The sequence below is a fragment of the Perissodus microlepis genome, chromosome 6, assembly GCF_051167445.1.
Source record: "Perissodus microlepis isolate ML-2025 ecotype Zambia chromosome 6, ASM5116744v1, whole genome shotgun sequence".
NCBI lineage: Eukaryota > Metazoa > Chordata > Actinopteri > Cichliformes > Cichlidae > Perissodus > Perissodus microlepis.
Window position 1 is genome coordinate 37,672,226 of NC_140466.1, and position 246,784 is coordinate 37,919,009.

At 40.3% G+C, this 246,784-nt stretch overlaps 16 protein-coding genes, 1 long non-coding RNA gene and 1 pseudogene across 18 annotated transcripts; 13 read left to right on the forward strand and 5 right to left on the reverse strand.

Moving 5' to 3' along the window:
* The first annotated feature begins 2,499 nt into the window (after window positions 1-2,499).
* akt3b (v-akt murine thymoma viral oncogene homolog 3b) lies at window positions 2,500-29,645 on the forward strand. Its single transcript, XM_084932251.1, has 14 exons — window positions 2,500-2,842; window positions 11,169-11,635; window positions 17,083-17,208; window positions 17,290-17,401; window positions 19,188-19,332; window positions 19,979-20,110; window positions 20,384-20,449; window positions 20,701-20,769; window positions 21,575-21,697; window positions 21,819-21,947; window positions 22,503-22,717; window positions 23,821-23,908; window positions 24,761-24,863; window positions 25,114-29,645. The coding sequence occupies exons 2-14, from the start codon at window positions 11,590-11,592 to the stop codon at window positions 25,197-25,199; spliced, it is 1,440 nt and encodes a 479-aa protein (XP_084788377.1). The 5' UTR covers window positions 2,500-2,842; window positions 11,169-11,589; the 3' UTR covers window positions 25,200-29,645.
* Window positions 29,646-34,479: 4,834 nt separating this feature from the next.
* On the reverse strand, window positions 34,480-43,951 carry pus10 (pseudouridine synthase 10). The gene is made up of 17 exons (XM_084932245.1): window positions 43,843-43,951; window positions 41,094-41,221; window positions 40,549-40,836; window positions 40,381-40,467; window positions 39,119-39,153; window positions 38,851-39,030; window positions 38,529-38,574; window positions 37,852-37,916; window positions 37,677-37,762; window positions 37,456-37,581; window positions 37,129-37,185; window positions 36,965-37,041; window positions 35,885-35,940; window positions 35,652-35,769; window positions 35,415-35,557; window positions 35,093-35,192; window positions 34,480-34,945 (listed from the first exon to the last, which is right to left on the reverse strand). Exons 2-17 carry the CDS (start codon window positions 41,217-41,219, stop codon window positions 34,907-34,909), a joined length of 1,629 nt encoding a protein of 542 aa, XP_084788371.1. The 5' UTR covers window positions 41,220-41,221; window positions 43,843-43,951; the 3' UTR covers window positions 34,480-34,906.
* Window positions 43,952-44,129: 178 nt separating this feature from the next.
* cct4 (chaperonin containing TCP1, subunit 4 (delta)) lies at window positions 44,130-49,155 on the forward strand. Its single transcript, XM_084932246.1, has 13 exons — window positions 44,130-44,460; window positions 45,183-45,235; window positions 45,317-45,406; window positions 45,576-45,684; window positions 46,032-46,296; window positions 46,371-46,503; window positions 46,771-46,910; window positions 47,019-47,115; window positions 47,345-47,455; window positions 47,590-47,720; window positions 48,114-48,348; window positions 48,676-48,789; window positions 48,938-49,155. The coding sequence occupies exons 1-13, from the start codon at window positions 44,343-44,345 to the stop codon at window positions 48,950-48,952; spliced, it is 1,611 nt and encodes a 536-aa protein (XP_084788372.1). The 5' UTR covers window positions 44,130-44,342; the 3' UTR covers window positions 48,953-49,155.
* A 113-nt stretch (window positions 49,156-49,268) lies between these two features.
* On the forward strand, window positions 49,269-57,434 carry fam161a (FAM161 centrosomal protein A). Its single transcript, XM_084932244.1, has 7 exons — window positions 49,269-49,946; window positions 51,589-51,857; window positions 52,287-53,516; window positions 53,755-53,922; window positions 54,122-54,221; window positions 56,205-56,344; window positions 56,439-57,434. Exons 1-7 carry the CDS (start codon window positions 49,791-49,793, stop codon window positions 56,719-56,721), a joined length of 2,346 nt encoding a protein of 781 aa, XP_084788370.1. The 5' UTR covers window positions 49,269-49,790; the 3' UTR covers window positions 56,722-57,434.
* Window positions 57,435-57,732: 298 nt separating this feature from the next.
* On the forward strand, window positions 57,733-74,429 carry xpo1a (exportin 1 (CRM1 homolog, yeast) a). Its single transcript, XM_084932247.1, has 25 exons — window positions 57,733-58,349; window positions 58,969-59,101; window positions 59,277-59,378; window positions 61,490-61,562; window positions 61,680-61,741; window positions 62,674-62,718; window positions 62,813-62,994; window positions 63,588-63,636; window positions 63,730-63,849; window positions 64,510-64,638; window positions 65,933-66,091; window positions 67,418-67,600; window positions 67,855-67,993; window positions 68,363-68,544; window positions 68,677-68,833; window positions 68,988-69,151; window positions 69,339-69,473; window positions 69,585-69,768; window positions 70,086-70,192; window positions 70,759-70,953; window positions 71,059-71,227; window positions 71,688-71,822; window positions 71,996-72,155; window positions 73,118-73,214; window positions 73,572-74,429. The coding sequence occupies exons 2-25, from the start codon at window positions 58,976-58,978 to the stop codon at window positions 73,716-73,718; spliced, it is 3,201 nt and encodes a 1,066-aa protein (XP_084788373.1). The 5' UTR covers window positions 57,733-58,349; window positions 58,969-58,975; the 3' UTR covers window positions 73,719-74,429.
* Window positions 74,430-77,056: 2,627 nt separating this feature from the next.
* On the forward strand, window positions 77,057-135,183 carry usp34 (ubiquitin specific peptidase 34). Of its 2 annotated transcripts, none has more exons than XM_084932248.1 (78): window positions 77,057-77,423; window positions 87,930-88,020; window positions 91,732-92,293; window positions 92,739-92,789; window positions 95,933-96,082; window positions 96,491-96,558; window positions 98,177-98,369; window positions 98,811-98,872; window positions 99,036-99,117; window positions 99,217-99,309; window positions 99,826-99,951; window positions 100,067-100,196; window positions 100,883-101,013; window positions 101,567-102,285; window positions 102,687-102,901; window positions 103,001-103,119; window positions 103,249-103,376; window positions 103,685-103,774; window positions 103,959-104,054; window positions 106,024-106,106; window positions 106,684-106,838; window positions 107,848-107,961; window positions 108,059-108,158; window positions 108,303-108,465; window positions 108,591-108,717; window positions 108,826-108,976; window positions 109,083-109,183; window positions 109,362-109,577; window positions 110,723-110,848; window positions 110,956-111,078; window positions 111,551-111,634; window positions 111,722-111,808; window positions 111,935-112,135; window positions 112,237-112,319; window positions 112,420-112,460; window positions 112,551-112,675; window positions 113,303-113,455; window positions 113,719-113,823; window positions 113,949-114,043; window positions 114,223-114,527; window positions 115,366-115,529; window positions 115,614-115,679; window positions 115,897-116,043; window positions 116,414-116,470; window positions 116,697-116,774; window positions 117,290-117,384; window positions 117,471-117,643; window positions 117,730-117,880; window positions 117,990-118,068; window positions 118,152-118,205; window positions 118,297-118,392; window positions 118,484-118,548; window positions 118,639-118,714; window positions 119,157-119,204; window positions 119,340-119,405; window positions 119,527-119,607; window positions 120,215-120,300; window positions 122,341-122,509; window positions 122,742-122,816; window positions 123,015-123,166; window positions 123,274-123,427; window positions 123,535-123,579; window positions 123,801-123,905; window positions 125,418-125,565; window positions 126,255-126,559; window positions 126,683-127,012; window positions 127,190-127,347; window positions 127,513-127,591; window positions 127,909-128,035; window positions 129,523-129,630; window positions 130,269-130,373; window positions 130,976-131,100; window positions 131,224-131,347; window positions 131,474-131,553; window positions 131,684-131,824; window positions 131,970-132,110; window positions 132,201-132,357; window positions 132,562-135,183. In XM_084932248.1, the coding sequence occupies exons 1-78, from the start codon at window positions 77,381-77,383 to the stop codon at window positions 133,305-133,307; spliced, it is 11,043 nt and encodes a 3,680-aa protein (XP_084788374.1). In that variant the 5' UTR covers window positions 77,057-77,380; the 3' UTR covers window positions 133,308-135,183. The 2 variants fall into 2 exon arrangements, with proteins under 2 accessions (XP_084788374.1, XP_084788375.1); XM_084932249.1 differs by having other exon boundaries at window positions 113,988-114,043.
* A 3,836-nt stretch (window positions 135,184-139,019) lies between these two features.
* LOC146386180 (protein dachsous) lies at window positions 139,020-167,387 on the reverse strand. Its single transcript, XM_084932252.1, has 30 exons — window positions 167,312-167,387; window positions 163,493-163,564; window positions 162,516-162,679; window positions 161,979-162,026; window positions 161,785-161,874; window positions 161,528-161,614; window positions 161,096-161,203; window positions 160,883-160,996; window positions 160,250-160,343; window positions 160,041-160,159; window positions 159,636-159,809; window positions 159,383-159,511; window positions 159,023-159,178; window positions 158,606-158,786; window positions 157,992-158,125; window positions 156,890-157,837; window positions 156,582-156,707; window positions 155,715-155,966; window positions 154,298-154,396; window positions 153,925-154,097; window positions 151,787-151,938; window positions 149,707-150,014; window positions 146,489-146,599; window positions 145,570-145,761; window positions 141,003-141,100; window positions 140,760-140,921; window positions 140,281-140,469; window positions 139,397-139,474; window positions 139,277-139,313; window positions 139,020-139,150 (listed from the first exon to the last, which is right to left on the reverse strand). Exons 1-30 carry the CDS (start codon window positions 167,385-167,387, stop codon window positions 139,070-139,072), a joined length of 4,752 nt encoding a protein of 1,583 aa, XP_084788378.1. The 3' UTR covers window positions 139,020-139,069.
* A 9,702-nt stretch (window positions 167,388-177,089) lies between these two features.
* LOC146386181 (histone H2B 1/2) lies at window positions 177,090-178,427 on the forward strand. Its single transcript, XM_084932253.1, has one exon. The coding sequence runs from the start codon at window positions 177,136-177,138 to the stop codon at window positions 177,508-177,510; it is 375 nt and encodes a 124-aa protein (XP_084788379.1). The 5' UTR covers window positions 177,090-177,135; the 3' UTR covers window positions 177,511-178,427.
* Window positions 178,428-180,243: 1,816 nt separating this feature from the next.
* On the forward strand, window positions 180,244-180,924 carry LOC146386182 (histone H1.2-like; annotated as a pseudogene).
* A 2,945-nt stretch (window positions 180,925-183,869) lies between these two features.
* Window positions 183,870-184,367, reverse strand: LOC146386183 (histone H2A-like). Its single transcript, XM_084932262.1, has one exon. The coding sequence runs from the start codon at window positions 184,315-184,317 to the stop codon at window positions 183,931-183,933; it is 387 nt and encodes a 128-aa protein (XP_084788388.1). The 5' UTR covers window positions 184,318-184,367; the 3' UTR covers window positions 183,870-183,930.
* A 238-nt stretch (window positions 184,368-184,605) lies between these two features.
* LOC146386184 (histone H3) lies at window positions 184,606-185,842 on the forward strand. Its single transcript, XM_084932258.1, has one exon. It carries the CDS (start codon window positions 184,659-184,661, stop codon window positions 185,067-185,069), a length of 411 nt encoding a protein of 136 aa, XP_084788384.1. The 5' UTR covers window positions 184,606-184,658; the 3' UTR covers window positions 185,070-185,842.
* Window positions 185,843-191,926: 6,084 nt separating this feature from the next.
* LOC146386185 (uncharacterized) lies at window positions 191,927-193,055 on the forward strand. Its single transcript, XR_014800411.1, has 3 exons — window positions 191,927-192,012; window positions 192,240-192,532; window positions 192,836-193,055. It is a non-coding gene; the product is annotated as an uncharacterized LOC146386185 (long non-coding RNA).
* Window positions 193,056-230,799: 37,744 nt separating this feature from the next.
* On the forward strand, window positions 230,800-231,581 carry LOC146386186 (histone H2B 1/2). The gene has a single exon (XM_084932264.1). The coding sequence runs from the start codon at window positions 230,846-230,848 to the stop codon at window positions 231,218-231,220; it is 375 nt and encodes a 124-aa protein (XP_084788390.1). The 5' UTR covers window positions 230,800-230,845; the 3' UTR covers window positions 231,221-231,581.
* Window positions 231,582-234,051: 2,470 nt separating this feature from the next.
* LOC146386187 (histone H1-like) lies at window positions 234,052-234,873 on the forward strand. The gene has a single exon (XM_084932267.1). It carries the CDS (start codon window positions 234,119-234,121, stop codon window positions 234,758-234,760), a length of 642 nt encoding a protein of 213 aa, XP_084788393.1. The 5' UTR covers window positions 234,052-234,118; the 3' UTR covers window positions 234,761-234,873.
* A 2,892-nt stretch (window positions 234,874-237,765) lies between these two features.
* LOC146386188 (histone H2A) lies at window positions 237,766-238,279 on the reverse strand. The gene has a single exon (XM_084932260.1). It carries the CDS (start codon window positions 238,213-238,215, stop codon window positions 237,829-237,831), a length of 387 nt encoding a protein of 128 aa, XP_084788386.1. The 5' UTR covers window positions 238,216-238,279; the 3' UTR covers window positions 237,766-237,828.
* A 208-nt stretch (window positions 238,280-238,487) lies between these two features.
* LOC146386189 (histone H3) lies at window positions 238,488-239,032 on the forward strand. Its single transcript, XM_084932256.1, has one exon. The coding sequence runs from the start codon at window positions 238,557-238,559 to the stop codon at window positions 238,965-238,967; it is 411 nt and encodes a 136-aa protein (XP_084788382.1). The 5' UTR covers window positions 238,488-238,556; the 3' UTR covers window positions 238,968-239,032.
* A 1,351-nt stretch (window positions 239,033-240,383) lies between these two features.
* LOC146386190 (histone H4) lies at window positions 240,384-240,753 on the forward strand. The gene has a single exon (XM_084932265.1). It carries the CDS (start codon window positions 240,393-240,395, stop codon window positions 240,702-240,704), a length of 312 nt encoding a protein of 103 aa, XP_084788391.1. The 5' UTR covers window positions 240,384-240,392; the 3' UTR covers window positions 240,705-240,753.
* Window positions 240,754-244,515: 3,762 nt separating this feature from the next.
* On the reverse strand, window positions 244,516-244,864 carry LOC146386191 (histone H4-like; the record flags this gene model as incomplete). The annotated part of the gene is made up of 1 exon (XM_084932268.1): window positions 244,516-244,864. A coding segment is annotated over one exon (300 nt), but the record flags the coding sequence as incomplete, so codon positions are not given.
* Window positions 244,865-246,784: the final 1,920 nt, after the last annotated feature.

A 246,784-nucleotide genomic window follows, 5' to 3' on the forward strand; every position in this document is an offset into this window, starting at 1 on the left:
TCTTTCTACTCAAATCAGTCATGGCAGAGCATCTGTTGGTTCCATGAAAATATCTTCTTCTTATCTACAGTTTGACAACAGGCTATCACACTGTTTACCCTATAAAGCCTTTGAATGGATGTTGCTGTAAGCTGGCGCTACATTAAAAGAACTGAGCTGAACTGACCTCAGTTTAATTAATATTAACATCTCCAAAACAGGAATAATACCTGAAGCGTACAAACACAGAAGTTGACACTTGTTCAGACAAAGAGAGTTCAACATACGTAGGGTATCTTTGTGTTATCTGGTTTCACTTACTCTAACTTACCCAAGTAATTGGTTGACATCATCTAACCAGTCACAGAAGCGTGTTTCACAGATCATATGACTTGTTTTCCACAAAAAATGATCCCAATGAGTGGCGCCTGCTGCAGAAATATTATCAAATGGTGATATAAATCTCTACAGATCACAAAAATGTACCAGTAAAATACAATATTGTTGTTAAAATGATGCTGATAAATGTTGCAGAAAATGTTTGAGTTATTCTGGCGATTTAGTGCACACAATAAATATTTTAATTCCAATTAATAGTTTTATCACCAAGTGCGTTCTCACTGCTGATTATTATTTGTAAGGTGATGGCTGCAGTTCAGACTGAATCCATTTAAACATTAAAGCTTACTATCAGACAGCCTAATAAAGGAGATGCTTCAACTTGTCGCAGAGCAAAAGTAAATCATTTTTATTGGTCGAACAGGTATCCTTGCTGTGTATTCTGTGTTTGGAGGTCCTTCCAGGAATGTTGATGCTATTTTCTGAAGATTTATTTGGTCAGTAGGTGATAATTTCATACCTGCTGATCTCTAATCTGGATCTTTACCTGCTCTGTAGCAGGTTTCAAAAGTATTTAAAATATGCTCACAAATATGCTAATACAATAACAATAACAATCTTCATCATAATCACAATCATAATAATTGCATCAAGTGCTGAGATCTAACAATAAAATACTAAAAAAAAATCAACGTGTACAATGAATTTACATTTATTAATAAATCTCATTTTTGAACAATATCCTTAAACTACCTCATGGACGTTGTAGACCAGAGACTGAGACTGAATTGTTCTTTCAGACACCAATTGATTAATGCAAAGCACCAGCACCAGCAACAGGAGCATCACTCCCACAGCCAGACTGGGACCGGATCCTTAAACAAAGCAGCCATTGAGTGGAAGGCTGGGGAGGAAAAGAGGGGGGGTTGCTATACATTTTCTTAAAACACAACACAACAAAACAAACAAACAAACAACAAAACATTACCGAAAATACATATTTTGTGGTGGGCAAAACATACACTTAAATATACACACAAAGAAGACACGTATATCCGCTGTGAATCATAGGGAAATGAATTATAACTGAACTGAATCTGGACACATACAAACCCTTCACACACACACACACACACACACACACACAGCGAGAGAGAGAGGGAGAGAGAGAGGGGAGAGAGAGAACAAAAGCCAGGGATCAACAAAAGCCTAGGATGCCATGAGGAGACAGATGCTACATTCACGTGTTCTTCGTAAAGTCTCGTTTACCACATACACATGTAGCCAACAAACAAACGTGGAAAGTCGCTAGGAGACACGAGTGTCTCTTTCAAGTGCAAAAACAAAAATTGAAACACCTGGGTTTTCACAAGATAAAAATAAAGGGTAAAGATGACATAAAGCAGAAAAAGTTAGAGTACTGAGAAGAATACACTACAAGTAATAGCTCAGTGGAAGTCCACAAACGTTTTTGTAACCACAACGTAATCCCCATCATTCGAATAGGATTCACATCATTTTAGCGCCTTTAGAGTTTATCCACGGTTTCATGACAAGGGTCCAGCAAAGAGATTCAATTACACCAAGAATGGCCCCTTTTTAGCCAATAGATGCCACTTACAACTTTAAGAAAACGTTTCATTTTCCGTTTTCTTATGAGTTTAATTCTATAATTGGTTACTAAATGGATAGTGAGACTCCATTTGTTGATAAATACTTTAAAATGTAAGTTTAGGACTTGAGTAAAAGCTTGTTTCTACCTGCATTTTAATATATATAAACTAGACATGGCAGGTGGAATGTGGAAAAATATTGCATAAAAGCAGCATTTTGAGCTTTTAAATGAATCTGAACACATATACATATAAAGTACAGGAAGAAATTATTTGATGCCAAATAAATAATTACCTTTGAACCTCACATGTAATTTTTCTGCAGCTATTTGAATTAAGTAAATAAGCCAAGCTCCTGAAATATAATCTATGTTTTAAATTGCGTCTTGGTCCCCCACTTAAACAACATGTCATAAGCAGTATTGTCTGATTCAAGTTAAGTAATGTGGCTGTGACTAAATGACGAGGATAAAGTACCCCAAATTATTTGATTAGCTGCGACTTTTTTGTCACCGTTTTTTAGAAAGACCACATTTCCGACAGCCCTTGAAGCCAGCAGGAGTCCTCCCAGTCAGATCTGGCTGAACGTGACGAGCCGACTCGGAGCCGAGCGAGGTTTCCTGGCGGAGCTGCGGAGGGAGCAGGAGTTGAGCGGGTTTGTCTGTCTGTCTGTCTGTTCGTGTGTCTATCCGCCGCCGCAGTCGCTGTCTGCCTGGGATATAAAAACAAAACAATATACCCCTGAAAACTCATCTTTACGGCTTCAACGGTCTGGAGACGGCATCCACGGCTATGGACCCATCGATGTCCTCCTGTTATCCACACTGAGCGACGTTACTCCGTCGGATGCTCCAGTGCCCAGAGGAGAGGAGGAGGAGGAGGGGGTATCCCTATCATTTTTCGACTGCCAGGTGAAATAATTATATGATATAATGTGTGTGGGGTGGACGCTTGGATTGTTTGTGTGAAAGGGGTGATAAGGAGGGGGGAGTGGGAGTCGTTGTTTGGGGGGCACGGGCAGCGGGTTTGTCTCGAGCCTGGAGCGGAGGTTAGCACGCTAGCTAGCTGCAGTTAGCGGACTGCTGCTGCTTCGTCATTCGCCGGGCTGGGAAGGATGCGGCGCTGGGATGCTGCCGCTGCTGCAGCAGCAGGGAGGGGAGGGCCAGTAATGGTAACTGTACCGGCCGTCTGGCTTCGGCCCATCGTCCTTATGAACTACACCCCCAACCTCCCGTTTTCCCCCTCCCACCTCTCTTCGTTGCGCCCCCCGCCTTCATAAACCACAGACTCTCAGTTCAGGATGAACAAACAAAAATCGCAGATGATAGATACCGGAGTGGTTTCATCAGAGAAATAACACCACTTCCAACAGCTTGACTGCCGGACTGTCAGTTAGCCAGCTATGCTAGCCAGGCATTGAACTGGCTGACCGGCTAAGATTAGCACTAGCATCACCCCCCTCACCCTCCCCAGCTAGCATCCCTGGCTAACCCGCATCCTCCAGCCGAGCCATCACAGGCCAACCACACAACCACCTTCCCATCCTGCCGTCTCACACCAGCTATTTCATCGCCACTAACAGTTAGTAATCGGCATAAGAGCCGTTGCCAGACATTTATTCACGGTTCGCCCATTAAAATATAATGGAGCACGCCAAGCGGATGTTGTTATGTAACAGATAATGACACCACACGCCCTTGAAACAAAAGCTGTTGTTTCAGTATTTGTTTGTTTGTGTGTGTGATGCAGGGCACAATCATGAACAATAAATCACAGACAGGGGAGGGGGGAGTGTTTGTCGCACCGAGGGCCGCAGCTCTGAGCCGGCTTCTGAAATATACAACCCCTGCTCCTGTCAGCCATTGTTTTTGTTGTCATTGGAGATCTCAGCATTTGTTTTCCAGCGCTGGATCTTCCCAATGGTGCTTGTGTGAGCCATGCATTGAAGCAACATGACCAGTCGGTCATCAGAACACAACCAGTACCGTATGTTGTTTGAATGCTGAAATTTGAATGATTATTGTCAGTATAAGGCATGCGATTTTTACCCACAATGTGTTCGTTTTTTCATATGAAAGAGAAGCCACTGATGTGGGAATCAGGTTTTATTGTTAAATTACTTGTAAAATGATAGCAGAGGTGGACCTACTAGTCTCATCTCATGTTGGGTACTGGCATATAGGAAATTCAGTTACTTGTGAGACATTACAGTGACAAACCTTTATGAATCATCATCATCACTGCATCTGTAAAACTGATCAGGAAAACAATTATCTCTAAGGTCATTTGTCAGAGCATTCAGATAGCTCTGTTCAGAGGCAGTTCAGTGTGATCTTCATAAGGAACAGAATTGCATTACAGAACCATTTAAAGCTAATTGTAGTCCCTCTGTTTATAGTCACTGGGGTGATATAATTTAGCATATAGATATCATTATCTTTCTATGTTTAAAGTGGATAATTTGACAAATAAATTGATATAATAAGTTCTTACATTCTGCTAACCTGAATTGGATAAGTGGTTAAGAGCAATGGCTGGGTCTTATTAAGGCTTAAGCTGAGGGACAAGTTTTGGCTCCAAGGAGCTATATTACAGTTGCACACAGTTAGTTGCTCTAAACATGAGTTAATTTTTTAATTGTATGATTTTGCGTTCATTTACAAAACATCATCATGGAAAATGTCTTTATATGCACCTGTGAAAGTAATTTCAGGTAATATGCTGAAATAGTTATTGTAATGAAGCAGTATTAAACTATACACATGTGTTCAACATTTTAACATGCATACATCCATTATTTCACTTGATAGTGTTGGTTCTGTAAATGTAGTCTAAGTATCAGTGATGTAGAGATTGGGGCTCTGTAGGGGCCATCAGTTGCAGGACTCCTTGTTCTTTTTGCTTGATGCATCTGGCTGGATGTTTGAGCTTTGAGTTTGAGCTGCAGCATGAATTTGAGATGATCAGATGCCTCCTTGAGATCTTTACATGATGGAGAAGAATCTAAACACTTTAAAATCCCAAACTTTTGCATAATAAAGTTATACTATTAAATGTCAAATATTTATCCCATTCATGTTATCTCAGATCCTATGTTGCCTCTGAATGTGAGTCAAGGAGCTGATGCTGGTGGGTTTTTTTTTTTTTCTTTGTGTTCTTGGTAGGGCTGCACAAACTGTTCAAAAATTCACAAGCACGCAGAAAAAAGTCCCAATATCTGAAGCTGCTAAGGATTTTGAAGTTCCCTTTCTGATCCATGGGAAAAGGACAACTTGTTTTAACCTCTCTTTTTAAAAATATGTTTAAATTTAGAATTGGGGGAAAAAAAGATAACTTTGGAAAATACTGCCGTGCATTTAGATATATAAACATCAATCAACAGGGCCAATATTTGCCAATAGAGATATTCAACTAAAACTATATATTGTAACTAGGGCTGTTCGATATAACGATATATATCGGGCAGGGCTGCACAATTTTGCATAAAATGAGAATCACGATTTTTTGGCTTAGAATTGAGATCACGATTCTCTCACGATTTTCTTTTCCAGTATAAATATTTATTGCACTTATTAACTGCACATCAACTTCGTAACAGTTGAGACTGAACATAAAAACAATAAATAAACATAAAAACAACAAATGTCTCACATTTTGTCGTTGCCGCAAAATGTTGTACAGCTTGAAATTCCGTCTCCACCGTTGCTCGATGCTGCGTGTATAGAGCAGGTAGTGCAACAATAGAAAAATAGTTGCGGGACGGCACTGTGTAGCGTTTGTCTAGGGTGTTGATCATTTTCCTAAATCCCTCGTTTTGCACAGTGTTGATGGGAGCCATATCTTTGGTCAGGTGATAAGTGATAGCCTCCGTAATTTCTTTGTGCCTGCGGGAGTTCGACGGGTATGGGGAAGCGCTGTATAAGGTTCCCGTTATTGATGTTTGGGTGGTTGACCGGGACGAATTTTCTCCAGTCACTTTCTCGTCATCCCTGACGTGCTCTCCGTTGTTTTTTCCCTGCCAATTTTAGCAGCCAGCTTCTGTATCACGTGGTATAAGGCTCCGCCCTTGTCATTTGTTGAGCAGGAAGAGTGAGCGCTTGTTTTCATGCAGATTACGTCCCGGATCAAAATGCGGTACAATCGTCGTCCTTTTTTTTTTTTTTTTTTTAAATCGTTGTCATTTGGAAATGAGATCGCACATAAGTATGAATTGAGATCGCGATTTTCTAACGATTAATCGTGCAGCCCTAATATCGGGTGACGATATAAAAACGTCTATCGTTTCATATTGCGCTATCGTTTGTTTCGTAGTGTGGCAAAATATAATGTTTACGGAAATATTTTTTCATCGTTTTGATGGTCATTGTAGTGGTTATATTAATTTGTTAAAGTTCTCTCTTTCTTTTATATTTAATATGACCACATTACGGAAGGACAAGCGACTGTTTTTACGCGTTGTCGTTAGCAACCACTACGGTAAAACAATGGCGTGGCTCCGCCGTCTGCTTGTTTGTTTTGCATATTAACCTTTCATAATAAAGCTCAAGATCCTGTTGAGACTTTTTAAAATAAACTAAATCCCGTGAAAGAGTATGCAGTGTTTACGGATGAGAAGCAAAAAAGAGGCGTTAGGTGCTAAAAAATAAACCTTAGACTCAAACGTTAGAACAGGCTTTTCCCCGCAGCACGCCGTGTAATAAATACTCACAAAGAAAACGGCAGCTGTTACAACTTATGTCTAAAAATGTATAGCTTCATGCATCGGCTAAAAGTCATAACTCCAGGTACACGACGCCCAGCTGAAAACACTTCATGCAAGTCGAGCTGCCCGAGATTCACAGAATTTACAGAAAATTTTACATTTTTGTGATTTATATCGTTATCGGGATGATAGATGTCTTATATCGGGATATGAGATTTTGGTCATATCGCACAGCCCTAATTGTAACTAGGGCTGCCACGATTAGTCGACTAGTCACGATTACGTCGACGAATCGTCGACGAATAATTTAATAGTCTTAGCGACGTTTGAAGCTTTGTAAGATCCCAAAAGATGCAGGAAGAAGTAGTAGGATTTAAGAGTGTAATAACGGACTGAAACAGAAGATGGCAGCACTGCATGTACAAGAATGCCAGCTGCCGTTAAACCCCGAAGAAGAAGAAGAAGAAGCTGTGTCCCAGAATTCATAGCGCGGCCCTGCTCAGTTTTCAACAATGGCGGCAGCTAGTTAGTTTTAATATTACTCTTATTATTCTTTCTGGGTCACAAAATAAACGTTTAACATATTTTCAGGTGAGAATGTAGCTGTGTAAACCTCAAATATCTGCTCAGTTTATCAAGACACCACATATTTTCAAAAGCGCTCCGACGTTTTCGATAGCTCGATAGCTAGCCGGGGTTCAAGGCTCATTAGAGCCGGTGAGAACACCGGACTCCCGGCAAATCGTTTTCAAACCCACTGCCGTCTTTCGCGGCGGTGGGTATCATGTTTAACCTGAAAGGTATTATGTTAAACATGATATATAAGTCACTTAGATAACTTAAAAATGATATTGTTTGGCTTTTTTCTGTATTTTATTTGTTCCTGAGTAAATCGGTTTGGCTGAGATTAAAGTTATAGTTTTTACACAGCTGAATAAACGTCAAGCAGACAACTGATTATCAGAAGTGTGAGATGTTCGAGAATATACTCCGGTGTCCTGTTATATTTTAGATAGCAAGGAGCAGACGGCTGAGTTTATTAAACTTCACCAAAACAATCTGCAAATGTCATTAAAATTTAATAAACTATCATCTTGTCTTTATTGTTAGTTAGCACAAACCTTAAACACTTAAAGCTGTAAGCTAATGATAGTTATATAAGAGCAGATGCTGCTGGTGCAATAAGCTGTACGTTTTACGTCCAATGGATGCAAGATCTGATTAGTCGACTAATCGCAAAAATAATAGGTGACTAGTCGACTATCAGAATAATCATTTGTGGCAGCCCTAATTGTAACAAAAAGAACTGACAGTTACACATCCATGGATCTGTTGCTGCTCGGTGTTATTTCTAAAAGTCTCAGAAAATCTACCAGAACTACTGTTTAAAATGTCTAGTTAAAATCTTCCACAGGTGTTAAGTTGGTTTGAAATCGGGTGGATTAAGTAACTGTACTTATAGCTGTCCACATTTCATTTTGATTCAAAATCATATTTAGATGGCGGCCTGCATGTAACATTTTTAGGGAAGACTAGCAAGTTGTCCTTTATGGAAGCTGTGTCAGTAGGATTGAAGAGATCCTCAAACTATTCCTTCAATTGCCCAACTAAATTCTCAGTTGAAGCCAGCAGGACTATTTCCTCACTGTATAAAGTACCATGAGAGCATGGCTTTCCCCTCCTAAGTTGTATAATGGTTCAACAGAATTGTTTGGAGGCCAATCAAATGTTTTTCTCCATGGCCTCACCAAACTTTTCCCACAGCTGAGTTTTTGCTTTTGTCACTGCCAGAGTTTCAGTCCACTTTGCCTTTTGGTACTTGCCAGGTATCTCAGGAAATATACGATCTAACAAAGTCCTATGGGACGTCTTCTTTAATTCAACAGTTTCTTTCACATTTGGTGTCTGCTATCTACTTAGGAGGTTGCCACGATGACAGGCATCAGCTACCTCGCAGCCACAGCTCTGTACAGACACCTCAACAATGGAGGTGTGGAATGCAGTCCATTAAGAGTCAACCAAACTTGCTCATGGTTCTTCCCCAGCTGAAAGCTGTTGTTCCATGTCTCAACATCTAGTTTCAAAAGGCAGAAATCAGACTGTAAGGGCCTTCACCTATAACTGCACCCTGACTTGCATAGCACTGGACCTGCTCTTTGTCACTGTGCATAATTTTTTATGAACAGAATAATTTGGTGGAGCCAAGTGGCAGAAGGTCTTCACTTTGGTGGCCTCAAAATCTTATCACTGCTTTTTGGAGTAGTTTAAGTAACTTGGTGTCTTGTTCATAGGTAAGGGAAGTGTTTGATTGATGAATGGATTGGTACTGCTTCTGGAGTAATGGAGACACTCATTGTGGAAAACTGAGAGCTGAGCATTAAAGGAAAGCTGTCAATTTACCAGTTGGTCTGCATCCCCATCCTCAGCTGTGGTGGCAAGCTTTGGGTAGTGACCAAAAGAATGAGATTGAGGATATAGACAGCTGAAAGTTTCCTCCAAAGCGTGGCTGGGCTCTTCCTTAAGCCCTTTTCCGTTGCTACCTACTTGAATTGGCACAAAGCAACTCGAGGCGGCACAACTTGTTTTCCATTACAATCGAGTACCACTTAATGTGCATGGGGTTGTTATAGCAACATGGCTGAACATCCTGTGTCGTCATTTGTATGTGACATGAACAAATGTGGATGTCAAGGCGATGTTATACCTGCTGCTCGGTCTGTGGCTTTTTGTCAGGCTCAGCACCACGGTGTTGTTTCTGTGTGGGCATTTCCCTTGTTGCCAGGTACCAGGTTCTGTCATCTGATGGAAAACCCTAAAAACCGTGTCGAGCTGTACCGAGCTGACCCGAGTAGGTACTAATGGAAAAGGGCTATTAGAGATGGGGTGAGGAATTCAGTTAATTAAGGTCTCAGAATAGAGATGCTACTCCTCCACATCGAAAGGAACCAGTCATCTGACTAGGGTGCCTCCTTGGTGCCTCTTAGGTAATGTATTCCAGACATGCCCCACGAGAAGACCCCCTGGCTGATTTGGAAACCTCCGGAAGAACTGGAGTAGGCGGCTGGGGTAAGGCAGGTCTGGGCGTCTCTGCTTGGACTGGTGCCCCTGCAACCCAGCTGCAGACGAATTGCAGTGGATGGATGGACTATTTAATCCCCAGAGAGAAATAGTCTCTTTAGCCGCAGTTAACTGGATCTGATTTATTTTGACATGATATGCAAACTCCCAACTCCTTTTCTAGTTAAACTGGAAAAACTATTTCACTGTATTTAAATTTTTTATAGAAACAGTTTTATCCAATTGTTTAGCTGTTCTATGAAATAATGTAACTGAGACAGCTGTTGTTGTATTGTACATTTTCACACTCAAGACTAACAGTTTATTTTGGGAAATCAATGAATTAAAGTAAATAGTAGCCGCTGCCTTTTTGTTGTTGTTAACTTGACATAAGTTTGACATAGAAACAGAAACATATGTCCCATTGTTCTCAATTAACTTGTCATATTTACTGTAAGTCTTATTTACATAAACAAGCAACATTCTCACAACTGTGAAGTCCTACCTAAGAACAGAGAAGCCTGTTGGTATAGTCAAAGAAGGTTATGAGGGGTAGGATGGAAAAATGTGAGGATGGATGAAAAAGGTGAGAGAAGAGAAATAGAAATAGGAAAAAGAATCAAAGTAGGGGCTGGTGAAGAGGAATGGGGCGACAGGAGTTGAAAAAGTGAGGCAAAAGAATTAGAATGAATGAGGGAATGAATGATGGAGGAAAGCAGGAGTAAGAACTGGGGAGGGAGGGAAGGAAGGAAACGGGTGAGACTGGGAGGTCCTGGAATTCTGTGTGGAAGGAGGAAAAGTCAGCCAAGGGAGAGATGGATGGGGAAACTGAAGGAAGGACAGGAGAAAGAGAAAAAACTAGTATACCTAGTCAAGAAATGATGAAGAGGGGGACAGAATGGGGAGGGGACAAGAGAGGAAGAAAATTAGTTTGTGAGGAAGAGAAGGAACATGACAAGAAGGGACTAAAGGAAGTAAAAGAAAATGAGAATCATCAGGAAGTTGATAGCAGGTAAATGATAGATGTCTTGATGCATGCTCAATCATCCAGGCAAGCAAATCCTGAAAGGTTGATTCTGCTCATCTGGACGTAGAATTTTTCCCACTGAAAACGTTACGCCCAGATGAACAGAATCAACCTTAAATGGTAGTTGGCATAGAAAATGGGAGAGGAGAGAATGAGATACGTGAATTTCCTTCACTTAAAGGTGAGTGAAGAGAGACAAAGGAAAGAGAAGATGAAAAAATTACAGAGCTGGGAACCAGAGACATGAAAGAAATAGCAAATTGTCTGGCAAGGGATGTAACAAAGGAAACAAGGAAAAGGTTGGAAGGAGTTAAGGAGGCAGGAAGCGTGCTAAGGTTCTGAACAATGAGTGGTTGCCTGCTGTGTTTGCTGTGAGAAGGAAACTATCCACTGACCTGCTGTGGGTTTTTTTTCTCAGTTTTCTCCTTTCTCTGTCGTTGTTTCCTTCCAGGCTGACTCACTACTGGACCGCCTGAAAACTGAAGAACTCTGAGAGAACAAGAGAGTGAAGGGAACACTGTAAAAGAGGGAGTGAGAAGAAAGGAAGGAAGGAGGGAGGGAAAGAGGGAGCAAGAAAAGTAAAGACGGTGAGGAACACTAGACGGGAAGAGAGGCAACAGGAGAAAGTCAGGTTGGGTCAGAAGGGCAAGAGGAGGAAAGAGTAAGTGATAGTGGACAAGAAAAGTATAAATATTCATCTATTAGGCAGTGAGTGGAAGAATTTAAAGTCTGATGAGAATAAGTCAAGCGGTCAGACGGACAGCTGACTGAGCTTCAGACAAACCCACTGTCCTGCTAACCCTCCAACAACTGTCCCTTCACGGTCACCATACTGGGAGAGCTGGGAGAACTGGTCACGAGGAGAAGCCACCATGAGCGACCAGAACGTCGTCAAGGAAGGCTGGGTCCAGAAAAGAGGCAAGTTTTCCTTCTTTTTCTATTAGGAATTCTAAACTCTGGTCTTTAAAAACACATCTGGCAACCTTGTAGGTTTGAGCATTCCAAATAGAGCTGCAATGAATTGAATGGTGATTTGATAATGGATTCGATTTTCAAGCAAAAAACTTAGTATTTATTTGTTATGCTTATCCTACATTGCAGTAAATTGAAGAAATAATTGGCAGGTTAATCAATGCTAAATTGTAGACCTAGTGAAGAATTAGACCTGCAGTGTAACCAGAGCCTGATGTGTTATTCCTCTGTTGTGTCCCACAGAGTTACACTGCTGTCCAAAGTTGTCATTCCCATATACACTAAACTCTCGTCCCAAATACCTGTTAGAGCACCAAATGTGGATTAATCTTAAAAATAGAACTGCAAGGTTTATTGTTTTTTTGCAGACAAAGTCATGGTGTGAATGTGTTTGAGTTTTCAGCAAAAAAGTTGTTAGAAACCCACCTGCACAGGAGTTAAACACAATTAATATAATGCTATTCACTGCTGTACTGTTAATGCATGTGCACCTTTGTGCAAGGAGGAAAGATGAAGGAGATGGAGAGACACGTGGGATTGTTTTGAAGGGAAAGCAGTTGGTATGCTCTTAAATTCTAGCAGAAGAGCAGAAAATCATATTGATTACTGTTTATATACAGTGATCAATAGTTTAGCCTACCCTGATTTGTTAACATAAGTGGATGGACATCAGTTGTACAAGTGAAATACTATTAATTTAATTAGTTTCTTAACATTTGCCTGGTTCAGTAATCTCTTTTCTAGCTTTTTAATTGTTTGTTCATGCTTGTTTAAATACAATTAAAGGAAATAGCAGTCTAATATACATCGGAAAAAGTAATGTTTGAAGTTTATCTTAAAACAAAAAAATCAAAATCATGGTGGATGGACTGAGAGGGAGTCATCTTAGACTCAAGAGGCTCCAAGGCTTGTAATACATCTGTAAAACAGTCGTATCCAGTTATTGGCACAAACTTTGCCTTTTCTCTTTTAGTTACACCCGGGATGCTGATGCGTTGCTAATTTTATTAGAGACCAACTGTTTTTTTAAGTTAGTTGTTATTCTGTTATGACCAATATACGTTTGGAGTGATACTGAAAAAACTGTCAGTTTCAAAGAACATACATTTCACTACTAAATGTAATTAAATGCCTGTTTATTCGTGCTTTTGTTATATATTATTATATTGTTCTGTTATAATTAACTGTATTTCACTTCAACAAAGTGCAATCTTTGAGCAGTTCTGCAAAACTGGGAAAATGCAATCATTTATGTCATCATAGAAATAGATCATGAGGGCTGTGGGATATGACCAAAATCTCATATCCTGTTATGAGATGTTTCTCATCACGATAACGATATATATCACAAAATAGCGCTTTTTCTGTAAATTCTGTGAATCTCGGGCAGTTCGACTTGTGTGAAGTGTTTCCAGCTGGGCGCCGTGTACCTGGAGTCGAGTGTTTTGACCGATGCATGAAACTTTGAGTATTTATTGCATGGGGTGCTGTGGGGAAAAGCCTGTTCTAACGTTTGAGTCTAAGGTTTATTTTGAGCGCCTGACGGTTCTTTTTTGCTTCTCATCTCTCCATTCACATGATTCTTGTGTAGGTGGTAGAAGAGATTTGTCGTGTTTGAGTCCGTGGTGGGGACCGGTTTGAGGCATAATTTGCATAGTACAGTTTTCTGGTCCCTGTCGGACGTTTCATAACCAAACCATGTCCATGCTACAGAGGTAGCCCCTTGTTTAGGAATAAGGTCCTCGATTTGTTTTGACTGGTCTTTCTGTTTGGAGCTACCTGGTTCTGGCTCGTCTTCACTGGCCACGGTGGTATTCTCTGTGCCCTGATGAAAAAATATTGCCGTAAACTGTGTATTTTGCGACACCACGAAACAAACAATAGCGTATAATTTGAAACTATAGATGTTTTCATTTTGTCGTCCGATATAAATCTTCATATCGCACATATCACACCTGTAGTGAAAAGGACTAGGATGTCTATAAGAAATATTATTAATTTCCTAACCTGCTTACTTGAATTACTCCACTCAAATGGTATACTCTGCATTCATAAATTATTAGATTAGTTGAGTGTAACTAACTCTTAGTGGTGTTTGGATCTGCAGCCTTGTTGCAAGATAAGGTTCATGTTGTCTGTGCAGAATGTGGCTTTATGCCCTTTTAATCTGACTCAGCCTACCTGTGACTAGCACAGTGAACTGACTGTTGTAGAGTGTTAGAGCTGCACTGTTTCACGGGGCTCTCATCTGTCTTACTTTTCACATTATTTGTTAAGAACTTTCTTTCACAGAAGCGAGAGGGGAATGGAGGGTGCTGTTGTCTGTGGTGGGTAGCGCAAGGTAGAGGTAGAGTAAGATCTTAGAACCAACAGCAACTGTTGTTGCACTTGAAAAAAGTCCTAATTGTCTCGTTGACTAGTTGCTCACTTTGCTTCTGGCTGTTTTACTTATTAAACGTATAAACCAATGATTATTATTATTAATTTATTTTTAAGATCAGTTCACTGCTAAGAGGGCTTGAAAAGACACCGCTTGTGCTTTTCAACACACCGGCTTCAGTCATAATAGATTTGTTTTTATCCAGCTACGTGTGGACATGGCCTGAGCCACCATGCCAGTTTGAAGCACAGAACCTCCAAACAATGGTTGTTTACCTGCCAGACATTGAGCAGTGAAGGCAAGCTTTGCAGGGCTGCAGCCCAGTCTGAACTGCACTTTGCTGGTGTGTTTTATTTCCCACACTGGTTTTTGTGTTTGTGTAAGTGTGTGTGTGTTTGTGTTTGCTGAAGGTGGGTTTGTCTGGTATGAGCTCAGGGCTTTTGGCTGGCAGGCAGGCAGGGGGAAGTTTCTCAGTGGCACTATGAGCATACAGAGGATGACCTAACACTCTGGTTCCTTCCTATCTGGCCCCCACAAGTCCCTGAATTGTTTATTGCGCCTCTGTGTGTTCTTATAATTCAGCCTTAATGTCCGTCTCAGGGACGCTGTCCTCACAAGCTCTCTGTGTTGTTTCAACATCAAAACTCAAGAGTTCACATTAAGTTCAGGAAAGTTTGGACACAGTTTCCACACTACATATTAGTGGGCGTGGGGAACACACATTTTTACATATAGCTGGTTTAAAACAAAGCAGAGGAAGTACAGTTTTGCACTATAGCTAGTTTTCACAGAATGCAAGTAAAATGTTTCACATATCAGTTAAATTTTCTAATCTAATTTGACAGATGTTAAAAGGGATCTGTTATCCTCTCCTTCATTTTTTCATATCTGCTGCTATAAAGGTAGAAGTTTATATTAAACATTGCTGAAGATAAAAAAAAAAAAAAAAAAGACTTTAGTGTCTCTACAATGTATCCCTGTGAGCCAAAGACTTAGGCTTCAGGCTGTGTGCGTGTGTTTTTATTTCTTTGCTTGTTTGTTTGTTTGGTTTTTTTAGGGGGGGGGGGGGTCTACTTTTGGATTCAGTGATGTCACATTGCTCTGGCTGTTGGCACAGAGGTCCCACCAACCTGTTGTTTAAACTTTTAAACCTTTTTGTTAATCAGAAGGAAGGGGGCTTACAGATAAGGTGACCTTAAAACAAGAGAACCTTAAATAGCTTGTTTAAAGAGGATGGACTAAAGAAGTTGTAAATGAGTTGGAAGTTCCCTCTCCTGGGAGTAAGGAAGAGGGAGGCCAAGCAAGACCAGCTGAAGCTGCAAGTTGTTTAATGTGATCAGTTATAGATTTAAACTGTAACTTAATGGGAAATCATTCAGATTGAAAGGTCAAGTAGGGCAGGACCAGACATAGTACACATTTTGAAGAGATTTATATGAGTAATGGCTCAACTGATATAAAAAATGTAGTTCTACTGTTCCACTGTACAAATATCTGGACACACAGCATGTTTCTGTTAAGCAGAGATGTGGACTGTTGAGACAAAAAATACATTCAAAAAACTTTCTCCAGCTTTAAAGGTGCAGTATGTAAAATCTCACCAATGGCTGTCAGATTGATGACAACAATGTGTTTTCCCTCCCAATTCAAGTGCACAATCCTAGCTATGCTGGCCACTCTAGGACAAAGAGCTGTTCTTGCCACCGTTCATCTGTAATGAATGTAGGCTGTCAATCTACTGTTTACCTCAGCTGACAATATGCTGCATCACCATGTTTGTTTACTCTGAATGAGGCTGTAAAACTTTCAGATATCAATTCGTGATTCAGTGAAGCTCGCGTGTTAACATTAGCTGGCATAATGTTAGCCTATAACTAGCTGTTAATGTTTAGCAAGCTAAGTGTCAGCTGCTTAGAGCCAGGAGGGTTCCCCGTTTAATCTGCTGACAATAAGTAATTGCGACAATGTCTAGTTTGTTTTTTTCTAATAAATGACCCCCACTAAAATTGCTTACTTTACCCTTAAAGTAGAGCTGCTGTCAGCGGCAGTTGTCTTACTGACAGAGGTATTTGGTGTCTGTCTCATGCCGAAGCCTTTATCCTTCTCATAAGACTGTTTTTTTTTCTGAAGCCTTGTGAGTCATCACATGTCATAGTTTCTTCAGGGTTTGACTTGTTTGATAGACCATAAAGCGGTTCAGATGTTAATCATTGATATCACAGTTCTTTGTTAACTCTGGTGCTAGTATGACTCTCTAATTTATAAAGATATCCCCAGGATGTATCCATGGTAAATGGCCTGTATTTGTATAGCGCTTTACTAGTCCCAAGGACCCCAAAGCGCTTTACACATCCAGTCATCCGCACTGACAGAGGCGAGGCTGCCAGACACTGGCGCCACCGGACCCTCTGACCACCACCAGTAGGCAACGGGTGAAGTGTCTTGCCCAAGGACACAACGACCGAGACTGTTCAAGCCGGGGCTCGAACCGGCAACCTTCCGATTACAAGGCGAACTCCCAACGATCGCCCCATGTACCCAAGTAACATGGATACAGCACAGCATAATTACAGCATTTGTTGTAATTATGTCACAAATTGATGACTCAGAATAGCAGGGAAGCAACACATAAATTGTTATATGGAGTTTGGGAGTGAAGCTAAAATGAGAGTAAAACAAAAAATGACACAAAATAACAATTACTAGGTTTTAAAGTGATGACTCGTTTGTGACTTTGCAGACGTTTTTAATCCTAGTTGAAAGAGTAATCTCTGGATCTTTCTGAACTTGAACAGCATTCCCCAGCAATCATTAGTTTAGTGTGAGGACTACATGATTAAAACACCAGTAAATTAAAGTCCAAAGTGGTCTTAGTGGTAATGTGTGGATTAGGAGCTGGCACTGGTACTTAATTCTAATTTATAGAACAGACTTATGAAAGGTTTAAAAAGACGTGATAGTACCAGGGTATGAGCTGTTAGTGCCATTTTTATCTTTTATTCCCTACCTGCAGGAGAGTACATCAAGAATTGGCGACCACGCTACTTTCTGCTGAAGACAGACGGCTCTTTCATCGGCTACAAGGACAAACCACAAGACTCTGACCTGGCCTACCCACTCAACAACTTCTCTGTAGCAAGTAAGCCATGAGTGGATCATCGCACGTTTCAAACATCACTAACTTTGTACGACTCAACACATCTCTCTGTGTGACTGTCAGAATGCCAGCTGATGAAGACGGAGCGGCCAAAGCCAAACACCTTTATCATCCGCTGTCTGCAGTGGACGACAGTCATCGAAAGAACTTTTCATGTTGACACTCCTGATGAGAGGTGAGCTGTCATCTTACAAATTCCTATATTTCACTATTACAGCAGCCTTCGATAATGAAGAAGATCCTTCTAAAAAATAAAAGGTATACATCTTAAGGAAAAGGAGAAAAAATATTACAGAAGTTACGTAGATTCTGTTTAAATAACTTTGTCTGATTTATAGTTAAAAATAATGTCCTTTTGATACTTGTTATAGAGCCTCAATACATTCTTTCATATTTTTAACTTCTTAAGCCTCCAGTGGGGCCGGAGCTGAAGTTTAGCTGACCAAAGGCAAGATGTAGGGTGCGCTGCCCTGTCTGTATTCTTCGCAGGGAAATTTAGAATCACAAATCAATCTAAACCTGAGAGGCTTGAATCCAGAACCTTCTTACTATGAGGCACCACACCACTGTTCAACCCCCCCCCCCCCCTTTCTGAAACAAGTATCTCTCTCTTTAAGTCAACTTTTTTCTGATTGGCTTTGATATTAAACACAGATCTACGAAGGCAGATCGGTAAGGCTTCCGTGTTCACAGAAATACCTCTACGGATGAAGTAATCATTATTAGCAATATCCTATCTCACTGACATAAAATGCCAAGAATAGTAGGAAAAAAATGCAGCGTTTAGAACAGTGTGCATGTATGACAGAGAAAACAGAAATGCATTGCAGCTCTTTTAATGTAAATAATTTATTAGACACTCAACGGTGAAACACATTTTACACTGATTGTGGGCTTCCATTGACTGTGTGTATTTATTATGAAGAAAAAATAAATAATATTTAATAAAAAGATATGAGAGTCATTACCTAATATGAAAGGAGTGGGTCAGATTATGGAAATGGTTGAATTAAATTCTAATTACTTTACACAGCAGGATTCAATCAACACAATGAGAAGACAGTCAGGAAGTGAGTGGGACTGAGATGGAAAGTCAAGTTTTGCAAGTAAACACTAAAAAAATGTACGCACAAAGACGTGATACCTGATGTGAAATGATTTGTTACTAACAACATTAAACTAAAAACACATGAGTAGGGTTGGTTTTATCACAGATTTGGTTGGTTTTGAGGATGGTGGATCGCTGTGAGAGACCCTGAAGAACAGTTTGTTTTGACCAAGTATATCCAAAAGGTTCCTTAAAAAGTTTTAAAAGGCAAGAAAAAAATGTAACAAACATCTTAAGAAAATGTCTTAAACTGAACACTGAGGACTCTAAACGATGCAAGAAAAAGAAGTCGGAGTTTCGTAATTTTTTTCACATTGCATTTTAAAACAATTGCCCACATTTATAAAGATTGACAGAGTGCCACTTGGATTATTAACATACAGATCAGGATAGAATTCACAGTTCATCACCAGTGATTCTGTTCTTACTCACCATTGTATCTCATATTTAGGCCCCCAGCAAATTTTTATTTATAAGACTCTGCTGTAAAGATTGCATGCTTACCTTTGATCCTTGATTGAATTTAATCACAGTATTATTATGTAGTTGTTTTTCTCAGGGTTTTTTTTATGTTTTTCTGTAGACAGATTCTTGTTGAAAAAGAGGAGTCAGTCTCCTGTTTGAATTAACAATTTATACTACTACTACTACAAATCTTAAGAACTTGACAAAAAAATGTGCAGCCGGAAGCTGTCGAACTAAAGAAGAATACTTTGCACAGTGTGACGTTATGAAAACTTTAACCTTTCCTATACGGAAGGCATATAGTTTAATTTAACCATCTTTTTAAGAAATTTAGAAAATAGACTTTTGACGTTTAATCTATGATGTTGTTTCCACATATCTCCTACAGGGACGAGTGGGCTGAGGCCATCCAGATGGTAGCAGAGTCACTAGCCAAGCAGGAAGAGGAGGGCATCTTGTGCAGCCCCACCTCCCAGATTGAAAACGTCAACGAGGAGGAGATGGACACCTCCATTAGCCACTACAAACGAAAGGTAGAGACTGCTTTAATTCTCATTTCCAGCTTCATACTTTTATTGCTGGAACTCTCCTAGAGTAGTTTTTCATGAGTTACAGTTCAAAATAATCCTTGTTTATCATATGCTGGGCCTTGAAGCACGCCCACTCTCACCTGAAACAAGCTGTTTTAGCTTGCTTCTTAATCTCTTTAGGCCAGCGTCCCTGCTGATTGAGTGCCTCTAAATAACGTAAAATCTGAACAGCAAGATATCTGTGTCTGCTCTCGTTTCTTTAACTGAAACTGAGTGTTTAAAGCAGTGTGAAACCTGAGCTTTTGGTTCATCTGGATTACTGCTACACACACTGACCTAATTTGCGGAAACCTGAACATCCACTGTCGTACCGCTACAAATATGACAGAAAATAAGAAGAAGCATAAAAGTCCAACTGTAATAAAGCAGTTGAGGTTAAAACACTGTTTTGACTTGCAGTATCAAGGACTCACAATACAACGTGTTTGTGGTATATACAGTAAAAATCTGTATTGTTGATCTGACCATTCTTCTATGTCCCAGTTTGTGAACTGACTGGTTTACTTTAAGCATATTGCTTTGAAGATGAAGTGTACTGAAGACTGGAGAAATGCTTATGACAACTTTTTCCTGATATTTCTTTCCACAGACAATGAATGACTTTGACTATTTGAAGCTTCTGGGCAAAGGCACTTTTGGTAAAGTCATTCTGGTGAGGGAGAAGGCGAGCGGCACCTACTACGCCATGAAAATCCTCAAAAAAGAAGTCATCATTGCCAAGGTCCTCTTTTAAATGATCAGCCTTATTGCTGAATGATTCAGTAACGAGGTGTATTTTTTGAATCTACCGTTACATATTTGACTAATCTAATCTGAATCTAATTAGAGCATGTCTGCCTTCTAATATTTGGTGTTTTGCATTTGTTAGATGAAGCACATTCATATCAAACATTCTCTCAAATTTTAGATTTCGGCTCAGTATTGGCTTGATCTTTTTAGAGACGAGCTCCTTTTTACTCCTCACTAATCATTGCTCTTTAATCTTTTTGAACAGGATGAAGTTGCTCACACTCTCACAGAAAGTAGGGTTTTAAAAAATACTCGGCATCCATTCCTAACTGTAAGTATGCTTAGATTGCATGTATCATTGCACCACATACAGGCACTTGTCCTGCTAGGAGTTGTGTGAACCAAGTTGTAATTTGCATTTTGTCCAAACAAGCTATGACTACTAGCATCTGTGCAGAGACTCTTAAGAAGTGTTGTGAAGAATAACAGCTGGAAAGATGCACTCGATTCAAAGAGCTTTTGTGTTGCGTTTGAAACAAATGGCACGTCTGGGTTTAAAATATATTTTAATATTTTTCACAGTCTCTGAAGTATTCATTCCAGACAAAGGATCGGCTGTGCTTTGTAATGGAGTATGTCAACGGAGGAGAGGTAAGAAGTCACTCAGAGACTTTTTAAATAGCACTTTGATGAGAGATGTTTTCGTTTAACATACAAGGATTTTTAAAAGTTATTGAATAATGTTGATTAACATGACGGTATGAGATTCAAAGTGCTTTTAGAGCAAGCAGTCTCTCACTAGATAGTGTTACGTTTCACTGGGAAACATGTTGGACTGGGAAGTCTGAACTTTTGTGGTTCCATTGTGGTAATAGTTTCATCATTTTAAAGCACGAATCAGTTCAGGGTTTATTTAGTTTATTTTATGACCATAAAGTGACAATTACGATATATAAAATGATTTTAAGCAACTTTAAGTGTTTGTAGATTTTTTTAAAATTCTATCTATATTGAATCTATTAAATGTGTGTGTGAGTGACATGGAGACTTGGTCTCCTTTATAGATTTGCTTTAAAGAGTTATTTATTACTTTTTAAAACTGGCTTGTGTATATTTGTACATTTTATATATTTTTTCTCTGTTAATACTGTCCATATGCATATAGTGCTGCAGAACTGTGCCCCCCCCCACCCCCAGCATGTTTGCACTGAGTAGGAGATGCTCTGTATCTCATTGTACAACTGTATAGTGACAATAAAGGCATTCTATTCTATTCTATTCTATTCTATTAAACTGAACAATGATTCTGCTTTTGTTTGGACTAAAACTGTGTGTAATTCAAAGTTGTTGTGTTTGCTTGCTGAAGCTATTGAGTCATGATTTCACCAAGTGAATTATCACTTGATAAGAGAAACATATCTAAACTGCATGAATTCATATTGTTTCCTGTCCACAGCTATTTTTCCACTTGTCAAGAGAGAGAGTTTTTTCAGAGGACCGCACCCGTTTCTATGGCGCTGAGATCGTCTCTGCTTTAGATTATTTGCATTCTGCCAAGATCGTGTACCGTGATCTGAAGGTAAAGTACACCTGCTCTGTGTGAGATCTGAGAAGTGTCCGTTATTATTCTGAATTTCCTGCTTATAAAAGGATACAGTAAAGGTTAATGGGTTTTATTCTTCTCCTCAACTACTCATCAGCTGGAGAACCTCATGTTGGACAAAGATGGCCACATCAAGATCACTGACTTTGGTCTCTGCAAAGAAGGCATCACTGACACTGCCACTATGAAAACCTTCTGTGGAACACCGGAGTACTTGGCTCCTGAGGTCAGCGGTCACACCAGATACACATGAAGACTATTATCTGAATTTTGGGTTTCAGATGTTGACAAACATTCCTATGGCTATAAAAAACGAGAAAGAGAGCATAAGATTAAAAAAACAAAACCAAATTTATCCGGTTTGTCCTCTGTAACAAATTCAGGAAGGAAACTGTTTTTCGGATCCTCGGTTTGTCTGTGTGTCACCACCCAGCAACTACCAGGTCCAATGTGGAAGTGCCCTAGGAGGCAGTTCCTCTGATGAAGTGTTTTCTTTCCAGTGGGTAACTGATCTCACTTCTTTTAATGTGGTTCTCAGTGGAGAACTAGAAAGTTGTTTGCTTCATAAAGAGGATATGAAAGAGGTTATCACACAGTTAAAGGTTGAAAAAAGAATTTTTGTGAAGTTCTCAGTTGAGCTAATCATAATGATAGTGGCCTCTTGGCTTTTAATATAAACAGTCACTAGAGGAGAACCTTTTATGTAGGGCTTCTTCTGAATGAAATACAAATGGGGCTAGTGGGAACAATATAGTAAAAGGGTTTTTGTGTAAATCCTCAGGTGCTAGAGGACAATGACTATGGACGTGCAGTGGACTGGTGGGGTTTGGGCGTGGTGACATATGAGATGATGTGCGGACGCCTGCCCTTCTACAACCAGGACCACGAGAAGCTGTTTGAGCTCATCCTCATGGAAGAGATAAAATTCCCACGAACCCTGTCAGCTGACGCCAAGTCACTCCTGTCAGGGCTGCTCATTAAGGACCCCAACAAACGGTATGCATGCAAATTAAATTTTGATCAGCTAACCTGTGCAGTGAAGTTCTTTTTATTGCTAACTGCCCTGTTCTGTTTAGACAGAGTCCCCTCATTGACACAAAGACTCTCCACGAGTCCTGACTTCACTACTGACTTAGCTACGAATGGAAAACCTGCTGACTGCCTGAGGTTCACTCAGCGGTTTTCTGTCACTGATAGCACAGTTAAAATGTACAGGTGCAACAGGCCTTTCTGTCAGGTCTTTTCAAATGGATAAGAAAACTAAGAAAACCAAATTTTAACCAACGTTTTTTTTTTAAACTGTATGAGAGATGTGCTTAATGTGGCAGGCAGGCAAATGCAGCATGCAAGTTGCACTTCAACCAGGTGCATTTTGCTGTTAGCAGCATTTCAAAGCCTCAGCTTTACTTTTCTAAACATACCTCATGTGGCTAGATAAATTAATCTTTATCTTCTCTGACCATAAAACCTTTCTCCAGAAGGCATTTGGCTTGTACGGGTGAAAATCAGCAAATTATAGTTTTGCTTGAAGCTGTCGATTTTGGAGCAGGTGCTTCTTTGTTGGTCAGTACCTTCTCTGTCCCTGGCAATGTAAAACTTATTATTATTTTGTGTTCCAGCAGTTTCCAGTTAATGGCAGACTTGAGCCTCTGTGCTTCCTCAACATCCTAACTTTACCTAATTTCATCTTGAGGTGGAATTTGGGTCTCCTGCCAGACTTTGGCAAAGTGGTTACATATCCAGATAACATGTTCTTACATACAATTGCTTAAATTAATAATCTTGCACACACTTGATGAGAGCACAAACTCTCTTTATGTTAATGGGTGCCCAGCTAAAATGTTCTCAGGCAAAACCAGCTGGTGGCTGCGTTCAAGTTTCCACTCTTATCATCCCTGAAGCATTTTCTGTGTCTAACGAAGACGCCAGTGAAAAGAGGCTACTGCAGCTTCACTGAGCGAACTTGTTCACCCCATCAAGTTATTTTGGGATCAGTAGCAGGTGGATATTCTGGTTCCATTGATGGAGACTTTGTGAGAGCGCTATTTGATGTATGACTTTGACGCCATTTCCTTCTTATTCTGTGTGTTGGTTGACAGGTTGGGCGGTGGACCGGATGACGCTAAGGAGATCATGCGGCACAGTTTCTTTGGCACAATCGACTGGCAGGACGTCTACGACAAGAAGGTGAGAGCAGGATTTAGCTGCTAGACGTCATCGTCACTTCAATCGAAATCGATTCAAACAGTGTTTCTGAGGTATTCTGGTATCAGGGTTACCGTATTTTTCAAAAGAAGTCTGGCTGACATGTAAAATCCAAAATGGAATGAAAAGGACAAAACATTACCTCATCTTTATTTCATTTGAACACTATAACACAGTCAGACAAGGACCACCAGGTTGTTTTAACATACATATTTGTATGTTGTTTTTTTCTCAACTTGAGCTTTCATAATAACGTGTCCACCCAGGCCTCCCATGTGCGTATTGGAGACACAGACAACAATATGGTTTGAAGTTTTAAACTGATTTTTTCCCCCAGTTCTTCTGTGTTCACATTTGGACCAGGAAACTGTATTCCCCTGAAATTTGCCTTTTTTGTACGTCTAATGAAGAAACATAACACACTATGTAGTCTGGTGATAATTTCTTTGTGTTAGTGTATGTTAGACTATCTAAAAGTTTAGAACTCACCAAAATAATTTTAATAAAGTAAAAAGAAAAAAAAGGCTCTAAATGTTTGATTTGAGTTCTGTTTAAGGTGAACAAAAATATCTAACCCTAACTGTAAAAAATGCATGACCTAATTAGTAAAGGTGAATTTTAAGCCTAATCTTAAAAGTACAGAGGGTGTCTGTAGTCTAAGGGTAAAATGCTTTATTAAAATCTGTGTTATATTAGCACGACTGATAAAAGAAAAAGTAATTTGACAAAAAAAAGTGTTCCTTCAGTTGAAGACAACAGCATATGTGAAGCTGTTTGAAGACTGAACCCCTCAGTGATACAACACCACCACTCTCTGCTTTCTGTCCGTCCCAGTTGGTACCACCCTTCCAGCCTCAGGTCACCTCTGAGACAGACACGCGCTACTTCGATGAAGAGTTCACAGCACAGACCATCACCATCACTCCACCGGAAAAATGTAAGTGCACATTCACTGCAATTTATTGCATTGTATTAACTGACTGAGATGACACTGCCAGCAGCTATTGTGAGTTTAGCATGTTTGCATGGCACTGGCTCTAAACACAAACTGCAAATGAAAACAGTATTAGTATTGGACACACTGAATATTTGAGGAGAGTCAGGATAACTGCCGTTAAAGTTTGTAAGGACAACCTTACTGTCCATAATTGGAACATTCTTATCTTTTCCTGTTTGTGTTTTTACAGACGATGAGGACGGGATGGATGCAGCAGACAACGAGCGAAGGCCTCATTTCCCACAGTTCTCCTACTCGGCCAGTGGCCGAGAGTGAGCTCCAGCCCAGCCAGGCAGTATCGTCCCCATTTGTGGCCATTTTGAGGAAAACGCGTAGCCATTTTAGGAAAAAAAAAAACAAAAACAAAAAAAACACCAGTCTCCCCTCTTTTTCTTCTTCTCTGCCTCCTTGCAGAGGGGGAGAAGTCTTTTTAGGGACTTTAAAAGAGGTTTTTGCACAGTGGGATAGACTCCAGCCGGTCTCCCCACACTAAAAAATAAGTCTCCTACATTTTCAGCGCTATTTACTGCAGAAGGCAATGTTTTTGTTATTTTTTTTTTTTTTTCTTTCTGTCAGTATTAAGTTGTCGACCCAGGTTGCGTTAATATTTTTGTTTGTTTGTTGTTTCTGCCCATTTTTTGTTCTTCTTTTAACTTTTTTGCACTTGGTTTGGAAGAGCCGTTTTAGGGAACAAAAAACCAAAAATGTTGCCTTATGTGTGCAGATGTTTTGCATCATACCTACAGGGTGGTGTTTTTGTTGTTTTGGGGGATTGGGATTTTTCATCAGGGGAGAGGGTGGGTGGGTTCTGGGATGTGAAAGGTCATAAATAGTTGAGAAGAAGTGCATGGCTCATGGTTCACTCATTTAAAAAAAAACAAAAAAAAAAAACAAAAAAGAAAGAAAAGAAAAGAAAAAAAACCCTCTTCCTCGTACATTTGCCATGGCAGCGCACATTTCCCAAATCCATGGTGATGAAAATCACAGTGAGCCTACAGATTACAAAAAACAAACAAACAGAAAAGAGAAGTTGAAAGATGAGAATGGGTGAATCTATATCATTCCTTTCATTCGTCGCAGTAATTTCCCTCTTATTTTATTTTATTTTTGCGCTTTTTTGAAGTTACTTTGAAACAAGAAACACTAAACTGCCAGAAACTGCACAGTTCACTCAGGCACCACAGAGCACAACCGCATTCAAACTCAGCTTAACCGCTCCAGCTTTCCACAGCCGGCAGGGGAACGAGGCCTTTCTCTGCAGCATCGCCGCTTCTTCTCCTCCTCATCATCCACCTCTCCTCTTTTTTTTTTCTTCTTCTTCATTGTAGCTGTAGGACTAGAATGGAATGGATGTTTACACAGGGAAACATGGCTTCATGTATGTATGTACAGTTTGCGATTGAATGGGGGTCAAGAATATGCTGTCATAGCACACAGAAACACACACACACTTAATCTCAGATGTAGTAAACCGCAGTGTTATCTATAATGATCATAGTGAAGTCGGCAGTTTACTCCAAACTGAGATTTGATGGTCTTTTCTTCTGTTTTTGCAAAACATGGGGACACGAGAATGCTCCACAACTTGCAGAAGCCCCAAGCCTCAGGTCACGTCTACATGCCAAGCAATTTGCTTGCTGCACGTTGCTTTGTAGTTGGTTCCGATGCCTGTTCCTGCTTCTGGTTGCTTATTTAACCCTCTATTGCTACAGTCACACTAGTGAAAACAGTGGTTGAAGTCCAAAGCATGAACAGAATCACTGCAACTGTGTCACCTGCCAGCTTCAAAGCACTTTTGGTGCATCAAGACTTTGATAATAAGATTGGAGTCAAGCAGTCAGTCTGCTGTATCCGCTCAGTTTGCAATTTAATGGGGTCAGATTTGTACTTGGATACAATGTTTTTGCACAAATTAACTGTGTTAAAGAAACAGATTTGAATAAGAAGTTCAGTTGCCTTGGGATGGCAATTTTACTTTAAAAATGACATCAGCAGCTTTGCGCATGTACAAGAACACAACCAGTTGCCAACCAGCTGAGACAAGTGTCTTGTTGCACAGAGACAGAAGAGTGGCTCCCTTTGGCACAGACTGACTCAGAAAGCAACATGTTGTCAGTCTATTTCTAATTATCCAGCGGTTATGTGCAAGCCTTTGAAATCTGAGTGATTTCAGTCACTCTGAGTCAGACCACAGTTGTCTGACAGATTGCCTCCCACCAGGCGACCTTTGGAACTGCCTTGCGATCTAAAGAGGTCACTGCAGTTACTTGCAGTTAGTTACCAAATACAAAAGTATACACTGGACAACCACTTTTTATTTTTTGTTATTTTCCTTTTTGAATTTCAATTCAATTTTATTTATATAGCTCCAAATCACAACAACAGTTGTGATTCAATGCAGAGAGGTCTATTAACACATAGTGAGTGAGAAAGGTGTCTGGAAAGGAAAAACTCAATGCATCAAGTCACAAGAAAGTTTTTGGCGGTTCAGACTGAGCTTCATGTAGTTCCGTCCCCATCATGTGTTAGTTATTTTGGTCACTGAACTGATTCCTGCTGGCCTCTGCTTTTATGGAGGCCCCTCCAATAGCCTCCAAATAGTGAGTCCTTAACACAAGTAACCTAGCTGTTATATCCAGAAACCAAAATTGACAATCTTCTGGTATCGCCTGTTCCAATGTGTGTTCTGACATGTAGCTGAAAAAGTGTTTTGTTTATTGAAAACAGTAAGACGTGTGGATATTTTATTGTTTCTTAGCTCAGCTGCTGTTGAAAGTAATCAGAAAGCTGCCAAACTCATTCAGACAGTAAGTTCGACAAAAAACTTATATGGATAAGAAGATAGTCCTTCTCTGATGTGCTGTGCAGCTACAACTAAAGGCAGTAGTTGGGCAACTACAACTTAAAGTGATGAATTTATTACAGCATTGGATAGTCCGAGTATGGCCTGGTACCCTACAGGTGGATGTTGCGATGGTTACGAGTAGCAGCTGTACTGACTTGCCAGAGTCAGTGTGGGGACTTTTGTGGCTTAAACCCACCAGCAGACGGTGTGTTTGGAGTGTAGTGAAAGTGAGGGGGCATGTTGGTGTTACTGACACTGCAGCTGGAGTTTGCTCGTCTGGACTAGCTCGCAGGCTTGGCTCCCACACTGGCAGTATTAGCATATGTTTAGTGAGTTCTGCCCAGAAGTGGCCTGACTGATGCATCACACTTCCTACGAGAAGTGGAACTGACTGTGGAGAATTGGGGAAAGCGATTCAATCATCCTAAATACTGTCAGCTAAACTGTCCTTGTGAAGCAGCCTTTTCACCTGTGAGCACACATCAGATCTGATTTGCTGGAGAATTCTGCCGACTTGAAAGTATTTTGTACATTTACAGATGTTTGGAAAGATTAAGAAGAAGAACTGAGGATTGGTACGTCTTTGTGTGTTAAAGTAACGACGCAGGTAGAGAAGTACGACCGAGACATATCGAGTAGTGAGTAAAAAGTGAAGGGAAAGGGTTTTGCAGCTGTGCAGGAACCTAAAAAGAAGATTGCTGTAAAGATTTTTTTTTTTTTTTAAAGGAAAAAAAGAAACATTGTTTTCAGTTTAAGAGGAGAAATATTGACTCACAAACACAGATACAAAGACTGTTTTTACATGACAAATCTTAGTGAAGAAAATGTAATTTATCACACAGATGCTAAGCAGAAGTGAGGCTTCCAGCTCCAGACGCAGGGGTCCTGACCCAATTAATCTTGTCAGTATTATGAGAGAAATGTATTTACACACAGACAAATATTTAAATTGAAGTAAGAGTATCAATAATTTACTGATCATGTCAGATCACAAGAAAACTGAGCCGTGAGACACTCGTGTATGAAGACTGTGAGGACTGCGAGAAAAAAGTGGCCCCAAACTTCTTGATGTAAATATGCAATGCCTTTTTTTGTTCTTTTTGTCTTCACTTATGAGGCATAAACATTTGTTTTCTGTGTGACTGTATGTTAAGCTTGCTGATGAGAATAGTGACCGAAAAATCCAAACCACCCGCAAACGATTCAAAAACTGCTTTGAAGAAAAAAAAAACATTTTAAAAGGAAAAAAATAAACACGTGTCAATGAATGGACCCTTCCACTGTTTTTTGTTTGGGTTTTGTTTGGTTTTTGTTTGTTTTTTTTCAGTTTTGCGTTTGTTTGGTTTTTTGTGATTCATGAGGATGTTTCCATGGAGACGAACCCCAACCCGCCTTTCTTATGTCACCATGGTCCCTGAAAACGATCGACTCCAGAAATGTGAGGACATCTGTAACATGGAGTCTGCACTGTACTTCTGTTCCCTTCACCTTCTTAAAAAACTATAAGAGCCTTGGAGGACTGTCATTTATTTGTTTGTTTGTTTTTTTTCCTGTGTGTGTGCGTGTGTGCGGTGCTGGTTTCATCAGGTTTCTTCAGTCCCAATTCCTTCTCCTTCCCTCCTTTTTATACCATAGTGTTTGTTTTATTAATGTTTGTCATTCTAGACAGTGTTACCTTGTATGTTGTTAAAAAGGCACCTCTTGAAAGTCGCTGAAGAATGATGGATGCATAACTGATTTTTTTTTTTGTTCGTTTTTTCGATCATTTGCTTGTTTGTTTTCTTACCAAAACATTAGGGCAAGAACCCAGTAGTGGACTTGCATTGCCGTGGTAGTATTTATTTTGAATTAAATTAAAAGAAATACATTTCAGGGTTTCTGCTGTTGTGACTCTTCATTTCAGGTGATTTCAGACCTTTTTCTTTATTGTTTAGATGAGACCTTGCCTTTTATGAAGAAAGAGATCTGAGAAAACTAATAAGTTCAACTTTTTTTACAGATACACTTGGATTGGATTAATATAGCAAAAAAATATTTTGGTTCTTTAACATGGAAGACAAAATAGTTTTTAAAAAAGCCAAATATTACATTTCTAATATCAAACTATCTGCTGTACAAAAACTTAATAATAAATCTCATATCTCATGAATTGAAACTGCCCAGGAGCTTCTTGATGTAAAACAAAGTAACTTTTTTTTTTTTTTTTTGCAAAAACACCACTTGCAGTAAAGATTAGTAGATAATCTGTGGCTTCAGATTTTTTGTCTGTGAATTACTTAAAAGAGCTAAAATATGCTGCCCCAGAAATGATGGACTCACTAAAATGAACTACGGACTCTTGATGAGTGGAATTCTAGCTGAAAGTCTCGACTGACACATACTGGGTAATTTGCCGAGACCAAATCTACTTAACAGTCACCGGAAACCAAAATCATCAAGTCTTTAAAATCAAAGTCAGTTTTTCATGTGTACCTTAACCTCCCTGGCGGAGTTAAGAATAGAATAGAATAGAATGAAACTTTATTGTCATTGCACATGTCACAGGTACAGGCAACAAAATGCAGTTTGCATCCATCCAGAAGTGCTTTAGCCATGATATAGATATATTACAATATATATTAGCAATAATATAGATATGTGAGTATATTACAGAAATGGGTCTATTACGGTATGTTATAATATACACAGTATGAAGTATGTTATGAATATGCTATAACTAAGTATGTACAGGCTGTAGTGAGTACAAGCTATGTACAGGCTATGAACAGAATATGAAATAAAGAACTTTACAGAAATATGAGATATACAGCTATACAGAAATGGGAACTATGCAAGTTGTAAACACTTGTAGAATTAAAAATTATCGTATGATTATTTACACAGAACTATACAGTAGTGCAGTTAAGATAAGTGAGATATGTGGATAATTTCTACAGAGGCTATATAAAGTGCTAGTGGTTGTGAGTGGTGGTTCAGTCCATGTTATTATTGTGTGTTTGAGGGTACAGTTGTCCATTGTGTGTGTAGGTGGTTGTGATGTGTGTATGTCCAGTCCATGGCTGTGTCCCAATTCAGGGTCTGCACGCTTGAAGTACGCGCACTACGCGTACTACGTACGGTGCGTACTATAAGTACGAGAAGTGCGGAAGTGAGAGGCTTGTGAAATGGGACGGTATACGCTTCGTCGCGCTGTTCAGGTTGCCTAGCAACCATGATACTAACCGCGAGACACGTTTCATACAGCTTTGTTTGACAGAAATGAAGGAGAAAAATGTTTTGTTGGTCATTCATTTTTGTCATGACATCACTTTAATTAGTTGAGTATCTGAGGCTGAGACCACAGGACTGTAAAACATGATTGTTGGGCTTCAATTCTGTGCTGAACAGTCATTTAAGATTAGTTAGTAAATAACAATTAGTTAATGTTGTTCATGAGACTAAAGTCATCTCACTGTGGTAATGTAAATATAATATGGCCAATATTATAGTATTGTCAGATTATTATGATATATATATATATATATATATATATACACATATACATATATCACTGACTTTCAGCTTGTTGTGTTTGTTGATATATGACTGACTTTAATTATTAAACATTCGCACATAAATAAGTGACGTCATATTCAGTACTTTTGACAGTTCACTTTTCGGCCGCTCCATCTTATTAGGGAAATACCATATACATAAATGTAAATTTCAAAACTCAACCCCATCATTTAATTTGTTTTTGATTGAAATTGAATATTACTTAAACTCTCTTAAATTAACTTCCAATAAAAAAGGTTTATCATTGATTGAAATTCATTCAGAAATGTTTAACGAATGAGCTGTCACAACTTTCAAGTACAAAGTTGTTATGAAGTCTGTCACATTCCCCCCCTTTTTTTTCTTTTTTTTCCCTTTATTTATTCATCCTTCTTATTTCATTGTACTGTATATTGTTAATCTTATTTGCCTTGTATGCCTACTGTGCAAACTGAACTGGATGACTGACTGTTCGCTTTATAATTTTGTTAACCATTCCTCGCCGTCAGTCCCCTGACCGTGGTCGGGAGACGCGAGGGGAGATGCTTCCTCCAGGGCCGAAGTTTGTCCTCCTTCGGGGTTAACTCCCTTCACTTTTGTGGAGTAGTGAGGCAGACAGAAATCAGCCGAGGCACCGGAGAGTACTGAAGAGATGAGGCTTTAATAACAGTACTGCACACTTCGAAAAACACACTGCATAGGCTGTAGCCCGTTAGAACGCTGCTCCCGGTCGCCTTCTCTACCCATGACACACTCTCTCTCTTTTTCCTCTTTCGCTCCCCGCGTTTCCTTCACGCGCATGCTCACACACATCACATACACTCCTTACTGCACCCAGTCACACACAAGACGGCAATTCCCGCAACAATTTCAATAAAGTTTGGGGGAAAAAAAACCTCTTCGGTCGCTCCCTTCTGCCGTATTTTGCGGCAAAATTATCCACACCCACCGCCGCGCTATGAATTGTGGGATATATGGGACCACGAAGCGTGCATCGGACCACGCTTGATATTTGGGGAAATCGACGGCGCATTTGGAGTATGCATTTGAAGTACACTTCGAATTGGGACAGCCGTCGTCGCGTGGCGGTGACGTAACCGCACTTAAAATGCGTACTTCAAGCGTGCAGACCCTGAATTGGGACACAGTCCATGAGTTTAGTGTGGGTCAGATGTCAGGAGGCAGAGTTCAGGAGTCTGACAGCTGTGGGGAAGAAGCTGTTCCGGTACCTGGTGGTCTTAGTCCGGAGGCTCCTGTAGCGCCTCCCAGAGGGCAGGAGGGTGAAGAGTCCATGTGATGGGTGACTGGGGTCTTTGATGATTTTCCCAGCCCTTTTCAGACACCGCTTCCTGTAGATGTCCTTTATGGCAGGAAGTGGTGCTCCGGCGATGCACTGGGCAGTTTTCACGACCCTCTGCAATGCCTTCCGGTCCGAGGCAAAGCAGTTCCCGTACCAGACTGTTATACAGTTGGTCAGGATGCTCTCGATGGTGTAGCGATAGAAGTTCACCAGGATGTCTGAGGACAGGTGGTTCTTCCTCAGAGTCCTCAAGAAGAAGAGGCGCTGGTGAGCCTTCTTGACCAGCTTGGAGCAGTTGGTCGTCCAGATGAGATCCTCGGAGATGTGGACTCCCAGGAACTTGAAGCTGCTCACACGCTCCACAGCCGTCCCCTTAATGTAGATGGGTGGATGTGGGTCAGCATTCCTCCTGTAGTCCACAATGAGCTCCTTGGTCTTCTCGGTGTTAAGCAGCAGGTTGTTTGTGTCGCACCACTCAGCCAGACGATCCACCTCCTCCCTGTAGGCGGCCTCATCGTTGTCACTGATGAGGCCAATCACCGTGGTGTCATCTGCAAACTTAATGATGGTGTTGGAACCATCAGCAGGTCTGCAGTCGTGGGTGAAGAGGGAGTAGAGGAAAGGTCTCATCACACAGCCTTGTGGTACACCAGTGTTCATTGTGATTGTAGATGAGCAGCGGTTATCCAGCCGGACATGTTGGGGGCGGTTGGTCAGGAAGTCCAGTAACCATTTGCACATGAGGGAACTGATGCCCAGGTCTGTCAGTTTCCTGATGAGTTGTGAGGGGAGGATTGTATTGAATGCTGAACTGAAGTCTATAAACAGCATTCTGGCGTAGGTGTTGTTGTTGTCCAGGTGTGAGAGGACAGAGTGCAGTGCGATGGAGACTGCATCCTCTGTGCTCCTGTTCTGGCGGTATGCGAATTGGTGGGGGTCCAGGGTGGGGGGGAGACAGGATTTGAAGTGTGCTAGGACCAGCTGCTCTAAGCACTTAGTGATGATGGGGGTGAGTGCTACTGGGCGGTAGTCATTGAGGCAAGATGGGTTGGAGTTTTTGGGTATCGGGACGATGGAGGTGGATTTGAAGCAGGCCGGTACCACAGCGTGGGCCAAGGACAGGTTGAATATGTCTGAGCACTCCTGCAAGCTCCCCAGAACACGCTCTGAGAACACGCCCGGGGATGCCATCAGGGCCTGCAGCCTTGTGGACATTGATCCTGCTCAGCACCGCTCCTACATCGGTGGGGGAGAGAGTCAGAGGTTGGTGGTCTGGCGTCACGTCTGCTTTGGTTGTGGTTTCGGGGTTCCCTCGCTCAAAACGAGCATAAAAGTTGTTGAGCTCGTTGAGGAAGGAGACATCAGAGGATGCGGGGGAGGGTTTGGTGGTCCTGTAGTCTGACCTCTCCTTCAAGGTCAAAGTCTAATAATGCTACACAGAGCGATTTAAAATGATGTTTCTTACTGCCATAGCATGCACTGACAACATATAGGAGATGGAGATTCTAATTGTAACATTATTTGGACCTCTGACCTCTTCTTTAAGATCAAACTCTTTAAAAGTATGTTTTAAATTCTGCTGCCTTTGTTTGTTTTAGCAACATTTAGGAAGTGATGCAGACTGATCACCAGCATCACATCTGCATCCAAACGAACTCTCCATCAGCCACTCCAACTAAAAATATCTGTCATACTACCCTTATCTGATTTTTAATCCACTACTAATTTGGTAAGTCTGCTTAAAAAGAATAAAGAAAACAAAATCAATACAGAAAAAATATAATACAATTTAATAACATTTTTTAGGTTTTAAGAGTATAACTACATTTTACACATTAGCCTGTCTTATTTGACATTCTGCTTCAAAGAAACAAATGATAGTTTTTGATACACTTTAATTGAAAGCAAATAAGTACCAGTATGTACACAAAAATGGAAGGAGCATGTTTTTCATCTTTACATACAAACTATTTTGTCCACTTGGCCCTGAAAAAACTCAAAACAGAACAAGGGCACTATTATTTATTAAATTACTTCAGACTCAAGATTCACAGTCGATGATGTGAAGATGAAAAATAAATCCAGACAAAGCAGACTAGCCAACCGAGAGAACTGTGTGGCTATAATTTGTGTTTTCCTCTCCTCCAAACACCGTGATGGTTTCACCACAACTGTCAGAACCCGTTTGCTGACAGTTCAGCACTGTGGTCTAACAGGAATCCAGCAGCAGATGGAACCAGTGCAGTCCAAGCCGAAGCCTCTCAGAAACAGGACAAGAGCAGCGTCTGCGCGGCAGTGCAGGATTCACTCTGGCACAGGGGGAGGCCAGTCCACATCCACAGACTGAGAAGGGAAACATGTCATATTCAACAAGTAGGAATTTAGGGACATATAACATTTCCAGAAAAGACAGTGACAGTTATATTCTGTATGATATTCAATATGTTTGCTTTTTTTATTATTTGTTTTACAGATGTGACTTTCTCCCACCTCCACATCCAGTTCCAGGATGTCTGTGTCAGTCTTCAGCAGCTGGCACAGGTTGGGATTCGTTCGGCCGAAGTCTCCGTGGACAAACTCTTTGATGTAACTGTTGCGGAGCATTAAGGAGCTTTTTTGTCTCACTGCAGGTTTCAGATAAAATTCAGGGTAAAGTGTTTTATCAGACAGACGTGATTTGGAGTGACGGTTTCACATGTGACCCTGTTTGCTATTAGCTTATCGTTTCGGTGTTCTTTCAATTAACAACAGACTGACTGGTGCAATGTTATAATTCATCATCGCACAGATGTGCCATTTAAAGTGAGGATACGTCCCGGCCTGCGTCTTCAATCTTAGGTAGAAATGATGAGAGTCCAGGAAGCGAGTGCTCATGCTGTGGATGGCTCGCTGTCGGACAGCCAGCGCCCGTCGATGCAGAACCCTCAAAGGGGTCTTCTGGTCCAGAGTCAGATCCTGATGAGACACACAACAGTCACACTGCTGATTCTTGATGTTTGAGTGTTAAAACACTCCAATTTCAACAGGTTGTGAATTAGACCAACTAGACCTTGATGTCATCAATAAAAGAGATGTCTTCTCTCTGGATGGGTTTCTGGGTCCACACGAGAGCTGTATATGACTTGGTCTTCTCCTCCTCTCCCTCCTTCATGCGACTCATAGCCTCTCTGCAATTTAACAGACAGCAAACATGGACTACTTTCTTAGTCTTTCACATATGTTGGAGATTTCACTGTACAAATGCAGTTTTCCCAAGAATGAGTCATTTTCGGATTTTCTCACCTGGTAACAATCTGCAGGTCTCTCACTTTGATTTTGTCTGACGACTGGTTAATGGTCTAAGAACAAAACAAAAATAATATCAGCAGGTCTAAAGTCTTTGCATCAGTGAACGTACATTTCTGTCAGCTTAACTTTGAAACAAGCATTTTTTAGGCGGCTGAAAAAAAGGATCTGCCAATTGCCCAAAACTGCAAATTTACAAACTCCCATGTTAAAATGCTAAAATTTACACTGTGGTGCAAAAAACATATTTTCCCTTTACAACCTTGTGTATGGATGAAATGTATGGATTCCAAATGCCTTTAATATCTAATCCATCTGAATTTATTATTGATTTCTATAGTTGTGTGGTGGCTAAGATTGACAGGTGTGGTAAACCCAGGTAGCTATAACTGATCTGATAGGTCTTACCACCACTGATTGATTGATTGAACTGACCCCCTCTGCTAGGTTTTTGCTGTGTGGTACAGCCTGTCCAACAGGTTTGCACTTCTGTTTTGTTTTGGTACCTTAAGTTCCATATTTTTCCTATTGCATAGTGCTAATTAAAGGGTCGCATGAGCAAGCAATAATCAAGCTTGCTAGCAACAACGCTAATCCAAATAAGCTCACTTCTTGCTCCAAATCCTAACATGGCAACCTCCACAGAGTTAATGTCAACTCTTCAAAATGCCAAAACCAATACCTGATGTTAAGGTGTCCATGTCCATCTTTTATTACAGTTTATGCTCTAAAGAAAAAAGTACTATGCAATAAAGTCAGTTCTTATATACAACTTTAACATATTTCAAATCAAATGCAGGGACTAAATCAGTTTAACAAAATGCTAAACAACGAAAGAAAATAACTGTGTTTTAAGATGTTCTTGGCTGAAGTAAAATATTACAAATTAAAATAATTAAGTCATGAGGAGGGAGAACAGATTCCCAGGGATTGAATTCAAATATTTTCAGTCACTGCAACATTTCTCATAATGTAAAACAGGCTTAATAAGGAAAATCTTATATTGCTGCTGAGACCTTCTGTTCAGCAACTAAGTGATTGCAGAATAATGGATGGAGTGAAAGGACACATCTGTACCTCCTGGAGCTGCTTCATCTGCTCTTTGCTGAATCTGGATTTGTGAGGATTCAGCAGCTCCATCGCAAATGGACGTCCTGCCAAATCGAACCAATGAACCCAATAAAATAAACAGTTCTTCAATCTTCACAACTGACAAAATCTTAAAGTTTCAAAAATCCTACCATTCCCAAGAGTCCTGACATCCACATCCTCTCTGCCAGATGAAGAGAAATTAAAACCTGCAACCCCGAAAACAGAGAATGATTTTATTCTACGGCAAGTCACGTGTCATGTGCTGAAAAAAAACCCAGTAATAATATAAATAAACATGAATAAATGTACAGTAGTTATTACATAGTTTAAAATCTGCTCACTGAAAAAGTGTCGCAAAATCTCTGGTTTTAAAAGTCAAGTTGGCTCACGTTTAAAATGAACCTGCTCCCAAACTAAACCAAAACACCCCCCAAAAACTGTGCTTGTCTTCATTTAAGCTGTGATTGTGGTCTCACCATCTGCTCTAAAGGCAGAGAGGATAGGCGCCGCGATCAACTCCTCCACTGAAGACTCCATCCTCCTCTCTCCATCGATCACCCAGGGAGTTTGAGGCAGACTGCGACAGAACTTGTTGTATCTCCCTAAACATCACGAGGAGACATCATTATGCTATTTATTATGCTGTCAGTTTTAGACAACAACATTTCAAACAGATGTTCTTAATGTCCTACGTCACCTGCCACAAACACAGACACGTGCAGACACTGGACCTCCTGAGGGCTGCAACTGCTGGTAGGCTGCGTTGGAGGACAGGGGTAGTGCCTGGAGAAAGGAAATGAAGGAATAAAAGATGTCATTTCAAAATCATTCCATAGAACTTTTTACTCGTTAAAGATGAAGGGGATCCTTACTTCAAAAATTTGGCATCGGGTATTTTTTCCAGAGCTTTGACCACCGCCATCCGAGTAAACACAGACTGCAGAGAGAAGATACAGATTCACACGGGGGCAGGGATAGCTCGGTAGGTAGAGTGGTGGCCCCGTGATCGGAAGGTCAGGGGTTCGAATCCACTAAACCAGCGGTCCCAACCCCCGGGCCTTGGACCGGTACTGGTCCGTGAGTCGTTTGGTACCGGGCCGCAAGAGTTGAGGCTCAGGTGTGAAATGTATGGTTTTCAGCGTTATTTTGTTATCGTTAAGTCTGTTTTCCTGGGTCTTTTCAGGTGTGTTATGAATAAATCTTCTTTTTTCGGTACCGGTACTAGTTTTATTTTTTTGTATTTATCCGCGACACCTTGAAGGCCAGTCCGTGAAAATATTGTCAGGCATAAACCGGTCCATGGCGCAACAAAGGTTGGGGATCGCTGCACTAAACGGCTACCCTGAGGTACCCCTGAGCAAAGTACCGTCCCTACACACGGCGCCCACTGCTTCGTTGAGTGAATGGGTTAAATGCAGAGAGGAATTTCCCCACAGGGATCAATAAAGTATACATTATTATTATTATTATTATTACTGGACTTTCAATTAAATTATAAAGACAAACTAGTCGTCCTGATTATTTTGAAGGATAAACTCTGCTTCCTCACCTGTTTGTTCTTGGTGGGCTTGAAGCAGTCAGGACATGTTGCAGCTCTGTAAAAAGGACATTGTTTAACCCATAAATCTATTACATTTCAAAACTTAGAGCACATCTTGTTCCTGTTTTAATCTAAAATCAGTTTAGCTTTTGAAATTCAGGGAATTTGTGAATCCTAATGGATTTTTCTAAATTAAATGGATATGTCTTAATTATTACTGGTCATTTTTTATGTAGCAATTCAGAAATATTTCCTTTCCCCTCCAACTTCATGTTCTTCATCAAGAGCTGTTTCAGAAATTTTATGTGATCTTGAAGAGTTTAGGACTCACAGGAAGTGGCAGTCAGCGTCTGTCTCTGAATGAGTGAACTCCACGCTGACCTCAAACGGGCTGACCTTGGTAACCACAGCAATGCCCCCCAGCTCCTTGGTAACCATGCCCTGCATGATCCACTTGAAGGCCTCCTTGACCTGGATGACATCGTCCTTGTTGAGCACTAAGCCCTTTTCTCTGAAAATATTAAATTAAACATCTGATTCCTTGTGACTCTTGACTGTACATCAACTGATGTTCAAAACGTAGGCGACAAATACTTTACCTCACTTCCTTCTTCACGTAGAGCCAACAGGAGTGCTGCAGTATTTTAAAAGAAATTGTCATAAACAGTGCGCAGATTTGTTACATAAGCAATAAATACAAATGAACATCCAGTGAAAATATTACAGATATGTATGAATGCCTGGAAAATGAACTTATAACGTGAAAAACTGTGAAGTACCAAATGGACGATATTGCGAGTACCAAGACATCCATCTCAATTACCCAAAACTCAAAGGACACAGAAAAAAAATTCAGTTGAATTCAATGCATTTCATTTAATTATGAGTCATGAAACCACAAAGGTTAGAATGTTGACATCAAAAATGCCTTAAGTAATGGTTGTTTCAAATTAACTTGTGCTGGGAAGTCAACACTGTCACATTTCTTCACCTCGTCTCCTACGTCAATCACACATCAATGATCTCACCCATTCTGCCTATTTCCATCTATGCAAAATTAACCCTTTTCTATCAATCCTTGTTCATAGTCTTGTTACCTCCTGCACTGACTATTGTAATTATCTCTACAATGGTCTCCCTCCAAAATCCCTCCATAAGCTTCAACTGGTTTAAAACTGCTGCCTGCATTATTACCAGAACCCCTCCTACCAGCACATCACTCCTGTCCTTCAGGAACTTCACTGGCTCCCTGTGACATTCCAAATAGTATTCAACCTTCTTCTGTTCACCTTCAAGGCCCTTCATAACATTGCTTACCTTTCTGACCTATTAAGCACTACCTGCCCACTCACTTTGATCTTCCTCTGCACTTGCTGTGCCTTCTTTCCGCCTCAGCACCATGGGAAGCAGAGCCTTCATCTGCTCTGGTCCCAGCCTGTGGAACTCTCTACCCCGGATATAAGAAACATTGATTCTCTGTTCAAGTTTGCTTATTCACTGTGAACTTATTGTGTATTTTATATTGTTCTTTGTTCTGTCTTTGTTCTATTATGTGTTTTTACTCTACTGTTAAGTGTCCTTGGGTGTCTTGAACGGCGCATTTAAATAAAATGTGTTATCAATATTATTATTGACCATTATTACTACACCTAACCCTTAGCCTAACTCTAACCATAACCTAATTGTAACCCTGACACTAAAACCACATTTTAAGTCTAAAAAAATGCCTTCAAACTCGTGGGGACGAGCATTTTATCCTCATAATTGACTTTTGGTCCCCACAAGTATAGTACCATTCCAATTTTTGGTCCTCACAAAATATGTAAGCATGGTTCATACACACACACATGACCATACTGACCTCGCGGACACAGAGCTGAGCGGGCAGAGACACAGACAGCACCAGTGTGTCAAACTCGTAGTTTCCTGCCTTCACTGCCTCTGCTATCTGTGAACACACACCAGAAACAGCAGTTTAACACTGACGGCAGTGTAAATGGAAACAGTGAATACTGTCGAGCGCACACACCTTTATCGCCTGGGTTGTACCACATAGTTCCTGCAGGATTCCCAAACACACCACACATACACGCGAGTCCCCATCCTTTGATTTGACCACAGCGGCTGCCTCTTCTTCTGATTGAACATCAGTTATACTGGTCTCCAGTTTTGCTCTTTTATTGGGAGGGTCTTCAGATGTTTCTGATTCTGCAGCATCTTTGGACTTGTAATCATCTCTGGAGTCTAGAGCTACTGAATCTTGACATTTATCATTTTCTGTATCATTGATGAAAATTTGAAGTTCTTTAAGTGTTTCCTGTGTAAGGTCGAAGAAAATGCAATTAGAACTTTCATGTATTTTGACATATTTACTAATGCAACTGACGAAATCTGTAGAATACGACAACGAGAGCATACATTTCCCAAACAAGAAGATAAGTATTCACAATCTTTTCTTCCTTGTAACTGTCTGCATGAGCTACGATACAAACAAACCAACAAATAATTTCTAAACAAAATGACGATTAAAGAATATAGCAGGTATAAAAGCGCCGTCTGCAGCATGAGCTTCACCTCTGGTTGCTTCCGGTAGGCCGCCTGCACACTCACGCAGCAGAATCTGAGGACACAGCGAGCGCAGCAGCCAGCTGACAGCAACTTCTGGATGATTGGTTTATCCTTCTCCTTCAGGGGCAGCATGACTGCAGAGTCCAAAAGGAGAACCATGAACATTTCGGCATGATAAATGGCTATTCTGTCTTAAAATGTTGCAGACGTTAACTGCCTTTTGTAAAGACTGTGCGTTTACAATAACTGTGTGTTATTTATTACAAGTCCCAAAAAGTTGATTGTGTTCATCTGGACGTAGCGTTTTCAGTGGCAGAAATGTTTCATTACTCATCCAAGTGACTTCTTCAGTCTCAGCTGACTGCAGGTTTCCCCAACCTTATAAACAGTGCATTTGCACAATGATTGAAAACTGCATGAACAATGGGCTGGGAGCTCCTTGATCATTTTTTATGCAAACTGTCATAACCATTGATCAACAACCACTGATCAAAGACCATGAGTACCATCATAGAGAGTTGGAGAATGACTGCAATCACAGCATTGTAAGATGGTGACAGATGTACCCTTAGTCCCCCTCCTCTATTCAGAGATGGTCTTTCCCTTTTCACATAAATGGCCTCCTTGACTCCGCACTCAAACCAGCGTTCCTCCCTGTGTACGTCCTCATCATTGAAAGAGTGTCCACTGGCCTGTAGGTGTAAATAGACTGCAGAGTCCTGGCCTGACGAGGTGGCTTTTCTGTGTTGTGCCATCCTCTTAGCCAGAGGTTGTTTGGTTTCCCCGATGTATAAATCACAGGAATCCTCCTGGCACTTAACAGCGTACACTATGTTACTCTGTTTGTGTCGGGGGACACGATCCTTGGGGTGGACCAATTTTTGGCGCTGTGTGATTTGGGGGTTTAAAAGCCACAGAGATGCAGTGCTGAGAAGAAATGCATCTCAGCTGTTAGAATAGAATAATCCTTTAATTGTCCCACAAGGGGAAATTTGGGCCGTTCCGATACGCCCTGACACATAAGGGATCACTAAGGGTTTTTGCTTAGGCAACAGTTGTCCTTCTCTCCTGGATCAGCTGGAGCTTTCTTTAGGTGCCATCCCAGCTTTGACAAATGTCCAGCTGGGATAACCACATTTACTCAGGGCCTTCTTGATATGATGTGATGCTCTTCTGTTTCTCCCACTGAAAACGTTACATCCAGATGAACAGAATCAACTTTTGGGATTTACTCACCTGGATGATTGAGCATGTGTCAAGATATTTATTATAAGGTGTATTAAAAAAAAGAAAGAAAGTAAGACAGAAAAAACTGCATGAAAAACCACATGAAAATACTCTTATTTAATAAGCATGCATATATCTAACTGTGGTTAAAACACCATCTATCCAGGCTGGAGCCCATCTGAGCTACCATAGGGCGAGAGGCTGGTACACTCTGGACAGGTCACCAGCCTGATGCAGGTTTAACAGAGACACAGACAACCATTAACACCCCCACATTCACACCTACAGCTGGATGTCAGACTGTGGGAAAAAGCTGGAGTACCCGGAGAGAAACCACGCAAACAAGGGAGAACATCGAAACTCCTGGTTATGGTTAAAACACACAGTTTCCAGTTAGATAATAAACTGATTAATTTTACTTTTACTGTAAGTACTATGAGTTTTTTTCCCCACCATTTGGACATTTTCATATTTTGTTTTAGAGAAGTATTTTGTCTGGCATATTTTGACACACAAAAAGGCAACACAGCTTTTGCTCCAGGAAGTGGGAGAACGGCTGTCTGTCACTGCCTGGGTTCATTAACAGCGCTTCTCTTACAGAGCATAAACGTGCAGATCTGTGACTGTTGTTCAGTCTGTAGAGAGCCATTACACAGCTGTTCTCAGACCTAGTGCTCTAAATATTTGTGCAGTCATGTTCCTGTTTGTTATACGTATTTTTGTCAGAGATAGTGTAAAAAAAAAAAAAAAAAAAAAGTAAAAAAGAAAAAAGAAAAAAGACACATTAAACGCCCCCACCCCCAAATCTCAGAGAGAGCACGTGTGAGCGTCTGAACAGATACTCAAACCAGCAGTTTCCATCTCACCAGATCCCACAGCAAATATGTTTAAGGAAGCGTTAACCATCTTCCCAGAGTGCACTGATCCTAGCTTTGTAACGTGCTGCCCAAAAGTCTTGAGCCACTCCTAAATCTCTGTATAGTTTGTACCCAAGGCGCAAGAACGTCTTGTAATTTTTAAAATGATCTCGAGAAATAGTTATTCAGTTATTTTCTGAAGGGCTTTCAAGGTGTTTCTTTGGGCAGTGGCTGCTTTTACTCGCATTTTTAGTCCAGCCTTTGAACCTAACCACATTCACACAATGTTTATTTGCTAAGCTACTTAACACGGATCTATTAAATATTCCCAACTCAACGGGTGAACCAGTGCTATGTCTACACATAACAAACAACAAAACAAAAAATCGAAACCAACAATAAAAAGTTTTACATCTTAAAATAACCATAAACTATTAATTATAAGAATTTTGTGCCATCGGAAGACTGAGATTGTGTAAAAAAAATAAAAATAAAAAACAAAAAAAACGACTGTTGCAGCTAATCATCTTAAACACGCCTGTGCAATCCAACAACTGCAGCTCCAGCACGGCTCACTTCAATTTTCTGATACTCTAAGCTAGCTAACAAGTTTTAATAATCTACAGACAATCTACACAATCTCTTATGGGTGACAGCAGAATTAAATTTACCTGACAGAACAGTGTTTTTTATGAACAGTGATGATCAGTTATTCGTAAGGCACGTTCGTCAATAGAGGGTCCCTTTCCTGTAGTCTGAGCCCTTCCAGACAAAACTAATCAAAAGAGGAGAAGCTTCAGGATAAATTTTTGCCTCTCGCAACAAGACGAGGGCTAAACTTAAGTTCATAGGTGATAGCAAATGCTATTGATATGACATGGTTAAAATGTTGTTTTAATAAATTACAGAAAACCCTAATCAATAATTTCTGGGTTCTCTATACTCAATCTTTACTGTCTGCAAACGTCATCTCCAAGCGCCGGGTAATTTGACAGCCGGGTCCTTCCTTCTTCTGCAGCACCCGGCGATCTGGAAGCTTCTAACTAGGGAGCTGGTATCGGCTCCTTAATCTGAGTCCATCCGAAGCCGAACTGTGGTGTTTCAGCGCCGGAGTTCATTAGTCTGACTCTGAAGACTCCCCTTAACATTTCCCATCGATTATAAAGTCAAGATGCCTGAAGCGATGGCAGCAACGAAGGCTTCCAACGGAGGCAAAAACAAAGGAGGGGCGTATGTGGACCGCGACAAACCGGCGCAGATTCGCTATAGTAACATTTCTGCTGCCAAAGGTATTTTGATATAATCATAGTTATATACAAGCAGCTAATATGGGACTCAGGGTTTGTACAGCAACCTGCTCTGCTTGTTTGCTGGGCACCGTTATTCCTGGTCCTATAGACGGTACCTTCCGCCTAGTCCAAATCTCATTCATTATAGTTACACTCAGGTTGACGGCGTTTCTTTGCTATATAAATACAATACAGCGGCCATAACAGATAATGGTCAGTTAATAGTTTACAAGAATCCAACATCTTTATCTAATGTTGAATAAACCATTATGGTTGCTTGTATTACTTTTTCCAGATTAGTTAAAAGAAACAAAATAATACATGAATAATAATAATAATAATTTGAGGGTTTAATTAAAAAACAAAAAAAGAGCACTACTGAGCACTTGCTACAGGATGCTAATGATTCAGCACAATCTCTTCATTGTTGGGTTGTAATGCTGCTGAGCTGTCAGCTGAACTAGATTACACATTTTTGTAGTTTCCAGTAAGATCCCTTTGATTTTAATAGGTAATGTACAACATAGAGGTTCCTGCTATATCAATGATATTGCTACTGAAATGTTTTCATTAGTTCATAAACATGAATATGCTGTGCTTACTAAGAAGAAGCTTGGATATTAGTCCTCACTTCTGTTTTCTAAAATGCAAGACAAGATGAGTGGAATTTGCTTGACTTGGTTATTACCTGTGTTCTCATCCATCCCTTTGTTGTTTGTTAGCTGTTGCAGATGCCATCAGAACAAGCCTGGGCCCCAAAGGCATGGACAAGATGGTCAGTGAACAGATTTGATGGCTTTACCCAGGTCCCTCATCACACCTGTATCTAAGCGATGGCTGTTGTTTTTGGTTTCAGATCCAGGATGAGAAGGGTGATGTAACCATTACCAATGATGGGGCCACCATCCTGAAGCAGATGCAGGTGCTCCACCCTGCTGCTAAAATGGTACGTTACAGCAGCCTGCACAGAAGCTTTGCAACTAAAACTGACCTATGAGTGCTCCCTTTCTAAGTATAATTTTAAGCTTCGTTAAAATTTTCCTTCAACAGTTTACACCAAACACTGTTGTTAATTCGGCGATTAACTCATATGGCCTGAACCAAATGTGTTTCAGCTGGTGGAACTGTCCAAAGCCCAAGACATTGAGGCTGGTGATGGCACCACCTCTGTGGTGGTGATAGCTGGAGCGCTGCTGGATGCCTGCTCCAAGCTGCTGCAGAAAGGTGAGTGCTTTAGGGGATTGAAAAATCGAAAAAGTGATGCTACAGTAATTTTTTTCTCTTTTTTTAAGAGTAATAGTAGAATTATTTCCATCTTTTTTTGTATCTTGTAGTTTGTTTTTATGTGCATTTTAAATTCACGCACTGGACATGGAGTGTAGAAATGTTGACTCCCTTTACTTTGCAAGGCTTATTTTGCACAGTAGATGAACTTAAGATGGCACTAAAGCCCAATACAAGATAAATAAGGATCATTTTTGAGCTGTGTATCTGGAAAAGTTGAAGAATAACAATATGAACCTTTAATTGAGCACAATTGAGCCCGTTTAATTACTTGTCTCACCTGCCAGGTATCCACCCCACCATCATTTCGGAGTCGTTCCAAAAGGCAGTCGATAAGGGCGTGGAGGTGCTAACGGGCATGAGCCAGCCAGTGCAGCTGAGTGACCGTGAGACGCTGCTCAACAGTGCCACCACGTCACTGTGCTCCAAGGTGGTGTCACAGTATTCAAACCTGCTGGCACCCATGAGTGTGGATGCTGTTATGCGAGTCATTGACCCAGCCACAGCCACTAGTGTCGACCTACAGGACATCAAAATCATCAAGAAGCTTGGGTGAGTGTTTTTGTTTGTTTGTTTTTCTACTGATTTTTGCTAGGCTTAATCACATGTGTGTGTTGTGTGTTTAGAGGCACCATTGATGACTGTGAGCTGATAGACGGCCTTGTGCTGACCCAGAGAGTTGCCAACACTGGTGTGACCCGAGTGGAAAAGGCCAAAATTGGCCTTATTCAGTTCTGTCTGTCCCCTCCCAAGACTGATGTGAGTCGCTTGATGAATATCTGCTGACAAGGAAACCCTTTCCGCCTTATTTTTTATGCTCAGCTTCAGATTGTAACAGTGAACTGCTGCTACAGTTTTGACTGCTTCAACTGCTATCGTTGCTCCTTTTCCAGTCATATAGAAGAGAAGACATTGTTTTCAGTATATATAAAACACTGTCAGTGCTGTGCTTGTGAACCATTATGTATTCCTTCAGGAAAAGCCTTCTTTTTCTGACCTTCTGTTGGGTTTTTGTGGGGCATGTAGATGGACAACCAGATCGTGGTGTCAGACTACGCCCAAATGGACCGCGTGTTGCGGGAGGAGCGTGCTTACATCCTCAACTTGGTAAAACAGATCAAGAAGGCTGGCTGCAACGTGCTGCTCATCCAGAAATCCATCCTCAGGTATGCAGGGAGCGAAGGACACGAGAAAAACACACTCTGCTATGCATTTCAGTCTTCTTCTGATACACGAAACATCTGTCACACTAACAACTAATTGTCATGTAACAGAGATGCTCTTAGTGACCTCGCCCTGCACTTCCTCAACAAAATGAAGATCATGGTGGTGAAGGAGATTGAGAGAGAGGATATTGAGTTCATTTGCAAGGTTAGTATTGTCAAATGAACCACGGCTTCTCTGTTTTTCACACAGTATTTAATGGACATATATAGATCTACATCACATTTGGCAGCACTTTATACTTTTTAAAATTTTATAGTAAACTAATCATCAGTTAACAAGATTTGTACACTTTTAACTTGTGAGCAAGTATTTAGTTTTGACAACTGTGTTTAGCATTGCACACCATTTAACTGAAGCCCCACCCCTTCTTTAGACTATTGGCACCAAGCCCATCGCCCACATCGACCACTTCACTCCAGAGATGCTTGGCACTGCAGAGCTTGCAGAGGAAGTCAATCTGGATGGGTCCGGCAAACTAGTCAAGGTACAGTTGAGTCTTCGCTCAGAGAAACTCAGTTGATTTTTTTTTTTTGAGTTAAAGGACACAGAATGTCTCACTTGCAGCTGAGGAAAAAATGAGCTGAAACAACTCTGTGCCTCGCTTGCCACTTTTTGCAGATCACAGGCTGCACGAGCCCTGGGAAGACGGTGAGCATTGTGGTGCGCGGCTCCAACAAGCTTGTGATTGAGGAGGCAGAGCGCTCCATCCATGATGCTCTGTGTGTCATCCGCTGCCTGGTCAAGAAGAGGTCAGTCAGTTATTTCTGAAGAGTAAATTTCATTGTTAAAAAAATTCTTAACGAACCTGAAAACATACCCCTCCATGCTGGCTCACATGGCAAAGTTGGACTGTTCAAGAACACCTTTAGATACAGTTACAGGTACGATTGCCCTCTGACAAAGGCGCTTTTGCACTGACTCATCCTGCAGGAGCGTAACAAACAGAGGAACAGTATTTAGGAAAGCTCGCCATTATTTTCGTAATGGGTTGCTTCAGCAACTTTGATGGAGAGCATTCAAACAGATGTATTCTTTTTTTGAAAACGTATTTTTGTTGTTATTATTTTATTTTGATCCTAATTTCTCTCAGTAATAGGATCAGATCCAGTGGCTTTTGCATTTTTGCCTTCTCTGTCTCTCAGGGCTCTCATTGCTGGAGGTGGTGCTCCAGAGATTGAGCTGGCTGTGCGTCTGGCAGAGTACTCACGCACACTGGCTGGCATGGAGGCCTATTGTGTGCGGGCATACGCTGATGCCCTGGAGGTGATCCCATCGACGCTCGCCGAGAATGCTGGCCTGAACCCTATCTCCACTGTGACGGAGCTCCGTAACAGACACGCACAGGGAGACAAGATGGCTGGCATCAATGTTCGCAAGGTTGATCTTTTAATTTATTAATTAATTTATTTTTTAAAGTTAGCATAGCCTGACTTTGTGGAGAAGGTACTGCTAACAGAAGTAGATATTTAAGCTACTTATCCAATAAAAATGTTCTCTAGTTGCTCTCCAATAAAACTATTGTCTTGCTTGTTTGTTTTTTGTGGGGTTTTTTTTTTTTTTTTTTAGTGCATTAATTTTCTTTTTCCTATTGAATGTCAGTGTAAAATGAATTTTGAAATGTAAACAATTAGACACAAAAGACACTTAATTTTACTCTAAGAACATTTAATTTACACACCAAACAATTTGTTGTATGTGCAACAGGGAGGGATCTCCAACATCCTTGAGGAGCTGGTGGTGCAGCCTTTACTGGTCTCCATCAGTGCACTGACACTGGCCACTGAGACGGTCCGTAGCATCCTGAAGATTGATGATGTGGTAAGACTTAATCTTTTTTTTTTTTTTTTTAACATTTAAAGTGAAATTATTTTAAGATCATTTCTTGTACACTACCTTTGGCTTTTTGCAAAATCTGAGTATATTAGATTACAGTTCAAATCAGTGGAAATGTGTTTTCTTGTTGCAGGTGAACACCCGATAGGTCTGTCCATTGAGTTTTGTCACTAAGCCTGCTCACACTGCAAGGGATCAGAGGACTCTGTTAACACCATTCTGTTCAGATTTCCACTGTAGTTGTTACGTTGCATAATTTAATAAAAAAAAAAAAAAAACTTGTTTTTTTTTTTTTTGTTGACATTCATTCCCTGTCTGTGTGATTATCTTTTAAAGCAAGTTGAACCTTTACATCTTGGCCTTTTGTCTTGTTTCTGTTAATCTGTATAATCAGCATGCCAGATACCTGTACCTGTCATATGTCTAAGTAGCAAACTTGCACACTGAAGATTACAGTTAAGAATAACAATAAATGCTAAATTTCACCACTGAATCAAATAAAAGGCATTTTTATATATCCATCACGCAAAGCAGACAAGAACATATAAGTCTCAAAAATAATCATGTAGTGTACTAGCTAATTTGTACAAGTAATCTGCATCACAGATGCAAAGTACTTAAAATTTATTTTGGGGTACTGCAATTTTGTTGTTAATGGTACTTCTGGAGGATTCATTTTTCCACATCCATAACTTATGTCATAGTGTTAATCAATACATTAAGGCAATTGCAACATTATTTTTTTGTTCAACTATTCGTGTCACAAATTCTGGTGCTTTTAATTTGTATGGAGCCCAAGGCTTTTCATTTCCTGCCACTCTCCGTCACTTCCCTCCCAACCAAGCTTCTCTGTTGCTAAGCACTTCACTTGCTACCTGGATGTGGATAGAGAGCGAGCTTGTCATCTCGTCTGAGTACTCTTACTACAAGTGATTTTGTGACGCAACTTAAAAAATAAATTTAAAAAAAGCAACATTTACAAAAACATGGCAAATGCCCACCGGAAAAACGTTTTGGTTACTTCATGTTTGAAAACGCCGGTAGACCCGCACACCAAAGCGCCGTTAGCTTCGTATGAACGCGAGAGAGTCCTGCCGTGCGTGGTTACAGGTCACGTCGACAACCGGGACTACGAGAAAGAGGTAATTTTTACTGAGTTTTAATGGTTGTGTACAGATTCCGAATATCAATTACAACACCTGCCTTTTGTTTAAAAATCCCCTAATAACCAGCCTGCCAGCTCCCTTTTACTGACATGAACCGTAGCTTTCTGGTTAATTTACAGTTAGTTAATTTAGATGTTTCCTTTTCCTCAATGGTGGAGGAAAGTCCACACAGAAAGTGAATTACTTACATGCTGGAGAAAAAATCGCAGACTAAGTCACTGTAAATACTTTAATCCTGCAAAAAAAAAAGGAATTTATTGTTCCGACAATTGTTACAATTTATTTTTAATAATAATAATAATTTAGTAATAGTAATTTAACATAGATAGACCCCCGGTCATTCTATACAGACCTTTACATTTATTGTTACTGGGATCTTTAACATATTACAATTTGAGACATTGTATTTTAAATATTAAGTTTAAACTGTCTGTCTGAACAGAGTGGAATCAGCTGTTTGTATTTAAAGTTTTTTTTCTCCATTATTATCCAGACTTTACTTTGTGAAGTAAGCCACACACTGTTTCTGATCTGGTTCCAACAGGCTGTTGACCGTTTAAGGTCAGCCTGTGTGGTGGAAGGGATTTGATCTGTTTAATTAGTTTAGCATACTATTTGTGGACTTCCATCTCAGCTACATTATCAGATGTCACATTTAGTGTATAATCCTAAAATCACTCATCTTCTGCTGTTCTTCCATCAAGGATCTTGATAATTTAGTAAAAAGTTGTGAAGGCGGACACCTGATGTAAATTGTGTGTCTGCCTGTCGTGCCTCAACATATGGTCAGTGTCGCTGCTGTGACAGCATAATAGGCTTAGTCCTGGAGGAGTGCTCAATGAGTGGTGGTTAAGCCATTATGTTTGAAGATGTAGGAACATGAAATGGATCAACGTGACAGCTTCACAATTCGTATATTTATTCCATGCAACATTTAATATACTGAATCCAAACATATATTGTTCAAAAAGTTATCTAATGATGACCTATTCTGGTCATTTCCACCTCTGTATTTTGCCTCTTGGACTCTTCTAGAATAGCTTTACCTCAGATATTACCTATTCATCTTATACTGGGACTTGATACAGCCCCTCAGTCCATCCTCTGTCTGAAACAAGCTGTTTTAGCTCCTCTCCCTAATAAGCCAGCAAACTTTCTCATGATTTGCTGCCGTTTGCAAATTGAAGAGATAAACAGCAGCTGGAAGAAGCATCTGAACCCACAGTAAAAGTGTTGGTGAGATAAGGATATCCCCTATCACTGATACACAGAGCCAAAAACAAAACGAGAATGGAAACATCTCATGTGGCTCACAGAGGTTACTTGTACATTACCTGACCTCATTATTGTTATTATGACTCATTATTAACTTTGATCATATTTAATATAAGCATCCAACACTGGAACAGCATATCCATCCATCTTCCTCCACCTATGCAAGGTTGCAGGGAGGCTGGAGCCTATCCATGTTGCCATAGGGCAAGAGGCGTGGTACACCCTGGACAGGTCACCAGTCTGTCGCAGGGCAGTGTATAAGTGCAGTGTATTTCGGTCACTTATTATATTTAGATATAAAATGGCTGCTGATTGCAGTATGAGATTGTTGTGACTATTTCAGATGGAGTATGAGGACTCAGGCTCTGATTACTGTGATGAGGACTGCGCTGGGACAGGAGGCCCTTTCATGATAAACAACTATAGAGCAGCAGGAGATCGCCTCGACCTCAGTCAAATCTTCTTCTCCAATGAGGAGTACTACAGCAAGCTGGAGGAACTAAAGAAGGCCCACCTGCACACCATGGCAGAGCTGGAGAGCATGTATCGCCAAAAGCTGCAGCTCAAGTCCATGGAGCCATTAGATATGACAGTGATGGATGGAAGGCAGAGGTGGGTGGATTTTGTTCAATATTATGTAAGGAACTAAACACTTGTTCATCGTCTTTCTGTATGTAAAGAATTTTTGGAACAACACTAAACAGACAAAAAAAAACCACAAAACATATAGTGAAGCTATGCAAATGTGAACCTGTGACCATAGTCCTTTTCTGATTAGAGAAAAGCACACAACTTTTGTATCCAACAATAAACCAGTGATATTGACACTTTTGACAATTTTAATTATGAGGCTTTTATATAGTTGTAATTTATTTGTTTAGAGTCTAGGCTGCTGACTGGACAAAATAAGCTTTGTAAAATTGTGATTGACATTTTTCACAGCATTTTCTTAAACAAAACTAATAAATTGAATAATTGGTATTATTATTGATGACTTTTATTCAAGTTTGTTTTTTCTTCTTCTATTTTTTTTTTTTTTAGACTGCCGTGGGTTCATGCTACTGCTACAGCTTCACACTGTCATTTGAGGAAGTCTCACTCTGCTGTTGAACTCAGATGGGTCTCTGGGCATTCAGACTCCTCAGATGAAGATCAAACTGCCAGCAACAATGTTGAGAAAGGCATACTGTTTTCCCCCAAAGAGCACATCAAGAATATGTGGAAGGACTTTAAGCTGTCCCCTTATCATGCCCACCTGTCCTCTGCTTCGCTGCGCAGTCTAACAAGTGACCAAAATAAACCACAAAAGAGAACAGGGCACAAGAAACAGAGGAATAAAGATAGAGAGCGGGAGCACCGGAAAGATAGACTAACCGTCCCAAAACCTTTCCAGATGACACTACGTGAGGCTGAGCAGCGAAAGCGAGGCATAAAGACACGCTCAGAGATTGAACTGGAAAACATAGAGCTGCGACGGCAACTGGAAGAACTGACAGAGTGTCAGAGAAAGTTCCGTGCCAGCCCCGTACCTGCACACATTCACCTCCCACTTTATGATGAGCTACAAGAGCGCAACGAGGAACGACGGCGAGCCATGCGAGAGCGAGAAGAGCAGCATCTCCGGACGATACAGAAGCCATTCAGCTTCCTAGAGCGGGAGCGGCTGAAGAAGGAGCAAAGACAACTACGTCACCTGCAACCATCTGATCAGGAGAAAGTGAAACCCTTCAAGGCCAAGCCTGTGCCAAAGTCTGTCTACATAGCAGCATCAGGGGAGCAGATGAAAGAGGAGCAGCTGTATCGGTCTATCAAGATACAGATAAGGGCTGAGGAGATGCTTCACAATGCTTCCATGCCTCCGAGCATGCTCAAACGACGGCTCAGTGAACGGAAGAATCGCAAAGATATCAAAGCTGGAGTCGGGGGGGGTGACGGCTTTTCACACAGGCCGCAGATAAACAAAGAGGTACCAGATTTCAATGCCAGTTATAGGCGCTTCCAGAAGCATCTGGAGAAACGAAAAGAGATAAAGCCTGCGACTGCGTGTGAACCATTTGAGCTGAGGACATCACAGATTTCCTCACACCGGGAACGGATCCTGACTGATATCGAGAAGGAGCAGAGTAGCCCTCGAACACTGCGCTGGCCATACATCAGCCCTGGGCCAACCCGGACGCCAAACTCAAGCCTCTGTTCATCCCTCTCAGGTAGCCTGGAGGTCCTCCCTGCCAAAGTCACAGATGCCACAAAAAAGCGCCATGAGGCCGTGAGGTACCACCTTAGGGCACCAAAAGCTTCCATCATTTTAGTAGAGACAGTGAATTGTCCCATTTAGACAAAGACCTCACCAGCTGTCTTCCGTGATTAAAAAGAAGGCCTCCTCCCAGCTTCCCCTGCAACCCTTATAACCAAATACACTTATATAGCTTGTTTTTGCACCCATAAGCTTAATTACCTGCACTACCTGTAAACATTCCTACATCCATGACCAAATTTTCTACCTGAATAGGAAGGTGCTGCAGCAGAGGAAGAAGGCTGAGGAGGAGGAGGAGCGGTGGAGGGAAAGGCAGATGCAAAGGGAGAAGAGGCTGCAGGGGCTAGTTCTGAAACGTGCCCAGGCCAATGACCCCCACCTAGCTCTTTCACAGACCCATCCAAACAAGCTCAAAGAGTTCAGGTATGCTGAAAACAGCGCTACTTTCACTCTAAGCTTTGCTGAGCAGGTTTTTGCAAGAAACGCTTGGTTGCAAGTTCCTATGGTCATGCAGTACATTCAAGTTGAGTTTTATATTTGTCTTTAAGTAAGGAAATGCACTTTTTTCTTTTTCCATGTTCTTTAATGAGAAAGATGATCCACTGCACTCTTATGTTTATAGGAAACAGGATCTTCAGCGCAGGAAGGAATACAAGCAGGAGATCAAAGAAATGCAGGAGAGAGTGAAGGGAAGGCCACTGTTGTTGGAGCAAGTTGCACAGGTGATTGTGTAACCACGACATAGCCACATCATATCACATCATCACCTGCATGACAAACCTGCTGTCTTTCATCTTTTACTACACCATTTGGGTTTTATCATGACGATATATGTGTCTCTAAAGATTTAAAAATGTGAGGGAAATTAGAACGAAATAGCTTTAAATTTGATGAAACAACAATTACAAAGAAGCCAAGCAGTAAATATTCATGTGCAAAATGTTAGCAGAAATCTTTTCTTGCTGGAAAGCACACAAAGCATCCATTAAATGCATTTCAACTTTTTGGTGAAATATAACTATTGTTTTTCCAGCTAACTTCACAAAAGAATTTCCCTTTGAATAAATGAAGTCCTTATCTTATCTTATCTTATCTTATCTTATCTTATCTTATCTTATCTTATCACACTCTTGTACAATCCGTGTGTCCTCTCTCTCTCTCTCTCTCCCTCCCTCTATTCTCCTCACTCCTTCATTCTACTGATAATCACACACAAACATTGTATCCAACAACAAAATAATATCACACTATGACAATCACTATGATACTTTCTCTCTCTCTCTCCCCCTCTCTTTGCTGGTTTTGGTACTTTATGTCAAATCAGTGATTTATGTCCACGATTTATGAATTAGGAAGTAATAAAAGTTAATGGCAGTCATAATTTTTATGACTATAATAAAACTATGATATTTCAGAACTCGGTAATAATCAATAATCATATGAACAAAAAATGTATGATCATAAAAATATGGTGATGAAATAGGATGATGAATAGGCTGTTTAACCTCCTAGGACCTGGTGTCCACAAATATCCTCATATGTGGCTCTCATTTTTCTTAGAAACAAAAATCAGGTAAAAAAAATATCTGGTAATTCTTTGTTTTTACATTCATTCGGTCCCAATCAGCCCAAATATCAAAGAGAAATCAAAAATGCATGCCGTGGAAGAGTTCGAGTCTTAGGAGGTTAGGATAGAAATTCAAACTGTGGAATAATTTATATTTTTGTGCTGCTATCATTTTAAACCAAAAGGTTTACTTTTTTGACCAAAAATGCCACCTTGGACCCTTATTTGGGGGACCAAATAAATGCAAAGTCTTCTTTACTGGAGGTTAAAAATGGCTCTTTGGCATTTCATTAAAAAAAAATCTGAAAGAGCAATGTTGTAAGTGGGAATACGCCTGAATGTGGTGAGGGGACCAGCAACACTGAGTTGTGGAGCAGCTGGTAAGGACTTGTGTATTTCTGCAAAGTCTGCAAAGCTGTCTTGGTTGATTTCAAAAACTCTGCATATTTAACTTGTCAGAAGGCCATAAATTCAGCTCATTAGTCAGATCAAAACCGTCCCATGGTCTCTTAGTGGCTGAAGCGAGAGCCTGCCTCTCTGAAATGACTTTATTGATGGGTCTGGGAGGAGTTCAAGATCATGGCTAGAGGTTACAGTCAGGGGGCTATTTCCGGTAGGTGAAAGTCAGGCAGGCGAGAACTTCTGGTCACTCAAAGTCGCTGGGGTTGAATGAGGGTGAAACAGCTGTTTCACAGCAATCAGGTTAAACCCGGCCTGGTTTAACACATTTTAACACACACATACACAAGTACCCAAAAACAGGGTCCTGCCAAGGTGGCATTTCTTGTCAAAAAAGTAAACTTTTTGCTTAAAATGACAGCAGCACAAAAATATGAATTATTCCACAGTTTGAATTTCTATCTCAAACAACCTATTCATCATCCTATTCCATCACCATATTTTCATGATCATATATTTTTTGTTCATATGACTATTGCTTATTACTGAGTTATATCATAAATATAATTTATCATGATTTTATGATATTTATAAAAATTGTGATTGCCATTAACTTATATTACTTTCTTTATTACTTCTTAAGTAATTAAATGTAATATGTTCTTTAAGTAGAACATATTCCTTCTTTGCAGTACATCTTTAATTATTCTAATAGTTTGAATTTGTCCTGCTATAACAGAGGAATGCCAAACAGGCTGCAGATAAACACTACACCAACACCCTGCATGGATGTGACGTGACAGAGGAGTTTATCAGCAGTAAAGCAGGCAAATTAGGATCTTCACCCAAATTGTCTCCATCCAGCGAGAGCAAGCAGAGGTAAATCTGTGACGCTTACAAACTTACTAAACTCAGTATTCTATCTGTTAATAAGTGGTTGGTACACTACTCATTATGTTCTTTTAATAATTAGTGACCTTGAGGAAGCAGACCTGGGTTATGAACCAGTTCACTATAGGAAAGTCTTCCTGGATGATGATGTGGATGATCCAGCCGAGAAGGAGGGAGGAAGAGCAGACGAGGAAAGCGACGAGGTCTCGTCTAATTACCAAGACAGTCACCACACAGAGAAGGATTGTCTTGGGGATGATTGCCATTATTCTGATGAAAGTTACCAATACTCAGACGATCACGAGAATTACTCAGAAGACAGTGAACATGCTGCTGACACTAAGGAGCAGGAGGCAGAGGACTGATATTTTAAATGTCATCATGTGTTCTTTCTTTGAGAGAGAAACCTGACTAAATTGTGAAAGGTTAATGTTTCTTTGTTATAGGACTTTCAAGCTTGAGCTGTCTTGTTTCATCAAGGGATGAAACAAGACAGCTCTGTTTCATCCCTTGAAACTCACTATTTTTTCTAGTTTTCTATCATTTTTGTGTCATGGCTGTGACAGATGTGAATGATTGCATTATGTGATTTCATTACCATACATTTAAGATAACGACTTTATTTTACTTACTAGAAAGCATAACAGTAACAGAAATGTCATGCTTGAGGAAGTAACTTCAGACACAGCCACAAGCCATTGTCACAACACGTACTTTGACTTGCCCTGTTAGGAGAACCTTGTGTTTCACTGGTCTTTTCTAGCACTCCATGATCAGAATGTGTCCTGAATTAGTACTAATAGTTCATATTTGTTGTTGTGATGTACTGCTTTAGTTCTTAACATTTTCCCACTTTTTAAGCAGTGTCTAAATTCAACTAAATCAAACTATCACTGAAAATAAACTTAATAAAGAAACAGCAAAATGTAACTTGAATGTGTGGAGTATATTCTCAGATAGTTATATTATTTAATTGTTAAATGTGCATGTTTTCTTTTAGCACGTCAAAATGTGTTATATATAAATACTTAATCAATAGCTGTCCTTTTTTGTATTGGCTTAGAATAAAAGATTTCTAGTTATGTGAAATATTTCATTGACTGGCATTCCTGGACACATGGCCTCGGTTATATCATGACGACTCGTGTAGGAAAAAAAGCCACTTACTGGTGTAATGGTATAAAATGGTGTAATTTGGTTAAGCATTTAAGTAATTCAGTATTTGTTGCTTTGGGCCTTAGGCAGAGGTCAGAGTGGAAGATAAACAGGGGGAGGGAGATGAGCCAAATTGACAGCTTCAAACAGCCCATGATAAAGCGTGACGAAATCAATGGCTGAACCAATTAGATGCTCAGTAGGCGGGTGCTTAGTCCAAATTTTACGCGGCGCTCGGCGGGTCGAAACACCGAGAATGAATATCCCGGTCTCAACCGGTTTTAACCGGTCCGTGGTTGGAAGCGTGAGCTTAGAGGAAGAGCACACTTGCACGCACTTAAACATCTTTGCTTCCCAACAGTGTGTGCGAACAGAACCAGAAATAAAACGAGATTGTTTTACTTTGTGACCCGGAATACGACTCCAAGTCTGACTACGTGAAACTCTGGTGTTAGCTTAGCTTGATGTTACATTAGCCAGCGGACCTAAATCATTGACTTTTCCATTAGCACGCTAAGTTGCTATTAGCCTGGTCGGATGTAACTGGTAGCCTACCAATTATGTTTCAGAGTGGCTAAAGATAAGAAACGTCGGATATTCTTTAATATATCGCTAAAAAAATCGATGAATATCCAGCTTAACAGCATTTTTAAATTACGACTGTTGGTGTAATCGAGGAAAGCTACTATTAGCTTTTGGCTAACGACTTTTAAGGGCAGCGAGATAACGCTGCGAATTAGTTTGTAGCGTATTCAGCGGTTTCACATTTAGGTCTTCTGTTAGAGCGCACATTATTAAAACCATCACTAGTTTTCGACGAGCGGACACCAACTATCAGGTAAGTCGCGTCTGATCACCATTAACTTATTAAGGCTAACGTCAGGGTGTATCGGTTTTGAAACTAACCACCATTGGTAATAATAACCGGTTATAGAACTCAGACGTCATACAAGTTATTGTACTTGGTGAACTGGTACCTTTAATTGCGCCCAATAGTGGCAAACGGATCTGAGTGGACGTGTGTTGAATGCAGTATTTGCGGGTTGGCGGCGCTGTTTCGTGTTTCGCCAGTTTATATGGTTTGTTTCAGCGACTGTCATAACTTTACCACGAGGGGCTGGCAAAACCGGAATAACCTGTTTCTGACTTATTTATTTCTCCAGAATATCGGTTGTCGATTCCATTTTTTTTTACGTTCCACTTATCTAGTATGTGTTAGTATTTACTGTGTAAATTTTCAACACTAAAAGGCTTAGTTTTTAGCACTTGTACTGCAAATTTTAATCACAGATGCGGTTCTTATGAAGCGCCTTGAGGCGACTTTTGTTGTGATTTGGCGCTATATAAATAAAATTGAATTGAATTGAATTCTTTTGTGTTTGGTAGTTCTTTTGTTACTTTTCCCCCAAGGGATGCTGTTGGGGTTAAGGTTTCTGTTTCTTCGTTTCCCCTGTCAGAATCTCTATGCCAGCAGAAATGACAATGTTGGCAGATCACCCAGCCAGACAGCTGCTGGACTTCAGCCAGAAATTGGACATAAATCTGTTGGACAATGTTGTCAACTCCATGTATCATGACATTGGATCCCAGGTGTGTTTTATGTGTTTCACCTTCAGTCAAAGCAGTGCTACTTTCAAGTCCCTAATGGGTTTGGGAGCTTGTCTTGTAGCAAATACAGTTGTGTAATTACAATTTAAGTGTATGTTAAATCGAAGTATACTTTAAGTTGCTCTAAACCCACTGCTACTATGTTGCTCTTTTCTAGCAACGAGTAGCCCAGGAAGTGCTCACAAACTTGAAGGACCACCCTGATGCTTGGACGAGAGTCGACACCATCCTGGAGTTCTCTCAGAACATGAAAACTAAGGTGTGAGCATAACAAGCATGTATTAAGGAATGCTAGGGCCTTAGACGAGCTACATTATTACACTGTTGAGGACCAGTGTATTAATGTGAGCTGAAGCTTATTGCTTTATCCACATAAGACTTAGGCTTTCAGGGAGGTGAGGTGTGAGAAATCATTATGATTGACCTGGATATCTTGTACAGTCAATGGGTCATGCTTCACTGTCTTTAAATAAGTAGTTTTTGACAGCCTTACATGCTGTGCCTTTTTTACTAGATCACAGATTTAAAGACTCTTGTGATGCTATCTTCAGTTGTCAGTGCTGTAAGAATGTTTGTTTTGGGCTTCTTTTGGCATTGCTACTGTCTCCATTTGTGTATATAATGGCTCTGAGACTGTGCTTAGTATGCACACTTATTTGTCTTTGGTCTAAGGTACACACAGCTGCTGTTGCAAGAGAGTTAAATGCTTAACTCGTAGGGCTTGAGAGGTGCAAGTGTTGAAGGTTAATGTGTCCATTTATAACAGTTCAATTATTATAACAATGCCAATTCCACACTTGTATATATTTTGTGTAAGAACAGTGACTAAATATGTGGCTGAAGTCTACAATTAGTTTTTTACCTGTCAACACTGACCAAAGGTCATGTATGATTATTGTTTTAAAAGAAAAAAGAGAGAGACACACACGTTCCAACTATTTGAATATTGCACACTCAGAAAAAGGCAAAGTAGTACAGTGAGAGACATACATTCTGGTATATGTATTTAAACAGAAAGTTACATAAATGCACATTACAAAATAACCAAATAAAATTATTAGTTATAAGTTATATAGAATAAACATTCAATGTGCTGAACAGCAATGATCTTTTTGAACATATAACAGGACATAATCAAACCATCAAGGACCGGTGCTGCCTGAAGCTTTTCTCAATAGCCAAATCAGGATTCAGTCAGCAAATTTAAGGTTCCACTGTTTTGCAATCAGTTGACCAAAATCAGAAATTTCCCCGAAGAGTGTGGGTGTAAAGTCACTGCTGCAGAATTAGCTTGTGAATTCTCTGCAGTCATTACCACATGGTGCTTTTCAAAAAATTAAAGGTAAAACCAAGTTTGAGCTAACTTTGTGTATTTTAAAAACAAACTACTACATCTAAACTAACTGGGGATTAAAGCTTAAGTGGGAAGTCTGTCGTGAGCACAAATATCTCTTAAACTTTACAGTGTAACCTGAAATGCATCTCCCTAAAGATGTAACTACAAGTTGCATTAATGCAGCCCACAGCTATTGTGAAAGGCCTGTTCAGTACCTTTGATTCATCATGTGAATTCCTTTGAACTTCTTCACTGCAGTTTTTGAGTTTATCAATGAGAGAGCAGTCATCATCTCAATATAAGGATTAATAATCAAAGCATCAATAAGGACTTTAAAATGATGAGGGGGGAAATCCCAGCTTTTTGTTTTTATCTACTAGCACCATATATAAAACAGCAGGATATAACCATATGATAATTAACACATATTATACCATGCACAATTGGCCACTTACGTAGGTTATGTTGTAGGATGCACCGAAAAAGTCTAAATTAGGCCTTAGCCTGTTACTGATAACTATGTTAATACACCCACATAAATATTTTGAAAGATTCATTTAAGCTAAAGGTTTTTCTATTAAGCATATTATGACTTAATAGTGTTTATCTTTGGTAGCTGATATTTATCCACTTACGTTTACTAATTAGATTAGGTCACTTCTCACTTGCACCAGTAGCTGTGTATCTAAACTCTGCCGCAGCCAGAGCTGCACCTTCGCAGCCATTGCTGGGTTCTCCTTCCACAGTCAAATAATTTGCACAATTAAATGTCTAATTACTTTGTGAATTCCATTACATAATTGAATTTAGAATATTCGTTGACAGCCCCTTAATATCAATGTCTAAAGACCATGGGTCATCAATTTTGGGCTGCACAAAGCTGTCCACATGGGGTCACCGTGGAGACATGACAGTGCAAAGACTCTACTGAGGTTAGCTCTTGTTTTTGCTTGTAAATCGTGATGAAAGGATTGAGTCTTTTTCAGAGCTCTAACTCATCTTTTCTTTTTTTTCTTTTTTCCCCTCCCAAATAGTATTATGCTCTTCAGATTCTGGAGACAGTCATCAAAACACGCTGGAAGATTCTTCCAAGAAATCAGTGTGAAGGTAGAAATCACCCTAATGACATTAATCAGGATATCTGTGTGTTTTCTTCCTCAGATATGTTATTTGTCTGAAAGGTGTAATCAGTTTTCTCTGAACAACACATGTCTGTGTTTTCAGGAATCAAGAAGTATGTTGTTGGACTGATTATCAAGACTTCTTCTGATCCTGCAAACATGGAGGTAAGGTGTCCTGTGTGATATGGTGCACTTAAACATACTCGTGTCATTGTAATAGGGTTGTCCCGATATTAGAATTTCAAACTCTGTTCTGATGTTCAGGAGAATACTTGACACAATTTTTGATACCACAGGGAAGTTTGACCACATTGTGCAACAACAGAAGTAATGGCAAAGACATCATTTCTTGAAAAACTTGATGTGTTAATTTTACAAATGATTTAGATTTCATTATAGACTGAAGTTAAAATATATTTTAAAACATATCAATAGATAAAGGGTACAACTGCAGAATACCTAACATATCAAGATATATTTTTTAATCATTGAAGACAAAGAGGATTATAGAAAAACTACAAATAATAATGTATTTATGCTAATATAAAGATGATAAAAAACCAAGAGTGTTCACTGTGAAGCAGATTGAACCAATCACTCACTGATTGGTTGCACTTTAAAACTGAAGTTATGGCTGGCAGCAACAAAATAAGAAATGCATAATTAACACATGGATAAATTATTCCAAAAGCAGAAAAGTATATCATCTTGTACACATCTGCCTTCTCTTCACCGGATCTGCAACCTCTTGCTCATCCAGTGTTCACTCTGTCCTGCCTCACTCTGCAGCTCTTCACTTCACCTCCAAAATTTGCTCAGAGTAGTTTGTCACATTCTGCACTCTCCACTGTTCAGCTACTGTTCCCCTGCTGCTCTGCACAGCCAGCAACCCATCTAGTTTCCCATGTGTCCGTAATCCAGTCTGTTACTGCTCAATATTCTATCCCAGTCAGCCCTGCACCATTTATTAATCTTTTTTCTAACCATAGTCTGCTAGCTGTTACGTGACTGATTAAAAATGGCTAATGTGGCTATTGGGTAGTTGCTAATAGTTAACAGCTAACATAACATGTAACCATTTTTATGTTTATTTGCAGAAAGAGGGGGTATACATTTCAAAACTCAACATGATCCTTGTACAGGTAAATAGGCATTTAATGTTTGATATAGTGTACATTATTATTGTATAACATAAAGCAATGATGCTGATGATGAGCTCTATTTCTGGACTTTTAGATCCTGAAGCAGGAATGGCCCAAACACTGGCCCACTTTTATAAGTGATATTGTGGGTGCAAGTCGGACCAGTGAGAGCCTCTGTCAGAACAACATGATCATCCTCAAACTGCTCAGTGAAGAGGTGTTTGACTTCTCCAGTGGCCAGATGACCCAGGTGAAGGCCAAGCATCTCAAAGACAGGTAACTGATCTGATATACTGTATAACTTATGTAGAGCAAATAGTGGACGTCAGGTCTTACATTTGAGTACTGAATTCTGAAAGAAGGAGAAATATTGGTTCATTGTTGATTTTGAGTCTTTTATTTTCAGTCTAATCAGGCACAGTTAGAGATATCATATTTTTTTGATGTTGTGCATTCTCGCGTTTCCATTGCGTATTTCGATCAGTCATACTGCATTCCAAAACCTGCAGGTTATATTGTAATTTGTATGCATTTGTATACTGATGATTCCCCCAAAAAAGCTGTATAGATGTAAGATTGCACCTTTTGTTAACAAAATGTAGCAATTATCCCAGAAGAAGGCTGGGAAGATTGTGAACTCTGACATCCTGAGTGAGACTCCACTTTAATTGGTTTTAGCAGCAGTATGTAAAATTTACTACCATTTGTTAATCTGGTCAACGCAAAGCCAGATTGTTGGTCATTTGGCTCATTGGGTGCCACGGTAGACTCCACTAGACTTGGGGAAAAAGGGTGAGAGCTTTAAAAAAAAAAAAAAAAAAAAAATCCAGATGATGAGTACTTACACTCCGCTCTCTTTTCCCTGTCAGCATGTGCAATGAGTTCTCCCAAATATTCCAGCTGTGCCAGTTTGTAATGGTAAGACAAACAATTTTTTTCGCAGTTGTTTTCAAAACATTTTGTGCAAGTCTCAGTACCTCAAAAATTGATGTGTATAATTCTTCTCCATAGGAAAATTCCCAAAATGCCCCACTGGTCCACGCTACCCTGGAGACTTTACTCCGCTTTTTGAATTGGATTCCTTTAGGTTACATCTTTGAGACGAAACTCATCAGCACGTTGGTCTACAAGGTAAACCAGATGATACTCTTTCATTAAATAAAACTTGAAATAATTAACTCTAATACAGCGTAATACAGTATGTCTGTGAGTCTGGTTATACTGAAAAACACTGACATGGCATGGTAAGGCCAGTTAAATTAATGTTGTCACGCAAAGTGTCTAAGAACAAATGCTCAGATTTGCACATGGAATCAATTACAAGTAGAAACTTCGAAAAGGTTTTAACCTTAAATTTTAACAACTTAATCAGTTCAAAGGGATCCCACCGTCTGAACTATGGTGGTTCATCCTAAAGATGCATAACAATATTGTGGAAATATTGCCATTAATCCAGAACTCGTTGTGTCATTGGTTTGGTCAGGAATCAGTCATCTATTACATGCATATAAAGCAGTTGGTGCTAGATAATGATCATAAAATCATCAAATTGATCTGAACTGGTTACAGCTGCAGGGCTCACAAAAATTGCTAGCCCGACGTCCCGGGGCTAGCGATTTTTGCGAGCCTTGAGCTGACTAAATGTGAGTCTCTGTCACTATCATAGTTGTTGAGTCAAGGCTGTTAACCAGCTAACTTGTATGCATGTAAGAAATGCATTCCTTCATCACAAATTATAGGAGCAAGAAAAATAGACATGTCAGCACTGACCTGCTGTGTTTTCTTTTTCAGTTCTTGAACGTACCCATGTTTCGCAATGTGACTCTGAAATGTCTGACTGAGATTGCTGGTGTGAGCGTGAACCAGTATGAGGAGCAGTTTGTCAACCTCTTTACCCTCACCATGTCCCAGCTCAAACAGGTATGCACTCAGACCCAATTAGTATTGAGTGCCTCTTGCATTAATTGCACTCAGTGTTACAACATGCTTACAAATACCGTTTGAGTTATTACACACAAATCTCCAACCTTCCACCTCAACAAAAGGTCAACAGGCAGCACAGGCTGTCAGTCTCTCAGTAAAAGAAAGACCCAAAATAAATGTAGATTAAGTAAGAAATTTTCCTTAGTCCATTCAGAAATGGGCATAAATGTTTTTCAGTGTGTGTATCTGTAAATTCAACAGTTTTGCTGAGTTTCTCTGTTTACAGCAGCAGATAAGTTTCAAAAACTCCCCAAATACACAAAGCATGAGAGGAACCAGTGGATAGTTTAGTTCTTTCTGTTCACAAATTAAAATACAGAGTTTTTAGTCACCTTAAAACCAACTACTTTCACTGTGCTGTGTATTGTGAATGTGCTTGTACAGAGTGCCTTAGGCTAAAGTGAAGAGTTTAATCCTTTCTAAGACCATTGCATGAGCTCAGGCTTTTCTGAATGAATCATGTAATAATCACAGCTGTGTTTCACACACAAGAATATTATGTCGTCTGTAACATTGAGCAGACTGACATATGGTGCTATAGCAAGTCAGGTCATAGGCTTTATTTGTACTGTAGAACTGTTTCGTTGTAGCCCATTTTATGTACATCAGTGTCTATCAATAGGTAAACTGTACTTTATCAAACATTTAAACTCTTACTTGATAAGTCATTGTTTATTCTCTCCAGAGTCTCTGTACTAAGTACTTTACTATGTACTTTAGTACTTTAGGCTCCACTCTGACTATCTAAGAACAAAATGATGCTAGTGCATGAGATGGAGAAGTTTTCTGCGTAGCTGTGGCCTGACAAATTATGTGAACAGAAGATTATAAAATGTAATGAATATAAGATCAGGGTGTCTTTAGTTACCAGAAAATTTTACATTTCTAAAGTTATAAGTAAACCTGGTCCTTACTTTACATGATATTCATTAAAACTTTCCTTAAATGAAACTTTACTAAACGTTATCTCCCAATATTCCTTAACAGGCAGTGTTTCTGGTATAACTTTGTGGTTTATATTCTAGTTTTAGATTAAAGTTGAATCTTGAGTGGTCTCATAGTTGAGTATAAGATAAAACTTGATTACAGAAAATGCAATGTCCACAAACAAAACCCCAAATGGATTCAATGAAAGCAAGTTTGAAGATAAATTAATAATTATAAGGCTTTGCAGTAATCTCTCTCTTTTTTTTTTTCTTTTTTTTTTTTTTTTTTTTTGCTGTTTGGCCAGATGCTGCCTTTAAACACAAACATCAGAGTGGCGTACGCCAATGGGAAGGATGATGAACAAAACTTTATTCAGAACCTGAGCTTGTTCCTCTGCACTTTCCTCAAAGAACATGGCCAGCTCATTGAGAAAAGGCCCAACCTACGCGAGACACTCATGGAGGTAGGCAGACAACACAGCAACACAAACGAGAACATTTTCACTGTTTTTCTTTTTGTTTGTTTGTTTGTTTGTTTGTTTTACATCATGTGGACCCTGAACTCTCATGTTGTGGCTTACAGTCATTTTGTCTATATTAGCATCCCTTTCTGTATCAGGTGACAGATTTTCTTTTTCTCCTCATGCATTTTGTCCTTATTACACTTTTGCAATGGTATACATTTTGAAGCTATTACACTGGGATGGTCGACCTTTCTCTTTTCCACTTAAATAAGTATAGATAGTTAATTGTTCTGGGAACTGTGAAGAATGAGAGTAGCACAGGAAATATCAGTAATCTGTACTGCAATTTAACCATAAAAAGGCTCATTAATTTTGATTATGTAAACATAACTTGTCTGTTTGTTTTATGAAAATATAAAACACTAAGGACAAGTGGACCAGGAAATCAAGAAGTTGCTTAAAAAGTAAAAGGGAGATTATTTAAATTACAAACTGTACCATTATATTATCTTCATACTATATTTATAGGACAGCCAATGAAGACTACTTGGTTATGCTTGAAACCAACAAATTCAGGGCATACTATGTCCCACATTTGGTTAAAGAAAGTGAGGAATATCCTGAGATCTTTTGACTTTAAAAAGCTCACTATATAGAAGTGTATTGCATCTGATCATGTTATAAAAGTTTTCTGTCTTGCAAATGTCAGTACTAAAGCACTGAGTACATCCATACTGAACGAATAACTGACCTGAGAAGACCTCGTTTTCCTATATCTGTTCTGAAGCACAAAGATTTTAAGGATAGGAAACATCTTTATAAATGCACCTGAGATTATGTTGATTCCAAGAAATGGAATCCTTATCACTTACTTTTACACACAAGAAATCAAAATTTATAAAACCACTGTAAAGTGTTTTGTTTCAGTCAGACTTTTTCCAGTGAGTCCATGAAGATGCCAGAATCTTTTCTTTGACAGCTGATTTTTCATCTGTGAGAGCTGTGATTCTTGACTGGCTGGTTCTTTATTTTCGTCTGATGTTGGAGAACCCATTTACAGTGTTATGTAATTTTGGATGACCACCACATTCTCAAACATAATCCACAGAAACCGCATATTAGTTTATATTCTGCTTAATACTCTCAGTTTTACCTACAACAAGATCATTTAACTAGTCTGTGACTGACCAGAAGAGTCATGACATAATAACCCCCACGTTAAAAAAAGAATAGAAGTTTGAATAATGACATACATCCCTTTGTTTCATCAGCTGACTTGAAACATTTAAAGTTGTCCAGCCTCACCACACTTTGTCCTGTCTGCAGGCGCTGCACTACATGCTGCTGGTGTCAGAAGTGGAGGAGACGGAGATCTTTAAGATCTGTTTGGAATACTGGAACCACCTGGCAGCTGAACTCTACAGAGAGAGTCCCTTCTCCACTTCCAGCACTCCACTGCTCTCTGATGTCCCACCACGCAGACACCTTTACCTACCTGTGCTCTCCCAGGTTGGGCTGCTATTACGCATGCACACACAGAGATTGTATCCTCAAAATGTCAATGGATTAAGAGGTCACGCTCTTGTCCCAAATGCAACTTATGATTATATTGAACAGCATTATGATTATTTATTGGTTATATTTTTTTTTAAATGGCATAAAATGCTTGCAAACATCTAAAACAAAATTCTTGCATTTTTTTTACACTGTTCTTACAAAACTGATGTGTCTAACTGACTCTCTATATCCCTGTCTTCTTTCAGGTGCGTCTACTGATGGTGAGCCGTATGGCCAAACCAGAGGAAGTGCTCGTGGTGGAGAACGATCAGGGCGAAGTGGTCAGGGAGTTTATGAAGGACACAGATGCAATCAACCTTTACAAGAACATGAGAGAGACTCTTGGTAAGTTGTTAACGGTCCTTGTGACTAACTATAAAATATTTTATTTATAACATTACTTATTTATATTTATAAAATATTTTAATTGTGCATTTTTCAGGGGGTTTTCTCACTGTCAAGTTACGTCCTGTATGTACCAGGCTGTTATTCAACATTTAAGACCTTTCAATTGTAAATTTTATGTTTCAGTATTGTATGCTGCTCCTGCGGGTCTCAAAGAGGATTAGATTTTTTTCTTCAAATTTATGAAAACCAAAAATGGGTTTATTAAAAGATCTGGCATCTTGTTATTAAAATGGTATGGTCAGCAGCACTTACTGGCTACTGGTTATATTGGCACTTTGTATTAAGTAACTCTCTCTTTGTGCACAGTGTATCTGACTCATCTGGACTATGCTGATACTGAACGCATCATGACAGAGAAGCTTCACAACCAGGTGAATGGCACCGAGTGGTCGTGGAGAAACCTGAACATGCTGTGCTGGGCCATTGGTTCCATCAGCGGAGCGATGCATGAGGAGGATGAAAAGAGGTTCCTTGTGACTGTCATCAAGGTGAAACATACATTGTTGTAGCACATGTCATTAACACAGTATGGCATCAGTATGGCTGAAAAATATGTTTAGATTTTGTCAGTCTCTGTAACACCAAACAATTTAAATTGATTACGTGTGTTACATTCGCAGGACCTGCTTGGCTTGTGTGAGCAGAAAAGAGGCAAAGACAACAAGGCCATAATAGCATCAAACATCATGTATATCGTGGGTCAGTATCCTCGTTTCCTGCGAGCCCACTGGAAGTTCCTCAAGACGGTTGTCAACAAGCTGTTTGAGTTTATGCATGGTGAGATATTTTGTGCTGAATTTTTGTGTTTTTCTGATGCTTGGTGTTAGGAGAATGTTGAAATGATGCAAACCATTGTTACACTAAATCTCATTGGCTGCTTATCAAGGCTTATTGTGATTTTGTTTGGCTTATTCTCTTTTTCCTCGCACAGAGACACATGATGGCGTTCAGGACATGGCATGTGATACTTTCATCAAGATAGCCCAAAAGTGCCGCCGTCATTTTGTGCAGGTTCAGGTGGGAGAGGTGATGCCCTTTATAGATGAGATTCTGAACAACATCAACACCATCATTTGTGACCTGCAGCCTCAGCAGGTGAGCCCTGCCCAGTGTCTGGACTTATTCACGTGGTTTTGTCATAGTTCTGCTGTTAAATAGGTTTAAGTGCGTCTGTCAGACTTTCACGGGATGGAAATTGTGTTTTGCAGTAGAACTTTTCGTTTGCAAACCTACATGTTGACAAAGGTCTATGTTAGAATTAAGCCCAGTCCCATTCCTGCAGGTTCATACATTTTATGAGGCAGTGGGCTACATGATTGGAGCTCAGACAGACCAGGCTGTTCAAGAGCTTCTGATAGAGAAATACATGCTGCTGCCTAATCAGGTGTGGGACAGCATCATCCAGCAAGCCACTAAGGTGAGGAACCTTGTAATGTGCCAGTGCTGTTACATTGTCAATAAGGCAGCCTGCAGCCCACTTCTGTTTTGTTAGTGTGTGCTTAATCTTTAACATGGACTTGTGCTACAGAATGTGGATATCCTGAAGGATGCAGAGACGGTGCGCCAGCTGGGCAGCATCCTCAAGACAAACGTCAGAGCCTGCAAAGCTGTTGGCCATCCCTTTGTTGTCCAGCTAGGACGCATCTACCTGGACATGCTCAACGTCTACAAATGTCTAAGTGAAAACATCTCCTCTGCCGTCCAAAGCAATGGTAAGTTTATGGGCTCTCCCTCAATTTATCTTATTAACCAGACTAATGTTTGAGCCTTATCAATAAAGTACTGTTAGACTGCTTACCACATAAAACCTACAGTAGTAAAGAAATGGGAATTCAAGCACACAGCATCACTGTTGTGACAATATAACCAGTAAATCACAGTAATAATTGTCCTTTTTGACCAAAAAAATAATGTGCAAAAACTTACTGCAAAGTTTTTTGATGAAACCCTTGAATGATTTTTCATCCTCAGTATGTGCTCGTTGGAGACGTCAGCCACTTAAACTTGTTGGTTTTTCTCATTTGTACAGGTGAGATGGTGACTAAGCAGCCTCTGATTAGGAGTATGAGGACCGTAAAGAGAGAGACGCTAAAATTAATCTCTGGCTGGGTCAGTCGCTCCAATGACCCTCAGATGGTGAGCCTGGCCTTGTTTTGTTTCCTCTAGTCTGTTCTCTAATGAAACAGATTCAAATCTGTGTTTATGGAGACTTCTTTTTCAAGCAGTGATTCATATAAAACCCCTCCTGCATTTATTTAGCAATGAAGAAATAAATGGTGCAGGTAACAAACTGAAAATTGTAATAAGTGCTTTGCATGTAAGCATGGGTTTCTTTTCCCCTCAGAAACAATGAAAAGCTTAAATTAGATTTTTTTTTTTTTCCTGCTATAACCCTAAGTATGACCAAAGCATGTTCTTTCAAACCTTCACTGTCTCTGGAAAATTATTATTTTGAAGCTAGAGTGCAAATTAGTAATGTTAAAATGGTGTTAATGAAACGCTTAACTAAAATCTGTCATGGTTAAAGTCAAATGTCTGTAAATGTAGTAAATTATTGTAAAAGGAGTTGTCAGTTTTTATCTTCTAATTATATTTTTAAGGCTCCAGTAGTTAATGGTGTGTTATACTAAAGAGTTATTCAAGATCTTTTAATATGAAGGTGTGAAACACCCATCATAATTGCTGCTGTTCCTTTGGTTCAGGTGGCAGAGAACTTTGTGCCTCCCCTGCTGGAAGCTGTGCTCATAGACTACCAGAGGAATGTTCCAGCTGCCCGGGAGCCTGAGGTCCTCAGCACCATGGCAACCATTGTGAACAAGTTGGGAGTCCATATCACCGGAGAAATTCCCATGATCTTTGACGCTGTCTTCGAGTGCACTCTGAACATGATAAACAAGGTTTAACTGAGTTGATTTAACTGTATCTGATAGAATAGAATAAAAATTTAAAGTTGAACAGTTTATAACCCTTCTTAACTCCTTGTTTTCCATTTATGCCTTCAGGACTTTGAAGAATTTCCAGAACACAGAACCCATTTCTTCTACCTCCTTCAGGCTGCCACCTCCCAGTGCTTCCCAGCCTTCCTATCTATTGCCCCAGCTCAGTTCAAACTGATCCTGGACTCCATCATCTGGGCTTTTAAGCATACGATGAGAAATGTGGCTGACACAGGTCTGAACTGAAAACACTAACCCTGTTACATTGTTCAGACAACACAGAGGGAGATGCTTTTTTTTCTGCTTTTGATTCGATGTGATGTTGTTGAGATCGGGTATCCCTAATGTGATCAGCTCTGAGACTGATCATAGGAGCCATAAGCTGTTCACAAGCTGTTCCTGTTTTTTCCTGTTAAACTTTTTCAACAAATGAAGTGAGACTATGTATAAGATAAGTAAGGATGGGATAAAAATATTGAACAGCTGAAGATATGATGCACAGTTAGTGTTTTTATTCTAGTACAGTGCTGGAATAGAAATATGGAGCACAACAGTTCAAAATAAAAGTAATATACCACACAATACAATATCAAGTAATATGCAAAATTTGAAACTGACCTTACTCACATGTAGGTATCTAGTGCAGATTGTTCTCAAATCTCTGCTGATCTATAGGATGTCATCCTCTTTTGCAGGCTTGCAGATCCTATATACTCTCCTGCAGAACGTTTCTGCAGAGGAAGCAGCAGCGCAGAGCTTCTACCAGACGTACTTCTGTGACATTCTGCAGCACATCTTTTCTGTGGTCACGGATACATCTCACACTGCAGGTAAAGAGATTATGAAAGATGTATCATCACACAATTATAAAGGCTTCTCAGTTTGACCTTTATATAAATACAATAATGATGCAGCACTCCATTTTCAGCATAGTCAGGAGCCAGTTTTTTATAAGACCAGCGAGTAACTAAATAACCAGCGTGTTGTTCTGCCCTTTCTCTAGGATTAACGATGCATGCCACCATCTTGGCGTATATGTTTAACCTGGTGGAAGAGGGGAAAGTTAGTGTTGCTCTGAGTGCTGCAAGCCCAGCCAACAATCAGGGACATGTCCAGGAGTACATCGCCAACCTGCTCAAGACAGCCTTCCCCCACCTCCAAGAGTAAGTCAGCTGAACCTTGCTTTGAACTCTGCTGCCCGTATTATTACTAGGACTCCCTCTACTCACCATCACCCCTATCCTGAAGCAGCTTCACTGGCTCCCGGTTCAACTCCGTATTAATTTCAAAATACTCCTCCACACATTTAAGGCTATTCATTCTCTCTCCCCCCATCATATCTCTCTGACTTGGTACAGATCTCCATCCCATCCCGGTGCCTCAGATCCTCCTCTTCTCTTCTTCTTTCTGTTCCTTCATTTCATTTTATTACCATGGGGGGCAGGACTTTTAGTTGCTCTGCCCCTCGACTTTGGAATGCCTTACCCCCTGACCTCAGAAACATCAGTTCTTTCACCCTTTTTGTCCACCCTCAAAACCCACCTGTTCAAGTACTCTGTATAACTACTCCATGCTCTTAAACTTTGTTTTATTATTGTGTTCATTTCCTGTTTTTATGCTTGTCTTATTTGTTCTGTAAAGCAGCGGTCCCCAACCCCCGGGCCTCGGACCGGTACCGGTCCGTGAGTCGTTTGGTACCGGGCCGCGAGAGTTGAGGCTCAGGTGTGAAATGTATAGTTTTCAGGGTTTTTATCGGTTTTCAGCGTTATTTTGTTATCGTTTTTAACGTTTACTCGGTTTTCCTTGGTCTTTTCACGTGTGTTATGAATAAATTTTCTTTTTTTTCGGTACCAGTACTAGTTTTATTTTGTTGTATTTATCCGCGACACCTCAAAGGCCGGTCCATGAAAATATTGTCCGGCATAAACCGGTCCATGGCGCAAAAAAGGTTGGGGACCGCTGCTGTAAAGTGTCCTTGAGTGTTTTGAAAGGTGTTTTTTTTTTTTTCTTGAATATGAGGCCAAAAAATTAAACTGTTGCAGAATTACAACAGATGTTATTTTTGACCACAGTTTTACAAGTTGTACTTTCCAGACTTGAGGCTCATTGAATGTTTTATCTACAGTGCCCAGGTGAAGGTGTTTGTGACGGGTCTATTCAGCCTCAATCAGGATATCCCAGCCTTTAAGGAGCACCTAAGGGACTTCCTTGTGCAGATCAAGGTGAGAAAATGGCCAAAAAAAACTTGCCAGCTAGAAACTGACCAAGAAAGGTATAAGTGCAAAAATGAAGATGATTATATTCTTTGCCAACACAAAACAGTTTTATCTGAGCCAATGAGCAATGATTCTTAGCTTGGATCCAAAGTATGCCAACCTTTGTGCTCAAATTTACATGAGCATAAAGATATTATTCATCAATGAAAACACTGCAGACACCTGCTTCTTAGTAGAAGAATAGAATTTAAGAGTAGAAGAGTTGAATTTAAAAGCATTGGTGTTGAAACTGTATGGTTTAAGGAGCACAACACACCCAAATGAATCCAAATTTCCAAACCGTCTACTTGTGTGGTCTTGCAGGAGTTTGCTGGTGAGGACACGTCAGACCTCTTCCTGGAGGAGAGAGAGACAGCTCTGCGCCAAGCCCAGGAAGAAAAACACAAGCTCCAGATGTCTGTGCCCGGCATCCTCAACCCCCATGAGTTGCCAGAGGAGATGTGCGACTAAAGTGACCATAGCCCCTACGGACCAACTCTGAAGGGAGAAAGTTCAACAGGGAGCAAAGACATTTCCTGTTGTTTTCCTTCCAAGTGTGGTTGTGTGCAAGTGTGTGTTGAAGAGAATTGGAGGGGGGACCCCGGCACTCGGTTGTATGTCGACCAAATTCTGTCAATATGTAAATGAGAATCGCCCCTTATTACTACCCCCAATTCTGGCACAGATTCCTCCCCACCACCAGCTTCTTTTATATACATTGTTTATGTAACATGCCATCTTTTGTTACCTTCTTGCTATCAAAGCTTTGTTTGGCCATGCATTCATTTAAACCTGCATGAAGTTGTAAGAAGTAATGGTTATTTTTGAACCTACTACATGCTTATTTCAACTTCCTTCCCACTTGTTAATATGTAATATATATATAATGTTGAAACACTTGCAATGGTTATGTGACAGATTGCTCCAGTTTCACAAGTGCCATGTGCACTGTGCAGAACGAATGTGATGTTCAAGGGGTCCATTTGTACTCCTTTGCTTCCTGTGTTTGTTGTTTTGGTTTTTGAGTGTGGTTGTTTTTTGTTTCTTTTTTTCTTTTATTTTGCTTTCTGATAAATTCAGGGCTTCGGTTCCTCTGCTTTTGGATGACTGCGTGCATATCATCCTGTTTGTAAAGCTGTCTTAGTACTCTGAAAATATAAAGTTGGCTATTTTTACAAAACATTCTGTATGATTCTCTTCTTTCTGTAAGCCTAACCTTAAGGACCTAAAAGTTTAGATAAGCTTGAGGTGCTACTGATATGTCAGATGAGATGCAGTTTTTAAGTGAATAATCACTAGACTTAAAAAGCCACTGTGGTGCCCCAGTCAGTTATTTGCAGCACGCATATATGAAACATTGGAGATGTTGAACTAAATCAACTTGCACATTTATCCAAATATAGCACTTTGATACTACAGAAGGAGTAATAACAAGTTTTGTTATACATTTTAAAATGGATAATTTATACTTGAGTTCTGTGATATACACTGCGCAAAAAAGGACCACTTTTTAATTGAGTATAGCATCAAATTAACTAAATTCATTTTTTTTAATATTGATCTGGTCAGTTAGGTAGCAGAGGGGGTTGATGATCAGTTTCAGTTGCTTTCGTTGCAGGAGCAACACTGAGTCAACTCTGGCATCCTAGCATGACTGGGCCCCACACACGCCTGATCTAAATTCTATACAACACGTGGAATGTTATGTTTCCATCCACACATATGATGCCACCAGGCTGCACCTCAAGACTGTCCAGGAGCTCCTCGGGGAGCAGACAGGCGCATTCTCCAATGTTGTCATGGCAGGCATACAAACTGCAGAGCATTACTTTGAGTTGCTGCAATGAAATTTCTGCAAAATGGACCAGCTACCCACATACTTTTTCACTTTGATTTTGTAGGTGTCTTTGAAGCAGCACTTTGTAGGTTGATCATTTTCATCAAACGATGTAGCATTTTTTGTTCTTAGTGCATTACTCACTCCATATCAGTGTAGGTATAAAAGACTTTCCAATGAGATCAGATGTGTTTGCTAAGTGCTGCTCTAATATTCTTGTTAAATAGTTTGGTCAGCCTATGTACAAGTTTGTTCTTTTTTTAAAATATTTTTTTATTGGTAGAGACAGTGATGATAGACAGGAAATTGGGGAGAGAGAGGGGGGAGACATGTATTAAAGGGCCACGGGTCAGACTCAAACCCAGGCCTACTGCATTCCGGCCACATGGCCTTGCTCACCCAAGATCTTTTTTAAAAAACAAGTTCTCTGTTTCAGGTTGTTTTTTCTTCTACTTTTGGATTTGTATACAGGGGGAAATCCTTATATGTTCATCTAAAATGTACATCTCTGGCTGTAGCAGGTGTTTGGATTGTCAACCAATCAGAAGAAAGTTGGATTAAACAGAGGTGGAAGGAAGTTAAAACAGCTGCCCCAAGGCCCAGTACAATATAAATAAGGATTATTTTTTTTAGCTGTGAATCAGTGCAAATCTACTATAATAGGGTCACACATACAAATATATTGCTGGAGATGAACATAATAGGTTCTGCTATAAAAGTTGTGCTGCAAAAGCATCAAGGTTTGGGTTAGCAAGATTATCACCTTCCTTTTTCCAGCTGCTTCCTTTTGGGGTGGACACAACTGAGATCAACTAAAATCTCCTTCCATCTCAGCTTATCCCTATAATCCTCTTCTGTCACACCAACCCAGCAAAGACATGTGAGGTCCTCCCTCACCCTTTCCACCTATCTGACAGCTCTGTATTTACTATCTTTCCCCCCAAATATCCACTATCCCAGTTCTGCACATGCTGAAACCATTTCAGCCTTGCCTAGTCGGATGGTAAATGGCCTGTATTTGTATAGCGCTTTACTAGTCCCTAAGGTACTAAGGACCCCAAAGCACTTTACACATCCACTCATCCACCCATTCACACACACATTCACACACTGGGGATGACAAGCTACATTGTAGCCACAGCCACCTTGAGGCGCACTGACAGAGTGCGCCGAATGATGTACTAATTTTTAATCCTGTCTATTCTGTTCGCTCCCAATGAAAATCTGTACATTTTTAACTCGACCACCTCCAACTCGGCCTCCTGTCTTTTTGTTGGTACCACTGTCTCGAAACCATACAAGATGAAAATGGTTCTTTGTAAACCTATGTATACATATATATTCCATTACAAGTCATGAATGATTGATGATTAATGATTACATTAATCATTAATAATATTTCAGATCCATTTAATGTCATTACAAAGAAAACAACAATAAACGTGCTTTTCTGTCAAAAACAAGGACATTTTTAATTTACATAAGAGGGTTGCCCAGGTTTTTAAGGTGATTTCATAAACATACATTTAAATATCAGTGCAGAAAAACCTGTAATATCAGACAATACGTATACAGTAGTATGCACAAATGTAGTAGAATAAATGCACAGAGCACATGCAGACACTGCTCGAACAGTGTGATGTTCTGCTCTTTGAACTGAATACATTAATAATTCAATTCAACTAAAGTAACCAAACCTACTATGAACTAACGTAATGAATTAAAAGGTATTTGAATTTTTAAACAGAGGAACATTTTAATAAATATTTTCCCTAAATTATAACAATATAGAAAACACAAAGCGTGCTTGTCTAAAAAGAGGGGCCAACTATTCATATTTTGTGGAAACATGCTGTTTTCACTCCATTTGCCCTTGAGATTGTGATTAGAGGTTGTGAATATTACCTCATTTGAAAGTTATCGCGAGACAGCCGAAGAAAAACGAACTGGCGGTGGAGAGAGGACGTAAAGTCCCGAACGGTCTCCATGCTGTGTCGCCCCCCCCTCCTTTTCCAACATGGCTGCTCTGCCTGCGCTCTCAAGTATCGCACAGATTGGAGACTGACTCGATCTCTTCCTTACAGTGCCTCTTTATTTTTGGTGTACATCAAATTCGTTTGGATGCAAATCCCGTTCTACACTTAACTGCTCCTCCTGGTTTTATTTAGTGGAATAACCTTCACCAATTACTCCTTCCAGTGGGCCCTTTTATCCTCAAAACAACTAACTGCCAGCCAAAAACTGTTTCCAGTGCAATGGTTTGAGTTGGTGTACTTAGTTTGCCTCTTCATGAACAATGTGTGAAAACTGCGCCGAGCTGGTGGAGGTTTTAAATGAAAGTAAGTAAACAAATCGTGTCATTACGTAAAGCTGAACTAGCTGCTTGGTGTTAGCATCGCTGTCCACTGAAGCTTGATGGAAGCATGTTAGCTTGGTGGCTAACTAAATGTAACTTTGTGTGCTTTCTTGGTTAGCTGTCCTTTGCATCCAGCCATAAGACACTGGAAACAATGACATTTCAGCAGCTTATTTTGCAGTAGTATTTTCATGTGAGACAGCGTTGCTTTGGTATAAATACAAATGCCATTTTGTCTTTCACATTGGCAGTCAGTTTTGGGCCCGTCAAACACTGCTCACAAAACTCTAGCTTCAAATATCTAATTAATTCAGTCGGATTTCTGCATGACATTACAGCCTTGTGTTAAAATACTTAAAATCTGTTGGACAGGGAGTACATAAGATATTTTGAAAGATGTCGATATTGTTAAAAAGCGCGTTGCTCGGGTTTGGAAGTTAGCTAGTGCAGCTAGCGAGCAGGCTGACTTTGTTTGATGTGTTTGTCAGGTCAGTCTGCTAGCTGTCCTCTCCGCTGCCACCCATTGTTTTGCAGACGGCCACATTCACAGTTCTGAATGGGCCTGCTTCTCCACAACACGCCCATGGTTAATAGTGCTGACACGAAGAGGAACATGTGTATTTCTTATGTGTGTTTTGGCCAAGTCTATAAAATGTTACTCTAAGCTAGCCGCAACTAAGCTAGCCCCCCCCCAATTAACGGCTGCATCGAGGCGCATATTTTGGCATATAGCACGTCGTTAATCCTCGGTAGCTTGCTTGTTTGTTCTCTACTAATGTTTTTAGCACCCTAGCTTAACTTCTTTGTTTTGTTGGTCATTCTTGTCTTGCCACGGAACTCCATGTCACCCTCACGGCTAACGTCAGCTTAAGCAAAGCAAACATAAATACAAGGTTGCTTTTATTGCTAAAAACTTAGCCGTTAATCTAGGCTTGCTAACCGGGCCTTGCTGCACTTTACGGGTGTCCGAAACTCATCGGAAAACGATTTTTAACACAAAGTCGATCATTTTTCAAAGTCTTTACATAAATTGATAGACGGACTGTTAGCGGTTTTCCCTTGTTCCATAAACTTGTCTGTGAATTGAAAGCTCCTGCTGGAGGCTCTGGAGACAGCTCCTTTTACAGACTGACTGCGGCGTGGCGTGCTACATCATATTTAAAATGGAACAGAAGATAATGTAGATAACTTCCTTTTGACAAGTTGTCATCTCTCAAAGAAGAAGACTTTACGGCGTGTGTTTCCAAATATTTAGGGTTTAGCTGTGACAGTACTGGCTGTTCCAGCTGTGCAGTGTATTACTCAAAGTGAAAACACTACAGACATGAGTGACAATTGAATGCTGTCGTAACAGCCGAATAATAGCCAGGAAAAACTCCTTTTTAGGGAGACTTTTAGAAATATACTACAGTACAAATGCACAGGCAGACCTTTAACTGCATTCATAGAATAGAACAGAGTAAACTTTATTGTGGTTATGCAAGTAAATTCAATATAGACTGGCATCCCGCAAAAGAGAGCCTATCCTATTGGAAAAAACAATAATAAATGAATAATAATAGATTATTACTCCAGATTAAGATATGAATATATATATATATATGTGTGTGTGTGTGTGTGTGTGTGTATATAGGGTATATAAGGATAGTCCTTAAAGTTCTTGGCAGTGCAAGTTATTGTAGTGTATTGGGGGTTGGCGAAGGCCACAGCTGGTCAGGAAAAAGCTGTTCCTCAGTTTGTTTGTATGGGATATTATTGATCTGCATCGTTTACCTGGTGGCAAAAGCTCAAATAGAGGGTGTGTGAAGTGACTGACATGATGCTTCCAGCCTTCTTCCACAGATGGTTGATGTAAATGTCTTCTAGCTTTGGGAGTTCCAACCCCATCACATGCTTTGCAGTCTTCATTACACTGTGTAGAGGCTTCAGCTTGGCAGCTGTGCAGACTCTGTATCACAGTGTGATCCAGTTTGTAGGGATGCTGTCGGTCGTGGTTCTATTGAATGCTAGCCGAAGTTTTTCAGAGAGCTGTGCTTGTTTCAGATATTTTAGGAAAAATAGTCTTTGGACTTTTTTGACCAGGCTTTGGGTTTTGAATGTCCAAGTCAAGGGTTTGGGCAAGTTAAATTCAAGGAACTTCAGTCTCTACTACTTTGCCACATATGTGAAGGGGCAGGTGGGCTATACTTCCTGTTCCTATTCCCAGTCTTCGATCAGTTCATTGGTTTTATAAGTTTTAAGGACCAGGCTGCTCTTCTCACAGCAGTCTGCCAAACGTGCCATTTGAAACCTGTAAGGTGTTTCATTGTCAGTGATCAGACCAAATTGCAAATTTGCATTGATGAGTAGAGGTTGAACAGTTTTGAACTGGGAACATAACCTGAGTTTTGTGTGTTCAGGATGGTGGTTAAAGAGGTGTTTTCAAAGTTGCTGTGGGCATCTGGTAAAGAAGTCAAATACTTACATATTGAGGAACCAAAGCACATGTTGTTTATTTTGCTGTTAAATGAGGCACTAAAATCCACAAATGGTTTACTCATATAATTGTTAGGTTTCAGCAGTGTATATGTCTATTGGCCACACTAGGACCCCTAAAACAGAGATCTTGCTGTTTTAGTGTGAAAACTTCAGAATTGTGGTTTAGTCTAGAGAAGTATAAATAGACTTTTGAAAATGACAACAGTGATACCAAAATTTACTTTGTGTCTGTGTCTTAGCAGCCTCAAAAATCAGGGCAACAACTAGGTGCATTTTTATTTTTCTAACTTTTGGAAAATGTGAGAATTACATGTAAGCCTGCAGTCTGGGAGCAACATGCTCCATTGGGATCATATGATACCAAGACATCTTAAAGATATGATGGTTCATGATCATTTATGACTTTATATGTTTTTATGGATTTTAAATTCAATTGTGGATTAAATAGGGAGTTAGTGAAGAGAAGGTATTATGTGATCTGCTTCTAGACCCTGTCAGTATTCTCGGGGCTTTAGAACAGCCTGTTAATGTGAAGGATTAGTTTTTTAGGATGTTTGTAATTTTAGCAATATTGCACAAATGAAAGAACACAATGCAATACTAGATATTTCCTTAATGTGCGAGTTAAAGAACAGATACTAGTCAAAGGTTGCATTTTCATTCGATCCCAGAGGTGCTTGCTGGGGTCGAACTATACGCTCTTATACAGCAAAGTGAGAAAAACTGCTCTTTGTGGGCTTGCCTGCTACTACTGCACATTCACCCAATGTATGTGTGTGTGTGTGTGTTCTTCCTCTACCCCCCCCCCCCCCCCCCCCCCCCCCCCCATTTTTGCACATGTCGAGGAGCGTGTCAGGCTACATTTCACTGTGTGTTATACTTGTATAACTATGCATGTGACAAATAAAGACCCTTGAACCTTGATAAACCTTTGGGGACATTGTTATGTTGAAACAGGAAAGGGCTAAACCCAGACCATTCCCCAAAAGCTGGAAATGCACTATTGTCTTAAAAATGTTACCGTAAAAATACAGATATGACAAATGATTGGAGTCACTACAATTTCTGCATCTCCCTTCACTTCCAGTTTATTCAATCCAATTTTATTTAAAGGTAAATTTTTTAACACAATAGTTTTACAGAGTGCTATATAAGGCAGAAAACACCACACGGTTTAATTAATAAAACAATAAATAGAAGGTAAGAACATATCAGTATTATTCTGATTTAAGAGCCAGAAAAAACACTAAGGCCATCATGCTTTGATAACCTTTAGACAGTTCATCAGTGGTTTAGGGGAGTTGAATCTTTAAAAGGTATGTCTTTCTCTAAAACTTTAGACACTTCTGGTGCCAGTCTTGAATAGGCCTAAAACTAGAGTCAACAGAAGGATCCATATTTGTTTTGTATAATGAGAGGTTGCATCACAGCTTGTTTAAAGTAAGCAGGCACAATTCCAGAAGTGAGACTGGTGTTAATAATAGTTTTAATATTTGGTCCAGTAGTTTCCCAGAGCTTTTAAAAAGGAAAGGTGGAAGTACATCAGTGAGACTGGGACAAGAAGCTGGCTTAAGCTAAGTTATCATTTTCTTTACCAATGAGAGAAACAGGCTCAGACTGCTAAAAGCGGCAGAGCAGCTCACACTTTATGAAGAGTCAAAGCAGAGGAGGAACATATTGGCTCTAATTTGTGCTAGAGCTGGGTGATATAATATTTTTTTCATATCACGATATGTTTTTTCCATTTCAGGCGATAACGATATATATCACGATATAAGCCAAATAACTATATTTGTAAGATTTAAATGTGCCGTTGCTCACAAGAAAAATGTGAAATAATCAGCAGCTTGTTTTGATTTAAATATTTATTTCCCATAATAAGTTCAACAGGGTAGATGTACTTAAGGAACATGAGACTTTTTCAGATAAATAAAGGCAAATATTGCAAACTACACAAAAGGCAGCCGCTAAAGCGTTTAAGTTTCAAAATAGAACAAACAAAACAGACTACTAAATTGTCAATTCCACTTAGAAACAAAATATTAATTCTAAAAATAAATCTTAGTTTGTTTTACAGAAGAACAGACAAAATTGACTAACTTTTGTCAATATCAAATAAACTGAGAACTAAAAGGAAATTCTCAATCTCTCCTTGTTGTATAGCTTAGCTTTTCAAACAGTTTTAACAGTTACTTTAGTCTGACAAAAGCCGAATGACGAATTAGCGCTTCCAGTCAGAGATTGAGCATGCACCGGTTCATTGTATTTCCAGACTTGCTTTCGGCACAATTTACAGTGCGTGCTACTCTGTTTTTTGTCAGACTTGAAATAGCTGAAATACCTTCACACTACGGAACTTCTATGGCTCTTCCGTTCGACAATCTCTCCGGCATTGGAACCATCATCTGTTTTCTCTTCGGTAACCTTCGGTCATGCTCTCGGTTGATTTTTCTCTAGTCGGCACACTCAATTCCTCCATTACCCGGGTGGCACGGCGGCTGGCTGCTTCCCAAACAAATACACATGTGCGGCTTGGCACTTGTGCTGTACGTAACAAGTCACGTGACGTGACGCTGCAGCTGTGATTGGTTCAGCTCTGCGCTAGTTAATTTGGATTGGCTGTTTTTTTTTTTTTTTTTTTTTTTTTTTTTTTTTTTTTTTTTTTTTTAAGAGGACAAGAGAGATGAGGCCTATCGCAATAGTTTAACTTTTCTATTGAGAAAAAGTTATTTCACAATACATATCGTTATTGTTCTATCGCCCAGCTCTAATTTGTGCAATTTCGTAAACAAAGAAGTTAGATGTTCACACATCTCTTAAGGTTCAATACTAGTGAAAGGAGCGATATTAAGAATTGAAACCATAACCTTATCATAACAAGAAGTTTGATTATTCTCGGGAATATTAAAAAACAAACAAACATCAGCTTTCACAATTTTCTGATAATTACTTTAAAATCTCATCAAACTGCTATGTTCCATGGACATTTAGTACATGTAGGTTTTGCCTGCTGCAGTTGATCCCATTTCTATAATTCACTGTATTGTAGCTTTTAGCTTTGTAATTTAGTATAGAACCTTGTGCTGTTCAGCTAAGATCAGTAAGCTAATGTTATGTTAATGTTGGCAGTGGCTCATAGTTTTAAACTCCAGCTGTGTGTGAATACAATTGGCTGGTGATTTTGTGCAGACTAAAGCTGTGCATTACCAGTGTAGATAAAGTACCTGGCTTTCTGCACCTAAACCACAACGCTACTGTAATACATCACAGTTCTGGATTAAAACGGGCCTTTTCAAGGGTGGCTATGCATGTAAACGTATAGTTAAAGTATTGAGCCTGTTTTACTTGGCTAACAAAGGGTTTTGTGGATTTAACTTCTTTTAAGAAGTCTCACATTTTATTCTTGTATTGAAGTTAAATGAAGGTTAATATTTGCTGTGTGCTGATACGCCATATACTTCCACATGGTTTAAACAGATTACTGCTGATGCTGGCCTTTCACCACTTCACCATGGCAACTGCTGAACTTTTTTTTGGTTTATTATAGGGAATGGAGAGGGGGGAAGAAGATTTTACAACCCAACTGATACACAGTAGTGTGACACACTAGTGTGAACATTTATGTAGGGGTGAGATGGATGGTTTGTCAGCTGTGACAGCTCTGTCAGCTAGACGGGCAGATCCATGTGCTGTGACTGTGGGTGACCTTTGACCTCAGATTTGCATCAATGTGTATGTGTGAGAGAGAAACAGAAACTCTCTTTACTGCACTGATCTTTATTTAACTGATGTTTACACAACTAATCTGTGTGGTTTCTTAAAAAAACAATTTATTTTGGACACTTTGCCTTTTAGATGAAAGCTCTAAGTAGTAATAGTAGTAATGAACAAAATGGTTCAAGAAAGTAGGTAGGAAACTCAACAAAATTGTCTTAATCACGTTGAAGATGCAGAAGGAAGTGTGCTCGTAGTTTGTCCTACCGCCTTGTAGGGCCGTAGGACAAGGCGGCACTTACAGTGTGCGTGATTTTAAGAAGCCACCAGTATTGCTTTTGTTTATCTCTACCTCTCTGTAAAATGGAAAGCAAATGTTTACACCCAAATTCTGAACCACACAAATTCTTAACTCACAGTCATATACTCTAACCTAGGATTGGGCTATACTGCTAAAAAGAAGCCATAGTTACATGGTTTATTCCTGTGTATGGCAGTATTGATTAATTTCTAATAGACAAGCAAAGGGTCTGTGACCACAGAGAGCAGTTTTTCAAAAAAGAGCATCTGTCTTTTATTGTTGCTAGGTTACCAAAGCATCTTTATCATTGTTGGGATGCTGTATTGGTATGTCACTGATGGCCAGGGTTAGCTTCTCCATGGTTATTGTTAACAAACTTTATAAGTTTCACTTCTACATTTTGAGTGGTGAGTAGATTGACTAAAGAGGCATTCAGACCCAGGCCAGTGATAATCAACCTCAAAACCAGAGATTGATGTGACTACCAATGAAGGCTGTGCGCTGACAGGACTGTAAATACCAAGAGTCATAGGGTGGAGATATGGTGATGCTGCATAAGATTAATGTAACGTTATCCACTAGGTATAACAGTATTTGCTAGTTGTGTTGTGTAACACACAGAACAGAAGAACTGCACAAGAAGAGAGATAAAAAGAGATACAGTGAGGGACATCCTGCCAATATCAAGACTGAATATACCCAATTTATTTTAACTTTAACTTGAAACACTTATCTTTGAAAATATCAGCTACATATACCGAGGCACAAAGGTAAAGGTTTTATTGTTAACACAATATTTTATTCACTATATTATTAAATTTGGCATGATTGTTGGCACCACATAGATTGGGCTGAGTTTTCTGAGAGTGGCCTGAAAAAGAGAATATCCAGTGACTGTAATGACGTCGGTGATCATTTTTGTACGAAGTGAGCATTGTTTAAGGCTACGTTCACACTGCAGGCCAAAGCGCATCAAATCTGACTTTTTTGACCCATATCCGATCATGGTATGACAGTGTGAACGGCACAAATCCGATATTTTCAAATCCGACCTGGGTCACTTTCGTATGTGGTACTGAATCCGATACATACAGCGACTGCTGTTTGAATGGCCATGTCGCATTAAGTCCGTCTTTTACGTCACTGACACAAGACAGACGCCAATTATCAGCGCAGGAGAAGCGCCCGAGGAGACATCGTGAACGCTTCCTGGCTATCCAGTGTAGACGCACCGCTCCTCTCTAAAACAGCTATAAGGATAGTAGTAGTATAGTAGTTATTTGGCCATATGTAAATAACAAAATAACTTTATAACTTAAAGCAAAATTGGGAAACGTAAAGTCCGAAACAAGTCTTTATATTAAGGGCCATCAGTCAAACAATACTGTTCGGTCTGGGTCTAAACAGAGCGCGTTGTGTGTGACGTCTTCTTTTGCGCATGCGGGCCGCTTTGAGGGTTCACACTAGAGTGCGTTTGCTGTCACATTTTATTTGTAGTGTGAACAAGCAGACAAAAAAAAATCGGATTCGATCAAAAAAATCGGAATTGAGCATTAAGACCTGCAGTGTGAACGTAGCCTTAATGTCACAGCCTAGCTGAGTATTGTTGCCAATAGGGCTGGGCCATATCATACCGTTCACAGTAATACCGGTGTAATTTTGGGCAACGATAGGAAAATGAAATATCGCGATAGAATATAGGTAAAACGCGCATGCGCAGTGCCTATGTTTACATACGCACATGGCAGCGACGCAGAATGAGAAGAGCGAAAGTGGATCGTTAAATGAAACGGATGAACCAGAATTGGTTTGTAAAAATGCTGCAACTTCAGTGGTGTGGAACTGGTTTAGCTTTCGTCCGTCAGATACACAACAAAGCACTATTTTTGGTAGAGCATGCTAGCGGGCCGTCGTTATTACCGTGTTGTTTGGAAAATACGGCACACTTAAAATCAATCCTTTGATTTTTCTGAAAGTCGACAGTGCCCCTTATAGTCCTGTGTGCCTTATGTATGAATTCTGGTTGTGTTTACTGACCTCGAAACGATTTTATGTCGTACACGGCGTTCGAAAATCTGTCAAATGTTTCAGTACAACTTTGCTAAGCTACGAAGCTGCACCACTTGATGGATTGTCGGAGCATTACGGCTATCTTAGGCAGGAGCCTCGCGGAGTGATACGTACGGTGCTTCAACATAATATTACCGTATTGTGTGTGTATAACCTCTTTTTAAGTTTTGTGGATATTCTACATGGTTGTGCTGAGGATATGTCGGCCAATTTCCACTGGAAATGCCTTTTGGTTAAACTGTCAGCGAGGAATTTGCACTGTTACATTTTTATATAACTTTAATGCACATAAAAAAACAGCTGCTTGTTTAAATGAAAATACATTGATGGGGTTTTTTGCACTAATAAAGTTGTGGAGTTGTAAAGTATTTTGTCTAGTGTCAATTATATCGTCAGTTATATCGTTATCGCAAATTTTCAAATGTATGTCATGATAAATATTTTTGGTCATATCGCCCTGCTCTAGTTGCCAACCATGTTTATCCCTTTATCACAAGGAGTTCACTGTACTCAAATGGTCACCAGATCTCAAGTAGTGGAGTGGGAGATTCTCATCATGAATAATCTCCACGGTTCCAGCCTGGATACCTAACAGAGTCGTAGTCCAAGATGATAAGAGAAGAAATCATGCTTGGAGCTTTGAGCTAGTTGTGAAATGCATGTTCAACACTATGTACAGACTTCACCAGACTTCACCTTTTGAACAGTCTAAGTACTTCACATCCTGTGTTGACCCCCACCATCACTTGCATTTAACCTCTGTTTCCTTTCAAAAATACATTTTAGTTGAAATGCATGTGTTATAGTGTCACAGCTGGAACATTCGTGTTAAAATGCTTCCAGTGTGACTGAATGTTAGTCACTGCTGAGCTGAGGAGTGTGATCACACAGTGCAGGTGTCCTCCTGCTTTATATCTATATCCATGCTGTGCTGAAAGCAGCAAAATGACATCCCTCATCCCATCTCGAAATAGTGCGGGCTCGATCTTGTTCCTGAAGCCTCTGAGGAGTTTCTGTTCACATACAGAGCTGAGGACATTCACTTAAGGTTGATTGAAGAGTCCTGCTGAGATGGGTTATTAAACTCTTATTGTTGACACTTTTTGTCTGTTTTGGCTGCCAAAGGAGGTCAGCAATTCAGCAGAAGGCACTTGAATCCCCTGAGCTGGGTGGAACTGAATACAAGGACAGAAACTTTAGACACAGTCTGTCCAAGTATGGTGCCAGTGTTTGTTTAACATGTTTCAATCTGGACTCCAAATCTGATAGAATCCTTTTTAAGCTAATATCAATACTCAGTGGTAATTAAATGATAAAGGTGGTATTCTGATGTTCTCCTCCTCTTTTAATTTTTTGAATTGTTTTACATTTTAGAATAGAAAGAAAAGACATAAACAAGGCAGATGGAAACTTGGGGGTCTTGATCTACTGTTTAAATATTGCCCTTGAATTTATCCAGATTTACCATATTAGATATATACTGCCACACACACACACACACACACACACGCGACTTGCACAGGCGACTTAAGAAGACCAACAAAGTCAGTGTGGGGAAACTTCACTATGATCTTTTTGTGCTCTGTGGGTGTTTTATCAAGTCAGCAAAAATATTATGGTAGCATCCATCAACAGTGTGTTCATACATTGGCATACAACATTTGTGATGTTGGAGACTTGGTGCTAAGTTTTACATTTTGTCATATCATATTAATGACTCATAAGTAACTTCAATAACAAATGTTAGGCATATGCTGATATCTTGCATTTTTTTTTTTTTTTTTTTTTTTTTTTTTTTTTAAATCGCTGGATATTGCTCTTGGTATCGTCCTTAAGAATCCTACATTGGTTGGATTCTGATTGTAGTAAATCGAAGGGAATTGTCTAGCTGTTCTCTGATAAGTATTCTGTACTGTTTCTCCTCAGTATCAGATGCAGACAGCAGTGAAGGAAGCTTTCAGCTGAAGAAGGAACATGCTCTCCGAGTGCTGGGCTACATCAGCTCCTGGACTCAGAGGTCAGTGCTGCCTGCATATGTAGGCTTCAGAAAATCAATCATCATGCTTCTGCTTTTCTTCATTGTGTGTGGTGTGGGGTTTGTTTTCTTTTTCTTTTTTTTTTTTTTTGGTAAGATTGAAATATCTGAAATTGAATCCCTTCACTAGCTGCTGAATTGTTCTTGTTGGTTTGTTGGTGTAGTATTTTTTCTTACACTGTGGGTCAGACTTTTTGGCCCATTGGTACCGTATTTGTAGATTTATGCTTTATTACTGTAAACAATTAACAAACAAGGCTTTTAAATAAGTGTGTGTGTGTGTGCATCAGAGAGGAGAGGCTGCAGCTCCATGCCAGTGATAAAGTCATTTTTACTACTATTTAAATACTAACGTTTTTATTTGAGAAGCTGTTTGGATATATATTTTTAAGAATACCAGGTAATGGCAAGTTAAACAACTCGCTTAAAATACCCTGGAAAAAAAAAGCTTATTTTTATTCGAGTTTTTCTTTACATAGCCTCCAGTTATATGCCTGCTGCAGGGTTGAATACCCATGTATTCAGTCATGTTGAAGAACAGCTGCTTTTGAGCAAGGCGGTGAAGCGGTAGAGGAATGGAAGCCTTTGGTTTGGTGTCTCAGGTATCAAAATAACTTTGCTGTAATAAATCTGTAGCTCCATTCTCTGATAACCTTCACTTAGATAAATAAATATTCAAAACATGGTCTTCTGAAAACTTTTATTTCCAAAGAGAAGCATTCCTCTTTTGTGAGAGAAGAACACGGTCTAATCTGGGTGATGGTCGAGGTCAGCTGATGACAAAAGTGCCTTATATTGAAGGACTGTAGTTTATCATTTGCTTTTAGACTGAATGTTTTTATATTTGGTGATTGAAGTGAACATCCCAGAGTTGTTAAATCATTCATCCAACACTACCAAAAACTATTTTCTTTTCTGATTTGTGCCATTCTCTGAGTAATTCTTTAGTCTTTCTAGAGTTAAAATAGCAGACTTCCTGATAAATCAATACTTTTACTTCATACTTCAACAGTTTATTTCCACTCACAAGTACTTTATTTTTCTAGAATTTGTTAAGAAATTTAAAGCTGAACTTCCTTCTACCCTAATGTAATGTAACATGACAGTCAATACACTTGTTTGAGGAGAATCTAATCGAAGGATTTCAGCTACCTGCTTAGTTACAGATCTTCCCTGAGGGGGACAAACACCTGTCCACCACCTAAGCAGAATATTCCTGGGTGCCTGGTCCAGGAGCTTAGTGACTTGATGGTGGTGTGCACACAGAAGCAGTTGCAGGGTCACCATTAGAAAATACTTGCATGGAGAAATCTTCTGAACATAAGCGCACTCATAGTCACAGATGTGACACAAGTGTTCATACAGGTGTACAAACAGGTACTCACAGACACACACTGTCTTGGTTGGCTGCTGCCTCTAAACATCATGCATTATTAGTACTGTATGCTGCTCCTTCAAGATTTATTATTTATTGTTACTGATGCTTATATTGGTTGTTGCTGTGGTTTTCCCGACACTGTTGTCCTCCTTTTTTCTTTTTCTCTCAGCTGGTGATCAAACAGATTTTCATTGTCTTCTCTTTCTCTATCCCTCTTCTCCTCTATTTTTCTTCCCTTCTCCTTCTATTAAGTGTTTTCCCAACCTCTTTCTTTCTCTTTCCTGTCCCCCGGTCCTGTCTGTTCTGATTTGTAATAACTCGAAATGGGGGGAGGAAAAAAAAAAGTAACAATAGTAAAGGCTGTAATAAAGTATGAGAATCAAGTGGATCAGTATAGCAAAAGCTGTGATGGTCTACTTCAGAAAGGCATTAGTCTTCAGTAGGGCTGCCACGATTAGTCGACGAGTCACGATTACGTCGACTATCAAAATCGTCGACGACCAATTTAATAGTCAACGCGCCGTTTGAAGCTTTGTAAGATCCCAAAGGACGCAGGAAGAAGTAGTAGGATTTAAGAGTGTAATAACGGACTGAAACAGAAGATGGCAGCACTGCATGAAGAAGGATGACGGCTGCCGTTAAACCCCGAAGAAGAAGAAGAAGCTGTGTCCCAGAATTCATAGCGCGGCCCAGCTCAGTTTTCAACAATGGCGGCCGCTAGTTAGTTTTAATATTTCTGGGTCACAAAATAAACGTTTAACATATTTTCAGGCGAGAATGTAGCTGTGTAAACCTCAAATATCTGCTCACTTTGTCAAGACATCACATATTTTCAAAAGCGTTACCCACTAGCTCGATAGCTAGCCGGGGTTCAAGGCTCACTAGAGCCGCTGAGAACACCAAATTGTTTTCAAAGCCACCGCCGTCTTTTGCTACTCAGGTTAAACATGATATACAAGTCATTTAGATAACTTAAAAATTTTATTGCTGGATGTATGGATGGATGGATGGATGTATGGATGGATGTATGTATGGATGGATGGATGGATGGATGGGATTAAATTATAGTTTTTACACAGCCGAATAAACGTCAAGCAGACAACTGATTATCAGAAGTGTGAGATGCTCGAGAATATACTCCGGTGTCCTGTTATATTTTAGATAGCAAGGAGCAGACGGCTGAGTTTATTAAACTTCACCGAAAAAATCTGCAAATGTCATTAAAATTTAATAAACTATCATCTTGTCTTTATTTTTAGTTAGCACAAACCTTAAACACTTAAAGCTGTAAGCTAATGATAGTTATATAAGAGCAGATGCTGCTGGTGCAATAAGCTGTACGTTTTACGTCCAATGGACGCATGATCTGATTAGTCGACTAATCGCAAAAATAATCGGTGACTGGTCGACTATCAGAATAATCGTTTGTGGCAGCCCTAGTCTTCAGAGAATAATTCTCATTGCTACAGTGCTGGACAGGCCTTCCAAAAAAAAAAGTATTCATAACCCTGGAACTTCTCCACAGTTTGTCATGTTGAACCACAAACTTAAATTTATTTTACTGGGATTTTATAGACTTGGTTTCTTTCAACAGTGGCTTTTTTTCTTGCACCCAACATTTTTCTTTCTTTCCTTTATTTATTTATTTTTATTTTATTTTATTTTTTAATGATTTATGGTTATTTTTTTATGTCACTGGTCAGGCTCCATAACATAAGTTTTTTTTGGTTGGTATTTTTTTCTACATTCCCACTGCTTTTTTTTTTTCTTGCTCACTTTTGTAAAATTTTCTTTTTTATGAGTCCTCATAATAAAGAGTTTTATTTTTTGCTACCGATGGTGTCTACCAGAGCATTGTTTTGTGTTTCCAGTAGGATAACTGTTTTGTAATTGGGAGTCCTCTGCCCATCTTTGGTTTTAAATGAATTAAGGCATTTATTTGGAAGTGTTTGGTGCTATGACTTGTTATGAGCATACTTACACTGTGACAGCCAGTGACTGAAGAAAATAAATGATTACAAAATTGCCAAAATGACACAGAGATAAATAGAGATTAACATACATAAAATATTTTGTTAAATTGTTTTTCTTCTTTACTATCACCCTTCACCTCTCTTATACCATAGCAGAAAAACAGTGGTATTACAAAATAACATGAGGAATGTAACAAAAGGCCTCACACTTCTAAACTTGTTGTTCATTTTTAATATACTACAAGGTATTTCAATCCTCTGAGCACTCTTTAAGCTTCTGATTCCTTTGTGTTTATTACTTCTTTTTTTGTATGTGTGCTTTTTTTTTTTTTTTGTATCCAGGCAATGTCTCTGCTGCTTCAAGGAGTACAAGCATTTGGAAGTTTTTAACCAGCTAGTCTACGCCCTCATCAATCTGGTCATTGCTCAGATCAGCAGCCTGAGAGAGAGACTCTTCAGCGTTGAGGACCACACTCACAAAAGAGGCGTATCCGGGGCAGAGGGGGTGGGGTCTGAATGGAGTGGAGGTGAGACCGCACCTGTCACCCTCCCCCAGCCACACTCACCTGGTGAAGATGAGCCTGTGAATGTGGAAAGAGACTCTGCTGAAGAGGATGCTGATACGCCAGACCTAAACCAGAACAAGCCCCAGACCCAGGATCAGGGCCAGAACCAGTCTGTTGAATCTCAAGTAGATGTTCTTGGATCTGGGGATGCCAGCATTGAATCCAGGAGTGGTGACGATGTGGCATGTGGCATTGAAAGTAACCAGGACAGTCAAGATCCCTTCAGCTCCTGGAGCACGGAGGAGAGGGAGAAACTGTTGCTATGTGCAGCCAAGATCTTCCAGATCCAGTTCCCCCTCTACACAGCTTACAAACACAACACACATCCCACCATAGAGGTGAGGAGTCTTGGATAACACACCTGACACATCACCACACCCACAGTGGTCAAGGTTTCCTCTTTCTCTACTGTAGACTATGTTTAGTTATTGGCTGACACATTTAGCAAATACCTCCTGGCTTTATCACCACATTAAATGTGGCCGTTCAGTCATACCATATCTATTTATGCAGTTTACATGGTTTTGCTCTTAAGGCTGTGTTTTGCCTAGTTTTTTTCTTCTTCTTCTTAGATTATGTGAGATTATATGATGTGAACAGAGATGCATTTCTTTTCTCTGATGGCAGTGCCAAAACACATTCTTCTCCTTAAGCACCTTAAAAAATGCTTTGATTGTGACAAGTGTGGGCTGTGATTAAGAAACTTGTATTTACTGATCTTCTACATTTTTAGGTTAAAACTCATTTTGGTCTTACACTTTTTTTTTTTTTTTTAAATTTCAGGACATATCGGCTCATGAAAGCAACATCCTCGGCTCCTTCTGTGACATGAATGTAAGAAATACACTTTATCCTTATTGCACTGAACCAAACGTTTTCATAGTTGTTGTTGTTGTTTTGTTTTTTTTTTTAAATTAGTTACAAGTTGTTTCCTGTTAATTAACTGGATCCTCCCACAGGGGGGAAAATGATCAGACTTACAAGCTGTTCTGACAGCTGTTATCCTCAAAATGGTTAAATTGTACTTAGTTTTGTCATGCTGTCTTGTTCTTGTGGCAGTTTTGCCTCTGTCATTTGTTCCATCCTGAAACTCTTTGATTAAAGCTGCATACACACCTTCTACTTCCAAACCTGACAGCTGTGGTGCATCCAGGGCATTAGAGGGAGGGTGGCAGGGGTGATGGTAGATGTAGGCCTTGGGTTGGGAATAGCTGTAAGACAGGAACAATAGGGCTGGGTATCGTCACTGATTTCTAGAATCGATTCGATTCATGATTCGATTTGAATCGGGGAAATTTTGCCTCAGGCAGAAATATTATAATTCAGATCATGCATCAGTACATTTCCATATTTTTATATCTATAAAAAGAAAGCTGACACTTGCGAGACTTTATCAAAGGTGTGAGCATCACAGCAGATGCCTTTGTGTCAAAGTAGCTGAAGATAAAACACAGAAAACATGAAGGTGATTTTCCTGGCCTGGGATTTTATAAAAATGCAGTACATCAATAGCGAAAGAAAACCATTAATCAACATATGAACATTAGCTGATGCTGCTGAAGTGAAGCAGAGCAAAGTTGCAGAGATTTTATTAGAGACACAGCTAAGCGTTTTACAATTTTGCATAATTTTAAAAAGTTAAAATTTGTTCAGAAGCCTATTGAACAGCAGAAATGAGGCTTTGTTTTCGGAAGTAAGTAAAAGGAAAAAAACAGCGGCCGACAGCGCTGTAAACAACGGTAGACTTGTGCATAACAAGCAAGCGAATAATGCAGAAAACAGATTTTTAGACGGGAAACTGGTGTTGAAGTACAGAGAGAGAGAGCGAGAGAGCGAGAGAGAGAGAGAGAGACAGCTGTGCATGAAGTGTGATTTATTTATTTATATATATATATATATATATATTTTTTTTAAATTTATTTATTTTTTTATCGTGGTGGAAGCAAAACAGCAAAAGTAAGAGGGAATTCATGATGATGTTTATGTGAAGTGTAGTTTGGATCTTCTTTTGCTGCTGGTTCGGTCAATATTGTTTGGAGAGAGATCAAACTAACAGCTTTAGAATCGGCGCAAAAAGGACGTAAACACAAAGCGCGAACCCACCGAAGCATCAGAATCCGCGAGCTGTCGGCTTTCAGCCCCGACCGTGTCCGTGCCGTCGGGTGAGAAAGGCGACATCTCACTGATTCTGATCCGTCGGCGGGTCCGCGCTTTGTGTTTACGTCTTTGTGCAGAATCCGTGTTCCTGCTCTCATTTACTGTTTTAGCTGTTTGGTGGTTGTTGAAATTTTGTGAGGTTTAACCTGAGATTCTGGCATTTTGGGCAAAATAAATTTATATTAAAAAATCGATTCAGGATTTTAATGAATCGATATCACGTTATCCAAGCCAGAATCGATTTTAATCGATAAATCAATCATCAAAACCCACCCCTAGGGAACAACATGTATATGCCGTGACAGAGTCAGTTTTATTGTCACATCTTTTCTTGTCGATTGTGGTGGACTTGAATTTCGATTGATGTGGTTGAATTATAGCACTTCCAAGTGGGCATTATTATGATTTTTTTTATATTTTTTTTTAAAAGAAAAAGAGTAATAAAAGGTGTCCAGTCTAATGTGTGGGACCTGGAAGAAAATTGCTTAAGTGTTATTCTACTTCCTCCAAAAGCAGATTTCAGAGGGTCAGCTCACGTGACTATTCTAAATGTAATTTGGAAAATTGGCAGCAGCAGATCAGATTTCTCATCGCTGCATAGATAACAGTAGGAAGAAATGTATGTATACAAGTAACATCTCAAGATGATATTTATATCCTACTGTGAAGTAAATATCATGACCATCACATGTTTTAAACAGCTGTCTCATCTGTCCCTTAGAGTGCCCAGAATGGTTTGTATATAAGATGCTACTAACTGAGTGACCATATAAATACAATTACTCTGATATGTAGATGTTACATAGGTAAGGTTAGGGCTAGGCTTACTTTTGTCTCTGAGAGAATGCCATCTTTGATTGGTTTACAGTCTCCACACACTGAGTTTTAAAGTACAGTTACTGTTAACCATGTAACCCTGGTCCTTACCTTCTTTCCGTTTCCTACCAGATGACTCACAGTGGTCACGTCACTGTTTTGGTAGTCCTTGGGGGGTTACATTTTTGTTTAGCTAAGTGTTGTCCCAGTTTCCTCCCCTCTTTGTGTTTTTTTTTTTTTGTACATGTGCTTACATTATTAAGAGAATTTCTAAGCTTCATAAAATGCATGGTAACAGGATTTTATTGGTCATGGGTCCTGTTGAAGCTCGTTGTTTTCTGAAATGAGCATTGTAAGGGTTGTAAACATTGTAAATGAGCTCATGTGTTAGCTCTGTACTGTCAACATGAAACTAAAGCTGTTCTGGGAACTTGTGCTGTGAATTCCTGTAGATGATGTTACAGTGCCCCAGAGAGAAGTAATGTGTCCCTGGATGATCTTTGTTCACCTTGCCACTATGATAAAGTTTTTATTAAGCTTGGGGGAGGAGAGGGTTTAAGATGGCCTGAAGAAGACATTTTTATGAAAAAATCCTGAGCTGGAAATCTGGAAACTAATGGCTTTTCTGGTTTTTATTAGCAAAAGTAACTCATACCTATAAGAAATAAGTGTTTACATGCTTTATTTTAATTCACTACTTTCAGTCTCAAGTTCACAGTATACTGAGTTTGGCACAGCAGTATACTTTTACCACACAGTCGTCTTTAAGTCACAAAGAACCTTCAGTTTAGAAACAAAACCAGTGAATATTCTTTAGAATAGAAGATGCTTCTTTAAAGTCATTTTGCCCTGTCTTTATGCATTCAACAGCTTTGTCTTCTGTTGCAAAAGCACTTCATCACAGTTGACAGGACTAGCTCAGATTACACACACAAAAAGGAAAAAAAAGGTAAATGAGCTTCGGAGTGGATGAACGTTTGTAAACCTGCTCTACTCTTGTCCAGGATGTGGAGGTACCTTTGCATCTGCTGCGCTACGTCTGCCTGTTCTGTGGGAAACACGGCCTCTCCCTGATGAAGGAGTGCTTCGAGTTTGGCACTCCAGAGAGCCTCCCCTTCCCTATCGCCCACGCCTTCATCACCATAGTTTCTAATGTGAGTGCTATCAATCTAAACCGCTGCTGTTATTTCAAAAACCACAGTTTAGCAGAACCAGTTCTCATACGAATTAGTATGTTAAAAACAACTTGGATAATAGTAGTAACAGCAGTAAATTGTGATCGGTTTAAATTTGATAATTGCTAAATTTAAGATGAAATTGTTAATCTGTTTGAGTTTTTTTTTTTTTTTTTTTTTTGGAGGCAAGTACTGAAGATATTTTGGCTAGCTGCCTTTTTTTTTTCTTTATAATGTCCCTGTAATAAATATAACGCACAACTTTGAACATGAACTTCTGTTTAAGATGCAAGACAGATTCTCAGCTGAAATTTATTCTTAAAAAAAAAAAAAAAAAAAAAAAAAAGAGTTTAATTATTCGCATATTGTATTTGATCTTGCCCACAGATCCGAATATGGTTGCACATTCCTGCCGTCATGCAACACATCATACCGTTCCGGACCTATGTGATACGGTGAGTTTACACACAATTCTTGGCTTTAAACATGTAACAACATAGAGCATCTTCCTCAGCCAGAGACAGGTGATTCTCACCAGTTGCACTTGCTTTCAGGTGCAGGTTAAAAGACTTGTAAGTGCCTCAGGAGCTGCCATGTTGTTGAACACCACACTTTCTGAACCTGAAGACAGTCACTAACACTCTTACTGCAGTATTCTTGTGTACTGTCAGATTTTTAATCTTGTCTGCAAAGCTCTGAATATTAGATTCAGTGTCCAGCTTTGTTTCCCAGCTGAAGAAGTCAAGATTTGCTATTATTTATAAGCCAGACGTTGTTGATTCTGCATTAGAGCTCGCCATTTGTCTCAGTCAGCGCAGCCTCTTCTCTTCTTGTTAAAGTGCCATACATTTGTTGCTAGGAAGAGCCTTTGTTGCCATAGCAACAGTTGCCAGACTTCCAGTCAGTGTCTCTTCACGTGACCCAAGAGGAGGCAGAGTGTTGGCAGTGCATGTGATGTAGGCAGACTGATGCTCTGCTACCGTATTGCCTCTTTTGTCTGAGTAGCTTGGTAACTAAATAAACTACTGTATTTAAAAATAAATAAATAAAAAAAATACGACTTTACCTAGTTAACTCTTTGGTAACATTTTCTGTACCAAAGAGTGGAAAAATTGGAGCCAGCTTTAACAAGTCAATATTTTTCCAAATACTATAGTATACAAATAAAAATCTGCAAATGTAATAATGTTGCATTCAGTGTACTTCAATTAGGATTTTGCTAATTAAACACATGTTAAACTTCCATAGTGAACACAGTATTTGATATTTACTAGATTATCAGTGTGTTAGTATTGTTATTGTGAGTAGGTTGGCATGCTAATGTTTGTAAAGATGCTTGAATATTTTAAGCTCTGCCTTGCAGACTGTGCTGTATACCTCTATAAAAATGATTGATTAGCACAACCATAAGGAACACATCCAAACTGTAGGGAAGTGGTTTCGCATGATAACAATTAAAAGATAAAAAGGTACATTAACAAAAACCCAAACCCCCACCAAAAACCCAAATTAGGACCGTTTTCACATCATGGTAACTTTCCATTCTATTTAAAGATTTCTTTTTATTTAAATGAACACAAAGTACTTCAGTAGCAACTCTCTCCAAGCTACACCTCTAAAAACCACAAACGCAGCCATCCAGAGTGGAGAGTAAATGAGTCAGCAGCACAGTTGTTTATTGGAAAATTATAGTGTACACCTACAAAAGTCTGATTCAAAACAGCCAACCTTAAGTGAGAGTTCTTCTTCAAAATGAAACTTGGATGTTTTAGAGGAGGATTTATGAAACTTTTTTTTTCTAGCTTTTGGATGCTGACAAGTTTGTTTTTAATAGTACCCTAAAGGTACTTTGTTTTTGCTCTCAGAAGTAATGATTGGTGAATTTCAAAGATCTGACGAGAGGGGGCAGTTTGTACAATGTAGTTACTACTTGTAGGAGGGGGAGTGGTCACAAATACTGTGGGTTTTTTAAATAATACGTAAATAGTGCTGACAATACTACAACCCTTGGGGAGAGTATTAAACATAAAAGTTTTTGTCAGTAGCTTATCTGTCAGTCGGATGCGTCTGCAGGTATCTGTGTAAGCTGTCGGACCAGGAGCTGCGACAGAGCGCAGCACGCAATATGGCAGACCTGATGTGGAGCACGGTGAAGGAACCACTGGACAGTGCACTGTGCTTTGATAAGGAGAGCCTGGATCTTGCCTTCAAATATTTCATGTCACCCACTCTTACGATGAGATTGGCCGGACTTAGCCAAATCACAGTGAGTCGGACTCCAAACAGATTTAACTCATTCTCACACCCTCATGTAGGTCTGGCTGATTCTAGTTTTCTGTGGACCTTTTTTCAAAATGAGACTTTCCACAAAAATATTTAAGCAATTGGAGATGTCTGTAATATTTGGTGGGAAATAGAGGGATGAATTGTATTGTATCTGTAAATTTCCTCTTTTGGTGAAAGAACAGAAGTAAATGCTTAAAAATGTAAATGTTTAAAAAAAAACTGTTTAAGTGCTAAAATTGAGAATACTTTCACTAAGTATACTCCTAATTGAGGGAAATAACATCAAAAACAAACATCTATTATCTATGCTGTCCACTAGATGGTTAAATAACAGTTATGAGCCAGTGGTGCTGCAGTTATTAATTTGACAGGTTGTGCTTCATTCCTTCACTTATTGCGGGGCATGTTTGTGTTTCTTCAGAATCAGCTGCACACCTTCAACGATGTGTGTAACAACGAATCCCTGGTGTCTGACACAGAAACGTAAGTTAATGTAAAGAAAAAAGATGGCTGTCCAAAAATGCAAGCGAACAGGAAGGATGTGGTGCTATTTTAAACCAGTTTGGGCTAAAAAGAAATAAATAAACAAATAAATAAAATAAAATGGTTCACACAGCGTATTATGATTCTGCTTTTTTTCTTTCAGGTCCATAGCAAAGGAACTAGCCGACTGGCTGATCCACAACAATGTAGTGGAGCACATATTTGGCCCAAATTTGCACATTGAGGTGAGACTTTTGGATCCAGTAATGAAAAATGAAAAAACTATTCTGGAGAACATTTCCCCCAGTTTTGCACATTTACATTTGTGTATGTGTGTTTTGTAGATTATTAAACAGTGCCAAGTGATCCTGAATTTCTTGGCCGCAGAGGGCCGGCTCAGCACACAGCACATAGACTGTATCTGGGCTGCAGCTCAGGTAAAATGAGAGACACGGTACAGCTTTATTCCACTCCATCATGGGGCAGCCTGCAGAGTCAAACATCAGTCATACCGAGTGATCGGTGCTGGTATTTCTGTATTGGTGGATTTTTCTGTGTCAGAAGCACTGGGAACAAAACTTTTAAAAACTAGGGGTGTTTATGCATTTAACAGGGACACTGCACATTAACATACAGTGCTGTGAATGTCAGAATTGGCAAAGAAGCCATTTTTCATCTGCAGATGAAGTGGGAACTTGATCTGATTTTTATTTATTCTTTCATTAACTTTAAATGGTTCAAATTCTTCTGTGATTTAATGCAATATTATATTTAGCCTGTATTATATATAATAACTGTACTGTGATGAAATCATGGAAACACTTCAGGTGAATTAGTATGTTCCCTTCAGTATTTTGCGATGAGTTGATGAGATTGTTGGTGTTTTGTGTTTAACAACAATAACAGCTTCTTTGTTGTTGTTTTTTTCTTTTTCTTTTGCTTTTAAAAATCAGTTAAAACATTGCAGCCGCTACATCCACGACCTTTTCCCGTCTCTCATTAAAAACCTCGATCCTGTGCCTCTCCGTCATGTCCTCAACCTGGTATCAGGCCTGCATCCGAGCACTCACACCGAGCAGGTACAAAACATTCTGAAGTTGAAGCACTGGGCACAGTTTCACCAACATTGTCTTTAAGTGGTTGTGACGTCGCTATGATGAATTGCTTCTGTGTTTCCCCACTCTCCTCGGACAGACACTGTACTTGGCCTCTATGCTGATTAAGGCCCTCTGGAATAATGCATTGGCAGCAAAAGCCCAGCTCTCCAAACAAAGCTCCTTCGCCTCCCTCCTTAACACCAACATCCCCATGGGCAACAAGAAAGGTCAGCGTGCTTGCATTTCAGTACGAAGCCTGTTATTTAAAAAACCCAAAAAACCCCACCAAAAAACAGTATAATATTTTTGAGGCTTTTTCTTACCACTTCAGTATCTGAGCTTTAGTTTAAAGATAACATGTTTTATATTAGTTGGCTGTGGGACTGGCTGTTTACCAGAAATGTAGTTTTTAATTTCTGGTTTTATAACTGGACCTGCTTTCTTCATTAACGATAATTTTAGGATAAGATTTCTTCCAAAATACAAAATGTTCCACAACCCAAGAGATTTTCTGCCACTTGATTTAAAGAAAAGCAAGAAACAAGTTTTTAATTTCATTCAATAGTGGCTAAAATTATTATATACTCAGTTGCACCTGGCGGGATAATTGATAATGTGATTCTAGGACAGCTGACATCAATTTTGCCACGTGTCTGCAGATTTCCATTGGCAATATCTACAGTTAAGTTGCAGATATCTGCAGTGTGATTTCCAGATATTTGCATCTTCATCATTAGTTACCGTTCCTCTATATATGTACAGTTTGGTTATGACTTTAGGATGAGTTGTGTTTTTACACAATAAATTCCTGAATCTTCATTAGACCTGGTCAATTCCACTTTCAGACTGTTGATGCGTTATTGAGCCTCAGGATTATACACGGTCCTCAGTCTGTCGTCTAATGTGGTTTCAGGTTCACCGGCCGCAAGTCCAGACAGCAGTGACAATAGCGACACACAACACAGTGGAGGCAGCGACATGGAGATGGATGACCAGATGATGACTGGCAGCAAGAGGAATCAGCAAAGACTATCTGACACAGAGGTATAGAGCACATATGGTGACACAATAAACTAGGATCAGGTGGGAGAGCAGGTGTTCTACTAATGTGAAGGTCAGTGGATCGACCCCTGACTTCAGTCTGCATGATGCTGAACCTCAAGTTGCCCCCAGTGCATCTATTAGAGTATGTGTGTGAATGTTAGAAAGTGCTGTAGGAAGGTGGGTACGATTGGCTGAGTGTTGTATGCAAGTATGTAAGTACCAGTCCATACAAACAAGAGAATAAAGAGCAACTGATTTATTTTCCTCAGTGGCTGTAACAGTCATGATTGTTTTGAAGTCCTATCCTTGTGACCTTCTGCACTATGAAGATCACTTTGACTTTTCTGGCCATAATAATTTTTACTTTGGGTCAAAAATTTCAGTCCAGTTTTTGAAATGATTAAAATGACGTATTCTGAAGGGAGTTGAGGCCCTTAAATCTTATGCCATGACCTGTTTCTTTGTCTAATGTCTTTCTGTACTGTCTAATTAAAGCCAGGACGTTAACATAAAATGCACAACCAGGTGAAAAGAGCTGCTGTTGTTTCCTCAGGAGTCTATGCAGGGCAGCTCAGATGAAACTGCCAACAGCGTGGAGGAAGGCAGCAGCGGACCAGGCAGCAGCAGTGGCCGCAGCGAGGCTTCCAGCAACGAAGCCGCCTCTAGTCGAGCCAGCCAGTCAGCTGGGAGCCCAGGCAGCGAGCTGCACTCTGATGACATGGCAGATAGCGAGGCCTTAAAGGAGGAGGAAGAGGAGGAGGAAGAGGATGAAGAAGAAGACGAAGAGGAGGAGGATGATGACGATGAAGAAGATGAAGATGAGGGTAACCGCTCAGCTGCTGAAGGTGGGCACCAAAAGGAGCCCCGGGAGCAGACTGAGTCAAGGAAAAGGAAAGCTGGGGATGCTCTTGGTGAGGGGGCAGGGCCGAGTGGCCCAGGGGGAGGAGCCAAATCCAAGGTTCTCCCTTTCAACCCAGAAACTTCTAATATTATGGTAACAGCGTCTCTAGAGAGCCGCATGAGAATGCTTGACACTTGTTCAGCATCGTCATCTGCTCGGCCTGATGGGACAGAGACCCAGCAGCAGCCGCCAGATATCAGCCCTTCTCAGATTGTCCAGGGACCTCAGGAGCCTCCCTGTCTCCCGCGACCCGGGGACTTCCTAGGAGAGGCCATGAGCAGTGAACTCTTCAACTGCCGTCGTTTCATTGGCCCTCAGCACCACCACCACCATCACCACCATCATCATCACCACCACCACCATCATGAAGGGTAAAACTGCTACACTTCTGTTTATGAATGGCTAACACAGAGTGTCTGTCTACTGAGCACATATTTTCAAATTAGGCTAGAAATGGAGGGACATTCATGGTATTCTGCATATAGCAATTTTTGTGTGTTTATATACTGTATATTAATAGGTAAGTATAGGATTTTACCTTTTGAGTACAGCTTATGTCCAGCACATATTGTAGTATTAAAGCTGGTTTTAGATGTAAAACATTTTATTGACTGCAGTGTTTATTTTGCATATTTGTCAAAATATAAAATCACAAATTTCATCTGTGCTAGGAAACTCTCTGTACATGTTAGTGTTTTTGTTTTGTTTTTTTCTCTTTTAAATGTACCTGTCATTCTATCCTTGATCTATAAACCCTAATTTCCTCCCTCAGACCCATGGTGGAGGACATGCTGAGTGCTGATGACGTTAGCTGCAGCAGCTCTCAGGTCAGTGCGAAGTCAGAGAAGAACATGGCTGATTTTGACGGGGAGGAATCGGGCTGTGAGGAGGAGCTAGTCCAGATAAACTCCCATGCTGAGCTCAGCTCCCACCTGCAGCAGCACCTTCCCAACTTGGCCTCCATTTACCATGAGCATCTGGTGCAAGGTGAGCCACACTATGGAACTAGGACAGTTTAATTTATAACAATAATAATAATAATAATAGTAGTAAATCTGACCATGTGAATGCTCTTTATCCCCTCAGGTCCAGCTGTTCATAAACATCAATACTCTAGCAGCCACGCTGTGACTGACATCAACTTGGATAATGTTTGTAAGAAGGGCAACACTCTGCTCTGGGACCTGGTACAAGATGAAGATGCGGTACGACTTCCACTTCTCCAATATTTCCTTATAGACAATGCTTTATGTTCACAGAGTTGATAGATGGTGCTTTAGCTAGCTTCAGTAGGATTGTGTAAAATTCATTTTATAATTTGCTTGTGTGTTTAGATTCATCTCTCTGAAGGTCTTATCAATGAAGCTGAGAAACTGCTGTGCTCGCTGGTCTGCTGGTTCACTGACAGACAGATTCGAATGCGCTTTATCGAGGGTTGCCTTGACAACTTGGCCCATCACCGGTAAGAGTGACCTCTTTATTTATTTTTTAAATTGTTGCATAAATGTATAAATACAACAAGCTTATGATATTTAGGACTTGTCTCTGATTGAATGTATTGAAAATGAATAATTGGTAGGCACCTGTTCTTGCAGTGCACACATAAAAAGAGTTGCATGTTGTAGCTTCCTGTGCATAGATAAACTACTGATTTATCAACACCAGATAACCATTTCTTGAGCATTTAAAATGTTCATCTTATTTATTTTTGTAATTATTCTCGTTTGGGAATCTTGAAAAACTGGACTCTGTCTTCTTCTCTTCTCTCAGGTCAGTTGTGGTTTCCTTGCGTCTACTCCCTAAACTTTTTGGCACTTTCCAGCAATTTGGCTCCAGCTATGACACTCATTGGATCACCATGTAAGTTATACCACTTCTTCAGAGTGCAACAAAAGTCAAATACCATATGGAGTTTCAGATACAATTACATGACTCATCAAAGCTGAGTCAAAATATTTGAGTCTTTCTGAAAAAAATAGAAATATGAGTATTGAAGTGTTTTGTTTTGTGAGCCTCGCACTGATTTGGTTGTTGGTTCTGTCAGGTGGGCTGAAAAGGAGCTGCACATGATGAAACTGTTTTTCGACAACCTTCAACACTACATCCAAGAAGTCAGAGAACACCGGCACAAATTTGCACTGTGAGTCTATCTTACACCACTACTACATATCGACACTACTATACAGAATATTGAGTCTCCCTTTATTTCTTTATATTTTGCTTGCAAGAAGCCGGACTCGTAATTCTTTTTAAAGTGTTCCCTGAGCTTCTCTAGTCCTTCTGAAATTCTTTGGTTGCTTTTTCACTCAATCCCATCTTTGTTCCTGTCCAGAAACAAGTTAAGTCACTTATCACTGACATATAAATAATTCAAGCAAAACAGCGGCACCTGCTGTAATTCAAGGTGTGAAGTTGGCTTTACAGACAACTTCGTATCAAATTGTCTGTTAGAAAAGCACATTATTTGTTCTCATTTCTTCAGTTGAATCTACAAAAAAGGCCCAACATGATAGTTTGACAAGAATAAAATATCACTTTTGCACCAACAAGTTGATTCACAAACTGCTATTAGCTGAAAACGTTATATATCTTGGGGAAACTGGAGATTTGGAAGACAAGAGAAAACGGTACTGTCAACAGTGTGATAAAAAACAACAAAAGAAGACCTTTCAATGTGATTCGAGAAGCCTGGAGAAATTTTCCTCATGATGACTTAAAGAAATTATATGAGAGTTCAGGCTGTGTTGAAGAATAAAGGTGGTCATACTAAATATTCGCTTTCAACTGTCCAAACTGTTTTTGCCTTGTATACTGTGTTTCAATGCAAGTAAGTTGCTGCTAAAAATTCCTACAAAATCTAAAGGAGTGAGGGGTGGCTCAAGATAGATGTTGCCCTTACACACACACACACACACACACACACACACACACACACACACACACACACACACACACACACACACACCCTAATTTAACCACCCCTGACTACCCGGACAAATGTGACTTGAGTTTGTTTTAGAACTTAGATTTTATGTTATTTCTTTATCCATAACTATTGTTGCAATTCATTACTGCCTCTTTTACTGCTCTTTTTAAACCTATTCTTTTTAAACTTACTTCTTTTTAAACTGTATTGCTTTTTGCACTGTAGAAGCTGGTGAGAAACAGTATTTCGTTTCAGGCTGGGTAACACTATACGAAATGACAAACTTCTTGAGTCTATAACTGTACTTAACGGGACGCTTGATTTTGCAGTTGTTAATAATGACTTTTACCTTTCTACGAAGTTCTTTAGGCCACATTACTTTAGTACTCATTGAATACTTTCTGTTCTTTATTAAAATTAAGAGACTCATATATGCACACTTTTTAAAAAAAAATTGGTTGACCTTTGTTTAACTTAAATAAATGAACTATGCTTCCTTTTTCAGTTTATCATTTCTTGTTTGTAATTAATTTGTCAGCTTTCTGAGTCACAGCTTTATTCTCTTAATTATGGCTAGAAAACAAAGCACCTTCCACCTGATAATTCCACATTTAGGAAGAATTGGACACTAAAGTCACTCCTCGGAAAAATCATGCTGACAGTGGAATTCCTGTACCCAATTTAAAATGTCAGTTTTTGTTGTGAGAGCATTAGTGTTACAATTCCTCGTTGAGACTAGCCAAGTGTTTGAGTTTTTGCTTCACAGAATTGGATCTCATTATTGGCCTGAAATTTTATTGGCGTGGCCTTTGGGAAAACAAAGATGCGTCTCATGATTCTGTCCACCAGCAAATTCATTTTTATCTTCACATTATCTGCATAACACCTCTTTAGTTCCATTTGATTGCTTTGCTTAATGTTCCCTTGTGTGCAGTTATTTAACCTGCTTTAACCTTTAATGACATTGTAATTGCCCACTAGTGTGATATTTCTGGAGTGCCCATGATAGCAGCCACTGTTCATTTAAATTATTTACACATGCATCTCAAAGACTGCGTTAGCAGAATTGTGCTTGGTGTCAATACTTCTGAGAGAGCAGTTGGAAGCTTCTGCAAACTGTGATCTTCAGACATCAGTTCACTTTCTTCACTGTTGACACATAACTCGTCTGTGTGTTGTGCAGGTACAGTCACAGTGCAGAGGTCCAGGTCCGTCTGCAGTTCCTTACCTGTGTCTTTTCCACACTGGGATCTCCCGACCACTTCAGTAAGATTCCGATACCATTTATGTACTAGAGTAATATTCTCTGTGAACTAAGATGTTTTTAAAAGACATGCACCTATCCAGAGAGTTGCACAGAGGTAGAGGTGTCTGTATTATGCTTTAGTAAATAACAGCTGTGGTTTTCATAACATAACCCTGATCTCTGCTGTGTTTCCACACCAGGGATCAGGGTATATTCACTTGAGGAATATTTTACACCCCAAAAGAGGAAAAGAAAATTAAAGGAGTGAAGTATTTTCTTAAAGTTTCGTGGTCTTTAGCACTTTGCATCTCAGTCTTGATTTCTGAGCCTTTCTTGTTGGGTTCTTTCATTTTAAATTGGGGATCTCTAAAATTATCCACCTTTTAGCGTGTTTACGTGTAATAAAAGAAAATGTCTCTTACCTTTTAATCCCCTTTAGGTCTTAGCCTCTTATGTATGGATGTGCAACATAAGCAGATAATTATGGCCAAAAGCCCAAAGATAAGGGGGAAAAGTGGTCTGCGTTATATGAACCCGGTCTGCGTTTGACATCGCTGAACTCTATTTTGTAATTATTTTGGTGTTTGGATTTGTCAGGACTGAGTCTGGAGCAAGTGGACATTCTGTGGCACTGTCTGGTGGAGGACGCTGAATGTTACGATGATGCGTTGCACTGGTTCCTCAACCAGGTCCGCAGCAAAGACCAGCATGCTATGGGCATGGAGACCTACAAACATCTCTTCCTGGAGAAGGTAGTGACAAGACCGTGGATTATAGAATTTTATAGGTGTCCCATGGATAATGAATAAGAATGGCTGTGGAATTATAGATAATTCCAAAGTCGAGGGAAGGGGCAAAAACCTGTGCCCGTTTCGTGTACAACTTGTGACATAAATTTAATTCCATAAATCTCTTAAATGTTTGAAAAAATACCTTTTATTTCCTGTGCTGTGCAACGTTAAATTGGCAGAAAATTTTTCAGTTGGAAAAGAATCATAACATTAAGATTTTCTTTTCTTTTCTTGGTTTCACTATACAGGTTCTCTACAAGAACTGGTTCTCTTCTAGTTCAATTTCTGCGATCTGTTAGTCTGCCTGGCTATCAAGCTCTCTTATCAGCTCCATTTGCACTTGTGCTAGATTTTTTTTTAGTTTGTCTGTAGTTGTGCATATAGTATGGCAGTCTACAGGGTGGAAATGTTACACAAGAGGACAAGAGCATGATGTGTTGCTAACACAACTTCAGCTCTTTGCAACCACTTACACAGACAGCATGCTAATGCTAAGCTAGTCAAAAGAGCAAAGTGATGTTAGAGCCCAGCAGCCAGCCCCTGAACTTCAACGGGTAACAAAAGTGATGAGCAGTCAGGCTGCAGACACTGTTCCTACCTCTTCATGTTTCTACAGCGGCGATTCCTTTAAAGTCTCTTTGTGCTTTTTTTCCATCTTCGCTTTGTGTTCATACCTAAATACTAAAAGAAAGATCATATGCGTGTCCTCATTAGAATAGGGTTTTGTGTAAGTGTGTGGGACTGTAGCCTCAGGTTTATAGTTTAGAGCTGGCAATAAATAATAAATAAATAAATAAAAAAACAGGAACAGAATTTATCAGACTATTTCTCATACGTTTATTCAACTGGATGGGTTTAAACTCAGCTGGGGTGGAGCACAATCACGACCCTCTGGGCAGCTTCAGACGAGCAGGAGCCGTGTGTTGATGTTGACTACTTTGTGTTTGTTAATGTCACTGTGTGTCTTCAGATGCCACAGCTGAAACCAGAGACTATCAGCATGACAGGCCTCAACCTCTTTCAGCACCTCTGTAACCTGGCCCGGCTTGCTACTACTGCGCTGGACAACGCCTCTAGCTGTGAGGTAAATGAAAACAAAAGCATGTGATGCTCGTAATCAGACATGTTGTCTTCAGACACATTTGAGTAGATGCTTAATTGAGGAATGTCTGTGTCGCCAGCTGTGTGGGATGGACCAGCTGTGGGGGATCGCTCTGAGAGCTCAATCTGCTGATATCAGCCGCGCTGCTATACAGTACATCAACTCCTACTACATCAATGGTCAGTTTTTACTCACTGCACTATGATGAAGTCATATGCTTTGTTATGAAATTGTTGTTTTTATTTTTCCGTACCAATAAGAACAAGAAGACTTTGAAAAATTGCTGATCTTAATCTATTAATTCTACTTTTGTGTGTCTCCAGCTGGTAAAACAGGACTGGAGAAGGAACAAGAGTTCATAAGGAAATGTATGGAGAGCCTCCTGATGGCTTCTGCCAACTTGGAGAAGGATGCTCACTCCAGTCTGACCAGCATTGAGAGGGGGTTGCTCATGCTCAAAACACACCTGGAGGCGTTCCGGCGCAGGTACACACACCTGGAATGTTTACATTATTAAAAACTCAGTGGTCAAAATCATTTTATATGAAAAAAAAAAAAAAAAGCAAACAAACAGCATTGCAGCACATCGTTTTGTCTCTGGTCTGTGGCAGGTTTGCTTACCACCTGCGACAGTGGCAGATCGAGGGGACGGGAATCAGCAGCCACCTTAAAGCTTTGAGTGACAAACAGTCTCTACCTCTTAGGATCGTCTGTCAGCCCGCCGGCCTGCCTGACAAGGTGACACTTTATTAAAAGCAAATAAGTCTTATTGCATAAATACTTATAATGTGCATCTACAGTACAAGTCAAATGTTTGGACACACTACCCATTACATATTTTTGCAGATGACCATTGAGATGTATCCCAGTGACCAAGTAGCTGACCTGCGAGCTGAGGTGACCCACTGGTACGAGAACCTGCAGAAGGAGCAGATGAACCACCAGGCTCAGCTGCAGGAATTTGGCCAGAGTGGCCGGCAGCCAGGAGACTTCCCAGGTCAGCTCCCTCCATAAAATATTCTCCCTTGCTTTTGTTTGTGTGTCAATGTGTGTGTAAATGTGTGAGTGAGTCTGTTAGTGAAATGTTGTCTCGTGTTCTGCAGGTGGTTTGATGGGACCAGTCAGGATGATCTCTTCTGGTCATGAACTTACCACAGACTATGATGAGAAGACTCTGCATGAGCTGGGCTTTAAAGACATGCAGGTAACAGTTCGACTTCTCTTCTGTATAAGAAACGGCCAACAGTAGGACAGACTGCAGTTCAGCTCAAGTCTGAAAGATTGTTTTACATCTTTTAACGTTGTTGTCTAATCATGTAAATTTTGATTACATTTGTTCAGTGCAGATGAGTTTTATGAACCATCTTCTTATCTGATCCCAGATGGTATTTGTGTCTCTGGGAGCTCCGCGGAGGGAGAGGAAGGGCGAGGGCATCCAATTGCCTGCCTCCTGTCTTCCACCTCCTCAGAAAGAGCACATTCCTATGCTACTGCTCCTTCAGGAGCCACATCTCACCACACTCTTCGACCTGCTGGAGATGCTGGCTTGCTTCAAACCACCCAGCCCAAACACAGAGAAGGTCCAGGAGAGCCCAGAGGTGGGTATTAGTTATGGAAGAACTCCTGAAGGGATGTATACATCATATGGCTGTTATATTGGCTAAAATGTATGGAAAATTGTATTTACTAGGTATAATATTAGACCACATGTAATAATGCAAAAGAGCAGGTATGAACTGAAACCCAGTTTGAGAGGTGAGGTCACTGAAACACAGAAATCAAAACTGTTTTAAGGTGTACCTTTGATGTATGTTAGTTGATGTTCACAGTCATGTTCATCCACATGTATAACTACATTTGTGGGTAAGAGAGATGCCTCAAGTATGCAAAATGGTTAACATTTCTTGCCTTAGTATTAGAAATATGCTAGACTATTTAACTATTTATTTGTATTTAATCAATGCACAACACCATGTTGTCTAAGATGTTATGTTGCCACCTACTACTCACTGGTGTCATCCTTGGTTACTCCATCGCCTGAAGACAGCATTGTCAGCGTGTTTCTGTGACAGGAAGTTGTAAACAGACAAATTTGAAAGTAAGACGGGTTCGACAGTTCTGAAAAAATGAACAGTTGCATGTAGGTGTTCAGGAAAAATTACATAAACTGACAAACGTGAAATGATATAAAAGCATTTAACTGGAACAAAGCATAACCAAATTCAGTACAGATGTGTTTATAAAATAAAGTGCCACAATTTTTTTTTTTTTTATAAATGTTAAAACACTGTTTGATTTTGGAAGATCAGAATCATTGATTTCTTAAGGCTCTTGAATATGTCCTTTCCTAACTTTGTCCATGAGGGCTGTACTCAGTTTTGGCTATTTTCTTTCAGTTTTCGCAGACTACTTGACATAAATTCTGTTTAATCTGCAAGTAAATTAATCACCAGCCATTGCAGCCATTCCCCAACTCTCTGTGAATGATATTCATGGTCTTTGATCAGTGCTTGTTGATCAATGGTCATGACAATTTGCATATTAATGATCAAGGAACTGAACTGACAGCCCATTGTTCACTCAGTCACTTCGATGAGTGACGAAACCTTTCTCCCACTGAGAACGCTACGTCCAGATGAATAGAATCAACCTTTAGGGATTTACTTACCTGGATGAGCATCAAGACAGTCACCAGGAACATCCCTGCTAACCAAAGTTTGGTTTTGTTTTGTTGTTAAACCAGAGCGCACGATGCGAGGAGCTTCACCTTCACGCAGAGAATTTGTCTCGTCGAGTTTGGGAGCTGCTCATGCTGCTTCCCACCTGTCCCAAAATGTTGCAGGCCTTCCAGAACATCTCAGATGATACGGTCAGTCATCCTGTTTAAATAAGGGCTCTTCAAGAGTTTGTTGTTGATCGGGCAAACGTAGAATAACTAAATTTGCTTTTAATTTTGTGTTTTTATTTTGTCTGAAGAATGGCGAGGGTTTGTGTTGGAAGGAGCTGCTGAGGATTAAAAGTCCTCACAAGCTGCTGTACGCTCTAGAGATCATCGAGGCTCTGGGAAAGCCCAATCGACGCATCCACAGAGAGTCAACAGTAAGACAGATAAAGGATTGATGGCCTCTTTCTGTCCACAGGATCCACTGCCAAGTGTGGAATCTGTAGATAGGGACATGAGTCGATTTAAAACAAATTAACTAAATGGTAGCACCATTTACTGCGACTATGGTCTGACTGTAGACACTTTTGTTTTTTAAATTGAGGTACAACTTGTAATGCCAAATATATTTAAATGTAAAGTCGCTAAAATCAATATGCTGGGTGCTCTGTACAGTACAGTGAAAAAAGTTTTTGCTCCTTTCTTTAAATATTTGTCACACTTCAATTTTTCAGATTGATAAATTGATAAAAAAGATAACCCAAGAAATTAAAAACATTCCATAAATAATGATACTTTTACAGTGCAATGCGTGTTTCATGGAGAACTTGGCATCATCATTTAAAAAACGTATAATTGTGTTAGTGACAGTATTACTATTTTACTTAGTTCTTGCTTGTTCATTCCCAGGGCAGCTATAGTGACCTGTATCCAGACTCGGACGACTCCAGTGAGGATCAGATAGAAAACAGCAAAAACACCTGGAGCTGCAAGGTACAGCACAACACTAACTCAAGCAGGATGGAAATCAAATTCCTCTCAACCCTGGCTTTAATTGACTTCAGTTGTCTTCTTCTTTAGTTTGTTTCATCTGGAGGTTTGCAGCTGCTTTTGGAAATTTTTAATTCGGGCATCCTCGAACCCAAAGACCAAGAATCCTGGACAGTGGTGAGACAGTTTAGTCTACCTTTGTCATTTTCTACATTTTCAGTAGATAGTAGATGTATTTTATGAGCATATTATTGGACAGACTAATATAAGTAAGTGTTTGGTTTGATGTCCTTTTATCTATAGTGGCTGCTGGACTGTCTGGCCTGCCTGCTGAAGCTGATCTGCCAGTTTGCTGTAGACCCTGCAGACCTGGATTTAGCCTACCACGATGTCTTCTCCTGGTCAGGCCTCTCTGACAGCCAACGTAAAAGGGCATGGCCAGGCAAATCGCGCAAATCCACTGTAGATCATGGCAAAGGCCTGCACATCCCTCGACTGACTGAAGTAACTATTCCAGCTGACTTGTAATGCTTTGTAGCAGAAACTGCCAACAGGACGTTTCTGACTTCTGGATGTTTATCATCGGCTCTTCTGTCTGTTTGCAGGTGTTCCTCAGCCTTGTTCAAGGCACCAACCTGATCCAGCGACTAATCAATGTGGCCTACACTTACGACAACCTTGCACACAGGTTTGGCATACAAAAGCTCAAAAATGTGTTCTTTACTTTTAAATGGACAGCATAGTTGACATGTTTGTTGTTTTTTTTGTTTGTTTGTTTTTGTTTGCAGAGTTCTGAAGGCTCAGTCTGACCACAGGTCTCGACACGAAGGTAAGGATTTTACATTTTCAGACGGTGATCATGCTAAAAATGTTAAAAGAAGTAAGCTGGTGGAGTGTGACAGTAATGTTTTACCCACAGTGACTCACTATTCCATGTGGCTGCTGGTGAGCTGGGCTCACTGCTCTTCAACAGTGAAGTCTAGTCTGGCTGACAGCGACCACCTGCACGACTGGCTGAAAAAACTCACCCTTCTGATTCCTGAGGTGAGTCTAACATCCACAGCTCCATCATAAGTCAAGAGATATTAATTTACTCCATAAAAAGGGTAGAAGTTTTCTTAATGGTCTTGTTCTTCTTTGTGATGCTGTATGACAGTATAGATGGATCATTTTTGTGCTTTCTTGAGCTCTCAATAGCATTTTACCGGGACAATGGATGTCAAAAATATTAATCCTTGATGAGTGTTAAAGAATCCTCACCAGAATTCCTTGATTCAGATGGACTTTAAAAATCATTCACATCTAAACTGGTCCCAGTCACACCTCTGTTAAAATGTTCGTGAATTTTGTTCCAGACTTGTTTTAGAAATCTTTATAACACTCAATTCAATTGTTTGTGTAATTACTATTACAGCCTGATGGGGGCGACAAGTTCACATTTCTTTGTGGATAATTTATGCAATTCAGTTGTTGATTGTGATACCTGAATGCTTCAAGTTTGTTTCATACTTCTGTCGGATCCTCGCCGTATTAGCAGCAGGGCAGTAGAGCACAAGCAAGAGCCAGTTGGGAATTTTTACAATTGTGGTTCAGACTTAAGTCATTTAATCAGCATGTCAGTATGCTTCGCTTTATCATCATTTTGTTGAGGTGTGTTGTTTTTCTTTGTAGCCGGCAGTGAGACACGAGGCATGTAATGGCCTGTACAAGTTGTCTCTGTCAGGTTTGGAGGGAGGAGAGTCCATCAACAGATCCTTCCTGCTGCTCGCCGCCTCCACACTGCTCAAGTTCCTGCCTGACGCCCAGGCCCTCAAACCACTAAGGGTAGGTCTCACACTCAAGTAGCTCAGCCTCTTAAAGGCAAGTACTTGCATGGAAGCGCTTGTCAGTACTCCTCAGAGGCAATGTTGGACTCAGTTTGACCTTTGCTACTTTGAATCTGGTTTGTTTCTACTAAGCCTTGTTTCTCACATTGGTTTAATGCAGCAGAACCTGACATGCACTCTATTAGATCACATCATGAGAGCTGATGAATTAACTTTTCATTGGGATGTTCTTAAGCAGTAACTGTGCATTTATATTTGCAGGTCGAAGACTATGAAGAGGAGCCTCTGTTAAGGACAGGCTGTAAGGAATACTTCTGGCTGCTCTGCAAACTCATCGATAACATCCACGTTAAAGATGCGAGCCAGGTGGGAACGTCAAACCACAATGCTGATGATCATACCAACCTGTTGATTTAGTAGATTTGAGTTTGTAGTAACGTTTTGATTTTTGTATTGAACTGCTGCTAGTATTGATCTGTTTGAACTCACAGAAGGTCTCTCCCTCTCTGTCGCTGGCCGGCTCGATGCAGACCACCCTGCTGGACCTGGATGCTCTTGCCCGACATCTTGCCGACTGCATTAGGAGGTCTGATTGTCACAAACTGAATTTTATGCTCAGTATACAAAGATTTAAAGGATGTTTGCATTTTGCTGAAAGTTCATGCTGACAATATTACTGATGGCAGTGGCTTTTAAAATGAAACCAAATGGCAAATTTCTACAATTGATACTGCTTTGATGTAAACATAACTCTTTCACTTCCAGCCGTGAGATCTTGGACCAACAAGATGGAACAATCGAAGACGATGGCCTGACAGGGCTCCTTCGTCTTGCCACCAGCGTCCTCAAACACAAGCCTCCTTTTAAGTTCTCCCGTGAGGGGCAGGAGTTTCTGAGGGATGTCTACAACCTCCTCTTCCTCCTCCCCAGTCTGGTTGACCGTGCTCAGCCCAAGTGCAAGTCCCACGCTGCAAGGGCCGCCGCCTATGATCTGTTGGTGGAGACGGTGAAGGGCTCGGTAGAAAACTATCGGCTGCTCCATAATTGGGTCATGTCTCAGCACATGCAGGGTGAAGAGCTTCACTTTTTGATTACTTTTATTTGGTAGTGCTCTTTCTGTAGTTTATTTTACTTCTGTGTACTGTGTTTCTGTCTGTATATGCAAGCTACACTCTGTGTCAGTAGTCCTCCAGGTCAGTGATCTGACTCAATTTAAGCTTTGCCACAGTGAATCCAGTCTTCTTCAAGACATTGACCCACAATTGGGACTAATGCTGAAGAGACTGGGACACTTTTTGTCAGAACTATGTTGTGAAAGTGTTTTAAAGAGCACTATGAGCTGAAACTGTCTACAAAGCTCTACAGAAGTGCAGAATCCTATCATTATTTTTAACTTAATTTTAGATATGTTTTTACACCATGCCTAATTTTAAACATAGCTTTAACAACCAGATTACCAGACTGTTCTGCAAGTTTAGTTTGTTTTAAGGCCATCTGTAATTATGTCGGAAAAGGTTTTAGGCGAGTTGGAAATTCCATTTGCAACCCAATAATACATAGGTGTCAGACTTTGGCCCGCAGCGTAATTACATTTGGCCTGCGAAGCCATACCAAATTACTATTAGAGCTGGCCTACTGGTGTTATACAGCTAATATATATCGTTTAGTATTAAGCTTTGCTTGTTCCATATTCAGTTTTTCAGCAAAACCTGTTTGAGTCCATAAGAAAAGATTGATTCTTATATCTGGAGGAAGATTATTATTTTTTTCTTCAATAAATATTAATGTTAGCCCGCGACTTTGTTCCAGTTTTGGCCCACTGTGTATTTGAGTTTGACACCCCTGCAATAATGCAACCGCCAGTTTGAATAATTTAACTCAAACTTTCTTTTAATATTTTGCTTCTAGGCTCTCATGCTCCATACAAGTGGGACTACTGGCCCCATGACGACGTCCGGGCTGAGTGCCGCTTCGTGGGTCTGACCAACCTGGGAGCAACATGCTATCTGGCCTCTACCATTCAGCAGCTCTATATGATCCCTGAGGCCCGCCAGGCTGTCTTCACTGCCAAGGTCAGTATCTGAAAGATTATGTTACAATAACGTCATTAAAATTCAAATGGCACACAGGTCCTCACCCTCTGTGTTTGCGTGCAGTACGCTGAAGATATCAAACACAAGACAACACTGCTGGAGCTGCAGAAGATGTTCACATATCTCATGGTGAGTTTTGATTTTATTACCTCTGCTATCCTTTTAGTCCTTCCCTTCTGTCTCAGTCGTATTTGTTTAAAGCTACAGTCACTAGTAGAGTGTAACTTTTAACACCCGTTCAGTTTCTGAAGATCAGGACGATTGGACTTTTTTTCTGAGCACCACAGACGGCAAAATCAGAAGGTTTGGTGAGATGGATTATCTGTGTTAATCTGTGTGTTTTCAGGAGAGTGAGAGAAAAGCATACAACCCCCGGCCATTTTGTAAAACCTACACAATGGACAAACAGCCTCTTAACACCGGCGAGCAGAAAGACATGACAGAGTTCTTCACCGACCTCATCACCAAGATAGAAGAGATGTCCCAGGAGCTGGTGAGCATACATCTTTACATACACATCATTATACACACAAATTATATATTTAATGCTTTAAAGGATTCAAACACTAATTTCCAGATTAGAGCAGGTGCCACTTATTACTGATCTTCATAAAACCTTTAGTGTTCATCTCTGCCATTCAGAAAATCACAATAATCTCTCTCTACAGCACTATACATATTAAGAAGTAGATTGTTTGTATAAAAAATACATATCCTAATAAGATGTTGTTATTATACAAATGATGACCACAAAAATATTATGCAATATTAAAGATAATTTTAAGAGCATGAGTAATAGTTCAGGCATCATAGTACATGTTAAAAATGATTAATAAGCTGATGTATCTTATCTACGTTCACAGAAAAACACAGTGAAGACTCTGTTTGGAGGGGTCATCACCAACAATGTGGTGTCTCTGGTGAGTGCGGGAATTGATTTTGAAAGGAGGAATATTAAATTGAAGGAAAACTGTTTTGAGAACAACAAAGCACAACTGAATTTCGTGTTTATTTTAATACCTCACACAAAATGTAGTTATTTTTAAAACTACAAAGGTTACAGTAGATGAGTTAAGGGTTCCACAGACTCAGCGGGAGGTACATTTTCTGCCATTGTTTTTTCTCACTGTTCTGTGTCTCCCACAGGACTGTGACCACGTCAGTCAGACTGCAGAGGAGTTCTACACAGTCAGATGTCAGGTGGCAGACATGAAGAACATCTATGTGAGTGGGGCGAAAATGTTACGAAAGTTTGAAACTCACCTGTGATTCTTACAGCTTCAGCAGCGGAGATCAACCTCTGCCACATAAACACTCCTGCACAAACCACAATGGTTCTGAAAAGTGCAGTCCATGTTTTTTTTTCTTTGCCAGCATAAATGTTTAAGTTTTCAAAAATCACTTTTTTTTGTTTGTTTTGTTTTTTTTATATACAGAAATCTTGTATGTAAATGATACTCATTAGAATAAAAAAGAAGAATAAAGCAGGGTTGCTACCATATACCGATGCAGTATGGTTCAGCTTTCATCAGTTTCATATTCATATCCAAAATGATGAGAGTTAAAATGCTCATCTTGAGGGTTTAGAAAAAGGCCATTGCTCAACAAGGAGTGATGTCACATGCATCTTTTGCCAACTAAGAGAGAAAACACAAACTTTTGTCTTTTGTTCTCTAAACCAAAATGCACTGCAGACTTTTCCTTATTTGATGTATTTGTGCTTTGTTATCTTTCCTCAGGAGTCTCTGGATGAAGTGACCATCAAAGACACTCTGGAGGGTGACAACATGTACACCTGCTCACAGTGTGGAAAGAAGGTCCGCGCAGAGAAAAGGTTAGAACGATTTAAAATCCTGAAAAAAATAATACCCCTCTCTCAACACAGTGTCTCACCATGTCTCACTGTGTCTCTTTACACAGGGCCTGCTTTAAGAAACTGCCTCGCATCCTGAGCTTCAACACAATGAGATACACCTTTAACATGGTGACCATGATGAAGGAGAAGGTCAACACCCACTTCTCCTTCCCCCTGCGCCTCGACATGACGCCTTACACTGAGGATTTCCTCATGGGCAAAGGGGAGCGCAAAGAGGGTTAGTTTCTGTTCACCCAGTCGGACATTTATTGTGTATTGATGATTGTAATTGACTCTTGAAGTGTTGCCTTCCATGTGCCTCAGGTTTTCGAGAGGAGGGTGAAGCAAAGGTCACAGAGAGCTATGAGTATGACCTCATTGGTGTCACTGTGCACACGGGCACAGCAGATGGCGGCCATTACTACAGCTTCATCCGGGACATTGTCAACCCTCATGCCTACAGGAACAATAAATGGTGATGGATGATGCATATTAAAGTTTTAATAATCAGTCTTTAAACCCAAAAAGTGAGTGACTGTCATAGGACGTCACCATCTCAAAGGTTTGTTTATCTTGTCCTCCAGGTACCTTTTCAATGATGCAGAGGTAAAACCCTTTGACTCAGCTCAGCTGGCCTCTGAGTGCTTTGGTGGAGAGATGACGGTATGAGCGAGAGTTGCAAGATAAATACTACCACTTAATTCCACGTGTAATCTCTAATTTCACCTACTTTATTTATCTTTTAGACTAAAACCTACGACTCTGTCACTGACAAGTTTATGGACTTCTCCTTTGAGAAGGTGAGGAGAATTTCTGGTCCATTTTTGTAGTTTTTTTTATCCTCTGTGTTTGATCCAGAAGGTAACAATGAAATGATAATCAAACTTGCAGACACACAGTGCCTACATGCTCTTCTACAAGAGAGTGGAACCGGAGGACGACAATGGGAAGGACTTTAGTTTTGATGTCTCTCCTGATCTACTTGAGGTACTGACTGTGCTTTTTTGTTTTAAACGTAGCAGTTTTGTGCATTACTCCTATTAAATCCCCCATTTAAATGTCCAACTCTCTCTTTCAGTGGATTTGGCACGACAACATGCAGTTTCTGCAGGATAAAAACATATTTGAACACACCTACTTTGGGTGAGCATAAATCAGTTTGTATTTTTGGTCACATCTTATTGGCCTTTTTGATCACTACTCACTCAATGGCACGACTTGTCATTGTTTCAGCTTCATGTGGCAGCTCTGCAGCAGCATCCCCAGCACCCTGCCAGACCCCAAAGCTGTCTCCCTCATGACTGCCAAGGTGAGAAGTAATACAAGTATTTAGCTATTATTTTCTGGCTTTTGACTTGAAACCTGGATTTTTGAGAAAATGTATAAACTGTAATTGTGCGAATTACTTTTTAAAATAAAAAGACTTTTTTGTTTTTACTTTACTACTACAAAAGTACTAAAAATGGAACAGTTTTCTCTTAAAATAAGAAAACTAGCTACTTCCTAGCTACTTTGGGTTTTGGGTAAAACACGCTGGAATAACAGCTGGCTGAAGCCCAATCTAGAAAATGAAAGTGGGTAAAAGTTTCTGCATCTTTTACTCAGAAAGATGTTATTTTAATCTATTTTCTAACTGACCGCATTTTCTAAAAATATTTATACCATGCTGCATGATGTCACTGATTTGGAATGCTAATTAGTTTAACTAAAACTTGCTTTTGTACTGTTGTTTTTTCCCCTTTCATTTGCAGCTCAGCACATCCTTTGTCCTTGAGACTTTCATTCACTCCAAGGAGAAGGTAATGCACACTCATCCTTATTACTGTTATCATTTTCTGAGTGTTGTTAATTTGTAAAGATATGTGGAAAGAAAGGGGAGGAGGAAGGAAGTTACTGATAGACTATGTTAATCCTTTCTGCTCTGCTACCTCCAGCCCACCATGCTGCAGTGGATTGAACTGCTGACCAAACAGTTCAACAACAGCCAGGCCGCCTGCGAGGTTTGAGTTTTAAACCTTTTTATTCTGGTGATTACAGCAAAGTAAATGGATACTGTGAATAAACTTTTTTTTTTTTTTTTTTTTTTTGGCACAACCTTTGATCATTATTTTTCTGTTTCAGTGGTTTTTAGACCGGATGGCTGATGACAACTGGTGGCCGATGCAGATCCTAATAAAGTGTCCCAATCAGATTGTCAGACAGGTCAGGGACAAGTCATAAAACATCACTGTACACAAAACAAACCTCAAAAAACAACAACATTCACAATACTGAAACTGGACTAATGTGCTCAAAAATGCTAATTGTGTAGCTAAAGGGGAAAAAATGATGTGGCACGACAGAAGGGTAGCAGCAAGAGTGAAAGGGAAGGTTTACAAGATGCAAGATGCTGCTAGGATGTGTGGTTTGGAGAAGGTGGCTCTGACCTAAAAGACAGGCAGAGCTCGACGTAGTGGAAGATTAGAAAAATAGACAGGCAAGACTGAGAATGTTTAGACATGTGCACATATGGGACAGTGGATATATTGGATCCCAGGCAGGAGTTAAACAGGAAAAAAACAGAAGGTTCATTTATGTAGTGAACGAAGACACAGGCAGATGGGGTGATTCTAAGAAAAGGGTTAGATTGAGGTGGAGGAGACAATACTATACCAAAACGACTCAAAAGCACTCGTATCTTATTTTTTTTCTATGTTTATAGCTATATTGTAACTCTGTTTACGTCATTCTGAACTTATTGTCAGTGGAAGTTTGTCTTTAAATTGACTTTTAAATTTAAATTTTCTTGTTTTAATTTGTTGTCTTCCAGATGTTCCAGAGGTTGTGTATTCACGTTATCCAGAGGTTGCGGCCAGTTCATGCTCATCTCTACCTGCAGCCTGGCATGGAGGATGGGTATGTCACTAGGGCTGCCACGATTAGTCGACTAGTCACGATTACGTCGACTATCAAAATCGTCGACGACTGATTTAATAGTCGACCCGTCGTTTGAAGCTTTGTAAGATCCCAAAAGACGCAGGAATAAGTAGTAGGATTTAAGAGTGTAATAACGGACTGAAACAGAAGATGGCAGCACTGCATGTACAAGGATGACAGCTGCCGTTAAACCCCGAAGAAGAAGAAACTGTCCCAGAATTCATAGCGCAGCCCTGCTCAGTTTCCAACAATGGCGGCAGCTAGTTAGTTTTAATATTACTCTTATTATTCTTTCTGGGTCACAAAATAAACGTTTAACATATTTTCAGACGAGAATATAACTGTGTAAACCTGAAATATCTGCTCAGTTTATCAAGACACCACATGTTTTCAAAAGCGCTCCAACGTTTTCGGAGACGTCTGTTACCCACTAGCTCGATAGTTAGCCGGGGTTCAAGGGTCACTAGAGCCCGTGAGAACACCGGACTCCCGGCAAATCGTTTTCAAACCCACCGCGGTCTTTCGCTACTCAGGTTAAACATGATGTATAAGTCACTTAGATAACTTAAAAATGTTATTGTTTTTTTTAGTATTTTATTTGTTCCTGAGTAAATCTGTTTGGCTGAGATTAAAGTTATAGTTTTTACACAGCTGAATAAACGTCAAGCAGACAGCTGATTATCAGAAGTGAATATATAAATATCAAGAATATACTCCGGTGTCCTGTTATATTTTAGATAGCAAGGAGTTTATTAAACTTCACCGAAACAATCTGCAAATTTCATTAAAATTTAATAAACTATCATCTTGTCTTTATTTTTAGTTAGCACATACCTTAAACACTTAAAGCTGTAAGCTAATGATAGTTATATAAGAGCAGATGCTGCTGGTGCAATAAGCTGTACGTTTTACGTCCAATGGATGATGATCTGATTAGTCGACTAATCGCAAAAATAATCGGTGACTAGTCGACTATCAAAATAATCGTTTGTGGCAGCCCTATATGTCACTCATTATTGTGGGACAGGTTTCCCTGATCAAAACATTTTCTCCAAGATTAGGAGTCTTAAAGTCTTCCATTAAGGCCTTTTCACACCGAACATGTAAAGTCTGTGCAAATATTTTGTGCATTAAAAATATTTTTCAACTAATCCATTCTTAATGTAGCTGTTCATGTAAATTCACTAGACTTATTATTATTATTATCCAAATAAATAGATCTGACCAATTGGATGACTGCATTTGGCAGCAAGTGCGCTCCTATGTCGATTCGTGCATCGGTACTGAATATACACTGATAGTTCTCTTTCATTGCATTCATTTCGTGTCTCACTATGAGACTGCCTCCTGCGTGACTTCATCAGAAGCTTAAATGCCATTACGCCAGACGTTACAGCAGGGGTGGGGGAACTCTGGGCCTCAAAGGCCGGTGTCCTGCAGGTTTTAGATGTGTCCTTGATCCAACACAGCTGATTTAAATGGCTAAATTATGCCTTACAGGCTGGCTTAGTGACACCCATGTCAGGAGGGACTAGTGCCTCACTGTATAATAGGCTGACATAGCGTTAGATGTCATTCAAAAACCTCTTCTCGCTTTTCGGAAGGAACCGAAAGCCTTTAAGATTGTATCGTTTTGTTTATTTTATTTTATTTCTTTTCCTACTGGGATAAAGATCAAATAAAGCAAAAATGAGAAAAAAAAATCGACCAAACTGTTACTTAAAACACTGGCCCAGAATTTTACAGTTCATCCCTGCTATCTTTATTGCTTAGCAACACAACCCACTTAAATCTCATTTGGTACATTTTTGCCATGCAAGGTGTGCAGCACAAACACAGTGTTGTCTGTGAAATCAGATGGCCACACAGATCCAAGCAGGAGCTATGTGTCACTCAGTGTCTGTGCCACACTAGACTCTGAGAAAAAAACTTGTGGCTCCACATAAACTAAAGAGTTTAGATGTGTCATTAGATACCTCAGTCTCCAATCTCAGAACCTCTGCTCCTGTGTCTGTTCAGCTCTGACGACATGGATGGACCAGTGGAGGATATCGGCAGCCGGTCCTGTGTCACTCGCTTTGTTAAGACCCTCCTCTCTATCATGGAGCACGGCGTCAAGCCTCACAGCAAACACCTGACTGAGTACTTCGCTTTTCTGTATGAGTTTGCCAAGATGGGCGAGGAGGAGGTAAATTGAGTTTTGCAGCCTGAAATCACTTGGTGTGAAAAAAAAATTTAAACCTGAAACTATTTTGCTTTTTCTTTGGGTCTTTCTTCTCAGCTAACAGTTGACACAGCATGATTTTGAGTCCTTTTTTAGTTTCATAAATGTGGTTTGGTTTTTTCCCCTTCCTTGTTAAAAACAATTAATATTGAAACTTCTTCCAGTTGATGAAGGCTTATCTGTTTTGTGTCCACAGAGTCAGTTCTTGTTGTCGCTACAAGCCATTTCTATCATGGTGCATTTCTACATGGGAACAAAAGGCCCTGAGAATGTAAGCTTACACACTGCTTATATTTCACAACTCATTTATTTACAGTAATATTATCAAAGAGATATTTAATCTGAATGGTTCTCAGTTTCTTTGTAATATTATGTCTTTTTTAAATGAAGTAACACCCAGCCTGTAGTTATATTGTGTTTAGAAGACATGACCTAATTTTAAGAAGGACCTAACCAATGTCCTTCTCAGCCTCAGGTAGAGGTGCTGTCAGAGGAGGAAGGAGAGGAGGAGGACGAGGAAGAAGACATCTTGTCTCTGGCTGAAGAAAAATATCGTCCTGCAGCTTTGGAGAAGATGATCGCACTCATTGCTCTGCTGGTGGAGCAGTCTCGCTCTGAGAGGTGCGAGTATACAACATGCATGTGTTTTTCTGTTTAGATGTACAATTCATTCTCATTAGAATTAAGCATTCAAGCAGCCACTGCGTTCTCCTCTTCTCTCTGTCCAGACATCTGACTCTGTCCCAGAGCGACATGGCAGCGCTGACTGGAGGGAAGGGCTTCCCTTTCCTCTTCCAGCACATCAGAGATGGCATCAACATCAGGCAGACCTGTAACCTCATATTTAGCCTCTGTCGCTATAATAACCGGCTGGCTGAACATGTATGTTTGTAGGAAATGGACTGAGTAAATGTTGCAATGACTGCCACCTATACAAGTGTAAAATGCATCCATTTTAATTTTCTCATGTTGAATGCTTCTCTCTGCAGATTGTGTCGATGCTCTTCACCTCAATTGCAAAGCTGACTCCTGAGGTAAGCATCACAAATGAAACTGGGCTTAAAATCACCTTTATTTGAAAAAACAATCGAATCTAGCCCTTGTTCATTTTGTTTTCCTGAATAGATAGAAACTGAACTTCTATCTATTCACGTTTGTTAACTTGCCTTTTTTAATAACGCTTAATAAACCATTTTAAAATATGGTGTAGTGATACAAAAATGATTTTTCATGACCCCCCCTTAAATTCTGTTAGGCTGCCAATCCTTTCTTCAAGCTGCTAACAATGTTGATGGAGTTTGCGGGTGGACCTCCGGGGATGCCTTCCTTTGCTTCTTACATTCTCCAAAGGATCTGGGAGGTAAACACTGACACACTAAATCCTTTTATTAGATCTAAACAAATGGAAAATATTAATGTAATATGTAGTTATCATTATCAAAAGAAAACGTCTCTGGATTTTGTTCAATACAGGTCTTCAAAAAGTTGATCAAATGTCATTTACTAGAAATAATATTAGTTATAATTTTGGTGCTGTGCCAAAATTTGATCCTTTTAGACTGGACAAAACTATACTGCATAAAAATATGGTTTCCTTTGTTTATAGTTCAATAGTTGCTTCTAACGTTCATTTCAACATTTCAGGTTGCTTAGAAAATTTCTGTTTCTGGCTTTGTTATAACCCCAAATCACTATTTTAGTGATTTGTTTTTTTTTTAACCATAATTCCATGCATGGATTTATGGACATGGAACGCTGGACCAACTCTTTATCCTGTCAAATACAGTCAAAGAAAGATGTACCGGGGTCATGTGGGAGTTTGCTCTTCCAGTTTACACGTTCTTTGTAGACTTGAACCTCATCCCTCAGGTGATTCTGTACAAGGTCCTTCAAGAATAGTGGGTGTCTGGCTCATATTTAGGAGCTATTAGATCCCTGTACGAGTGCAGCGAGAGCTTGGTCTGCATTACTGACAATAACTCGTACTTTTCAGTGGGTGTGGGATTTTGCTCGGGCTGCCCTTTGCCCCTAATTTCTAGGCGTAGCCAGATGGCGGAATCGCATCTCTGCTTTTTGCAGATGACGTGGTTCTGTTGGCTTCATCAGGTTGTGGCTTCCACCTTGCACCAAGCGTTTCATAGCAGATTGAGGCAATGGTTCTCAGCTGGATAAGGGTGGAATGCCCACTCTGGCTCAGGGACAAGTTGCTGCACTAAGTAGAGGAATTTAAGTATTTCTGGTTCACGAGTGAGAGTAGAGTATAGCAGGAGATTGACAGACTGCCGATTTATCGGTTGATCTATGTCCCCACCCTCACGTATGGGCATGAGTGTTGGATAACGACCAAATGAATGAGATTGCAGATACAAGCAGCAGAAATGAATTCTCTCCAAAGGGTGGCTGTGCTTTCCCTCAAGGAGGGTCGAGAAATTCAGTCATTTGCAAGGCACTCAGAATAGAGTTACGATTTTTCCACATTGAAAGGACCCAGCTGAGGTGGTTTGGGCATGTCCTAACAGGATAAGGTCCTGAGGTGTAGGCCCAGGGCATCCTGGAGAGAGTTCCCCTGGTTGAGCTGGAGGATGTGACTTTGAACACGGGCTTCTGGGTTTCTTTGCTTGGGCTACTGCCCTTGTGACCCAGCCCTAGATAAGTGGTGGAAGATGGATGAATGGAATGAGATCCATACATGTAGTTGCAACTGGTTTACATCTTATTTATCAATAAAGTAAACTTGCACCATATGCAGGATCAAAAGTCAATAAAACCAAACAGAAAAAATTAGGTCAGTATTTAGGATTGCCATTTTAAAATGAATATACATAAAGTCTTTATTAAATATATTCTGTCTTATCTGTGTGCCTTCTGTCAGGTGATTGAGTACAATCCATCCCAATGTCTGGACTGGCTGGCTGTGCAGACTCCCAGGAACAAACTGGCCCACAGCTGGGTGCTGCAGAACATGGAGAACTGGGTAGAACGCTTCCTGCTGGCGCACAACTATCCCCGAGTCCGCACGTGTAAGGGCCTCTGCATTGTTTCATTGTATTTAGTTTCATGGGTTTTTTTTTTTTAACAAACACTCAACAGGGAGTTAAACCAACTACAAATGAAAAGACATCTTGCCAGTGTTTAAAAAGGTGGATTAAATTCTGAAAACTGAGAACTTTAGAAGCCAAAACAAATATAACGTTAAGTTTAAAAAAAAAAAAAAAAAATGCTAATTATTAAACTAAACAGCCCTTTAGTGTACACAACCTAATTTTTACTTTGACTATATAGATATACATTCTTCCTGTATTGTTAATGTAAATAGAACTTTATTAATAGTGTAACCTGCTTCGTAAAATAGCCAGGGCTCTCACAGAAAAGAATCCCAAGATTAAATATGATGGTTAAATAAAGATGGTTAAATAAATTTCATCCATTGTCGAAATGAGCGGTTTTAGCTCCCTGTAAGCTAAATTTCTTCTGATTGGGCTTCTGTATTAACTACCAGAGCGATGTCTGAGATGACCATAAAAAAATATCTGCAAACTATGAGACCATTCAAGTCCAAAAAAACTCAAGCCTGTTTAATAAGAGCAGTGCATTCTGTCAATAATGAAAAGACCACCTTTAAAAACATGTTTAAATTAACATGAGGTACCACTGCAGCGACAGTAGTCCTTTGTTTATGATAGCAATTGAATCTCTCTTCTCCCTCTAGCTGCTGCATACCTCCTGGTCTCCCTCATCCCCAGCAACTCCTTTCGACAGATGTTCCGCTCCACACGCTCCCTCCACTTGCCGACCCGTGAGCTCCCACTGTCCCCCGACACCACCGTGGTTCTCCACCAGGTCTACAACCTGTTGCTAGGGCTGCTGGGACGTGCCAAGCTGTATGTGGATGCCAGTGTTCATGGTACTACCAAACTGGTGCAGTATTTCAGCTTCATGACTTACTGCCTCATCTCCAAGACGGAGAAACTCATGTTCTCTGGCTACTTCATGGACCTCTGGAACCTCTTCCAGGTACATCTTTCTTTGACTGTGAAGATATTTTTAAAGATTTTTACCGATTGTACACTTCAATGTGCGTGCCCGAGTCTTAGGTGCAGAATTTAGAACTTTTTTCTTTTTCTTTCATGTTTTCAGCCGAAACTGTCAGAGCCAGCCATTGCAACCAACCACAATAAGCAGGCACTGCTGTCCTTCTGGTACAACGTTTGTGTGGATTGTCCGGAGAACGTCCGGCTAGTGGTGCAGAACCCTGTGGTGACCAAAAACATTGCCTTCAACTATATCTTGGCTGACCACGATGACCAGGAGGTGGTGCTATTCAACCGCGGCATGCTCCCTGCCTACTATGGCATCCTGCGCATGTGCTGCGAGCAGTCGACTGCTTTCACCCGCCAACTAGCATCACACCAAAACATCCAGTGGGCCTTCAAGAACTTGACTCCACATGCCAGCCAGTATCCAGGGGTGAGAGGACAGTCAGACTTCTAGCAGTGATGTGACTTTATTGTCCATAGCACTTTGAAAATTCCCCACCTAAAAGCAAAACATAAAGGAAGTCTTTAATTGTTAAAGATTTTGCCTTGGTTATGTTTATTTGTGATAATGTAAAAATCATAACCGCTGATGTGCTTCTCCCTGCAGGCAGTGGAGGAACTGTTCAATTTGATGCAGCTGTTTGTGGCGCAGCGAGCTGAGATGAGGGAAGAAGAAGTGGAGGACATTAAACAATTTAAGAAGACCACTATTAGCTGCTACCTCCGCTGTCTGGATGGGCGCTCTTGTTGGACCACACTTATCAGGTAAGAACACACACACACTTTTATCACTGAAGGTCTTGTGAAGCTTGTTTTTGTAACCTGGTGAAGATGTTTGTCACAGAAACTGTTGTCCATTTTGTATCAGAGTTTGGAAAGTTTACTGACGTTACTTTCTAAATTTACCTTTCTCTGTGCTGTTCCTCTCAGTGCCTTCAGAGTTCTGCTGGAGAATGACGAGGACCGACTGTTGGTAGTCTTCAACAGAGGACTTATCCTAATGACTGAGGTACAATCAGGTCTCTTCTAAATATTACAAAAAGAATTGCTAAATTAAGCTATCGTCTCACCTTTCTATGTTGCCATAATCCAATTCATTTTCATGCATCATCTGCCTTTTTTGGCATTATATTTAAAACAGGCCAAAGGGAATCATTAAAATCTGGATGTAAAAAGATCATATTAAATATAGTATACTACAAGTGTATTTAAAATATGTATATGTACATGAAAATAAAATTTGCATTTCATTGCTTACTACATTGTTTTTAACCCTTCCAAATCTAATAAGTAAAGCTATATGTACTGTTTGTTTGTTTCCTGCAGTCCTTCAACACTCTGCACATGATGTACCATGAGGCGACAGCATGCCACGTCACTGGAGACTTGGTGGAGCTGCTCTCCATCTTTCTTTCTGTCCTCAAAGCCACCAGGCCATACCTGCAGCGCAAAGGTGTGCACCATCCCCTACTGTGTAACAGGGCGAACACATGTAATAGTAACACAGGTTAAACAGTTAAAACTAATAGTTTGTCCTTCCCACTGGCACCAGGTGCTTGCTCAAAGAAGGTTATGTGATTGTTGGGCGTTTTCTCTATAATTGCAGGATCTTTACAATATCAAGGCCCTTGAGGCCACTGCTGTTGTGATGTGGCGCTGTAAAAGTAAAATGAAACTGTAGTTAATGCAACATGTTAACAAGAAGTTAGGCTCTGTAGGTGAATTCCAGTTTTCACTTGATAGTACGTATGCAAAGCTAGAAGCTGTTTGTGGTTATTTTGCCAGATTTGAAATGGTGCAGCAGTGAGCTACACTGACTCGTAGCACAGGAGTGTCACTTTGGATCCAGTAGTTTTTTAGTCTTATTAATTGTTACTAATTCATTGTGCAGTTGCTGTGTTCTTGTTCATAAAGAGGTGTGGTTAGTTGGATGATTGTTGTGCGATCACTACTTTGATTTTTGCCATTAAAAAGGAGATGACCACTGAGTGTTTGATCTTGACAAACCTCATATGCATCATACTAAGACATTCAGCCCCAGGACAGCATTACACTACAGAAGAGTTGATCTGTCTGGCATGAAGTAAATGAATGTGCAAAAAATGTGACCTTAGGGAAGATGAGATGAGATAACCTTTATTGGTGGGAAATTTGTTTTGTTAAAGCAGAAAGTGGACAGTGCAAAGTTACATAGCAAAAATTAGAAAAACACTGGAATAGGATAAGAATAAACTGTACACAATAGAATAGAATAAAATAAAATACAAATGCTATATACAACTGAGTATAATACAACGATGTCAGAAAAACAACGAATGCCTAAAACATATTTGGAGATACACTGATTGCACTTTTCTTGGACAGTTACTGCTGCAAATGTGAAATATTGTTTTCATAACAAAACTGAGCAGTGACTTTAGTATCTACTTGTTGAGTAGATACAAGTGAAACAAAAGTGCTCTGATACTGGAAAAAATGAGTTGCTGTACATCCTTCTTTATTTGACAGCTACAGATTCATATAGTAAATACAAATGTTAACTACTTGCATCATTTCATCAGACTTCACCGTTTTAATAGTCTTCATTTTTCTCATAACTGCTTTGGTTTTTTGTTGTTTTTTTCTTTTCTTCCTTTGCTCATGCCGAGGCTGCCGGCTTACAGCTGGCTCTGATCTCTGGATAGCTTTAACTTCAGCCACTTTGTATTTTTAGCTCCTATAAAATGACAATTTTTTTGTGTTTAGAAATTATGATACACCAACTTTAACCAGTGAACATGAAATGTCCCTGAATCTGACTCTCTGAACATCCAAGAAGCAGCTCTGGTACAGTGTACCAACTCCATTGGTTACAAAGGGCTGTATTAGAGTAAAATATCTGCAGATGTGTGTTCTCATATTTGTGCTGATCTTTTGTTTTTTCTCTCTCCTGTTACCCAGATGTGAAACAGGCTCTGATCCAGTGGCAGGAGAGGATCGACTTTGCCCACAAGCTTCTCACTCTGCTGAACTCTTATAGCCCACCTGAGCTCCGCAACGCCTGCTTGGGTAACACTCACCTTTGATAACCCACCAGCTAACATTCAAGTATATTAAGTTAGGTCAGATGTTTATATACACTTATTATGGACATGTATGTCGTGGTAATTTGGGGCTTTTAAACATTTATTTGAACTGTTCCTACAATGTGTTAACTTGATAAAGCCAAGTCCTGTGATCTCATTAGTGATTGTGATTGACTACAACTGGTAGTTTGTCTTTGCCAGGATGAGAAAGATTTGTTTGACAGCATTCATTGGACTCACCAATGCTCAGAACAGTGGGAAAGTCCAAAGAACTCAGCGTGGGAAGGAAAAACTACTGTGCTCCTTCTTAATCTTCACTAAGTGCTTGTTCACAGGGGATTGTCTGATTTTTGAAGGGTTTCTGCCTTACAATTTAAAGACCAATGATCAAATTGAATTGAATATTATGAACACTTTTGACCCTGTGTGATTGTGTGTACATTTTTGGCAACTATTGTAGCCAAACTCTAGAAAACAGAAATCATCCATTGTTCCAGCTGAGACAGAGTAGAATTTGGCTAGCAGAATACATATCTGCGTCTCTCTAAAAATGTAACGGGTCAGATGTAGAAATAATTGGAAGTTTAGAAAGTGTCCTGTAACGTGATGTTCTTGTTGCAGATGTGCTGAAGGAACTCGTTCTGCTGAGTCCACATGACTTCCTGCACACTCTAGTCCCCTTCTTACAACACAACCACTGCACATACCACCACAGCAATATCCCCAGTAAGTCTTCTCCTCATTATTCATGTTGATTGTCCTCTTTTGGTTTGCATTCTTGTTTTATAGCTTAAAATGGATCCCCAAGAACATAGTAGCTTTGCATGATGCCGTTCATTGCTAGATGTCACAGCTTCTCCTTGGAATGTTCTTTTTCTTTTTGACTGTTAGTCATTTTCATATCAGCTTTGTTTCCAAACGTTTCTCTGTATTTTCTTTTCTTTTTTCAATTATGATTTACTAGCATACGCACCGTGGTAACAACAAAATAATAATGGTAAACATCAGTATATGAGGCCTGTTGTCTCACAGTGACATCAAACGGTAACCAAAGAGTAGAACAGAGATTACTTACATGAACATGTGTCTCAGTGTTTGAAACTTGGGCCATTTTTAATGATAATCATCCACCGTTTCAACAGTACATATTTGACAAATATACTGTTTGATGTTCTTCAAGTTAAGCTTTTATAATCCAAAAGGTTTTTAAGTAAAACCTTCAGTGTTTTCGACTTTTAAAAATCTATGGTTCATCCTTACTTAAACTCTTTCAGATTAAATTAAAAATCTGGCTTTCTTTTCCCTGACTTTTAATTGTCCCTGTGCAGTGTCGTTTGGTCCTTACCTGCCATGCAGAGAGAACCTCAAACTTATGGGAGCCAAAAACAACATCCGACCTCCAAGACCGGAGCTGAACATGTGTCTGCTGCCTTCACTGGTGGAGAGCAGCAAGGTACGGTTATCTGTTCCTGCTCCAAATCATTTTGTGTCAGCAATAAAAGAAACCTCAACAGAAAACCTTCAGTACCTGCAGAGACTTGGTGTTGGTAGTAACATTTGTTTGTGTCTATCTCAGGGTAAAGATGAGGTGTACGATCGAATGCTGCTGGATTATTTCCTGTCCTACCATAAGTTCATTCACTTGCTGTGTCGCGTTGCCATCAACTGTGAGAAATTCACAGATACACTTGTCAAGCTAAGTACGTATTTGTATTTCCAGTATTATCATTATAGCATACTGATCAAACCGTAAATTGTCTGCAAGCACACATGAATTTGCACAGAAACATAGATGTTTCCATGTTAATGCTCTGCCTCCCTCTCAGGTGTGTTGATAGCGTATGAAGGACTTCCCCTCCATCTTGCGCTTTTCCCCAAACTGTGGACAGAGCTCTGTCAGTCACAGGTACAGCTGCATTCCTCTGATTTCACTCATTTCAACCATTTTTAAGGTCAGACCTTGTTAATAGACTCGGGCTCTTTGGATATGGACAGCAGCACAATAGTAAATCCTTCTCATCTCGCTCTTCTTTCAGTCTGTTATGGCTAAAACGTGTGTGAAGCTGCTCTGTGAAGACCCAGCCTTCAGCGAGTACATTAAATGTATCCTAATGGACGAGAGGACCTTTCTGAACAACAATGTGGCCTACACCTTCCTTAACTGCTTTTTGCACAAGGTATAAAAAGTTTCAGCTTTTCTTGTAGGAATCCTAAATAGTCACTACATTTGATCAAGGTTGTACCCAGTTTGTACTGATTGTCCAAATGATGTTGCATTTTAATTTGTAATTAAATAGAGAATAAAAATTTGTGTATGTGTAGGTCCAGGTTTTGTCTGGTCCCAGCTGCTCCAACCTCATTGGTGTTTTGGTGACAAACCTGCTGAGTGAACGGAGCAGTCTGCAGCCTGAACTGGCAGCTCATCGCCTGGAGCTTAACAAGACCAGCAGCCTGCTCAATGCTGTATGCATGCATGCACACACTCATAGAACAGTCCTCCTGATACATTGTGCCACTGTTTTCTCATTGTTTGATCTCTCTTCTCTTTGTCAGGACCTGAGGGCATTGATGTTGCTGTTGTCTGTGCAGCCTTCTCAGGCCATTGACCCAGCTTTCCTCCCAGCCCTGCAGGAGCTTCTGAGCTGCTGTCGTGCTTGTCTCCAGCAACGCAGCACTCTAGAGCTGGAGGCCAAAGACCACAAATGCAAAGGTATAACATGCCATTCAATCACTAAACCAAAACACAACCTCAATTTGAACACATTTCTTTGGGTTGACCATTTAGGCAGAATAATCTGGAGTATGACTCAACAAAGTAGACTTTGTGAAAAATTTAAAGTCAGTGCTGTTGTAAATTATGTAGAATAGATTTTCTCAGTGGCTCCTTTCAGTAACAGTCTGTGTTTGTTGTCAGCTGAGGATGAAGGGGCGACCCCGGTGAAGCGGCGGAGGGTGAGCGGTGATGACGACAGAGCCGGAGATGGAGGAGCCCAGCTCTACGCCGCCTCCACCTCCTCTTCAACTCTTCCGCCCTGCAGTGATCCAAAGCCTGACCAACAGGAGGCGCTAACACCCACAAGCACCTCAGACACGGAAACACGAGATTCCTCATCACTGATCGACCCAGGCACTGAGCAGGACCCGCCCTCTCCTGACCCCATGCCCACCTCCTCTAGAAATCTGGACTCCTCTCCCAAAGAGGAAAAGATGGAGGCCTCTTCGTCGTCATCCTCCTCGTTTTCCTCCTCCTCCTCCTCCCTGCTGCAGGAGACGGGAGAGGGGTTTGTCCAGGTGGAGGAGCCTGAGCTGCAGCAACATGTGGTGCCACGCGAGGAGACCGACGAGGTGGGAGATCAACGGGAGGGGAGAAGGGATGAGGCCGTGTCTACCTGCTCAGAGGAGGTGAAGGAAGAGAAGGAGATGAGCTCTAAGACCAGCAGCAGCCCGGCCCCACCCCTTTCAGAGGATGCTGCTTTCCCATCAGGGCTGGTGGGGGAGGGTCCAGATGGCTGTGGCAGCCACTCCTCCTCCTCCTCCTCCTCACAGATGTTCCAGAGCGTTGGCCCCCCACCTGACACGCTGGACATGCTGTACAGGACAGTGGAAGCCACCATTGCCATTGTTACCAAACTGTCTATTAAAGGCCAGCCCTCTTCATGACATCATCAACTGACCACCGCCATATCTTGAATTCCCTCCCCCCCTTTTTTCTCTGCTATGGACATCTGACTTCAGCTCAGAGGAAACAAACTTTCTCCTGTTCATTATGTTTCTTCTTCTTCTGCTGTTTTTGTGCTGCTGTTTGTTGCCTTCTGCCGATGTTCAGTCGGACGCTTTCTCCAGCTTCAGCGGCTCCCGCCGCTCTTTTCGCATTATAAGATTGTGACTCCACGCAGAGCCAACATCTCCTTTGAGAAATAAAGAAGAAAAGCAGAAAAAGTCGTACAGACTACAGCACATTTTTTTTTAAAGGGTGGGTGGGTGAGTGGGCTTGGTGGGTTTTTTTGTTTCTGTTTTTTTGTTGGTGTGTTTTATACTGATTTTATTTGAGCTTTGCTGTAAAGGGGAAAGGTTTACAGAACTTTTGTCTCCTCTGTATGTAATTTAATTTTATTGCATTTTTACTGTGTATAAAAACAAACAAACAAAAAAAAACAAAAAAAAAAGGTTGTCCTCTGTGCCAGTTTTGTACTTTATGAACAAGGCAAGAAAAGTTGCCTTGAGTTTTTCTGTGGTTTAATTATCCAGAAACTAAGTTTACCTGTAAATGAAGAGAACCACAAGAAACTTGATTCTGTAAAGAATCCTCTCTAGTCATTGCCTGAAGGTGTATATGAAAACCATAAATATATATAAATATATAGATATATATATATATATATATATATATAAAATATCTTTATATATATATATATATATATATATAAAAGCGGTGCTTTATTTGACTGTGGTTGAAATAAAGCCCCCCTGTTGGACCAGCTGGAGCTTTTATTTTCTTTACTGAAGTACATTCCAATTTGTTTTTTTTGTTTTTTTGTTTTTTGGCTTCTTCTGCTGTGTTCTGGTTTTCCTCCTTTTATTTTATTAGAGATTAACTTAATAAAGACAGTTTTAATATGAAAAATTATGAACTAAAATTCATCTCGAGCTGTGAGGTTTGATTTCTTGCCTTTGTTTGCTTTGCATCATATCCAAAATAAATGTAGCTCGTCAATTTCTTCAGGCTGTGCTCAGAATCTAGGCCTATGGCAAGCTCAACTGTGTGTTTATTATGCACGTACAGTAGTGGGGGTTAGGTTTGGGTTTGTTTTCTTCATAATTATTGTGATTTTGAAAAATTCACAATAATATAGAAAACTGCAACCAAGCCACCAAAAAAATTGTGACCGCTTTCTTTATTGGCAAGTTGGGTTTGAGTCTGGCACCGTAACTGTACAAAGCCTTCAAAAAAGAATTATTTATGCACATCAATACTTCGTTATTACAGAATCACAGTGTCAATAGTGTACATTGTTAACATAGTTTAGGAGTTAACACATTTGTCTTGCACATAAAAGATAAAAATAAAATAAAATAAAATTCAGCAGCTATTGCTAGTGTACCACTCATGCTGGTCCCAAATCCAGATTAAAAGGATGGTTGTGCCAAACTAAACATGCAGATCCATCTGCTGGGATCCTTTCAGAACCAAGGAAACGGCTAAAAGTACCTTTGTATGTAGTTATCTTGACTGCTAAAACTCAGAAAAGGCTTTTTTGTTTTTTTAAACACTGCGCCAGTAGATGGTCTGATGACGAAGGATTTCTGCATTTGTTCTGAAAGGCAAAAAGCTGGTAATCTTAGCTCACGACTAATCTGTTTTAAGAGAAAAAGTTTTGTTGATCTTTTCCTGAACTTCTCATCTAAAAGTATAATAAACTAAACATCTGCTTATAAGCAACTGTAGACTGATGTAGGGAAACTCTAAATGGATTTGGGATGGAAAACGGAACAAAAAGCTTCATGTTACTATTCATTAAAGGGAAGTCACACAGGTGTATCTGTGTATTTCTTTCAAGTGATGTCGGCAGATTATTGCTAACTGGCAAAAATGTTTAAATGTTTCCATCACCAATTTGACTTAATGACAATTTCACATATTGAACTGGAGAGTTTAACTGCTAAAACACTAAACCCTTCTGTACATTTTTTGTGTATGAAATGAACCAATTTATTAAACTTTATTGCTAAAGAAATGGACTCAAAAGTTGAGAGGAAGAAGGGTGAAGCATAGAAAAGTAATTTCAGATCAAATTTAAGCAACTGCACTCAAACATTCATGGTGAGGGGTAAAAGTACCCAGGCCCAACAGATTCTTTTGCCATATTCATGAGCTCTTTGGACATCTTTATGCATATTTTCTCTGCTTTTGGTTATATTACACAAATTGCTGCAGTCATCACAGTATAACACTACTACTACAGTTGTGGCCAAATGTTTTGAGAATGACAAAAATATTAGTTTTCACCAATTTTGCAACTTCAGTCTTTTTAGATCTTTGTCAGTTGTTTCTGTGATGTACTGACACAATATATGTGTCAATCTCAAAACATTTGGCCACGACTGTACACCACTATGGATTCACAATGGTTTATGCTTTGTAACTGGACACAATGATATCTCTAAAGTTTAAATGATTTGTACTGTGATGATCAAATGTTTGCTTCATTTTTTTGAGCAGCGCAATTTTGATTGATGGTTCAGTGGGTGGCCAGGAGAGTTGTATTCATTGAGATAAAGCTTTTCATGAATTAATACTTACCAATAAATAATTAGTTGATGCATTTTACAATGAAGACAGCATTTTTTATCCAAGTTTCTGAATGAAGAGTTACATCAAGGATGAGCCAGTTATTTAGGAGCTTCTTAATGTAATGCAGTAACATCCCAGTTTAATCCAGGGACAGGTTTTATTAACACCCTAACAGATGTTTGAGAGATATCTTTATCATTCTATGTATAAATGCGCCCCTAAATCTTTGCTAATCATTTACATAGTTTAGTTATTTTACTAATGTCTAAATAAAGAGAATTATAGTAAATTAAGTCATTAATGCATTTTTTACAGTACAAATAATTATTAATCCATACATGCTTTATTTTGATGAGCTCAACTCCTGGTCCTCCACAGCATTTACTTAAGCATAATTGGCATCTAGAAAGAAAAAAGAGAACAAACTCTTATCTCATATTAATTTGTTTCTCCTCATATTGTCCCCCAGATGCTCCAAAGCTTCCCCACACACAGAGCAGTTCAGTGACTCTTTAGCAATACTAACAAAGCAGCTAATTATACCAGGTACAAGGAGAACGAAGACTTCAGCAGAAGCATCATGAGGAAACTTCACTGACTTCAGACTTGACATAGTGGGAGTTATTATTGCGAAGCCCACAACAGAAGAGGACATCTGACCGCTATGGCTAGTTAGTTTGACACTTTCTATCTAAACTGAAACTTTCACAATGTAAGAACAGGGATTTCTACCTGGCAACTAATCAATCAATCAATCAAAGCTTTATTTGCCACATGCAGGTTGCCCTGATCTTTCTGCCCTTACACACACAACACAGACATTACATGGGGATACAGGTCGGAGATCGGTAGCGTTACAGAAAAACACTGAAATATACACTACAGTGGGAAAGTACAAGAGGAAAAAAAGAGACCTCTACTCATGCTGTGCTTCCATGGCAGGACAGCATGAGAACAGGAAACAAAAAAACTCCTCTGCACAAAAAGCACATAAATGTCCACAGCACAACTTTGTGAAAGACATGACAAGCCACAGGATTGGGTGGGGGTGAGGAGTAATCCGAAGCGAACACAGCAGCCGCCCTGCACAGCGCTACCATTCCAGCGCGGCACACAGACCCGCCGTGTTCCCCCGCAGGAAACAAGCATCGAAGGCGTTTGGAAAGGGAGGGGGATGAGTGTGTGCTTATCAGTGTAAGTGTACGTGTGTGCGTGTCCAGAGTTCAGCTGAGACAGTGTCCTTCGCCCTGCCAGGCTAAGTAAACAGTCTACCAGCCAACCCAGGTGGCCTTGCATGGAACGGGAAGGAACAGACTAAACACAGTCGTTATCAGAGTGTTGTTTTTCGGCTCCAGCCTCGAGACCGCCGCTGGCGCCAAAGGGGGTATCCGCATGAAGTGATGGTGCTTTTTACTTTAGTGCGAACAGCTTATATGAATTTCAAAGCAGTTCCACAGTCCAACACTGGTCTCTCAATCTCCCGTTGGAGAGCCGCGAGCTTCTCCATACTTGCGTTCTGTGATGTTGTCATTTCTTGTGCTCAAGGAGCCGATTTCTGAGAACTCACGGCAGTGTGCCTCCCCGAGATGTCATCCAATTTGCGCCCAGAGATCTTATTCCGAGCTAGCCCTTCCGAGATGTATCCAGTCTGCAGTCAGAGATCTTATTCTGAGTATTCACGGCAGCCGTAAGCCTCTCCAAAATCTTATCCGTGCTGACTCAATGAGCCCATTTTGAGAAACTCACGCCTCTCCCATCATTCCAATCCCAGCGGGCAGCTTTGTGGGGGTTTGAACAGCCGGTTCCGCTTTCTTAATTCTTCGATAAGTCAGGGCCAAGCCAGCTCCGATCAGAACCCTGTTACCATGGTTCCGAATAGGTAGATATCTTCAGCACTCAGGCTCACCCAAGCCCAAACTTCTTGTTGAGAAAGGGGTGCCAATTGCATTTAGGGACCAGTTGATCCAATCCATAATTCCTCTTTTAGGTTTTAGAGAACAGACTGTGAGAGAGTGTTCCAGGGAAAAGTAACAACAAAAGGATAACAAAAAAGGCTGTTGCTCATTTTAATTCAATGAAAATAAATTATACAGTCATGTGAACTAACATACAAAGTCTGTGCCACCACAGCACCGCAAATTAAACTAATGTGTTGACCTAATTGTACATTACACAGATCTGCTGTGTGTGGTCTTATTTTTACTGAGTTCAGCCATAATGAAGATCATCAGGTTGACTCTGCTGGTCCTGATGCCGACAGTATAGTGATGTGTCGGTCACGAACGAAACGGCTCTTAGAGCCGGGTCTTTGACGTGAATGACGCGAGCCGACTCCTTATCGCAAGCCGTGGGTTTTTTTTCCTTCTCTCACCCTCTCTCTCTCTCTCTCTCTCTCGCACTTTTTTTCCGCTTCACTCAGCACGCGAGCCTTGTGCTTTGCGCTGTGCAGGGGGTGGGGTGGTAGTTACACTCGCAGTAGCACAGGAACAGAGGGATGATCTGATATCGTGGTGTTCAACAGTTACAGTAACTTTGATTATTTTTACTGTATATATTCTTATACTCTGCTTTAATCAGTGTGTGCCTTACTTGGATAAAACAAAATTCTCCATGAGCCTGTGCATATTTTCATTGCTGCTTTACTTCTGAACTCTGTTTACATAATGCATAGTGTTATTTAAAACAAATTCTACTATAATTTGATTCATTTTCCTATTCAAGAATTAGAACAGACAGAGAGTCGGCCCTCCCTGAGTCTCTTCATAGGCTTTTCTGTATGTCAGTGTCTCTTTATCTATTTGTATGTGCTCTGTCTGGTGTGAGTGTTTAAAAGGGAGCACTAAAACCTTTGCATATCCAGAATATTCTCGTTCAGAAAGGCTAAACTTTTCATAGCCAAAGTTTTGCATTTGTTTTCTGAATAACTTTCAGAAAATAATAATCATTCTTGTAGTTTATTTCTGTACATCTTGTGCATACACCGAGTGCCTCTCAACTTTTATTCACTCTCATTTTCATTCATGTTCATTCATTAAAAAATAAAATATCAACACAAGTGGAAAAATTAAATACATGTTCAGTTATTTTGTTTATGGTGTTGATTCTTATATCATGTAGAAACACTTTTAGCTCAGAGATGGTGGCTGCTGGTCATAGACTCAGACGACGGACTTGAAGGTCTGGAATCTGATGTGTCCCCTTTCCCTGGAACCTGTCAGGATAAACACATACATCAATCAATAAACTCATGTGAGCTTTTCTGTAACACAAATCACCGATCAGCAGCAGCTGAAGCAAACTGTGGTTTTTGGATTACATTTGGGTAAATTTTACTTACCTGTTCAGAGGTGTGTGAAGGTTTTCGAGAGATATTTCTGAAATATAACAGGAAGTCAACATTTAAAAAATGCTTGACATACACAACTGTGATATAAAATTAATTTCTTAGACATCTTACATGGAACTCTCAGACTGTTTGTTCTCGGTAAGATGTTCTTTGTCTGAACTCTTCTGATGTTTCCCCTTCCTATGGAACCTGTCAGGATAAACACATAAATCAATCAATAAACCAGTTAGCAACGACTGAGTAAAATGTAGGGCCCAATTAAGGCCATTTTATGCCCACTGTGAAGTTGCAGCAGAAATTGCACCCAAAGCTATGCCTTTGGGTGCAATTTCCCCCTGGGTAGGGGGGGATCTTCAATATGATCTTTAAGGTGACGCAATATAGACTCAAAATTATTTGTACTATTTGCAGTTTAAACAGCTGTCGCAAAACAGTTATCAAACTCTACAAAGTACTGAAATAGTTCAGCTGATGCCAGACAGAGAATTAAAAAAACCTCAACATAAGGTTAATTTATTCTATATATTCAAGTTTAATTCTATATATTCATACTTTTTTTAAAAATCACTGTGTGTCTTTTCTCCACTCGAAACCAGTTGAGGTCTGGCCTGGTATTGCTTGCATGTTAAAAGGGAGTTTTTCTTTCCCACTGTTGACAAGTGCTTGCTCATAGGGGGTCGTGTGAATGTTGGGGTTTCTTTCTAACGTTGTAGGGTTATTACCTTACAATATAAAGCACATTAGGGCGATTGTTGTTGTGACTTGGCAATATATGAATAAAACTGATTTGAATTGAATGATATACAAATTGTTTTGATAAACTTTACCATTTTTTAAAACAACAGTATAGAAATAATGAGTTAAATTACAAATTTGAAGCAGCAGTATTTTCTTTTTTGTCCACTTGGACAATTATTGTCTGCTTTTGAGCTGAGAAAACAATTTAACCAATTTGAAGAAAATGTGTAGCAACAGTTGAAACACTGCAATCTCACCTGATGAGAAACGCAACAGCAATAATCAATCCCAGGATGCTCAGCCCAAACAGGACGCCCAGAGCAATGACCAGCGCCTGATTGGAGGTGGACCCTTGAGGGTCCACCATCTCAACATCAAAATGAAGCTCCTCCCCAAACAACTGAGACAGCTCTGCATTCACAGCATCTGATTGGCTCTGCAGTTTCCTGGTGGATCAGACAGCAAGAGGTCAAAAGAAATCTGTCACATGACCTTTTTACACAGTTCACCAAGGTGATCTTTCCCCGATTATATCTAAATATAGAAGTTAATTTTTATGAGACCAGGTTTAGATTTCAAACTGGTCAAAATGGTAGGTGCCTCTGGAAAATTACTCAAAATCAACATTACTCAGACTAAGGAATTTCAGGCAAGTTTGCTAAAAACCAAAGCAAAACAATACTGAGTGTCTAACAGATGGGCCTGATGTAGAACACATTAGAAGTCAGTCTCTTACTTTATGACTGCTTCAGAGGAAACAACCTGGCCTCCATCTACAGCAAAGAAGCGGACCAAAGTCCTCACAGAAACTCTCAGGTTTCGGGTGCCAGTGGATCCATCGTTAGCGCTGAACACCTGAACGATGTTCACAGTCCAGCCCAGAACTTTGCCCAAAGACCTGGGAGACACAAAAATATATTAGAACTAACAGAAGTGGATTATAGAAAGCAAGCTTTAACACCAGCTAAACCTGTCTTACGTCGATAAATCTTCAACATTCTTCTCCACAATGTTAGCAGGCTGATTAAGTGAGATGGTCACAATGTTGGAGCTGCTTGCACTTGCCTGAACCATCACCTGGGGGCAGAAGAGAGATTAATTTAACTTGGAATTTAACTTCTTATTAACCTGTTTTATTGAACAAAATAAACAAGAAGATGAATTAAAAGGAAATACTTTGTATTTATGCATATGAAAATCAGCTATCAGTTCTTTTTTTGTAATTATTATTAATAAAGACTTTTGCCTTTATTCGTTGGAGCAGAGTGGACAGGAAAGTGTGTGGGGGGGGGGGTGCAGCAAACCCAGGCTGCTGCACTTTGCGCTGTGACTTTTCAGACTTTTGTGGCCTGCTCACCCTGTGAACTAAGCTTTTTTTTTTTTTTTTTTTTCTCTTTTTTTGTGTCCCGTTTGGATCTTTAGCCATCAGAATTGTTGTCTTAAGGCCAAGAAAGATGCCAAGCGGATTTATTTTACCAAGTGGATCATCATGGCCTTGCCATATTGGTCCATTTGATTGACCTTTATTATAATTATGAATTTATTTTATTTTCGGTTGCTACAAACGGGACAGACATGACTGGGGGATAGGACAGGGAGAAAGAATGAAAGAAAGAGAGGGAGAGAAAGAAAACCAAAGGGGAGAAGAGACGGTGAGAAGGGGGGGAAGAAAGAAAACAAACAAACAAACAAAACACCTGGATCACCTGTATGGAGAAAACAAAACAGGAGAGAAAGCAAACAACAAAGAGCAACATAATAAAAACAGCACCATCACAATAAACTAGCTAGCAGTAGATAACAGTAGATACTAAATAATAAACGATATTGTGCAGCACGCAAGATAGACAGCGCACAATGTGCTTTGAGGCAGCAGCCAAGAAAGGTGTAGTCCGCGTCTGTGAACACCCGTGTGTACACCTGTGTGCATATCTGTGTGGATCAGCATGCTTGTATTCCAAAGGTTTCTCCATGTAACGATCTGCTAGGGAGTGTGGGGAGCCATAGCCCCGTCCACCAGGGTATGAAGCAGGTATGGAGGAGATCCAGGCCCCAGATATCCAGAGGCCCCAGAGTACAAGGACCCGAGGAGGACCACGAAAGGGGGGGGGGGGAACCGTGCCACCCTCCTGGGAAGAGCTGAGTAGAGCCCCAAACAAGAGGTCACCCCGCAGCTACGGAGCAGAGGCCAGAGGGGATTGCAGTGGCGTGCCCGCGGGCTCTGCCGGCAGCCAGCTGTGCCAGAGAGGACCGAGCTTCAGGCCCAGAGGCCAGAGGCCTGAGGGCATCCCACCCCCCGGAAGGAGCCCAGCCGGGCCGCAGGCGCCCGGCCCCGCCAATCGGCCACCAGGAGTGAGCCGGTACATACATGACCTGAGGGCATCAGCCACCGGCAGGGAGTGTGGTGAGGGGAGATAGGCCTCCGTACTTTAGAGGGCCTGAGATGTACCCAGAGAGGTTGAGTCTAAGACCCAACCTGACATATAGACACAGACGAACAGGCACACGCGGACACAAACATGCATTCCCACCCCCATATGCACAACCAAATACTCGGCACTCACCCAACGTGTAGACAGACACAAATAGACACTGCACAGACAGTCGCACTCCCCAAACATACTCTATATCCCAGGTCCAGGTACCCCCGCCCCCAGAGGGGCAAGCCGCACCTAGACCCAGGAGATGTAACCCTTCTCTCTGGGGTGGAGGCAAGCGGACCACCTCCTTATCTGCAGTAGCAGGGAGGCCCCGCATCCCAGACCCCAGTCTGACGGCCAGCACCTCCTCCCAGCCCCCCAGCCCTGACGGCTAACAGAACCGGGGTGAGTGAAGACCTCAAACCTCCCTACGCCCGCTCATATGTAGTGTTGCTGTGTGCTGTTCTAAAGTGCATTTAAAACTCAGGAGAGCATGGTACTAGCTTCCTCTCAGAGAGCAGCACGGCTCCTCCCGAAAACCCTTAGTGTCTAAATGCATTTAAAATTGAGGGTAGGGCACCAGCGCCAGAGGTGGGTTGGAGTACACCGACCATCCTCTGGATGCTGTAAAACGTGCCCACCCCCAAGGCCCTATATGTATGTGTTATGTGAGAGTGTGAGTAATGTGGATGTCTAGGTTGCAGAATAAAATTGAGGCACAGGCGGCCAGAAGGGGACAGAGGGGGAGTGCCTCCCCTGCACCCTGCGTGTGTGGGTGGGTGTGGTAGAGCGGGAATAGGGAGGCAGCTGAGGATGGGGAGGGAAGAAAGAGAGGGGCAAGCGGCCCCTCCCTGGGGCCAGCTCCCCCGCTGACCCCAGTAGGCACCCCCACACTCTGGAACCCACCAGGGCAAGGGGGCCCAGGCCCATCCAAACCGGGGCCCGCAACAGCAGCACCGCCCAGCCCCACAGAGTCCGGGGCAGCCCACCCGACTCCGCCCCAGAGAAAACTGCACCCACCCCATCATCCAATCATCTCCCAAACTACACAAGACAATAGACACCCAGGTTGAGTTCATTCTCCACCTCTCCTATATCTCTCCCCCCACCTGCAGAGTGAGCTCCTGTGGTGAGGAGACCACCTGCAAAGATATAACAACCTCCCCACCAGTTAGAGAGCCCCCTAGTTGGGCCGATGCACCAGAGGTCCCCTGCACTGGGGCTGAGCCCCCCTGCACCCACCCGCCCACTGCTCCGGCGACACAACAGCCAGGACCCAAGCCCCCAAGGCCCGGCCAGCACCCCAGACCAGGGGGCGGAGCACCCCCAGACCCCCAAGCCTCCCGGACCCTCCCAGGGGCAGCCAGGCTACCAGGTAACCAACGTCCGCCAGCACAGACCCTCCCCCATCTCCGCTGTACGCAGCCACAAGGAAAACACCATCTAAGAGCCCCCAGAGCTCCTAACCAGGTCATGGCCACATCCCCCAGGTTAGGCCCTCTAGGGAAACGTCCCTAGGGACTCCCCAGACGCCCTAAGGCCGTCCCTACCCCCATATCAACCACAATAGCGAAGGCAGGACCAAACCATGAACCCCCACCCCCACTAGGTGATGAAGCCGATCAAAGGAGCCCAAAGGGATTGATCAAATGTGATGGCAGAGGTTGTATCAAGACTAATGTGATCTATTAGATGGTTTTTATATTGGTTAGAATTAAGATTATTTTTATTTTTCCAGTTAATGAGGACCATTTTCTTGGCAATGCATAGGGCCGTAAAAACAACGTGGGCTGTGTTTATTTCTGCAGTGACCTCATCCAAGTTGCCCAGCAAGCATACTAAAGGGGAGGCTGGAATGTTACATTTCAGACACTTTGATAAGTCTTCACATATCTCACGCCAAAATTTCTGAACTGGTGGACAGAACCAAAGAGCGTGGATGTAATTGTCCGGTGTATTTGCTGTGCAGTGTGAGCAGTTGTTGGAAGGCGTATAGCCCATCTTGAACATCCTATGACCAGTATAGTGCACTCTGTGTAATATTTTGTATTGTATTAATTGCAAACTGGGATTTCTGATCCATTGAAAGGTTTTTAAGGATATCTGAGACCAAAAGTTTGGGTCTAAGTTGATTGATAAATCTGCTTCCCATTTTGCAATAGGAAGGGATATTGATTCATCTATTTTAGAAAGTGTTCTGTATATTTTAGACAATAATTTGGGGGGTTTTAGACTAAAAAATTGTACCACACTTGGTGGTGTTTGTAATTCAGCTTCACTGGGATTAAATTTCTTTTTTACTATGGATTTAATTTGTTGATATTCCAAAAATCATTTCTTGTTGATCCCATATTGTGTAACTAGTCTGTCAAACGAAATAAAGTCTGTTCCTTCCAACATATGTTCCAAGTATTTAATTCCTTTGCAACTCCAATCTGAAAAGTTTATCATATTATTGTTTTGTAATACATCCGGATTGTTCCAGATAGGTGTACGTTTGCATGGGATTAATGAAGACTCTGTCATTTTTAGAAACTCCCACCATGCTGTCAGAGAAGAGCTAATATTGATGCTTTTAAAGCATTCATGTCGTTTGATGTTTGAGCTGATAAATGGTAGGTCTGAAATTTCTAGGTTATTACATAGTGCCTGTTCTACATCTATCCAAGGTTCATCTAAGAGGGTGTGTTTAAACCATCTAGAGATGAACTGAAGCCTGTTGGCTAAAAAATAGTGATTAAAGTTAGGCAGATCTAATCCTCCTTTATCCTTGGTCCTTTGTAGTGTTTTTAAGCTGATACGTGGGGGTTTATCTTTCCAAAGGAATTTAGAAATATACGAGTTTAGAGATCTGAACCAATCTTGTGATGGCTTATTTGGGATCATTGAAAATAAATAGTTTATTTTTGGCAAGACCATAATTTTTATAGCGGCGACCCTTCCCATGAGTGATATGGGTAAAGATTTCCATCTGTGAACTAAGCTTTTAAAGGTATCGCTTTTATTTAGGTACAGGTTTCGAATGTGTCCTTCAATGATGATGTCAATAAAGATATTTGAATATAAAAAACTTGCAGTTATCATCTCATCAGATTTACCTGTCTTCATCTGGTCTTAAACACTCACCTCCACTATAGCGGTAGCATGAAGATCGTGGGGATCAGTGGCCTTCACCTCCATTTTAGCTGTCTGTCCAGCCAGTTCTGTTGCTGAGATCACATAGACCAGACCTGAGGATGGGTTAATGTCAAAATAAGGACTTTCTGCTGTCAAACTGTAGACCAGCTGCCCCACATCTCCAACATCAGGATCTGAAGCCTGGAGGTAGAGAGCAAAAAAAGCACTTAAAACCTTTATGAACTAATGTAGTCGATTGTAGTTGATACTAATTTGTGAGCTACTGGATTAAACCAAAAGTCTAAAACTAAGTTATCCAAACTAGCTCCACATCAGTGACAACAGTATAATGCTGCTTAATCATTTATGCTTCAGTTTTAACAATGTAATTTATTTAAATTTGTAATAATTGTCATTCTTTTGCAAATTGTTCTTTTTATATTCTAAGTACAGTTAGCCAATAATATTGCTGTATTTTTATTTAATACACAATAAAAGCTTAATACTCGTTCCACTTAGGAGAAACAGCTTTTAGTTTTACATTTTTAAGCATAAATCTTCATCTTTGACGTATCTTTTTAACTTCTCTAGATGTTTCTTGTTGCTGTGTTTACTGGCAGTGCACACGTCACACTGACTGATTTAGTGTTTTCACTGGTGATTACTCAGCCAGGAGACTTGACATACTGGAAGTTGTAGGAAGTGTTGCTGTGAATGCTTTTCTCTGATTCCTGGTGATGTGGTGTGTTTCATTGCTGCTCACAGACACATTAACCATGAACAGATTACCTAGTGGATTTCAGTTCAAAGTACATTGCATGATAGCAGATGCCTTTTATGTAAACATAAAATCAAAGGAGGCAAACATTCGCAGAACCATTATATTATTTCCAGACAGATGGAAACGGAAAAAGTTGGGTGTGTTTACCTTCACTTGGATGACAGGAGTTTTATAGGGGGCAATGCTGAATACGGAGGCACTATAAACCTCTGGGGGAAACTGTGGTGACTCGTTCACATCCTCCACCTGAACTCTAACCTGAGACAGAAAGAAACATTGAAGAGAATTTCTGTGCAATGCTTAAAGCATTTCAATGTCACATTCCTCTAGTTTGTAAAATGATTAGACAGCAATGAGAGTCTCTGGCTATCTTAATGCTTAGGTAACCTTGCCTAGAGCTTAAAAACAAGGCGATAAGTAAAGCATGATTTGAATGACTGTAGGTATTTGACCTTACAATTGCATTATGGACTACTTTAATATCTGTGTAGATAATGCCATACCCACTGGGACTCTACTGTGTTTCTCTAACAATAAACCGTGGATCACTCATAATATCAAGGCTGCCCTTAAGCAGAAAAGGAGAATCAAGTCCACGCTCAAGTGAGGAATCAAGGAAGAAATGAAGGTTGTAAAGAGATCGCTGAGGAGAGGGGGAGGGGAAAACACCTTCAAACAGAGGATGGAGAACCAGTTGCAGCTGAACAATCCCTCAAGTCTGGAGGGGTCTTAGATCCATCTCGGGCTTTAAGAAACATAATTTTCTGTTGCTTGTTTGGATTACAGTGAGTAAACTCAGATAAGGCAGATTCATCATCTGCCGGGTCTGCTCCCAGTGCAGCAACTACTGCCACAACCATCATCATCTTGGCATTCTAGTGACTGCCCATCCCCACCTTAACTCTTTTCACACTTATCCACTACATTGCCTGTGTGCTGCCCCTGACCTCCAGTACATAGCTGAGTATATCAGCATAGCTGAGTATATCTTTTCCTATTGCTTTTAACACTATCATACCCACAATCATGGCAGGAGTACAAAGATGTGGACCATCACCTCACCACATGAATTCTGGACTACCTTACCAACAGGCCTCAGTACATATAGATCGAGAATTGTGTTGGTGATGGGCTCCTCGGCAGTACAGATGACCCACAAGCAGAAGTCCTGGATCCGTTTCTTTTCACTATATGCACCGGATACTTCTACAACTCGGCTAACTGCTTTTGAGTCTCTGATGACTCGGTTGTTGGCCATGTCCCCCCATGGGTATAACAAGGACTTTTGCAGGCGCAAACATCCTCCACTTTCAGAAGTAACCATCCATGGAATGGATATTGAGATCATGGAGTACCTGGTTATTAACGACTAACACAATTGCCATCTACAGAAACAGTCGGTATCTCCTACTGAGACTTAGGTGTTTTGGAGTGCAGGTATAGCTCCTATGACTCTGTGGTGGCATCAGCCATCTCTTATGGTGTAGTCTGCTGGGGCAGCAGTAGCTCTGCTGGGGACAGAAAGAAACTAAACAGTTTGATCAAGAAGGCCAGCTCTATGCTGGGATAACCTCTTGATTCAATGGAAACAGTGAGCAACAGGAGAACAGTAGCTAAGCTACCATCCTTGTTAGAGAACACCTCCCACCTCATGCAGCACTAAGAAGCTCCTTCAGTGACAGGTTGCCGTACCCAGGAGAGATTTTGGATGCCTTTTTTTTTTCCAGAGTCTACTATGTCTAACAGAAATGAACATGAGGATACACACATGGTCTGTACATATCTTAATGTGCAACACTGTCCACTGCACTATGAAGCATTTAGTTTTTGCTACTACTAGACTTCTCTCTCTCTCATCAGCTGTATTTTGTGTCATATCTGTGTATATACTAGGGGTGCAACGATACTCGTATCGATATTGAACCGTTCGATACAGTGCTTTCGGTTCGGTACGCATATGTATGAACAATACAAAATTTTTAATTTATTTTATCAACTTTCCTTGTGACCATGCTGTCTGTGTTGAGCGCTCAGTGGATCTGCGCTCGACAGTGCAACCTAGGCGGAGTAGTCGAACGCAGATTCACTGAGCGCAGGGCAAGCTAGCGAGACAGAAGTTAAGCTCTCCTTGCAACATGGCAAATTGAACCTCCCCCACCCTCATTCAGATCTGGCGATTGGAACTATTTTGGTTTTCATGTGAAGTATGACCCTGAAGGTAAGCGCGTCATGGACAAAAGTAAAACTGTATGTTGGATGTGCCCTGCAATGCTCAATTACATTGTTAGGAACTAGTGCGTTAGCGCAGTTAGCTCGTTAACGTGTTGGCCGTCCAGCCCCACCCACGGGGCGTTCCGCGGTAGCTCGTTAACGGAGATTTGCCGTGTTGTGGCGTTGACGTCATTTCAACGAGATTAACGCTGACAGCACTTGTGGGAACACAACGAATATGACTGCACATTTACTCCGACATCATCCTAGTGCAAAGACAAGTGGAAGCAGACAAAAACAACAAGCAGGCATGCTACAAACTTTACCCGAGTCATTTAGACAGCTGTTAGCACATGATTCTCCTTATGGGGACCTGATATGTTTAATATGCTGCTGAGAATATAGCCCAGAAGAAGCGTATAGTATAGCTTTTATTTTGGAAAGAGACATTTCTCTGTAATAAACTCTCTTTTCCAAAGATGAGTGATTTCTCGATCAGATAGATTTATTTTTTTTATGACTTTGTTGTTTCAGCAACATTAAATTTAAAAACTGTACTTTTGAGTTAAAATATATATTTATAATTTTAATGAATGACAAATTAAAAAGGCATGAACATTTTTTCTGTATCGAAAAAATATCGAACCGTGACACCAAAGTATCGGACCGAACCGTGAATTTTGTGTATCGTTGCATCACTAGTATATAGTATAGATATACAGAACCAAACAAAAAACAAAACTGTGCAATACAGTACTACAGTATTGTTTTGGTATAGTATTATTGTAGTTAGGTTATGCTGTATGTATTTATCCCTGCTGTGTTCACTCTGCTACTGTAATAATTAATTTCCTGACTTTGAGACTAATCCTAATGTTAATAACACTACAAGTAAACTCAAAGAATTACTTTACAATTAATTAATTAAAAATTTAAAATACATGGACACGTATTTGGTCATGCTTGGATTGCCAAGGAGCTCTATACATGGGCCTTGTATATAATAACACTTCATGAAAACTTTATGCTAGTCTGTTGTAAACACACCAGATCACATTTGCTTTGCCATCTTGACATACTTTCTATCTAATTCTGTTCCCTTCCTCTGTTCCTCTGCAATCAGTGAAATAGCTCATTTTTGTTAAAGTCAATACCGTCGTCATTGCTGATGTAGGTGGATTCCGTGTGTCCACAACCTCCACTTCCAAGAAGTACCATTCCTGCTGTTCTTTGTCGAGCTGTGCTTTGGTGAAGATATCTCCACTGAGGTTTATGGAGAACAGGTCTTTGTGTGTATTCAGCGAATACGTGACATTGTAAAGGTTGCTTCCTGAGGAGGCAGTGACCTTGCCTACCAAAACCCCTGCTTCCTGGTTCTCAGGCAGGCTGAAGTTATAGGAGGAGCTCAGGAAGGCCACAGTCTCAGTCAGACTGGAAATCTTCAGATTCACCACAACACGAGCTGCAGGGAAATTATAGCACAGAATGCTCATGGGTTAAACTCCCACACAGGTGAAGCTAATTTTTTAAATGCATCGAACAGCATCTTCACATGAACAATTAATTTGAATTTTTTTTAGAAACTTAACGGTCCATACAAAATTTAGGATTTCTTAGTACATGCTGAAATTTCTGTCGATTTTTTTGTGTAATTCTTAGCTGAGTCGAATAATTTTCCATGCTATAGAAATAAAACTGAACTGAACTGAATTGGTTAACATTGTGAAAAGATGCCTTTAAAGTCAAATCATGTTAACTTCCAATAAATCATTATTTATTAATTTATTCCTAATCCTGATCAAACAGTGACTGGAACTGAAGACTAATAAAATATAGCATTATGTCTAAACATACGTTTTTCAAATGTGTCCAGTGTTTGAGTTATTCATAAACATTTTTACACATTTCTACATACTGCAGATGACACCTATGAGAAGATATTAACCAAGGAACCAGTTTACCCTGCCAGGGATAAGCTTATTGTGTCCCCACCCCCAGGGTGGAGGCACAATTAGCTGAGAAGGGAGCTCAAGGAAGAGCGCCTGTTTGCCCCCTTTGCTCATGGAGCCTGGCTGGGTGCAGCCTTAGAGGAGTCATGGGCCTGCCCTTCTGTCATTCCACCAATAGCACGAGGCACCATAGGGGTCAGGTGCTATGTGTGTTAGGCAGCAGTCAAGGGTGGTCCAATCCACCCTTGACAGACTACTGGGTCACCTACTTAATGGTTTTAATGGAATCTCCTACCATTACTATGCAGATAACACAGAGTTACACTTTTCTGTCAAGCCCAACAACCTCAACAGCCTTTGATACCACTGCCTTTGTAAATACAGATGTTGCTCTATGGACAATCCTACACTCAGGAATCCTGCTCATGTTGGTCACTTTATTTCACTCATACTGTAAACTACACTTTAAACCACTTCAAGGTCACTTTAAATGTCAATTGTAAATTGTAAAGTTAGACTGTTATTGATCCTTTTTACCTAAAAATGTATATTTACTCCCCTTACCTTAATCTTAAAGTGTATATTTATTTCTTACACTTCTTATATTTATTGTTGTCTTTTTGCACTGAATGGAACTGGAGCCTCATCATCTCGTCTCTGCTATATACTGTGCTGTATATAGCAGAGATGACAATAAAGTTTACTTTGATTTTGACTTTGACTTTAACTCAGATGCACAGCTAGACACAGCTCCGGCTCACTCAGCTCTCTGAAATGATTTCTCTGCCTCCTCATATATGGTCCCAGTTCTGGTAACAAGAGTTCAAACTGCCCCGCTGACATCCTGAAATATGTACGAAAGCAGCCATGAACAGCTTCAACTATGAAATTCTCCCTGCTGCTGCATTCTCGTGACAATTGGATGAAACCAGAGTGTCAGTTTCTGCTTTTCCTCGTTTAGGAACATCAGGACCATCTCTTCATGTCAACTTCCTTTTTTTCACAGTCTGTTTTTGAAGATGAATTTTCCGCAAAAACACAACTCATGAAAACTGCAAAAAACCCAACTCTAGATTGTTTATCACATTTTCCCCATGCAGGGCTGTAACATTGCAGTTTTACTTCTTTCCTTTCCTATCAATCTGTTCCCAATACAAAGCAGGAATGCATTTATTTCTAAACTTGGGAAGGTTAAAATGCATGCATACTATGATGTTATGGTTTGCAGTTAAATCAAAAAAATAAAGCTCAAATAACTGATGATGCCAAGAGCCATTAGACTGACCTGTGGTGCTCAAAGGGGGCTGGCCGTGGTCTGTGGCCACAGCTGTCAGCACCAGTGTGGTATCTTCTGTTAAATCAGCAAATTTAGAGGTCAAAGTCACATTCCCAGTCTGGGTGTTTAGGTCCAAGTATGGAGAACCTTCTCCAGAGAAACTAAAACAGCAAAAATGAAAAAAATACATTTAAGGAACCTTAATAAATACTCCTACTACAACAACATACAACAACACTAAACTATCTTGAAATATATTTAATCCATGCATTTTAATAGATAAAAAAAAATTAAATACAAACAAACGTACGCAATGACTCTTCCGCCTATACAATACTATAGAAAAAAATACATGCTTCCCTCAGCTGAAAAAAAGAACATGTTGGATCTACTTAATTCAACTGTGGACTTTGGTTGCACACAGATGTTTTGCTGTGGCTATGGATGCTGTGCCCTGCCCACCCGGGGCAGCATGACAGTTAGGGCAGGAGTGCTGGACGTGTGGGTGGCCGGGAAACATTTGCCAAGAATGTCCACTCATGGAAGCTGCGCAGATGATGTGCACCCCCAGCCTTCTGACACCCTCACCCAGCCCAGGAGAAACATACAGAAGTATGTATGCCTGTGCTGTGCTCAGTGGTGACACGAAGTCATCAGACACCAACTCTGGGGAAGAAGAAATGGTGGGGCCTTCACGTGAGAGCTCACTGGCTCCGGTGATTTGCTCCACGAAAGGTTTCCCACAAGAGCAGTGATGACCGTCTGAGCTCAGCCTTTCACCAAGTGATAAAAGTTGATGTAGCACTGAAATTTCTGTATTTTGTAATGAGTGACAGTTTATATTGCGTGAGTCATGAGACTCATACACAGGAAGAGCACGCCTAGTTGTTGGTGCCTAAAAGCAGGCGGGAATTTATTTTCCAGGCTATTTCCATTTACTCCAGAGTTATGATAAAAATCTGGAGTAAATCATTGCCCAATTTTAGTAGCTGGACATCTGAGGGGATGTGCGCCAGTGTTGCGCAGGTTGTCACGGGACAATTTGTTCCAGGCCCAGGAATGTCAGCAGTGACTTTACAACATTTACAACACAGACAATTTTCACTGGGAGATAAATTGCTCTTAGCCCTGCATCAGATTTGTGACCAAATCAAGCAAGCCAAATCATATCATCTGAGCCTCCTGAAAGCATAAAGACAGGCTGAATCCATCTCTGGTGAACCTATTTAAGGAAAGAAATAAGTTGGGGCCAGAAGTGCCAAATTTAACTATTCCATCCTCACTCCATTGTGACAACCATCTCACACAGGCTCAGAGAGCAGATGTTGCTGCATTGCAACAACGTTTTGGAGATGTGTTTCTCACCTGCCCGGTCTTTCCACTCACATAGAGCACCATTTTGAAACATGCCCTGGCGTGACGATGCATTCACTGCATTGCAGTGACTGCAATGTGAATGTTGGAAAGCAGAAACTGCGAGAAATTGCGTCAAAACCCTGTTCAATAAAATGCAACAGCATTCACTTTGGTGGTACCAGGTCTTTACTACACAGACAATTAAACCTATAGACTTAGAGCTGGATCAGGTAACCCTGAACTCTCCCATTGCAGAGTTGCTAGAATGTTGGGAGACTTTTCTATGATGCACTGAGCATTCCTTCTCCACTCTCCTCTTTTCACTCACAATGCATTTACATGCTTCTACCTCATGTCATTAACTTTTAACTCCTCTCTCCCATAGTATGTTTTTTTTGTCCTTGTCTTCCTATGTAGCAGATGGTTGCACCTCCTTGAATGTGTTCTTTACACCATAACCAGGTGCTTGCTTATCAGGGATTGCCTGATTGTTTGAGTGTTTTTTCTCTAATATTGTAGAGTCGTTTTTGTTGAGAAGTAGAATGATATAAGGAAACCAGAATCAAACGGAAAAGTCAGAATCATAAAGATAGGCGTTCGTTTAAAAACAGCCCCAAAAAGAATAACACTCGTAGTATTTATAGTTTGTAATGTATTATCATGTTACAAAAAAACATAATTGCAGAGTCCCTGAAATTTCCCAAAGCCTACCAACTTTCAATTTGTTACATAAAGAAGGTGAAATGATTTTGCAGTCACATTCCAAAAGCGTCCTGTCCATCTGAACTGACCTGTAGGTGATGAGAGAATTGTTCCCGGTGTCTCTGTCAGTAGCAGACAGCGTGAGCAAAAGCTTTCCTTCCTCTGCGTCTTTCAGCAGGATGGTGCTGACGTAGTCGCTGGAACTGAAAACGGGGTTGTTGTCGTTCAGGTCAGCTAGGCTCACTCTGATCGAGGTGAAGTTCTGGTGTTCAAAGTCCAAAGTTCAATTTAATAAAGAACACTTTCACAAAGCAAGATGAGATATGATTCATTACAATTTAAGAGTGCCTTTCTGATGTGAAAATACTCAACTGGACCAAAAGTAGACCTAATTTTGTAAAATGCAATAACTTTTTTGGAATGTTGGCTGTTTCAGGGTCTGTAAGCATTTTCGGTAGTTACCTCTCTTGGAGGGTTGCCTTTGTCTAAAGCCTTCACAGTCAGGTCATATGTTTCCCTGTTCTCCCGATCCAAAGGACCAATAGCCAGCAATGTCCCATCCTGTAACACAACACATGAAACTGCAACACACATCCAGCATAATTATACTATACCTACAACATAACTACAACCAGCCCAAGAGCACTCACATAATAGTGAAACAATCATTTTGGCCCTCTTTATGACAGATTTTTCCATCCAATCCTAAAATATGCAGCACTGCGAACAATGTCTATACTGTAACTTTTGTTGCTGCTTCCCAATACAGTGCATTGTAGAGCCCACAACTACTGTAATTGATTAATTAATTAAGGCCCTATTATATATTTCTATTGTGAGTATGACTTTCCTTATTTTCTGTCATATACACTAAAATAAAACCAAATAAAAATAAAATAAAGGAAAACTTTTTTAATCAGACTAGGATATTGATCTGGTCAGTTAAGTAGCAAAGGGGATTGTTAATCATTTTCAGCTGCTTTGGTGTTAACAGAATTATCATCAGGTGCTTTAGAGGAGCAACAAGGAGAGAAGCCCCCAAAACATGAAGGAATGGTTTTAGAGGTGGGGGACACTGACCTTTTGTCCCTCAACATATTTTCTGACTGTTTTTTCACTGGGTTTACATTCGGCTTGTATCAGTAGCATGGCAGTGTGAGGTGATTCTTGGACTCTACGGAGGTTGCACAGGTATACCCACTCCTCCAGGTCACAGGCAGTTACTCTACATAGGTGGAAAGGGCCATAGAAGGTCTTGATCCATCAGCTGGACTAGTATCTGCTCCTTTGTGCAAGGAGGAAAAGGATGAGCACTGTCAGTCCTACAAAATTACCTCCTTCAGGCCAGTGCTATGAATGTCTCTGAGCAAACAATCAGAAACAGACTTCATTAGGGTGGACTGAGGGCCCAACATCATCTAATGGGCCCTGTACTCACTCTCTGGCACTGTCTGTGGAACCTGATCAGAATTTGCCATAGAATTGGCAGGTCCACCACTTGTACCCTGCTGAAAGCAAATTCACCCTGAGCCTGACAAGAAAGGGTATGGAGAAGCATGGATAACGCCATGCTAGCCAACGGCATACCTGTCTGTGGAGGTGTATCCATGGATATCTGATGTGTTTTAAGTGTTCCTTTATTTGTTTTTCTTTCTTTTTTTATGTCTTTGTTTATGTCCTCTTATACTGCATACTAAATAAGGCTCATTTTGTGCCAAAGGTTCAGACTTCAGATTGCGCTAATACAAATGAACAGAATTAATATGTGTGTGGCAATATATAACCATCATGTCAGGTAAAGCAGTCGCTATAATAGACAAAAAGCGGAATTCTGGCATGTTGGAAAATGTTCCCAGCTGTTTTTTCCCTTTTGCCTCACCTCTCTGAATCTAAAGACTGGGTGGGGGGAGATAAGGGAGAGGGTGACCTCTCCATTTAGCCCAAGGTCTGCGTCTGTGGGTGTGATGGTAAAAATTTCTCCTGGGCTTTCCACTGAGTAATTGCCTTCAATGATCATCAGTGGGTCAGGAATGCTTGGGAATTGTGGAGAATTGTCATTGTAATCAAGGATTGTGATATTCAGCTGAGCCGTGGAACTCAGACCATCAGTCACCTGATCCACTGCGACAACCTGAATAGAGACACAGAAAACACAGAAAGTTACTGAAACCTCCCCCACAGGATTCTACTAACTTTAGCTCTTAGTCACCAAGTTACTTTTTTTAACCAAAAAACATAAAATTTAGCCTGGGCATATAGTATTTGTTCCCTTTAACTTATTATTATTGTTATTTTTGCTTTTTAACATTGCACAAATTAACTACAGTAAAGTTATATTTTTACACATAAAAAGAAAATGGAAAGAGGACTGAATGAAATGAAATGAAAAAATGAGAAAAATATTGCTGAACTGATTCTGTGCCTCTCGTTCTTCTATTCCCAATGTAATAATTTCAAAAATGGTTCAGTGGCTCACCATTGGGTTATAAGTATTTAAGTTTTAAAAACAGAAAATATTTGATGTGTGTATACATTAATACAAGGCAATCTAAGAATGCCTGCATTTATCATTATTATTATTAAATAATATTCAGTAATAATAATATGAATTAAACTAAAATTAGCTCAGTGGAGATAGCTATAATCTATATAATAATCTGTATACCATTCTTTTACATTTTAAACAATAGTGTAAGACAATATAATATCACAATTTTCAGTATCCATACATATGTTGTATATTTACCTGTAACAAATAGCTGTCTTTTGTCTCTCTGTCCAAGGCTACATCTCTTCTCAGTGAGACGACACCCTGCTTATTGATCTCAAAAGTGTCATTGTTGTAAAGGAAGTAGCCATTGGAGAATCCACCCTAAAAAGGAAGGTAGTTATGTTAAATAAGACGTCTTCATAACCAAAGGTAATTATTAAGAACAAATCAGGTGCATATACTGATATATCAGTACAAATGTGGAAAAACACTTTGGTCTTTTTGCACAGTAGACCAAATAAGAACCAAAACTTATCATAGCTGGACCCGGTCATGTAACTCACCTCATCCTTGTCAGCAACTTCCAGCACCAGGATGGATGCACCACCGGGCAGGTTCTCATAGATGGGTATGTGATTGATTTCCTTACTGAACTCAGGTGGGTTATTATTCACGTCCTTTATCTTCACCACCACTGAGCCATTCCCAATCAAAGAGGGAGTTCCCCCATCAGTGGCCTGAACTTTTAGGGTATACATATTTGTCTCACTGTAGTCCAGAGGCTGGGCCAGTCGCAGGATCCCAGTGGACGACTCCAAATCAAAAACAGCAGGGTCTGATGAAGGGCTTTGCTGGAAAATGCTGTACGTAACTATTCCATTTACACTTTCATCAGGATCTAGAGCTGATAAGGTGAGCAAGCTTGCACCCACTGACTCTGTTTCTAAGATTTCAACCTGATACTCAGCCACTGAGAACTTTGGTGCGTTATCGTTGATGTCAGATACTTGTACCGTCAGAGTGGCTGTGGCTGACCTGGCTGGACGACCCTGATCTTCAGCCACCACCAGCAGGCTGTATTCTGCCTTGGTCTCCCTGTCAAGTGCACCGGCCAAACTGACCATCCCAGACACAGGATCAATAGAAAAGCTCCCTTCTCCTCCTCTCAGTGAATATCTGATCTCCTTGTTGAAGCCACTGTCTTTGTCTGTAGCCGGAACTGCAGTAACATTGAATCCTACCTCTGCATCCTCCAGAACAGATTTGGTGACTGAGCTGGAGGCAAAAACTGGACTGTTGTCATTGATGTCAGTGACTTGGACCTCAACCACGGCGCTGTCACTGGTTGTTCCGTCAGTGATGGTAATTTCTACTGAGTAGTTTTGAGGGCCTTCGTCATGGTCAAGCTTAACCTTGGTGGTGAATTCACCACTGTTGGAGATTTCGAATTTGTCACCTTCTGTTGTAACTAAAAACTCAGGAATAGCAGGAGGTACTGCAAGGAAGTTAACCTGAAAGAAATACAGAATTGACAAAATCCTACTATGACATTTAAAGTTAACTATAGCAACAACAGTGAGTAGCTAAATGTAACTTGGCATTTGACACAGGAACATTTGGATGATAAAAACACTGGTTTGCACACAAATTCACTGGGAAACATACCTTAAGAACTGCAACTCCTGGCTCCTGCTCCTCCTCTATGGTAAAATGGTAAAGTTTTTGTAAAAACTGAGGTTTTGAATCACCAGGAGCAAAAATATTCACTTGTGCTGAGGAGGAGCGAGGTATGACGCCACCTAGAGGACAGATGAAGAAGAATATTATGCTACTTTAATGATGGCAGGCATTAAGAGGTCAGCTGGTCTACTTTAAGATTATGTAACAGTAGTTACTTCCATCTTAAAGTTACTCAGGTGACAGAACTGACTGTAAAATGCCTTGTTGAAAGCAATGAAGTTCTGTGAAAAATATGAATTAGTCATATGAGATTAAAAACCTTGGCACATGCAAGGTAACAATGTTATGATGCTAAAGTGGAGTGATTGCTATGACATTACACTTAGGCATAGCAACTAAGAAAGCAGGCGGTGCACATATGCTGCAGTTGTGCTGCATACATGCCAAATAATCACAGTTGTGTAAGTTATGATTTAGTGAATGTCAGAATAAGTGATTCTGAAATTGAATAACCTATTCTGGCAAGCCATGTCCACAACCACAACAACCTCAACAATATTAACAACAACAATAATAAGAATAATAATAAAAAAATCTACCATCTTTTGCTGTTACATAGAGAGGGAACTCCAAAATCTGGTTTTCCTGCAGGGGAATGGTTTTAGCTAGTGTAATTTCTCCGGTGTTTTCATCGATTGTGAAGTATCCTTTACTGTTCCCAAAGTCAATAGAGTATGTAATCTGCCCATTTACATCGACATCTGGATCTTCTGCCCTAACCTTGGAGTCACATAATACAAATCACAGTTTAAATGTCACGGAAATTAAAAAACAAAACACAAGATGATAACAGCAAAAACAAAAAACAATATCTTTGGATGATATGCATAAAATATGATTTAGTATTGGTATGATTGAATGCAATGCAAGCAAAAGAGTAAATTGAAGTGATTAAAAAAAATACACATGCAGTTATAGAATCGGCCCGTATGTCTTATTGAGTAGAACTCACTAACCTGGACCAGCAACAATCCCTCTGTTTGATTTGCAAACACTTTTCCCTCATACACGCCGCTGGTGAATTTAGGAATGTTGTCGTTTTCATCCAGAAGAGTCACAGTAACTTGTGCTGTTGCAACATTGTTGGGTTCATGTTGCTCTCTTGCTTCTACCTTTAAAATTAGTATGAAGAACAAAGTTGAGATGAAAGTTGAGACAAACTTTACTCTTTGGAAAACACAGTTTTTCTCCCACTTTTCAATTATTTTAATCTGTTTAAAACTGAATGGCTCAAAATGAGTTTTCAAGTTTTTTTTTTAAACATGAATTAAGACCCAGTATATACTGACAGTTGTTTTATCTTAAATCTAAATGACCTGAAATGTGATTGTTTCAGTGGTCTCTCGGTCGAGAGCTGTAGAGTTTTTCACTCTGACTGTCCCATCAGAGCTGATAGAGAAAGGAGCAGACTCTGGGATGATCCTCATTGTTCCCACAAACCCTCCCTAGGAATGAATATGAAAATGAAGAGAGTGAATGAAAATATACATGCAGTTTTTATATATTATTAACAGCATCAACTGACAGAATATATCTCGAAATCATATGTGCATTTTAACTGTAGACTACCTGGTCAAGATCAGTGACAGAAGCTTTGAACAGAACAGCACCAACGGGCGAGTTTTCCAGAAGTGTCACAGAGTAGCTGGGTTCATCAAACTCTGGAGCATTATCATTAACATCCTCTACAGTGACAGAGACTACTGTCTCAGTTGTCTTCATACTGTCGTCTGTTTGGGCTGCCTGAAGAGTATTAAAGCAGAGCGATATTTAGATTTAGATAACGAATAGCAGTATTTGTTCATATGAGCCACGTTCTTAACTTTTGTGCAAATTCTATATGTAACACAAGTGAAAATTGTGTGTTAAAAAAAAAGTGTGTTAAATTTTGGTGAGCCTTCAGCTAAGACTGAACCATTTTGACACAACAGACCTTTTTACTCTTAATGAATGCATAGATTAAAATGTCAGTACCTTGATGCTGATAGAGATCATGCTGCTGTTCATTTCCTCTTTATCGAAGGCAGCAATCACAGACAAAACTCCACTGGAGGGGTCAATGTTGAAGTTTCTTTGATATTTGTCTGGAGAAACTAAACAAACATAAATAATTTAGAGTTTTTCACAGGTTTAATGTCGTATTAGTAAAACAAAAAACTGAACACATTTTTTTAAGCATTTACCAGCACTGATGGTATAAGTTAAAGTCATGTTGATCCCAATATCTCCATCTTGTGCCTTTATTGCCTCTGGTTGAATGGTATGGAATAATCCAAACTGAAGTACACAACACACACGAGAGTTACATTCTGTATTTCAAAGCTGCCACAGTGACGTTTCCAGAGCGTTGCGTTTTACTCTATAACAGCTAGGATGGGCCCCAAATAACTAACAGATTTTGACATGTTTAATTTAAAAAGTGAAGATATGTAAATGAAATCTGATTTGTGATGTTAGTCTAGATTTTTTGAAAATTTAGGGAAAAAGAAGAAAAAAAAAAGAAGAAATTTCTGGACTTTGGGCTGGTTTTGGCTGAGTTTATCCTCTCAGAAAGCATCAGCATATCTTGTTTATGTTTGTTTCTTTGTCTTTGTATAGTTTTATTTGCATTTACTACTGCACTGTGTTCATCATGTAAACATGGCTATAAAATCAAATCAAATCTGTTTGTAAAAAAAAAAAAACCCATGTCTTGTAGACACGAAATTCAGAAGGAATATAAAACATACTATTGGAAAAAACAAAATTTCCAGAATTAATATTTAAAGACTGTGATTAAAACACTACGTGTACATAATTAAGATTTTGCGACTTACTTGGTTCTCTGAAATAAAGGCCTGGTACAGACTGTGGCTGAAATAGGGATTCAAGTTATCAAAGTCCTCTACATTAATCACCACCGAGGCTGTGTCATTCAATCCTCCGTTATCCTGCAGTGAAGGATAGCAAGACTATAATCATATTGATGTTCTTGATTGAAGTAGTTCAGTTTTTATAAATATCAGTTTTTCGAAATAATTTTAACTCACCTTGGCCGTTACAGTAAAGTGGTAGTTTTGGACTGCGTTGTAGTTCAAACGTCTTTTCAACAAAAACGCCCCTGAGTCAGTAACTTCAAAGTCTTCTGTGGCTGGTGTCTTATGAAAAAGCAACAAAAGCCCAAAACATCATCACCATGTTGTTATTGTTATTTTTTATAATGACAGATTAAATACAGACACATTACCGACGACCAGTATGAATTACCTTATGTGAAAGCTTAATTATTTATATAATTTTCACTAACATTTGCATTAAAAATGTTTCTTTTTTACATAGAAAAATGCACAAAAAAAGAAACACAAAAATTAGTGAAGAGCTTTATTCTCAGCTAACACTGAAGTGACAAATAAATAAACCTGCACGTTACTTCAAAAACACATACTCTCACTAGCTTTTCAAGAAATTTTAAATGTTTTTACAATGGAATATGTCACTCTGTTGTTTTGTGAGGTGGCGTCTGCATCCACAGCTGTCACTCGAATAACCTCAGCATTCAGATTAAGTGTCTGAAAGAAGAAAAAGTTAAATCATATACAGCCAGAGAAAAACACATGTTTTGTAGTTCCATCCTATCCTTCTTAATTTTCCTCTTAAGTACACGTGTGATTCTCACATTTATAGAAATGTATCATGCAACCGGTCTACATTCCATTTTTAACAGATTTTAGTGGCTAACCTCAGAGACATCTTTGGAGTACAGTTTCTTTTCAAATATCGGAGCGTTGTCATTGAGATCACTGATTTTCAGTGTCCGAGTGTTATTGTACTGTAAAATAAAAAATAAAATAAAATAATTTGACATATTTCATTTGTAATGTATATTTGTAATGCATAAATATTGAAACTTTGCAACCACAGAATATCACCCACCTTAATAGGACCATCACACATGACAGAGTAATACAGGGTGGTAGCACTCTATAAGACAGGAACACAGTGGATTACCTTCAAATGAGTCATTTATGTTTAAACTAAACCAAACAGCATAAAAAAATAAATAAAGATAATAAAATCTAATAAAAACTGCAGCTGATTATAATAAAATGTTGCATAATTGTAGAATTTCTTAAGTGTTGCCCATTGTGTGTGCAGCAGAATTTCACTTGGATGTTTTGATGTGTAAGACTATATGCTGCTGTGGTTATTTAGTGCACTGATTTACATATATTTTTTTTTACACATGTTTTTGGCATTTTACTACAAAAGGCTCCCATGAAGTTTTTAAAGGGTTTAGTATATTGGTCTTCAGCTGCAATGGGAAGATACTGTATTGCAATCAATAGGAGTATGTTTGCAGATCTTTAATTTGGCAGTTACTGAAAATGTTTCCTTTTCTTTTGATGTTTAAAATAAGCTGTATTTATAATACATATGGAATTTCTGGGAAATAGGTTTGCCCAAACTTACAGACATCGGAACATCTGCATCTAGAGGTTTCTTGGTGCGAACAACTGCAAAGTTGTCCCCAGGTGTGAAACTCAGCTCCAGAAACTCAAGGTGGGGAACAAAGATATAGTCCACTAACTTCACACTGGTTCCTGGCACGATACCATCTATCCTCTCCACATCCCCTGCAGCATCATGGAGAATTATGAAGAATACAAGATAAACACTAAATGTGTAAGTATGGATAGTTTTCAAGACCAGGAGAAAAAAACATTGTATTTCTTGTTTCTTTCATGCCATAGTCTTTCTGTCACAATCCTGGGTGTGTGACGCAGTGTGTGTGCTTTCCGGTTAATGTTATATTCTTCAGTATTCTTCCTGGTTCTGTTTCCTTGCCTCCCCTGAGTCCATGTTCCATGTGTAGTCTGCCATGTCTCTTGTGAATTTAAGTTCTGTCTCCGTGTTTATTCATCTGTTTCCCAGTCGTGTCTCTAACTTCCTCTGTTCCCTATGTTCACTCAGTCTGTGTCTTATAGTGTGTCTCCTGTTTCCTGTTTTACTTGGACAGTCTCGTGTCCTGTGTTATTGTTTTTTGTTTTGCTTCCTACCTCTCTCATCGTGTTAGATCTGTTCCAGCTGTGTTTCCCTCCTGTTTCTCATCCTCTCGTTACCTCCCTAGTTCTCTGTTCCAGTCTTAGTTTTCCAGTTTCTTAGGTTTAGTTCTTCGTTTCTAGTTTTTGCGTTTTTGGTTAATAATACTTGTACTTGTACATGTTTTAATATTTTTGATACAGGAAAAAAACTGCCTCCCTCATTTCACTCCTTTTTTGGGTCCTCATCCAGCCTGCCACACAGTGCATCCTTGACACTTGTATTACTACCATCAGGCATTTATTCATTTCATACCGGAATAAATGATTGTTGACACAGGAATATACTATGTTTGATTATTGTGTTATTAAAAAATTATAAAGTAAAGATGAAAGAAGACACTTTACCTGAATATCCTTCATTGACTTCACCTATATTTTTAGAAGGAGTCACCGCTTCACAATTTATGGTTGAAGTACCTTCAGAAACAAAACCGATGAGTTAGCACCGAGTGAACAGATTATCGATATTACATAAAAACACTATTTCTAACAGCTGATATGCAGATGTAAATTGATATGCAGATGTAACTGGGCATGTCCATTTCACTGAGATTTCTTTTCCCTTTTGTTTTGTTTTGTTTTGTTTACATTCTGATACCAGGCTTTTCTTCTATCCGTGGTTCCTTCTGTGCTAAAATGATTTGCCAATGTTGTTATTTAACACTTTCTTCTCTCTGATAGTGTTAACTTCTTCTAATCTCTTACAAGGTACCATGCATTGTTTTAAAAGGCACCACCGGTGCTGCTGCAGTAATATTTCAGATATGGACAATGGTTGTATTTTCTTTGCCTGACACCCTCCTGATTTTCAGTTTGGTTTGGCTCCTTGGATTTACTGCACTTACTCTGTCTTCCTTTTGATATGAACACTTTTGGTTGTAGTGATGGGATTTCCGGCTCTTTTTAGAGAACCGGCTCTTTCGGCTCGGCTCACTAAAAAGTCGGCGGCTCTTTCGGCTCCCAACCGGCTCTTCATGTTGTTTTGTTTCTTTAATTAATTTATTATTAACAACAATATAAAATTATGCACAAAAGGAATTACTAATGTAAAAAACAAAAAACAAAACGTGCTTTAATTTATATATGTTTATATATAAATATATGCGGTGGCCCCTAGTGACAAAGCGCCTCCAAAACACATTTCTAGCATTAACTGAACTTCAAAACAGAGCTACCTAGATCACTTAAATTACACAATTGAAAGCATATGTGCATTGTTTGTGTATTTATACACAAGCACTCATATATATTCAAATAATAAAAAAAAAAAGTTCATTTACCTGTTACTACCACACACCAAATCTGGTCGTTGGTACTTCCTGGCTTGTGTAGCCACTAGGCAACAAAAGCTCAACACTGCGCCTAGCATCCTGGAGCACTTCTGTTGTGTTTTGTACGTGTTTTGGAGTTTGTACGTGCTTTGTCTGTAGGGGCCACCGTAAATATACTTTTATTTATTCACTCCACATAAAATGTAATAAATAAATCATATAATACAAAAACCAACTATTCACATTTCAACTTTTAACTATTTAAATTTTCTGCTTTTTCCTTTTAAACAAATTTAAAGTGAAACAACACAAAACACTGCAAACCACAACAATTAAATATAAATTATAATATGAAAACAAAAAGAACATGCATATTCTCTGTCATATAGGCCTGCATGAATAAACTTTCTGTATCCTTTATCATCCGCAACTGAAAATAGTTGTGGATGATCACTATACCTTTCTAATGTGACGTTGTTGTCCCTGGCTCTCTTTCTCTCTCTTTCTCTCCCGCTCTGTTCCTGTGCTACTGCGACTGTAACTAACGCCCCTCCCCCCTCCTCCCAGCGCAAAGCACAAGGCTCGCGTGCAGAGTGAAGCGGAAAAAAAGTGCGAGAGAGAGAGAGGGTGAGAGAAAGAAAAAAAACCCCACTTGCGTCGTTCATTTCAAAGATCCCGCTCTAAGAGCCGTTTCGTTCACGACCAACACATCACTAGCTGTATGACAAGGTGTTTAATCATTCCTCCATTTCAATCACAAAAGCTTTTGCTATGGCTGTTTAGGATATGTGCCACAAGTTAACTTGTGGGAGATATGTTTGTGAAAACACCAACTGTAGAACTCCATAATGATTTAGTTTGTCAACTGACTCTTCACATTATATTTCCATTATATTCCCATGTATAGTGACTTTATGTTACCAATTAAAATTCATACACTCATGATGACCAAGTGGAAATTTCCATTTCCATGACATCATGACTATTAGAACAGGGCACATTGCTCCTGATATCAGCAAAGGGCCAAGGTTTAACGTACAAACCCCACCCTTTGTACGTGCTGTATGGGATTTAATCATCATTATAAAGGTTTTTAGCTCCTTCAGTAAATAAAATCTCACATTTAAAATTTAACAAATATTATAAAATAACTATATAATTTGATATAATTTGAGGGCATGTAACTGTAATTTTAATAGTATGAACATAATATTTTGCGTGATTTTATTAGCTATGATGAAGTTATTTAACCAAAAAGTAGTTGATTTGGAATGGAGCAGGTGGAAAATTTGTCAGATTTGATTGATTTCAGTGGGGATAGGCCAGTAGATAGATGAATGTGAGTGCCAATTGTTTGTTTGTGTTTATGTGTTAGCCCTGGTGACCAGTCCAGGGTGTTTGTACACTGCATCTCACCCTAAGACAGCTGGAATAGGAGCCAACCCCCCCGCCACATATCCGAAGGATAAGCGGAACAGAATGGATGGAATAGTGACTGATATATGAAATCCTCCTTGTTCAAAGTTAGTCTTTCACTTACCTGGAAAAAAAATATTTATTTTACCTTAGGGGATTGATCACATGTTCTGACAATAATATATAGGTATTAGTTTTAAATGAAGGATAGGATCATATATCTGTTTTATACTTTATTCCACACAGTTAAGTATTGTAATATTGTAATAGTTAGAGGTAGACTAGCACACCCAGGCACCATTAGACATTAGAGACATTAGACCAGGGGTTTCGAACTCCAGGCCTCAAGGTTTTAGATGTGTGTTGATCCAACACAGCTGATTCAAATGGCTAAATTACCCCCTCAACATGTCTTGAAGTTCTCCAGAGGCCTGGCAATGAACTAATCATTTGATTCAGGTGTGTTGATCCAGGGTGCTATCTAAAACCTGCAGGCCCTCTAGGCCTGGAGTTCGAGACCCCTGTCTCACCCTTGAAGAGGAAGGGGGCCTCCTGGGGGAAGCTGCAGCTTGTAATTAAACCCATTTCAAAGACACTCATCAAGTGCTTGTGTTTTATTAAACAAACTTCCATGACACAAACAAGACACACTGACAGGGAAAAATCTGTGAATAATTTACTCCAACACAAAACTGCAAAATCTGTTAGTAGCCTACTCCGGTCCTAATATCACGTTCATGGTTTTAGACAACAAACATAAAATAAACAAACAAACAATCCAACAAAAAACAAATACTATTAATAACAAATTATATACATATGAAAAATAAAAGCACTTAATTAGAATGGATTCTTACTGCTAAATTAAGCTTAATGTTGTTAGTTATATTGGATCCATGCTACTTCAGTTCCCACAAACAAACAAGAACTGAGGCACCAGTGAGAGTTAAAAATAGTCTAGATTTTTTTTTATCGCCATTAAAATGATCAATGTAGCTTTTCTCTCACACACTACAACACAATCTTGTCTAAACTGGACTTTGAAACACAAATACTGAAATGTGAAATGAGTTTGAAATCAAGCATTATCAGCACAATTTGACATTGCTATAGTCTAAGCAGAAATAAAAAGCTTTATGGTACATTTAGTATGGGGTAGAAAAAGGTGTCACCTATGGATTACTCACTGGATAGCCTGATACCCTGCAGGACTTAATGATAGCTCAAAACGTTTACTATTAATCCAGGTATCCCATTGTCAGAATTTATCATCTATAACTACACAAATACCATGTATTTCTGTTTGATTTTTGTAACTATTGGAAAAACCGATTAATGATTCCATTATCAGTATAATGTAATATATGTGTATAGTAAAAATAAGGTATTCAGCATAGACTGAAAACAATCATCATCATTTTTCCAGCTGTTTATGGTACAAAATAACATTTTTTCCATCTATTCAGGCTGCACTCACCTATTGGACTTCCAGTGATGACACAAACAAAAATGGATAGAATGAGGACCAGACAAATCTTATTCAACGTGTCCATGTCGGCACAGTTGTTTTTCCCCAAACCTGAAAACTGACACTGAATTGAACACATGAACATCAGGTGTTAAGAGGAACCTGCAGTTTACCTCGCTCTCTTTTGTCCCCAGTAATATTATTTTATGGCAGGTTGTAAAGGGTTATAGGTTTTATTGATAGTGGATCAGGCCAAAGATCAGGCCAAAGTACGAGTTTCATTTCTCCTTATCAACAATGCAAAGGAATAACATTTTACTTCCTTTGTTGTTATACAGCCAAACTAGATTCAACTTATATGACAAGGAGTTGAGAGAAATGTTTGGTGACTACTCCGGGGAACTGTGTTGTGATCAAAATCAGTTTAACATGGCATTAATTAACATATAATGACACTAAATAATGCAATAAAAGTAAGTCATATTAAAAGGTACATTTAAACATTTCTTTTTCAAACTTAACATGGTTGAAACGGAATTGCTTAAAACACAAATATTAGACAAGTGTATTCACTGGGCAGGTGTATTTTATTTTACATACATTAACTAATTATGAGTTTCTGCTTTTGTCACCGTCCTGGATTGTTGACCCAGTGTTTTAATTTCTGTAAAGTTTATGGTTCTTTGAGTTTTGTATTTCAGGTTCACTTTTTACTTTCATTGTAGGTAATATTTAAGTCCTTGTGTCATGGTCCTGGGTCTACATGACACCTTGGATTTTCAATTGATTTTACCTACCTCTGTTTCTTGTAGTCTGTTTTCAAGTTTTAGTCTCTCAGCGTGTGTTTTTCTGTCTTGTTACTTCCTGTTTTATTTTGGTACTCTGTTATCTCTTGTGCCTTATATTTAGTTTTACTCCCTCACAATCCCTATCTTGTTAGTTTGATTCTGTTCACCTGTGACTTGTGTACTCTCTATGTAATCCTTCCCCTGAAGTGAGTGAGTTTGTGTTTGGTTCTGTGTTTGTCTGTCTGTTTGATAGCATTCTAGGGTCTACAGTTTTCAAGATATCATTTTCAAATTTTATGTGATGGTAGATACCAATAACAGCTTGAGCTGAAGCAATTACAGGCTGACATCAGTGAAAACATCGTAAAGCATCAAAGTTTTAGTACAGCCCTTGCCTTTCCGTGTGAGTTGAGCTCAAGACCCATATCCTTGAGGGATATGGGATATGGGAGAACATCATCAGCGTATAAACAAAATTTCATGTTCTGTTAAATTAATTCCTTTTATGGTAGAGTTTTGATGAATTGCAGGTTCAATGAAAATGGAAAACAAGGACAGAGAAAGTGGACATCCCTGCCTTGTACCTCCTTGTAAGATGAAGTTCTTTGAGGTTATATTGGTGGTAGTAACAGTTGCTCCATGTCATGTATAAAATAGTTTAATCGAGTTAATAAATGAATCTCCAATTCTAAATGTATTTAATATCAAGGACAGGAATGACAAATTTACTTTATCAAATGCTTTTTCTGCATTTAAAGTTATAATGGCTGAATTTTTATGATGTATTGAAACCATTAAATTAAAAGATCTATGTGTTTGATCAGGGTGAAATAGGAAAGAGATGACTTTCTCAATTCTGATTTTTTTTGTTTTTTTCAATATTTTATTTTAATTTTTTCAGCATAGAAAACCCCATCAACGAACAAATACAGCTCGGCGCTGAGATGATAGGACAAGAAATAGCACAATAATAATAATCAATAGAGAAAGACAAAAAAAAAAAAGAAAAGAAAGAAAACATTAAAATTAGGAACTACCATTATCCATGATGAATTAAATGTCATGAATATGTAATAAACAGGGAAATTGCAGTGCCATGGTACATGTTTATACAACGTAAGCTTTCTCAAGGTGAGTACAAAACGGAGTCCAGGATTTTGAGAAAACATTTGCTGCAGGTGTTTGCAGGTATCGAACTTTTTCCAGTTGAATGACTGATAACATGTCATTGAGCCAGACACTGAAGGAGGGAGGAGCAGTGGACTTCCATTCCTTTAGAATAAGTCTTTTCGCAATCATCATTCCGAGATTGATTGGCACCCGCACAGTTGCGGGGATAGTTCTGGAACGTACACAGCCAAAAACTGCAATTTCTGGATTGGGTGAGATGGAAATCCCATAAGCTTTAGAGTACCAATCAAATATTTTGGACCAAAAATTAGTCAATTAGGGGCAATGCCAGAAAGCGTGAGCCAATGTGCTCTCTGGTGTTTTACATCTGTCACATATGGGGGAAGTTGAAGGATAAATTTTGTGTAGCCGAACCTTGGAATAATGTAGCCGATAGACAATTTTAAATTGTATTAAATGATGCCTGCTGTTAACAGAGCAGGAATGAATTTTTGATAGGCATTTGTCCCACATTGATTCTGATATTTCCATGCCCAATTCCTCCCTCAATTCTGATTTTTAATGCCTTGGTTATAAATTTCATAACTGCATTCATTAGTGAGAGTGGTCGATAACTAGATGTTATTGTTCTTGATATTGTGATAGGGAGAACTGTTCCACCATCTTTTTCTCTTTTATTATGATTTCAGTGTCTAATATCTTAATCCCATTAGCGTGCTGTCTTTTTTTCTGCAGAGTGGGCAATCAGTTTCCCTCTTATATATACTTTGAAGGGCTCCCAAACGGGCCTATTTTCAAATGTTTTCACATTTTTGTCTTGCAGCACTGATGTATTCATGCTGCCAGTATTATTTGTTGATCTGTATCCCCTGACACTTTATTCACTTCATAAAAAAATAAATAAATTGTAATCTTCTTTATTTGGTGCATAGATATTGCATAATATTACCCGTAAGCCTTCTATTGGACACATATCATTCGACCTTTTGTATCCTCAATTTCCTTTTGTAAAGTAAAATGTATTTCCTTATTCCCTAGTATCATAACCCCACTATGTGAGCTTGGGAGTGAGATGTGGAATACATACTTCACCCAGCTAATTTTAAATTTTAGTGCTTAAATGTGTTTCTTGTATAAAAAACAATATCTGCCTTATGATATTGATATTCCAGAACATTTATTTTATAATTTTACCAGTGATATTTGTGTTTTCCAAGTAAATACTTCTGTAACAGTGTGCCTGTTTCAAGTACTGGTGTGTTTTTGCCTTTCTAAATTATTCTATTGTAATACAACAACTGTTGTAATACAAGAACAAACAAAAACAAACAAAACCAATATCTTTCTTAACCAAAATTTAAGCCAGATGTAGTCTGATAGTCCCAGAGCTGTCATCTTCAGCTTTAAAAACTAAAAACTAAACCTTATCTGGTCTGTGGGTTTCCCATCCTTTGATGTTAGAGACTCCAATTTGTTCATGTAAATGGGGAGTCTTTCATACATAATGATAACTAAGGAGTTCTACAAGATCCCATGATAGAACCAATTCTGGTTCCACTATAATTCCTTATCTATGAAAATTGAAAGTTAGAAGCATGAAATTACTCTAAAGCATGAAATTGTACAAAACTGTTGAAAATGTCTCGGCATCTTGAAGCATTAGGAGCATTTTGGTCGCTGACCTCTAGGGGCTCTCCCCATGTGAGAGAGGTCTTTATCCTTCTCCTGTGTTTCAGGTCTGCCTCATACAGCTGAGATGTGTTGCCGCTTGTCAACCACTGCATAAAGACTGCCAGCTCAAAATGCCACACCCTTTTTTCTCCCATTTCCCTGGGTTTGGTGTGACTTTGCTTTTCTTTTTTTAATTACAACAGAAACTGGAGTAATCCACGCTGAAGGAGGTAGGACTTCACTGCTTTGTTTGAGCTTTTTTTCTCCTGTTCTTGGGGCTAGACAGGTAGCTTAGCAATTGTACTTTGTTTTCGTACAGATAGAGTGGTCTTTTTTTTGTGTGTGTGTGTGTCTTTTTTTTTTAGCTAGAAAGGGTCGTTTTGTTTGTTATTTTGGCCTTGGAGACCCTGACGCTTAGAGCTTCCCTGTGTTTAATTTTTGTCCTAATTGGTTGGTTTGCCTTAATTGTAAAATAAATGGAACTTTACTGGGTTGTAACAGCTCCTTTTACTGGAACTAGGGCACTGAATCCAACTTCTGGAAAAACAACTGCACACCCCCTCCACCAAACTAATCTTGGCACAGTGTAGTCATGCAAGTACTGTGCTCCTGGCAACTAGCAAACCAAGACTCATCCATTGGATTGCCAGATGAAGAAGTGTGATAATTCACTCAAGAGAACACTTCTTTGCTCTAGAGTCCACCGCTGGCTTGCCCCTCACCACTATATATGATGCTTTCCATTCCACTTTGTGGTGTAAGTCTTGGCTGCAGCTGCTCTGAAATTAAACAGCTTCAAGCTAATGGCACTTCATGGAGCTTGCATCACAGCTTCATGAAGCTCTCTGTTCTTGAGCTAATCTGAAGGCCACATGAAGTATGAGCAGTCAGACTGCAGCCTCCATTTCTACCTGTTCATGTTTCTAAAGTAGAAACGTGGAATTGTGGCAATTGCTTTTAAGTCTGGGCTGGTTTTCATCTTTGCTTTGTATTGGCTGCAATTTTTTGTTGTTCATGCAAATTAACAGCATGCTGGTAATTTACATTAATGTATTTCTGTCACAATCTGGTAGGCAGACTGTATGGTGTGATGAGGTGGACCCATGTGCAGACACATGAAGAGACAAAACTTGAGCATAACAAAAAACAAGCTGTTTATTAAGGCTGGCGAAAACAATACAAACAAAAGGGCAATGATGAAACTAAACCTAAACTGGGATGAACTGAAACTACACATAAAAACCTGAACATGAACATGAACATGGAAACCTTGATGTGGAAAACCTGAAGTCTGTGTATGGAAACATGGAGAAACCTGAAACATGGAATGAACATAGTGACATAGAAGTAATGCAGGCAAGCACACGAACAGACAAGGAATGAATGAAAACACACAGACTAAATACAGGGGAACTAAACACACTGAACATGGAACACCAGACCTCTTCAAAATAAAAGAGGAAACATAACCAAAACAAAACAAACTGGGGCACCAAATCCAAAACAAGGAGCATAAGAGGTCGATGGCACAAGAGTTCAGGGTGAAGCAGTTCAGGTGGCCGACCATGACTCCAGGTGAACAAAGTCCAAAAACACAGTTCAGGGGGCTGCCCATAGCCCCCCTGACCTACTAAACTTAATCATAAACCATTAAAATATGAGACAACTCAAAATTTCTTTTTTGATATGTTGCTTAGTTATGCTTTGATTTCTTTGCATGTATGATTTGGATGGATTATTTTCGACATCAGGTGATAATTTCATGTCAATAGCACCTTTAGAAATATATTTACTTAGAAAACTGGTGAAGTGTTTAGTTAATTATTTTACCTGCTGTATGCCACTGAATTACTAATATATTGCTTTATTTGGAGAATTTGGAGATGATCTAATGCAATCTAAAGCTTTTCCCTAGTTAGTGTGACCCTGACCTTTGACCTTGGGCCATTTGATCTCAGGAAATCACATGATAGGGTGGAACTAGGTTTCACAATGAGCTCACCCGAAACCTTGGCTCATTGTAACCTACACGTTTTCACACCTTGGCTCATATGATTAGGTAGAGGATCATTAGGGGGTCCTTTTGTCCCTCTTGGGGGTACACTCCCACAGGGCTTAAATCTGGGACTCTCCACCATTTTACCCAAGAACTGAAGAAGCTTCTAGGATGAGAGGTGAGACGTTGTCAAGCAACTTAAAGAAGCCCAGACGCTTTTCGTTCCAAGCTCCTTAGACTACGATGACCTGCATGACATAGAACCTTCACAGGCATATTTCTTGCTTAGTTTCTAAATCCAAAATTTACATATATTCTCAAAACAAGATTAATAATGTTATTCATTCTGCTCTTGGTTTCTACAGGGTGGGCCATTTATATGAATACACCGTAATAACATGGGAATGATTGGTGATATTAAAGTCATGTTTGTGGCACATTAGTATATGTGAGGGGGCAAACTCCTCAAGATGGGTGGTGACCATGGTGGCCATTTAGAAGTCGGCCATCTTGGATACAACTTTTGTTTTTTCAATAGGAAGAGGGCCATGTGACACATCAAGAAAAACAATGGTGTGCTTGGTTTCAACGTAACTTTCTTCTTTCATGAGTTATTTACAAGTTTCTCTTTGTTCACAGCCATTGACATGTCGAAGAGGTTAACACGTGAGGAGCGGATCGAAATTGTGTTGATATCTGGTGAACGCAGTAACCGGGTCATTGCAGCAGATTTCAATGCAAGACACCCTACGAGACCACCCATCTCCCATGCTACAGTTAGCAAACTGCTTGCTAAGTTTCGTGAAACTGGTTCAGTGTTGGATTTGCCAAAATGTGGACGCAAGAAAACTGTCACTAATGAAGAAACATCAGTGGCTGTCCTCGCTTCATTCAGCAAGATCCCACAGCGTAGCACTCGCCGCATGTCACTGGAGAGTGGCATTAGTCGAACATCCCTTCGGCGGATATTAGCTACTCACAAATGGCACCTTTACAAACTCCAGCTACTGCAGCATCTCAACGAGGATGATCCAGATCGGCGCACAGAATTTGCAGAATGGACAAAACAAAAATTGGAACAGGACCCTCAGTTCACGCAGAAGATTTTGTTCAGTGATGAGGCAAACTTTTATGTGAATGGTGAAGTTAACAAACAAAACCACCGCTATTGGTCTGAAACTAACCCACATTGGATGGATCCCTCCAAGACTGTTGGACCAACAAAAGTGATGGTTTGGTGTGGTATATGGGGTACAACGATAGTGGGTCCATTCTTCATCAATGGAAACCTCAAGGCCACTGGATATTTGAAATTGCTACATGATGATGTGTTTCCCTCTTTATGCACTGAAGCTGACACGTTCCCTGAGTTTTTCCAGCAAGATGGTGCACCACCACATTATGGGTGCCAGGTCCGAGCATTCCTAGATGAACAGTTTCCTGGAAAGTGGATTGGTCATCATGGGCCAGTTGAATGGCCCCCAAGGTCTCCCGATCTGACCCCCTTAGACTTTTATCTTTGGGGTCATCTGAAGGCAATTGTCTATGGTGTGAAGATACGAGATGTGCAGCACCTGAAACTACGGATACTGAATGCCTGTGCTGGCATTTCTCCTGCAGTGTTGCTATCAGTGTGTGAAGAGTGGGAGAAGAGGCTTGCAGTGACAATCCAACACAATGGGCAGCACATTGAACACATTTTATAAGTGGTCAGAAACTTGTAAATAACTCATGAAAGAATAAAGTTACATTGAAACCAAGCACACCGTTGTTTTTCTTGTGACATTACCAATAAGTTTGATGTGTCACATGGCCCTCTTCCTATTGAAAAAACAAAAGTTGTATCCAAGATGGCCGACTTCTAAATGGCCACCATGGTCACCACCCATCTTGAGGAGTTTGCCCCCTCACATATACTAATGTGCCACAAACAGGACTTTAATATCACCAACCATTCCCATGTTATTACGGTGTATCCATATAAATGGCCCACCCTGTACATCAGTCTCAAAACAAGATCAAAAATACTTTTTGGCTGTATATAAGACTTAGTTAGATAGGCAATTTTTACACTGTAGTATCTTGTTTTCTTTTTAAATTCTTCTTTCCATTCACCTAGAACCTTGTTACTTGTTTGGTGGATTGGGCCACAGATGGGTGAAGGGAGACATGAATTCTGGAGCTGGTGGTAGAGGGGCCAGCAGAGTGGTTGTGCTGCCACCAGCTGGCGAGGCTGTGACCTTTGCAGATCATCTGACAGTGCACCAAGAGGGATTGCCAGCATGCTCCCTCAGCAGTTCCGCTTAGTTACCTTTTGCTTTTGACATAATTTCTGTAAAAATTCATTAATTTATATTAGTAATAGCTTTCAACTTTCAGCACTACTTTAACAAACTTATTAAAGTGAGAAATGCAGGTTAAACACGCTCAATTTAAGTATACCTTAACTTATATGCTTCATTACTGCGTTTTTTTTTTTTAGCTTACCAGATCAACTCAATTATAGAATGATAACTACTTGTTAGCATTTTTTATGCTGGACAAATGTGCTGTCTTAAAAGCACAATTTGCTTTCTCACAGTGTTTCACTTAAAAACACAAAAAATATATCAGAAAGTGTTAAGCACTATTCTCCACTCATAGACTTGGGAGGCTTTGTGCTTAAACTACACAATTCAGTTAAGTTCAGTTCAGTTCTAATTGCTAAGTGCCAAGTCAACAGTGGCCTCAAGGCTTTTTATATTGGGGTCAAGACCCTACAATAATACCAAGGAAACAGGAAACTCCAACAATCATATGACCACCTATGAGCAAACACTTTGTTGACAGTGGGAAGGAAAAGCTCCCTTTTAACAGGAAGAAACCCCTGGCAGAAACAGACTCAGCCATCTGCTGCGACTGTTTGGGGCAAGGGGAAGAAGACAGGTTGAGAAGACACACTGTGAAGACTGGACCTAGCCTCCATGTTGTAAAAATACAGGAAACTGCCAGGTTTCTGCCAGGTCTTTTTGGACTTCTTTTATGGTAAAATTCCTTAGAGAGAATGTGCCAAGTGTGGTATGAAGGATGGAGAATTTAGTATCCTGTTGAGGGATGTGTTTAATTTAAAAAAGTAGAGAATTTTCTAAATATATTTAAATTAATGTTCCTAATGATAGATTTATAATATTTGAATGATAACTTGAGCACTGCTATGAGTTTGTTTAATGCTCAGTTGGTATTTAACTGTTGTTTAATGTAGTGGGAGTCTACACAGTTAGGAGTTGCAGCTCCTCTTCAGGTCTAATGTGTCCCAGGTTATAATGGCTTTACTGTCAGAAGCCATTTTTAGTGGAGTTTAGCCCAGTGTATAGCTGACTCTTGATTAATTCATTTTAGTGTAGCATTATCCTCTTTAAGAAGGAAATATGTTTTTTCCCTTTCTTTTCTAGTTTGATTTTTCTTCACCTGTGACAGACTAGCGACCTGTTCAGGGTGCACCATGCTTCTTGCCCTATGATGTTGGGATAGGCTCCAGCCTATCTTGCCATCAGTCCTCTGTTGAACAGAATTAATAACGACTCCTGTATGAAAGCATTTCTTGTTGGCGACTCACACAAAGTGAAGTAACAAAAACATTCTTAATGTATAAGAGTAAAAGAAACAAAGTATCTGAACTTAGTGCCCTGCAAAAATGGATTTCATTAAAAATTTCTCAAAGACACTGTGAGTTGTATCAGTTTCAAAAAAATCTCACTGTCCAAATTAAAAGTTCCTGTATCTCAAAATGTTTACTCATCTTTCAATTTGATAGCAGAGTTGAATAAGGAGCCATAGAGGATTCTGAAAAAGATTAATGGTGAAAGTCTTTAATGATTTTGTCGCTGACCTCAGGAGGAGGAAAATCATCTAAACCGATCAGTCTTCTGTGGAATCTTTACACTGTATTCTTTAAAAATACTGTAGGATACGCGCCTGTTTTAACAAAAGTCACCAAAAATCTTAAGCATATTCTTGCTTTCAGTCTGTGTCTCCCTAACTCCTCCATATTTGCCACACAGAGCACTACATTTACTGCTCATTTAATACAAATGACCGTTCCAACAAATGAGGAAACGATCACACAGACCACTTCTTTCCGGCCCACTGTGCAGCTCAGCCAATGAGAGCCGAGGGCCTGCGCAGTGATATTAGCATACACCCTGTATAAAGGGAGCTGCTCTCTTTCACACAGCTCATTCGTTGCTGCAGAGTACCGAAGGAACAAAATGCCTGAACCCGCAAAGTCCGCGCCCAAGAAGGGCTCTAAGAAAGCCGTGACCAAGACCGCCGGCAAGGGCGGCAAGAAGAAGAGAAAGACTAGGAAGGAGAGCTACGCCATCTACGTGTACAAGGTGCTGAAGCAGGTCCACCCCGACACCGGGATCTCCTCCAAGGCCATGAGCATCATGAACTCGTTTGTCAACGACATCTTCGAGCGCATCGCTGCCGAGGCCTCTCGCCTGGCCCACTACAACAAACGCTCCACCATCACGTCCAGGGAGATCCAGACCGCAGTGCGCCTGCTGCTCCCCGGTGAGCTGGCTAAGCACGCCGTGTCTGAGGGCACCAAGGCCGTCACCAAGTACACCAGCTCCAAGTAAACTGATCCTGCTGTCAGTCAACCCAACGGCTCTTTTCAGAGCCACCCACTTTGTCCTGACGAGCATACGTTCTACCTTCAAACGTGCAGTTACTATGTTGCCAACTACTGCAATCGCGGAAATGGTTCTCTGTCACTAGGTGCTATTGATCCGCTACATTGACTCAGACTCAGGAAATGTCTTCTTGTGTTTGTTGTGGAACGATGACAAAGTAACTACAAACACAACATTAATGCGACTTTACATTTGACAGTCTTTCAGTGCATTTCGATGGCTCCCCTGTGGGCGGCGCCTCCGCTGCATTTCCTGCAGGACTGAGAGGACGAGAGCCACCTGTCCCCAAAGCCACTCGGCTTTTTAACTCCAGCCCTTAAGACCATTTCCCACACCCGTAAACATGAACTACTCTACGCTCTTTTTGTGCTGCCGACACTTTATTCACTTTTAGTCACTTTAATTTTAAAACTGTGTATATGCTGTGTATTTATTGTCTCATTCTTATTGCCTGTTTATGCCCTGTCCTTGTCTTCAACGTCATGCTGCTCCATTGTATCTTAATTGCCCCTTGGAGTTAAGGGGTTATATATATCTCTCTCTGGCCAGTTAACTCATTTTGACAGTTTCTTTACTGTGTGTAAAATGGAAGTGTTTGTTTTGTTTTTTGGTTTGTTTTTCTGATATCCAAAGTTAAGTTTGTCATTTCACAAAAATTTTGCATAGCAGAATCCAAAGAAGCAGTAAACTTAAAATTTAGTATCAATTTGTCTGTATCGTTCTGATCTGGGGTTGCACCGTTTTTCTTATGTTGTACATTTGCACTTTATGTGGTCCTGTGTTGATTGTCCTATGTAGCACCACGGTCTTAGTGAAGCAAGACAGCGTTCTTCTGTGTACTGTACCACTGCACATGGTTGAAATGACAATAAAGCTACTTGACTTGATGATGTGCTCGTTAACACTATAATCACACAACTAGACTAACAACTATGATAAAGGCGTGGTTTGTTTGGACTATTAGAGGGCAAACATTAGCTACCCTAGATGCCCAAATGGATACTAGGAAAGGTATGAATTACTACCATTAATATAATTTTTTATATTAAGTTATTATTAATATTTTTTTGTGTTTATTATTATAAGAAAAGGAGTCCAATGTGTTTTCTCTTCCCCCACTTGTGGTACCCCCGGATGGAAGGCATCTTTACCATTTGCCTATACTGCCTATCCCACAGGCAGGCTCTGCTGTGTCCTACGCATCCAGCTTTCCTAGCGATGCTCAAAGAGGAATTTCCGTCAAAGCTATCTTCAATCTAATTCATAATTTGTTGGCTCCGTAGCCACCTTTCTATATGCCTTTAGATAGTACAACTATTGTAGCAAGTGCTGTGAATAAGATATATCTATCTGCTTAGCACTTTTATTTTTTATGTTTAGTTAAGTGTTGTCTTACAGTATGTTTTGCACTAAGTACCGAAGCAATTTCCTAATGTTGTAAACCTGCTCAACATTAGGAAATAAAACCCATTCTGATTCTGATTCAGAGGTGAATTTTGGTCATCTCAGTCTCTCACTAAAAGCTCTTCTGTGACTGGTCAAGCACATGATGGGAGGGTGGGAGGTATTGTGCAGCATTTTACTTATCTTGGACAACAATCTGTGGTTACACATTTTTTTAGTGGGTGGAAGAATAATAGAATCCTCCAGAAAAAGGAGCACAGATATACTGGGCATAATTAAATGCACTGTACTAGATTAGACTGAGGTCGCTATCCAGGACACAAGATAAGCTTTATTAGTCCCAGAGCTGGGAAATTCACCTTGTTACAGCATCAACGTGGACAGAGCAGGATTAAATAAATGCCAAAAAATAACAGCAATATTACTCTGATTAAATAAATGAAATAGATATAAAAATACGTTTGACTAGTAGCTACAAAAAGAGAATGTTTAATAGTGAGATGGTTGGATGTTTTTTTTTTAGCAGGTATTGAGTATTGCACATTGAGATACTTAGTGATCAGTTGGTGGATGTGTGTATTCACGTGTTCATTCGCTGTTGTTGTTTATAGTAGAGTCGGTAACTGTAGCTGGAAGGAAACAGACTGATGCAGACTAAGAGATCAGGGCCAAAGTGTGGAAGCGAGCTGCCGTAAGGTGACTAACTAATGGTGATTTCTGATATACAACAACGTGAGTGAAACTCGAGGCCGCTGTGCTTTGGTTAGAAGTGAGCAGCTCTCACGGAAGTCTCGCTGCTCCGTGGGCCTCCAGCTGCATCGGTGTGTTTGCTGGGAGTTCGCGGCGTCACTTTGTCCCACAGCTGCGCTCACCAGATGCTGCTTTTAACTCGGAGTGCGCGAACGAACATGTGTCTGAGCTGGAAAAGGGCTTTTCACGGAGCTCTGCTGCGGCTCCTATGTTTTAGGAAAGAAAAGAGTGCAAAAAGCCGCCGAGCAGCGCTGAGCTCCGCACTGAGTCGCTGAGCTTTGGAGGCTCCACAAAGCAAGAGCAGAGAGCACCAGAGCCCGACACGAGGCCTGCCCGAGGAGACACGAGCCCGCTGTGGACTGCTCCACTGTCGGCCTGCAGTGCTGCTCACACACTCACTTTGAGCTCTTTGATCCCGAGACACGAAACACAAACTGAAGCATTGCGTGGCGCACGCGAGAGCGGCGCGCGCTACATTCACTCTCCACGGTTATCATGGTGCGTTTAAGTGCAGCGTGATGCTTCCAAGTTGCCATCACTGCACCGTGACTCTCGATCAGAAGCGAAAGGGGAAAATGTCAGAGGAAGCACCCGCACCTGCTGCCGCCGCCCCGGCCAAGGCGGCCAAGAAGAAGACGACAGCTTCCAAGCCGACGAAGGTGGGCCCCAGCGTGGGCGAGTTGATCGTGAAAGCCGTGGCCGCTTCCAAGGAGCGCAGCGGCGTGTCCACAGCCGCTCTCAAGAAGGCTCTGGCTGCCGGAGGCTACGATGTGGACAAGAACAAGGCCCGCGTCAAGACCGCCATCAAGAGCCTGGTGGCCAAGGGCACTGGGGGCCTCCGGATCCTTCAAGATGAACAAGAAGGCTACCGAGAGCCAAGCCAAGAAGCCCGCAAAGAAAGCCGCTCCCAAAGCCAAGAAGCCCGCCGCTGCCAAAGCCAAGAAGCCGGCAGCAGCCGCTAAGAAGTCCCCCAAGAAGGCAGCGGCAGCCAAGAAGCCCGCAGCCGCTAAGAAGTCCCCCAAGAAGGCCAAGAAGCCCGCTGCGGGGGCCAAGAAGCCCACCAAGAACCCCAAGAAGGCTGCAGCCAAGAGCCCCAAGAAGGTCACCAAGAAGCCTCCCGCAGCCAAGAAAGCCCCCGCCAAGAAGGCCGCCAAGCCCAAAGCCAAGAAGGCGGCCACAGCAGCCAAGAAGAAGTGAGCTGCCAACACTCTCGCACTCAACAACGGTTCTTCTCAGAGCCACCACAGCAACAAGCCAGAGCTCCTTCCTCACAATCACGCAACACTCGGTTATTCATAATAATAGCATTCTTGTTAAAGCAAGATAAGATACTTTTTGGGTTTTTTTTTTTTTTTTTCTCATAACACTTGCAGCTTGTATTACTATCATGGCTCACATTTCACAATCAGAAAGTTTTATTGCCAAATTGGGGGGGTTATGACATTAGGAAATTGCTGCGATACTTGGTGCAAAACATACTGTAAGACAACCCTTAAAAATTAAAAGTGCTCAGGAGGCGCGCGCGCGCGTGTGTGTATATACATGTGCGCGGGTGATGATCAGCGCAACAATGGAACAGATGCAGAGAACACAGTATAGGGTCACGTGTTTGTGGTGGGAACAGTCATATGTACACGAGTGCTGTGTCTTCAGAAATCTACAACTATGTTTACAGTCATACCTTCATAGTCAATACATCAGACCACTTCTTATCTCTTACTATGAAGCATTATAATACAAGAAACCTTTAAAAGTCATCATCTACATTTTTTTTAATAAACAACAAATATGACTGGAAATAAATTAATAGATGCATGTTATTATCATCTACGTATGGAATATTTTTCTGTTCTATTTTTATTTCTAAACGGCTGTTTTAGTGGAAACACACTGTATATTTTAAGAATACCGAGCCAATATAATCAAATTAAATGCTCCACTCTACAACCCGACCTGACTAAATCTAGGCCAGTTGAACTGATATTAGGTGATTTCAAGCACACACTTTACTCCAAGCTGAACCCATGCAGCTATTTATTGTCGCATGTATTTATTTCATGACTAATGTCATGACCATTTTGATTAATGTACATTTCAACAAATGGGCTTCCTTGGCGTTAAGGATGCGGGGGAATTCCCATTATTTCAAAAATATAGACACAAAAACCTAAGCCTAGACGGAAGTGACTTTCCAAAATTTCCCAAATTCAGCAGCAGCGCTGAACACGTTGCAAACGGCTCCACATTTTCCTCCCTCTGCACCTGGATAGTTCCTGCAGCACCAGAGTACGTCCCCCTCCCCCTCCTCTGTGTTATGGCTTTTGCGTTTGACAAAGTTTGTGGTCTTGCCTCATGTGTCATGAACCATGTCGTGTCTGTTTACACGAGCTTAGGATCTGCTTTTAATGTCAACCATGATGCATTTCTACGGCCATACTTAGCATATCAGTAATGAGTAGCTCCGAATTGTTAAGACCATAAAAACGTGATGTAGTCAGTTGTGTTGAACGTGATCTTTTGATTTGAGCAAGTTTGTTAGAATAAAGTGACAGATTTCTGAAAGATGCAAGCTAACGAAGGTCAAAAAGGCACGGGCATCGATCATGCTGCGAGAGAGACTGCAAGTGGTTTGGATCCAAGAAAAAGTGTGCAGTAGTGATGGGATTTCTGACTCTTTTTAGAGAACTGGCTCTTTCGGCTCAACTCACTAAAAAGAGCCGGCTCTTTCAGCTCCGAACCATCTCTTCAGGTTGTTTTGTTGCTTTAATTTATTATTAACAACAATATAAAATTATGCACAAAAGGAATTACTAATGTAGAAAAAAAAAGTGGTTTTGGTTGCCCCCAGAGACAAAGCACGTACAAACTCCAAAACACATTTCTATTTTCTGAATCCTTTATCATCTGCAACTGAAAATATTTGTGGATGATTACGATACCTTTCTAATGTGACGTTGTTGTCCCTGGCTCTCTTTCTCTCTCTCCCTCCCGCTCTGTTCCTGTGCCAGTGTAACTACCGCCCCTCCCCCCTTCCCAGCACAAAGCACAAGGCTCGCATGTGGAATGAAGCAGAAAAAAAGTGTGAGAGAGAGGGTGAGAAAAGGAAAAAAAACCCACGGCTAGCGATAAGGAGCCAGCTCGCATCGTTCACGTCAAAGATCCGGCTCTAAGAGGCATTTCGTTCGCGAACGACACATAACTAGTGTGCAGTATTACATGAGTTGCTGATAAGAAATATTTTCTGGAATAATTCTGTAAGAGTAATAAGAGGTAAGTAACTAAAAGGTAATGATTATATACTAGTGATGGGTCGGTTGCGAACGAAATGGCTCTTAGAGCCGGATCTTTGACGTGAACGATGGGAGCCGGCTCCTTATCGCAAGCCGTGTTTTTTTTTTTCTTTTTCTTTCTCTCACCCTCTCTCTTTCTCTCGCACTTTTTTCCCGCTTCACTCAGCATGCGAGCCTTGTGCTTTACGCTGGGAAGAGGGGGGAGGGGCAGTAGTTACACTCAGTAGCACAGGAACCGAGCAGGAGGGAGAGAGAGAGAAAGAGCCAGGGACAACAACGTCACATTAGAAAGGTATAGTAATCATCCACAACTATTTTCAGTTGCAGATGATAAAGGATTCAGAAAGTTTATTCATGCAGGTCCATATGACAGAGAATATGCATGTTCTTTTTGTTTTCATATTATAATTTATATTTAATTGTGTTGTGGTTTGCAGTGTTGTGTGTTGTTTCACTTTAAATTTGTAAAAGGAAAAAGCAGAAAATTTAAATAGTTAAAAGTTGAAATGTGAATAGTTGATTTTTGTATTATATGATTTATTACATTTTATGTGGAGTGAATAAATAAAAGTATATTTACGGTGGCCCCTACAGACAAAGCACATACAAACTTCAAAAACCGTAGAAACGACAACAGAAGTGCTCCAGGATGCTAGGGGCAGTGTTGAACTTTTGTTACCCAGTGGCTACACAAGCCAGGAAGTACCAACGACCAGATTTGGTGTGTGGTAGTAACAGGTAAATGAAATCCATCTATCCATCCATCTATCGATCGAAGTTGGCGAGAATAAGGTAATACTACATTTCCATATACATATACCAGATCAAGAGCCACGAGGATGTTTGCTCAGAAAGAAGGGTGTGTGGCTCTGAAAAGAGCCTTTGTTTATTTGTTTCGTGCGTGAAGCAGAGGCTTTGGCATTTACTTAGCCTTGACGGGCTTCTCGGTCTTCTTGGGCAGCAGCACGGCCTGGATGTTGGGCAGCACACCACCCTGGGCGATGGTGACTCCGCCAAGGAGCTTGTTGAGCTCCTCGTCGTTGCGCACAGCCAGCTGCAGGTGACGCGGGATGATACGAGTCTTCTTGTTGTCGCGGGCTGCGTTGCCAGCCAGCTCGAGAATCTCGGCGGTCAGGTACTCGAGCACAGCTGCCAGGTAGACTGGAGCGCCGGCACCAACGCGCTGCGCATAGTTGCCCTTGCGCAGCAGCCTGTGGACACGACCCACGGGGAACTGGAGCCCGGCACGGGATGAACGGGTCTTGGCCTTAGCTCTGGCTTTGCCTCCGGTTTTGCCACGCCCACTCATCTTGAAACTTCTCTTCGCAGTGTTAACACTCAAAGGAAATATGGCCCGATCGGCGCCGAGCCTGGCTTATATTTCCGCAGAGCGCGGGAAGCTTCGTCACACACCAATCGCAGACAGGCTCGCGGCAGCGCGCGTTTTCAAAGCACCTTCCTCCAATGAGCAGCACACACCTAGGCGGGGCGGTGCTCCTCTGAGCGGTGCTGAGCACCACGTGGAGCCCCTCACCAATCACGAGCCGCAGCGGCACCGCGTCACAGCCAGTCACACACTTTAAGAGCGGCGAGTCTCCTCCGCTTGTTACATTTTCTGTTTTAAACACAGGAAAGGCAAAGAGAGAAAGAATGGCAAGAACCAAGCAGACCGCTCGCAAATCCACTGGCGGCAAAGCCCCCAGGAAGCAGCTGGCCACCAAGGCCGCACGTAAGAGCGCCCCGGCCACCGGAGGCGTCAAGAAGCCTCACCGTTACAGGCCCGGCACCGTGGCTCTGCGCGAGATCCGCCGTTACCAGAAGTCCACCGAGCTGCTCATTCGCAAGCTGCCCTTCCAGCGCCTGGTCCGCGAGATCGCTCAGGATTTCAAGACCGACTTGCGCTTCCAGAGCTCCGCTGTCATGGCTCTGCAGGAGGCTAGCGAGGCTTACCTGGTCGGACTCTTCGAGGACACCAACCTGTGCGCCATCCATGCCAAGAGGGTCACCATCATGCCTAAAGACATTCAGCTGGCTCGCCGCATCCGCGGAGAGAGGGCTTAAGCTGTCTGCACGCCCTCCTACAAACAACGGCTCTTTTCAGAGCCAACACACTCACACCGAGAGCGTGCTTCTTTCTTACAATTACACCAATAATCCAAACACTGACATTAGATTCACTCTACTTTCACTCTCGTGTATCAATCACATATCAAAAAGAAATCCCTTCATAGTAATGTAAAGGTTTTATTGGCGTGACTTCATACTGCCCAAATCCCCACTTCTGGTACACAAGAAGGCTAAGCAGGTCAAAAAGGTTGTTCACAAGGAGCTTAAAATGAGTTGGGTTGTTTTTGTTTTAATGACCATGAAGGATGTAAGTCACTGACCGCACAGATTTGTCCTGTTACATTGAATGTCATAGAGAAGTTAAAGAAACCATTTTCTTATGTGCTTCCCCACTTTGAGAAGCTCTGCAATGTATGCCAGCTGACACAAAGATAGATGTGGGGCATCCTTGACAGAGTAAGAGTTTTTTTTAAGATTCAGTTCAATATGTCACAATTGGTTGCTTTTCTTTTGCTTAGATATTTCTGCTTGTTTAAAATGGCACTCTGAGATTTGATTAGCATTTAGTTCATCATTTATATTGTAATTCATTATTTGTGTATGATTTTGAAAAGTAGTGATTTTTATATTTGTGATGTAATAATTGTTGTTCTCCCTGTTTTCTCATTATTTAGAACCACACACACATGCACTCCCATACTCTGAGTATGCTGATTGCTGTACTACTGGGCTGCTGTTAATGATCACTAAAGTATTTCTGGAAAGCACTTTCTGTGGCCCATTCTCTAACCTTGTCCTGAGGAAGCAATCACACCAACATCCCAGAGATAACTCTCCAACAACAGAAAAGAATGAAAAGTTTTTGTTCTGTTTTTTAATGTCATGATACATGTTACAGTGCACTCACACCGAGGCATCCCGGGTCGAATTGAGCTTCAGGGTTTGTTTGCAGTACAGCTTCAAATCCAGAAGAGAACAAGTCTATCTATGTACAGCAGCAGCCTGTATTCAGTTTAAATATTGTTATAAACTCCTATGGATCAGTAGATGTCACTGTAACATTTAACTTCTTCGGTAGTGGCACAAAGACTGAGAGAGGAGAATAGAGAGTGAGAAAAAGGAAGACAGCAGTAAGAAAGAGAGCAAAAAGAAAGAGGCAAGAGAAAACATGTAGTCAAATTCACCAAAAATAAAGCTGTAGGTTCTGTTTGCCCACCTTGTACTGTACACTGTACTGCTGTTAATTGTGGCTCCCACTTTCTCTTATAATAATTATTATAAGATTATATTTTTGTCATTTTCTAGTTGAGTGAAGAAGCAAAATTATCTCGAAAAACAAACGTTATTTTTCATGTATTTCATAGATCCTTTCAGTGCTTTCCAGGAGTACACTTAAAAAATGCCAGCGAACAGTCTATACAGAGCATATTGATATGAATGGTAGCATTTTACAGGATTCACTCTAAACATGGCATAAATAGGATGGCTTCCACTACATTGATGTGACGGACTACATCTACAATCTATTCTCCACTCGTGCAACTGGGCTACACGATGCTCTGTGCGGAGTCTGCATAAGAAAGGGAGGGTTTGTATGAATTCAACATCTTCAATGTCAAACAACTCTACTTCCAGTTTGCTTCAAGTACAGGTCTCTGGCCATTGTCTGTGCTGAATAAATGCTACTTTAAGTGTTGGATGATTTGTTCAACTGAATCTGAGAAACAATGTTGTGCATGTTTCTCATCTTATCTGCTTTGCCACAAATAGTTCTTTAACTTCTACACCTTCTTCGAGACCCTCCAGACCTCCCAGAGCCTCTAGAACTAAAGAAATCTATGGAAAGAACTAAAACAGAGTTGATAGTAAGAGCCTACAGGATTTGAAGACAGTTTATGTGGAAGAATAGGCCAGAAATCCCACCTGAGCAATGCTTGTGACTACTTTCTCCACACAGGAGAAATCTTAAAGCTGCCATCACAGACAGGGTTTTTTCCGGTAATAAAGTAATACATTTCCGTTTTCAATATTAAAAAACTTAATTTATCATCTTTGATTTCTTTGCATGTGTGACTGGATAATTTATTAATGAGATCTAGTTAAAAATAAAGCAGCAGCACTTAGTGATATGTACAGAGTCTTGCATCCCCATACAATACATTACACTAGGTTCGACTCATTAACCAAAACTCGACTGACAGATTTTACATATCATCTAATATTAAAAGTCTTAAATATGACACATTCTTAACAGACTTTTCTGATCACATGGTGGTTATGGCAATAATATCGTGTTGCTCCCACGAATTTTTGAACTATTGAAAACTGAATACATCTTTGTTAGCAGATGGGTTGCTTGTGCCTGAAGTTAAATCTGAAATTAAGAAAATATTACATCTTAAGATATTTACTGCCTCTTTCACGGAACTTTGGGAACTTCTTAAACGACGCATGTGTAAATTTTTTAAATTTAAAGCGAGAGAATTAAATCATGCTAAGAACATGAAATACAATGAAAATGTAAGTAGATATATATATTTAAGAAATAAGAAGGAGAAACAAGAAGAGGAGGAAAATCAAATGATGTCTCTTAAGGAGAGCATTGATCGAGTCAATAGAGAAGTTTTATTTAACATGTTGAGACGTACTGAATTTCATGGGAATAGCGACTATATGATTCTAAATAATCAAAAGAAGCGTGGAAATTATTTCATTGTCTCAATTAAGGACAAACATGGAAAGTCTGTTTTTAAAGAAGAAGGGAAAAGACAAGTTATTAGGGACTATTGTTCGGAGATGTTTTCACCCATAGTTACAAACAGTGACGCTGTTAACAATCTTCTAAGTGAGGTTGAACTGTTAAATTCTGTCATTTATGAGACCTTTGTTGGGGAAATTAAAAGAGAGGAAGTGGAATCCGTGATTAATCAACTTAGCACCGATAAAACACCTGGTTTGGATGGACTCCCTTCGGAATTTTACAAACTTGTGAGTAAAGAACCATCTCAATTATTAACTCGGTATTTTAATGAAGGAATAGAAAGAGGAACAATGGGTAAATTGTTTTATGAAGGAGTTATGTATTCATTATATAAGAAAGGTGATAGAGAAGATATTAATAATTATAGACAATTAACAATAATGAATGTAGATTATAAAAGTTTTGCTAAAATAATTATGAACAGACTAGAGGATGTATTAGATATTATCACTGAAAAAGAACAAACTTGCGCAATCAAGGGACGAATGATGTGGGATAATTTATGTATGAAAAGAGAAATTATTTATAATGGAAAGGATTGAGAGCTCTGCATCCTAGGTTTAGACCAAAGGAGGGCTTTTGATTCTGTCTCCCATTCCTATTTATGGCAAGTAATGAAAGCCTATAACTTCCTGGATCAGTTTATTTCCATTGTGAAATTGATTTTTAAAACATCCCTAGTGCGAGTGAAAGTAAACGGAAAACTCTCATTCCCTTTTAGTGCTGAGTGCGGGATTAAACAAGGATGTCCTTTAAGTGCTGCATTGTATGTTCTTGCAATCAACCCCTTACTGCAAAGGATAAATAATGATAAACGAATTCATATGGGGCGCCGTTTGTAAACTGAAACATGCCGGAATTAACAGCAACATTTTTCCACATTTAGCTCTAAATCTTACAAAAACATGTTTTTCGAGTCATTTTTTTACAACATTTAGTAAAATATTTGTAACTTTTTATATTTAAAACACAATTTTAAATGTTAAATCTAAATTTTAAATGTTAAATCCAAATGTTATATTTAAATGTAAATGTTAAATGTTAAATCTAAATGTTACGGGAAACTAAATATTTAGCTAATATGCAAATTTATTGTACGGGTCAACGGAAATACCAAAATAAAAGCTTCAAGAAAACTTCCCGCACTAAAGCGTGCCGGCCGTGGTCAAGTTGTGTGTCTGCGCTCCTCTCACGGTCACTTTTCACTGCCATGAGCTGCTTCACCTATTCCCTACCAGCATGTCCAGCGATTTAGCTGAAAACATTGGAAGAGCCGTTTTGTCGGCCATCCAACGATTCAGCGGTAGTGCACCCTCAGTAGCTGCAGTCTCCACCTCACAAATGCCACAACACTTGGTAAGTTTATTGTATAGCATTTTGGACGGGTTGATAGCAGTGTTAGCAAAATTAGCAAAGCTAAATTACTTAGCTAGTCCTCAATTATTTCATGTGGTAGGCAGCAGACAGAGATCGAACATCATACAAGTCTATTTATTTATTTGGTAGGTAACAGTCGTTCTTGATGTAAATGTTTCCTTAGGAATCCAGCAATGCACCCGGACCAAGTAGACCTGCCGTCTCCACTGGGATACCATACCGCTCAGTAGGCCTTCTTACACATATCATTTAGCTGACTGGTTTTGATATACAATCAGATTCATAAATATTTGGATACAGACACATTTTCTAATGTTGCTTCTGTACATTACCAGAATGAATTAAAAATGAAACGACTCCAATGCAGTTGAAGTGCAGACTTTGAGTTTTAATTCAATGGGTTGGACGAAATGATTGCATAAAAATGTGAGGGGGAAAAAGTAATTTGTAAACGCAGTCCTATCATTTCAGAGGCTCTAAAGTAATTAGACAAATTAAATAACTGAAAATAAAATGATCATTTCTATTACTTTATTCAAAACCCTTTGTTGGCAATGACATCCTGAAGTCTTGAAGTCATGGACACCACTAAATGCTGGCATTCCTCCTTATTAAGGCTCTGCCAGGCCTTTACTGCATTGGCTTTCAGTTGCTGTTTGTTTGTGGGCCTTTCTGTCCTAAATTTAGTCTAAACAAGTGAAATGTATGCTCAATTGGGTTAAAATCCAGTGACTGACTTGGCCATTCAAGAATATTCTATTTCTTTACTTTAATAAAGTCATGGGGTGCTTGGACTGTATGTTTTGGGTCATTGTCCATCTGTATTATTAAATCCTGCCCAATCAATGTGACTACTTTTAGCTGGACTTGAGCAGACAGTATGTCTCTGAACACATTCAGCTGCTTCAGTCCTGTGTCACATATTCAGTAAACACTACCAGTGCCACTGGTAGCCATGCATGCTCAAACCATCACACTGCCGCTGCCATGTTTTACAGATGATGTGGTATGCTTTGGATCATGAGCTGTTCCATACCTTCTCCATACTTTTTTCTTGCCATCTTTCTGGTAGAGGTTGATCTTGGTTTTATCTGTCCAAGGAATGTTTTTCCAAAATTTAGCTGGCTTTTACTAGATGTTTTTTTTGTTTTGTTTTTTTGTTAAGTCCATTCTAGCCTTTCTATTCTTGAGGCTTATGAGTGGCTTGCACCTTGCAGTGAACCCTCTGTATTAGGGCTGTTCGATATGACGATATGAAAACATCTATCGTTTCATATTATACGCTATCATTTGTTCTGTGGTGTCGCAAAAAAATTTTTACGGCAATATTTTTCGTTGTTTTGATGGTCACTGTAGTGGCTATATTAATTTCTTAATTTTCTTTTTTCTGTTATGTTCTCTTTGACCGCATGTTGTCTGTTCACAGTAAAATTTTCAAAATGCAAACACTACGTCTCAAATCAATTCCAGGCCTTTTATCTGCTTAATTGATAATGACATCATCATTTTAATATGGATACCCTAAATTAAAGCTGAGTCTGCACATCATGTCCATGATATAATTATGATTGGAATATGTTTCAGTAAACGGGCAACAAAATAAAACTTGTTAGGGTCCAAATACACATTGACCTAACTGCAGGCCTTTTCTATTCTAATTGAGTGCTCAAAGCACTTTATACAACAGATCTCATTTACCCATTCACAGGCACAGATTAATACAAGCACTTTTTCTGTCCAACATTCGCACACAGTCATACTCAGATAAACCCATTGGTAACTGTAGATTAGAGCACCTGGGGACTGAATCACCAACTTGACCAAAAATCACCAAATGCTAATCTACAAGGTACAAAAGGTTCAGTTTTCTGTGTAATGGGTAGACAATAGTAAGATGGTCTGAGTCTACAGTTTTTTGTTTTGTTTTGTTTTTTAATGAACAGATAACAGAAACCTTATGGATGTATTGTAATGCATAGGTGTCTATCTGTATCTGTGTTTGAATTCGTTTCAGGTTCCTCTTCCATCAGTTCCTCAAGCTTATGCTACACGCTCACATTTTGTGAGGAAAAAACAAGACCTGCAAACACTATACAAAAGATGTTGTGTGCTTGCCCTTGTCTTCAGCATCAACGTTTCTCATGCCAAGAGGAGATTCAAGAGCAAAACTAGCACAAGATGGCCTTATTGGGAAGATCTCCTTTACATCTGACTGGTCTGAAGCACAACTTAGAGAAGAAATAGCAGCAATCTTCAGAAGAACATTTGCACTGTCAACTGGCCAGACATTCCCTTTTGAGTATTTGAGTACAATTAGAGGATGTAAACAACTAATGAAACCAAATGTTTCTAGCAGTTTTCTTTGGGGTGGCCAAGAAGTTGGCTCGATTTGTTCCACCACCTGCCTCTATATAATGGCAGGGATACAAAAACCTGCACAGGTAAACATTTTATATTGCAGTGCAGAAATATTTATTGTCTAAAAAGTGAGTCTGTTCCCTTAACATAATTTTATTAATTAATTAATATTGCACTTTTAGCAGGTGTAAACAGTTTTTAGTGCAGCCATGTGCCTCTGTGTTACCAGTGATTTGGTGCAACTGTATTTGATTTTATGTAGAACATGCTTTCTTTTCCCTCAGGAGGAACCAGAAGAGCTGAATATCTCAATTAGAATAGTTCTAATATCTCTTGTCTACTTAGCCCTATTTTTCTGGAGGAAGATGAAGCTCTTGAAGAGGCAATTCAGCATAGCCTCCTAGAAGAGTCTGATAGACAGAGTGAAGTTCATATTTCAAGGTAAGATTTGAAAGTAACCTTTGATTATTGAATATCTTATTTGCATCTTTACTTGCATCATTTTTTTGAAGTTACACAATTACAAAGGTAATTGCTAATTTCTGACTAATTTAATATGGACTATCACAACATAATTATCTGTTGTACCTCTGTGCACTTGAGTCAAATGTACAGCAAATTTCCATTTTTCCCCGAGATCTGTTTGTCATTGTCCCATTTTTATATAGGTCTTTTAAGAAGCTCAGCAAAGAAGAAATTGAAGGTCTTCTTAGAGCTCATAGTGAGAAAGTCATTACACCAGGAACAAGACAACTCCATATCAGTCAAGCCAATGTGTGGTCGACTGCTTTGCGTCAGTTCAAGAGACCCAAGTTTGCAGAAAGCTGTGAGATGCTTTATGTCACATTTGCAAGCGATGAACATGATACAGAGGAAGATGCTGCTGACCTTGGGGGGCCAGGGCGGGAGTTTTTCCGTTTAGTGGTGAAGGCCATCTTTCAGGACAGTGGTGCTTTTGAAGGTAATATGATTTCATAGACAAACTAACTTACTACTTACTCAAGGCCTAAAGGCTTGTTGACGACACCCGTTTTTATAATGCTACAAACGCAACAACCACCTGATCTGAACATTGTTTGACAGAACATTAACAAGTTAACAAATGACTACAGATAACAAATCTGTGATGTTATGTTCTGTGTGTCTGAAACAGTAAAAAAAAAAAAAAAAAAAAAAAAAAAGGCTAATACATTTTTGTCTGTCAATCTCAAGATATCAGTTGGGGTCTGTGCAGAATATACTTTTTTTGTGTGTTATTTTTCAGCTACACCAAATGGATGCACACTGAAATTTAACATCCTACACTTGCAAAATGGAGTATATCGAACCATTGGCAGGATGTTGTCCACGATAATAGTGCAAGGTGGAGAAGCACCTGCCTTTCTCTCTCCACATGTAGTAGACTACATTGTGTCAGGAGACATTCTTCAAGTACACCTAACACCGGATGATATAGGTGACCCTGAGTTAAGAGAGAATCTGAAAAAGGTGAATTGCAATATTATAACAAGAATATTGTAATATTTCCTATATTCACAAGTCTTCTTGTCTTCTTTTATAATATATAATAAATACACTGTTGGTTATTAGAGGCAATTCCATGTATTATATTTTCAGTTTGTTTCCTTTTTGTTAAAAAAAATTAGATTGGTGAAATACAGCCAAATAAACCAAAACAAAAATGTTTGAGTCCAATTAAAATGAACCATCTGCAGTATTTGTGTACACTGGTAAAAAACAAACATTTAAAGTGTTTTTCTTAAATATTTAGATTGTAAATGCAACAACTCAACATGATTTGGAGGAAGCAGTCAGCTGCTGCGACTCATGGCAATATCAAGTTGAAGGTCTTCCAAGGCCAATAATTATTGGCCTTGGTGACTGTGAGTCATAATAATAATAATAAATATTTGTGAAAAATGCAGCTCTATACCTTGCAGTCCTGCAACGGCAAAGCCGTTTTGATCAACTAACTGATGGCTTGTCCTACTATGGAGTGAGATTTATATTTTTTTCTGTATCAATTGGTCATTATTTTATAATAAACATTTAGAGTGAGCTACTTTTTGTATTTAAAACTGGAATTTAACCATTATTTAAACTTTTCTGTCTAGATTTTATCACTCTTGAGAGAAAATCCCAGTTTGCGTGTTCTGCTTGACCTATCGGGGGAGGACAAAGATGGTAAATGGACTGGTTCTTATATAGCGCTTTTCTACTCTGTCCGAGCACTCAAAGCGCTTTATACAGCTAATTCATTCACCCAATCACACCCATTCACACAAGCACTTCTAAGCTTAAGTGCTAAGTATCTAACATTCGTACACGTTCACACTCCGATGGATGCATCGGAGAGCAACATGGGGTTAGTATCTTGCCCAAGGATATTTGGCATAATTTTCAGCCTGGGATCGAACCACCGACCTTCTGGTTAGTTGCTGATCCGCTCTGCCACCTGAGCTACAACAAGCTGCAAGATCTGACAGCCAGTTTAATTGCTAGGGTTCTCAGGCCAAGCTATTCTGTCCTTGGGAACAGGCCAGGATTACTTAGACATCTAACAGCAACATTTATTAAGACTATTGCAACTTTACAATGATTAGCACAATACTGTAGATAATCTTGTGAATTGATTTAAAGACTGACTGTTCCGTGTTGATAAATTTCACTGTTATACTGTATTACACTGTTACAGTGTGAATTTGATGGCTTCACTGCGATCTGAATAACTGTTTTTACCCATAAACCAAATGTAGTTGTAGCCTTCTGAATAGCCTATGAGTCACTATCAGTCATTAACTTTGAGTCCTTATGTGGCAGGAGGTGTCACTGCTAGAGGGGAGGGGGCTTCTGCAGTAGTACAAAAAACGCATTTTCTGTACAGCATTTAAGAATACTAAGTGTCATCACTCTTTAGAACATCACTGCTATCCTGTGGTTGAGGTCACACATTTACAAGTTTGTTAAAAATATACTGCTGTGTTCGTTGAAACAATGTTTTACCATTATTGTTGTCTTCTTCAAAAGGGTGAATGCTTGTATATAGCTCTTGTAAATCGCTGTCATTTAATGGGACAAACCTACTTTGAGAGTTTGACAAGGAGGGTATGGAGACCTCTGCTGTAGAAAGTTCTGGGTTGTGACGATGAAACACATGAGTTCCACAGGCAAAAAGCTGGATGGGAGTTCTATTACCTTCAGTGGAAATAGAGTGATTGTTATATCCAGCTTTGAATTCCTTCAAAGTGCGGTTCATTCATTTTAGAAACACATAATGAAGGCAAAATAGGTGATTCCAAGTGATTCCAATTCATAAAATATAGGTGCATAAATGCGGCTACAGTTATTGTTTAAGTCTCAGTTGAAACGCTCAACCCTCTGGTTGTGCACAGAACTTCCCATTAAGACAGAGCTTTCACCCCTGCTTGCTCGCATGTCCTCCCAAATCTGAGCGTTCTCTCCTCCATGATCAGTCCTGATATGCAGGGGTCTGCCAAATTGTCCAACAGCCGCAGTAAAGAGGGCTTTCACAGTCTCAGCTCGATTATTGCTGGAGCACTGAAGAAACATCAACATCCTGCTGTATCCATCTATTGCACCATGAACAACAAACTTCCAACGAAACAGCTTGTGATTTCCATCTATGTGCCATATGAAATTTGGGTGAGGCACAGTATATACTCGCCGAGCAACTGCAGTTCTTCTCCTGGATAGAACACCACCCTCCGCAGTGACTCTCTTACGCGCCATCTTTGAACCACTATGTTTTTGGAACGCAGATGACCCATCAGCATCACTTCTCCAACATTTGGATGTTCAGTTTTTATCTGGGACACTATCTGATCTAACTCATGGTCACTGATTACATTGAATTTTGACACTGCGATATTATAGTCTTGCAGTAACTTATACAGAGTGGGCCTGGAGATGGAAAGGATAGATGCGGCTTCAGTAAAAGATGTTTTCAGGGAAAGAACATTTTCCAATTCCTCTTTGGAAATCTGAAGCCTTCCTTGGTAACCATCCTAGAACACGGCAAAGATAATCTTAATGAGCACAATTCTATAACAAAAGATGGGTAATTTGAGGCAATTATACTGTGGCAGATTAACTAGAGAGTAATATTTTATCAATAGTTTTAAAATATTAAATTGGGCAATCAAAAGACACTTCACAGCATAAACAGTAATAAAATATGACGTAAAACTAGTGATGGACCCCTAAGAGGATGAAATGTATGTAGAATCATTACTTTGACAGGATTTAATTTAAGGTGACATATTACACCAAAGAAAAAACAAAAACCAGTCAGCTAAATGATATGTGTAAGAAGGCCTACTGAGCGGTATGGTATCCCAGTGGAGACGGCAGGTCTACTTGGTCCGGGTGCATTGCTGGATTCCTAAGGAAACATTTACATCAAGAACGACTGTTACCTACCAAATAAATAAATAGACTTGTATGATGTTTGATCTCTGTCTGCTGCCTACCACATGAAATAATTGAGGACTAGCTAAGTAATTTAGCTTTGCTAATTTTGCTAACACTGCTATCAACCCGTCCAAAATGCTATACAATAAACTTACCAAGTGCTGCAGCGTTTGTGAGGTGGAGACTGCAGCTACTGAGGGTGCACTACCGCTGAATCGTTGGATGGCCGACAAAACGGCTCTTCCAATGTTTTCAGCTAAATTGCTGGACATGCTGGTAGGGAATAGGTGAAGCAACTCATGGCAGTGAAAAGTGACCGTGAGAGGAGCGCAGACACACAACCTGACCACGACCGGCACACTTTAGCGCGGGAGGTTTTCTTGAAGCTTTTATTTTGGTATTTCCGTTGACCCGTACAATAAATTTGCATATTAGCTAAATATTTAGATTTAACATTTAACATTTAGATTTATATATAATATTTAGATTTAACATTTACATTTAGATTTAACATTTAGCATTTAGATTTAACATTTAGATTTAACATTTAACATTTAACATTTACATTTAACATTTAACATTTAACATTTAACATTTAAAATTGTGTTTTAAATATAAAAAGTTACAAATATTTTACTAAATGTTGTAAAAAAAATGACTTGAAAAAACATGTTTTTGTAAGATTTAGAGCTAAATGTGGAAAAATGTTGCTGTTAATTTCGGCATGTTTCAGTTTACAAACGGCGCCCCATAAATTAAAGGATCTCTCCTTGACAAAACCCATAAGATTAAAGCCTTGGCGTATGCAGATGATGTGACGGTGTTAATTAGAAATCAAAACGAACTGTCTATAGTGATGGAGACATTACACCAATACAAACTGGCATCAGGGGCCAAGCTGAATCAAGATAAAACTGAAGGGGTGTGGCTTGGACATCAGACCACCAAAAGACATGAAATGGCGATCTCCCTATGCAGGGAGATTAAAATCTTGGGTATATGGATTGATAGTACTGACTCTTGCCTATTAAACTGGACTAAGAAAGAAAGTGTAGAATCCAATACAAGTATGCAGATATAGGAGAAAATTTATTGATAGTGAAAAATACTCAAGATAAAATGATATCTGCAGGCATGAGGGATGTAGTGTGGTTCATTTCACTCAGGCACCTTCCTTAGAGCGCTGTAGTCCAATGGAGTTGTTTTGTTACTACCAAAAAATACCCTATGAAAAACTGTGATGAAGATGAGACGCTTGAACACCTCTTGTTGGACTGTTATAGGACAGTTGAGATAAGACTGAGGACGATGGAAATTGGATATGATGTTAATATTAATGTTAAAGCGATTAAATATGGTCTATTTAAAGAAAAAAAATGGGTGAAGACAAAAAGGAGATTATTTTGGTTAATAATGTGTGTAATAAATACTCACATTTGGAAAACAAGAGCCAAAGCGGTAATTGAACAGAAAATCATAAGTAGTGATGTTGTGAGTAAACATTATTACAGATTTGAGAATAAGAAGAACTTTAGACCTTAACCTTGGCAGAGTTTTACCTTGGGATGTGTAAAAATTGTAAGTTTAATAAGTGGCTTGTGAGTTTCTGTTTCTGTATCTTTCTCTAACTTTTACATATGTCCCTTCCTTTGACGAGCAAAATGTTATGCAATTGTATTTTGTATTCTTTATTAAGTTGTTTTAAAAAACAAAAAAAAACCAAAAAAAAAAAAGAGGAAGAAGAAGAAGAAAAAAAAAAAGCAAAACCGGCTAAGACCAAGACTCGCTCATCTCGTGCCGGGCTTCAGTTCCAAGGGGGCTTGGCGGATGGTGACTCCGCCAATGTCATGGTTCTGGGTCAGTGTTGACCCAGCATTTTGAGTTTCTTATATTTTGGTCTATTTTTGCATTATGGATTATTTTCTGATGTTCTGGTGCTTTGTTTATTATTATTATTATTATTATTATTATTATTATTATTATTATTATTATTATTATAGATCTGTTTCAGTTATTCTTGGTGAGGTATCAGTTCTTAGGTTTTGGGTTCTCATGTGTATTGCAGTTTCTGTTCAGTGTCTAGTCTGTCTCTGTGTCGTGTCTGCATCTTTGTTTAGTGGTTTCTTGTTTCCTGTCTTATTGTGAAAGTCTTTGTCTTATGTTAGTGTGTGCAGCTTAGCTCCCCCGTCTCGTTAGCCCTGATCTCTCCCAGCTGTGTCTCCCTCCTGTTGCCCATTCCCTGATTACCACCCTGTGTGTATATAAGCCCTGTGTTTTCCGTGCTCAGTGTTGCGTTGTACCCTCAGATTATGCCTGTGTGTTTTTTGGTTTCTGTATTCACGGCTGGTTTTCATGTCAGCAATAAAGCTGAGGTTTTGATTTAGAATTCTGTGTTCGAGTCCTGCGCTTGGATCCTTCTCTCCGCCTGCTCGCACACAGAGCCCTGACAGCCAAGGAGCTCAACAAGTTCCTTGGCGGAGTCACCATCGCCCAGGGTGGTGTGCTGCCCAACATCCAGGTCAGGGGGTTAGGGTTAGGGTGCTGCTGCTCAAGAAGACCAAGAAGCCTGTGAAGGCAAAGTAAGAGCTGGTGACTCTGCTTCAAGCTGAAAACAAACAAAGGCTCTGTTAAGAGCCGCACACTTCTCTCTGAGTAAACATCCTCGTGGATCCTAATAATCTTCAGACATTATAAATTCTACACTGAACAAAAATATAAACACAACACTTTTGTTTTTGCTCCCATTTTTCATGAGCTGAACTCAAACATCTGAAAATTTTTCTACATGCACAAAGGACCCATGACTCTGAAATATTGTTCTCAAATCTGTCTAAATCTGTGTTAGTGAGCACTTTTCCTTTATCAAGATAATCCATCCAACCTCACAGGTGTGGCATATCAAGGGGCTGATTAGATAGCATGAATATTGTACAGGTGTGCCTTAGAATTTTGGCGTTAACATTAAAAGATTAGGAGCTGATTGTAATCATAATGCATAAACATTCGACTAAAAGAGTTTATGTTAAGAAACAAATTATATACTCTCCACTTTCACTCTACATACTGCTGATGAGATTGTGCTTCAGAAATCAGCTTTTCTTGCTGGTGATGTTTGTGCTGATTGCATCAGCTGTTTGCACCGCTTGATATCCTGACCAGATGAGGATAATCGGTTTCTGGCTCCGTCCGGCCAGGTAAACAACCTGTCATCTGGCATGGTTTTCTGTCTGTTAGTAGTGTGAAAGTGAGGCGACCTGTCCAGGTGCACTAAGCCTCTCTCCTTATGACATCTGGGGCAGAATCCAGCCTAATGACCCAAAACTGAATAAGCAGTTAACAAAAACAGCAAAGAAGAGTGGAAGAAGCAAGGGAGGCAACTCTTGAGTTAATCCTTGCCCCTCTGCTTATATTGCTCCAGTGTCAGAGCTCATCATATACACCTGCACCTTATGCCTCTAAGTTTGGCAATTTATGGGTAAGACTGAAATATCTTGAAGAAGGAGAACCTCCTACAAGGGAGTATGTTGCGGAGGAGTTGCTATTTCATTCCTCGTGTGAAAACTCGCGACATTTACTCTTTCATCTCCCTGTCAAACAGAAGAGACTTCGAACTGTGCTTCTTCCAGGAAGCCCCGACTTTTCATGGAGATTGTCCTTTCACACTCTGTCCACCAAAAATGGAAAGAGTGGACTGTAGAACTATCTCTTCAAATTGAAGTGACAACACTCATGGTAAATTTTTTGAACAGGAAGAATACCTGATCAACACATTGAATTATATCTGAAAAGATATTGTGATGTGTTACATCCACCTATTAAACTGGTGGATAAATTCAGCCTGTGGTATGGGGTACTGAAGTTTAAAGTTTGTCTGCGGAGGGATGAGGATGGACATCTCATCCAAATCCCAAACTCCATCTCCCTGGGCCCGTACAATGGTAGTTATTGACCATTGTAGGGGCAAGCGGCTAGATGCTTCATTTGGCAGGGTTTGGATCACAAAGTAAAAGAATGTCCCATGATTAAGTGGTGGAAATGCGGAAACATGGGACACAAAGCCAAAGCATGCAAAAATGAAAGTGAATGCTCTCTGTGTGGCCAAAAAGGACATACTTTTTTTTTTTTTAAAATGTCCAAGATCGTATACCAATATAGCTAAGAATCCACAGCAACCTTCTTCTGCTTTTGGGACGACTGATTTACAGCAGACAATAGGAACTCTAGAACACTCAGATATGGGCTGGTTGATTGCAACTCAAGCCCCAGCAGAAGAACAATTGTCTCCAGAACAGTCAGGAAACCTTTCACACCCTGAGTCTCAAGTGCCTCCTACTTTGATTGTACTGCTGAACAGGTTATATCCGAGGAGGAGCATCTGGATCCAACAAGAAGGTAGTGGAGGTCGTGAAGAAGAAAAATCAGATACACGTGATACATATGACTCAAACTCAGCAACATCAGAGGTTGACAGTGAGAATAATGGCAACAAAGAAGAAAAGGACGATGAAAGTGATGAGGACGTCGCGTCAGAAAGCTATGAAAGCGCGAGCGAAAGCGAAGAATTTTCGGAGTTAAAACCAACTGGGAAAACTATACTAGGCCATGAAGGGTCACCCTGCTATGGAAGAACTGATTAATGCCCCCCCCACAATCGAGGAACTGGGAAAAGGAGAATTATGTGACTCTATTGTGGCATTACGTGTTCACTAAAAAAAAAGGAAAAAAAAAAGTGATACAAGTAATATAAATAATTATAGCCAAATAATAATAATGAATGTTGATTATAAAATTAGCTAAAATAATAATAAATAGGTTGGAAGATGTATTCGATAAAATTATTGTGAAGGAACAGACATGTGCCGTAAAGGGGCGCCAGATATGGGATAATTTGTGCACCCTGAGTGAGGCAATATACTCCAGAAGAGACTGGCCTTTTTATTCTAGGTTTGGATCAAAAGAAGGCATTTGATTTTCTTTCACACTCATATATATGGGCAGCTATGAAGGCATATGGCATGCCTGAAAGTTTTGTCACAGTGGTGAAATTGTTGTACAAAAAATCCATTATACAAATTAAGCTAAATGGAAGTATTGACTGAGCAGCACCATGACTTGTGGAGAGAAACAGGGATGCCCTTTAAGTGCTGCTCTGCATGACACGGCTTGTCACGGCTGCAGCAGCAGTTGTGTGGTGATTGTGAGTAAGAGACCCAAGGTGCAGGCACAGGCTGAACAAACAGCCAAAACCATACTCATTGGGTAACTTGCAGGGAGAAACACATGTGAAGGAACACAGGGCATGATGAGCAGGGATGACACAGAGAATGTAGAGCAGCGATCAGCAGAGATACACCAAGTAACACAGACAGACTGCCAGACAATGAGCACAAGCAACCACACACCATATATACACACACAAGGTAACGAGGAAATGTCACACAGGAGGAAGACACAGCTGAACCTAATTAGACTAGACTGGGTAGAAGCAAAGCAGAAAGCATGAACCTGGAACACTAGACATCACACAGAGAACCAAAACCCTAACTCTTGCCCAGAATACAAAATCAGAATAAACATATAAATAATATAAATACAAAATGCTGGGTCAACTGATCCAGGATCATGACAATCCTAATATTAAAGGATACTGTTTAAGTGAATCTTATAGAGTAACAGCCATGGCCTATGCCAATGATGTTACAGTTATTATTAGGAATCAAGAAGATAACGTGACAATATAACCTAAACAATATGAATTGGCACCAGGGGCTAAATTAAATCAGGAGAAAAAAGAAGGAGTGTGCTTTAGTCCCCCACTGCAAAAACTGAAAATAAACATACAAATAAATGAAGATATATAAGTCTTGGGAATTTGGATAGTAAAGGTGATCCCTGTTTGTTGAATTGGTCCAAAAAGGAGTGTGAAATTAAAGAAGTGACAAAATTGGAAAATAAAAACACCAATTATAAGGCTCAAGATAAGATAGTCAAAACCAATGTTCCCTCTAATTTTTCATGTGTCTGAGCGAACACAAAAACTCCCTGAGCGGTTCCTTGGATCACTGTGAGCAACATTAGACGTGTGCACTGTAGTCACGCCAGCATCAAATCCATCCAAGTTACATGGTTTATTAAAATAATCAAATTACAGCATTTACATTTATGTTAGACTACTTTTAATCAAGTGCTTTAGCCCACTTACAATGAAAATTTAAAAAAGAAATCTTGTTCATGACCTGTGTAGCATGTTAATACTATTGGAAGTAAAAATAACTTGAACTCCAATTTTCAAAACACAACTTAACTCTCTGTCTGCAAAATACAGCATATAATGACCAATGTTGGGCAATTAATTATATAGTTACTTCTTCAAAAAAGTAACTGAGTTATGCAAACAACAAAGTTTTTTGTAGCTGTTGACCTAAAAATGCAGCCAAGGCGTTTTTTTAAATAAACATTTCAAACTATTTAGAGAACAATCAGCTTTTCTGCATCAAATTTGATGCCACACAAATTATTTGTTCCACTCCAAAAAATAATTTCTGTCCACTATGAGATAAAGGAGAAGAACAGCCTGCAGGCCTGACAACAGGAGATGTATCACTCCTGAAACATTGAGCAGTCGCCTCATTGTTCTGATACACACAAAACTATTGACTACACTACACACTAACTACACAAGATTTGCGCTAAACGTGCAAATCTCTCACATCTCAAAACACCGCCGTCACTCCTAAAACTTCCCCCTTCCTAAACAACTAAATGCCATTTTTTCGGGGGGGGGGGGGGGGGGGGGGGCACTCTCCACCTGTGAGCAGGTGGAGAGTGCTTTCGAGCGTTTTCCTTATAAGACGCTGTTTTTACCGTTTCTTCCTGCGGTAAATATAAACAACGATAGTATTCAGGAAGAAAACCAAACATTGCATATTTTTATCATAACTCTGGTTTTACGTGGCCGATCAACACAATTTAAAAACTGGTATAAAGTCCGCACTTTTTCCGTCAATTGTTCTGTCTGTCCTGCTCACATCTCCAATGGTTGTACACCTTGTCATTAACGTCAGCCACGCCGCTTTGCTAGTTAAAACACCGGTGTCGGCACATAAGGACGCTGTCATAGCCTGTCAACGATGTTGATTAGCTGCGTATATACGAATGTGAATCGCATTATTGGCTGGACTATGGGATAAGGTGGCATCGTTCTAATCCCATACAGGAGCAGCCAGTCACTTACTGACTAACACTGCAAAACAGAATTGTTAACGTTTTAATTTTATTTTCAATTCAGGTTAGTTTTTTTGTGTGCAACGCAGATTTTCTGTGCACAGAGACCGTGCCAACAGTGCGCAATTGCACACGCGCGCAGCTTAGGGGGAACATTGGTCAAAACCCATATGGTGCTTTTTCTTACTTTCTTACTTTACCTTAAGATTTACCTTACCTTACCTTAAGATTACTTTGCGAATTCCTTTTATTAAAAATGTTTTTCGTGCCCTTAATAGAGGAACGCCTTGGATTAAGGGAAATGAAACACAATGGGGTAAATTAAAAGGTTGGGCTATATCGAATATACCCTATTATAAAATTATTTTTGGTGTCATTACTGAGTAATGGAATGATCTAAATATTAACTGGACACAAACATGCACTAAACAAGTATATAATGTAATTAATAAAAAATGAATGAGGAAAAAATAAAATATAAAGATGCAGCGTAGAAGAATATCCTATGATAGTTGAAAATATCTATGATAAACTAATATCAGAAAATATGAGAGACACAGTTGGGTTGATCTCCGTCGGGCGTCTTCTGGTTAGAGCAGTAGTTCAGTGGAGCTGCTATGTCACCAATAAGGAATGCCCAATGTCACACTGTGTCGAAGATGAAACCATGGAACACCTCCTGTTAACAGCAAATGGTTAGAGTGGGCTTTGATATTGACAATAATATAAAAGCTATAATATATGGACTGTTTAAGGAAAAAATGTATGATAATAAAAAAAGCCTTTTTAACCCACTATTGGTGAATAATTGGAGAACTCCTTTCAGGTGAACATCATTAGGCCGTAATCATGTGTGCACTCCATGATTTAGGCCTTCAGGAAGTTGAGGTCAAAAGAGAGAGAGAGTGGTGAATGAACTTCAAAACAAAAGCATTACAAAATCAAAACAACACCCACATTTGGAAAACAAGAACCAAGGTGGTCATCGAACAAAAGACGATCGATTGTGTGGCAGTTTGTAAAAATATTCTTGCAGATTTGAGGAGGAGGAAAACTCTTGAACAGAAGAATAATAGCCCTTTATTTTGGGATCTTTGAAAGATATGATTAATTTTAAAAGTTGGTGTTATTAATTGATATTTATTTCTATGTATTTTGTTGTAAATTACCATGTTTGTCTGCATGTATTTTGATGGAAAGTACTGTGTTGTTTTTGATATGATTTGTCATGAGTTTTGAAAATTAAGGCTTTAAAAAAAAAACAAGGGAAGCAACTCCTAGTTTATCCTTGCCCTCTGCTGGTATTGCTCCACTAACAGAGACTATAATGCCCCCCTATGCCCCTGCACCGTATGCCTTGAAGTTTGGTAATTTGTGGGTAAGATTGAAATATGTTGGAGACAGAGATCCCCCTACACGCAAGTATGTCGCTGAGGAATTGTTAATCTAGTCTTTCTGGCTCAATCCTCGTGATATCTACTCCTTCATCTCCCGGCCAAAGAGAAGAGATTTTGAATTGTGCTTCTGTCAGGAAGCTCCACTTCGCTAAGGTGGAACACGCACCCACAATGTCTGACAGGAAGTTTTGATTTTGTAATTCTTTTGTTTTGAAGTTCATTCACCACTCTCTCTCTCTTTTGACCTCAACTTCCTGAAGGCCTAAATCATGGAGTGCACACATGATTACGGCCTAATGATGTTCACCTGAAAGGAGTTCTCCAATTATCCACCAATAGTGGGTTAAACCATCAGATGAGAGCTGAGGGTGGGAGTGGGCTGAAGTTAGTTAGTTTGTATATTATTTAGCTGGGGTGTGTTTGTAATCAGATATATGTGAGGTGTGTTAGAATAACTGCAGTATTTCACTGTATATGTTTTTTGTAGCTGGACTTATTATTGTAGGGTCTACCTTACAATATAAAGCGCTTTGAGGTGACTGTTGTTGTAATTTGGCACTATATAAATAAAATTGAATTGAATTGACTGTGTTGAAGGGGAAGTCTTTTAAATTTTGGGGGGTTCATTTTTAGATGTGTCGCTGGTGCAGATGTTAAACTTCTGTACGTGGAAAAAAGAATGTTTTCCCATCTGGTCCCCTTCACATTACCTTGCGACCGCTTACATTTTGGTGTCAGAAGTGGGATGTGGTGTTTCGTGAGTGGAAGTAGACAATATTAATAGCTGCAACATGGGCCCTGATCTTGAAGCCTAGGGAGGAGCAGCTGCATCCCGAGTATACAGATTTGGATTCTATTGCGGGGTTTCTACAACAGTGTCTACGCTTCCAGCAGGGCATGAGTGACAGGTGGGAGCAAGAATCGATAAAGCAACATAAAAGATGGTGCCAGATGCAGATCCAAATGAATAATCTTCGAGATGATCTGGAGCAGCAACAAAGTGCAGTGGGCCAGCCCCAGGAGCCTTCGCCACCCCGGCAGCAATTGAGAGAGGAAATGGTGATCCCGCCCAGTGTTCTGAGGGACCATGAAGGTTGGAGCTGGGGGAAAGCAGTGATACCAAAGCTGGAGGTGGTGTATCAGTGGCCTGAAGTGGAGTGGGCGGTGAGACTGGTTCCTTACCTGTCGAGAACCGGTAAGAACTCGAGCGAGCAGCTTATGTGGCTATCGCAGCAGAGGACACTGGGGATTACCAAAAGGTTAAAGAAAGGATTTTTTTCAAAGTATCACATTAATGAAGAGGTATACCGACAGCGGTTTTGGTAGCCTGACATCTGGCCCGGCAAAAGTCCGAAAGAGTTTTACAATTGTCTGAAGGACCTATATGGCAAATGGATCCAACCAGAAAAGAAAACCAAGGAGCAGGTTGGAGATGCCATTATCCTTGAGCAGTTTTATCGCTCATTGACTTCAGAACTTCAGTTGTGGTTGAAAGAAAGGGGTCCAAAGTCAGCGCAGAAAGCTGCTCATTTGGTGGAAACGTTTTAAGCAGCGAGGCGGAGAGCCAGAAGCTTTCGGTTTGTGGCTTTGGCCCAATCTTTCACTACACATGGCAGGTGAGAGGACATTGAATGTTCTGCGGGAATCCTGGGTGAAGCTGAGGGAAGAGGTGTATGCAGAAGGACACAAACAGTCTTTACAACTAGGGCCGCCTGTATGCTGGGGCAAGCGTTAAACAAACATCTAACAAACTTTTAGACGTTGAGAAAGAAAATAATAGATTACCCCACAAAATGAATATGGACAAGCTTTACTACAGTAGCTGAAAAATAGACTGGAAAAGGCACATATGAGATGACAGGTTTTACGTCATATTCGCTCTTTCCCTTTGTGCTCTGTCTGTGCACAGGCTCACACAGCATTCGGCAGAGAACCCCCACTCACCCTCCCCCCACTAAACATCTAATCACTGTTAGTACGCAAATAACCCAGTGCCAGGTTTCTCAGTAGGCAGTGCAGCGCAAAATTAACAGATAATCTCTGTTGCCAAAATCATAGCGACTGTAACTGACAGTAAATTACTTTAATGTTAGTCACTGTATTTGTTAGAAGCATTTTTGTAATTTTTCTTTCTGAGAAAAAAGTCAGAATTCTGAGAAAAAAGTCGGAATTCTGAGATTAAAGTCGGAATTCTGAGAAAAAAAGTCAGAATTCTGAGAAAAAAGTCGGAATTCTGAGATTAAAGTCGGAATTCTGAGAAAAAAAGTCAGAATTCTGAGATTAAAGTCAGAATTCTGACTTTAAATTAAAGTCAGAATTCTGATTTTTTTTTCTCAGAATTCAGGAAAAGAAGAAAAAAAAAAAAAGATGTGCCCACTTTTTTTTTCCAGTGGCCCTAATCCTCTTCTGTAGAAGTGACATCCAATTTAGTAACCTACCTTTTAAATGAAGTGCAGCTGCGGAGAACTCTGTGGCAGGCAATAAGCTGCGTATATTGTGTCTCTGTTAATTTGAGTTTCTATGAAGGTCCATAAAGGCTGAAACAAAGAACTTGTCCACGTGGTGGCTGACGTGAGTAAAAGTGACTCCTGAGATAATTAACTAAAAAAAAAAAATAGGTCTATATTTGTACAGTCAATAGGGGACTAGAACATTGTTCTGCTCATGACAAATAACTTGGATATGGATGAATCCGTAGGAGTTTTTGGAAAGGGAAACAGGAGACGATGTTATACAGTGGATTGAGGAAAAATGAGAGGTGTTCAGTTGCAAACAGAGTTAAGTTACTTGCAAAACAAATAAGCTTAAAACAAGACAAAAGAAAAAGAAAAAAGTTAATGTTTGGTTCCAAATCTGTTGTGTTCTACAAATTACACTGCTCACAAAAATAAGACATTCCAGATCTGAATGAATGAAATTTTCTTATTAAATAATTTGTTCTTTAGATGTTTGAATGTCCTGACAACAAACATTACACAAAAACTATCAATGGAAATCAAATTTAGCAACCCATGGAGCTCTGGATTTGGAGTCACACTCAAAAGTAAAGTGGAAAAAACACACTACAGGCTGATCCAACTTTGATGTAATGTTTTTTAAACAGGTCAAAATGAGGCTCAGTAGTGTGTTTGGCCTCCACGTGCCTGTATGACCTCCCGACAACACCTGGGCATGCTCCTGATGAGGTTGCAGATGGTCTGAGGCAGGGGTTTCAAACTCCAGGCATTGAGGGCCGGTGTCCTGCAGGTTTTAGATATCACCCTGGGTCAACACACCTTAATCAAATGATTAGTTCATTACCAGGCCTCTGGAGAACTTCAAGACATGTTGAGGAGGTAATTTAGCCATTTAAATTAGTTGTGTTGGATCAAAGACACATCTAAATGCTGCAGGACACAAGCCCTCGAGGCTTAGAGTTCAAGACCCCTGGTCTGAGGGATCTCCTCCCAGACCTGGACTAAAGCATCCACCAACTCCTGGACAGTCTGTGGTGCAACGTGATGTTGGTGGATGGAGCGAGACATGATGTCCCAGATGTGCTCAGTTGGATTCAGGTCTGGAGAATGGGGGGCCCAGTCCATAGCGTCAATGCCTTTGTCTTACAGGAACTGCTGACACACTCTAGCCACATGAAGTCTAGCATTGACTTGCATTAGGAGGAACCCAGGGCCAACCGCACCAGCATATAGTCTCATAAGGGGTCTGAGGATCTCATCTCGGTACCTAATGACAGTCAGGCTACCTCTGGCGAGCAAATGGAGGGCTGTGCGGCCCCCCAAATAATTGCCACCCCACACCATTACTGACCCACTGCCAAACTGTTCATGCTGGAGGCTGTTGCAGGCAGCAGAATGTTCTCCACGGCGTCTCCAGACTCTGCCACATGTGCTCAGTGTGAACCTTCATTCATCTGTGAAGAGCACAGGGCGCCAGTGGCAAAGTTGCCAATCTTTGTGTTCTCTGGCAAATGCTAAACGTCCTGCACGGTGTAAGCACCAGTGTAAGTACAACCTCCACCTGTGGACGTAGGGCCCTCATGCCACCCTCATGGAGTCTGTTTCTGACCGTTTGAGCAGACACATGCACATTTGTGGCCTGCTGGAGGTCATTTTGCAGGGCTCTGGCAGTGCTCCTCCTGTTCTACCTTGCACAAAAGTGGAGGTAGCGGTGCTGCAGCTGGGTTGTTGCCCTCCTACGGCCTCCTCCACGTTTCCTGATGTACTGGCCTGTCTCCTGGTAGCACCTCCATGCTCTGCACACTACACTAACAGACACAGCAACCTTTTTGCCACAGTTTGCATTGATGTGCCATTCTGGATGAGCTGCACTACCTAAGCCACTTGTGTGTAGACTTTGTTTCATGCTCCCGCTAGAGTGAAATCACTGCCAGCATTCAAAAGTGACCAAAACATCAGCGAGAAAGCATAGGTACTGAGAAGTGGTATGTGGTTACCTCCTATATTGGGGATGTCTTGCTAATTGCCTATAATTTCCACCTGTTGTCTATTCCATTTGTACAACAGCATGTGAAACTGATTGTCAATCAGCGTTGCTTCCTAAGTGGACAGTTTGATTTCACAGAAGTGTGATTGACTTGGAGTTACGCTATGTTGTTTAAGTGTTCCCTTTATTTTTTTGAGCAGTGTAGTTTGAGAATTGTAGGAAAACACATGATGAATTGTTTTTTGTTAGTTTTTTTTAAAATTACTATGCCAACCCTTTTTTTTTTTTTAGTTTTGTAAATATTGTCTATATTGAGAAATCCTATTTTATTTCTACTTCATTTTGTAAATTTATTTAAGAAATAGGCTACCCAATTAAGATCATTTCAGGGGGAAAACGAAATTTTAGTTTTCCCCCTGAGGGATTGCCACCTTAATGTGATCAGGGGGTTTGTGTGCCTCAGTGACCCTAAAAGCTAGATCAGCAGAAGCTTAGCGTTCAGGTGGGACACCCAAGTTGGTCAAGTCTTAGGGTAGAGGCCTGACAAAGTGCAATCCAATTACATGACAAAAGCAGTTATCCACCCCTTTCCCGCTTCCATTGCCACCATGTGCCCCCTTTACATTTCTGTCTCCCCCCTCATGTAGGCCTGTCTAAAACCGGGGTGTGTTTGTAATCAGATATATGTGAGGTGTGTTAGAATAACTGCAGTATTTCACTCTATAAGTTTTTTGTAGCTGAACTGTGTTGAGGAGGAAGTCTTTTAAATTTTATTGGTGGTGGTATGACTATCTATTTAAGGAGGGGGTTTTCGAGAGGCTGTGGGGTTGATTTTTAGATGTGTCGCCAGTGAGCATGTTAAACCTCTGTACGTGGAAAAAATAATATATTAAGAGCTCTGAAAAATGACAGAAGGCTCGTGTAGTTGTTTTTTTTCCCCATCTGGTTCCCTTCACATTATCTTGCAACCACTACAGCTGTTTTTTTTAGAGATCTCGCCTGCTCATTGTGGCCATCCTGAATAGAAAGAGTGGTCTATAGAATCATCTTTTCAAATAGAAGTGACAACACTCGTGGTCAAGTTTTGGACTGGAAGAATGCCTGACCAAGAAACTGAATTATATCTTAAATGATATTGTGATGTGTTACAACCACCTGTCAAACCAGTTGATAAATTCGGCCTCTGGTAGGGAGTATGGAAATTTTAAGTCAGTTTGTGGAGAGATGACTTTGGCCATCTCATCCAAATTCCAAACTCTATCTCCTTGGGCCTGTACAATGGGTGTTTTATTTAACCCAGACAAGTGACCAGATGTTTCATCTGTCAGGCTTTGGACCATCAAGTGAAGGAGTGTCCAACAATTAAGTGTTGAAAGTGTGGAAATTTAGGACATAAAGTCAAAACTTGCCAAAACAAAAATGAATGCTCTTTGTGTGAAAGAGCATTCATAGCATACTTTCTTCAAATGCCCAAAATCCTATTCCAACATAACCAAGAATTCTCAGCAGCTCTCCTCTGCCCCTGTGACGTCTGATCCACAACAAACAACTGCTTCACTAGAAGACCTGGACAGGGTCCGTTCGATCCCGACCCAGCAGAAGATCAACAGATTTCAGCCCAACCGGTAAACTTGGTAGTGCTTGAATCGCAAGCTTCACTTAATCCAATGATACAAAGTACCCCAGGTCTAGCTGAGTTTTCTGCCGATAGTAACACCCCAGAAGAAGAGTATCATGTCATACAATTGCAACCAAATGAGCCTGGGGAAGAACAAGGAGACAATCATGTACAGGATCCAGCACTGATGATGTCTGAGAAAGACAGTGAGAATGATAGTGACTGGGAGGAAAATAGAAGTGATGATGACGCCACGTCCGAATGCTACGAAAGCGCGAGTGATAGTGAGGAAACTACCAACTTACCAGCTGCTGAGAAAACTTCAACCGGGTATGCTACTACATTGGCAGAAGCAGAGCCACTACAGGCGATATTCTCTAACAGGGATCATCCTGCTATTGAGGAACTGGTTAATGGAGGCAGAAAGAGGAGCGTCTCTGCGGCATCCTACAGCAGGGAAAAACGGAAAGACAACAGATCAAGGCTCTGTAAGTTATTCTCACTTCCTTTCTTTCTATGTGAGTCTCTTTAAAATAGCTACATGGAATGTTAGAGGCCTGCAGTCAGAGAGTGAGAGATAAAAGATAGATTTCTTATTAGAGATTTTGATCTACTGTGTTTACAAAAACCAAGGCTGAAAAATGACAGTGATATAGTAGATCTAAATCCGGTGGTGGAACAAAAAAAGAACAAAAAAAAGCAGTTGTTAAAAAAACTGAAACAGCTTCTGGAAGTGGGTTTTAATGTTATTTTGTGTGGGGATTTTAATATTGTTACAGAGGAGAGAGAGACAGAATTGCTGCCACGCCATTTAAAGCAACCCGTGAAGGCAAATTGCTAGCTCAAGTATGCGCAGATGTATCTCTCAGAGATTTGTACAGAATTCTAAATCCTCTCAAGGTCCATTCTCAAGGTCAAACTAGGATAGACAGGATATATATCTCTTCCCAGACTCAAGCCTTGTGATATGGTACTTTTTATCGCACCTTTCTGATCATATGGTAGCCAAAATTTTATGTAGTTCAGTCGATTTTGACCCAGCTTCAAACTGTGAAACAACTGCCTTCACCTCAACCTAAAATTCCTACAGTAGCTGAATCTCAAGTGTCAGGTAATCTGGGGATCCAGGATATTCCAGCAACAGTAGAAGATTTTCCTCAGGAAAATGAGGAAAAACATCATGTATCGGACCCTCAGCACAATGAACATGGTGAGGAAATTCAGGTGGAACAGTTTAATAGGTGTACTACACAAGGCCCAGTCCCTTTGATGTCTGAGAACTATGGTGAGGATGACAGTAATGGAGAGATAAATGAAAATGGAAGTAACGATGACAGTACATTGGACTGCTATGAAAGTGCCAGTGATGGTGAAGAGTCCACTGTCCACTGTCGTCCCTTTTGGGAAAATCTACAAACTGCTGCTAGATCAGCCAACGCAGATTCTCAGAGCACAGTTTTTATTGCCAAGAATCATCCGGCTATGGAGGAGCTTGTTGATGATCCTCCCAACGGGAGCAGAAAGAAGTGCATTTCCACCTTCCACCGCCGGTGCAATGCACACATTGTAGGGGTGAAGGAGGGCTTTGAAAACACCGGGAAACCCACGGCTGTTATTGCTACAATGCTGAAAGACATACTGGGCCTCGATTTTAGTCCGATGCTGGACCGCGCTCATCGAAGCTTGGGTCAACAGGGAAACTCCCCCAGGGCAATCCTGGTGGAGTTTCACTATTTCCAAGAGAAGGAAGAGGTGTTCCGAAGGGCCGCCAAGTCGCAGCCGTTGCTGCTGCAGGACATGAAGATAAGCATTTTTCCTGATTTTACAGCAATGGTGGCAAAGAAACGAGCTGCTTTTATGGAGGCTAAACGTTTGCTCCCAGGCTACACTGGCGTTAAGTTTGGACTTTTGTTTCCAGCTGTTCTCCGCATCACTTCACCTATGGGACAGGACAATTGTTTCACCGACCCAGCGGCTGCAATAGACTTTATCAAAAAAGACTTACTACGGCCATGAGAGGTACAGCGGAGTGAGAAGAGATAAGTTGGACTTCACATGTGTGATTGTTTGAACTCAAGGGACATTGTTATACGTCGGTGTTGGGGAGAAGTCAAGTAATTAATTGGGCCATATTCATAAAAGGCCGGAAGGTATAATAATCTTGATTTAATTTATTATGAATACTCTGCCTTCCTACTTTGTTCCGATTTTTGATATGTTTGAGATATTGCTGTTATTCTGGGGCATTTGATTAGAATAAACACGGGGAAAGTTTTGGAGTTTAGCTTAGTTATTAAATGTCATATATTTGCCCAGTTGAGGGGCTGTTTGTGCTATCCTAGCCTGGAGGATTGCGATCTCAGGGATAACAGTAGATCAGCATGGGGTTTTGAGGCTCGTTTTATTTATTTATTTTTTCTTTATTTTTTCTTCTTCTTTTTCTCCCCCTCTTTTATTTCTTTTTTTGGGGGGGGGGGGGGAGTCCAGAGGTTGGGACACATTTTTTCTGCACTTGCATTTTGGTACCTGAATGGCAAGCTCGCAAAGTCATCTGCCTCTTCGTTTTATAAGCTGGAATGTTAAAGGTATAAATTATCCGGTTAAATGCACAAGGGTTTTTACTCATTTAAAATCATTGAGATCCGATGTTGTATATCTGCAGGAAACACACCTCCGATCAAGTGAACAAATTAAACTTAAAAAAAACATGGATAAGCCAAACATTTAGCTCAAAATTTGAGGATAGATCACGGGGTGTTGCTATTCTAATTAGGAAGGGGGTTCCATTTATTCCACTATCAACTGTGGCGGATACCAGAGGGAGATATATTATTATACAGGGCAGTTTGTATGGGAAACAAGTAATTCTTGCAAATGTATACGGACCAAACTGGGACGACCCAAATTTTTATTGTACCTTTTTAAAACACCTGCCAGATTTAACAGAGTCCCATTTGATACTGGGTGGTGACTTTAACTGCGTGCTTAATCCTCAACTTGACAGATCAAATCCAAAACCTGATAGCAAAATTTCAAAAGCGGGTAATGTTCTAAAATCCTTTATGCAATCTTACGCTTTTTTTGACCCCTGGAGGAACAAAAATCCTACATCTAAACAATTCTCATTTTTCTCACCAGTACACCGGTCATACTCACGGATAGATTTTTTTGTTGTAGATAATAGAATTCTTCCCAAGTTTTTAGATTGCCAATACAACTCTATCGTTATCTCAGACCATAGTCCAGTGCAATTAGATGTTAATTTTTATGAACGCCCAAGTCAAAAACTGGCCTGGCGACTTGATCCTTTACTCCTAACTAAAGACTAGGGATGGGTATTGATAAGATTTTCACGATTCCGATTCCATTTTTGATTCTGTTCAATGATTTGATTCTCTTATCGATTCTTTTTAAAAAGGAGAAATTACAAGGTCGATTAACTTAGAACTTTGTTTTATATCTTCTCTTTGAACAAGATAGAAATTTAGGAGTAACATGGCCTTACGAACCCAACAGTGAGATCTTAAGAGATCCAGCCTACGGCTCTTCAATGGGGTGTCACAGGGTCCCCAGGAAAAAAAATTGTAAATGTAAAATAATAAAATAAATATTCTTCTGTAGCAATAACAAAGTATAACATAAATTATTCTGTAGCAATTACACAAGAATATCCAGTAATGTCCCTGCCTACAATTAAACACATTCACTTACCGATAATCGGGGGCATCTGCTGTGGCAAAGGGGTGCAAGCCTTTTACCACAAACTTAGTCACTGCTCGGTGACATTCGTCTATCCTGGCCTGAAAGGAGACGCTACCGGTAGACTGCAGCGAGAACTGCCAGCGAGCGCCAGCCAGACTCTGTCTGTCTCTCTCATCATGGTCACCTAAATGCACCGTAATGGCAGGTTTTGTAATAAGGCAGATCGCGCTAACATAATATGCACTGTTAGTTGATTATTTACCTGCCGCATTAACGGGAGAGGACGTGCAAACGTTACCGCTGCTGCTGGGTTGAGATTCACGAGTCCGGAGCGGAATTAAAAACACGACATTCATTTGAGGTTATCGCGTGTTTTGTGAGCAAATGCTTTTGCATATACGTAGTGTTTCCTCCCTTAAATGAAATATCTACTTTGCAAGTATTGCAAGTTGCCCTGTTGTCATCTGTTCTCGTAAAGTATAACCAAACTTTTGAGCGTTTGAGCCGCTTAGGCGCCGTGTTTCCTGCCAGGTAAATGACGCTCCACAACGTGGTGATGTCATTCGGGGCGACTGGAATCGATAAGGGAATTGTTTGCAAAAATGGCAAACAATTCCAAGGAATTGAAACAGTGGGAACCGGTTCTCAACAAGAACCGGTTTTTGATACCCATCCCTGCTAAAGACTCATTTAAAAAAATGGTCTCTGAGCAAATACAGTATTTCTTAGAGACAAATCAAACCCAAGAGTTGAAAATGACTGTTGTATGGGAGGCATTAAAGGCCTATCTTAGAGGCCAGATAATTTCATATGTATCATTCAATACTTACAACAAATGAACAACCTAGCCAACAGTATAAAAGAGATTGATTGCTTATATGCAGAAAATCCAACACCAGACCTCTATAAGAGAAAATTATTACTAAATTCAGAATACAAAATTCTGTCCATTCAGCAAACAGAACGTTTATTTTTCAAATCAAGGCAAAAGTTCTATGAACATGGGGAAAGAGCCGGAAAAGTATTGGCACATCAAATTAAGCAATCCATATCAGCTAACACGATTTCTGAAATCTGTAAAACCTCTGGAGAAAAGACGTCCGATCCGAAAACCATTAATGACCAGTTTAAAATGTTCTATTCCAATCTTTACACTTCAGATCCGGTTGATGAAAAAAGGGTTGCTGAAATGCTTGATAGATTACCGATTCCACAAATATCTGTAAATGACAGAACAGAAATTGATAGAGAGATAACCATTAGTGAAATTGTTGAAGCAATTAAATCGATGCAAAGTAACAAGGCACCGGGACCTGATGGTTTCCCTATTGAATTATATAAAATGTTTATAGATAAACTAGCACCAATACTCAAAGTTGTATACCAGGAAATATTCTTTCAAGAGAAATTACCAGATACTATGAAACAAGCCATAATTTCTGTGCTGTACAAAAAGGGTAAGGATCCCTCACAATGCAGCTCCTACAGACCGGTAAGCCTCTTAAATTGTGATTATAAAATTCTCACAAAAATCTTAGCTAATAGAATCGATCTTATACTGCCAAAAATTATTAATCCTGATCAAACCGGCTTTATACCAGGGCGACAGTCATTTTATAATATGAACCACCTATTTAATATTTTATATGCATCAGAACCAAAAGAAAAGTCAGAAATAATAATTTCTCTTGATGCAAAAAAGGCCTTTGACCGTATAGAATGGCCATATCTTCATGCGGTCCTAAATAAATTTGAATTTGGCCCATTGTTTCGAAAATGGATTAAAATACTGTATTCCTCTCCAGTTGCGGGAGTGATGACAAATAATGTAACCTCTGACATTTTTCAGCTTAGTGGAGGCTGCAGGCGAGGCTGTAGTTTATCTCCCTATCTTGTCAACTTAGTAATCGAACCTTTAGCTATCGCTCTTAGGGAGGACAGTCAGGTTGCCGGAATCTCTAGGGATGGGACAGTGCACAAAGTATCATTGTATGCAGATGATTTATTGCTGTATATATCTAAACCAACGGCATCAATCCCTAAATTGCTCAAGGTATTTGTCACAATCTGAAAGCAGGGACTCAAGCGCAGAACAGGTTGACGTCTCAGAGCACCGTTTATTTACACACCAGTGCGATAATATATACAGTGACGGGGGAAAAATCCAGGGTTCCAAGGGATTAGAGGAAGGCTCTCTCTCTCACGCTCGCTCACGTGCTCACATCCAACTCACACACGTTCGTACAGCTGGGAGGTCACAGGTCCGGGAAGGTAAACTGGAACAAGAAAGGGAAAAATCACTCACAAGTCACGAAGGTAGGGCGTAAAGGTACAAGACCACGGGAGCTGGGAAGAGAGACTAACGTTAGTAGCACAATCATCCAGTGATGAGAAGATCTGTGGCCCAGCCTCAAATAGTAGTCGGGAAATCAGCTGATCACCAACAGGTGTGTGAGCCAAGGGCGGGAGCCAGCAGTGAGCTCCGCCCAGGCAGAGAGGTAGGGGAGAGAGAGAGAGAAAGCAAAAACACAAGTGTAGCCTTGTGAGGCCAGCTGGGCAGGCACGGGGACCATGACAGTACCCCCCCCCCCTCAACGGGAGCCTCCCGGCGACCCACCAGGCTTACCTGGATGCCTGCGATGGAAGTCCCGAAGCATATTCTTATCCAGAATAGCCGCCCGAGGCACCCAGGAACGTTCCTCTAGCCCGTAGCCCTCCCAGTCCACCAGGTACTGAAAACCCCTGCCCCGGCGCCGGGAGTCCATGATGCGGGTGATGTTGTAAACCAGCTGACCATCCACGAGCCGGGGGGGCGGCGGGGCCCTGGTGGGAGGGCACAGCGGGCTGGAGAGCACCGGCTTGACCTGGGACACATGGAAAACATTGTGAATTCGCATGTTGCGTGGTAGTTTGAGGCGAACGATCAGTCATACGGGCGGTGGGGGGGAAGGGACCGCGCCCGATCCTTGCAGAAAACGTCTCGCAAGTCATGATAGACCCGCGGGACCGCCGAGAGATCCGGGGGGTCGGACGGCGAGTCAGAGGGCGGAAGCGGAATGGGTGACATGGCTGCCCGAAGGCAATTCATGTGACAATTCACACTCCAACCTAGAACGTCACCTTTCTCCCAGTCAATGTGCGGGTTATGGAGCACAAGCCAGGGGTGACCGAGAACCAGCGGAGTGAGGTGAGCCGTGAATGCAAAGAAACAAATCCTCTCCGTGTGATTGCCTGAGAGAGACAGAGAAAGGAATTCCGAGACATGAGTGATATCGGGCAGGCGGTGGCCAGAGAGCGCGTGAATGCGGAGAGGGTGCGACAGGGGTTCCAAAGCGATGTTTAGTTTGGCGTCTTAATAAATGCAGAGTGTCGTTTAGATGAATTGACCACAAAAGTGTAAAGCTTTTCGATTAGGTTGAAAAAGCTGACAAAACACATGTTTGACTTTGCGCTCTCTACTAAAACCAGATTAAGGCAATGTGCCTGACAGTGGACATATAAGGCCTTTGGATTTTTTTTTGTATTCTTGACTGAAGTCCCTTAAAGCGCCCGCTCATGTTTGCAGCCCCATCATAACCTTGACCCCGGATGTTGTCAATCTTCAGATTATTTTCTTTCAGTAGAGCTATTACTAGCTTTTCAAGAGCATCTCCAGTTGTTGACTCCACATTACACACCTGAAGGAAGCACTCCTTGATTTCCATGTTGTGCACATATCTGACAACAAAGGAAACCTGCTCTGTGTGCGACACATCTGTGGTTTCATCCATCATGATAGAAAAGGTTTCACACTCTTGAATTTCTGCTTGGATGACATGTCTTACTGATGTGGCCAAAGCTTTGATTATGTCGTTCTGACTTCTGTTTGAGAGGAGCGAGACGAGAGGTCTTTTTCCAGGTCCCTGTCGCTCTTTTATGGCATCAAGGTGTAATTTAATTACACTGTCAAACTTGCTGAACATCTCAACTAACTCTAAGAAATTTCCTCGATTTTGGCTTGACAAGGTCTCATCATCTCCCCTGAAAGGCATACCCTTGCCAGGTAAAGAGTGATGTCTATCAAACGAGACAAAATTTCTCTGTTTCTCTCTCTTTCTTTGTCTTTTGCAGCTTGTGACACTTGGTCAGCTACTTCAAAAGCTGCCTCCAAGGTTTTTTTTTGTTAAATGAGTTCCACCTCACCATACCACACATGTGAGACTCTGATGCACTGTGCTCTTTAATCCTTTCTAAAGCCCTTCTCCTCCAGCTCCGCACCACCCAGCCTGCAGAAAATGCGTGTGCACTTTGCGAGCTCGTACCCGGCTCGTAACAAGCGCGCTCTGCCCTCAAGGGTGACCATTGGTTAATGGTAGTCATGTGACTGATGCATGCCAGATCCTTTTATTTAGCAAAATTGAGATTAATAGTTACATTTTATTGTTGAGGGGAAAGACAGGGCTCCATACGCACATACACATTTAACAAAAAAAAACCTCAAGAAAGGGGCACTTGAGGCATCCTGGAGAAAAGGGGAGGGTGCTCAAGCATGTTGTAACTTCTAGCTGAATTGGAGATTTTATTGTCCAGTCTTTTCATTTATGATGTTTTGAAATGGCTGATTTCCAGAAATCGTCTCAAGGGTGCCTCTTGGAGGAAACACAGTTCAAAGTGAAGTGTGATTTGGCGCTATATAAATAAAATTGGATTGAATTGAATTGAAAGTCTCTTCTGTTAGGTAGCAAAATGAGTAGATGTCTTGTGGATTGACCCATGATGACTGCAAAAGAAGTTTGTCAGCCATGTAATCCCGTGTAGGTGGATCACATATTTCAATGCCACTCATAAATTGCTGAAATTTGCAGCAATAGGGTTTAGACATTTAGGGGGGCATACTTACATCCGAAATACAGAGCAAGCAAGGAGATAACTGGCTAAGCCGCACTCCAGAGTGTAGGGAAAGCAAATACTAAAGGACTTTTCCTCATTTTTTTTTTTTTTTTTTTTTTTTTTTAAATGTTATCACGAAGCACCTTACGGTGACGCTTTGCGCCTCCTTTGCCGAGTCCTTTACCTCCCTTACTTTTTTTTTTTTTTTTTTTAAAGCCTTTATTTTCAAAATTCATGGCAAATTCACAAACAAACAACACACATAAAAACTTTGCATCAAAATATATGGCAATACACATAATAGTTTACAATAGATACATAAATATAAAATTTAAATTACCCCCCCCCCCCCCCCCCCAAAAAAAAAAAAAAAGGTACTCAAACATTTAACTGTCGTACATTTTTTCTTTAAACAGACCATATTTTATAGCTTGTATGTTGTTTTCAATTTCAAACCCCACTTTAGTCATTTGCTGTCTGATTTCTACTGTTCTGTAACAGGATAGCAGTAAATGTTCAAGGGTTTCATCTTCGGCACATCGTGACATTGGACATTCTCTGGTGGTAACATAACAGCTCCACTGAACCACTGCTCTAACAGGGAGACGTCCAACAGAGATCAACCACACTGTATCTCTCATATTTTCAGAGATTAATTTGTCATAGATATATTTAACTATGGTGGCACAGTGGTTAGCACTGTTGCCGCACAGCAAGAAGGTCCTGAGTTCAATTCCAACATCAGGCCGGGGTCTTTCTGTGTGGAGTTTGCATGTTCTCCCCGTGTTTGCGTGGGTTCCCTCCGGGTACTCCGGCTTCCTCCCACCGTCCAAAGACATGCAGTTTGTGGGGATAGGTTAATTGGATAATCCAAATTGTCACTAGGTGTGAATGAATGTGAGTGCGAATGGTTGTCTGTCCCTGTGTGTTGGCCCTGCGACAGACTGGCGACCTGTCCAGGGTGTACCCCGCCTCTCACCCTATGACAGCTGGGATAGGCTCCAGCGCCCCCCGCGACCCTGAAAAGGATAAGCGAATGGATGGATGGATATTTTTAACTATTAACGGGTATTCTTCTACGCCCACGCCCTTATATTTTATCTGTCCTTCATTATTTTTATTATTAATTATATTATATACTTGTTTAGTGCATACTTGTGTCCAGTTAATGTTAAGGTCTTTCCACTGTTCTGTAGTGTCGCCAAAAAAAAAGCTTATAATAAGGTATATTTGATCTAGCCCTACCTTTTAATTTTTCCCATTGTGCTACATTACCTCTAATCCACGGAGTTCCCCTATTAAGAGCGCTAAAAACATTTTTAATAAACGGAATTCTCAAAGTGATGCGGAGATCTGGCGCACCCAATCCACCACACTCTTTGCCTTTATACATCAAGGTTCGTTTCGTTACCTCTCGGTTTGTTCCCCATATTAATTTAACACACAATTTGTTTAAAAGTAAAAGTGTTTTATGAGGAGGAGGAAAAACCGTGGCAAGGAAAAGAAGTTTCGATACTATATGGGTTTTAACTATATTAACTCGCGCTTTATAGTTAGTATTTTTATTTTCCCATTTGGCTACTTCTTCTTTAATTTCACATTCCTTTTTAGACCAGTTTAACAAACAGGGGTCCCCTTTGTTGATCCAAATTCCCAAGACTTTCATTTCATCATTTACTTGTACAGGGAGTGCAGAATTATTAGGCAAGTTGTATTTTTGAGGAATAATTTTATTATTGAACAACAACCATGTTCTCAATGAACCCAAAAAACTCATTAATATCAAAGCTGAATGTTTTTGGAAGTAGTTTTTAGTTTGTTTTTAGTTTTAGCTATTTTAGGGGGATATCTGTGTGTGCAGGTGACTATTACTGTGCATAATTATTAGGCAACTTAACAAAAAACAAATATATACCCATTTCAATTATTTATTTTTACCAGTGAAACCAATATAACATCTCCACATTCACAAATATACATTTCTGACATTCAAAGACAAAACAAAAACAAATCAGCGACCAATATAGCCACCTTTCTTTGCAAGGACACTCAAAAGCCTGCCCTCCATGGATTCTGTCAGTGTTTTGATCTTTTCACCATCAACATTGCGTGCAGCAGCAACCACAGCCTCCCAGACACTGTTCAGAGAGGTGTACTGTTTTCCCTCCTTGTAAATCTCACATTTGATGATGGACCACAGGTTCTCAATGGGGTTCAGATCAGGTGAACAAGGAGGCCATGTCATTAGTTTTTCTTCTTTTATACCCTTTCTTGCCAGCCACGCTGTGGAGTACTTGGACGCGTGTGATGGAGCATTGTCCTGCATGAAAATCATGTTTTTCTTGAAGGATGCAGACTTCTTCCTGTACCACTGCTTGAAGAAGGTGTCTTCCAGAAACTGGCAGTAGGACTGGGAGTTGAGCTTGACTCCATCCTCAACCCGAAAAGGCCCCACAAGCTCATCTTTGATGATACCAGCCCAAACCAGTACTCCACCTCCACCTTGCTGGCGTCTGAGTCGGACTGGAGCTTTCTGCCCTTTACCAATCCAGCCACGGGCCCATCCATCTGGCCCATCAAGACTCACTCTCATTTCATCAGTCCATAAAACCTTAGAAAAATCAGTCTTGAGATATTTCTTGGCCCAGTCTTGACGTTTCAGCTTGTGTGTCTTGTTCAGTGGTGGTCGTCTTTCAGCCTTTCTTACCTTGGCCATGTCTCCGAGTATTGCACACCTTGTGCTTTTGGGCACTCCAGTGATGTTGCAGCTCTGAAATATGGCCAAACTGGTGGCAAGTGGCATCTTGGCAGCTGCACGCTTGACTTTTCTCAGTTCATGGGCAGTTATTTTGCGCCTTGGTTTTTCCACACGCTTCTTGCGACCCTGTTGACTATTTTGAATGAAACGCTTGATTGTTCGATGATCACGCTTCAGAAGCTTTGCAATTTTGAGACTGCTGCATCCCTCTGCAAGATATCTCACTATTTTTGACTTTTCTGAGCCTGTCAAGTCCTTCTTTTGACCCATTTTGCCAAAGGAAAGGACGTTGCCTAATAATTATGCACACCTGATATAGGGTGTTGATGTCATTAGACCACACCCCTTCTGATTACAGAGATGCACATCACCTAATATGCTTAATTGGTAGTAGGCTTTCGAGCCTATACAGCTTGGAGTAAGACAACATGCATGAAGAGGATGATGTGGACAAAATACTCATTTGCCTAATAATTCTGCACTCCCTGTATGTTTATTTTCGGCTTTTGTAATGAGGAACCAAACCACACGCCTTCTGTTTTTTCTGGGTTTAATTTTGCCCCTGATGCCAATTCATTGTTTGAGGTGGAAAAGTAACCTGTGTAACTCGTCCTGGTTCCTAATGATAACTGTAACATCATCGGCATAAGCCATGGCTGTCACTCTGGACCACCACTGTGCAATACCAATTCTATGTGCAATAACTCAACTGTATATACATAACTCTATTTATACCAATTCCATGTGCAATAACTCAACTGTATATACATAACATTATTTATTACATATTACTTACGGCTTGTATATTGTACATTTTTTATATATATATATATATATATATATATATATATATATATATGTTTTTCCCTATGTTAATACTGTCCATATGTACATAGCGCTGCAGAACTGTACCCCCCCCCCCCCCCCCAGCATGTTTACACTGAGTAGGAGATGCTCTGTATCTCATTGTACAACTGTATAGTGACAATAAAGGCATTCTATTCTATTCTATAGCCTTCATTAAAACAGTATCCTTTAATATTAGGGTCATTATTGATTAGTTTCAATAAAGGATTGATGGCTAAAACATACAAAGCAGCGCTTAACGGACATCCCTGTTTCACTCCACACGAAGCATGGAATTGTTCGGTCAAACTTCCATTTACCTTGACTTGTATGATGGATTTCTTGTATAACAATTTTACCATTGCGATGAAACTGTCCGGCATCCCATAGGCTTTCATAACTGCCCATATATACGAATGGGAGAGATAATCAAATGCCTTCTTTTGATCTAAGCCAAGAATAAAAAGGTCAGAGTCTCTTCTGGAGTATATTACCTCTCTCAGGGTGCACAGATTATCCCACATCTGGCGACCCTTTATGGCACATCTGTTCCTTCACAATAATTTTATCTAATATATCTTCTAATCTGTTCATTATTATTTTAGCTAATATTTTGTAATCAACGTTCATTATTGTTAATTATTTATAATTATTTATATCACTTTTATCACCTTTTTTATATAATAAACACATCAGACCAAAATAGAAAGAGTCACATAATACTCCTGAATTCAAAGCTGAGGTTAAAAGTTAATTTACTTCCTCTATACCCAACTTGTAAAACTAAGCTGGGAGACCAGGACCTGGAGTTTTATTGTTATTCAGTTGCTCGATAGCAGCTGCAACCTCTTCTTTTCTTATCACTCCAAGAAGTGGATCAAAAACAGAAGGTTCAAGAGGTTCAATAACATTTATCTTAAAGCATTGCTGTCTGAAGGTAATGCCGAAAACATGGAAGAGCATTGTACTCTGACAGCATGTCTTTTCTTGCTCTCATGGACGGTTAATTTTCCGCTTCCATCCCTAATAGAGGGGATAAAGTTGCTATAACTTTTACGTGGTCTTGGTCTCGTCTTGGTCTCGACGGACTTTTGTCTTGGTCTCAGTCTTGGTCTCGACGGACTTTTGTCTTGGTCTTGTCTTGGTCTCGACAGACTTTTGTCTTGGTCTCGGTCTTGGTCTCGCTGTTTCGGTCTTGCGTTCTCAAATCGACATAGTGTTCGGGAGATTTGGAGTCAACCATCAGCGGAGTGGGGGGGTGACTTACTGGGCTTAAGCCCGTGTCATTTTTTCAGAAGCATGGGGTCTTTTGGAGTGTAATTTGTTAGTTAGATGCCTGACTGACAACTGTATAAAACAAAAACAACACACGAAGCACAGAGCGCACCGTCGTAAATTCCCCCTAATTTTGGTATGATCCGAGCTCAGGCACTAGGCGACTGAGTACAGCACCCATGTGAGCGAGGGGGGAGAAGCTGCTGCCTGCGAGTTTGCTGCAGACAGAGGAGAGCTTAAGTTTGACCAGGTACCAAAGCAAATCATTCGTACTGAACTAATAATGTAAATATGACGGTGTATCACAAAAGATTGATATCAAACTGATCACTTGGTTGCGTTACTTGCTCTTCGAGTGAATCAACAAATGGATAAATAAAAAGCTGAACAACAATGCTGATTTTTTAGAGAGTCTTAGCTTACATTTCATATTTTCAGTTGTTACCCTCCACGGCTAAACAAACTCACTAAATCGGTTTCAATTGTGTACTGATGAACACAACAATGGACGTAAGGAGCTTCTTTCAAAGAAAAAACTCAGGTAGATGTTATTTTATATATTATGCTTTGGATGTTGTTCAGTATATCTATGCAAAACAAGAGGAATTTCAATACACAGCAGTATATTCACAGTTGAAACCAGATATTTACATACACTTTAGGGCAGCGGTCCCCAACCCCCGGGTCTCGGACTGGTACCGGTCCGTGAGTCGTTTGGTACCGGGCCGCGAGAGTTGAGGCTCAGGTGTGAAATGTATGGTTTTCAGGGTTTTTATCGGTTTTCAGCGTTATTTTGTTATCGTTTTGATCGTTAACTCGGTTTTCCTGGGTCTTTTCACGTGTGTTATGAATAAATCTTCTTTTTTTCGGTACTAGTTTTATTTTGTTGTATTTATCCGCGACACCTTAAAGGCCGGTCCGTGAAAATAAACCAGGCATAAACCGGTCCGTGGCGCAAAAAAGGTTGGAGACCGCTGCTTTAGGGAGAAAACATAAAAACTTTTTTTTACTGTTAAACATCAATTTAGAGTAAACTTTTGTTTTAGATAAATAAATGTTGAAATATCTTTTGAATTAGTTAAATGTCAGAATAAAAAGAGGGAGCTGTCTATTTTAATCACTTTCATCAAATTTAGGAGCACATATACACTAAGTTTATTGTTAATTAATAAGAAAACTCCAGACGATTCCATTCTGAGCTGAAGAAGCTTCTGATAGGTTAGTAGAGTCCATGTGAGTAAATTGGTGGCACACCTGTGGATGCATATAAGGCAAAACACAGAGCCTGTTTCTGTGACATGGGAAAATCAAGAGATGTCAACCAAAACACCTGGAAAAGAATTATGGAGCTCCATAAGTGTGGCTCAGAATAAAGTTAACAAATATGTTTTTATATTTATCAATCTAAAAAAATAAACATTTAGTCTGATTTGATGTTACAATTAAAAAAGTGTTTGTGTTTTTATCTGAAGAGTACATAAATATCTGGTTTCAACTGTATATTTGATGATGTTGGTGTTTGGCTTGATTGTCAGCACAAAGAGGGAGAGAGGAACAGAGAGGGAGAGAGAGGAGCAGAGAGAGAGAGAGAGAGAGGGAGAAAGAGGAGCAGAGAGAGAGGGAGAGAGAGGAACAGAGAGAGAGAGAGAGGGGGAGAGAGGGAGAGAGAGGAACAGAGAGAGAGAGAGAGAGAGAGAAAGGGAGAGAGAGAGAGAGAGAGAGAGAATGACGACAGAACAGAGATGGAACAAGAGCAGGTGAGACACACGTTAGTCAAATGGTTGTTTGCCAAAACTCATCAGAACATGTATGTACCTAGTGTTTCTTTTTAGATACCATTTGTTACTTTTCAAATTCTATGTTTATTAAGTTATGCAGGTTTGTTTGCACAACAAGGCTAAATAATTATATAAACATTTCTCAATCTAAATATTGTACTTTGGTAGAATTAAAAAATAAGTGTAGTGCAGGTCTATGATGATTTTTAGTGCTACTAACATCTAGTTCTGATTCTGGTTCTGTCTTGTTTACTGTTGTAGTCCTGTTTTGATTCCGGATCAGTTCTGGGTCTGGTTGAATTGGGGTTTAGTCCCTGTGTCTTGATACAGGCCCGACTTTGTTCTGCCCTGCTGCTTAATTAAAAAACTAGTTTAAGGTGTCCTGCATATGTATATAGAAGTGTATGTATATATATATATATATATATATATATATATATATATGAAGTCATTCTTTTTTGAACAAAACTCAAAACAGACCATAATAATCTTTCAATCATTTCTACCCTCACTTAATTTCCTTTCGCTGCTCAGCTCTCACAAAGTGGCTCAGTTATGCTCCAATCACTCCATATTGTGGCCAATCACATGCGAGGATATAGGATAATATCATTATGTGAAAAACAGAGAGGGTGAGAGACGCGACAGTCAAGTGGAGCATCCGTCTGTCCTCTCAGTAAGTGAGTGAGACAGTAGACAGCGGTGAGGAGGGCTGCGCGAAAGCAAAAACACATAAATATGCCTGACACCCGTAAACGAAGCAGCATCTGGCTGCAGTTTAAAGACTTTTTTTTGTCTCGGTCTTGGTCTTGGTCTCGTCTCGACTCGGTCTCGGTCTTGGTCTCGTCTCAACTTGGTCTTGGTCTTGTCTTGGTCTCGATACCCTCTGGTCTTGGTCTTGTCTTGGTCTCGATACCCTCTGGTCTTGGTCTTGTCTTGGTCTCAGATTAGGCGGTCTTGACTACAAGTCTACCTATTTGACCACAAAGAGAGCATTCACTTTCATTTTGACATGTTTTAGCTTTATGTCCCAGATTTCCACATTTCCAGCACTTGATCGTGGGACATTCTTTTACTTGATGATCAGAAGCCTGGCAAATAAAGCATCTAGCCGCTTGACCGGGATAGATAACTCGACCATTGTACGGACCCAGAGAGATGGAATTGGGGATATGGATGAAATGTCCATCTTTATCCCTCCGAAGACGAACTTTAAACTTCCGAACCCCATACCACAGGCCAAATTTGTCCACCGGCTTAATAGGTGGATGTAACACCTCACAATATCTTTTCAAATATAATTGGATGTCATGATCAGGGATTCTTCCTGTCCAGAATTTGACCACAAGGGTGGTTATTTCAATTTGAAGAGATGATTCTACCGTCCACTCTTTCCATTTTGGTTGGCCAGAGTTTGAAGCAACAATCTCCATGAAGCGTCGTAGAGGAGCTTCCTGGAAAAAACACAGTTCAAAGTCCCTTCTGTTTGGGAGGGAGATGAAAGAGTAAATGTCCCGAGGATTCACCCAAGAGGACTGACAAAGCAATTCCTCCGCAACACAATCTCTAGCGGGAGGTTCTCCTTCCCCAACATATTTCAATCTGACCCATAGATTGCAAAACTTGGAGGCATAGGGTGCAGGTGTATAGGGTGGCATGATAGATTCTAACACTGGGCACAAAAGGAGCAGGTGGGCAAGGATAAACTAAGAGTTGCCATCCTTACCCCCTTCCACTCATTTTGGCTGTTCAGAAACGAATGTTTACTGATGTGCTCCTCTTAAGTACACGGGTACACCGTACAACTGGTGAATACAAATGTACAATAAAATTATATTTCACAATTAAAACACATTACCATATAAACAAAATATAACAAACATGCCACTTTGGCCTGCAAGTGGACAAACCGTATATTTGTGGAAAAAAAGCAGAGTTAACTTAAGATCCAAATGGCTGGAAGAAGGTGAACAAAACTCCAGTTATTTCTTCAACCTAGGACAACATCACTCCACCATTAATGCTATTGTTAAGCTAAACATCAGTGGGGTTATTACTGAAGATGATACCAAATGCTTCCGTTAATTTTTGTTGCAATTTCTATAAATATCTTTACCAATCCAATTTCTCACAGGCCTCAGTAGACTCTTTCCTGAGCTCCATTTCTATTTAGACCTTAAGTCAAAATGTTATGGAGTTATGTGATCGACCTATCTCACAGCAAGAGGTGCTGAGCATTATTAATCTTCTCAAAAATAACAAATCACCAGGAATGGACGGTCTAACTGCAGAATTTTATAAGGTTTTTGCTACTGTGCTGGCCCCGTTTTTGCATGAAGTTTTTGTGGAAAGTCTTAATGAGGGAAGTCTTCCACCCACTATGACCCAGGGACCCACCACATTGACTCACAAACCCAATAAAGAGTGTTTACTTATAGATAACTGGCACCATGTTGGTCTGCTCAATAATGATTCTAAATCTAGCAAAAACACTCAAAATGGTCCTAAATTCCATCACAGCTAAAACAGTCAGGTTTTATGGCTTAACGACATAAACCAACAATATAAGACTATGCTAGACATTCTAGATTACTCTGAACTTTTTGATGACAATGGATTCATGTTATTTTTAGATTTTTATAAAGTCTTTGACAATTCGGAACACCAGTTCATTTTACAATGCTTACATAAGTAAAGTAAAGTAAAGTAAAGTAAAAGTAAGTAAAAAGTAAGTAAACGACAAATTAATCATCATTTTTTTTAATCTACTGAGATGAGATGAGATGAGATGAGCCTTTATTAATCCCACAAGTGAGAAATTTGCTTGGTCACGGCATAAAGTGGACAGTACAAAGTTAAGAGCAGCAAAAATTAAGAAAAACAATAAAATTGAATGAAATAAAATAATATGTCAATAGAAGAAAACAATATCTCAAAATGCAGCAGAAAAATTACACTCAGTAATATTGCACATAAGAGAGACCAAGTAACTAAGACTAAGTGAAGGCTACCATTGTGTGTGTGTGTGTGTGTGTGTGTGTGTCTGTCTGTCTGTCTGTGTGCGTTTGATCATCTGCAGTCTTTGTTGTCGAGTCTAACAGCAGTTGGAAGGAAAGACATGCAGAATTTCTTCGTCTCACATCATGCCTGCCACTGAAGGAGCTGCTCAGTGCGGTCAGAGTCTCCTGCATGAGGTGGGAAATGTTGTCCAACAGGGATGAGAGCTTAGTCACCATTCTCCTGTCACTCACCACCTCCAGTGGGCCCAGAGGGCATCCTAGAACAGAGCTGGCCCTCCAGATCAGTCTGTTCAGTCTCTTTCTGTCCCCAGCAGAAATGCTGCTGCCCCAGCAAACCACACCGTAAAGGTTTTGCTGACAGCTGACGTGTGACCTGACAAAGAATAAACTCTGTATACTAACAGATTATTGAGCACAAAAGTTTACCTTCGAATTGTTGATGCTTTTTAAATAGACATCTGCAATGGTTTCCAGTCCTGGTTCAGTCTGCTGCTGAATCGTGGTCAGCTGCAGGAAACTAAACAAGCATGTTGAGCTATTATCACGAGTCTTTAAGCTGCTGCCTTAGCATATAAGCAACATATCTTGATGCTTTGTAATATTATTTTCAAAATATGGAAGCTGTACAGAGTAATACACCTGTAAATTTGTGAATACCTCATTAAGAATAATTCAGACTGCTTTTTAACCTATAATATAAACAGAAATATATTTGTTGGTGCTGAAAATTCATTAGTGGAAAAACTAACATTTCAGCTTAATTTGATTTGTATTTAGACTCTTTTTATCCAATTGGTCTTTTGAGTTAGCTTTGGTGATTATTTCCTCCAAACCGTCAACATGTCATTAAGACCTACAGGACTGTTCAAGCCTTCAAGCTGGCAGTAATCAACCACTTTCTCAAAATTTCCTGAAAGAGTAGTTGTAAAACAGTTAACTCATCATCTACAGAAGAATGGTTGATTTGAAGACTTTCAGTAAGGCTTCAGAATTCATCAGAGTAAAGAAATGGTGTCAGCGAAGGTAACAAATGATCTTTTTTTAGATCTTCTTACCCACCTTGGATATAATATATAATATAATTTGGAAAATTAACATGAATTTTTTGACTTGAGTATCATTATCATAGCCACACTTTACTGTGTTGTCACAGCATAACTATTGTAGGCTGACTAATCATGTTAAGAGTGCTAAATCTGAGTAGCTGTTAGTGAGATGCACATTCATTTCTTGTAAGGAAATACATCATCAAGATTCTTGTAGAGTTGAACTGATACATACTGATACTAATATATAAATAAATGAAAGCGCTTCATTTATTTGAAGCGCTTTCACTGCAGCTGTTGAAACTGCAGTGAAACACATCAACATCTTGGTTACACGTGACATGAGCCGTTTCAACCACGCTTCAGAGCAGCGTTTCAAAACTACTGCGCTTCGTAAGCTCGTCAGCATCGAGTGTTCTACAGTTCTTAAATGTCATCATCATCACTCTGAAAACGCCAGCATGGTGTGAAGATAACAAAGCTCACTGCTCCAAAGAAACACTGCTGCTGCTGAGGCCCAATTCACTACTGTAGACTGTAGTCACATCTTAAGCATATTCTTGCTTTCAGTCTGTGTCTCCCTAACTCCTCCATATTTGCCACACAGAGCACTACATTTACTGCTCATTTAACACAAATGACCGTTCCAACAAATGAGGAAACGATCACACAGACCACTTCTTTGTTAGATGCGCGCCTGTTGTAGCACAATTCATAGATTTCCTCCAACACAATGTCCGGCCCACTGTGCAGCTCAGCCAATGAGAGCCGAGGGCCTGCGCAGTGATATTAGCATACACCCTGTATAAAGGGAGCTGCTCTCTTTCACACAGCTCATTCGTTGCTGCAGAGTACCGAAGGAACAAAATGCCTGAACCCGCAAAGTCCGCGCCCAAGAAGGGCTCTAAGAAAGCCGTGACCAAGACCGCCGGCAAGGGCGGCAAGAAGAAGAGAAAGACTAGGAAGGAGAGCTACGCCATCTACGTGTACAAGGTGCTGAAGCAGGTCCACCCCGACACCGGGATCTCCTCCAAGGCCATGAGCATCATGAACTCGTTTGTCAACGACATCTTCGAGCGCATCGCTGCCGAGGCCTCTCGCCTGGCCCACTACAACAAACGCTCCACCATCACGTCCAGGGAGATCCAGACCGCAGTGCGCCTGCTGCTCCCCGGTGAGCTGGCCAAGCACGCCGTGTCTGAGGGCACCAAGGCCGTCACCAAGTACACCAGCTCCAAGTAAACTGATCCTGCTGTCAGTCAACCCAACGGCTCTTTTCAGAGCCACCCACTTTGTCCTGAAGAGCCTACGTTCTACCTTCAAACGTGCAGTTACTATGTTGCCAACTACTGCAATCGCGGAAATGGTTCTTTGTCACTAGGTGCTATTGATCCGCTACATTGACTCAAACTCAGACTCAGGAAATGTCTTCTTGTGTCTGTTGTGGAACTATGACAAAGTAACTACAAACACAACATTAATGCGACTTTACATTTGACAGTCTTTCAGTGCATTTCGATGGCTCCCCTGTGGGCGGCGCCTCCGCTGCATTTCCTGCAGGACTGAGAGGACGAGAGCCACCTCTGTCCCCAAAGCCACTCTGCTTTTTAACTCCAGCCCTTAAACATGAACTACTCTACGCTCTTTTTGTGCTGCCGACACTTTATTCACTTTTAGTCACTTAGTTATTTATTCACCTATTCAGTCACTTTAATTTTAAAACTGTGTATATGCTGTGTATTTATTGTCTCATTCTTATGGCCTGTTTATGCCCTGTCCTTGTCTCCAACGTCATACTGCTCCATTGTATCTTAATTGCCCCTTGGGGATGAGGGGTTATTAGTGTGTGTGTGTGTGTGTGTGTGTGTATAGATTCTAATTTCCAAATATATTCAATACAAAGCAAATTCCAAAAAACAAATTGAAAACAGTACTGAACACAAATGTTGCTCTGGCCAGTTAACTCATTTTGACAGTTTCTTTACTGTGTGTAAAATGGAAGTGTTTGTTTTGTTTTTTGGTTTGTTTTTCTGATATCCAAAGTTAAGTTTGTCATTTCACAAAAATTTTGCATAGCAGAATCCAAAGAAGCAGTAAACTTAAAATTTAGTATCAATTTGTCTGTATCGTTCTGATCTGGGGTTGCACCGTTTTTCTTATGTTGTACATTTGCACTTTATGTGGTCCTGTGTTGATTGTCCTATGTAGCACCACGGTCTTGGAAGAACGCTGTCTTGCTTCACTGTGTACTGTACCACTGCACATGGTTGAAATGACAATAAAGCTACTTGACTTGATGATGTGCTCGTTAACACTATAATCACACAACTAGACTAACAACTATGATAAAGGCGTGGTTTGTTTGGACTATTAGAGGGCAAACATTAGCTACCCTAGATGCCCAAATGGATACTAGGAAAGGTATGAATTACTACCATTAATATAATTTTTTATATTAAGTTATTATTAATATTTTTTTGTGTTTATTATTATAAGAAAAGGAGTCCAATGTGTTTTCTCTTCCCCCACTTGTGGTACCCCCGGATGGAAGGCATCTTTACCATTTGCCTATACTGCCTATCCCACAGGCAGGCTCTGCTGTGTCCTACGCATCCAGCTTTCCTAGCGATGCTCAAAGAGGAATTTCCGTCAAAGCTATCTTCAATCTAATTCATAATTTGTTGGCTCCGTAGCCACCTTTCTATATGCCTTTAGATAGTACAACTATTGTAGCAAGTGCTGTGAATAAGATATATCTATCTGCTTAGCACTTTTATTTTTTATGTTTAGTTAAGTGTTGTCTTACAGTATGTTTTGCACTAAGTACCGAAGCAATTTCCTAATGTTGTAAACCTGCTCAACATTAGGAAATAAAACCCATTCTGATTCTGATTCAGAGGTGAATTTTGGTCATCTCAGTCTCTCACTAAAAGCTCTTCTGTGACTGGTCAAACACATGATGGGAGGGTGGGAGGTATTGTGCAGCATTTTACTTATCTTGGACAACAATCTGTGGTTACACATTTTTTTAGTGGGTGGAAGAATAATAGAATCCTCCAGAAAAAGGAGCACAGATATACTGGGCATAATTAAATGCACTGTACTAGATTAGACTGAGGTCGCTATCCAGGACACAAGATAAGCTTTATTAGTCCCAGAGCTGGGAAATTCACCTTGTTACAGCATCAACGTGGACAGAGCAGGATTAAATAAATGCCAAAAAATAACAGCAATATTACTCTGATTAAATAAATGAAATAGATATAAAAATACGTTTGACTAGTAGCTACAAAAAGAGAATGTTTAATAGTGAGATGGTTGGATGTTTTTTTTTTTAGCAGGTATTGAGTATTGCACATTGAGATACTTAGTGATCAGTTGGTGGATGTGTGTATTCACGTGTTCACTCGCTGTTGTTGTTTATAGTAGAGTCGGTAACTGTAGCTGGAAGGAAACAGACTGATGCAGACTAAGAGATCAGGGCCAAAGTGTGGAAGCGAGCTGCCGTAAGGTGACTAACTAATGGTGATTTCTGATATACAACAACGTGAGTGAAACTCGAGGCCGCTGTGCTTTGGTTAGAAGTGAGCAGCTCTCACGGAAGTCTCGCTGCTCCGTGGGCCTCCAGCTGCATCGGTGTGTTTGCTGGGAGTTCGCGGCGTCACTTTGTCCCACAGCTGCGCTCACCAGATGCTGCTTTCAACTCGGAGTGCGCGAACGAACATGTGTCTGAGCTGGAAAAGGGCTTTTCACGGAGCTCTGCTGCGGCTCCCATGTTTTAGGAAAGAAAAGAGCGCAAAAAGCCGCCGAGCAGCGCTGAGCTCCGCACTGAGTCGCTGAGCTTTGGAGGCTCCACAAAGCAAGAGCAGAGAGCACCAGAGCCCGACACGAGGCCTGCCCGAGGAGACACGAGTCCGCTGTGGACTGCTCCACTGTCGGCCTGCAGTGCTGCTCACACACTCACTTTGAGCTCTTTGATCCCGAGACACGAAACACAAACTGAAGCATTGCGTGGCGCACGCGAGAGCGGCGCGCGCTACATTCACTCTCCACGGTTCTCATGGTGCGTTTAAGTGCAGCGTGACGCTTCCGAGTTGCCATCACTGCACTGTGACTCTCGATCAGAAGCGAAAGGGGAAAATGTCAGAGGAAGCACCCGCACCTGCTGCCGCCGCCCCGGCCAAGGCGGCCAAGAAGAAGACGACAGCTTCCAAGCCGAAGAAGGTGGGCCCCAGCGTGGGCGAGTTGATCGTGAAAGCCGTGGCCGCTTCCAAGGAGCGCAGCGGCGTGTCCACAGCCGCTCTCAAGAAGGCTCTGGCTGCCGGAGGCTACGATGTGGACAAGAACAAGGCCCGCGTCAAGACCGCCATCAAGAGCCTGGTGGCCAAGGGCACTCTGGTGCAGACCAAGGGCACCGGGGCCTCCGGATCCTTCAAGATGAACAAGAAGGCTACCGAGAGCCAAGCCAAGAAGCCCGCAAAGAAAGCCGCTCCCAAAGCCAAGAAGCCCGCCGCTGCCAAAGCCAAGAAGCCGGCAGCAGCCGCTAAGAAGTCCCCCAAGAAGGCAGCGGCAGCCAAGAAGCCCGCAGCCGCTAAGAAGTCCCCCAAGAAGGCCAAGAAGCCCGCTGCGGCGGCCAAGAAGCCCACCAAGAGCCCCAAGAAGGCTGCAGCCAAGAGCCCCAAGAAGGTCACCAAGAAGCCTCCCGCCGCCAAGAAAGCCCCCGCCAAGAAGGCCGCCAAGCCCAAAGCCAAGAAGGCGGCCACAGCAGCCAAGAAGAAGTGAGCTGCCAACACTCTCTCGCACTCAACAACGGCTCTTCTCAGAGCCACCACAGCAACACGCCAGAGCTCCTTCCTCACAATCACGCAACACTCGGTTATTCATAATAATAGCATTCTTGTTAAAGCAAGATAAGATACTTTTTGGGTGTGTGTTTTTTTTTTTCTCATAACACTTGCAGCTTGTATTACTATCATGGCTCACATTTCACAATCAGAAAGTTTTATTCCCAAATTGGGGGGATTATGACATTAGGAAATTGCTGCGATACTTGGTGCAAAACATACTGTAAGACAACCCTTAAAAATTAAAAGTGCTCAGGAGGTGTGTGTGTGTGTGTGTGTGTGTGTGTGTGTGTGTGGTGATGATCAGCGCAACAATGGAACAGATGCAGAGAACACAGTATAGGGTCACGTGTTTGTGGTGGGAACAGTCATATGTACACCAGTGCTGTGTCTTCAGAAATCTACAACTATGTTTACAGTCATACCTTCATAGTCAATACATCAGACCACTTCTTATCTCTTACTATGAAGCATTATAATACAAGAAACCTTTAAAAGTCATCACCTACATTTTTTTTTTTTTTAAATAAACAACAAATATGACTGGAAATAAATTAATAGATGCATGTTATTATCATCTACGTATGGAATGTTTTTCTGTTCTATTTTTATTTCTAAACGGCTGTTTTAGTGGAAACACACTGTATATTTTAAGAATACCGAGCCAATATAATCAAATTAAATGCTCCACTCTACAACCCGACCTGACTAAATCTAGGCCAGTTGAACTGATATTAGGTGATTTCAAGCACACACTTTACTCCAAGCTGAACCCATGCAGCTATTTATTGTCGCATGTATTTATTTCATGACTAATGTCATGACCATTTTGATTAATGTACATTTCAACAAATGGGCTTCCTTGGCGTTAAGGATGCGGGGGAATTCCCATTATTTCAAAATATAGACACAAAAACCTAAGCCTAGACGGAAGTGACTTTCCAAAATTTCCCAAATTCAGCAGCAGCGCTGAACACGTCGCAAACGGCTCCACATTTTCCTCCCTCTGCACCTGGATAGTTCCTGCAGCACCAGAGTACGTCCCCCTCCTCTGTGTTATGGCTTTTGCGTTTGACAAAGTTTGTGGTCTTGCCTCATGTGTCATGAACAATGTTCCCTCTAAGCTGCGCGCGTGCGTAATTGCGCACTGCTGGCACTACGGAGCCCCGGAGGGGACATGGGAGAAAAAAAAATTAAGACGGACTTTTGCGAGATCTCGCAAAACTTTTGCGAGATCCCGAGTTTGTTTTGCTAGCAAAGCAGCGTGGCTGATGTGGAGTGAAGCCACGTTAATGACAACGTGTACAACCATTGGAAATGTGAGCAGGACCGACGGAACAATTGATGGAAAAAGTGTGGACTTTATACCAGTTTTTAAATTGTGTTGATCGGCCACGTAAAACCAGAGTTATGATAAAAATATCTGCAATGTTTGGTTTTCTTCCTGAATACTATCGTTGTTTATATTTACTGCGGGAAGAAACGGTAAAAACAGCGTTTTATAAGGAAAATACTCGAAAGCCTGTGAGCAAAAACAAAACCAAAAAACCCCACCCTTTCCTATTGGTCGAAAAATGTACCGTGTCAACCAATCAAAAAATGATATGGCAACAGTTGTTTAGGAAGGGGAAAAGTTTTAGGAATGTTTTGAGACGTGAGAGATTTGAGACGTTTAGCACAAATCTTGTGTAGTTAGTGTGTAGTGTAGTCAATAGTTTTGTTGTGTGTGTCAGAACAATGAGGCGACTGCTGAATGTTACAGGTGTTACAGCAGTGATACATCTCCTGTTGTCAGGCCTGCAGGTATCAGGCCGTTGTTCTCCTTCATCTCATAGTGGACAGAAATTATTTTTTGGAGTGGCACAAATAATTTGTGTGGCATCAGATTTGATGCAGAACAGCTGATTGTTCTGTAGAAAGTTTGAAATGTTTATTTTAAACTGCATTTTTAGATAAACAGCTGCAAAAAACTGTTTGCAAAACTCAGTTACTTTTTTGAAGAAGTAACTATATAATTAATTGCCCAACATTGGTCATTATATGCTGTATTTTGCAGACAGAGTTACAGGACTCTCTCCCAGACCACAGACTCATAATACAAGTCAGAGCTTCTTTTTTTTTTTTTTTTTTTTTTTTTAAATATAAATTTTTGTTTTCAAAGTTGGAGTTCAAGTTATTTTTACTTCCAATAGTGTTAACATACTACACAGGTCATGAACAAGATTTTTTTTTTTTTAATTTTCATTGTAAGTGGGGCTAAAGCAGTTAATTAAAAGTAGTCTAACATAAATGTAAATGCTGTAATTTGATTATTTTAATAAACCATGTAACTTGGGTGGATTCGATGCTGGCGTGACTACAGTGCACACGTCTGCTGTTGCTCACAGTGTCCGCTCAGGGAGTTTGTGTGTTCGCTCAGACACATGAAAAATTAGAGGGAACATTGGTCATGAACCACGTCGTGTCTGTTTCCACGGGCTTAGGATCTGCTTTTAATGTCAACCATGATGCATTTCTAAGGCCGTAGTTAGCATATCAGTAACGAGTAGCTCCGAATTGTTAAGACCGTAAAAACGTGATGTAGTCAGTTGTGTTGAACGTGATCTTTTGACTTGAGCAAGTTTGTTAGAATAAAGTGACCGATTTCTGAAAGATACAAGCTAACGGAGGTCAAAAAGGCACGGGCATCGATCACGCTGCGAGAGAGACTGCAAGTGGTTTTGATCCAAGGAGAAGTGTGCAGTATTACATGAGTTGCTGAAAAGAAATGTTTTCTGGAATAATTTGTAAGAGTAATAAGAGGTAAGTAACTAAAAGGTAATGATCTCACACACACACACACACACACACACACACACACACAGTTGGCGAGAATAAGGCAATACTACATTTCCAAATACATACACCAGATCAAGAGCCACGAGGATGTTTGCTCAGACATAAGTGCGTGGCTCTGAAAAGAGCCTTTGTTTATTTGTTTCGTGCGTGAAGCAGAGGCTTTGGCATTTACTTGGCCTTGACGGGCTTCTCGGTCTTCTTGGGCAGCAGCACGGCCTGGATGTTGGGCAGCACACCACCCTGGGCGATGGTGACTCCGCCAAGAAGCTTGTTGAGCTCCTCGTCGTTGCGCACAGCCAGCTGCAGGTGACGCGGGATGATACGAGTCTTCTTGTTGTCGCGGGCTGCGTTGCCAGCCAGCTCGAGAATCTCGGCGGTCAGGTACTCGAGCACAGCTGCCAGGTAGACGGGGGCGCCGGCACCCACGCGCTCCGCATAGTTGCCTTTGCGCAGTAGCCTGTGGACACGACCCACGGGGAACTGGAGCCCGGCACGGGATGAACGGGTCTTGGCCTTAGCTCTGGCTTTGCCTCCGGTTTTGCCACGCCCACTCATCTTGAAACTTCTCTTCGCAGTGTTAACACTCAAAGGAAATGTGGCCCGATCGGCGCCGAGCCTGGCTTATATTTCCGCAGAGCGCGGGAAGCTTCGTCACACACCAATCGCAGACAGGCTCGCGGCAGCGCGCGTTTTCAAAGCGCCTTCCTCCAATGAGCAGCACACACCTAGGCGGGGCGGTGCTCCTCTGAGCGGTGCTGAGCACCACGTGGAGCCCCTCACCAATCACGAGCCGCAGCGGCACCGCGTCACAGCCAGTCACACACTTTAAGAGCGGCGAGTCTCCTCCGCTTGTTACATTTTCTGTTTTAAACACAGGAACGGCAAAGAGAGAAAGAATGGCAAGAACCAAGCAGACCGCTCGCAAATCCACTGGCGGCAAAGCCCCCAGGAAGCAGCTGGCCACCAAGGCCGCACGTAAGAGCGCCCCGGCCACCGGAGGCGTCAAGAAGCCTCACCGTTACAGGCCCGGCACCGTGGCTCTGCGCGAGATCCGCCGTTACCAGAAGTCCACCGAGCTGCTCATTCGCAAGCTGCCCTTCCAGCGTCTGGTCCGCGAGATCGCTCAGGATTTCAAGACCGACTTGCGCTTCCAGAGCTCCGCTGTCATGGCTCTGCAGGAGGCTAGCGAGGCTTACCTGGTCGGACTCTTCGAGGACACCAACTTGTGCGCCATCCACGCCAAGAGGGTCACCATCATGCCTAAAGACATTCAGCTGGCTCGCCGCATCCGCGGAGAGAGGGCTTAAGCTGTCTGCACGCCCTCCTACAAACAACGGCTCTTTTCAGAGCCAACACACTCACACCGAGAGCGCGCTCCTTTCTTACAATAACATTAATCTTATACAACACAGTACAATGTTCTTGGCTTTTTGTTGTTGTTGTTGTGCTTTTTTTTAATATAATAGAAGCCATATGGTTGGCATGAAGGTGGCATCCAGTAACTTGATCGAAGCACCAGTACTTCTCCAGTACTTCCAATTCTTTCCTGCTACACGTTACACATTACATTACTTACAGTAGAAGTAGTACTTCCATAGTAAGTGATAATAATTCGTAATTGCTGTGTAGCATGAATTATGGGTCTTCATCAGCAGGAAAACTACACATACAGTTACAATTCTAAAATGTGTCCCTCCTTTACTTATCATTTTCCAACGCTGGTCACATTGGAGTGCTTTGCGCTATGCCATATGATTGACACCCCTGCTCTAAAGTACCTTTGGTAAACTCCTGTTGTTTAAATTGGCTATAAACTATGAATGTACATAACAATAAGCCTAACATGGATCAGATATTTTTCACAGTTCATGTTCAGTTCACAGGTGCTTTTTTTTTTTTTTTTTTTTTTTTTTTTTCCACTCCCCAAAGATATATAAAAAATAACAATTTAACACAATTCTTTGAAGTAACTTTGAGCATGGAAACACAGCATCGTCATGTTCCGCTGGCGTTGATCCAATACCTAGGTCACATCGCTGATGTTGGATTGAAGCTGACTTTTGGGAACTCTGTTAAACTAATCTCACTGCACAAACTGTCTTCAGACTTTGACATTAACATTGATAACATACAGAAAAATGATGCTGTGAAGCTGTCCAGATCAGTCCAGTCAAGTAGAGATCATAGATATAGTGCTCCCAGAGTATGACTCGCTGCCACTTTCAAGTCAGAAAATATAGTATTGACATTCTCAATAATCTGTTGCGATCATCTGTGAATGCTATTGCATGCAGGAAAGCCAGTATAAACACACTTCTAAAACTACACTGATTCTGGAAGTATGGAAGTTCTGGAATTCAGAGTTTCAAGGTAAAACCCGATTAACAACCTATTTGATCTGGGGACAACTAATAATATTTCATGGCATGACCTTTCCCCCCTTTTCTGGCTCCGTTGGAGGCACCACTGGTTATTGGCCTTTAATAAAGATATTAACTGGAGAACTGGAAAACTGTTGGATTGTCTCTGTGACACATGTAGTACTCAATCTCATATCGTGTACAGTACACAGCTACTGCACCCCAGGCACAGTCATGCTGTTCCTCATTTCCGCCAAAGGCCAGTAGATGGCCGTAGTTTCAAGCACTCCTGTTTTCTTTTACGTCCTCAAATCAGATGTAAATTCAGGAGTCCGTCAAGCAACCCCTCGCATTCGTTTCTGAACAGTCAAAATGAGTGGAAGGGGAAAGGGAGGTAAAGGACTCGGCAAAGGAGGCGCAAAGCGTCACCGTAAGGTGCTCCGTGATAACATCCAGGGCATCACTAAGCCAGCTATCCGCCGCCTGGCTCGCCGTGGTGGTGTGAAGCGTATTTCTGGTCTGATCTACGAGGAGACCCGTGGCGTGTTGAAGGTGTTTCTGGAGAACGTCATCCGCGACGCCGTCACCTACACCGAGCACGCCAAGAGAAAGACCGTCACCGCCATGGATGTGGTGTACGCTCTCAAGAGACAGGGCCGCACTCTGTATGGCTTTGGTGGTTAAGCTTACTGCACTGATCAACAACGGCAACAAAGGTCCTTTTCAGGGCCACCCATCTCTTCTGTAGAGCTCATCCTATCTCTTTTGTTTGTGTCTAGTCAAGTTGTATCAAACTTCTTTTCATATAAATGGTCAATCTGACTTGGAACCCGTATTGAAAAAGCTTTTGATGTGTGATAAAGCTTACATATAAAATAAACATACACATACAATTACATATACAAAACCGTGATCACACACCACCCATTAAAGAAAAAGGAAAACAAGGAGGAAAATCGAGCATCTGAGTCCACAAACCACTTTTAAAACTTACAGTTTCAATACGTTCCAGGGGAAGGGTTAGGTTAGGTTATGTGTATGTTTATTTTATATGTAATTTTGTATACTTTAAATAAAGTGTTGCAAACACATTCAGAATTTGTGTGCTACATGTCATGAATAGTTGCTGATTTGGATGCAGGTCACGTGGAAGCCAGACGAGGGAGGTGTTTGAGTTTCCTTTGAGTGTCGATACTACGAAGAAAAGAACCTGTCAAAATGAGTGGTCGCGGCAAGACCTTCGTTTCTGAACAGTCAAAATGAGTGGAAGGGGAAAGACTGGAGGAGTAGTTGGTTATTAGTTATGTAATCATGCCCCCGTATGCCCCATTATCGTTTGCTTCAAATTTCAGCAATCTATGGGTGAGACTTAAGTACATCGGAAACGGGGATCCCCCGACCCGTGATTATGTTGCTGAAGAGCTGTTATTGCAAACATCATGGCTGAATGTGCAGGACATATACTCTTTCATCGCTCTGCCCAGTAAACGGGATTTTGAGCTGTGTTTCACCCAAGAGGCGCCTTTACGTCGCTTCTTAGAGATCTCTTTTTCCAACGCATCGCATCCGAAATGGAAAGACTGGCAAGTGGAGTCTTCTGTCCAGGTAGAGGTAGTGACTCTTGTTGTTAAATTCTGGACTGGAAGGATTCCAGACCAAGATATCGAGCTATATCTTAAAAGGTACTGCGAGATTCTTCAACCCCCAGTCAAACCAGTGGACAAATTCGGATTCTGGTATGGAGTCCGAAAATACAGAGTTCGGATGCGTAGAGATGAAGCTGGACATATAATCTCCATCCCTAATTCCATCTCGTTGGGCCTCTATAATGGCAGGATTATTTATCCTGGCCAAACGGTGAGGTGCTTCATCTGCCAAGGTCCAGACCATCAGGCGAGAGAATGCCCCACTGTTAAATGTTGGAAATGTGGTGAGTTGGGCCACAAGGCTAAAATTTGCCAAAACGAAAGTGAGTGCTCCCTCTGTGGCGCAAAAGGACACACTTTCTTTAAATGTCCCAAGTCCTTCGTGAATATACTTAAATCTTCCCAACAACCTCGATTTTCTGACACCATGGAGTTCCCTTCCTTGGAGGATCCTTCTCAAGCTACGGATCCCCCCGTGAATGACCAGGTGAGAGAGCCCCCTCCCTCTCCTCCCCCTCCCCCTCCTCCGACGGCTGCCTCACTGTCATTCCCAGTTTCGCTTGGATTAGATAATCCACAAGTGTATGACCAGGATAACCAGTCTAGTCCTGTTCAAAATGAGTTACCATCTCCACTGTCTCAGTCAAGTAAAAAAAGTGACGAGAGTAATGAAGAGCTGGATGGTAACCTAATTATAGAGACATCGGATGGTGAGAATAAAAGCGATAGTGACGACGACGAAATAGACAGCGAGCAGACACCTGATGACGACGGAGATAGCGAGGACCATGGATCCTTTCCTCTCACAGAGGCGGCTTCCCTGGCTCTTGCTTCGCTGCCTGAGGAAACGAAAGTAAAACGGAAGACCTTCTTTAGTGGAAGTCATCCGGCCCTAGACGAGCTCGTCAACGAGGATACGAGAGGAAGCAGAAAAAGCAACGTTTCTGCTTCTAGCTCTGGAAGAGATAAGCGGAAGGATAATAAACCAAGTCCTCCGTGAGTAAGATTTCTGAGATGGTCTCTCCTTTAGTGAACCTATGAGTAACATCAAAATAATAACATTTAATGTCAGAGGTCTTCAATCAAATAAGAGCAGGAAAAGGAAGGTTGATTTCTTAAAAAGACTGGATTATGATATTTTGTGCCTTCAAGAGATGAGATTAAAAACACATGTAGATGTATGTGAATTAAATAAAATGTGGAACACTGCCCATTCAATAATATCGATAGGGGAAGACAGCTCTGACGGAGTGGGCATTTTCTTTAAAAAAGATACGGTGAATATAATCAAAAGAAGAGACATAATACCGGGACGACTCCTCCTTGTTGATTGCTGTTATTACGGGCAAAGGTTGCGTATTATTAATGTTTATAATGCACCCGAACGAACGAAAAAGATACAATTATTGAAAAAACTGAAGTATTTATTAGAGGTTGGTTTTAATATAATTCTGTGTGGAGATTTTAACATTGTTACTGAAGCAACTGACAGAATATCCAAGGTTGAATTTAGAGAATTGCGAGAAAGCAAATTGTTGGTTAAAGTTTGTAAGGAAGCAGCACTTCGTGATTTATACAGGCACTTGCATCCACATACCGTCCATTACACTAGATTTGATTCATTAACTAAAACAAGGATTGATAGATTCTACATATCACATAATGTTCAAGGTCTGAAATATGACACTCTTTTAACAGACTTTTCTGATCATATGGTGGTTATGGCAACAGTATCGTGCTGCCCCCATGAATTTTTGAACTATTGGAAATTGAATACATCCTTGTTAGCAAACGAATCGCTTGTGTCCGAAGTTAAATCTGAAATTAAGAAAATATTACATCTTAAGATTTTCACTACTTCTTTCTCGGAACTTTGGGAGCTCCTTAAACGGCGTATGTGTCACTTTTTTAAATTTAAAGCGAGAGAATTAAATCATGCAAAGAATGTAAAATATAATGAAGATGTGAGTAGATATATATATTTAAGAAATAAGAAGGAGAAGGAAGAGGAGGAGGAAAGCCAAATGATGTCTCTTAAAAAGGACATTGATCGAGTCAATAGAGAAGTTTTATTTAATATGTTGAGACGTTCTGACTTTCATGGGAACAGCGATTATATGATTCTTAATAATCAAAAGAAATGTCGAAATGATTTTATTGTCTCAATTAAGGATAAACATGGAAAGTCAGTTTTTAAAGAAGAGGGGAAAAGACAAGTAATTAGAGACTATTGTTCGGAGATGTTTTCATCCATAGCTACAAACAGCGATGCTATTAACAATTTTTTGAGTGAGGTTGAACCATTAGATTCTGTTATTTATGAAACTTTGATTGGAAAAATTAAAAGAGAGGAAGTGGAGTCAGTAATTAACCAACTTAGTACCGATAAAACACCTGGTCTGGATGGACTCCCCTCTGAATTTTACAAATTTGTGTGTAAAGAACTGTCTGAATCATTAACTCAGTATTTTAATGAAGGAATAGAAAGAGAAACAATGGGTAAATCGTTTTATGAAGGAGTTATGTGTTTATTATATAAGAAAGGTGATCGAGAAGACATTAACAATTATATATATATGTATACTTTAAATACGACGCTTTGCGCCTCCTTTGCCGAGTCCTTTACCTCCCTTTCTTTTTTTTTTTTTTTTAAACACTTTATTTCGGATAGTAACGATTTTGTATATGTAATTGTATGTGTATGTTTATTTTATATGTAAGCTTTATCACACATCAAAAGCTTTTTCAATACGGGTTCCAAGTCAGATTGACCATTTATATGAAAAGAAGTTTGATACAACTTGACTAGACACATAAAAGAGATAGGATGAGCTCTACAGAAGAGATGGGTGGCCCTGAAAAGGACCTTTGTTGCCGTTGTTGATCAGTGCAGTAAGCTTAACCACCAAAGCCATACAGAGTGCGGCCCTGTCTCTTGAGAGCGTACACCACATCCATGGCGGTGACGGTCTTTCTCTTGGCGTGCTCGGTGTAGGTGACGGCGTCGCGGATGACGTTCTCCAGAAACACCTTCAACACGCCACGGGTCTCCTCGTAGATCAGACCAGAAATACGCTTCACACCACCACGGCGAGCCAGGCGGCGGATAGCTGGCTTAGTGATGCCCTGGATGTTATCACGGAGCACCTTACGGTGACGCTTTGCGCCTCCTTTGCCGAGTCCTTTACCTCCCTTTCTTTTTTTTTTTTTTTAACACTTTATTTAAAGTATACAAAATTACATATAAAATAAACATACACATACAATTACATATACAAAACCATGATCACACACCACCCATTAAAGAAAAAGGAAAACAAGGAGGAAAATCGAGCATCTGAGTCCACAAACCACCTTTAAAACTTACAATTTCAATACGTTCCAGGGGAAAACTTTCCCAAGTTTTAGGTCCATTGTTCGTCTTCTCCGCAGATCTGTAATGATATGTTTACTCACCACATCACTACTTATCATCTTTTGTTCAAACACTCCTTTGGTACGGGTTTTCCAAATATGTGTGTTTATTACACACATTACCAACCAAAAGAGTCTCCTTTTGTCATCACACATTTTTTCTTTAAACAAACCATATTTAACTGCTTTAATATTAACATCCACATCATAGCCAATCTCTGTCATCTTCTGCCTGATCTCAGTTGTCCTATAACAATCCAATAGAAGATGTTCTAGGGTCTCATCTTCATCACAGTCTGTCATAGGACATTTCATGGTGGTGACAAAACAACTCCACTGTACCACCGCTCTCACAGGGAGGCGCCCGAGCGAGATGAGCCATACCACGTCTCTCATGCTTTCGGATAGTAATTTGTCTTGTATATTTTTAACTATTGAAGGATTTTCATCTTTATTTGCATACTTATATTGAATTACACCTTCATTTTTAATTTCATTAATTTTTTTATAGATATTTTTCGTGTTATCTTGGAGAATATTTAAACTATAATGTTCCCATTGACTTGATAAATCACCAAACATAAGTCTGTGGTATGGAACGCCCGCTCTGGCCCTGCCTCTTTTCTTTTGCCACAATTCCTCTTTCCCTCGAACCCACGGGGCACCCCGAGAAATTGCACTTTGAGTAATTTTAATAAATGGGATTCGCAAGACAATCTCTAAGTCTGGGGCTCCCAAACCCCCGTGCTTCCTACTCTTGTACATAAATTTTCTCTTAGTCACTTCTCGATTGGATCCCCAGATAAATTTAATGCACATCTTACTTATTTTCATAACAGTTGTTCTCGGAGGAGGAAGTATTGCGGCGAGGAAAAGAAGTTTAGAAATTATGTGTGTTTTTACAATGTTAATACGTGTTTTATAATTTGTATCTTTATTTTCCCATTTCATAATTTCCATTTTGATTTCATTTTCTTTCTTATTCCAATTTAGTAAACTAAAGTCAGTATTATCAATCCATATACCCAAAATTTTAATCTCCTTACATAAAGAGATCATCATTTTAGGTTGTCTGGTCTGATGTCCAAGCCACACCCCTTCAGTTTTATCTTGGTTCAGCTTGGCACCTGATGCATGTTCGTAGTGGTGTAATATCTCCATCACTGAAGACAGCTCGTTTTGGTTTCTAATTATCACCGTCACGTCATCTGCATACGCCATAGCTGCGATTTTATGGGATTTGTCAAAGACATATCCCTTAATCTGTTTATCATCATTTATCCTTTTCAATAAGGGGTTAATTGCAAGGACATATAGCGCAGCACTCAAAGGGCATCCTTGTTTAACCCCGCACTCAGCACTAAAAGGGGATGAGAGCTTTCCATTTACTTTAACTCGCACTAGGGACTTTTTATAAATCAGTTGAATAATGGAAATAAATTGGTCCGGGAAATTATAAGCTTTCATTACTTTCCATAAATAGGAGTGGGAAACAGAATCAAAAGCCCTCCTTTGATCTAAGCCTAAAATGCAAAGTTCTGAATCCTTTCCATTATAAATAATTTCTCTTAACATACTTAAATTATCCCACATAAGTCGTCCCTTAATTGCGCATGTCTGTTCTTTTTCAATAATAATATCTAATACATCCTCTAGTCTGGACATGATTATTTTAGTAAAAATTTTATAATCTACATTCATTAT

Bases quoted from the DNA above. Each gene is read 5' to 3' on its own strand.
- xpo1a (XM_084932247.1), top strand. From the start codon at position 58,976: ATGCCAGCAGAAATGACAATGTTGGCAGATCACCCAGCCAGACAGCTG. The intron at 61,742-62,673 runs GTAAGGTGTCCT...GTTTATTTGCAG, and splicing joins CTGATCCTGCAAACATGGAG to AAAGAGGGGGTATACATTTC. The intron at 69,152-69,338 runs GTGAGCCCTGCC...CCATTCCTGCAG, and splicing joins GTGACCTGCAGCCTCAGCAG to GTTCATACATTTTATGAGGC.
- LOC146386180 (XM_084932252.1), bottom strand. From the start codon at position 167,387: ATGGACACGTTGAATAAGATTTGTCTGGTCCTCATTCTATCCATTTTT. The intron at 146,600-149,706 runs GTATTGACTTTA...TTTCTGTCTCAG, and splicing joins CTACATCAGCAATGACGACG to GTTAGAGTTCAGGTGGAGGA. The intron at 140,922-141,002 runs GTAAGACAGGTT...TGTGTCTCCCAG, and splicing joins AATGTTGAAGATTTATCGAC to GTCTTTGGGCAAAGTTCTGG.
- LOC146386190 (XM_084932265.1), top strand. From the start codon at position 240,393: ATGAGTGGAAGGGGAAAGGGAGGTAAAGGACTCGGCAAAGGAGGCGCA.
- LOC146386188 (XM_084932260.1), bottom strand. From the start codon at position 238,215: ATGAGTGGGCGTGGCAAAACCGGAGGCAAAGCCAGAGCTAAGGCCAAG.
- LOC146386186 (XM_084932264.1), top strand. From the start codon at position 230,846: ATGCCTGAACCCGCAAAGTCCGCGCCCAAGAAGGGCTCTAAGAAAGCC.
- LOC146386184 (XM_084932258.1), top strand. From the start codon at position 184,659: ATGGCAAGAACCAAGCAGACCGCTCGCAAATCCACTGGCGGCAAAGCC.
- LOC146386181 (XM_084932253.1), top strand. From the start codon at position 177,136: ATGCCTGAACCCGCAAAGTCCGCGCCCAAGAAGGGCTCTAAGAAAGCC.
- akt3b (XM_084932251.1), top strand. From the start codon at position 11,590: ATGAGCGACCAGAACGTCGTCAAGGAAGGCTGGGTCCAGAAAAGAG. The intron at 20,770-21,574 runs GTAAGAAGTCAC...TCCTGTCCACAG, and splicing joins AGTATGTCAACGGAGGAGAG to CTATTTTTCCACTTGTCAAG. The intron at 23,909-24,760 runs GTGAGAGCAGGA...TGTCCGTCCCAG, and splicing joins AGGACGTCTACGACAAGAAG to TTGGTACCACCCTTCCAGCC.
- pus10 (XM_084932245.1), bottom strand. From the start codon at position 41,219: ATGCTGCCCCTGAAGGAGAAGGATAAACCAATCATCCAGAAGTTGCTG. The intron at 40,468-40,548 runs GTGTGTGCGCTC...GTGTGTTCACAG, and splicing joins GTACAACCCAGGCGATAAAG to ATAGCAGAGGCAGTGAAGGC. The intron at 37,186-37,455 runs GTGAGACCACAA...TCGGGGTTGCAG, and splicing joins CTCTGCCTTTAGAGCAGATG to GTTTTAATTTCTCTTCATCT.
- fam161a (XM_084932244.1), top strand. From the start codon at position 49,791: ATGGCAAATGCCCACCGGAAAAACGTTTTGGTTACTTCATGTTTGAAA. The intron at 54,222-56,204 runs GTGATTGTGTAA...CTGCTATAACAG, and splicing joins TGTTGGAGCAAGTTGCACAG to AGGAATGCCAAACAGGCTGC. The intron at 56,345-56,438 runs GTAAATCTGTGA...TTTAATAATTAG, and splicing joins TCCAGCGAGAGCAAGCAGAG to TGACCTTGAGGAAGCAGACC.
- cct4 (XM_084932246.1), top strand. From the start codon at position 44,343: ATGCCTGAAGCGATGGCAGCAACGAAGGCTTCCAACGGAGGCAAAAAC. The intron at 45,407-45,575 runs GTACGTTACAGC...AATGTGTTTCAG, and splicing joins TCCACCCTGCTGCTAAAATG to CTGGTGGAACTGTCCAAAGC. The intron at 47,721-48,113 runs GTCAGTCAGTTA...TCTGTCTCTCAG, and splicing joins CGCTGCCTGGTCAAGAAGAG to GGCTCTCATTGCTGGAGGTG.
- LOC146386187 (XM_084932267.1), top strand. From the start codon at position 234,119: ATGTCAGAGGAAGCACCCGCACCTGCTGCCGCCGCCCCGGCCAAGGCG.
- LOC146386183 (XM_084932262.1), bottom strand. From the start codon at position 184,317: ATGAGTGGGCGTGGCAAAACCGGAGGCAAAGCCAGAGCTAAGGCCAAG.
- usp34 (XM_084932248.1), top strand. From the start codon at position 77,381: ATGTGTGAAAACTGCGCCGAGCTGGTGGAGGTTTTAAATGAAA. The intron at 100,197-100,882 runs GTCAGCGTGCTT...ATGTGGTTTCAG, and splicing joins CCCCATGGGCAACAAGAAAG to GTTCACCGGCCGCAAGTCCA. The intron at 113,824-113,948 runs GTGGGAACGTCA...TTGAACTCACAG, and splicing joins ACGTTAAAGATGCGAGCCAG to AAGGTCTCTCCCTCTCTGTC.
- LOC146386189 (XM_084932256.1), top strand. From the start codon at position 238,557: ATGGCAAGAACCAAGCAGACCGCTCGCAAATCCACTGGCGGCAAAGCC.